The following is a 288358-nucleotide window of genomic DNA, read 5'->3' as shown; positions in this document are numbered from 1 at the left end:
TGGCGACGAAGTAGGGATGCACTACAGTATGAATGCTGGTGAAGATGATGACGACCTACTGCGATGGTGGAAGGAACACGAAACCAGTCTGCCTACTCTGTCAATAATTGCCAGACGTACGTTGTTCATCCCAGCAACCAGTGCGAAAGAAACATTAGTAACGCTGGAATGCTTTTAACGAATCCTAGTAGACAACTAGAACCAGACCAAGTCAATGACTTGTTATTAATTCATTACAATCAGAAGAATAACTAATTAGTTTGTAACTAATTCCCAGTTCGGAGCTAGAGTTTGTGCACTAGCCATAGAAAACCTTGAACAAAGAGACATTTTTTAATTACTTCTAAGGTTTATATTTAACCTTATGTGTTATAATGACTTACCTTGAACAGTTGATATAAAATGTCTTTGGTATAGTTAGTAGTGAAATAAATAGCTTATGCATTAATAATGTGTATTTAGTTTCCGGATAAAAGCAGTAAAGTATGTTAGCCAAGAGGAATACACGTGGCAGCACGTGAAATTCATTAACCATTTCCCCGACAGGAGCGATATTTACTGCATTATTTTCCAGTATTGCTTACCTAGATATACGAGGCCGCCCGAGTTCAGTATATTGTAGAATCACAGTCTAAAAATACGAGCTTAACTATTAACAGTACATGCCCAGTCATAAGTCCACAATTGAGGCAAAAGTGAACGTTTCGATAGATAAAGGTGCGCGAGACAAACAGCAGAGTACGGCTAAACAAGAACGAGGGGAAGCGAGCACTTCTACCTGTGCCTGTGACAGCGCGTGAAGGAGCGAGTATGAAGGGGCAAGTTCGAACGAACATAGCTCGCCTCGTCTGTGAGAAGCGAATCTGAACCAAATATGAACCGAGCATAGAGCGTATTTTGCACGACACTATTTCCAATGGCTAGACTTTGATGGTGGTGGTGGTGGTGGTGTGGTGTTGGTGATCATTTTAAGGGGAAGGAGAACTAGATAGTCCACACACACACACACACATACTTATTTCTCTGATCCACTTCCGATTATTCCTTATATATATATATATGAATACAATGATATCGGTCTACCTACTACACCAATAAAGTCACAGTAATGTAACAGCCGGGCTGATTGGCTCAGACGGTTGGGGTTCTGGCCTTCTGACCCCAACATGGCAGGGTTTTTTCTTTATTTATTATGACCTTCGTCCATATGACAACATGGCAGGTTCGATCCTAGCTCAGTCCGGTGGTATTTGATGCTGCTCAAATACGTCAGCCTCGTGTCGGTAGATTTACTGGCACGTAAAAGAACTTCTGCGGGACTAAATTTCAGCACCTCGGCGTCTCCTAAAACCTTAAAAGTAGTTAGTGGGACGTAAAGCAAATAACATTAGTAGTAGTAGTAGTAGTAGTAGTAGTATAACAGACTTGTTAATCATTAGCAGGAAATTAAAACAAGTGCTGTCACTTATGAGCATCGTGCCGTTATCAAGCAGAGATAGAAAGAGGCATGGTAGCAGAGTGACATTGTCACTGGCTTCTCACAAGAAGGTGGCTGCGAATTTAATCCGGGAGAATAGAAGTGGGAATTTTGAAATGGAAGTTAGTTGTCCATGGTTTAGACTCCACGTAAAACTGAAGGCCCTCTGCTTACGATCGCGATAGAGAAAGTCATATAAAATCTACAAACTTGTAGATACTTTATTTATTACAATTAAGGACATTATACAGTAACTTTCTGGCCATTCTGAGGCAAGTTAATCCGTATTTGTCTAAGTACACACATAATGTGTAAAATGCGGAGGGGTAGATGATGCGATATGTTCACACCAATTAGAACAGAATAGGGGCTCGAATTGTACACGGGCAGTTGGCAGCCTACGGAAACTTGTGCCGGGCTAGCCGCACCGTGCTAGCAAGTTACTGGCATTGTAATTAGCAAAGCCTCTGTGAGAAATATAGAGTGCATTTACCTTACTTGCTGGCTTCGTATGGAATGGGGAGGTGACTCTATTATAGCAGTGCCCTTATCCTTCACGCTACTATTATATGTGATAGCGAGATTTTTCATTCATCCTTTTGACATTATAAATAATACAATAAGACAGAGATATTCGGCTAAATAAAAAACATTCAGTTGCTTGAGGTACAGTATTCTTCAGCTTCCATAAAATAAAGATGAAGCTCGGTGAGTCCATCTGAGAAGGGTCTGATAGGACACTCAAGTGCATCCTAAGTAGTCTTTCGTGTATGTATGTAAATATGTATTTTCAATGATTTATTAACAGAATGCTACATTACAGAAAGTAGCACTACATGCTTATATATACATAATGACAGTACTAATGAATACCCACCGGGCAAGTTGGCCGTGCGGTTAGAGGCGCGCGGCTGTGAGCTTGCATTCGGGAGATAGTGGGTTCGAATCCCACTGTCGGCAGCCCTGAAAGTGGTTTTTCGTTGTTTCCCATTTTTACACCAGGCAAGTGCTGGGGCTGTGCCTTAATTAAGGTCACGGCCGCTTCCTTCCAACTCCCAGGCCTTCCCTATCCTATCGTCGCCATAAGACCTATCTGTGTCGGTGCGACGTAAAGCCACTAGCAAAAAAAGAATGAATACCCTATATACAATTAATCACATATATATGTATGTATGCCCCGCTTCTCTACATGTTCGGGTTGAAATGATATGAGTCTTCGTAGCGAGTTTTGAAGACCGAATGCCTTTCTTGACGTCAGCCTCATCAGAGGAGTTAATGAAATTAAATTAATGACGTTATATATGATATTGTAGTAGGCAGGGAGAGGGCACATAGTCTACACCTGTCGAATAGCACCAAGGGTCTACTATCAATCGGAGTAATCAACATCAACAACCTTATGTGCCCTTACTCCGTATGAACACTGTGGAGAGGTTCATACTCGAATCCAGGCTTTTAGCACGCAATCTAGTGATTAGAAATTGAATACCACTAACTCCCCTACCCTACCTGCCAACATTCTGACAGTGTTCTGTTTCTTCGACAAACGGGACTCGAACCGGCTAATCACAGTGTCATACGATACAGACTTGACGCCTTAACGATCATGGCCACCAGGTAGGTTCTCTAAGTTGTTTGCTGTGTTGTTCCATAACCGCATGGTGGTAAATTTGCCAATCTCTCTTTATACATTAAGTATAAGTTGACCTTAGACGATTCAGAAGTGTACATTCATGGTGTCTTAAATTGTATCCAAGTGGTTGGGCAATTGGATTTTGGATAAGATGGCCATTTGCGGGTAGTGAAACATTCCACATTTCCTCCGATTAAATTCGAAAAGACATACCAGACATAGTACGATATGTTAACCATGGTGGTCTCTTTGAATGTAGTCTAGGGGAAGCAATATCATGTAATTCTTCAAATAATAATGAATGTCTTTGTTTATATTTGGGTGCAGCAGCAGACACACGCCTTAGACTAGGTGGACCACTGTGTGCAAGCACCGGTAGCCATGATAGTTGGATTGCATTCACTGACCCTGAAATCAAGCGCATTTATGATATGAGTACAACATCCACTTTGCGAACATGCGCACTGTTGAGGCACTGCTGACCCCACACGGGTACACAAAGAAATTGTCTATATCGGACATGACAGATTTCACTGAACCTTGGGTGAATGATTGACTAACATAATAATAAATGAAATGGTAATAATCATTTTGGCGTAAAAATCAACGGTAGTGCCATGATTAATTGCAGAACTACTGTATAACTGAGTGGTCTGAAGCAGCTGACCAATGAAGTCATAGACTGACCTTGAATATGCTCTGTAGAAATATAATAATAATAATAATAATAATAATAATAATAATAATAATAATAATAATAATAATAATAATAATAATAATAATAATAATAATAATTTTTCTACTTGTTTAACGTCGCATCAACACATCGAAGGTTTTCAACAAGGAAAGTATGGGAAAGGTATAGGATTTGGAATGTAGCGGCCGTTGCCGTAATTAAGGTACAGTCCCAGCTTTTGCCTGGTGTGAAAACGGGAAACCACGGAAAACCATCTTCAGGGCTGCCGACGGTGAGATTCGAAGCCACTATTTCCCCAATGCAAGCTCACGGCTTCGCGACGCTAACCGCACGGCCAACTCAACCGGGTTAAAAATTAATAATAATAATAATAATAATAATAATAATTTTTCTACTTGTTTAACATCGCATCAACACATCGAAGGTTTTCAACGAGGAAAGTATGGGAAATGTATAGGATTTAGAATGTAGCGGCCGTTTCCGTAATTAAGGTACAGCCCCAACTTTTGCCTGGTGTGAAAACGGGAAACAACGGAAAACCATCTTCAGGGCTGTCGACGGTGAGATTCGAAGCCACTATTTCCCCAATGCAAGCTCACGGCTTCGCGACGCTAACCGCACGGCCAACCCAACCGGTTAATAATAATAATAATAATAATAATAATAATAATAATAATAATAATAATAATAATAATACCGATTTTACGTTCCACTAACTACTTGCAGTTTTTGGAGATGCTGAGGAGCCGGAAGTGTGTTCCGTGGGAGTTCTTTTACATGCCTATAAACGTACTGACACGAGGATGGCAAATTTGAGCACCTTCAAATACAACCGGACTGAGCCAGGATCGAACCTGACAACCTGGAGTCAGAAGAACCGCGCTCTACCGTCTGAGCTACTCCGCCCGGATGTATAAATATAGGTACTAAGAGTTATATTTTAAATTTAAATAAAACATTTTTGTTGTTGTTTCAGTCAACAGTCCATAGACTGGTTTGATGCAGCTCTTCATGTCACCCTACCCTGTGTTAACCTATTCATTTCCGCGTAACTGCTGCATCCTACATCTGCTATAATCTGCTTGTCATATTCATACCTTATTCTACTCCTAACATTGTTACCGCCTTGCCGCAAACATAAAATTTTGACGACACGAACTCAGCTGCACTCTCTACTCACTTATTTTACTAACATGTACAGTATATGAATACATCAAAGTATTAGTACATTAATACTTTGAAATCGTTTAAATTTAAAATATTATGGGATCTGAAACGTTCGTCGTATATAATTTATAAATATCCATCTCGCTTTCCGTCCAGCTGTGGGTCTGTCCCAGGATTTTTATCAACTTCCCAGCGATTCGTGAAGTTCAAACTTTGCACTCGTATTCCCTCTACATTGTAGCTTTACTTAAAAATGTTATAAATTCCTAAAATCAGACAGAAATTCCTTCAGTAGTAAAGAAATCGTCCGCTCCTTCAATATCACAGAAATCGTCCGCTTATATCAATATAATATCTCTTTCGTCTCTTGCACGCAATCACATTGTCCAATGGCTTTAATACCACCGAAGCACTGCCGCGTCATTTTGCATCTTCCATGACTCTGCCGATGTCAGCGCTCTTCACTATTAGGCAGTCATACATTTGGCTGAAGCGAACAGTTTGGGGTCATGCATTGTTCAATCTCCTTGCTTTATTGGGGTTCTTTGACTTAATTACTTTAATATTTCTTCAGTTCTGATTACAAACGCAATACGTAAAGAATTGAAGGTTGATACTGTGTGGTTTTCATATTCTAAGCTACATTCTCTTGAAGAGGATATTGCCACTTAAATCGAATTCCCAGCTGTAATTCTTACCTTGTAGTGTTCTAATTCCACCTACTTGGTTACTGAATAATACCAGTCGCAATCTCGGAGTTTACCGTATTGTCCACTAACCATTTGCCTATTGAAATCGATGGTATATAGCATTTTACGTATACTAATGAGGGTGGATTACTTATGCAGTGATAGCATTAACAAATTGAATGGAATATTAGTTATGTATACAGACTTCAGGCTACAAAATGTATTTATAATTAATGCTTTGGAATGTTTACACCGTTTAGTGTATTTTACATTAAATACTCACAGAGAATACAATTCAAGTAGATAACGAAGTATATTATATACATTATATTTCGATGGTTATATTTTTCACGTTTACGACAGCTTAAGTCTGAGAAAGGTTTCACTAGAAAAGCGCATAAGGCAGGTACAGCTGACAGTTCAATTTTATTTCCTATTGTTTATGTAGAAGTCCAGAAACAGTTCAATTTAATTGATTGCAGAGCTTTCGCAGTTGCTTCTGCGATATAAATAGCACACAGTAGAAATATGAATTTTGAGAATTATAACTCTTCTGAAATAAGGAGGTCTCTAAAAGAACCGTATTGTTTTCCAAAACACCACAACAATTTCCCGCAACATGTATATCTACAAACAGTGAGAAAACCATGACAAAATAGAGAAAAAACGAGCAAGATCAAAAGCTATGATATCTTGCAGAAGAGAACTTATATTGATAGATCGTTTTAGGAATCCAAAACACGTTTGTCGGAAACTAATCCAGAGAATCATATCCGTTTAACTCAATATCAGGTCCGAAAACGTGTAAAAAGGTGATTGGTATCTATAAAAGGAAGAAAGCTTCGTTTGACTAGAAAATAGTAAGAAACACGAGTTTTCTGGAATCCGCAGCCAAAGTGAAGTCAAAGTTAAAATCTTTAAATCAAGGTGTTTTGCCTAATAAGGTGAAAAACTATTCACTAAGAACATAATGCACGAAGACGTGACACAGTATTTTTTTTTACAGTTTGCTTTACGTCGCACCGACACAGATAGGTCTTATGATGACGATGGGATAGAAAAGGGGTGGGAAGGAAGCGACCTTGGCCTTAATTATGGTATGGTCTCAGGATTTGCCTGGTGTGAAAATGGGAAACCACTAAAAAACATCTTCAGGGCCGCCGACAGTGGAGTTCTGAACCCATTATCTCCCGAATGTAAGCGGATAGCTACGTGACCCAAACCACGCAGCCACGAGCTCGGTGATACAGCAAAACATTGATTCACCACGATTAATAAATGCTCCAAGTTGCTTACACAACTTAAATTATAGACCCTACTTCAGACTACCGTATTCTAGACAGTTTTTTTTTTTTGCTAGGGGCTTTACGTCGCGCCGACACAGATAGGTCTTATGGCGACGATGGGATAGGAAAGGCCTGGGAGTTGGAAGGAAGCGGCCGTGGCCTTAATTAAGGTACAGCCCCAGCATTTGCCTGGTGTGAAAATGGGAAACCACGGAAAACCATCTTCAGGGCTACCGACAGTGGAGTTCGAACCCACTATCTCCTAGGTGAGAGCTCACAGCTGCGCGCCAATAACCGCACGGCCAACTTGTTCGGTAGTATAGAGCCTTTGACTAAGGTCATCACCAAGGTCATAATAATAGCGATAACACTAATAATATGAGTGCATTTATGATTTTATTGGTGTGATGCTCATATGTGTTTGGGTACGTGATTATGTGCTCATATTGTTCAGCATCACGTTTAATAAAATATTATGCTCTAGATAAATACAGTTAGGTCGTCGAACCTATGATATTATTGAGTCATATACTGTAGAATGGTTCTAAATATTTTAAAAATATATCAGTGTAAGCACCTATATGAGCGCAATTTTAGCTCTAAGCAAAGAATCAAAATAATCGGTTCAAGTCCTTGTTGCATGCCTTGGGAAGAGATGGCAGCATAATGGATAAGTAATGAAATGACCTCTTCTCTCTTTAAGATAAGATAAGATAAGATAACTCTTTATTGCCACCCTAGTTTGCACCATCGGTTACAGGACTGCCGATAGTGGGATTCGAACCTACTATCTCCCGGATGCAAGCTCACAGCCGCGCGCCTCTACGCGCACGGCCACCTCGCCCGGTATTCTAGACAGTAACTCACTAACGTGTTAATGTTGTTACTATACATGCATCTCTTCACATAACCCTTACGTGAATATGAAGGTGACTTATGAATACATTTTGCACTGAGAACACGTCTTGGCTGCCCTGGACAAGCACACAGCTAGTATAATCCGAGAGCCATCCAGAAATTGAATTTCCCTGTCTTTCTTTTTTTAAAGGCATAGTTACATGCAAAGCGTTATTATCAACCAATACAGAAATGTTTGAGATATTTTTCTACTCAATCGCCTCCAGAATTCGGACACTTGTCATATCTTAGGATCAAATTTTGTATGCCGGTGTCGTAGAAGTCTGGCGCCTGGGAATGGAACCAGCGTGTGGCATTCTTTTTTTTTTTTTTTTGCTTTACGTCGCACCGACACAGATATGTCTTATGGCGACGATGGGGTAGGGAAGGCCTAGGAATTGGAAGGAAGCGGCCGTGGCCTTAATTAAGGTACAGCCCCGGCATTTGCCTGGTGTGAAAATGGGAAACCACGGAGAACCATCTTCAGGGCTGCCGACAGTGGGGCTCGAACCCACTATCTCCCGATTACTGGATACTGGCCGCACTTAAGCGACTGCAGGTATCGAGCTCGGTACACATTCGTCTTCAGCTCTTCGTCCATGTGAAAATGGTTATAGGAGGACAGGAATTTCCTGAGGTGCAAGAAAAGAGGAAGATCACTGCGAGCAAGAACAGGATGATCAAATACCTCCCTTCCAAACTCCTGCAGAACAGTTGCTTTGCACCGAGCGAGCTTTGCCATGGATCAGCATAACACCTGCACGGAGCATTCCACGCCTCTTGGTTTCAATGGCCCGTCGCAATTTCCGTAGAAACTTTATTACAGACCGAACCTCGCTGGCAGTGGGAAAAAGAATACGAGCCGCCATTTCGATGATTGCTACGTCATAGATCTGTCGCGGATACTCATACGGGCTAAATGAGTTTACCTCACAAGAAAAATGAAATGACGTATGGCTTTTAGTGCCGGGAGTGTCCGAGGACAAGTTCGGCTCGCCAGATGCAGGTCTTTTGATTTTACTCCATAGGCGACCTGCGTGTCGTGATGAGGATGAAATGATGATGAAGACGACACATACACCCAACCCCCGTGTCGGCAAAATTAACCAATTTTGGTTAAAATTCCCGGCCCCGACGGGAATCGAACCCGGGACTCCTGTGGCCAAAGGCCAGCATGCTAACCATTTATCCATGGAGCCGGACTCAAGAAAAGAAATAGGGAAACTTAATTTCTGGAAGGCCTAAGTATGAATGCGGTTGTTGATATAATATTATATTAGAATAAACTAGCAATGTCAGATTCGTGTTCAGAATCACTCATTTGATTATGGTGTGGATTGCCTATTTAACAACAATCAATCAATCAATAAATAAATAAATAAATAAATAAATAAATAAATAAATAAATAAATAAATAAATCAACATTGATCTACACTTAGAGCAGTCGCCTTTAGTTAAATGATTGCAAAGAATTTGGAAATTTATTGAACATCTCCCTCTGTAAATTATTTCAATCCCTAACTCCCCTACCTATAAACGAATATTTGCCCCAATTTGTCCTCTTGAATTCCAACTTTATCTTCATACTGCCATCTTTCCCACTTTTAAAAACACCACTCAAACGTATTCGTCTATTAGTGTCATTCCACGCCATCTCTCCACTGACAGCTCGGAATATGCCACTTAGTTGAGTAGTTCGTTTCCTTTCTCCGAGGTCTTCCCAACCTAAACTTTGCAACATTTTCGTAATGCTACTCTTTTGTCGGAAATCGCCCAGAACAAATCGAGCTGCTTTTCATTGTATTATTTCCAAGTAATCCTGGTGAGGGTCCCATACACTGGAACCATACTCTAGTTGGGGGTCTCACCGGGCGAGCTGGCCGTGCGGTTAGGGACGCGCAGCTGTGAGCTTGCATCTGGGAGATAGTGGGTTCAAACCCCACTTCCTGTGCCATCGTCGCCATAAGACATATCTGTGTCGGTGTGACGTAAAACAAGTTTTAAAAACGGATTGGGGTCTTACCAGAGACTTGTATGCCCTCTTCTTTACATCCTTACTATAACACCTAAATACCCTCATATTTGCGCGGAGAGATCTGTACCCTGCACCCTAATATGTACAACGGAAAGCATACAGCGATGTTCTGATGTCTTAATTGATCATCGTGCGAAGTTCCATTGCAGTCGAGGTCTTCGATACACCACATTCCACTTAAAACTGCAGCATTAAATTACCATTTTTTTAAGTACGTAAGTCTTACACTACGGCACCATGAAGTTTATGATGCCTTCATTCATCATCCTCTCAAATCTCATTGCAGTTGGTCTAGTCCCAGTTCCCTTCTAAGTAGTCTTTACTATCGCTAGTGTCACAGTGTGCCTTATTGTTTATTTAACGTATGCCATAAAAATGTACGTACAATTACTATAATGCAATAACAAGAAAACATACTTTCAAATACTTCCCATTCCTTTTCATATCTTCCCCACTTTTACCCATAACTAAGGTACAGATGTTTATGACTTAAAGAATATTAAAAATGCACTTAAAATTCTAAAAATTGCTTAAATGATCTAAAAGTTAAGAAAATGCACTAAAATTTTTAAATGATACATAATTATTTTTAATTTAATAAAATAATAGCTTAGAGGTCAACTTACAAAGCATATAATACAGGCCTTTAATACTATAATAATGCAGTTTTTTTATTCACCATTGTCTGAGTTGCGCTGGACTACAAACGTCATTCCCAGATTATGGAAATTTTTCATGCCTCAAAAAGCTGCTACATTGGCTGTTATTGGAGTATATCGTAATTAGGGATGACCATTAGCTCTTAAATCTTCTTCAATCCAATCCATAGGATTGTTTTTGCCAGAGAGTTTCAGATTTGACAGTTTTATACTGGATATTTTTGTCCAGCCCTTTAAGTTCAGTACCTTTAGCAATTTTACCACGAGCATTGTTACTGTATCAGACTCCAGCTATTTCATTATAAAAATGGAATCCACCATACCTCACCGTTTCTGTCCTCAGTGATGTGATTGTCAACATTGCCAAGTTCAACTTAACAAAAGCCAAACTGCACTCCTTGTTTGGTCCAGAAACGTACCTTGAGCAATCTGTATTGAAGCAGAAGCAGCTTCTTCAGTCAAACCTCTGTCCTTCCATCCACTCTAACACTGCCTCTGATGAAATCAAGAGATCAGCTCAGCTACCCGAGTAGGCACCTAGCTTGCAGCTGCCGACGATGTGGGTGATGGTTTGCCGTGGGGCATCACAATCGCACTCCGGTGACGTTAAGAGTGAGTCCCTGCATCTTCCATGGCCCGTCCGAACTCTGTTAAGAGAGATCCACTGCCTGCGCGGTAGATGAAATCCACTAGCAATTTGCGCACCAAAAAACATGTTGCGAAGGGACAAGTCTGTTGAAGATTTCCAGCGGTCTTTCCAAACGTTCACAGCGTTAAAGTTGTTGCGAGCCATGTCAGCAAGACGCAAAGGTGGATAGCATGACTTCAGTCTTTGAAAATTGAGTTCATGGAAGTCATCTTGTACCGGTAGTTGAGGGTTTTTGCAGATTTTATGGTACTCTCCTAAGAGGGCGTTCGGTCACCAGCTGTGTATCAACATACCGGGTATATGCGCTATTAAGACACACAGGAGAATAATACTCTGCACAGAGTTTGCACAACACCTTCCCATATAGTAACTGCCAACTTCTGAATAATGTTCAGTCTGGCACTGATCTTATGAGGAATTCTATTATAAAAATCAGAGCAAAGGTTATCTGAGTTGAATCGTTCACACAGAAAAACCACAGTCCTTCAAAACTTAAACTACAGTATAATTTCCAATTACTGTGTCCTGCTTGTCAAGTCTAGTTTTCTCATTTAGTAGATCGCTGGACGTGAAGATACAGTTTTGTATTCCCTGTAACTTCGATGTGATATGGCGTTGTATAATGTTAATGGTTTTACGTTCCACTTCCTAATATTACGGTTTTCGAAGACACCGAGGTGCCTGAATATTTTCCCATAGGATTTATTTTACGTGGCAGTATAACTACCGCACGAAGCTGGCGTATTTGAGCACCATCGAATACCACTGGACGGAGCCGGGCTTCAACCTGAGAACTTGAGATGAGAAGGCCAGCGCTCTACCGTCTGAGCAACTCAGCCTGGCGATATGGTATTGTATACGATGGCTCAGTTCCCGTATAGCACATCTGAACGCCATCATTCTTGTGCCAACATTTAATGTTGTTGTTGCTGCTGCTGCTGTTGTTGTGGTTTGATGCACCCCACCATATCCTGTGGTAATCTTCCCCTACCGCTCTTCACTCAAAAACCAACTGAACAAGTCCTGGGTGTCAAATATGTGTCCTATCATTCTATCTCTTCTTTGCATCAAATCTAGCCAAATTGATCTCCTCTTACAAATTCGATTCAGTATATCTCCATTCGTGATTCGATTTACCCATCTCACCTTCAGCAACCTTCTCTAACACCACATTCCAAAGCGCCTAACATCCTTGTTTTGAGCTAATTATCCATGTTTCACTTCCTTAGAATGCCTCGCTCCATGCGAAAGTCTTCAAAAACATCTTTCTAATTCCCAAATCAATGTTCAAAGTGAGCAAATTTCTTTTCTTAAGAAAGGCCTTCCTTGCTTGTCCTGCTCTTCATTTTGTGTACTCCTTACTTCTGCCATCGTTATTTTTCTACCAAAGTAACAATGTTAATCTACAGGTACTTCCTTTAAGAGTTCACTTCCTAATCTTATATTTCCTCCATCTACCTTTCCTAGGACCATACAAACTCCAGCATCCATGCATTTATCCTTCCTTAGCTGCCCTGCATTTTCTATTGACTTCATTCTTTAATCGCCTGTATCTTTTTCTAGCCTCCTCATGTTTTGCATTCTTGTACTTTCGCCATTCATCAATCAGGTCTAGTACCTCCTCAGTTATCCATTTATCCTTACCAGATCTGTCCTTTCTTCCAAACCTTTCTTCTCCTTCCTTGTTTTTGTTGTTGTTCTTGGTGTTGTTGTTGTTTTAACCATCAGTCAATAGACTGGTTTGATGCAGCTCACCATGCCTACTTCAGCAGCCCTACGGACCGCATTCTTCACGACTCCTTCCTCTACTGTGTTTCCTTCAGCCTTTTCACTTAGTTTTTATGCAACATGTTTTTTGAAACAATCCCTCGCACTCTTTTCTTTCAATCTGTCTGGATCCCATCTCCTTGCATTCCTTCCTTTCTTCAATGCCTTCAAATTCAGGTGGCATTTCATGACCAACAAGTTGTGGTCAGAGTCCACATCTGCTCCTGGGAAAGCTTTACAATCCAACACCTGGCTTCTGAAGCTCTGCCTAATCATACTGAAGTCGTTTTGATACCTTCCAGTGTCTCCAGGTCTCGTCCACGTATACAGCCGTCGTTTGTGGTGTTTGAACCAAGTATTGGCAAGGACTAAATTATGATCAGTGCAGAATTCAACCAGCCGACTTCCTCTTTCGTTCCTTCGTCCCATTCCAAATTCTCCTACTGTACTACCTTCTCTTCCTTGACCTACCACTGCATTCCGGTCTCCCATCACAATTAGATTCTCGTCACCTTTTACATATTGTATTAAATATTCTATCTCCTCATATATTCTTTCGATTTCTTCATCATCCGCTGAACTAGTAGGCGTATAGACCTGCACTATTATGATGGGCGTTGGCTTGGTGCCTATCTTGACAACAATAATCCTTTCACTATGCTGGTCATAGTAGCTTACCCGCTGCCCTATTTTCTTATGTATTATAAACCAACACCTGCGTCTCCTCTGTTTGATTGTGTTGATAATTCTGTAGACGCCTAACCAAAAATACTACTCTTCCTGCCAACGTACTTCACTTATACCAACTACATTTAACTTTAGTCTATCCATCTCCCTTTTCAGATTCTCTAATCTACCACAACAATTCAAACTTCTAACATTCCACGCTCCAACTGGAAGAATGTCTTCCTTATGATTGCTCCCTCCCGTGTAGTCCTCACCCGGAGATCCGAATGGGGGACTAGTTTACCTCCGGAATATTTTACCCGGGAGGAAGCCATCATCAGTACATCATTCATACAGGGGCAGCTGCATTTCCTCGGGAGTTAGTTACGGCTGTAGTTTCCCGTTGGTTTCAGCCGTGTAGCAGAATTAACACAGTTAAGCCATGCTAAGTATCATTACAAGACCATATCAGTCAATCATCTAGACTGCCGCCCTTGCAACTTCCGAAAGGCTGCTACCCCCTTTCGATGAACCATTCCTTAGTCTGGTCTCCCATCAGATACCCATCCGATATGGTTGCACCTGCGGCTCGGCTACCTGCTTCATTAGGACACGCAAGTCTCCCCACCACGGCAATGTCACATGGTTCACAGGGGATGCTACTACTACTACTACTACTACTACTACTGCCATTACTGCTACTACTACTACTACTACTACTAATAATAATAATAATAATAATAATAATAATAATAATAAGTAATGGCGTTTGGGCCCCCGGAGAGGCCTGTTGCAGGTCTTTGGAGTTAGACGCCGTATAGGCGACCTGCGCGTCTGTGAGGATAGAGTCCTACCTGAAATGAATTATAATTCTGAAGACGGCACAAACACCCACCCCCGAGCCAGAGGAATTAACTAATTAAAGTTATAATGCCTGACACGGCCGGGAATCGAACCCAGGACCCATTGTATCAAAATCCAGAATGCTAACCATTTAGGCATGGAACTGGACATAAAATACGGTAATAATTAGGTTTCGGATGTTTAGGAGCTACTAATCGCCCAAATATGCAGGCAAGTATGCTCTTAAAACTAGCTAAATATGACCTAAAAGTGGAACATATGACCAAACATTTGTACTTCGAACGACTGATTTTTGCCACTAGTTCTTTTATATTAAAGATACAATTCATTATACAATCTCTTCAATTAATTTCCTAAATACCTCTTTTAACTTGATTCCCAATAGTCTCTATCATAAATTCATTATACGTAATTAAACTGTGGTCAGTACCGAAGATATTTGTAACTAATATTGCAGTCTTACGCAATTTTAACAGAGAATATATCGCGGCTCCTGCAAACCAATAAAAATCCTATTAGTTATTTGAATTTAAAATGCGCCGATAGTCCCCATGAGCACAAAATATTTAATTGAAGTAAAATACAGGAATAAAAATACATACTTAGTATTCGCTATTCATCTCAGCGTTTTTTATCTGGCAGTGTCGCTATGCTTCTAGACATTAAAGCGCTTTCTAGCACTACTTCAACTTCACACACTTCCCACAAGAGGATATATCCTTCGTTGGGAATCATTCCTTGAAAATTGTCTCTCTCGAAATGTTTAAGAAAAATGAGGGGAGAAAGGTAATTTAGGCGACACCTGAAGTGGTCAGGAGCCACGAAACAGATAAGAAGCTAAGCCCTTGTTGTATTTCCTAGTCTCCAAACAAGGGTGATATTCCAGGGGACGTAAACACCCGTACTGCGAATCTTACTCTAAAAAAAGTTATTCTTAAACTAGTGATTTAAACTCAGGCGAGATACAATCAGTGTCAACTATTCACCTTTGAAGCCCGAGCTTCAAATTTTGTCACAATGTCACAAACACATTTACACAAGCAACATCGACCTTACATTCAAAGTACAGTAAAAATTTTCCGTGCTAAATATAACCAAAATATGACCGTAAACACCTAAAATGACCGTAATATGGCCACACAAATTAAAAAAGATAAAATATGCATTTGAATCTGTGAGACCAGGAAGGAAAAATTCAACTTTTTTGATAAAATGAGCTGAAATAGCCGTGTTGTTCTTCGTTTTAAAACGGAGGATCAGTTGAGCTGAAAAAGGAAAACATTGCACCAAACATCATGCGCCACCAACCCGGTAAATATCTCAGGACCATTTCCCATCACTACCCTATCGAAAGAATTGGAGAAAACTCAGGCATTTTAGATTACACGCTCCACTCATGCGTAATGGTGGTTACATATGCATCAAGGCGCATCTTGCCCCGTCTCGAGTTCGAATAATGCACGCCTCCAGTATCCAGGTTGTTGTACCTTCAGTAGCCGTCAGTTTCTGTACTTAGCCTACTCATACGTGTACTTACCGCTGCATACAATGCCAGAATGCGTATCCATTATCATTATGTTATACTGCGTCAAACTAGACCCCGATAGAAATGAAAGAAATGAATGCCCTAGTCACTTGTTGACACGTAATCGCTTACAAACAACATTCAGGTCCGACCACCTGTAGACCTATGACACGCTGCTCGCCACACGATGCGGAGACAACGCTCTCCGAGATCTCTCAAAATTTTTCGCTATAAACAGTGCCTACGCTAGCCTCGAGAAATCTTGAGACCCCGTCTCAGATTACCCATCACTAACTACCACTAATCAGACTGAAGATGATGACAGTAAGGACTAAGAAACTCTGCAAAGACTAAAAGGTGAGGAATTGATGTCTTTTTTGACATTTAAGTATGCCTCTGTAACATACAATCCATACTTTTGTGTTTTATGCCAATGAAGTCTTGTGAAATATCGTTTAAAGTCAGTGAAAATATCGTTTGTGTAATATCCTTACCGTTTTACTCAGTTGAGACCAAGAAGGGAAAGATTCCACCAACTATGAAAAAAATAATAGAGTTGAAATAAAGATTGGGAAAACAAACCACTAGTAGAATATTTCTATTGTTGTTATAAGGAATAAGCTTTTAATTGTAAGTTTCTTCATCCAACTTTTAGTTTGATTGCTATGACTTTTTTTTTTTTTTTCAAAGTTGGGTCAAGTGGATCTTTCCCTTTTGGTGTCAACGGTTTATTTATATGTCCTATAAAATAAGGCTAAATATTCTCAGTAACATCCAATTCGTGCTTAATTCCGACAAACAGCCAAAAGGAAAGACAGAAAATATTACATTTCGTGAACATCCGAATTCAAATAAACAATGATACACTGATCAAATAATTTATCAACCTTGCTCTCTCAATGAAAGTCAAGAACATTTATTTCCTAATGGAAATTGAAGGATAACTCCATGAAATCGACATCACAGGCGAAATTGTGAACAAAATTTGACAATCAAGACACACGAAATAGTAAAAGAGCACAGAAAAGTGGAAACTATTCGAAACTCAGATCGGAATCACTGGTCTACATTCACCAATTTGCAAATAAACTCTAAATTAGAACCAATAACTTCTGAACAGAAGAATGCAAGAAATATTTCACAGAGAAGCTGAAAAGATTTTGGTAAAAGATGAAATTCTAATAATAATAATAATAATAATAATAATAATAATAATAATAATAATAATAATAATAATAATAATGTAGCGTATTCATCCCGAAGGCTCACTAGATCCTCAACAGCGCCCACATCAGCTTCCATCGATGGCCTAGACGTTACGGAAGAGGTGTACTAGGGAAATAAGATATGAGACAGTTCCCCGTTACTTTCCTCCCCGAGCAAGAATTAGCTATTAGATATGAGTCTGCCAGTTCCAGTGATATGTACACACTAACCGACGCTATGAGAGGCACACCGTTCAAAACAGGGACTGGCTGCATACGAAATAGTGTTACTAACTATGAATGAGCTTGGTATTCATTACGATGATTGTTTTAAAAGAAAACGCAAAGACTAAAAGAAAAAGTGCCGGACTGAATGGCATAGATGGTTGAGGCGCTGGCCTTCTGATCCCAACTAGGCAGGTTCGATCTTGGCTCAGTCCGGCGGTATTTGAAGGTGCTCAAATACGGTAAATTTATTGGCACGTAAAAGAACTCCTGTGGGACTAAATTCCGATACCTCGGCGTCTCGGAAAACCGTAAAGTAGTTAGTGGGAAGTAAAGCAAATATTATTATTATTATTATTATTATTATTATTATTATTATTATTATTATTATTATTATTATTATTAAAAGGAAAGGTTCCAATATCTCGAAGGTTCTATAAAAAGTGGACTTAGTGAAACTTCCGCTCAAGTGTAATGTTGTGAATATTCCGGTCAAATAGAATGCTGCCTGTGGGCTTTTCCATATTCTGGTCCTGCAGCGCACCTGCGTATGATTTACCGTTCTGGGAGCCTTCGCGTCCATGAGATCTCAGTTAAATGATTAAAAAAGAAAAACTACATACCAAAGGTTGGATGAAGGAATCGAGAACACAGAAAAGAGGTACGAAGATAGAGGCAACGCTAGAGCGTGTCTCAGAGCGAACTCATTCTTCTTAAACACACCTAAATATTTCAAACATATTTCAATTATTTACGTAGCCCAAAGCCTAATAGAAGTATGATGGGAATCAGAATAAATAATTGAAAATCCACAGCCCATTTTCCAGTCAATCGACCGGGTGAGAACCCCTTAACTTCATAAGGAGTAGTCAAAGACAGCTAAACGACGGGAGTGTATGCGGGACAACGTGTGAGCGAATATTTCACTGAGCTGAACTATCACGATACCGCTTTGGAGAATGACGGTATCAACTAAAGGAAAGGGATATGATAGGCGGTAAACCACCTAGGATTGGTAAGGACAAGGAGAGCTCTGATAGCACGAGTAAGTGGAGGAATAGTCAGAGGCAGTTTGAGCCTATGGTCCCCAAAGAGATCCATCAAACTGTGGAATCTTGACGGCGAGTGGATGCGATGGCAGTGTTGATACTCGTGAATAACGATTCTAGCATAACTTCCGCATTCAAAAATGGCATTATTAAGAGCGCGGCTTTAATAACAAACAACCATCACAGTTTCGAAAATCATATTACATTCAAACAACATATTAATTGCATTTAAATGTACTTCATGCATATTAACAGTTTATTAAAATAGTTACAAACGGTAATAGAGACGTCAATTCCCTCAATTATTGGAGCTTCGAGCCGTAAATTTTGATGACCATGACTGCATGGAGGAATGTCAATTCAATATCGGTATTTGTCTAACAATAAAGTGCGCATCGACCAGCTCGAATTGAAATTCGGACTAAATTGCGGGCAAACATATCAGCAAGAACAATAACAATGTATATTTCTAGTCTAACATGCCAGTTTATAGTATACAGTTAGATAGCAGCATTCGGAAATCCGATGTTCGATTCGCGGCATTTACAGTTGTAATGAAGAGAATGGTGGTCACTGTAATTACCTCTTCCAAGTGTAAAAACAACAAGATAAACACACTCTCTTACAAAAATCTACCCGTCACGGTTTTACACACTCGATCTAGGCAAAGAATCGCATAGTGCTTAATGTCCCGGATGTCGTATTCCAAAATAATAGGGCTGATGGCCTAGCTGTTAGGACGTTTTGAACATACATCGAATACCATACAAGGGGCTGGAATTTTCTCTGTTAATGTTTGTATTTCTTTTGAATAAATGGAAAGAAATCGCGTTTCAAGTTTAAAATACCCTCATCATTTCTTGAAACATTCATGAGCTTACTTCTTTGACATGTAGTGTAACGTAATACGCAACGTAAATACCAACAAACGTATGAGAGGTATTGTATTTGTAAGATTTAAGACAAAAAAGAGTTGTTCAAAATTTAACCATGCGTGAACTAACATTGTGTTTTACTTAGTCTAGTTTTACAAAACGAACAGCTTCGTCTGTATTTTTACTTATCAAACATTAGGATATGGTATGTGACAGCCTTTTTTACCGTACTATTTCTCATATTTGACGGTCCATTCAACTACATGTTCTAGAAAATATTCCAAAAGTTCAATAGAACACACCGTAATTTATTTTTAATATTCAAGAATTTTATTCATTGTACCTACTACTAAATGCACGTACCCTGGCATCCTGCTAAATAAAATCAGACCAATACCAAGTTTTACTGGATTTTATATGTGATGGAGATGTGCTGTTTCTGAAACTGTAATTTAAAAATAGAAAATCAATTTTAATAACCTTAAATTAATATCCTAATATTTGTTATAGCTAGCTTTTTACAAAATACAGGGTATAATAATAAAATTACTTATTAATCATAACTTTTGTATAGAACATGTTACTTGGAAACAAATAAACTGAAATTATACGAATTTTCCGTTACATCATCAGGTTTCAAAAATATCCGAAATTCATTAAAAGAGCATACAGACATATACATCTTCATTATAGATTTACGCCTTTTACCCTTCAGTCTGAAAGCCTCAGTAAATTTACTAAACGCCTTTAAAATTCTCTATTGGTAACTACCTCTGTGACCCCTTCCATTTCTATACCTCTTATCATTAAAAAATTGAGACTAACCATCGTCGTTCTGGCCTCTCCCTACTTCTCTTGCTCTCCGTGGAGTCCATTATCCTCCAAGATAACCTATCCTCCTCCATTCACCTCACATGACCCCACCACCAGAGACGGTTTATGCGTGCCGCTTCATCCGTCGAGTTCATTTCTAACGTAACTTTTATCGCCTAATTCCGACTACCCTCCAGCCATTGTTCCCACATATTTGTAACAGCGATCGTTCTCGGTTCTAAACTATTAAATGCGATATTTTGAGTCCACCCACTATTCACTCCAGTTGAGCAAGTTAGTCTGAAGAAAAGACCGGTGTAAAGAGAGCTGACTTTCTTTCTTACAGAATACTGTTGATCGCAACTGCGAGCTCACAGTATTTGCTTTTCCGCACCTTGTACGAGTCTAACTTACTATACTACTATTATGGAAGAAAACACATCCTAAATACTTGAAATGATTTACCTATTCCAATCTTGTAATCCAAACTGACATTCATTTATCTTAGGTTTCTTCCCTTCTTAAATCACTTTAGTCTTGGAAATGCTAAATTTCATATCATACTCACTGACCTATTTTCAAGTTCCAAGATGCGAGTGTTAAATTTTAGGCTTTCAGCACAGTCCGCCATAAGACTAAGTCGTCGCTATGGGCTGAACTGCTTATTAGATTTCCAGCTAACTGAATCCTCCCTGCCATGTTATATCTTTCAGTACATGATCCATGTAAACTTTGAACAACAAAGGTGAAGGATTACAGCCTTGTCTTAAACCAGTATCTCATCTATCATCAGTACTCACTGTAACCCAGTTGTCAACATAAATACCTTTGCTTGTAATAATACACTGAGTGGCCAAAAGTCACGGGAAGGGGTGTCCCATTAGAAAGTGTGCCATGTATGACCTCTGAGCATTGCGGCGTAGCTGAGCAGTCTATCACAGACATCAGTGTCGTGAAGATGGCAACACGTCGCGAGTTAACCGACTTTGAACGTAGGATGATTATCGGCGCACGGCACACGGGTCAAGGCATTGCGGAGATTACACGCGAATTCGGATTCCCAAGGTCAACAGTGTCGAGGGTGGATCTCCAATATCGCAGAGAGAATGTTACCACCCGCGTAAACCGCCGCACGAGAAGACCACAGGTTGACGAACGGATATCATGTCAACTCCGCAGAACCATAGTGGGCGCTCGACGGGCTACTATGAGTCATATCACCGCCCAGTCGAATGCTGGGAGTCAGAAACCCATTTCTACCGGGACTGTTAGTAGGCAACTGCACCGCATAGGCTTCACTAGCCGACGACCAACTCGTGTCCCTTTGCTGACACCTCGACGTAGAGCTCAACGACTTGGATGGACCCGTGAACATCGGCAATAGACCATGGAGCAGTGGCGGCGTGTGGTATGGTGCGATGATTCGATGTTCCAGTTGTATCGAGCTGATAGGCGCGTAAGAGTGTGGCGTATGCCCCATGAAGCTATGGTTTCTGCGTGTCAACAAGGTTGTGTCCAGGCAGGAGGTGGCTCAGTTCTGGTCTGGGAGACGTTCTTATGGTCGCAATTAGGCCGCATTGTGCGGCTGAAGGGAGCGCTGACATATGCACGTTATGTGGACATTCTTTCAGACCATCTGCATCCCTTCCTGTCCCTAAATGCCCCATGTCACCGCTCTGTGGTGTCATGCAGGTGGTTGGAGGAGCACTCCTGTGAAGTTACGACCATGGATTGGCCTTTGAGATCCCCCGATCTTAATCCAGTCGAACATTTATGGAATGCTGTCGATGCTGGTGTATACAAGACCAATTGTGGGTAGCAGTGCAAGATACGTGGGTCCAGATCCCTCCAGAACGATTCCAACACCCTGTAGAGTCGATTCCTCGCCGTATTACTGACGTTTTTAGGGATCGCGGAGGAACAACTCGTTATTAAGGGGATACGGTGCCGTTTATCTTACCCATGTTAAATGTGTTTAATTCATGTTCCTTTTCCTCAGGATCTAATTAAGTTATGAAAATTAAATTTATGTCACATTTTGTTCAAACTTTACTTGACCTATTGACGGAGCGTTATTTAATTGGACTTAAGGGGACTCAGATACATATATTTTTAAATCAGTCAAGAAATTGATTGATTTTTACCTAAAAAGAAATCAGCCAGATCCCAAACAGTTGTACTTAAATCAGGACATCCCTCCGTGAAAATATTAACCAATATGAGAAAAATTCATGATGAAAATTTCACAGCTCTGTGATACATAGGCCTACTCTCCTAGAAAAAGTAACATATATTTGAAAAAAATGGAAACTGAGTTAACTGCAGTTAAACTTTCCATACACGTGTTCATATTTCAGTGCATCTCTGCCCCATATGAAGGGAATCTGGATTTCCTGTGATTCATACAGGTCTTCTTGCTTCCATTTAGCCTTGTCCCCGGATTGCCTAGCTTTTTTCTGCACGTCCTGAGTCATTATTTCTGCTTTCCGTATTATTTCTCGGTAACAACTCCTTCATGGTATTCACACAATTCCTTACTACTTTCAGTCCTAACTCCTGTAATACCAGACATTTAGCAGCGTTTCCTCCTTTTCCTAAAAACAAAATTAGTTCTTGGCATTTTTAACTTGAGTTACTGAATATTCACAGCTAATTAACTCGAATCACATCAATAATAAACAACTCTAAGTAGTAACCATTGAAATGCATGTCACGTAATACACAAGGAATAAACAAAAGACAGTCAAAAGTAGTGCAGTCTCGCCACTATACAATTAAAAGGTAAAGAAAGTGCTCTTGATTGCACCAAGTCCCTACATTATTTCCTTCATAATTGTGGAGTTATGGCAATTTAATTCAACTCGGTTTCGCAGCCATTACTGACGATTTTCTCATTGTCAGCGAAAGTATAAATTAAAATTGTGGCAACCTTTAATGCTTAAACTATAATGTATAATACATCATTTTAAAGAGCAGACTTCAGAGATTCATAAAATAAAAATGATTTTTGACAATTTTAACCGTTCCGTATCCACTCAACATCACATCAGGTGTCATCCCATAACTTTTGGCCACTCAGTGTTATATATCCCATCCCATAATCCCTGGGTACAACGAGCATCATTTCCCTCGGTACTCTGACATATGCCTTCTCTAGATCTACGAAACATAAATTTCTAATCCTCTCGTAGCATTTTCTAATCACCTGGCGCATACTGAAAATCTGATCCTGACAGCTCCTCTGTGGCCTGAAACTACACTGCTTTCCATTCCACTTACTTTCAACCACTGATCGGGACTGATCAATGAAATACTTCGATAATCTTTCCTGTTCTCTTGCTTATGGACAGGTGCAATTACGACTTTTGCCAATCAGAAGCTACCTGACTAATATTTCGTGCATATCATATTACTCTGTGAAGTCATATCATCCCTGCCTTCCCACTATCCCCATTTTAGTTCATGCATTCCTGCTGATTTATCACAATGGAGTTTATATACCATCGTTTCCACTTCTTCAAGTATAATTTTACTAACATAATTGTCCTCCTCTCCATGTGCTCGGTTTTCAACCGTAAGATTCCCTCCTATGTTGAGAAGCTTTCCAAAATAATCCTTTCACCTCTCCAGTTGTACCCTGGGATCTATTATGAGTTCATCAAATTTATCCAAAACACTACTCATTTCCTTTTTCCCCTCCCATTCTAGGACGTTTTATTACTGCCGCTTGTCTAAGCCTTTGCAGATTATTGCCGAAATCTTCCCACAGTTCTTCTTAGACTCTACAATGATCTGCTTCTTTCTGTTCCTTCCATCTGCATACAATTCTCTATCTTTATCAGTTCTTCTTTGGAGCCATTTTTGATACGCCTTACTTTATTACTCCACCAAGATGTTCTCCTCTCCCTATCTTTTCACACAGTAGTTCTTAGACCGTTTACGCTAGTGCACCCATCCCTTTCCATGCTCTGAATCTGCTAACTTTCTATTTTCTTTAAATTTACATTAATAGTATCCATACATTTCTAACTCCCTCGTCGTGGAGATTTTTTACCGCTATCCGTCGTGGAAAAAGATCAGCCAGTGGTCTGCATCACCGAAAAATACTCGGAAATCCGCTACTCTCCCAATTAGACTCCTGTAAACGAACTCAGTTGTGATAGCAGTTTTTTCTTTTTCTTTGCAGTTTGCTTTACATCGCACCGACACAGGTTTTATGGTGACAATGGGATGAGAAAGGCAAGGAGTGGGAAGGCAGCGACAGGTATAAGGTTGTCCATAAGTCCGTAGCGTTTTTGTTTTCCGAGTTGGTACTATGGATTTATTTATCGATCGCCATTTTTTATTTGTAGTTCAATGTTTGTATTTGAGGTTACATATTGAAGTTTTGTCATTTGCAGATAGTGAGTGTAGCTGCGGACGTTAGAAAATGGAGTGCCAAATGGAGAAATTGGAACATTTGCGACATATTCTTCTCTTTGAGTTCAATAGAAGGGCGAAAATAGTGGAGACGGCCGTGTATGGATAATACCATTGGAGACAGCACGGCAAGAAAATGGTTTTCTCGTTTTAAGGAAAATCTTTTTGACACTAGTGATCCTCCACGTAGAGGAAGACCTTCCAGGTTTGATGAAGATAGTTTAGACGCATTAATCCAAAATGATCCATGTCAGTGTACTCGAGAACTGGCAAAAGTGATGAACTTTGACCATTCCATCATCGTACGATATTTGCATTCAATGGGCAAGGTTCAAATATCGAGTGTATAGATGCCTCATGCTCTAAGGCAAAATCACAAAAATCAGCGGGTGGCCATATGTGCATCTCTGCTTGCTCGTCATCGATTGGCGCGTGAACAACACCAACCATTCCTATCCCGTGTCACTCCTGGTTACGAGAAATGGTGTCCTTATGCTAACATACGGAAAAGAAAGAAATTGTTGAACCCAAACCAAATACAACTCCCCATACAAAGAGCTGCACGCATCCACAAAAGATAGTGTAATGCATCTGGTGGAACAGCGACGGTGTGCTGTACTGCGAATTGCGTCCCCGAGGTATAACCATCACTGCTGACATTTATTGCCAACAACTGAGATGTCTTGCAGACGCAATCCAAGAAAAACGACCAGCAAGACTCTGCTAACCTGACAAAAATAAACACTATACTGAACCCATAATTCTACGATGAGAAAATTATTTTTTTATTTTTCTCAATATTTATTTCAAATAACAAGCTACTTTTATTTGTTTGAGGGCGGCCATTTCGTGAGTCTGGCTGTCTCGTGGGAGCGAGGGCCCCGTGTCAGGCCGAGCCACAATCTCGTGAAATACCGTGACACTTCGGTGGACTGCGAATATTCAACAATATTTTATATTCATGGAATTCTTCGTAACGAGAGATTTTGGCAACACAGTAAATACAGAAATAAATAATCTAAATTATTCTTAAACCCTACGTGAAGACAAAGCCCCCAGGTTAAATATAAATGCAGTTAAGCCTAAGAACAAATCAGCGTCAGATCAGTGGACTAGCTCCACGTGCCAAAGTCAATGGATGAAGAAAACCCGCGAAACGCCCGGGCAGAAATAATTTATTTCACCCGTTGCAAGTGTGGTAAAATTATGAGAGTAACATCTAAATAAATCGCAAGTCTGTCCGGAATTCTGGAACAAGTTTCATGAAAATCGGTCTATTGGACGCGAAATTAGCAGATTGCATAATAAAGCTTAGTGGTGTGAGTAGCGTCACCTCATAAGGCTATAAAAGAAACCCCCCTCTGCATATTTCTCAGTGTCGGTCTGGTTTCTGAAGCAGCGGAAGCTTACGCCCGTCGTCAGCAGAAAAGTGTATAAGATTGATCTACAAATAACTTAGTACATGTCCATGGCTGCGGTTCGCATCTACTGTTAGAAAGGGAAGGTGATATAAATTTTTCTGAACTTTCGCCGACAAACTGTGAAAGCATAGGCGTATGTTTAAATACATAGCTGATTTTATTGTATCACCTCGTGTGTGCTGGAAATTGTTAAGGGAGTTGGGAAGCTAGTCCGAGTAGTTCTAATTTCGTTATCTGTGGAACACCTGTTGTATTAGGGTGAATGAAAGCTGAGTCTGGGGAGAAGGGAGACAGTTGCAGTCGACTGCAGAACGAAGGAGGTTTGCTGTACAAAATCATTGCGTGATTTGTGTTGTCATTTAATAACGTGTGAAAAGGCAGTATTTGTAAGATAGATATGTTTAAGAAGATGATGTTCCTTGTATCCATGTGCGGCTAAGCACGAGGGCAGCTGGCTAAATGTAGCTAGAATATTGTAGATGACATCAATGCAGGTCTGTCTATATTTTGTATTATGTTGTAGTTAGACTTTTGTTTGTCCCAACCAATTTTTCAAGGCGAGTGTCGGGTTGATATTTGTAATTATCAGGCGAAAATTGTTATAACTTTTGGTCAGCGTGTGAAAATTTTAGTTTGTAAAATTCACGTCAAGAAACTGTAAAATGCGACGTTTAAATCTGGTGTTAATGTTCTATGTGATATTGTCCAAAGTGAGGAAATTTGGAAAGTGATAATGGTAAAGTAGTCGTGGCGAATGTCTTAATTTCAAATATCGTTTGAATTCAGAAACTTTTTGTCGAAATTAATAATATTAATAATAATAATAATAATAATAATAATAATAATAATAATAATAATAATAATAATAATAATGATGTCTACCGCGGGATAAAATTTTCTTAGGTTAAAAGTGCATTTAACAAATATGTTTTACAAGGATCGCGGGAATGTAGGAAAAATTCCAGTGAAATTCGATAGAGTTATGTTTTATTCATGGGAAGTAAAAATTTGTGACATCGTGTATGTCGATGATACGGAAAATCGCGGTGTGTTTCTTGTATTCTCGAGGGCCGAAAGTTGTAGTAACAGTAAAAATAAAGAGGTGTATTTTATAATGGTTATTGTTTTCCACAAGAGGATTGAAATTTGAAAAGAATCTTGAAATATAATAAAACGGATTGAGAGCGAAGAATTTATATATGTGGAGATGAAAGTGGTAGGAATATTGAAGGTAAAAGGGAGCCTGGATTTTAAGTAATACCGCCGGGATAAGGCGAGGAGAATGAGTTTTGAGACAGGCTATATTTGCCGAGGAAGGATTTGTGAGACAGGCTGTATTGTGACAGGCTGTAGTGTATTCCGCTAACAATCCGAAAATTGCGACGACTACTGTGTGGTGCACGGTAGTTTTCTAGTAAGATCCCAAGTGAAAAACGATTCTAGTAAAGATTAAAAATCGTGGTTGTAAAAGTCAAGCGACTAGTTACGTGAAGTCAGTATGAATATTAGGATAATGTGACCACAAGGATAAAAGAGCATTTAGAATACACGGTTGGTGTGTGACCGTGTAAATTTATTGAATTTCGTTTCACTGGATAGTCATGGATATGAATATTTGGGAATGACGGTAGGCTATTTGAGGATTTCCAATGCGGTGGTGATGATTATTATTTTGGACAACATCCACTAAATGGTAGACGTGTGTTGGGAACTATTATTTCTTCCCTAAAACTTCATTGTGCATGCTGAGATCGTGTTTGAGTTGGGGGATTGTTCGTCACGTAATATTTATTTTTCGAGTTCACGTTTTGCAACGAGGTAGAGATTTACTGCATTTTCCGACTTGCGTTCGTTTAATAGTAAGAGACGTTGTTCCGTTGTGTGTTATTAGTCTGACGAGGTTTACAACTGAAATGTCAGGGTTTGTGTGAAATTGCTGGATCGCCTGATATGCTAGGGGAAACATCATACGACACAATTTCCGCCCAACAATAGATTTAGGACGTCACATGTTACCCTAGGAGTATACTGATGATGAGATGTCTTAGTTCACGCTCGACGATAGAATTAGGAAGGTATTGTGTACATAGAGATTAGTATTAGGGTGTACAGATTTTGAATAAGCCCGACGATAGGTCTGGGATGTCAGCTGTACATACTCAATTCTCAGATTAGATGGGTTTTTTTGAAGTGACCTGGGTGATGGTAGCATCTACAGTAAAATACGAAATATGAAGAGGGTTAGATCGGTAATAATGAGGCCAACTTGTGCGCAGCTCCCAACAGCTGGAAGGTGCTTCCTAAGATATGGGACCGTTATCGGCAAATGAGAGTTGCCCAACATTGGATATCGACCTAAAGGTGATTGAATATTTTACTGTAATTCTCCATGCGTGTTAAGTTCAAATAACTTCGATATTTTATTTTATTTTACTGACTTAATTGTTTTGTCGTTCTGACGTCCGTTTCGCTTTGATAGTGTGCATATTGACACTCAATGTATTAGTGTCAGACTTGAGTTGCGAACGTGGTTTCGATTCGTCAGCCAGTGATATTATTTTTATTTTCAATTTTGTCGTTCTTCCATTTTTATACGTTGTAGAATTCGATTAAGCGATAACTTTGTAGGTAGTGTGTTGGGACAAACAATAAGTAGATGGATCTGTAATGGTAGTCATTGTTAAAGAAGGAAAGAATTCGTAAGTTTGTAGTATTTTTCAATGTGGACTGGTAATTTTATTAAGCGTAACATAACCTTTTCTAACCTGAAAAGCGGTTTGATAATAATACTTTCCAAGTGATTTACCACTTTTTAATTAACTTCAGTGTTTGGCATTTCTTCTAAATGCGTGATGAATAAGTGTTTCCAGCATTTCGCAGTTTTGTTCCTTCAGAACGACGTAACGTAAGATCCTCGCGGATCGTGGTGCTGTTGGTTCCTTCTGAACAGCTGTTTGGGTGATGCACGTTTAGCATCGGGATTATTTTATCACTTAAGGGTGTCATGAAATGACAAATACATGGTGGAATTCCTTTTCAATTGAAAATGATTATGTTAACTCGTAATGAACACCATGCTTTCCTATAATATTTCGCTGCCTATCCAAAGCAACTGATAGTCAGTTTGGTTCGATTAAGGCTCCAATCGCCGGGTGTTCCGTATCCGCAAGGGTATTCGACTGGTGGATAACCTTAATTGAGAGAAAATCAGGCGTTTTACTTGTTGAAAGTCAGATTTTCCACGGATCGTGTGGATTAATTCTCAGTTCTCGTTTGGAATAATAGGTGCCCGGTTTTCAGGTTTTTCGTTTTCAGTTTTTCAGTTTCGCTGTCCACTAATTTATTACTTTCCCCGAAGCAACTCTTCGATATTGTGAGAAATAAATCAACGCTATGCAATGTGACTGCGTTTGAAACATTCAATAATAAATGATTTATAATACTTGTTTTTATTTCAATGATTTATATAAAATAATAATGTTGTCGTGCCATTTCGAATTTAATAAAAGTTAGTAAGCACATATTTGCTCCTCATTTCAAGTAGTTAGGCTCTCTTCTGAACCCATCGTTTGGTTAAGATCGTGACCGAATTTCTTCCCGCAACGACCCAAAATTTAAGAGTTCAATATTGCTCTGCTGTAGCAGCAGTGGTCGACCAACGATGGAATGGTAAGTTCAAGGGTTCAATACATGGGTTGTGTTAGGAAGTCATTTCACACCCACCTTATTCACCTGATCTTGCGCCCTCAGATTTTCACCTTTTCCGCTCTGTATTGAACAACCTCCAAGGAACTTCCTTTCCGAATGAAAAATGCGCTCCGATCATGGCTTGGTGAGTTCTTCGACTCAAAACCACGTAATTTCTACAAGCGCGGAATCGAAAAGTTACCCCATCATTGGCAGAATGTTGTAAATAGTGAAGGAGAATATAGGCTATTGATGATTATCAATTTTCCTCTTATGTGAACTTGATATGTTTAATGAACTTGTGGAAAAACCCTACGAACTTATGCACCAACCAGCATTTGCCTGGTGTGAAAATAGAAACTGCGTACAACCATCCTTAGGGCTGCCGACAGTGGGGTCCGAATCCACTATCTCCGGTATGCAAGTTGACAGCTACATAACCCAAACCACGCAGTCACTCACTCGGTAGTTGTGATATCCATTATCATCTTCCCAAATGTAGCGGTGAATAGCCTTCAGACTGAATTCTCAATTTTTAATGCTGTGCTAACACAGAAGTCCAGTAATACTGATAGTGCCCCATTGACTTCCATGTCATTCGCAAAGTGGCTTCCAAGGAGTCCTTGGCCTGTCGAATGGAAGTAGAACTCCCTCACTTCCGTATGTCTGAGGCTTGCTTAAAACATTCTTAGCCCGGTAGGATGCTACCCAAGTTACACATTGTCCAAATGATAGCACCCATTGTAACGGTTTGGAAACAATCGGTGGATTGTATATTACTAGCCACCTAAGCGTATGGAGGGCCGCAGCTCAGAATATATGCGAGATTCGCATTCGTATTCCATAACAATCATTTCAACTTTCAGGACTACTTACTCGGCCACTCAGTCGTTGTCCTTGGTTCACGAACTAAATAAACACGCCATGACCCATTACATGAACCATTTACGTAACTGATACTAAAATCAGTGACTACAGTTCCTAGGAATTAAGAAATGTGTTCTTGTAATATTTTACTACGTCAAAAGTAAACGTACTTGCCAAGCGAAGGAAAATTTACCGTCTTTATCTTGAGGAAGATTAAAGGCTTTCAATTAAATCTCGTACGTCAGTCCATAGCTAATGGGTACCTTTCCCAGCCGAGTATCAATAAAGCAAAGGTACACAAGCTACAAATCACCTAAAGTTTGCGGAAAGGCATCCAGTCATAAAACTGGGCTTAATCTACCTTGGTCGGCCTCTGTGGTGTAGTGGTTAGTGTAATTAGCTGCCACAAAATTTTAAAAGTGGTACGACGACTGGGACGGGGTCCACTCAGCCTCGGGAGGTCAACTAAGTAGAGAGGGTTCTATTCCCACCTCAGCCATTTTCGAAGTAATTTTCCGTGATTTCCCACTTCTCCAGCAAATGCCGGGATGGTACCTAAACTTAAGGCCACGGTCCCTTCCTTCCATCTTCCTTGTCTACCACATCAATCTTCCCATCTCCTCACAAGAACCCTGTTCAACATAAAAGGTGAGGTCGCCTGGCGAGAATTACAATTTAGACCTATTCAAAATTATAGCACCACAATTCACTAATCTCAAATTTTAACCCTAAAGATAGCCGTTTCTTATGAAATGCTTTTTCCTCTTCACTTCTATTAAATTAAACATTCATTTTATTCCAAATTAGCAGCGAAGAGGGGGTTTCTCCTCTGGCTTGGAGTAAAAATTTCCCGCATGTGTAGTGAATTGAGATTTTCCGATTCATCGGGTACACCTATTCAACAGATTAGTAAAAGGGCATAGTTTTTGTCCTGGAACTCTCCACTATTCGATCCCCCTCCCACCCCCACCTCCCGCCGAAAAAATACGAACAGTGTTCACGGATCACGGCTGTCTGCGGCTTGGTCATTCCAGCTCTGGAACTTTGGACTGTTAGACCAGCAGCGTAGTACTGTTCGTTAAAAGCGAGAAAATGTGTGCTTTTTCACTGATCGAGTATTTCATATGAAAACATTGCTTTTAATCGCGCAATTCCCACTGACGTCATTGTAATGACCTATGTTCATTTCAGTTGGCAAACACCACTAAGACAGTCTTTCTGATGATGTAAAAAGGCAGGTGGAGAGTGAGTATCTGCCATTGTAATGAAAACGCCCCAACTTGATTGTGACTGATGGTAGACAAGTGGGCCTACCATTACAATGAAAATTCCCTAACCCAGTGTTCATATGAGAAAAGACGTTTGGTGACTTCCCCGTCACGTTTCTAGGGTGACGTTAAGAGCTATGCAATTTAATATGATCTTTCCCACAACGTGTACACTACCTAACCTAGAATTCTGTATACAATGTAAAACTCCGTAGCGAAGCACGGGTACATCAGCTAGTTAAATAAATAATGATAATTGAAGTGAATAAAGTAAACCTAATAGACATTTATTACCTATTCAGAGAACAAAGCTTTCATCATGAAAATGATAAAACGAATAGTACTGAAATTCGAGTATGAGCCCCTAGTAATAGAACTAAAAGTGATCAGAGATTTTCGGTTTGTGAGTTACTTGAGGTGAACTTATTAGCTGACTTACCTTGGAGGTGGATCTCTCTGTTAGTAGGAGCTCCCGGTGTTTCCACTACCGATGTCACAAGCACGGAAACGAAGAATGCGAACCACCTTTCAATAAAAGAATAAGACAAATCAGTATGTAAATTCGAATTAGTATATCACAATTACTGTACACAGCTCCCGATTTCATTATTAACAGAAGAATGCAAAATCAGAAAGGAATGGTTTGGGGGAGAAGGACCGTAGGCCTTAACTACTAGTATTTATTTCAGGCAGTACCCGGCCGGGGAGGAGTATATAATTCCTCTGTAAGTAAATTACCCCCTCCCCCAGAAAATGTAATTTTTAAGTATTTTGTTTGATTTATGTTGTTATAATCATCATCATCATCATCATCATCTGTTTACCCTCCAGGTTCGGTTTTTCCCTCGGACTTAGCGAGGGATCCCACCTCTACCGCCTCAAGGGCAGTGTCCTGGAGCTTCAGACTCTTGGTCGGGGGATACAACTGGGGAGTATGACCAGTACCTCGCCCAGGCGGCCTCACCTGCTATGCTGAACAGGGGCCTTGTGGAGGGATGTGAAGATTGGAAGGGATAGGCAAGGAAGAGGGAAGGAAGCGGCCGTGGCCTTAAGTTAGGTACCATCCCGGCATTCGCCTGGAGGAGAAGTGGGAAACCACGGAAAACCACTTCCAGGATCGCTGAGGTGGGAATCGAACCCACCGCTACTCAGTTGACCTCCCGAGGCTGAGTGGGCCCCGTTCCAGCCCTCGTACCACTTTTCAAATGTGTGGCAGAGCCGGGAATCGAACCCGGACCTCCGGGGGTGGCAGCTAATCACGCTAACCACTACACCACAGAGGCGGACTATGTTGTTATAAAAAAATGATAAACATTAGAAAGTTTAGGTAATTCTACTTTTTTCCGTTAGTCTTTACACAGTTCAATAAAAATATTAGTAACCTGTACCTAGTACACACTTCGAACAAAGCGCAATTTCACTGAATCCCTAGGCGTATTCGATGGAAAAGTCAATGCAAATCTCAGAGTCCAGGCATTCATATATATCTCTCTCTCAAGTAAATTATATTTTTAACCTAGTTTCAGGGGGACTTGCTAGAGTGAAAGTGAACAATAGGATTCAGGAGCGGAGTTGCCACCGCTACGCTGCTTTATTGCTCAAGATCTGTCAGTGAGTTCGAACCCCACTGTCGGCAGCCCTGAAGATGGTTTTCCGTGGTTTCCCATTTTCACACTAGGCAAATGTTGGGGCTGTACCTTAATTAAGGCCACGGACGCTTCCTTCCCAGTCCTAGCACTTTCCTGTCCCATCATCGCCATAAGACCTATGTGTGTCGATGCGACGTAAAGCCAATAGCAAAAAAATTTGTTTTCTTAATCCATTTAACCTCCAGGGTTAGTTTCTCCCTCGGACTCAGCTAGGGATCCCACCTCTACCGCATCAAGGGAAGTGTCCTGGAGCGTGATACTTTTGGGTTGAGGAATACAACTGGGGAGAAGGACCAGTACCTCACCTAGGTGGCCTCACCTGCTATGCTGAACAGAGGTATTGTAGGGGTATCTGAAGATCGCCAAGGGATAGACAAGGATGAGAGAAGGAAGCGGCCGTGGCCGTAAATTAAGCACCATCCCAGCATTTGCCTGGAGGAGAAGGGGAGTTAGGGATTGGAATAACTTACCAAGGGAAATGTTCAATAATTTTTCAATTTCTTTGCGATCATTTAAGAAAAGGCTAGGAAAACAACACGTAGGGAATGTGCCACCTGGGTGACTGCCCTAAATGCAGATCAGGATTGATTGATTGATTGATTGATTGATTGATTGATTGATTGATTGATTGATTGATTGATTGATTGATTGATTGATTGATTGATTGATTGATTGATTGATTGATTGATTGATTGATTGATTGATTGATTGATTGATTGATTGATTGATTGATTGATTGATTGATTGATTGATTGATTGAGAAACCACACAAAACCACTTCGTGGATGGCTGAGGTGGGAATCGAAACCCCCTCTGCAGAGTTGAACTCCCGAGGCTGAGTGGACCCCGCTCCAGCTCTCGGACCACTTTTCAAATTTCGTGGCAAAGCCAGGAATCGAACGCGGGCCTCCGAGGGTGGCAGCTAATCACACTAACCACTACACCACGGATGCGGGTTTATTTCCATATTAAGTGTATTATTGCTGACGTTATTTTACGGAAATATGCACAGTAAAAGAAATCCCCAGTTCTAGTCCTCCAGGCAAGCAACTCAATGCTGAAAACATTCTAGGGATATGAATTACAAATTTTAGGTAAATATAATAAAGTAGGAGGATATATTCTTTATTTATTCCTAAAGATTGCGATGATTTTCTTTTAATCATCGTTGTACGGTCGATTAAATCAGCATTTTACCTTTTACTGCCACTACGAGCGCTAATGTGAATCAATGCAGAGTTTCACTTAAGCCCTTATAACTAAATGCGGTGTGAACGTTTTTCAAAAATTAAAAAAGCCTGAGGGTATTGAACCAAGGAACAAATCTCAAAAATAATTATGTAAATAAGTTACTTTGGGTAGGATTTGAATAAAAAATAAAATGAGTAAAGAAACAAGAGAGTTTAGGCTGTTTTTCCGGAACTGCATTTAGGCTCGAAGTTATTTTTCGATTTTTTTTTTTTTAGTTTGATATAATATCCAACACTCACAATTTAAAACTTTCCGGACCCTTTAGCCCTTCAACTTTCGGCGCAATTGAGAAAACTGCTTAATTTTACGTTTTATATAGTATGGGACCCCTACTATGTCTGCTAAGAAATGTTTTCAATATTAATTAATTAATTAAGATACAGTCCCATCATTTGCTTCGTATTGAAATAGGAAACCACGGAATACAATATTCAAGGCTACCGAACACACAATCTCAAGCTCACAGCTACATGACTTGAACCGCGTAGCCAACTCGTTCGGTATATCAAATAGGGTGTATAAGTCGGGAAGAGAGGCTAACTGATATTGGAAATATTTATATTTTCACCCATAAAATATTAAAAAAGGCCTCGAGAAAGCCTGTAGTTGTGCTTGACTGTTGATCATAGCCATCACCAGTTTTACGGGTATACGAGTGACAGGAACGTGCCTACATTTCAAAAATCCTACATATATTGACCGGGATTCGAACCATGAATCTCTTACCATGAATCTAGACACAAAACCACTCTGCTACCTCAACCTCTCATGCGAAATGTCAATCTGTTATTTTTGGTACCGAAACTGACAAGTAACGCAGCTTGATCTGTAGGCTTACGGCCGATGTCATGATAATAATAATAATAATAATAATAATAATAATAATAATAATAATAATAATAATAATAATAATAATAATGTTATTTGCTTTGCGTCCCACTAACTACTTTTTAAGGTCTTCGGAGACGTCGAGGTGCCGGAATTTAGTCCCGCAGGAGTTCTTTTACGTGCCAGTAAATCTACCGACACGGGGCTGTCGTATTTGAGCACCTTCAAATACCACCGGACTGAGCCAGGATCGAATCTGCCAAGTTGGGGTTAGAAGGCCAGCGCCTTAACCGTCTAAGCCACTCAGCCCGGCATGATAATTATAGACCTTGTGTTTACAGTGACAGGCGTTTAACCTATGCTATCATGTAAGGTTCTCTCTTTGTTCACTGTGACTGTCACATCATAGTGATTAGGTCACTCTTATCAATACTAAAGCGGGTCAATATAGTCCACTCTACAGAAGAAATTAATATGTGCTGTTGTACTATACATCGAGTGAACATAAAAATAAACCGTGACTCTTACACCTAATTCTCGGCCTTGGCTTGCCAAGATGACTGCTGCCCAGTCAGACGGCCTACGGATACTGGAGTACCAGGTGATCAGCGTGGAGGTATTCTCAAACATATTGCTTGACTTCCGAGACCGGTTCCACTGCATTTCACATCAGACAACTCCTTGATTTGTCCCACGAGACTGAAAAATTCCTCATTCCAGATTTAAAATCCTTAGACTGGCCAGGAATCAAACCTGCGGTCTCCGCGTAAGAAGCAGGTACGCTAATCTTAAACCATTGGACTGACGGAACATAAGACCCTTTTACTGAAAGAGCAGTCCGGCTTCTCGGCTATATGGTCAGCGTAGTGAGTTCGATTCAGTTCGAATCCCAGGCGGGTAGAGGATTTTATTAAATGGTTAATTCCTTTGGCTCGGACAGTGGCTATTTGTACTGTCCCCAACATCCCTGCAACTCATACACCACAATAAAACTCAGTTTCACAACACACGGCGGATGCGGCCCACCCTCATCGGAGGGTCCTACTTACAAGGCTCCAGGATAGCACCAGCCACATTAAAAGAAAAACTGAAAAGGCAAGTGCTATGGAGCAGAGCGTTTTCTTCTATTACACTGTTAGTTGCCATGACTCGAATACAGTTAATGACCGTGTGATTGGTTAGGCGCTGGTCTACTATGCTCAAGGTTGTCATATATCCCGAAGTCACATAAAGTTTAGGAGCTTAAATGCAGTGCTGTAGTTGGGCCAGTACGGACGGTAGGGCGTACCCCCTAAAATACAAAAACATTATAAGCGTACCGGTTAAACTTCCTTTTTAAATCTGTAAAACCGAGCTCGATAGCTGCAGTCGCTTAAGTGAGGCCAGCATCCAGTATTCGGGAGATAGTGGGTTCGAACCCCACTGTCGGCAGCCCTGGTTTTCCGTGGTTTCCCATTTTCACACCAGGCAAATGCTGTGGCTGTACCTTAATTAAGGCCACGGCCGTTTCTTTTCCATTCCTTGTCCTTTCCTGTCCCATCGTCTCCATAAGACCTATCTGTGTTGAACAACTTGTAAATCTGTAAAAATATAGCCCAACTGTAACTTGTCAAATGGATTTCAGAAAGAAAAATCGGAAATGATTATTTACTTATTCAGAGTTATCTCGTGGCACAACTCGGAACTAACATAGAAGCAAATATTATTCTCTTTGACTAACGCTTCTTCAACCGCGGCCGGATGTATAATACATGTTGAGCTGTTGGCAACATTGTCAGCTTTGTTTCTTTTGGCGGTAAACGCTTGGTTGTGTGTTTTCAGTGCCACGCTGTGCCGTTGTTTGAAATGAGCCTGTTTCGTTAGGTACCTACTGTTTATGTGAAGTGTATGTGTGCGTCGCATGTACAAGTAGGCTTCATACATCATAATTTCAAAGTTAATAATGAGCTTGCCTAACTGGTTAAATGATGGCAAGCGAAAACCTCCACATGATAACAGGGAAGTTGAAGAAAACAGTGCTACCTGTGACCAACCAGGCCCTTTTAAAAGAACGATCATCTCAAAGGACAAATATTTTGAAGAGGAACTTGAGAATGAAGGAGATAACTCAATTATTCTTTCTGGTCAAGTAAATTCAGTGATTCTAGATTATCCAGAATGCTGGTCGGGGTCTCAGTACAATTACTTTAAAACTGAGAACAGCTGGCTAGTAACAAAAAACAAAAACCTTGGTTGTTCTTATTTTGCTGAAGCTAGCAGGCATGGTTTGGGACCACAGCAAGGTTCAAGATTAAAACCAGCTAAAGTATGGGTTGGTGGGGAAGTTACGTATTTTGAAAATACTAAAGAAATGCAGCAAACTAGTTTAAGAAAGAAAATGCATGAACATAAAAATCTATGAGTCATAAAAGCACAGGTTAGTGCTGAGAGCAACCCTTTAGAAATAGGAGTAGGTAAAATGTTAGTTAATCAGTGTGAGACTACAAGTAGACTGTTATGACAGCATATAAAGAGGCAAAGCTAGGAATACCATTCACTGATTTTCCAATAGACATTCAAGTCCAGGAACTAAATAGCTAATAGAAAATAGCTAATCACCTTATAAAAAATAATATTAAAATAAATGTTATGGTAGGCGAGTGCACTACTTACAGTAATTTACCAGTACTTGTGTTTGAGATGTGCAATGTCAGAAAACACTGTAGTTCATTCATTTTTTGGGGATCTCATTGAACTTAAAGACACAATATCCAGTTAAATCAAGGATACCGTTTTGCATAATCTGAGCTCTTATGGTTTTTCTCCTTCTTACCTCAAAGATAACTTTGTTGGATTTGCAAGTGACAAACCCTCAGTAATGTTAGGAAAGAGAAATGGAGTTGCTCTGGCGTTACAGAACATGTTTCTTCTCTTGATTGTTTGGCACTGTGCTAACCACAGACTCGAACTAGCAGTACATAACACGAGAGATGAGGTTCATGGTCTTACTTATTTCCATTTTTTCTTCGATAAACTGTATTCTGCCTACAACATGTCGCCTAAAAATGAAGCTCATCTCAGAGAATGTGCAGCAGATCTAGGTGAAAAACTAAATAAAGTTGGGAAAATATTTACAATCAGATGGGTTTCCTCAAGTGTTAAAACTGTAAAATCTGTTGGAATAACTATATATCTCTTGTCAAACATTTCACAGAAGCTGCCGCTGATAAATACAGAGAAAAATCTGAATATGCAGACCTTTGAAAAACTTTGATTTCTTCTGAATTTGTTATAAATTTAGCAGTTGTATACGATACTCCAATTGAGCTCTCAGATGTATCTTTGCTTCTTCAAAGAAGAGACATGACTATTACCTAATCTGACGAGATATAAAACGTAGTATCCGGGTACTGGAGTCCATGGCATCTTATCCAGGTTCTCATGCTGAGGACGCAACTAGAGCAGCTAGAAACAGTCATTAAAGACATTGAGTTACAAAATACCATAAAGTTGTTCAAATAAACAGCGGTCAGTTTTACTGAAGTCTTTCTGAAAATCTCAAACATAGACTTTTTTCCAATCCTAGCCATGCATCGCATATAGGTTCTCAGACCAAACAAAGCAGCACAGAAAACGAAAAGACGCAGAGGACTGAAGTATTGTTCAAAGATCTTGCTCTTGTTGCCACAAAGTATTGGCCACAAGATACTGACACATCTTGTGAAGATAGGAGCATCTCTAACATATATGAGGTTTCCCGACTTAAAGACAAGAGAAAATTTAGGCATTCGGGGAATATGTAGACACGAGCATGAAACCTCAAGATTATGAACAATTACTACAAACAATTGATTCAATTCCAATTTCCACAACAGAATGCGAAAGAGAATTTACTGCTATGAATGACATTCACACTAAAAAAAGGAACAGTTTGTTGGTAGAACTAACCGGAAGATTAATTTTCCTAAGAAGTGTTGGAACACCATTGGAAAAATTTAATCCAGAAATGTATGTGCAGTCTTGGCTCGTATCAGAAAGAAGATCAGCTGAAGAAACCGCGTGCCGAAAATGTGACCCACTCAACGAGGTCCACTACGAGTCCATCCGGAACCTCCTTAAGTGGTTTGGTGAGCACCGCCTATTTTTTTTTCAACTACAGCACTGCTTAAATGTGAGAGACTCATATCACTGTACTTCCTGGCACGTAAAGGAACCCTTCTCTAGGGCAAAATTCCAGCACTCCAAGGTCTCTTAAGACAATTATGATTGTTCTAACTCCACTGTCGGCAGCTCTGAAGGTGATTTCCGTGGTTTTCATATTTTTTTACAAGTTGCTTTACGGCGCACCGACACAGATAGGTCTTATGACAACAATGGGACAGGAAAGTGGTAGGAGTGGGAAGGAAACGTCCGTGGCCTTAATTAAGGTACAGACCCAGCATTTTCCTCGTGTGAAAATGAGAAACCACGGAAAACCATCTTCAGGATTGCCGACAGTGGGGTTCGAACCCACTATCTCCCGAATACTGGATACTGGCCGCACTTAAGCGACTGCAGCTATCGAGCTTGGTGTTTTCAATTTTTTACACCGTGCAAATCTAATTCCACCGTCGCTTGCCTCCCACATCTATCCCTTCCCTAACTCACCGTCACCATAATACCTATCTGTGTCGGAGCGACGTATAGCAAATTGTAAAACAATTATGATTACCGTAATTGTACAATGCACACTTTTAAATGGATTATTTAAACAATCTAATACTGTAACCCCTGTCTTCTTCCTGGCTTCTCCCTATTTATTTGGGTAAGCACTTCATGTGGATTTGGCCCAGTATTACGGCTGGATGCCCTTCCTGACGCCAGCCCTATATGGAAGGATGTATTCACTATTGCAAGTTTTTGTGGTGGTGGGTAGTGTGGTGTGTTGTGTTGTTTGTATATGGAGAGAAGTGCATTAAGAGGAACAAAAACACCCAGTCCCAGATCCATATACAGTTATGATCCCCGGGCCGGCAGGTAATAGAACTCGGGACGCTCTGAACTGAAGGCCAACACGCTGACTATTCAGTCAAGAAACCTGACTTCACCCATAACCTTTCATGTTTACTTCAAAATTTTGAGATTTCATTCTAATAAATATTTAAAACAGAGCTGAAGAAGTAAAGTGTCATTAGAAATGTGGCCTCTGCCAACAATTATAAAATTACATCCCATTAACCACTTTTGCTATTTTTCGGAGACGCCGCGGAGCCGGAATTTTGTCCCGCAGGAATTCTGTCGTTCGTCTGTGTGCTGTAGTGGTTAGTGGGATTAGCTGTTATCCCCGGAGTCCAAGGTTCGATTCCCGGCTCTGACACGAAATTTTCAAAGTGGGGAAGATCGATTCCCACCTCAGCCATCCTCGAATTGGTTTTCCGTAGTTTTCACCTTCTACTACAGGCAAATGCCGGGATGGTACCTAACATAAGGCCACGGCCGCTTCCTACGCTTTTCCTTGTCTATCCCTTCCAATCTTTCCATTCCCCCACAAGGCCGCTGTTCAGCATAGCAGGACGAGGTGCTGGTCCTCCTCCGCAGTTGTATCCCCGACCCATTATCTCACGCTCCAGGAAACTGTCCTTGACGCGGTAGAGTTGGGGTCCCTCGCTGAGTCCGAGGGGAAAACCAATCCTGGAGGGAAAACGGATTGAGAAAAACGAGGAGTTCTGTCGACACGAGGCTGATGTATTTGAGCATCTCTAAATAACACCTAATTGAACTGCGAATTAACTTCGTCTCAGATGGCCAGCGCTAAGTCAGCCGCCCCGGCGCTTTTAGTCATCTCCTCAGCACGACAGGAGAACACACTACCTTTTTCTGTCAGGGGGGACTCACCTGCTAGTTTTAGGCAACGTTGTCAGCAGAATCTAGTATGTAATAGTTGAAGTTCTGGTTTGTTAATTGTACGTCTTCAAGCTATGTGCCGTATATCGACGTTGCACCTAGAAAAAACACTATGCCATTTCAGCTTAGAAATCTGACTTGATTTCAGCTTAGAACTCTGACCAGGAAAGTTCTGTCATGTAAGGTTAGGTAGCCTATTGCATAAACCACAGTATATCAACCGATTTTCGCTCTACCTGATACTTGTGCTGCGGGTCAGCATTTTTTCCCTCAACATAATCACACAGCTGTATTTCGAGGCGCAACGAAGATGTGGTAAAGGTTGGTAGTCCCATTTTACGAGTAATATCGTGACAGTTCGTTTGAGAGTGTATCACGATATTAATGAACAAGAGAAGAGCCGATTTTGTGCAATAATGTTGAAGAAGAACTAGCTCTGCACTGAATACGTTGGTGCTTACTGCCAATAATAATAGTGATGTCCTGTCTTCAAAGAAAATTTTAACTACGGAAAAATAAGATGTACGTGTGTGGTCTCAGGTGTTATATGAAGCTTGTTTAAAATACTATGCACGATATAAAAGGTGTTTTTTTAATGACATAGTCCATGTTTCGGAGATTTCTTTTTCACATGTTAAACAAGTGAGAGCCTCCGTGACTCAGGCAGCAGCGCGCCAGCCTCTTACCGCTCAGTTCCGTGGTTCAAATCCTGGTCACTCCATGTGAAATTTGTGCTGGACAAAGAAGAGAAGGTTTTTCTCCAGGCACTCCGGTTTTCCCTATAATCTTTCATTCCAGCAACATTCTCCCGTACAATTTCATTTAATCTTTTAGTAATTAATCATTTCCCCCGAGGGGTGCGACAGGCTTGGGCAGCCGGCACAATTTCTATCCTCTCCGCTAGATGGGGGCTTCATTCATTCCACTCCTGACCTGGTCGAATGACTGGAAACAGATTGTGGACTTTCATTTTCATGTTGAACAAGTGGCTTCAATATGAAAATGTTGTTGATTCTTACATTGAGGGACGGTGAAGTTTGGTTCAAAGTCAAAAGTAAGATGAAGCGCCGAGGGTACGAACATTTTTATCTCGTGAATGCTGTAGAAGTCCACCTCTGTGATGTAGTAGTGGTTAGTGTGATTATCTGCCCTGCCGCCCCGCCCCCCGCTGAGACCCAGGTTCGATTCCCGGTTCTGGCACGAAATTTGAAAAGTGGTACGAGAACTGGAACGGGGTCCACTCAGCCTCGGAAGGTCAACTGAGTAGAGGGAGTTCGATTCCCACCTCAGCCATCCTCGAAGTCGTTTTACATGGTTTTTCACTTCTCTCCAGGCAAATGCCAGGATGGCAGCTAACTTAATGCCACGGCCGCTTCCTTCCCTCTTCCTTACCTATCCCTCCCAATCTTCCCATCTCCCACCAGGTCCCTGTTCAACATAGCAGGTGAAGCCGCTTGGGCGGGGTACTGGTCCTTTTCTCCAGTTGTACCTCCGACCAAATATCTCACGCTCCAGACCTTGAGGTGATAGAGGTATGATCCTTCGTTGAGTCCGAGGAAAAACCAACCCTGCACGGTAAACTAATTAAATAATAATAATAATAATAATAATAATAATAATAATAATAATAATAATAATAATAATAATAATCACAATAATAATATTATTAATAATAAAAATATGTTGTAGACAAAGTCCTAGACTGGAGATTGTGCAAAGCAGATAATATGTTTGTGTGGATCATAGTGTATGCAACTGGCCATATTTCAAATGACGCACGAACAGAAATGATTGTTCCTTAAAGTAGGACACTGAAGGAAACTGTTACCGATGCTATCGGGACAAATTTGTAAAAGATGTGTTCTGTTGTTCATCAAAGTGCGATTCTAAGTATACTTTCTTTCTTAATCGTTTTCCATCCAGGGTTAGTTTTCCCTTGGACTCAGCGAGCGATCCCACCTCTACCACCTCAAGGGCAGTGTCCTGGCGCGTGAGACTTTGGGTCGGGGGGATACGACACGGGAAAATGACCAGTACCTCGCCCAGGCGGCCTCATCTGCTATGCTGAACAGGCCCCTCGTGGGGGAATGGGAAGATTGGAAGGGAAATATACAGAAGAGGGAAGGAAGTGGCCTTGGCCTTATGTTAGGTACTACCCCGGCATTTACCTGGAGGAGAAGTGGGAAACCCCGAAAACCATTTCGAGGATGGCTGAGGTGGGAATCGAACCCCCTCTACTCAGTTGAACTTCCGAAGCTGATTGGACCCCGTTCCAGCCCTCGTACTATTTTCAGAGCTGCTGACGGTGGGATTCGAAACCACCATCTTCCGAATGCAAACTCATAGCTGTCTCCGCACGGCCGCGTCGCTCGGTACACACGTTAGGAAGCAAGATTATGAAATCATCAGGGTTCCTAAATAGGTAAGAATAGCAGAAGATGACGAGTAACTAGAATATCACAGGCAAGGATTCACTAGGAATAATGACGCAGATGACGGGATAGAAGAAACAGAACTGACCCTTCCCCACTACACTTGTCTTTCAAAAGTACCTTGCAACAGCTATTCTGTAATTTTGACATGAATTTGATTATTATTTAAAATCTAGGCAAAAAGCTTTCCGATATTAATTCTGAATCAAATTATATCGCCATATTAAAACATTCTTCTGCCAGTTTATTTTATTCTATAATTTATTCTAGAACCTATCAAAGAATTTCAGTTAGAAATGAAAAGTGAAGTAAGAAAACTTACAATCTTAACGTGACCGTTAATATAGTGGCCATGGAACATTCGGTTTTACGTCAAATAGGAATCACAAAGACCTAGCTTTTAATTTCCAAATTTACACATGTATTGGGTGGGATTCGAACCGCGACCGCCTTGGTGAGAAGCCAGTGACAATATCACGCAGCTGTCCTCCCATTCATTAGACATTTCATCGTGAGGAGCACTTTCTTTATTAATCGCCATTGTAAACATTCAATTGGCAGTAACTTTGGGATTATTAATGTAGTCAAAATCTGGGGGGCGGGGTCTAGCGTAATCAAGGACATGGCCGCTTCCTTCTCATTCTTAGCTCTTTCCTATCTCGTCCTCACCAAAAACTTTTCTGAGTGAATGTGACGTTAAACCCACTATGAAGAAATATTAATAATGTGTTTTTGGTTTTTCTGCACTATAATCATAAAAGTGCAAAAATATCACCGGCAACTATCCACAACCGTAGCTTGTATTCTAGCACATCGGACGAGTGGCTACCATCTTATTTGGCTTACTAAACTACAATGAATTGAAAGCTAAAGGAGGAAGGAGGGAACGTTTGTAACAGATATTAAAGCTGACAGTTCCATTATATAGTGTAAAGGCATATGACAACCGAAGAGATCCGGTCCATGAGAGATCTGCGCGTCCGTGGCACTACAGCCCTTGAATGGCTTTGGCCTACCAAGCGACCGCTGCAGAGTATGAGGTGTCATGTGGTCAGCACGACGAATCCTCTCGGCCGCTATCTCACCGTCAGAAAGCTCCAACAATTCTAATCACGTAGGCTGAGTGGACCTCGAACCAGCCCTCAGGTACAGGTAAAAAATCCCTGACCTGGCCGGGAATCGAACCCGGGGCCTCGGGATAAGAGGCAGGCACGCTACTCCTACACCACGGGGCCGGCGGATGGAGCTTTACCTTGGACGAAATATGCTGAAAACAGCACAAACACCCACTCCCCGAGCCAGAGGAATTAGCTATACGTTTTCATTCAATAAGTATACAAGAAAGACAATCACATAGAATATGCACTTCAGAGAAGTCAAGCCCGGCTCGATGGCTAAATGGTTAGCGTGCTGGCGTTTGGTCACAGGGGTCCCGGGTTCGATTCCCGGCAGGGTCGGGAATTTTAACCATCATCGGTTAATTTCCCTGGCATGGGGGCTGGGTGCATACAGGCGTCACATCAAAAGACCTGCACCTGGCGAACCGAACCCGTCCTGCGATCTCCCGGCACTAAAAGCCATACGCCAATCATTTCATTTCATTTCATTTCATTTCATTTCATTTCATTTCATTTCAGAGAAGTCAAGAAGAAAATAGTATCAATTTCAAATTTTGTTATGGTCTACATATTGTTATGTTGGGGAACGAATATGTAAAAATGAACGCAAATCACTTACCAGGATAGGCCAGAGTGTTAAAGCAATGATAATTACAAAGTCAACCCATGGACTGGAAACACAGGTGGGATCTATCTTTTTCTTTATTTTTTTACAAGTTGCTTTACGTCGCACTGACAAGGATAGGTCTTATGGCGTCGATGGGGAGGAAGCGGCCGTGGCTTTAATTAAGGTACACCCCAGCATTTGCCTGGTGTGAAAATAGAAAACCATGGAAAAACACCTTCAAGGCTGCCGACAGTGGAGTTCAAACCCACTATTTCCGGAATGCAAGCTCACAGCTGCACGCCCCTAACCGCACGGCTATCTCGCTCAATAGGTGGGATCTAGAGATGACGTTATTGGTTTTACATCCCATTGAAACTGATGTGCCAGAATGTTGTCCCAAGGAGTACTTTTATGTGCCTTTAAATCTACTAACACAAGGCTGGCACTTTCAGATAGGCCCTACTATCCGACTGAGCTGGGATCGAACCACCCAACTTGGTCTCAGAAGACCAACACTCTACCAGCTGAGCCACTCAGCTCGGCACAGTTATAATCTATTCCCACCGTTACCATACTTAGAAAAAAAAGGCTTTGCCATGCTATCCTCTTTCAGGTACAGCAAAATGCTGGAATCATCCCTTCCTAAGGTCACGACCTTAAACTTCGTCCAAAATATAAAACACGCCTGAGTTTGAGTTATATGAATGGCCACTGACCTGAATGGCGCAGTTGGTTACTCGTTATCCTTCTGTTCCCAGGGTAGTGACTTCGACCTCGGCTGAGATCGGTATTAAACGATCTTTAAGTGCAATAACCCAATGCCACTGGCTTCGTTTAAGATCCCTCTGGAACAACATTCCAATACACTTGACATCTGTTAGGATCGTTAGCATTTAAAACGGCTCCAAAATTATTACTATTACTCTTATTATTATTATTATTATTATTATTATTATTATTATTATTATTATTATTATTATTATTATTATTATTATTATTATTACAAGTTGCATATTCATTAAAATCTGGCCTTTCAGCCATATGCCTCACATGACCCAACAACCGAAGCCGGTTTATGTGTACCGCTTCATCAATCGACATCATTCCTAACTTGTCCTTTTTATCTCCTCATTCCGAGTATCCTCCTGCCATTGTACCCACCTGTTTGTACCAACGATCATTCCGACTATTTTCATGTCCGTTACTTCTAACTTATGATAACAAATTCTGAGTCCACCCAGTTGTCACTCTCGTACAGCAATGCTAGTCCGAAAACATGCCGGTGTAAAGATCGATTCCTCCGGCAGCTGACTTCCTTCTTACAGAATCTGCAAATGCGAGTTCACTGCATTATCTTTGGTGCACCTTGATTCAATCTCACCTACTATACCACCACCCTAAATTCTTGAAATGATCTACTATTATTATTATTATTATTATTATTATTATTATTATTATTATTATTATTATTATTATTATTATTATTATTATTATTATTATTGCCGGCCCCACGGTCTAAGGGTACCGTGCCTGCCTATTACCATGAGGCCCCGGGTTCGATTCCCCACCAGGACAGGAATTTTTACCCGGACCTGAGAGCTGGTTCGAGGTTCACTCAACCTGTATGATTACAATTAAGGAGCCATCTGATGGTGCGATAGCCAAGAATAATGACCGAGAAGATTCGTTGCACTGACCATGCGACACCTCGTAACCTGCAGGCCTTCGGAATGAGCAGTGATCACTTGGTAGGCCAAGGCCCATCGAGGCTGTAGCGCCATGGGGTTTTGCTTATTATTATTATTATTATTATTATTATTATTATTATTATTATTATTATTATTATTATTATTATTATTATTATTATTATTATTCAGACTCATAGCATGCTCTTAGTAAATAGGGAAGTTCGTTGACCACGGTTCTCAAACTTTAAGAATGAATCAAGGGCAGTGATGGCCGGTCCAAAGGGAGCTGAGAGGGCTGCAGGCGTATGTTCACAATGCTACGCAACTGAGAGTATACATAGACCTTTTCTTACCAATACGTAGTTGTATTTCCTCTTAAAAAATAATAATCATCACCCCCACCACATTTTACCAATATACGCTCTTAAGAAAACCCAGCCGATGTATTTAGTTCCACCATTATTCTCCGTTGCGCCGGCCCCGTGGTGTAGGGGTAGCGTGCTTGCCTCTTACCCGGAGGCCCCGGGTTCGATTCCCGGCCAGGTCAGGGATTTTTACCTGGACCTGAGGGCTGGTTCGAGGTCCACTCAGCCTACGTGATTAGAATTGAGGAGCTATCTGACGGTGAGATAGCGGCCCCGGCCTAGAAAGCCAAAAATAACGGCCGAGAGGATCCGTCGTGCTGACCACACGACACCTCGTAATCTGCAGGCCTTCGGGATGAGCAGCGGTCGCTTGGTAGGCCAAGGCCCTTCAAGGGCTCTAGTGCCATGGGGTTTGGTTTGGTTTTATTATTCTCTGTTACAACCGGCCCCACGGTCTAGGGGTAGCGTGCCTGCTTCTTACCCGGAGGTCGCGGATTCAAATCCCGGCCAGGTCGTGAATTTTCAGCTGTGTCGAGGGCTGGTTCGAGGTCCACTCAGTCTACGTGATCACAATTGAGGAGCTATCTGACAGTGAGATAGCGGCCCCGGTCTAGAAAGGAGAGGATTCGTCGTGCCGACCACATAACACTTCGCAATCAGCAATCTTCGCGCTGAGCAGCGGTCGCTTGGTAGGCCATGGCCCTTAGCGGCTGTTACGCCATTGAATTTGTTTTTTTATTATTTTTATTATTCTCTATTAGCCAAATGTACAGCCCTCCCTGTCTGAAGGCCAACATTCGCCCCTGATCTACAATAACTCTTTATCTATTTTTGCCTCTTTAACGTCACACGAACACACTGAAGGCTTTCGGCGACGGAAGGATGGGAAAGAGCTACGATTGAGAAGGTACGGGCCGTGTGAAAATGGGAGACCACGAAAAACCATCTTCAGGGCTGCCGACGGTGGGATTCGAACCCATCACCTCCAGAATACAAGCTCAAAGCTACGCGACCCTCACCGCACAGCCAACTCGCTCGGTCTAATCAAGTAAGTGGACAATAGTAGAGAGGAAGGTGGTATGCTAATGGGGCTTATCTATGATGTATCACCGAACAAATCACTCATAATCGTTCGTTCGTAATCTGTTTACCCTCCAGGGTCGGTTTTTCCCTCGGACTCAGCGAGGGATCCCACCTCTACCGCCTCAAGGGCAGTGTCCTGGAGATTCAGACTTTGGGTCGGGGATACAACTGGGGAAAATGACCAGTGACTCGCCCAGGCGGCCTCACCTGCTATGCTGAACAGGGGCCTAGTGGAGGGATGGGAAGATTGGATGGGACAGGCAAGGAAGAGGGAAGGAAGCGGCCGTGGCCTTCAGTTAGGTACCATCCTGGCATTTGCCTGGAGGAGAAGTGGGAAACCACGGAAAACCACTTCCAGGATAGCTGAGGTGGGAATCGAACCCACCTCTACTCAACTGACCTCCCGAGGCTGAGTGGACCCCGTTCCAGCCCTCGTACCACTTTTCAAATTTCGTCGCAGAGCCGGGAATTGAACCCGGACCTCTGGGGGTGGCAGCTAATCACGCTAACCACTACACCACAGAGGCGGACATCACTCATAATACTGAACAAAATGTATAAACTATGTATGTATGTTCAGTCCTCAGCCCGAAGGCTGGTTGGATCCTCAACAAATCCACCATTAGCTGTCATAGATGGCCTAGGCATCACTGAAGAAGCGTACTAGGGAAATGAGGAGTGAGGTAAATTCCGATTGCTTTCCTCACTGAGCCAGAAGTTGTTATTACATATCAGTCTGCTAAGCCCACTGAAATGTACGCACCAACCGACCCTATGAGCGATATATTCACAACACTCATAGTAGGGACTGACAACATTATGAACATAAATATGAAAGTGTCTTGAATGCTTAGAATGATTTGGCAATAACGACAGTAACCACTAGAGTGCACTCCTATAGATAACTGATTTCGAAATCTATATTATGTATTGGATCTGGATCCATCTACCGGAGTCCGAGGTTTGAATCACAGTCAACTAAGAGACCAACCTGAGGATGTTGTTCTACTTCCCGCTATCCCATTATTACTCCATTCAAGTGCTGAATTGATATATTATGCGTGCCATTTACCTCCGCAGAAATATACTCTCAAACAAGTACCTTCGATGTTGTGTGTGACAGACTGGAAAAAATGCACCGTTCAGACATCCAAGACATTGGTAATAGTGTGTTCTCCCTGTTTTTACAATACGTATTTCTACTCAATAACAGGATTGTAAATTCTGGCAAGACCATATGCACTTCTTCTAGACCTCCCTCCTAGAAATTGACACTCCAATACAAGAACAAAAGCTTGTAGCTTCTTTTTTATATATATATACAATTTGTTTTAGGTCGCACCGACACAGATAGGTATTATGGTGACGATGGGTTAGGAGTGGGAAGGAAGCGGCCGTGGCCTTAATTGAGGTACAGTCCCACCACTTGCCTGGTGTGAAAATGGGAAACCACGGAAAAACATCTTCAGGGCTACCGACAGTGGGGTTCGAACCCACTATCTCCCGGATGCAAGCACATAGCTGCGTGCCCCAAACCGCACGGCCAACTCGCCCGGTGCTTACAGCTTTACGAGACTATTTTTAATTGTGATCATGCCCACAGGACCTCAAGTTTTACGTGGAATAGAAACCACAAGGATGTGAATTTTCATTTCATTGACCTGTATTCGAACTGCAGTCATCCTGGAGAGAAGCCAGTGACTCGGTTATTACGCCGCTCTACGACAATATGGACAGCACAACAATAGAGATAGCAAGGCAAAAGCAAAGTCATCTCTATACAGGCCATGAAGACCCTTGGAGGGGTGGAAGGTGAAGGTTTCCACCATCCGTAACCTCAGCACTTAGTGGGGTAGAGTGCTTAGCTCTACGCGTTTGCCTCCAGGAATTAACCTGATACGCATTTTTGGTATAGGCTGAGTGTACCTCAGGGCCACATGGAACTCCGGGAGTGGAAATCTTTCTTAAATTTTTCGAGTTCCTGACGGGGAATCGAACCCACGTCCTTCCGGATGAACAGTGAATGGCTACAATGTCCCTAATTCCTAGATTAAAAACGACTTAATTCAAGCTCCAGCTCTGATTAATACTCGAGGTATCCATTAATACAGATAATATAATAGGACAACATACCGAAACTTTCATGGAGTAATTCACTGAATTGAGAATCAGGACTAAAATTTCCTCCTCTTAGTCCCGTTTCCTGATACGAGATCGGGGGTGATGGATGATGAGTTTTACGGCTGGATGCCCTTGCTGACACCAACCTCAGTTGATGAGAGCTATTGAAGAATGGAATGGAAATTGGGTACGGAGGTGGAAGGAATCAGCTGTGGCCTATGAATAGGAGCTGTCCCGGCATTTACCTGGAAGTGAAAATGGGAAACCACAGAAAACCATTCCCAACACTGCTGACGGTGGGGTTCGAACCCACACGTCTCCCGAGTGCAGACCTTTGGCTCGATAGCCTTAGCACGTTAATACGCGCGACTACTCCGTTCGATAATGATGACGAAAATATTTTTCCATAATTCATCATATTTTCCGGTTTAATTCAATAGTTCTATGTGAAATTGCATTGCAAACTGATTTTGATGAACTTCTCATATGGTGCAAGGGGTGTAAAATTAAATTATTTCCTTTTCTGGAACAATTATTTTAACTAAAATATGGGTCGAATTTGAAACAATTAGAAAGTTAATTTCATAAAATTGAATGGTTTCAACCCATACCTACAGTAATGGCATAGGTCAAAATATTCGTACAAAATTTAGCATGAATACGGTTTTTCCCTTAAGGCGAAGAAAAGGTTGTGTTTACCCTTGAAGGCGCAGATGATGGTTGTGGTGATTATTGTTTCAAGACGAAGTACAACTGGAAGTATACTAATCAGAGGGAATATATGAAAGGGTCCGACACTTCGGCCAAAGAAAAACAAGGGCGACGTAGGGCGGAAAATGAAAGACTCTCCAGGTCTCGATATCTAATACCGTCGGGGTCGAAAAAGAACAAGAGTTAAGCACGGGAGGTCGGATTGAATAGATGAGAGTCAGAATCCTGGTACAAGTAAGTGGAAGCAACGCCAGGACTCAACTAAGGGCCCCGTAGTTGCCAACCCACGCTCCCAAGATAAGAGCCCCTGGTGTAACCTTGGCAAGGAAAATATTAATTAAAAAGAAATTGTACATACGTGACTGTTTATATCGCGATCATGCCAGGAGATCTCCAGTTTTGCACAAGGACATGACTCTCCATTTTTAGAAATATTACCTACATTGACCGGGATTCGAACCGCAGCCACTTTATTGAGAAGGCAGGAACTATGCCACTCGGCATCACGTCCCGAAAGCGAAATATAAACTTAATGTCGGCCTTCCCTAAAAAAATAATTTTAAACTTGGTGAATTTAAAAAAATGTGTTTTAAACATTCGTAGGTTCACTGCGGTAAATTCAACAGGGAATTTTAAAATATGCTTTTCATAATTCATCAAATTAATGTTCTCGTGTTCATTTCATTCAAGAGTTTCGATCTGAAATTGAATAATCCGGCACTACTTTGGGTTGACTCTGTTCCTAAAATTGTTTTTCTGCAAAAAAGAATACACTTGTCTTTCAAAATATCAAGAATGCAGATAAAAAATAAACTGCATCTCAGACTATTTCCTAGTAGGGACATGGTGCTGGTGACCAGGATATTCCTGGATCGCCATAAATGATTAGGAATAATGCAAATAATGGGATATGGGTAAAGAGTATATACTAATATACTAAATTACACTTTTGGAGAAATATGAAAATATGATCTCCTTAGAGAGTTTAAAAAGCCATCAAACAGACATCCACTGAATATTAAGTGAACACATTTGAGGAATGGTAGAATATACACTTAGAAATCACTCGTCGTACCGTAAATAATATCCCATCGGCACGTGTCATTAGAGATGGTGACAAACGGAGCTAAAACGAACTACTGAACTAGCCCGAGTTCGTAGCGCAACTGGGGTGGAAAGCGCTGGACTGTGGGAGCCCGTGTGCTTGGCAGGGCATGCGCCTTTCGAAACTCCCCGCCCCACCTAAGTGCAAGAACTCTCCCAGCCCAGCTGGCTAAATTATACGCGTATCCAGTGTCAAGGTTACCGACACCCTCTTTGTGTGTATCACTGAAAGGGAGACTGATATTTAGGGGTCCCGAGTTCTAGTCCCGTGCACAGTCTCAATGTTATGAACGTCCCCTCGGTACATGAGTAATAGGCAGGAGAGCCACAAGTTCAGAAGTCTCGAGTTCTATCCCGTGTTCCGTGTCAAGACTATCAACATTTCTTTGGTGTGTCGGAGGCCTGCACTATCAGAAATCTCGAGATTTTCCCCCGTCTAGTAACAAGGCTAACAACATATCCTCGGTAGGAAGGAGACCTGCGGTCTTGAGTTCTTATCCCGTGTCTAGTGACAGGCGAACGGGAAAGAGAATCACGTGATTGCCTAATTATTGGTAGGTTCGAATCATCTTGATCCTAAGGCCAGACTTTTAGGAAAATTGGAATCTATCTCCATAAGCACATTTTTACTTATGTAGCTTTCAATCGGGTGAAAGTAGGTCACTAACAAAACCAGTGAGCAAGCCCAAAGTGGTGATACGCCAGGTATTGGGATATTTTTTCCAATCCTATTTCCCCAATAACAATTTCTTCCAATACCACATTTCCCAATAGTTCTGAGGTCCCAAAAGCAGTCTTTCCTCCAAGAATATATTTTCCCACTTTAATTGTAAGTTTACAGATTATGGACAATTTGTTAGCGAAAATCTTAAATTAACATTGATTTACAGTTTTCATAAGAATATATTTTATTTAACTGTAATTTTATAGGTTATGGTCAAGTGTTCGCAAATAACATAAAATGTCATTTTTATTATAGTAAACTTTATCGCCTAGATTTCCCCTACAGTACTCTGAGATGGATGGGGGCCTATTTACACAAATGTCAACAACGCGTCGTCAATCAAGGTACCTTTTCTTCGTGGCAATATGTGAAAAAAGGTTTCCCGCAAGGGTCAAGTCAACCCTAGCTCCTTTGCTATTTTATGTCTATATCAACGATCTAGCTAGACAGCTGACACATTGTAAAAGTCACATTTATCCTGACGTGTACAATTGTACATCCAAGCTAAACCAACAGACATTTCGACAGCAATCGAGCAAATTAACATGGATCTAGAGGCCGTAAGCAAATGGTTTTCCCAGGCATGGACTTATTTTAAACCCGAAAATATCCCAAACCATAGCAATTGCCCATCGAAGACTTTTTTCCAGTAATTACCGCATGTCTATCCCTGACTTACGACTTCAAAACCAAGCTTTGCCCTTTGGCAAGAGCGTAAAAAATCTGGGAGTAATCGTTGACCAGCACCTGTCGTGGACGGATCAGACAATATCTGTGAGTAGACGAGTTTTTGCCATGTTGCACACTTTAAACAATTTCAAATTTACTTTCCCGTTCAGTTTGAAGAAGAAACTAGTCGAAACCCTCGTTCTTCCAATATTCGATTATTGTGACGCGAAAACCGAGCTTCGAGATAAACTACAACGTACACAGAATGCCTGTGTAAGATTTATATGTAATTTGAAATGTTCAGATCATGTTACCCAGTCTTACGTCGACCTCGGATGGCTACGCCTTGAAGACAGACGCAAGCTGCATACTCTGACTTCATTGCACCGAATCCTTATCTTACAATCCCCAACTTACCTGTATGAACGATTTCATAGCATTTCTGAACACCATGATAAAAACACCAGAGCGCTGAAGTCGACATTGCTCGCTTTTCCTACACATAAATCCTCAACCTACAATAATTCCTTCACTGTCGTGGCCAGCCGTGAATGGAACTTCCTTCCTCAAAAGGTCAGAGTGATATCAAGCCATGGAAGATTTAAAAGTAGGTGCTCAAAATATCTCCATGGGACGAGCTCGTAGTGCGACAGTTTTCTTCTTCTTCTCCCCCTGGTCTTTATTATTACTATTACTATTATTATTATTATTATTATTATTGTAATTCATTGGATTTTAATCTCGCCGTAGATATTATAGACTATTACTGTACGTAGGAATCAAAGTGTTCATTTATATTGTGTACTAATTTATATTGTGTACTAGCAAATGTACCCGTGCTTCGCTCCGGTATTCTATAGTGTATACGGATTTCTCCTCGAATTATTTTAAAGGCAAGTGGGTAAAGGTAAGATTATACTCAATTGCATTCTCTTAGCGCTCTCCGAGAAACAAAACAGGGAGGACGCCATACGTTGTTTCCGATGCAAGGTAGGCATTGGGGAAGTTTTGATGATAAGGGCAGGCCTCAATTCCTACTGCCAATTACAATCGAGTTCGGGAGTTCCTACTATAACGGCAGGCTCACTTGGCAACTGCCATTCACAATACAGATGGAGAGTTTTCATTACAAAGACAGGTCCCTTTTCCTAATGCCAATCACAATCCAGTTGGAGGGATTACATTATAATCGAGAAACGCAGTGCTATCTAACGTATCAACAATTGAGACACGACAATAAGTCATAGGACCAAAATTGTACATCTCTCCAAATTGAACGGCGATTGTCCTATATGTTTTGAGATACGACTTACCCTATAGCCACCAATTATCTCGAAACGAAGATCTGCACCGTCATTAAAATTGCATCAATATTTTGTTATTTTCCGACGCCAAAGTTATACATTTAAACAGCATGGAATTTTTCCTCAAAGAAAAGTGTGTCCAGGTTTCGGGATTAGCACTCGCATACATACGGAGTAATTCAGGAAGAAATTTTAAATTAATAGAAAATAGGAAAATAATTGAGAACATCCGGAGAGGACAAATGTGTAAAAACCAAGTGGATGTATTGGAAAATAAAATGTCCCTCAATAAACTGTGATGGTATGAGTTACGGATATAATAGAGGAGAAATTTAGGCGCAGGAATTCTTAGGTGAACAGATAAGAAAATGGCTTATCGTGTTAATACTTAAGCCTAAAGAGGCAAGGCAGAGACAAGAAATTTAATCGGAAAACAGAAGTAGAATGGAAATACAGTAAAAATTATAGCAAATGCCAGAAAACACCTTGCGGTGTGAAATAATGGACTGCAATTCACGGTACTGTTCAAATATTAACAGCGTCAAGTGCTATTCGAGGACGATTGTAAGCACCAACGTCTCTCTTGCTTTCTACCCAAGGAACAACCACGAGTTTACAGCAAAGATGAAGATAATGGCAATAGGTTACTTCTCTGCTGGCAAGCAAAGACGTTGTCATGGTAACCTGTAGGTTCATTGTCCGTCTGTCGGTCCCTCAATGCAGAGCCTGAGACCTGCAGAAAATTATGAACATAACAAAAGTTGTTTTAATGAAGGGTCGTTTCACATACAGTCCACGAAGTTTACAGAAAATCAATAGTATGAAAGAAAACGGAAGAAAACTGTTCTAGTTTTACTATAAATCACTCGTCTATTCAGAGATTTTTTAATCATACGTATATTTTTTTTTTTTTTTTGCTAATTGCTTTACGTCGCACCGACACAGATAGGTCTTATGGCGACGATGGGACAGGAAATGGCTAGGAGTGGGAAGGAAGCGGCCGTGGCCTTAATTAAGGTACAGCCCCAGCATTTGCCTGGTGTGAAAATGGGAAACCACGGAAAACCATTTTCAGGGCTGCCGATAGTGGGGTTCGAACCTACTATCTCCCGAATACTGGATACTGGCCGCAATTAAGCGACTGCAGCTATCGAGCTCGGTCATACGTATATCAAAACCTTCCCCGGGATAACCATACTCTAAATATGAAGTTTGGTAGAGATGTATCCAGCCGTTTCATCGTGATGGTGAAACAAACAGGCACGAAAAATAAAAACCACTGATACGGTCTTGACTTGATCTAAAACGGACAAATATCTGAAAAATTGGCAATACAAACGATTTTACTACTTTATTTATAGAGAGATAAGCGTGAACACGTCTATAAGTGCAGATCTTTATTTTGAGAGTCACTGCTTTGAAAATGTACGACATATCGACAAACGGATTTCACCATCAGACTTCCCTTTTAATGTTTTGCATGGTTGGTCCTATGACATTTCCTCGTATCTCTTATATTTATGGGTTAGAATGATTTAGAATCATTGAATAGGGTGAAATTTGGTACAGTTTTCACATCTTACTTTACTTATCTGACAGCTGGAACCATAAAAATTGGCTAACATATATGGTAATTGGTCGTGTCAATGTGCGTGCCGAATGTGATGATTCTATCTTTCTTATAAGTGTGTCAAACTATAATATATACGTGTAAAAAGTACAAAATAAACTTTAAATCGAGAAATACAGCTCTATTTAAAGTATAAGGGATAGGGATACGACAAAATGTCATAGGACCAAAGTTGTAGATCTCTCCAAATTGAATCGCAATTGCGCAATCTGTTTTGTGATACGACTTACCATTTAGCCACCCATTATCACGAAACGAAAGTCTGCACAGTCATTAAAATTGCATCCATATTTCGATATTTTCTGGGGCCAGACGTTATATATTGGAATTTTTCCTCAAAGAAAAGGGTGTCTAAGTTTCGGGATTAGCACTCGCATACATACGGAGTAATTTAAGAAGAAAGGAATGTAATCCCTCGATAAATTGTGATAGTATGAGTTACGCCTATAAAAAGGCGGTAACATAGGAGAAATTTAGGCGCAGGGATTCTTAAGTAAACAGATAAGATGATGACTTATCGTGTTATTTCTTAAGCCTAAAGAGGCAAGGCAGAGGCAAGAAATTAAAGCGGAAAATGGAAGTAAAACAGGAAGAGTAAACATTATAGCAAATGCCAGAAAACACCTTACGGTGTGAAATAATGGGCTGCAATCCGCTGTACTGTTCAAATATTAACAGGTAAACAGCGTGTATTCTGCCCGAAGGCAGGTCCGAACCTCCGCAGAGGTGTGCCTGAGCCGAAGTTTACGAACGGTAGGGTGGCCAATTCCTTACCGCTCCACCATTCCCATTCACCAACAGCTCGAGGCAACCCATCCAAATCTTGACCGCACCCAATGTTGCTTAACTTCGGAGATATCACGGGATCCGGTGTTTCAACACGGCTACGGCCGTTGGCAAATATTAACAGCGTCAAGTGTTATTCGAGGACGATTGTAACCTCCATCGGTATTCCGTCAATATCCTGCAGAGTGGCCGATTGATGTCTCTCTTGCTTTCTACCCAAGGAACAACCACAAGTTTACAGGAATGGTAACGAAAATGGCAATAGGTTACTTCTCTGCTGGCAAGCAGTCAGAGACGTTGCCTGGTAACCTGTAGGTTCGTTGTCGGTCTGTCGGTCACTCACTGCAGAACATGACACCTGCAGAAAGTGGTAATAATTTTCTCTGTCATTTGAAGAGGAGGAGAAATTATGAACATAACAAAAGTTGTTTATAATGAAGGGACGTTTCACATACAGTCCACTATAAACTAAACGTCTGTTCAGAGATTTTTGAATCATATGCATATCAAAACCTTCCGCGGAATGAGTATACTCTAAATATGAAGTTTGGTCGAGATCTATGCAGCCGCTTCACAGTGATGGTGGAACAGACAGACACAAAAAATAAAAACCACTGATACGGCCTTGAGTTGACCTAAAACGGATAAATATCTGAAAAATTGGCAATACAGACGAAATTACAGACAGAGGACCCCTACAACTTTATCTATATAGATTATAACAGATATTTTATGTATAGTAGGCGAGCATAGTAGCATAGTAATTTATTTCATTCTCTTTTTCTTTCAATAATTCAATATTTTAATGTTTTTATTTTATTTTATTTATGTATTTCACTGGTTAAGTGTAAGACAGGGACACGTGTCCCTAACTTTGTCAGTTAAAATAAACCATATCTATCTATCTATCCTTTTCCAGAAGATTGTTTTGATGATGTCGGAATTATATTTTCTGGCTGAGTTCAAGTTGATTGACCATGGTCACGGTATCAGCTTCTTTCCTTTGTAATTCACAAATAAATTTGTATAAACCTGGATTATGTCAGCCAACTTCAACTTGAAAGCGATAATTCCACCCCTCAGATAATTATATTGTTCGTTCTTGAGATGTCCCTTAGAACACTGCCATAATGGTTCCAAATTTGTGGATGATAGACTTTATCCACGAGCAGATACACCTCGCATATAGTCTATTTTATCTCAAAGAATTCGGTAATCGCCGCTAAGTCATGCAGGATTGCATCACAAAATGTGTCAAAATACCTTAATACAGCTTCAGGAGGTAAATTCACACATCATATGGTCAAATATTTTTATATTTTGATCTTCAGGATTATTGTATTTCTCCTGAATGCCTTCACTTCGAACTTTTCGATAGACATATTGATTAATATGAAATAAGCAAACTTTTATATCAATGCTGACGGCATTTCTAGCAGCATTTATGATTCCAAGCTCGAAATCACTCATAACTCTGACTGGTAGCGTTAAAACATACTCAAATCTTCTTGCAGCTTCAAGGATTACAAGAAACTTCTTCCTTTGAATGCAGAAGAGACTTCACAATGGAAGAACCACAATTGACTGTCCTCCACGATTTCTGATTGGCTGAGTAGCTGATACCATAACAGCGGAAAGCTGGAAAAATATTCGGACTGCGTCATTAACATATCACACGTGCCTTCTGAACAAAAGTCGTATGTTTTCTCGAGTTGGAAATATGATGATTCTTCCGCGAGTAAGATCGCAATTTTCACCTTCATAGGAATAATAAACTAAGAATTTGTCGCCTAGCATTTCCTTATACCTATCTGGCAGGACATGCGATTGATCTATTGCTGTTAGATTTCCTAGTACATCTCGTTACAATCACGAGTTACTATTTGCCATAAATTCTGTCTTTCGGAAGAATAGCCAGTACTCATTGAGTTCGTTTGGTAGTACCTCTGCAGGAGGTATTTCAGGAAGTTCCCCTACAGTCCTCTTCAGAGTAACTACGAATAACTAATAATAATAATAATAATAATAATAATAATAATAATAATAATAATAATAATAATAATAATAATAATAATAATAATGATAATAAAAATAATAGTATCGGAAGGTACACCTCAACGCCTAGCATTCAAAATCAGCGCCTTATGAACTCCCCTATCGATCAAAAAGTGAAACTAATAACACAACAAGTTGGAACTTTAATCAGAAGATCTCACCACTGAAATATTAAGTAATTGTTTTGTTGTGAAGTTTCCTAAACTGAATGCATTTCTCCTGGTTTTGTTTGCTATACATCAAGAAGCTTGGACATTTTTCCACAGATGTCACTACCAAAAGGAAACTCTGATCATGCACTCTGGTGCAAGGTGAAAGAACTCATAAATTATAGAAGTTTTGTATTTCTAGGTTGTCCATAACTGAATCTCTGTTCGTTTATTTTTGAGTTGGCAATACTTCCTTTTACTTTCCGCCAGTTTTGAATCTGGCCAATGAAAAATTTCTGTAATTCATTTTCAACCTATCACAGGCTTCTTGTTCGTTTTTGAGTGCAGCTTTTGAACTTAACCAATAAAATTAAGAGGGTGTGTCCTAATTAGTCTTGAATGATCTCGAACCTTCCCTGAGGGTATATAAACTGCGGCTTTTCATGTTCCCTGGCCAATTGATCGTCATCTTTCTGAGTGTGTGTGTTTAAGCAGGAGGCGAGCGGCCTCTTTCATAGGCAGATAGAACATCTACATGGTAATGGCTACATAATTCCATCTTTCTTGCTGTATCCGCAAATTATTCCGAGGGGAAGGTCCGAATCGTTTACTATGTAACAGTACTGTTCTAAAACGTAACTTTTCTTTTGGCTAATGTAAAAACTTCATAAAATACTTAATTGTAAATTGGGGATAGAGAGTGAGTTACCCTCTCGAGCTCCCCTTCATCTTGGTTTGAGGTGTCTGTGATTTTGCAACCTTTTTGTAATGAATTACAGTAAATTCTATGTGAGCCACCTCAGTAGTTTGGGAATAGCCCCTGTTTCATCGGCCTAGAGTTCTGTAGGTTTTTAAGTTTTCATTATGTTGGAGCGCAGTGTACGCCTCCATTCATTTTGTGTTTGGGCCAGTAATCTAACCCGTCCTTTTTCCCATGAAGGCCCAGTAGGTTGGGTATTAAATACCCCTGTAAAAGTAAGGTCAATTTGTAAATGGTGGCTTGAGAGGCCAGAGATTGTAAATTTTGATGTAATGTTGCCTTGAGTGGGCAGTAAGAAAATGAGAGCCTGTTCGCTCTTTTTCAAAGTTTTTGTAAAAATAACGAGTGCCTCTGGAAGGCTAGATATTGTATTTTGGGAGCTAGTGCTCTTGAATGAGGGGATTTCTTGATTTAACTAAATAATTCCTTTTTTTATTAAAGTTTTGTAAACTGGATCCGGTATCTCGGGAATTGTAAAACTAGGGTCTTTAAGCACACAACCCGTAAAATTCACTATCTTGGATCTTCCTTGTCTTGTTTCAAGGTTGCTTTGTACCTGACATGTTGTTATGCGAAAATTTGTTGAGTTGTTGTTTTTGAAGAAAATAACCTTCAGTTCAAGTTTTAAATTAATTTTGATATTGTAGATAGACCCATTCACCCCGGCACATTCTTTAACCTCTTTCTGGTCCACGTTAACCCCGTAACAAGTGGTAGCAGAGCGTGGTTGAATGGGTCTAAAGTAAGCCCCTTTGTCGGCTAGAATCGCAACCTATCAGAACTCTAAGAATTGTCTCGGTCGCTGGGAAGTTTTCTAAATTTGTAAATATTCTATCATCATGTCTGGCCCTCGCGCAGTCCTCCATCCAGGGTACTTGCGCAGGGAGGTATTAAATTATGAATTACTCATTAGAAACGTTCAATCTGGAGGCACGGTTTCGGCAGATACTGCCAAACTTAAAGAATCCTTAGAATTGCCCATTTGTTTCCCAATTTTGGGAGAAAAGGAAATTGATGAGGATCTCTCCACTATCACTGACAACACCACCGAGCTAGCATCTGTAGTAAGTTTTTTGAAGTGAGTGATCCTTCTACTAACCAACTTAAAAGTGTGCAGGCTAGACTGTTTCATTTTTATCACAGGGTTAGGGACCTATTGTCTCTCAATTGAAAAGAAGATCATGCTAAGGAGGCGACTAATTTAGTTGACAATCTATCAGAAATGTCAAATAGAGTCAATCAATTGTTGTCTGGGGCAGCTGCCCCCAAAATTGACGAAGCCCCGGTGATAAACACTGCGAGTGAGGAAGATTCTTCCAAGATGGTAGAAAGTAGAAAATCTGTGGCAACGCAACAAACATCCGCCCCATTAGAAAATGAGCCTGATCATCGTACACAAATTCCACCTTTTCTTAAATAATGCTGTGGTAGAAACTTCTCAACATTCTACGCCGTTACCTATTATGTCACCTGGGTTTAGTAGTTTGCCTCATCCATTTGCTATGTTGCTTAGGGGAATATCTAAGGTTTCTTTAAATTCTACTAACCAGGTCATTTCATTTCTAAGGTTTTTAATTGAATTTCAATATCACGCTCTAGTGTTTTCTCTCTCTCATTCCCGAATTCTTCAAATTATTTACCCTTAGTCCATAGGAGTCCGCTCGGACAAAATAGTTAAAACAATAGCTGAGGGATCGTCCATAGAAGACTTCCACGCCCATTTGCTGGCTAGCTTCATTCCGCCTCGAGCCATGTCATCATTAATCCAAAGGTACTATTTCAGAGTATACCGACTGGATGAAAATCTTGCAGACTTCATTCAAGATATTAAGTTTTACACAAGGGTATTATTCGCTCTTCATTTCCCTGAACATCAAATTGTGCAGACGATTGTTGAAGGCATTTCCCCGCCCTATATGTCGTATCTGTAATTCGTGTCGCGTCCCCAAAACTTTCCAGAATTGGAGGCTATGGCGGTCCCAGACGAAGGAGTTAGGTATGCAGACCCCTTACGAATCGCTAAGGAGCCCACTCCATCTTCCAGTAGTCTTTTACCACAACTTTTACCACCCGCAAATGCTATGCTTGTGGGTCTACGGAACATCTCCGTAACAAGTGCCCATTGATCAAATCCAGTGGGACAAAGAATGGGACAGGGTCATCTCAAGGATGTTTCAAATGTGGTTCGTTTACCCACCTCTCCAAAAATTTCCCTAATGCCAATAGCACCCCCTCCTGCTCAACTTCTGATGCAACTTCCCAGAATTCCAATAATACAAAGTGACTAGTGTCATCGGCTGAGTAGGCATGTTCATCTTCCCAAGCCTCAGCCCCTGTTAAACCCAACGAAAGCTTGGGTAAATGTAAAAGCTCTTCTAATCTATCATTTGAAGGTCCTAAAGAATGCGACGGATTGCGGCGGAGAACCCCGCACTTGTACCATTTCTTAAAATTGAATTGAATAGTGAAACAGTCACTGCTCTATTAGACTCCGGGAGTGTTTGTTCCATTATTTCGGCTGAATGGTATTCCAAATTAAAGACTGTTTGTAAGTTTCCTGAATATGGTTCATCTTCGGTACAATGCGTTTCGGCTAAGTCCTCTCCATTAGAAATTTCAGGTTTCATCCTTGCCAAAATTCGTATTTCTAAATTTACCTGGAAAATAAAATTGTTTGTGGCTAAGTACTTGTCTTGCCCCGTAATACTGGAAGCGGATATCATGTCTTCCACGGGTCTGGTGCTCGACATCCAAAGCAAGTCGTACACCTTCAAATATGCTAATGATTGTAAAATTCCTTTGCTAAAATGTAATTCTGTGTCATGTTCATCTGTTTCGCCTACCCATAATGAGATGTTGTTAGATCTTAGACATCTACCTGAGGAGCAGGCTGAAAGTATTCGTAAATTGTGTCATTCCCGATGTATTTTCCGATACCCTTGGTGTTATTGACCTTATTGAATACAAGATTGAGGTTACGGATTCGATCCCAGTTAGGTTTCCACCTTATAGGCTGTCTCCGCCTAAAATGAAGGCTCTTAAGGAAATCATCGATCAAATGCTAAAAGATGGTATTATTCGACCCTCCAAGTCGACGTATTCTTCGCCCATTTTCCTGGTGCCGAAACCCCAAGGCGACTTCATGCCTGTGATTGACTATAGGACTTTAAATCGGAAGGTGGTGTTACAAGCTGTGCTCCTTCCCGACCTTCACTCTTGTTTTTCATGGTTTCGGAAAGTTCTTTACCATCCTAGATCTTAATGAGGCGTACAACCAGATCACTCTAGCTGAAGAATCGAAACATCTAACAGCTTTTGCCACGGATTCGAACTTGTATGAGTACAACCGCGTGCCTTTCGTGCTCCCCACGGGGGCAGCTGTGCTCACTAGACTGCTAGATAGGGTCTTCTCCGACATCAAATTTGAATACTTGTATCACTATGTTGATGATGTCGTCGTATTTTCTGAGACCTTTGAAGAACACCTAGATCATCTAAAGGAGGTACTCAATCGCCTTCGTAAGGCCGGGTTGACTGTCAAATAATCGAAGGTAGCGTTTGCTAAACTTTCTATGTCATTCCTAGGGCATATTGTGTCGCCCGATGGTGTTTCTATCGATCATTCCACAACACAGGCTATCCGTGATTTCAAATATCTTAAGGACATCAAAGGAATTGCCAGGTTCATAGGTATGGTGAATTTCTTCAGGAAATGTATTCCTAACTTCGCTAACAGAGGGCGCCCTTGAACTTACTCCATAGGAAAGGCGTCAAATTTGAGTGGGGGCCGTCTCAACAAGCCGCTTTTCAAAATCTTAAATTAGCTCTCTGCAACGCCCCTGTCCTTGATATGCCTGATTTTTCGAAGAAATTCATTGTTCAAACCGATGTCTCGTCATCGGCGATGGCTGCTGTCCTTCTTCAGGAAACAGAACTCGGAAGGCGACCCATCGCCTATGCGTCTAGGACATTATCGGCTCAAGAGACCAAATAAACTTGAGAGTTTGACAGTTTTATTTGCATTAGAGAAGTTCCGAACTTATCTGGAACACGTCAAGTTCTACCTAGAAACTTATAACCAAGCCTTAAGTTGGATACTAGCTAGGCCTCGTCGGACTGGTCGTATAGCCCGCTGGGCCATCAGAATTTTGGCATTCCAGTTTGATGTTAGGCATATCAGAGGATCTGAAAATGTTGCGGATGGTCTAAGCCGCATGTTTTCTCAGGATGTGGAGACCACTGAACAGGAAGATAATTCTTATCTTACCACGTGCATACCTTCGAGCGTTAATGCCATTCTAACTAATGCCCCCATGTTGTTTAGGGATATTGAAAAATATCAACGTGAAGATCCTGCGCTGGCTCCTATTATGGGGAACCCTTTCTTCGGGGGAGCATGTCGTCCCTTATGTATTGAGAAACGGGGTTTTGTGTTGCCCGTCGAGGCATGATCAAAAGATGAAAGTAGTGGTTCCAGCTGTTCTTGTGTCTATGATCTTCAAGTACTATCATGAGACCCCATTAGAGGGGCATTTAGGGATCTTCAAAACTCGGGAAAAGATCCGAAAGATGTTCATTTGGAAAGGTATGGACGGTGAAATTCGTGAATTGGTAAAAGCTTGTAAATCTTGTTTGCTTAGTAAACCCACCTTGTCCACTAAGCTAGGCTTATTATCATCTCACCAAGCGTCGCGCACCATGGAACGCCTCTATATAGACTACGTCGGACCCTTCCCCCAATCAAAGGAGAACGCCAACAAATTCATTCTCGTGTGTGTAGATGGTTTCACGAGATTTTCCTGGTTATTTCCGATTAAGCTGGCAACCGCTCAGTCCACCATTTCCTGTTTAAACACCATATTACCGAGCTCGATAGCTGCAGTCGTTTAAGTACGGCAGGTATCCAGTATTCAGGAGATAGTAGGTTCGAACCCCACTGTCGGCAGCCCTGAAAATGGTTTTCCGTGGTTTCCCATTTTCACACCAGGCAAATGCTGGGGCTGTACCTTAATTAAGGCCACGGCCGCTTCCTTCCCACTCCTAGCCCTTTCCTGTCCCATCGTCGCCGTAAGACCTATCTGTGTCGGAGCGACGTAAAACAACTAGCAAAAAAAACCCATATTTGCTTCTTTTGGTCCCTGTCAATATGTAGTTTCTGATAATGCTAAAGCCTTTACATCCAACCTCTTCCGTAAATTCTCTTTCGATCTGTCTATATCACATGTAATTACTTCGACGTATTATCCTCAACCATCTCTGAATGAATAATAATAATAATAATAATAATAATAATAATAATAATAATAATAATAATCACGGCGTGTGACCTTCTGAGAAATCCGGTGCAGGTCTCTCGAGTTGACACCCTACAGGCGACCTGCGCGTCTTTGAGGATGGTAACCTACCTAAGATGAATTCTAATGCTGAACCTGACCTTGAACAGAAGGCTAGCATCTTAACATTTTATCCATGGAGTCGGCATTTGCAGAGGCTGGTTTCTGGTTATCGCCCTTCCCGAACATTTAATTTTCTTTCGACAGTTCCAATAAATCTCTCCAGTTTTTTTTGAACATTTCTAGAAAAGGTAACCTTCCATGTGCAAAATATTCCCTCTACCCTTGTTACTTACAATGTCGTATTCAGTACTTCAGATAAACAAAATATTTGATAAACTGCAGCATTAATTTAATCTGAGCTAATCAAATGAACTAATTTCTTTCTGTTTATATGGAAATACAATACCGGTACACAGACTGGGAAACGATAGGCTACGAAATTCTTGGATGAAAGGGACTACGTGGATTGCGAAAAATGAATTGCAAGTTCCATAACTTTGGGAAATATAGAATGGGAAATATGGATTAGGAAAAACGGGCTGAAAATTCAATAACGATGGGAAACAAACTTTTTTAGAAAAATCGTATTGGGAGATCAAACAAAACTAACAATCCCTACGTCGCTACAATCCTGATTGGCGATCGCTTCGCCTCTGTGGTGTAGTAGTTAGTGTGATTATCTGCAACCCCCGGAGGCCCGGGTTCGATTCCCGGCCCTGCCACAAAATTTGAAACGTGGCGCTAGAACTGAAACGAGATCCACTCCCATCTCAGCCACCCTCGAAGTGATTTTCCGTGGTTTCCCACTTCTTCTCCAGGCAAATGCCGGGATGGTACCTAACTTAAGACCACTGCCGCTTCCTTCCCTCTTCCTTGACTATCCGTTCCGATTCCCCCCTCCCCCAACAAGGCCTCTGTTCAGCACAGCACGTGAGGCCGTCTGGACGATGTACTAGTCTGCCTCCCCAGTTGCATCCCCGACCAAATGTCTCACGCTCCAAGGCACTGCCCTTCTGGCGGTAGAGGTGGGATCCCTCGCTAAGTCCGAAGGATAACCAACCCTGGAGGGTAAACGAAATAAAGAAATAAATAAATTAAATTAATAAATAAATAAATAAATAGCCCGCCTCTGTGGTGTAGTGGTTAGTGTGATTACTGCCACTCCCGGAGGCGATTCCCGGCTCTGCCACGAAATTTGAATAGTGGTACGACGGCTGGAACGGGGTCCACTCAGCCTCGGGAGGTCAACTGAGTAGAGGTGGGTTCGATTCCCACCTCAGCCATCCTGGAAGTGGTTTTCCGTGGTTTCCCACTTTTCCTCCAGGCAAATGCCGGGATGGTACCTAACTTAAGGCCACAGCCGCCTCCTTCCCTCTTTCTTGTATATCCCTTCCAATCTTCTCATCCCCCAGCAAGGCCCCTGTTCAGCATAGCAGGTGAGGCCACCTGGGTGAGGTACTGTTCATCCTCCCCAGTTGTATCCCCGACCCAGAGTCTGAAGCTCCAGGACCCTGCCCTTGAGGCGGTAGAGGTGGGATCCCTCGCTGAGTCCGAGAGAAAAACCAACCCTGGAGGGTAAGCAGATTAAGAAATAATTAAATCTATATAAATAAAGTTGTAGGGGTTCGCTGTCTGTAATTTCTTTTGTTTTGTCAATTTTTCGGATATTTATCCGTTTTTGGTCAACTCAAGACCGAATCGGTGGTTTTTACTTTTCGTGTCTGTCTGTCTGTCTGTCTGTCTGTCTGTCTGTCTGTCTGTCTGTCTGTCTGTCTGTCTGTCTGTCTGTCTGTCTGTCTGTCTGTCTGTCTGTCTGTCTGTCTGTCTGTCTGTCTGTCTGTCTGTCTGTCTGTCTGTCTGTCTGTCTGTCTGTCTGTCTGTCTGTCTGTCTGTCTGTCTGTCTGTCTGTTCCACCACCACGTCGAAACGGCTGGTTAGATCTCAACCCGGAGAAGGTTTCGATATGCTTATCATTTTAAAATCTTTCCCTCCATTTTCTCTTATACTATTGATTTTCTGTAAACTCCGTGGACCGTATGTGAAACGTCTCTTCATTATAAACAACTTTCGTTATGTTCACGATTTACCTTACTCTTCACATGACGGAGAAATTTACTATTTTCTGCGGGTATCATGCTCTGCATTGAGTGACAGACAGACCGACAACGAACCTACAGGTTACCATGGCAACGTCTCTGACTGCTTGCCAGCAGGGAAGCAAGGTATTGCCATTTTCCTCATCATGCTTTTAAATTCGTGGTTGTTCCTTGGGTAGAAGGCAAGAGAGGCGTCAATCAGCCTATCTGTGGGATATTAGCGGAATAAATTAAGTAATAACACTATTAGTCATCTTCTTATCTGTTTACCTAAGAATCACTGCGCCTAAATTTCTCCTCTGTTACCGCTTTATTATATCCATAACTCACACCAGCATAATTTATTGAGGGGCATTTGATTTTCCAATACATTCACTTGGCATTTACATATTTGTCGTTATCCGGCTGTCCTCACTTATAATAAGACCTGGGATTTTAAGGCAAATGCCTATTTCGTTCCTTACGAAATAACTCGATTTTTAAAAATATGTTGACGTTTCCTGATAAATCCCATACATTAATAGAGTTTTATAGTGCCCTAAAATGCCTACTTGGACCTTTAGAGCCTATTTTACTATTTTACTGCCTAAAATAGCCTATTTTCTACATTTAAAAGAAAATTAAACTTCTGTAATTTTTACAATCACCCAATGGACATCCCTGGAACGAACAGAACAGCAGAGGGTTGGTTTTTCACAGAAATGTGCTCTTCCCAGACAACTGTCACCAAAGGAATGCTGAGTGAAGGGTGGAGGTGGAGGATTAGCTCAGAAGAACAACGAGCAAGTAGTAAAGGACGTACTGTGTCGAGTGACGGGGTGAGGGGGAGGATTATCTAGAAAGAACAAGGAGCATGAAGTAAGAAGGGGCATACTGTGTCAAGTCGCCAGTGAAAGAACATCTGTTTAAGTGAATATAGTTCATCATGCCTAAAACGAAATCATCTAAGGGTGCGCTTATACAACAATGGCTTGTACAATTTCCAGGGATGACTTTTGATGGCAAGATTATTTTCTGCCAGTACTGCAATAAACAGGTATGTGCATATATCGTAAATTTCATATTAATCTAAAGCTAAGGTTTGATATTGGCTCCTCTAATTAATTGTAGAGACCTAGTCCAGGGGATCTGAGTTCGATTTCCAGTACCGGCACTAATTTAGAAATCTATGAGGTCTGGAACGGTGTTGACCCAGCATCGTGAGGACAATTGAGAAATTACAGTGGGCAGGGGTCAAGGATGCAAGGCAACACGGCTGAGGGATGTATCGTGCTGACCACACGCCACCCAATATTTGCAGGTTATGAGCTGGGCAGCAACCGTTATTGAAAACCAAGGCCCTTCGGGGACTGTAGTGTTCTTGTTCTTAATTAACTTTAGAGTAATAATGGTTTAATTTATATAGTTCAAAATTACAAATTTTATTCAATAGCTCACCTTTTCTATTCCTCATCTTAGTCTGTAATTGACATCACTTTATTGTGTTTTAGATTTCACATGAGAAAAAATGCCACCTTCAGCAGCATGCAGATACTGCCAGTCACAAAGCAAAAGCACCCATGAAAAGTAACATTAGACAGACTCTGCTCACATAACTATATCTCCTACAACCCATAATGGTTTCTATGCTGATATGTGAAGAGCCCTAGTTGCAGCAAATATCCCCTGTAATGCTGTATATAATCCGGTTTTCAGAGATTTTTTTACAGAAACACACCAAGCAGCACATCCCATCAACATCTACGTTAAAGAAAAACTACTTTGATATTTGTTACAATGAGGTCATTTTGTCAGTCAGGGAGGATATTGGGGAGTCTTGCATATGGTTGTGTGTGGACGAAACCACCGACTCTGTGGGCAGGAACATTGCTAACCTTATAGTAGGAAAACTGGAACCCAATCAGGCATCTACCGCTTACCTTCTTTGCTCTAAACATCTTGAGAAAGTCAATAGTCAAAGCACTGCATACTTCATCAACAAGGGGTTGCAGTTGTTGTATCCTGGGAGTGTTGATGATTCTAAAGTCCTTCTCCTTGTCTCCGATGCTGCTTCCTACATGATTGCCACTGCACCTCTCCTCAAAACTTGCTATCCTTCTTTAATTCATGTTACTTGCATGGCCCATGCCTTGCAAAGACTCGCAGATCCAGTTAGGACCGAGTTTTCCGCAATAAATACCCTCATTTCAACAATGAAGAAAGTTTTCTGTAAGGCTCCATCAAGAATACCCATCTTTCGAGAGAAACACACCTCTATTCCCCTTCCACCACAGCCAATCGTCACCCGTTGGGGTTCCTGGATGGAAGCTGCCCTGTATTATGCAGAACATCTTGAGGAAATCATGACTGTGATAGACAATTTGCCTTTAACGGACAACTCTGCTGTGTGACGTCTGTCAAAGAGCTGTTAAATGATTGTTCCAGTGTTCAGAGAGACATTGCATATATTCAGGCAAATTTTTCATTTCTTCCAGTCACCATTAAAAAAATGGAGGAAAAAGGAAACAGTCTCAAACGCAATTTTCTGTAATTGAGGAAGCTGAGAATAACATACAAAGTGCTAGGGCAAGGTAGGGGATAAAATAACAGACAAGTGGTCTAGTGTACTGCAAAAGAACCCAGGTTTTTCATTGCTGAAAAGGGTACATCAGGTAATGGATGGGGAAAAGGTAGACTTACCAAGTGAAATTGAATTGAAAAATGTAGGTAAATTTTCCTATGCCCCTCTAACATCTGTGAGTGTGGAGCGCTCTTTTTCTACTTTCAAAATGATTATAACAGACAAAAGACACAGCCTGACTGTGGAAAATATGGAGAAGATTTTTGTTAAGTACTGTAAAGCAAACTACGATTGAAAGTACTGTAGGAATGTTCCTCACAAATAATAAACACATACTCCATTCCCGTTTACACCGTTATTGGATGCCTACAGTGCTGTAATTGTGTACAGTGATTTTAGTATTAAGGTTTTAGATCAGTACTGATAAAGATATATCATCATATATTCCAAAACTTTTTTGACACATAACTTTTTATATTGTTTTTGATAAATGTCCTTTTTATTCTGTCTTAACTTTGCAGTTATTTCGGGTAAAAATAGGATACCACGTTTGTTAAAGTAAAAAAGTATTACGTTACAGTTAAAGTGTATATTGTTATTGTAATATTTTAGTCTTTTTCCTGCCTATCCACACATTTTTAAAACATATTTTAAGTGCCTATTTTCTCTTTTAAAAGTCTATTTACTTTTTTTAAAAGCCTATTTTAGGCGCCTAAAACTTTTTAGAGCCTAAAATCCCAGGTCTACTTGTAATCTATTTTCGATTAATTGAAACTTTCTTATCTGTATTATTTTCTTCCTTAATTACTCCGTATGTACGTGTGTGCTAGAATCTACTGGATATATTTCCACCAAACTTCATATTAAGAATCCACCTGTCCTTGGGTAGGTTTTAGGGCAAATATTGTTTCTAAATCCCTGAACTGACTGGGGGTTTATACGAAACCGAAAACGTGATTTTACACTCCCACAAAATATACACAACCAAACTTAATGGAAATCTACCTGCCTTAATGGAAATTAATTCCTAAACCTTTTTCTCACGTGCATCATTTCGATACGAGAATTAATAAGGGATATATCATTAACGGACCGGTTTTTTTTTTTTTTTTTTTTTTTTTTTTACTAGTCCTATCGGACTTAACTCAAGAGCGGGTGCGTGTAAAGCCGATTGCTTACAACTTGAAAACTACTCAAGATATTCGAACCAAACTTTATATTTAGCATCCACCTGTCCAAAGGTAGGTTTTAAAGGTCAATAATATTTCATGTTCCCGGAATTGGCTGGTGGTTTATAGGAAACCGAAATGGTGACTTTACTCTTCCACACTATATACAGTACAAGACCAACCTGACTGGAAATCGACCAAACGTGATGGAATTCCATCTCTAAAACTTTTTTTCATGTGCATTTTTTCGTCAGGAGGATTAATAAGGGAGATATCATGAATGGTCAGTTTTGCAGGTTAAGTCCAGCGGACATAGCCCAAAAGGTGTTGTACGTGGAGCAGATTCCTTATCTATCTATATTAAATAAAATCGTAACGACTGTGTGCCTCTACATTGACTACTTTGGCGAAATTTTCGCACAGCTACCCATTGAAGGGGTAATAATGACCATCTGCATATTTTTTGGTTTAGTTTCCTGAAAGTCCTAATTTTTACCTCTTCGCCCGAAATCCAGATTGCGGCATAATCTTCCAGACAAAAAAGAAAATTGAAATTTGACAAAATTATACGTTTTAGCCTGTAACGGACGGAAAATTTCCAAGATCTTTAAATTTTTCAGTTTTTATCCTCAAAGAATATCGAAATATGGATGCAGTTTTAATGATGGTGCAGACCTTCGGGAAGTCCTATCATATAACAGATTGCACAATCTCCGTTCAATTTGGAATAATCAACAACCTTGGTCTTATGACTTTTTGTCGTATCTGTATCTCTTTTACGTTTGATTTTTCTCTATTAATTGATGTTAAGTAAATTTGGACTTTTCACATGCATAATTCATACTTTCAGTCACTTATAGAAAATATAGAATCATCAAACTCTTAACGAAAATTGGCCGACCAAGTAGCCATATGTAAGCCAAATGCTATGTATGTAGGTGTCATATTATTATCCGAAAAGTAATGCAATGTGAGATAATCTTACAAAAACTTTACCCTGTTCAACGTTTCTAACTCAATCTGGCCCAAGAATAGATGAGATATCATAGGACCAGCCATTTAGGCCAATAAATCCGGCGTCTTATGGTACAATACTTTGTCGATATGACGTACGTTTAGCAGCAGTTAATCTGTAAATGAAGGTCTGCAATATTGTAAACACGCATATACTTCCGTATGTCGATATATATATATATATATTCAATGATGTCGTTTTGTAGCGATCGAGAAAGGGTGTGTCTGCTATTGTAATCAGTACTCCCCACACCGAATTTGACTGGCAGTAGGAATGGGGTCCTTCTCCAACTCCTGTGTAACTGGCATTAGTAAGAAAGGCCTACCATTTTAATGAATAGTTCACTTTCTCGATTTGACTTGCAGAAGGCAAGGGAGCATGCAGTTTTGTTTAAAAGTCCCGTACCCGATTGTGTTTGGCAGTAGGCAAGGGTGCCCGCAATTATAAACAAATGTCATCATCTAAAATGTGACTGGCATTAGGTATAGTGGCCTGCTATTTTGATGAAAACTCACCAACTTGGTGTGACTGGCAGTAAGCTGGCTGGCAGTAGGAAAAGGGGCCTGACATTATAATGATAACTGCACAACTCAATTTCTACTGATAGTAGGATAGTTGCCTGTCATTATAATAGAAATTCCTCAACTGTTATCTGTCTGGAAGTAGGAAAGGGGGGATGCCATTGTAACGAAAACTCCCCAAATCGATTGTGACCGCGCAGTAGACAATGGGGCCTGCAATTATAATGTAAACCTCCCAACTCGATTGTGAATGGCAGTAGGCAAGTGAGCATGCCGTTATGTCACAAATCCGTAACAAACACTTTACATTGGAAAGAGCGTATGGGGACCTCCCCATGCTGTTTCTCGGATAACGCTAAGAGAGACATGCAATTTTAAACAATCTTATTTACTGCATGTACAGTATTTACTTCGATATTCGAATAGAATGTAGAATACCGTAGCGAAGCACGGGTACATTTGCTAGTAAATAAATAATAAAAGATATTTAAGCATTCTAGATAATGTGAGGTTATTGCTCGAACAAGCCTTTATTATTATTATTATTATTATTATTATTATTATTATTATTATTATTATTATTATTATTATTATTATTATTATTATTATTATTATTATTATTATTATTATTATTATTGAAAATGAAAACCTACAACCTGTTTTCCAGTCTTTGACCGGGTCAGGGATGTAATGAATGAATCATATATAGGCTGTTATTACGATGGGGTCGCCACTCCCAAAGTGATTTATATTAATGAGTGATAGATGCTATGAAATGAGAATGGAGAGTGTTGCTGGAATGAAAGATGACAGGGAAAACCGGAGTACCCGGAGAAAAACCTGTCCCGCCCCCGCTTTGTCCAGCACAAATCTCACATGGAGTGACCGGGATTTGAACCACGGTATCCAGCGGTGAGAGGCCGACGCGCTGCCGTCTGAGCCACAGAGGCTCCTATTATTATTATTATTATTAAAATTATTATTATTATTATTATTATTATTATTATTATTATTATATTACCGGGCGAGTTGGCCGTGCGCGTAGAGGCGCGCGGCTGTGAGCTTGCATTTGGCAGATAGTAGGTTCGAATCCCACTATCGGCAGCCCTGAAAATGGTTTTCCGTGGTTTCCCATTTTCACACCAGGCAAATGCTGGGGCTGTACCTTAATTAAGGCCACGGCCGCTTCCTTCCAACTCCTAGACCTTTCCTATCCCATCGTCGCCACAAGACCTATCTGTGTCGGCGCGACGTAAAGCCCCTAGCAAAAAAGTATTATTATTATTATTATTATTATTATTATTATTATTATTATTATTATTATTATTATTATTATTATTATTATTATTTCAATAATAAAATAGTTCAGAGGATTCTGATATTGACTCCCAGTCGCAACAGGAATTTTAATCATATGTGGTTAATTCCTCTAGCTTCGTCTCAATATACATCTGCATTTATATGTAAGTTGTACTGCATGAAAATTACGTATGTTGTTTACAAAATCCTTAGACTTTTGCTTGTACCCCTCATGTGAGTTCCAGCACCTCTTCTTCCAGAAAAAAGTCAATGAGTGTGCGTAAAGTTCTTGAAACAACAACAAAAGGCACAAATGTTGTTCTGCGGGACTATGGAGAGCAGCATTCATCAGAATTCGACTGTTATTCTTCTACAGAGCGATTATTCTGTTCAAATGGCCTCCCGTAATACTTCAACACGCCAGCCTAGCTCTTTGTCTAACGGCCAATATCCGAGCAACGGCCCCTTCATAACAGCTTTTATCGCGCGCTTGCCAGCATGTATGCCATTTTCAAGAAATGTATATTGTGTGTTTTATTTCTCGTATTCGCCATTATCGGCGTACAAATACCACTATATGGAGAATTATATGTTTAAAGGTTTTTCCATGCGTGACGTGGAAGTGTGGTCATATTCTTACTATCGACAGTGAATTTAATACTGTAAGAGATAGTTTGGTCCGTCTCTATGGTGTAGTGGTTAGTGTGATTAGCTGCCACCCCCCGGAGGCCCGGGTTCGATTCCCGGCTCTGCCACGAAATTTGAAAAGTGGTATGAGAGCTGGAACGGGGTCCACTCAGCCTCGGAAGGTCAACTGAGTAGAGGGGGTTCGATTCCCTCCTCAGCCATCCTCGAAGTGGTTTTCTGTGGTTTCCCACTTCTCCTCCAGGCAAATGCCGGCCGGGGTGGTACCTAACTTAAGGCCACGGCCGCTTCCTTCCCTCTTCCTTGTCTATCCCTTCCAATCTTCCCATCCCCCGACAAGGCCCCTGTTCAGCATAGCAGGTGAGGCCGCCTGGGCGAGGTACTGGTCATTCTCCCCAGTTGTATCCCCCAACCCAAAGTCTCACGCTCCAGGACACTGCCCTTGAGGCGGTAGAGGTGGGATCCCTCACTGAGTCCGAGGGAAAAGCTAACCCTGGAGGGTAAATAGATGAAGAAGAAAAAGAGATGGTTTGGACCAGGTGGCCCTCTAGCCCCGTACTTTCTGCTTATACGTGTCCCGAATGCACTAATGATGAATGGAATACCTAATCGCTGGTTTACGAAGGAGCGCTGTAAAACGATGTAAAACAAATATTAAAACAAACTACACACAGTCTATAACAGGGCACTTTTGTAAACGCGCCAATGATGCAGAAAATAAAGTTTAATAATGTTTGATAAAGTTGACACGTATTCTAACAAAAAGTTGCTTGTATTGTATATGCGTTGAACGAACCTTTAGCTCTTAATTCCGATTCTGTTCGGAGAAATTCATGTATAGAAGGTAGGCGGCTATTTGGAAACTCCTACGCAAATCGTTTGCGAGCTTGCGAGCTTGTGCTGCATTCCGACCAGATTCTCCATAGATTAAAATTATGTCTGCGTATTTGTCATTGCTGAACACGCCAGATATTGTCGATATATTGACAGCAACTTTAATGCTACTGTACCAAATTCCAGCCCACTACCGAGCTTACGGAAGCGAGGCTTATAAACGGAAGAGGGCGCATTTGACGGCTAGCGCTTACAGTGGCTCTTAAGGGTACGTCCAAGATGCACGCTGGTTTTCTGAGTCAGACAGTCGGCGCTGAATGTCTGACTCCGAGTGGCAGGTGGGATGTGGCCATTATGAAAGCTGGTTGTCAGCGCAGACAGAGTTGTCACAAAAGGAAAGATATGAAATACAACTGATCAGTGTAGCATGGAACTAACAAGAGAACAGGCTGCAGCTCTATTGCTGCTAAGTGACAATGTTACAAAACGAATGAGAAGTGATATACATCCAATTAATGAATTAAGATCTATTTGCGGGGAGTACAAACACCTTTTTCCACAGTTACTTGTCGACGAAAACAGATTTTTGAATATTTCAGAATGAGTTCGGATACGTTTTGTTTTATTTTGTTAAAATTTGAACACAGGCTTACGAAGAACTGGGCGAATTACCACACTCAACACGAAAATCAACAGCCTGCGCGGCAGGTTGTCTGAAACCAGAATGAACGAATCATTCCGGTAAAGATCTGAGTCAGACTACCAGTGCGCAGGCTTCCTGCGCGCAGGTGCATTATGGCCAGTCCCGCTTAAAAACACAGGACATACTTATGTCGACTCGGCGCCGACTGCCTGACTCAGAAAACCAGCGTGCATCTTGGACGTACCCTAAGAGTCACTGTAGTGGCACTGATGAACATGCAGCAAGCAGCCGTCCGGTTGTTTTCTCTTCATAATTCTGGCGTAATTAACCTACAAAGTACAATCCTTGTTTTTATACCCCTGTGAAAATGAGTGATTAGATATCCCATTCATCATTAGTGCATGCGAGACAGTTATACTGTAAGTAGAAGGTACGGTGGTGACGGGTTACCTGGTATAAATGAAACTTTCGTCCATTTGTTATCAAAATACTCGTTTTCCTTAATTAAAGCCTTCTTATGCTAGTTAACATAAGTAATAAAATTAAAAAATATTGTAATTTTACGTGACTGTTGTTATCGTGATAATAGCAACGGGATCTCTAATTGTATGTGGAATACGTAGACGGGATTTCCATTCCAAAAATCTCGCAAGCATTGACAAGAATTCGAATTGCAGCCACGTAGGTGAGCAGGCAGTGACTGCGCCATTCAGCTAATAGACTCCCTTCCTTCTATGTAAAGACCATACTTCGGTTCTCATCTATGTATGTATGTATGTATGTATGTATGTATGTATGTATGTATGTATGTATGTATGTATGTACAATGCATAACAGTCTTGTTTGTACACCAACTTATTGCAACAAAATAACGGTTAAACGTTTGTATACAATTATTGTGTTGTATTTTATTTCCCATATCGTAATATAGACCGGTACACTAATAAACAATGTAAATAACAAAAAAAAACCACATCTGTGATCTTACAATTTAACACAAATACAACCAATGTACCAAAACTGGGCGTTTCATCGTGCAACAATCTTGTTTGCACACTTACAGAAGAAAAAGGAAAGTTCACTCAAAAACACTCATTACCTTGGATTTAATACCCCGATGAGTATTCTCTGGCCTTGAGAACTGCCTTGCACCTTCGATGCATGGAATGAACCAGTTTCTCACATCGTTTAGGGTCGGTTTTATCCCATTCTTCGTTTAGTATACTTTTTAACTACTCAAGTGATAGAGATTTCCTTGCATGAACACTTATTTTTAGATCGACCCACAAATGTTCTATGTGGTTTAAATCAGGGGATTGGGCAGGAATTCGCAGTTGCGTCGGTGTGTTCCATATCAGCCATTGCTTGCAAATATCAGCTGTGTGCTTGAGGTTACTGTCTTGCTTAAAGATGTAGTGAGACCCCAACCCCATTTTACTGCACTCTGTTTGACAGTGTTCTTTAAAATCTTTAAATAACCCCATCTTTCCACGATGCCATTGATGATTTCGATATTTCCCACTCCACAAGAAGATATTCACCCGCAAATCATACAACCTGTGACAATAAAGGTCGGTGGATAGTCCTGTACTATAAAAATAGATGAACAATGCACGACAGCGACCTTACTGTCCTTCGAAATAGTCCCCTCCCATAACTATGCACTCTTGAGATCAGCGATACATGTCCTGGAAACTTTGCAAGAAGGCTTCCTTTGGAATGGTGTTCAAAAGCCTCGTCACGTTTCGCTGGATGTCAGGAATATCGTCAAATCTCTTTCCTTTCAAAGCGAGTTTGTTTCGTTGGAATAGGAAGAAGTCTGGAGGATTGAGATCTGGCGAGTGTGGGGGATGTTCAAGTTGCACCACCCCCTTTTTTTCCATGAACTGTTTGACGATATTGGCTGTGTGTGGGCGAGCGTTCTGGGTAACAATTTATCGCACGGATTCACGGTTAATCTGCAGTTCATCCGCTATCATGCGCACAGTTAATCGCCGATCGTTCGTGATTAATGTCCTCACATTCTCAATGTTTTCGTCACTGACGGCGGTCGCCGGTCTTCCGCTACGGGGGTTGTCAGAAACACTTTCCCGGCCTCCTCGAAAACGGGCGAACCACTCGTACACACACTTCAAGGACACAAGTATCAGCATCGCATGCGTTTCTTTCGGTGTCTTGCCAAGCTTAAAACAAAACTGTATATTGATCTTTTGGTCGTTGATGTTCCAGTTTGCAGTTCAGAACCAACGCACTAAACACGCACTGTGTCAAACAGGTCTTACACGGCTCGCACACGGTGCTCAACTGAACAACGTTGGAAGCAGGTGGTCAAAACCTGCTGCTATGCATGTGCAGCGTTGTGTGTCGCCAGTGTTGTCGGATCGACCGTTCTGACTTCATTCACCGAAATTTATTATCACAGGTTGTATTTGATCCACCTCGATGTTTTAGGCTGGGTAGCGTATGTGCAGGTTCATTAGCTGTATTAACTTACCTTCATACATATCTGTTTCCATTCGACCAGTACAGAGATACTTTGGTCTCATCTGACCGAATAACTTTGTTCCAGAACGTACAATCCTTATTTCTATACTCTCTGAAAAATTTCATTCTAGCTCGTCGTTTTTCTTAGTAACAAACGGCCTTTTCCATGGACGTCTATCGTTATAATCATATTTCCACAATACCCTACGAATTGCCTGACTTGACATTTTCTTCTCCGTACTTCCTTCCAGCATTACGCGGATCTTAGGCGCACTTAACTGTGGATTCGTTTTACTTGGTCCACAATATAACATTCGTTTCGCCTATTCAGTATCCTTTCTATTGCTTTTCTTGGCAAATTCTTTGTGGCTGCTCTGTATCTGAATTTGTTCAACACATAGTGTATTGTGGAATGCGGTTTATTTACTTTGCGTCCAATTTCACGTAGAGAATACCCTTGCAATCCGAGAGACAATTATATTCTTTAGTTCGTCACTTAACTCTGTTCTTTTATCCATTATGTAACACACGGCCTGGTGCACTAACTGCGAAACTATACACACTTGCACAGCACAGATACACACCAGCTAACTAGGAGTGTTCCCGAGCGAATACAAACAAGACTGTTGCAAGAAAATAGGCCACTCCACAACAAATTTCACTTTTATTCTTTTAAAATGACATACCGAAACTTTTGATCGCTAACATTAAGTTCTCAACACCTTGTGCAATAGCTTACCCAAGTCGCGTGCTTTGGTTATGTACTATTTAGAAATTATAAAAAGACATTATATCTGCTAAGTGGGGTGTACAAACAAGACTGTTATGAGCTGTATGTATGGTGACCTGTCGTATAGAGTTGGGATGAGTGGGAGTCGTGTTACAGAGAAAAGACGGGTTGTGGAGCAAGGAGTTGAATGTGGTAATCATACTCCCTGACTCACATTATTAGCAACGATCTGGTCAAATATGAGTCGAATTAAATGGAAGCCTATGATGAAACGTATGGTAGAAAGGATGAAAAATTAGGAAGATTATATGTGTAATTACAGAAGAATGTTGAAGGTGTGTGTGCGAGGATCTACAAAAGGCAGAAGTATTCAGTCAGCAGTGTGTAAAAGATTGTTGGTTACAAGGATAATGTCCAGATAGAGGAGGAGGGTATTAAAATTCACCTATGATAACAATGACATTTACAGTAAGATAACTAATTGCAAAATATGGATTGTAACTGGATGATAATAATAATAATAATAATAATAATACAGTAAGATAACAAATTTCAAAACTAGAAAATCAGCTGGAATTGATAAGGTTTCGGGGGATATACTAAAGACAATGGGTTGGGATATAGTATAATATCTGAAGTACTTATTTGATTATTATCATATGCATGAAGGAGCTATACCAAATGAATGGAGAGTTGCTATAGTATCCCCCGTGTTTAAAGGAGAGAGTGATAAACATAAAGCTGAAAATTACAGGCCTGTTAGTTTGACATGCACTGCATGTAAGCTTTGGGAAGGTATTCTTTCTGTTTATATTAGACATGTTTGCGAAATTAATAACTGGTTTGATAGAAAGCAGTTTGGGTTTAGGAAAGTTTATTCCACCGAAGCTCAACTTGTAGGATTCCAGCAAGATATAGCAGATATCCTGGATTCAGGAGATCAAATGAACTGTATCGTGACTGACCTATCTAACGCATTAGATAGGGTAGATCGTGAGAGACTACTGGCAAAAATGAGTGCAATTGGACTAAAAAAGAGTGACTGAATGGGTGGCTATATTTCTATTAAACAGAAATCAGAGAATTAGAGTAGGCGAGGCTTAATCTGTCCCTGTAATAACTAAGAGGGGAATTCCTCAAGGCAGTATTATTGGACCTTTATGTTTCCTTATATATATATAAATGATATGTGTAAAGAAATGAAATCAGAGATAAGGCTTTTTGCAGATGATGTTATTCTGAATAGAGTAATAAATAAGTTACAAAATTGTGAGAAACTGCAAAATGACCTCGATAATGTAGTGAGATGGACAGCAGGTAATGGAGCTCTATGATGATAAACGGGGTTAAAAGTCAGGTTGTGAGTTTCACAAACAGGAAAAGTCCTCTCAGTCTTAATTACTGCGTTGATGGGGTGAAAGTTCCTTTTGGAGATCATGGTAAGTACTTAGGTGTTAATATAAGGAAAGATCTTCATTCGGATAATCACACAAACGTGATTGTAAATAAAGGGTACATATCTCTGCACATTGTTAAGAAGGTATTTAGGGGTGTAGTAAGGATGAAAAGGAGAGGATATATACAGTACGTTCTGGTAAGCCCCAACTAGAGTATGGCTCCAGTGTATGGGACTCTCACCAGGATCGCTTGATTCAGGAACTTGAAAAAATCCAAAGAAAAGCAGCTCGATTTGTTCTGGGTGATTTCGGACAAAAGAGTAGCGTTACAAATATGTTGCAAAGTTTGGGCTGAGAAGACTTGGGAAAAAGGAGATTAGCTGCCCGCCTAAGGGGTATGTTCCGACCTGTCGGTGGAGAGTTGACGTAGAATGACATCAGTAGACGAATAACTTTGAGTGGTGTCTTTAAAAGTAGGAAAGATCACATTATGAAGATAAAGTTGAAATTCAAGAGGACAAATCGGGGCAAATATTCGTTTATAGGAAGGGGGGTTAGGGATTGGAATAACTTACCAAGGGAGATGTTCAATAAATTTCCAATTTCTTTGCAATCATTTAGGACAAGCCTAGGAAAACAAAAGATAGGGAATCTACCACCTGGACGACTGCCCTAAATGCAGATCACTAGTATTGATTGATTGATTGATTGATTGATTGATTGATTGATTGATTGATTGATTGATTGATTGATTGATTGATTGATTGATTGATTGATTGATTGATTGATTGATTGATTGATTGATTGATTGATTGATTGATTGATTGATTGATTGATTGATTGATTGATTGATTGATTGATTGATTGATTGATTGATTGATTGATTGATTGATTGATTGATTGATTGATTGATTGATTGATTGATTGATTGATTGATTGATTGAATCACGAATGAAGAGATACTGAAGAGATTTGCTGAGAGGAGATAAATTTGGTTAAATTTGACGAGAAGAAAAGATAGAATGATCTGACACATCTTAGGGAAGGCAATAAAGGTGGTAAGAACGGTAGGGGTAGACCAAGATATGAATACAACAAACAGATTAGATCAGATGTAGGATGCATTTGTTACGTAGAAATGGAAATATTAGCACAGAATAGGTCGGCATGAACAGCTCCATCAAACCAGTCTATGGACTGATGATTCAAACAACAACAGCAACAATTAAAGGTATGAATGCACATGCGTGATAAAGGTATTTTACTATAGGAGATATAATGGACACAGTATTTTGAGGAAGTGAACTATTTGTGTAGTAAATAGTGCATAACGGGAAGTCAGCTGACGCAATCGTACGGGCAATGTGTAAAACAAGACTGATTTTGGTTATAATTAGTTTCTTTAAGAAGTTATGTTATATAAACCAAACCAAAACCAAACCCCACGGCACTACAGCCCTTGAAGGGCCTGGCCCTACCAAGCGACCGCTGCTCAGCCCGAAGGCCTGCAGATTACGAGGTGTCGTGTGGTCAGCACGACGAATCCTCTCGGCCGTTATTCTTCGCTTTCTAGACCGGGGGCCGCTATCTCACCGTCAGATAGCTCCTCAATTCTAATCACGCAGGCTGAGTGGACCTCGAACCAGCCCTCAGGTCCAGGTAAAAATCCCTGACCTGGGTGGGAATCGAACCCGGGGCCTCCGGGTAAGAGGCAGGCACGCTACCCCTTCACCACGGGGCCGGCAAGTTATGTTATATAGCGTCTTAAATTCAATTAGAACACCGATAGGAAATCATATTATGTGGTGAATCTGGAGGATAGAATGTGTTTAATGAAAATTCAATTGTGAAGTAATGAAATGGACACTTATACTTGATATTGGTTGCAAGAGCGGAAGTACTCATCCCAATTTCTCTACAGTCTTTAGTTCCATCTTACCGAGTGCTGTCTTTATCTACTGCGGCTCAATCTTGGACGAGACAGTGTTTATTGAAGTGACTTATTAACTATGAGTGATAAATATTGTCTAGAATATTATGAAATATTGCTTTAAAGAAGTTGAATTTCTGCCATATTAGTAGAGTGTTATATGTTGAATTATTGCAGATGGTTATTAACAATAACATCGTTACATAATATAACTAAGGCGAGTGTAGCAATTCAACCAAAATATGCAATAACAAACTTGCGAACGACGTCCCACAAATAACATTTTTCAAGTTTCACATGTTCTGCAACATGATAGAATAGGATGCTGTGAAACCTGGTAATATTATGTTCAGTGCGAAGGGATAAATCATAGCAGTGAAATTAGACGCAGAAATGATTAATCGCTGAAGTATAACGTCGATCCCGCGGGCATGGATGAAGACATCGATAAGCTAAGTGCTTACTGTTTGTTTTCTTGACATAAATATATCAGAGCTAGGGGTCATCCGAAAACTAATGTGACGAAACAGTGTGACGCGATGTTACGTAGCAACAGTACGTTGTGCACAGACCATGGATCTGCACAAAGAGAGCTGCACGGGCCGTGAATCTGTATGGTATGCCCACACATCAGTACTGCACATCACAGCCCGCACGGTTGCTAGGTAACATCGCATCACACATTTTACTGGAAGACACATTTATCATTTGATTTTCCGAAAGAAAACTTTAAGAACATTTCATCTTCTTGTTGTTGTTTGAGTCATCAGTCCATAGACTGGTTTGATGCAGCTCTCCATGCCACCCTATCCTGTGCTAACCTTTTCATATCTACGTAACTATTGCATCCTACATCTGCTCTAATCTGCTTGTCATATTCATACCTTGGTCTACCCCTACCGTTCTTACCACCTACACTTCCTTCAAAAACCAACTGAACAAGTCCTGGGTGTCTTAAGATGTGTCCTATCATTCTATCTCATCTTCTCGTCAAATTTAGCCAAATCGATCTCCTCTCACCAATTCGATTCAGTATCTCTTCATTCGTGATCCGATCTATCCATCTCACCTTCAGCATTCTTCTGTAACACCACATTTCAAAAGCTTCTATTCTCTTTCTTTCTGAGCTAGTTACCGTCCATGTTTCACTTCCATACAATGCCACGCTCCACACGAAAGCCTTCCTAAAAACATCTTTCTAATTCCTATATCAATGTTTGAAGTGAGCAAATTCTTTTCTTAAGAAAGCTCTTCTTTGCTTGTGCTAGTCTGCATTTTATGTCCTCCTTACTTCTGCCATCGTTAGTTATTTTACTACCCAAGTAACAATATTCATCTACTTCCTTTAAGACTTCATTTCCTAATCTAATATTTCCTGCATCAGCTGCCTTGGTTCGACTGCACTCCATTACTTTGTTTTGGACGTATTTATTTTCATCTTGTAATCCTTACCCAAGACTTCATCCATACCATTCAGCAACTTCTCGAGATCTTCTGCAGTCTCAGATAAAACAACAATATCATCGGCAAATCTCAAGGTTTTGATTTCCTCTCCTTGGACTGTGATTCCCTTTCCAAAATTCTCTTTGATTTCCTTTACTGCCAGTTCTATGTAAACATTGAAAAGGAGAGGAGACAAACTGCAGCCTTGCCTCACTCCTTTCTGGATTGCTGCTTCTTTTTGAAAGCCCTCGATTCTTATCACTGCAGACTGATTTTTATACAGATTGTAGATAATTCTTCGTTCTCGGTATCTGATCCCTATCATCTTCAGAATCATAAATAGCTTGGTCCAATCAACATTATCGAATGGCTTTTCTAGATCTACGAATGCCATGTACGTGGGCTTGTCCTTCTTGATTCGATCCTCTAAGATCAGACGTAAAGTCGGGATTGCTTCACGTGTTCCTACATTTCTTCTGAAACCAAATTGATCTTCTCCCAACTCAGCTTCAACTAGTTTTTCCATTCTTCTGTAAATAATACGTGTTAAAATTTTGCAGGCATGAGATACTAAACTAATGGTGCGGTAGTTTTCACACCTGTCAGCACCGGCTTTCTTGGGAATAGGTATAACAACATTCTGCCGAAAATCGAATGGGACTTCTCCTGTCTCATATATCTTGCACACTAAATGAAATAACCTTGCCATGCTGGTTTCTCCTAAGGCAGTCAGTAATTCACAGGGAATGTCATCAATTCCAGGTGCCTTGTTCTTATTGAGGTCACTCACAGCTCTGTCAAACTCTGACCTCAAAATTGGGTCTCCCATTTCATCAGCATCAACAGCCTCTTCATGTTCCAGAACCAAATTATCTACATCTTTACCTTCATACAACTGTTGGATATGCTCCTGCCATCTTTCTGCTTTGTCTTCTTTCCCTAGAAGTAGCTTTCCATCTGAGCTCTTAATATTCATACACCTAGATTTCCTTTCTCCAAAGGTTTCCTTGATTTTCCTGTATGCAGCATCTACCTTTCCCAGGACCATACAGACTTCGACATCCTTGCACTTCTCCTTCAGCCATTCTTCCTTAGCTACCTTGCACTTTCTATCCACTTGATTCTTTAATCGCCTGTATTCTTTTCTTCCCTCTTCATTTCTAGCATTCTTGTATTTTCGCAGTTCATCAATCAGGTCTAGTATCTCCTGAGTTATCCACTGATTCTTAGTTGATCTTTTCTTCCTTCCTAACATTTCTTCAGCTGCCCTACTGATTTCATTTTTCATGACTCTCCACTCTTCCTCTATAGTGTTTCCTTCAGCCTTTTCATTTAGTCCTTGTGCAACATGTTCCTTGAAACAATCCCTCACACTCTTTTCTTTCAACTTGTCTAGATCCCATCTTTTTGCATTCCTTCCTTTCTTCAATTTCTTCAACTTCAGATGGCATTTCATGACCAACAAGTTGTGGTCAGAGTCCACGTCTGCTCCTGGGAAAGTTTTGCAATCCAACACCTGGTTTCTGAATCTCTGCCTAATAATTATGAAGTCTATTTGATACCTTCCAGTGTCTCCAGGACTCGTCCACGTATACAGCCGCCGTTTGTGGTGTTTGAACCAAGTATTGGCAAGGACTAAATTATGATCAGTGCAGAATTCAACCAGCCGACTTCCTCTTTCATTCCTTTGTCCCAATCCAAATTCTCCCACTGTACTACCTTCTCTTCCTTGGCCTACCACTGCATTCCAGTCTCCCATCACAATTAGATTCTCGTCACCTTTTACAAATTGTATTAAATCTTCTATCTCCTCATATATTCTTTCGATTTCTTCATCATCCGCTGAACTAGTAGGCATATAGACCTGCACTATTGTGGTGGGCATTGGTTTGGTGTCTATCTTGACGACAATAATTCTTTCACTATGCTGGTCGTAGTAGCCTACCCGCTGCCCTATTTTCTTATTCATTATTAAACCAACTCCTGCATTTCCCCTGTTTGATTTTGTGTTGATAACTCGGTAGTCGCCTGACCAAAAATCTTGTTCTTCCTGCCAACGTACTTCACTTATACCAACTACATCTAACTTTAGCCTATCCATCTCCCTTTTCAGATTCTCTAACCTACCACAACGATTCAAACTTCTAACATTCCACGCTCCGACTCGCAGAATGTCAATATCCATCTTCCTGATGATCGCCCCCTCTCGTGTAGTCCCTACCCGGAGATCCGAATGGGGGACTAGTTTACCTCCGGAATATTTTACCCGGGAGAAAGCCATCATCAGTACATCATTCATACAGAGAGAGCTGCATATCCTCGGGAGTTAGTTACGACTGTAGTTTCCCGTTGCTTTCAGCCGTGTAGCAGTATCAACACAGCTAAGCCATGTTGAGTATTATTACAAGCCCGTATCAGTCAATCATCTAGACTGCCGCTCTTGCAACTACCCCCTTTCGATGAACCATTCGTTAGTCTGGTCTCTCAACAGATACCCATCCGATATGGTTGCACCTGCGGCTCGGCTATCTGCATCATTGGGATACGCAAGCCTCCCCACCGCGGCAAGGTCACATGGTTCGCAGAGGAGGTTTCATTTTCTATAATCTCGTATTATCGATTCCTCTTTTCAGAGTTACCATATTATTGTTGGTGTGTCAATATTAAGTCAGTGCAGTTAGTTTGAAGGAGACAATAGGATCATCGCAATACATACGGGATAACTTGGATTCTTTTTGGTAACTGATTTATATGATGGTTACGGTATAATTTACCAGATTGCTTGTGAATTGTGATAATGTTAAATCTTTAAAAGATGATCGGAAGGCCAGATTCATGTTAAACTAGGAATTATTTCGGATATCTCGACCACATGTTGTGTTCTGAAGCGACCCAAATCTCATCCTTACTTTCATATTTTCAAACTTACATCAGCATAGTGTACCAGGAAGGCATAGGCCCTGGCACATACGTGTAGTAAAATCTTTATTCATGAGAGAACGACTAAGTTATGATGTACGAACAGGTGAACGAGAGAACGTTCTCGTATATACTGCTCTGCGTGAGGAAGACAGCATGAGTGGGGCAAGGTCGAGTGACGTCAGCACGGCATGCATCTCACCTCCGCGCAGAAACGTCTCGACATAATTTTTATACTTCTCAACGACTTGACCAATAAATATGAGACTAACACCAAATTGTAGCTTAAATTTTAAAAGTACAACGTTGCAAATTTGAGATTAATCCGCCTAGTGGTTTCAAGGATATAACGAGTTGAAGTTTGGGAAGTATAGCCACCCCCTCTGACGCCCGACTCAGACAGCTGCTTCCAGCCAGATATAAATAGGCCGACGACGCGAGGGGTAGAGGGAGTGACTCGACTCTAAGACTCGATCATGACTAGACGTCGCTATGCTCCGTCGCGCTTCGCGAGAGATATGAAAGTTACACTCTAGAACTTTGAATTTGTGTGAGGTCGTCGCAAGTGAAGTTTCAACTGCGTCTGACGTGTGAAATATTGTAAAATTTTCCCAGACTGAATCTTCATTGTATAAGATTTACGAGTGTCTTAACCAAGTTAATTTACGATAGAGACTGTGCATTGAAGTATAATTGAGAATTCAAGTGCTTAATTTACCAATTGACGGTATTGTGGACTTTGTCAATCTCTCACAATTTTGAACTTTTTCATTGACAGTGACAGCATACTAGGACATTGTGCGTGATAAACTGAACTTTCAATTTATGACAATTTAATTAATTCTGAGACGCATTTCCGTATACTATCACGATTGTGAACTGTTTGAAATACCATTCCACTAGAATATTCAGTAATTGACAGGACTAAATGTGACTATTTTTCACGTATTTTCTCCAATTTTCGATTATTACCATGAGAAACGAACTGATGTTAAGGACATTTTATGGCAATATTAGGTAATACGAACTCGTGCCATGCAAATTCAGTCAGAAAAACCTCTTAATCTATGAACATTAGTATTTAAGAGACGGTTCTAAGAGCGATATTAATTGCATTTTCTCGAGTGTTTCATTGACTGTGATGGTTACTCTACGAGTGAATTTAAGACATAATCAGTGACTGTTATGAACTGTGACAGTGTTCTATTCAGATTTTTTAAACTGTGAGTGAAAGACTGTACTTTCCATTCTGAAAACGACTGCAGGTCATTATTGCATTGACTTGACTTATGGATCACACTGTAGCATAGACTGTGATATTCTAAGTCACGTATTTAACATCGTAAAACAAAAGTGAGAATACAAACTGTGCATTAAGACTTATGTCAGTGTATAATACAACGCTTTAACGATAATTTAAGAGTTCTACAGACCATTATATTGTGCCAATTGAACTTTTCGTGTTTCAACATTTCTCTTTAAAAGAACATCGGAAATCTTGGCGAAGTGTCGTGATATTACGCTACGTAGAACGTCATCTCCAGCGTGGGATTAATCGTGGTTTCATCGAGCGTGGTTTCGACGAGAGATTGATCGTAGTTTCGACGAGGGATGATAATGTGGTGTCTTCATTGGATGGAACTTGTCACGCTGCTGGTGTCGAGTTCGAGTCTTGGCTACATGCTGCAGAAAGTTCCAGTCACCAAGCCGCAGGACAGTACTTCATCAATCCGTATAAGCAGATTACAGGTGATATAAGTGTTTTTCATATATTTTTGAGTGAGTAATTCCACTTAGACACTAACTGACAAAGCACTCGATCATTCATAGTGCTACATTCGTCAAGAGAAAAGTGCTTCGTGTGGATTCTAATCCTACTGTTCCTAATAACTGTAGGAGGTTATTCAAGAAGACTTCAGGTCTTATTTTGAACTATAGATTTTTCTTTAAATTTTGTGTAAATTGAAGTAATTTCACTTAGATGAACTACAGGGTTTGCCATAAAACAAGTGCACTATTTTAATTTCTTATAAAATTGGATGAACTGTAGGAGTTTACAGCAAGTGATTGAAAACATTTATTTGAACTACCAAATTATTAATGGAAGTCTGTGTTAATATTATGTTTTAAAATCTTAGGAAAACTGTAGGTTTGCATTACAAGTGATGGACTTAATTTCTACGCAATCTAGAAATTTGGTTAAATGAAGTTCTATGTACAAAATGTTATTTTGGAATATAAATCTATATAAGAGATCCTAGATGAACTGTAGGGTGTTTAAGATTTCGGAAAATTGGTATTAATTTTGGTATACATTTTTACATCAAGTGGATGTCTTAGAATATAACAGCGCCTATATTTCATTTTTGTATTCTTGAGAGATTGATTGAAAATTTAATCTTGATCAATCAACCGCAGGGTGATTTACGTGAAAGTATCAATAAATATTGTCAACAAAACTTTAGTTACCATCCATTATTCACCCTTCGAAACTATCTCTCTCTGTACCTGCTCCAATAAGTAACCGCACACTACCTGAGATCCTTCCCATGCTCTGACCCCATAATCTTTTCCTAGTACAATAGGAATGTTGCTTAGTTCAAGTAGACAATATTGCGAGTGATCTTCTGAGAATATATATATAAAAGGGCAAATGATCTCGGTAAAATGTTCTTAATGACATGCATAACTTAGAGTATTTTGAAGCCATAGTATCCTAGATTTAAGAGGGTTATGAATTTCACAGGATTTGGGATACATTTTCCTCAGAATTAAATATGGTAATGAGTCGACGAAAATGAGATAAGATAAATGCATGCGTAATTTCGTACGAAGGTAATCCCAAAAATAAGGTCTCTTATATTTTTATAAATTAGCTATTTTTCTACATATTCACCATTTCGGCCGATGCACTTTTGTAGACGCTGTGACAGTTTTTGTATGCCCATGTCATACCAGCTCGCCGCCATGCTGTTCAGGAAGTGTGTTCTTCAGTCTGCATGCCTCGCACCCATCTTGCGCACACCTTCCGGTATTTCAACTTTTTCGTTAAAATTCTGTAAGTGGCGCTTCGGGAAACCTGAGGAATCAAAGTGTAGAGATCATCCAGGTTGATCCACCGATCTTCACGCATGATTTGCTCAACCTTCACGATTGTCTCGACGGAAATTGACGGTCTCCTGCTCCTTTGTTCGTCAATTGGCGATGAATTTCAATCAGTTCAGTACCTTTTGCATTCAAAAACCGAATAATTGCGCGCACTTCGCACTTGGCGGTGATATCCAATGGGGGCTCCATTCTCAACGGCTGCCAAGCCAAGACTGAGTGCCTCAGTTAGGCGTGCGCATGTTTATATGCGAGCGCGGGAAGCACTCTTCACAATATTGTGACCAACAGCCACACAAACAGAGTTCTGTATTTATAAAAAATATAGGAGACCTTATTTTTGAGATTACTCTCGTATATTAGGATACCTTCGACGAGATAAATATGTTCATGAATGGATGTTGGAGTAATATCTTCGAGTTATATAAATGGTTATATTAGCAAAGTCTTCCAGTAATATTAATGATGGTTAAGCTTCGATTATGGAATAAGAATGTTGAAATAAGCCCTCGAGAATATGATCACAGGGGAATGTTAATTATAGGATTCCGCACAGATAATTTCAAGCTGAGAATTATTGTTTTTGTATCTGTTGTGTTTATGTGTGGGTGAGATAATTTTGTTGTGTACACCCAGTTTATTTTCAGTCGGCTCTAGTTTAAATACAGATGTGTATTTGGATTGATAGTAATTTCTTCGTTTAAGATAGATAACCACTTAACATATTGCGTTTATAGTGCATTCATAATTATAATGTCCCTTAAGTTATATGCGTAAAGTGAGATTCAGGAACCATCCTATATGAATTATCTAGTCGAGTGATACTAATTTATTAGAGGCAGGATCATCAAGTAGTTTCGTGAATTTATCAGATCAGACTTAAACCACTAGGATAGAAGAGGGGTGTTATTCTTCCCGGTACACAATGAAGAGACGACGTATGAAGCGATTGCATATGAAAGTTGCCTTTTGTATTTGTTTTTCCAGTTGCCTGATTCTGCAGATATCTCTTGTTTTCTTCATCAGTTTCTTGCTTACAGACATTATTTGTCTTCTTCTGTGTAACTAGGTTTTTCTTATATATCGTTGTGATACTCTTAGCCGGTGAAAACAACAGTGAACATATTTGTTTGTCTGCCAATGTTTTGTTGTTGATCATCATACAGAATTGATTGTGCTGTATCTTTTACATTCTGGAATTGTAATCTCCGTTCAAATTAAAGTAGCTTATTTTTAATGATTTCAGTGTATTGTTATTTATTTATTTATTTATTTATTTATTTATTTATTTATTTATTTATTTATTTATTTATTTATTTATTTATTTATTTATTTATTTATTTATTTATTTATTTATTTATTTATTTATGTATGTATTTATTTATTTATTTATTTATTTATTTATTTATTTATTTATTTATTTATTTATTTATTTATTTATTTATTTATTTATTTATTTATTTATTTATTTATTTATTTGCGAAGAGAAATCTTTTCCCGAAAGAAAAGTAAGGGATACTCTTGAGCATGAGGCGAGAAGAAAATGTGAGAATGCAATATGTGAAGAATGAATTCATGATTATGTTAATTTTATTCATATAAAACTGCTGTGTATTTTTTCTCATATGATGGAATTAATAAGTGTAATTGACTTACAAGTTGGATATTTTAATGGCAAGACCGGTTTATGGAATTCTTGTATGTGCTATTGTTGTCCAAGTCGAGATGATATTGTTATCATAGGAAGAATCTGCTCATTGTTGATAAGATTATGTAATCAACCTCAGGATGGAAATTACGTAATCCTTTTGTTGTTGCTGTTGTTGTTAATTATAATCATTCTCTACCCACACTTCTTTATTTTTCGTTAAGTTCCTTATAATTTCCTGAATAAATATTGAGTAAAGCTTTCCAAACAAATATCCACACCTGTCATCATTCGAATGAATAGATGTTTCTCCCTACCTCACGCTATATTAGTTACATAGTTTATTCAAAGCCTATACAACGAAGAAAATAGTCACCAAAGTTGTTATAACCGCTAACCAATTCGATGACCTGCACGACCATCAGATGAGTATCACTGTCTATTATCGTCAACAGCCACAGTCGAGGCATACGGAGAAAAAGGTTTAGTACATTAGCCTGCCTACAAGTCAATTACAAGCTGAAACTGAAATGGAAGATCACTTTGACTTCAGAAGAAACGTAGGAACACATGAAGCAATCCTGACTTTACATCTGATCTTTGAGGATCGAATTAAAAAGGACAAGTCCATGCACATGGCATTCGTAGATCTAGAAAAGGCACTCGATAAGGTTGACTGAATCGAGCTATTTCAAATTCGGAAGGTGATCGAGATCAGATACCGAGAAAGAAGGCTTATGTACAATTTAAACAAAATTCAGTCTAAAGTGATATGAATCTGGGTCTAGGAAAAACGCAGCAATACACAAAGGAGTGAGGCAAGGCTGCAGTTTGTCTATCTTTTCTCTCTTTCTCTCTCTCTCTCTCTCCCTCTCTCTCTCTCTCTCTCTCTCTCTCTCTCTCTCTCTCCTTTTAAATGTGTGTATAAAATCCGCGGTAAAGGAAATCAAAGAGGAATGTGGAAAGGGAATCAGAATCCAAGGAGGGGAAATACAAAATGGGAGATTTGCTGATGATACTGTTATTTTATCTGAGTATGGAAAAGATCTGAAGAAATTGCTGAATGGTATGGACACAGTCCTGGAGAAGATGAAAGATGAAAGTACAAGATGAAAATATATGGATCAAAAACAAAAGTAATGGAATGTAGTCGAACGAAGTCAGGTGAAGCAGGAAATATTAGATTATGAAATATAGATGAATATTGTTAATTGGTTAGTGGAATAAGTAATGGTGGCAGAAGTAAGGAGGACATAAAATGCATACTAAAACAAGCAAGGAAGGACTTTCGTAAGAAAAGAAAATTGCTCACTTCGAACAGTGATATAGAGATCAGAAAGACGTGTTTGAAGACTTTAGTCTGGAGCGTGACACTGTACGTACGGAAGTGAAATATGGACAATAACTAGCTCAAAAAGGAAAAGAATAGAAGCTTTTGAAATGTGGTGTTACAGAAGAATGCTGAAGTGAGATGGATAGATCGAATTACGAATTAAGAGATACTGAATCGAATCGGGGAGGGGAGAACGATTTGGCCAGATCTGATCACAAGAAGAGGTAGAATGATAGGACAAATCTTAAAACATTCGGGACTTTTTCAGTTAGTTTTTGAGAGACGTGCAGGCGGCAGGAATGGTAGGGATAGACCAAGGCATGAATAGATGTAGGATGTAGTATTTACGCATAAATGAAAAGGCTCTCTCAGGATAGGGTGGCATGGACAGCTGCATCGAGCCAGTCTATAGATTAAAGAGCCAAAAAGTAGCAACATGACAATTTCGACATTGTGGTTTATTCTACCAGATCGCAGAGGAATAGCATCTGTTGGCGCTCTATATCTGAGTTTTTAATGAATTTGGTCGGGTTAACACCAGAGTTCACATACCATTGACACCGTACAACATGAACTACCGGATCGATTCTCTTCTGCTCTTCAAAAATCTGGCTTCCTCTGCCCGATTTGAGCCCGCATTCTTGGCATTCAGATGCTGACACTCTACCACTGATCGGCGGGGGGAGCTATTTGATCAGGTAATGCACAAGATCGCACTAGAACATTTGTATCTGAATAAATTTATTTTTGCATGTTCTAGTTTTTGTTTTCTTTTTCTTTTTCTTTTTGCAATTTCTGGGGATAGAAATGGTGTTCATAAAAGATATATTTTACTTAATATTACGCACCAAATTGTATGTTAATAGATAAGTATGCATTTAATACTAGGTACTGCCGTATGTTACACATTTGTTCGTCGAACCAATGTCGATATAATACCCTACACGGTAAATGAACATTGTTTGTGTTGTTGGGTTACAGTATCGCCAGCTATTATTTAGCTCTGTACAGGACGTAAACATTTCAGCTTTGTCCAGTTAAGCGTGCACATTAGCTGTAATAATAGAATTGAACAAATATTCTGCCCTGATTAACACACTATGCATTTGCTTTCATATGGCGCTATTCGCCTGCTCATGAGCCTTTCATATCCAGATAGACAGTGCCCAGTATCAATTTCGCACAGTCGCTAAAATAAGATGTGTGTGTTTGCTTTTTTTCTTGTCATTCTTGTTCAATTCATGCGTCATCCGCGCCACTAACAGTATCCCAGTGGAATTAGTAAGAATAATAGCAATAATTAATAATTGTATAGCCCCAGCTACCATCTTGCAGGCTTTTGAATTGACGTAATTTAGCCTGCTTACATGTCAATTTCGACGTTCCATTTTACTCAATACTATGGCACAGAAACTGGAATTATATTGGGCGATCCCTGGCAGAGATTTAATTACCTTTTTTGGGCAGTCACAAAGTATGTCACCAGAGGTCTGTTAAATGACGACATCACACGACATGGAGTGGCGAATGAACTTGTATTTAAACCTTTAAAAAATCCAACAGCTCTACCAAGTTTGAACCCGTGATCTGGAGGTCGACACTCTACTACTGATCCTCAAAAGGAGCTGCGAAATAAATCTCATAATAAAAAAATATTTTGACGATATTTTTAATGTATTAAGACTTTCCCATGACGTCTACAGTTCCATTTACTTTTGTAAGTTATAGTATATGGACATTATAAAGAAAATATGTATGTATGTTTAGTCATCAGCCCGAAGGCTGGTTGGATCCTCAACAGTTCCGCCATGAGCTGTCATAGATGGCCTAGGCATCACTGAAGAGGCGTACTAGGGAAATGAGGAGTGAGGTAGTTTCCCGTTGCTTTCCTCACTGAGCCAGAAGTTGCTATTACATATCATCTGCCAAGCCCACTGAAATGCATGCACCAACTGACCCTATGAGCAATATTTTCACACCATTCATAGCAGGGACTGGCTGCATAAGGAATGGCATTACTAGCATTGCTCATACCTCAGTCACTTTCATTTTGTCAAAGCCAAGGATAAGACAGAGACAGATCAATGAAAGTAACAAATTGCTCTAGCCCATACCAGAAGACTTAGTGCACTGTAAACACTAGGTCCCGCCAGCAAAGGCATATAAAGAAAATAGCATGTAAGAAGTCATACCGCGATCAGGCAAATCACTTAATGAATGAAGTGTAATTATTGGCACTGTGTCCGACTCCATGGCTAAATGGTTAGTGTGCTGGCCTTTGGTCACAGGGGTCCCGGGTTTGATTCACGGCATGGTCGGGAATTTTGACCATAATTGGTTAATTTCGCCGGCATGGGGACTGGGTGTATGTGTCGTCTCCATCATTTCATCCTCATCATGAGGCGCAGGCCGCCTCCGGAAGTCAAATCAAAAGACTTGCATCTGGCGAGCCGAACTTGTCCTCGAACACTCCCGGCACTAAAAGCCATACGCCATTTCATTTCATTGACACTGTGAGGAGTTCGTTGTTCACCACGTACTGTCCACATGTTGGGATCTAACACTAATTTCACGTTTCGTATTTTTTTCTGGAAGAATGTTTCTATTTTATCGAAAATTGCATATCCAAAGTGGTAAAACCTTGGAATAAATTGAGTTCGATTCCCCATCTAGAAGTCGGAAAAATGAGAAAAACGACTACTCTTCCCAATGTCAATAAAGAGCTGAACTCGGAAAGCAGTACCAAGACAAGAAGTTTGGAGATGTATTAGAGAGGAGGGAGTCCCAGAGAAGTATGCGAGGCTGGTTAAGAACATGTATCAGGGAACTGCGATATAGTGAGCCCATAATTCTACATTGCAGGGCTAACTGCGAGAGGAAAAGGATCGCGCATCCATCTTTGTAATGCAGCTAGCCTCACGTCCGTCGCTTGTCACTTCACGCAGCAGATGATAAAACATCGAGCGAAATCGGGACATTTCGGAAGACCTCGGAAAATTAATAATAAATTCTGGCTAATAACCCCTATTTTGAGATAATTCGATACTGTCGTTAGCGAGGAAGTAATTATTTAAGAATTTTGAAATAATCTGATGAAGCTCACTTCACAGGGGGAAATATATTTAATTATGCCCAGAAAAAAGTTAGCCTATATCGGAAGAGTGAAGTTACACGTGTCAAGGACATACAGTCAAAATACGCGGGAATATCTTCCACGGAACTAATTAATTACTCCCGTGAAAGAAGCAGGAGAAACTAAACGAACAACACCATTGTGATCAGAAAAATAGGCGGAATCTCTGCTGTGAGTCTCAAAGAAATCGTCTCAGTGGTTATCAGATGGAACGATTGCACAATAATATATAACGCGTGGTACCGCGTCCCTTGTTTGCGTATAAACACCCATTTTCAAAACAAGAGTGAACAGTGAGCGATCATTAGTCCGAGGCGACGAACCTGTGATTGTCGACATTAAGAAGAGGAACTTCAGAAATTAAAGTGTTGGGAACTAGACTTGGAAATCTCACAAGCCAGTTGGCTTGAGATATAAGAAATTCGTAAAGTATCAATAAGGAATAGAAACAACTTTGATATTAAAACATTTTTTATTTACAATTCATCCTGGTAGGAGAGAAGATCGCAGTGGCTATTAATAGGATGTATGAACTTCTGCAAGGAAGACAGCAAAATCCCCGATATCTCTCTGAAATTATTATTAATACGGTTATTTTGAAAATCCGTAAGGGAAAACGATTGGTTTATTGTGAGATACAGCATCATTGTCCCAAGGTCATTCGCGTTTGACGAGCACCTGGCAGAGATGGGTAGGAGCTTTCCACGGTTACATTAGTTTCCTGGTCGAGACGGAACGGTGTGGTCCATTTTGTGTTATGTGTATAGTAAAATATGTCATTATGCTAGTTCCGGTTCAATAAAATGGATTTATATTACATCAAGACGAATGCAGAGTCAGTGTAATTGATAAGGTAGTTTTTAAGTGAAGAATGTCACCTATCATGATGAGGGGCTAAGTCGGAGATTGCTGGCTTGCTAAATTCAGCCAAAATGTTGCCACATCATTCAGCACAATTACAGGTCTGTCTAAATTAAATATTATATCTTTGTAGTTAGAAATGTGAATGCTTTTCCCTTTAAATTAGTTAGTAAATCATGTCATCGGGTTGTATATGTGGCCTGTGTAGAATTAAGTGTGTTGCAATGACGGTAATGTGTCACGTCAGTGTTCCAGGAAACACTGTAGGTACGATTGTATGGTATTTATGCCACGAGGCGTTAAAATGTATTAAATTTCTTAAAATGTGAAGTTAAATATTACAATGAAAATCAGTAAAATCCGTTTGCGCCGGTAAAATTTATAATCATAACAATACTTATAAAGTAAAGAAAACAATTATCAGTGTGATAAAGTCAAATAATAACAATGATAATATTCGCGTTAGGAGTAAATTGAAATAATAATAATAATAATAATAATAATAATAATAATAATAATAATAATAATAATAAAAATAAAATGGCTAGAAGAAACTAAGGCGGACCTCCAAGAAATAAATATCATAGACAATATCATGGAAAATCGTGGAGCTTTTAGAACAAAAGTAGCCAATCATAAATTTAAGGAGAAACCCAAAAAGACAACTGGTAGGAAGTGGTCGACAGAACGCAAGATACAACACAGTGCATTCATGAAGAGATTTTGGGAGGATAAGAAAGCACAAACCATCAAACCAACTAACAAGTTCAAACGCTCTCTATGAATGGGCATAACGAAGGAAGAAAGAAGAAGAAGAATAGAGCCTCCGTGGCTCAGACGGCAGCGCGTCGGCCTCTCACCGCTGTATACCATGGTTCAAATCCCGGTCACTCCATGTGAGATTTGTGCTGGACAAAGCGGTGGCGGGACAGGTTTTTCTCCGGGTACTCCGGTTTTCCCTGTCATCTTTCATTCCAGCAACACTCTCCATTCTCATTTCATAGCATCTATCACTCATTAATAAATCACTTTGGGAGTGGCGACCCCATCGTACTAATAGCCTATATCTACTTCATTCATTACATCCCTGACCCGATCATTGACTGGAAAACAGGTTGTAGGTTTTCATTCATTTTCAATAATAATAATAATAATAATAATAATAATAATAATACATCAGCAGTTACATAAGCGAAATCCAGTGAAGCAAAATCACTTAGGTATTTGGAAATTTAATTTTGTCACACCGTGTATTTGTGATATAGAATCGCGGCATGCTATTGTGTTCCTGAGGTCTGGAAAAAATGAGAAAAACTACTTTGAGATCCCTTATGAAGTTGCATGGTTATGGGATAGTTTGTACTTAAAATTTGTTCAAGCAAGAAGAAATGGATCGTAATGAGAAAGGATATATTATGAGAATAATTAGGGAGAAAATTTGAGGCAGAGTAAGCCCTGTATTTTATGAGTGGAAAGTTTTAAGCAGGACGCCGAAGAGAAAAAGCCCTACGGTTTGACAGAGAGCAATTGTTGTTACAGGGTGTATATTTCCGAGACAGGCTGTATAAAAGAAGACATCCTGTAGCGATCCAGAGCGTTGAAAAATGTAGGGGTTGTCAAATCCAAACGAGTGCATTGTAACGCATATTTTAAGTACAAGTAATGTTCTCCTATGATTATTATTTTGCGTGAGACTGTAGAAAACGTCAGTTAAGTCAAGTTGACGATTCTATTTGATATAAACGAAATGGATTTTGGTATAAGCCTACCTCACGAACAAAATACATTCTCACACACGGTGCACATAATATTTGCTTATTGGAAAGTGAATTTTATTCTGTATCTTCACGAAGCGAAAAACATCGCGAACTCGAAATATTGCGGGTGAGAGAATGAATTGATTAGATTGAGAGTTTAACCTGCGTATGTTGATGAAAGTTTACTTCACTGGATAGTTTACAATGATACATGTTTGGAGTGTTGACATTGCAGATTATTTGGAGTCTCACACTCAAAGCTACGCCGCGAATACCGTGGTGCTTGTGATTATTGTTTTCAGTAATCCCACGTACAAGGTTTGAGTTTACTTTTATTTAGCGACCTTCACCGGATGTGTTTAAATTTTATTGAGAGATAGATTGAAATATTCAAAGCCGTTATTTAATTGCGATTTCACACTTTATCGTAGGAAATGGACATAGTTAATATTTCCATATTCGAGTTCGTTTCTGTAGCGGATTTTACTTCATGTGTTTGAATTTCAATGAGAATTAGATTTAAATATCCGGTCATTGTTTTAAATTTTCGATTCCGCCAGACAGTATCAGTGATGCGTAGATACCATAGCGTTGGTTTAACGATAGGTTCGGGATGCCGCATGTACATGTTTTCCTTTGCAAGTTGCTTTACGTCACACCGACACATATAGGTCTTATGGCGACGATTGGACAGGAAAGGGCTAGGAGTGGGAAGGAAGCGGCCATGGCCTTAATTATAGTACAGTCCCAGCATTTGCCTGGTGTGAAAATTGGAAACCACGGTAAACCATCTTCAGGGCTGCCAACAGTGGGGATCGAACCCACTATATCCCGAATACTAGATACTGGCCGCACTTAAGCGACTGCAGCTATCGAGCTCGGTGCATGTACATGATGGCTGTTCGAGGCATGCGGATACTATAGTATTGGCTCAACATTAGGTTCGAGATGCCGCATGTACATAGCCAACTCATAGGTTAGGCATTTTTTAATGAATCAATTTGAACGGTGGTAGTGACTGCAGTAATGGATGCATGTACGGAAGATATTAGCAGGTACTATTTAGGCCATGTTTCGGCATAACCTTTACTAGCTGGAAGGTGTTCCCATAATAGCGTTGCATCAGTAGCGGCTTAAATGTAAGGGTTGTCCCACGATGAAACCTGGTTAATAGAGACTGGTCCCTTCTACTTAGCCGCGTGCGTTGAATTTCAATTAACTTTCGTTTTCCATTTGATATTGTTTCTTTTTCTTTAAATCGATATTTATTGTTCGGGTGTACAGTATATTACGATAGTGCAGTGTGTTGACATTTAGTTTTTAAAAAATTGGGGTGGGGGGAGTACTTACACTAAGAATGCGGTTTCGATTCGTTAGCTGTTATAATATTTTAGTTTTATTTCACGTTATTCACATTATGTAGGTGAGACTTTGATCTACCGATCACTTGTAGTTTAGTTTAAGGGGACAAATGTAGGTAGACATATTTGTAATATTGTAGTTGTAGTTATATAGAATTGGAAAGATTTCATGTTGTTTGTTTTGTATTGTGGACTTGTGCTTTAACGAATTTAGCGACGTAACTGTTTCATAACCTGAAAGTTGGTTTAGTAATAAAACTTTTCGAGTGATTTATCACTTATATTTAACTTCAGTGTTTATTTCTTCTAAACGCATAGTGAATCAATGTTTCAATACATTTCGCAGTTTTGTTCCCACAGAACGATGTGACGTAAGATCCCCTCGGATCAAGTGTTGTTGGTTCATTCTGAACATTGCTTGGGGTTATGCATGTTTCAGCATCGGGACTCATCTATAACTTAACGGTGTCATGAGATGACAACACATGTTGGAATTTTACTTCAGATTGTGATAATAATTCCTGTTAACTTGTAATAAATACCATACTTTCAAATAACATTTCGCAACCTATCCGAAGCAACTAAGTTAATTTGGTTCGATTAAGGATCCGTTCGGGGGATGTTCCAGTATCCAAGAGGATAGTCGACTGGTGGATCTAAAATTCTACTTGTTGAAGGTCAGACTTTCCACGGGTTAACTCTCTGTTATCGTTTGGGTCAATGTTGCCCGATTTTCAGGTTTTCTATTCTTTTTCTTGTTCTGCTGTCCAAAAAATCTTACATTGCATTTTCACACTTTGAAGGACACTAATGTAAATAATTTCAAGATCCTTTCATCATTCACGTTATGCACTGTGACGGCGTCATAACGTTTTGTGAGAAATTTAATTGATTTTTTGGATTCAGTACAACATCGTGATTTCGTTGAATAAATTTTTAGTAAGTACATTTTTGCTCATTTGAAGTAGTTATGCTCTCCTCTGAACCCTGTCGATCGGTCAACGAAATGGCGGAAAAATTCCTACACGACCCTAGATTTAAGAATCAATATTTTTCTACCGAAGTAGCCGAGACAGACGACCGAAGAAGGAACGTTAAGTTCAAGGATTCAACAGGTTAGAAGTAGTGTCGGTATAACAGAAGGATTCTCTATCCAAGTTGGTTTGGACCAAGGATCAGCACTCAGTCCATATTGGTATATATTTGTTTAGTTTGGGTATGGATGTATTATTGAACGACATCCAGTTCGAAGTACCATGGAATACTATTTCTGTGGACGGTATTGCCTTGTGTGATACCAACAAATCGTATAGGCAAAGGTTGGAAAGATGGCAGAAAACACTGAAAGAGAACAGACTGAAAATCAGTAGAACATACACATAGAACCCAAGGACCTGGAGGAAGACATCTGTGTAAGACTTCAAGGGGTAATTAAAAAAAAAAGCAAGGAGGCTTAAATAGGATTAACTCTGGAGAAAGATGGAGGCTAGGATTTAAGGTTTCCCATAGAATCCAGTATGGATGGAGGACTGGAGGAAATGAGTGGAGAGTTGTGCAACAATAGCAGATTGAAAGGAAAGTTGTACAAGACAGTGTTAAGTCCAGCGATAATGTACAGTGATGAGACTTAAGCAATTACCAAGACTAAAGAAAGGAAACTAGAGTGAAATGCGAATGTTAAGGTGGATGATTGGTATTTCAAGGGTTGACAAAATAAAACATGGACGTATCAGAGGAACCGTAATGGTAGGGCCGTTGCCTACGAAAATTCAAGAACGCAGACTGAGTTGGTTTGACCATGTGGAACGAATACCTGATAATTATGTGGAAAAGAGAGAGTGCGGGGGATGGAGGTAGCAGGAAGAAGGATTGGCATACCTAATATAAACTGGGCAGATTAAAAATTTAAAGGGGCTAGACGAAAGAGGAACCCTGAAAAGAGAAGAGTGGAGGAAAAGAATAAAGGGTGGAAATGCTGACCTCACATAGAAGCGGGGAGAAGGCTTAGTAAAAGAAGAAGAGGAAGAAGACTCTTTGGCGTAACAAGAACATCTCAAGAGGAAAAAAAACTTAGACTGTTCAATACCAAGTTGAAGGCAGCTGTTGTATGGCTGTGAAACTTGGAAGGCCACAAAGCAGATACAAAACTGACTACAGGTCTTTAGCAACAGATTCCTATATCAAATTATAAACACGAGATGGCTGTATGTGATATCAAATGTGGACCTGTAGAAGGCAACAAACCAACAATCAATAAATGTTCGATTAAGGCGAGAAAGTGGCCAAGCACTGAGGAAGCCACAGGGAGCTATTGAAAGGTCTACACTGTACTGGAATCCACAAGGTGCACGGAGGCGTGATCTGCCGAGAAAGACTTGCGGGTGAAGAAACCATGGGAACTGGGGAATCTGTAGTGAAGTAAAGTGGCTGGTGGCCAAGAAGACCAGATTGAGATCCTTTGTTGCTTCCCACTGAACCACCAGGTGCAACAAGGAATGAGTCAAGTAAGTATGACATCCAGGTAGGTGCATGGCAGTGGGATCAACTTAGCCTCGGCCAAAAATAAGTAACAGATCAAATTCTGAGGACGAAGACATCCAGCCAAAGTGTTACCTTATATCACTTACTACACCTTCAACTATTCCACGAACCTTCATGGCCTGTACATAGTTGACTTGGCTTTGCTTTGCTTTGCTTTGCTTTGCTTTGCTTTGCTTTGCTTTGCTTTGCTTTGCTTACTCGTTTATTATCATAGCGACATCTGCAAACCTAGTTTAAGACGAAGAACATGGATTAAAGGTTCGCCGAGCATGGGTATGTTAGCCGAGTAACATTGACATTGTCTTCTCACCAGCCAACGAGTATTGGATTTTCGAAACGAAGAATAATTTCGCTGTAGTTCATAATTCATGCAAAACTGGAGGCCCCGATATTATGATCACGAGATCAACAGTCACGTTGAACTTCAAGTTTAATAGTTTAATTCATAGGACCATATCACCAATCAGCGGCTATATACAAAGTTCAGCTGGCTCCATGATACAAGATTTTGTAAAATAGCTAACATGCTTTATCAACTGATTTGAAAGACATTTTCAAAAAGACGATAGCCAAGTTCAAATGGATTCAGAACTTACTAGCCGAGCTGAGTGGCTCAGGCCGTTGAGGCGCTGGCCTTCTGACCCCAACCTAGCAGGTTCGATCCTGACTCAGTCCGGTGCTATTTGAAGCTGTTCAAATATGTCAGCCTCGTGTCGGTAGATTTACTGGCACGTGAAAGAACTCCTGAGGGACTAAATTCCGGCACCTCGGCGTCTCCGAAAACCGTAAAAGTAGTTGGTGGGACGTAAAGCCAATATTATTATTATTATTATTATTATTATTATTATTATTATTATTATTATTATTATTATTATTATTATTATTAAAACTTACTAAGGGTTAAAGCTCCTTTTAGATTTACTTTGAAGACACAAAACGAGTGGCTGTGCGATTAGGGCTGCACAGCTGTGAGCTTGCATCATTCGGGAGATAGTGGGTTCGAACCACACTGTCGGCAGTCCTGAAGATGATTTTCCATGGTTTCCCATCTTCACACCAGGCAAATGCTGGGCCTGTACCTTAATTAAGACCACGGGCGCTTCCTTCCCACTCCTAGCCCTTTCTTATCCTATCGCCGGTATAAGAGCTATCTGTGTCTGTGTGACGTAAATCAAATTGAAAAAAATAATTAAAAATGGTAAACAACAGAAAACCAAAAAGCCGACGGTGAGGGGTTGAACTCACGTACCTTCCAAATGCATAGCTTGGCTAAATAGCCGCAGCGCGTTTACACGCACGGCCACTCCGCTTGGTTTCTTGAAGATACAGCATATGTGCCAGGTGCTCTCTATCAACAGTCATTAATTTGGTCTTGTTCATCCTAATCTGCATTCCCATTTGAGCACTGACAATATGGACATTAACGTAGGGGATATGAAGCACACCAATGCTGTAACAACTGTAAAGTTTACAGTTCAGTTTTCCATCGAAATGTGCATTATTCCAGAGCTCGCAAACCATTTTCAAAAGCATCGTCATCCGTTATGATATTGCTTGACAGCTCGCACAGCCAATACCTGCAGTATACGAAGCCATTAAGGAGTTCACAACCAATTTCCAATTAAAGGAAGCATTATTGCTTAAAGTCCAGTCTGTATTTTAATTTACTATCTTTCCCTTGCCAGTTGTTTAACATAGCGCTACCACACAGATATTTTTGTCTAGGATTGAAACAGTAGTCCGCCTCTGTGATGAGATTAGCTGCCACCCCTGGAGGCCCGGGTTCGATTCACGACTCTGTCACGAAATTAGAAAAGTGGTACGAGGACTGGAACGGGGTCCACTTTGCCTCGGAAGGTCAACTGAATAGAGGGGTTCGATTCCCACCTCAGCCATCCTCAAAGTGGTTTTCCATGGTTTCCCACTTCTTCTCTAGACAAATGCCGGGATGGCACCTACCACGACCGCTTCCTTCCCTCTTCCTTGCCTATCCGTTCCAATCTTCACATCCCCGGCAAGGCCCCTGTTCAGACTAGCAGGTACTGGTCCTCTTATATGGTTGTATCCCCGACCAAATGTCTCACGCTCCACGACACTGCCGTTGAGGCGGTAGAGGTGGTATCCCTCGCTGAGGCCAGGGGAAAGAACAACCCTAAAGTGTAAATGGACTAAGAAAGAAAGAAAGAAAGAAAGAAATAATAATAATTGAAACGTCCGCCTCTGTGGTGTAGTGGTTAGCGTGATTGGCTGCCACCCCCAGAGGCCCGAATTCGATTCCCCGCTCTGGCACGAAATTTGATAAATGGCACGAGGCTGGAACGGGGTCCACTCATCCTCGGGAGGTCAACTGAGTATAAGTGGGTTCGATTCCCACCTCAGCCATCCTCGAAGTGGTTTTCCGTAGTTTTCCCACTTCTCCTCCAGACAAATGCCGGGATGGTACTGAGCCGTATCCTGCCGGCTCATAAGAAATATTCAGAGTATTATTTGACAAAATAAATAAATTTTATTCATATAAATTACAGTTAGAAATGTTAAAGTATTGAATCCCAAGATAGTTGAGACAGGAAGTCGATGGAGACATCAAGTCGCTGTATATTGCCTAAGACTTCCTTGTGACCGTGAGAATAGCTTAGCGTAACCAAGCGTTGGGAAGGATCGGCATGTGTACAAGGTGATGACCAAGCAATATTTCGGCCAATGAGAACGTGAGGATTTGGCAAGTATGGAGTCTACATCGCGCCAAGTCTTAATTCCCAGGTTGACCAACGTGTATAGTTGCTTGAGTTAATTTCTGTCATTCATCCGTTTTCCATAGGTCTAGAAGCAAAATATAATCAGAAATGCGATATAATAATTAGAGGAAGAGATTTGCTATTGTTTGAACTGTGTTTCATAAATGTATTATAATTAATATTGTGTCATCATACATAGCAAGCTTTCTGATTGGTGGTTTGTTTAGACAACCGGGAACCCTACGGTTGAAAGGGCGTTACCAAGGTTTCCTCAGTACCCAAGCTCTGGAGAGCGTCATTCTGATCGAATAGCTTGGATAGTGCAGAAGTGTATTCTGATCGGGCTGCTTGGACAGTGTAGAAGTGTTATCGTGATCGCGGATTTTGAAGTGTTATACCAATAACAGTATATGATTTCAAACAAGTGTTTCAGTTGTCCAGCTGGAAGATATAACTGTTCCAGAGTAAATTGCAAATTACATTATTTTATAATATAAAGTCAACATAGACGGTGATAATTAGCCGCAGTGTAGTAAGTGCAGGAGAGACGTGCCATTGTCTCACAATTTCGTAGCGGTCGCGTTTCTCGAGGAACTATCGTAGCGTACCGCGTGCCGCTCTCAAAACTGTGTATATACCCCTTTAAGTTGAAGTTTGCATTATTAATGTGTCAGTGTGCTTGACTGAAGCCCGCCTGGTGGCCATGATCGTTAAGGCGCTGAAGTCTAAAAACGGTCTAACACCGAGGTTAGCCGGTTCGAGTCCCGTTGGTCGAAAAAATTTCACCATCAGAATGTTGGCCGGCAGGGTAGGGGAGGTGGTGGTATACAATTTCTAATCACTAGATTGCGTGCCAAAAGCCTGGATTAAATTCCAAACCTCTCCGCAGTGCTCATATGGAGTGAGGGCATATGACGCTGTTGATGGTGATTCGTCCGTCGGATGGGGACGTTAAGCCTTGAGCAGACCCCTTGGTGCTATTCGACAGGAGTAGGCTATGTGCCGGCACCGGGTTTCACCCTCTCCCTACTATCATATATCACGGCATTCATTCCATCTCTCATTAACTCCTCTAATGAGGTTGACGTCAGGAAGGGCATCCGGTCATAAAAAACCGCCACGACAAATTCATCTCACCTCATACCCGACCCCGTAGGGAAACGGGACAAGGGTTGGACAAACAGTGTGCTTGACTGAATTTATAACAAAGGGTCGTTCGGCACTTATAGAAGTGAGCGGTGAAGAGATATTCCTCCCAAGCTTTCTGTGTTCCAGTGTAAATAACTTTTCAGCAAGAAGATGGCTTCGCCTATGAAAGAAGGAAGTGCATTTCCACGTGTTGAAGCTGTGATCGACATGGAGTAGATCCCTATATATAGCAGGGATGTGAGCTGCACCCATGTATCCCGGGAGTCGCTACAAATTTAAGACGCATGTGTTAATTATGGAATGTTATATGAATTATGCTAAAATACTAGGGCAGTTTAGATAGGGTTTTTATTTCATGTAAAGTAAGCCTGACGGCATGTGTTTGTTTCATTTTGATATTGTTGTACAATATATACGGATAAGAGAATAATGCATGTACTTTTCATTTTCATTCTGATTTATGACTAGATAGTTGGGATAATGAGGGATTTGTTAGGATTAGTTTGTTGTTCAGTTATGCATGTTTACTTAGTGTAGAATATTCCGAGTTTTCCTTATTTATAAATGCTAGGAGGATTAAATTGACAAATTCATCCAAGATTAAAGTTATATACTTACTACGTCATTTTAGTTTGGTTATTCAGGGAGACAGGTATAGCTAATTGCATGACGCATGGTATTTCAGAAGCTGTCCGAAGGAGCTGCATAACAACGTTGAAAGAATAGGATCTTCGAATTTAGGTTGAAATCTGTTTTGCCCAATGATTTGCACAGGAAACGAACCGGGTCTCATAATGAAGAAAGCCAATGTGATTCATAAGAGATGTGAGAAATAAGATTGCATGCGGAATGATAAAGTGTTTATGCAGGCCGATTGCATGCCTGATATGTGAGAGAATAATGTGCAGTGGATACGTGCCTGCCAATTGTCTTCTGAGAGTATATTGTTATCAGAATTGACGGAATTAATTCCAGACTAATGAGTCTGAGGTGTGTTAAATGGCAAAAGCATGCTAGGAAGGAATGATTATACGTGACTTTCCGTATAGGCGACGAAAGACGTTATCTCATTGCAAGCTGATACATTGGCCGTGTTTGTATTTGACGGCGCGAATGAGATGGTATTTCCTTGTGACAATCTTGGGAGACAGAATCCATACTTTAGTACAGAGTTGAGTTCAACATTTTCTTTCAGCTCGCAGCCTACCCGGAAATACATGACGGATGATCGCGCTGTTGAGCGCTCAAATGCAGCAGAAGGAGGCAATGTTGCCCATTGCTTTCTACATGATATTGGTGGCTATTTATATGTTTTCCCCTTTCAGGATGATGTTGTATATTGTTTCTCGTTGTTTGAATAGCTTGTCTCGTTGTATTGATGGGAAACAGCCCGAGTGCTGAATTTTATTGATGGTCAATCTAGTTCTGACTAGATCATTTGTGGTGAACCGCGATTCACGTAGAATCTGTGTAGCACGTAAGACCTTTTCTCTTTATCCGATGTAAATAGATGTGTTTAGTGTCGCTTATTTGATGTGTTGTAAATATAGCGTAGGAAATGCCACTAGTATTTTATATAGTTCATATCACGTCCCATAGCGTCTTAGCTTTTCTTTTTCATCGTAACTTTCCTTTTGATTGTAATCTTCTTTAACGTTAGAATTTTTGGCGACTCTCGATTTAAATTAAATTCATAACCGTATCGTTGTGATGAGTTAGAGTGTGACTCCATGCGAAATAACTACATAGCAGTGTGTGTGTACACGTATCATATATCCCATGAACTATGAACAAATAAGAAGAAGATCAGTTTGAAAGTATACAAGTATATGTTGTACTTGATACTTTATTTCAAATTTTTTTATCATTAACGTTGTAAATGTTCAGATATTTCTATTATTTTGAAATTTTATAATGCTATTTTATTATTTGCTTTTATTAATTTTCAAGCAGAATGAGTTGGGGATATTTATAAATAAATTCATCTTACCCCATATGATTGTTTCTCATTCGTGTTACACCTCCATTTTCCTGTCATTTACTTATATTCAGAGTAGAACTTCGACTTTTATCCTGACCCAACCGACAACCAACCCACTTTCTGCCCAACCCTGAGTTAGTCGGATGTTCATACAGAAATAGAGGCATCGTCCTAGAGGGTATTTACCCTTGGGTACGGTACAGTACCTAACTTAAAGCCACGGCTGCTTCGTACTCTCTTCCTTGTCCATCCCTTCCAATTTTCCCTAACCACCCCCCACCAACAAGGGCCCTGTTCAGCATAGCAGGTGAGGCCGCCTGGACGAGGTACTGGTCCTCCTCCCCCGTTGTATCCCCGACCCAAAGTCTTACGCTCCAGGACACTGCCCTTGAGGCGGTAGAGGTGGGGTCCCTCGCTGAGTCCGAGGGAAAAATCAACCCTGGAGTGTAAACAAATTTAGAAAGAAAGAAAAGAAAGAAAAAAAGAAAGAATAATTGAAACAGTAACAGCTGTGGCTTTAATTAATGTTCAGGTTAGATATTTGTCTGAATTCCGAAACCACAGAAAATCATCTTCAGTGCTGTAGACGGTAGAGTTCGAACCCACCATCTTTCAAATGCAAACGTACAGCTACTTTAAAACAGATTTCAGAAACCAAAACAAAGATTGAAGGTGTCGGGAGAAGGAGAAGTATGACTAAATGACATCAGAAACTACCGTGCAGTCAACTCGTTCGTATTTCGCTACGTCCCAAAATAAAGAAAATGGTACTACTATATAACGACTTAGAAAATGGTGCAAAAGATGGTAAGAGAACATGGGTTTGGTGACGTTATTTTTTTAACTTTGCTCAACATGCTTCACTAGAACGTTTGGATGATCATGAGATTTCAAATCGAAGAATGCTGAAGATTTTATGGGTTTCTCATATCAAGTACAGTGCTTAGAAGAGCAACTGTCCATCGGGAACTTATCCGATACATGAAATGTAGCCAAATCTCTTGCCTTGGCCACATCATGAGGAATAGCCGTTACCAAACATTCAAACAGATTTTAGAAAGCAAAACGAAGGTCGAAGAGGTGTCGGGAAAAGGAGAACGTATGTCTAAATAACATCAGAAATTCCCAAAACTGAGTGCCTTTCTCATGTAGTGAGAAATTGTTCAACGTTCGCCGTGGTAATCACTACATCAGGAGAGCTGACTTCAAATGAGAATTATGTGACTGGCAATTATTCCTCCTGGACGACCTTAAATGTACTGCTGTTGTTCACACTACAGGGCTTGGAGAGAGCCATCACATGCTGGAGAAATGCGGTTTAACAAGATGTGTTTTCGCCACTTGCACACCCAAACAGCTAACTCGATTAGTTTCAAATAACAAGGCGTGCACGCTATAAGAACAGTATGTTATATCCCACCTCTACTCGTGCAGGGATTAGTGAGAACTCGTAAATGCAAACGTTACCTTGGTTGAAGTCGTGTAATCAGCTCACGCTCTACAGCGAGCTTCCCTTTCGGTTTTCACCAAGAGACTCGTAACAACACAGCCGACGTGCAAGAGAGAGAGAGAAGAAAATACGCTTACATTTAGATGCTAAACGCCTGCCCTTAATGTGCGCTTTCATTCTTTAGAATACCTGCGTCTGTAGCTGATATAATTCCCAAAGTACAATATGATTCAAACATTCGGGAAATCAGAATATTCTTGCCTGGCTCCATGGCTAAATAAGAGTATTCTTTCTTTTTTTCTTTTTCTTAATCCGTTTCCGTCCAGGGCTGGCTTTTCCCTCGGACTCAGCGAGGTAATCCCACCTCTACTGCCTAAAGGGCAGTGTCCTGGAGCTTCAGACTCTGGGTCGGGGGATAGAACTGGGGAGGACGACCAGTACCTCGCCCAGGTGGCCTCACCTGCTATACTGAACAAGGGCCTTATGGGGGGATGGGAAGATTGGAAGGGATAGACAGGGAAGAGGGAAAAAGCGGCCATGGCCTTAAGTTAGGTACCATCCCGGCATTTGCCTGGAGGAGAAGTGGGAAACCACTTCGAGGATGGCTGAGGTGGGAATCGAACCCACCTCTACTCAGTTGACCTCCCGAGGCTGAGTGGACCCCGTTCCAGCCCTCGTACCACTTTTCAAATTTCGTGGCAGAGCCAGGAATCGAACCCGGGCCTGTGGCGGTGGCAGCTAATCATACTTACCACTACACCGCAGAGGTGGGCTGAAAATATTCTTCCAGTTAGAATTTCCTTCCCCCCCCCCCCTCCCCCATCGTTAATAATTGGGTGTAAGTTTTTATATTTAAAGTAGAAGTTACTGTGACCGATTTATTTCTCAACTTTCACTAATATTGAGATCACCAGGTATTTTGGTGTAGCCCACTTATTTGCCCATACTACTTCTCTGTTTAGCCCGGCACAAAAGAAGTTGACATTAAAAATAATCGTACAACTTCCCCTACCGTATGCAAGCATTTTAATTTGACGCCATTTAGGCTACTTGCGCATCAATTTCAATTTCCGTTTACCTCTACCAGTCGACAAAGAAAACCAGATCTCTATCGGGCGATCTATGGCTGAGTTTTAATTCATTTGGGTTCGAACCCCAGTGTCGGCGGCCCTGACGGTGATTTTCCGTCGTTTCCCATTTTCACACCAGACTAATGCCGGGGCTGTAGTTTAATTAAGGCCGCAGTTTCTACCTTCCCACTCCTAGCTCTTTACTGTTCCATCGTCGCCTTAAAACATATCTCTATCAGTGCGACGTAATGCAGATTGTAAACAAACAAAACATTAATTCATTTATCGGATAAACACCATATGTGTCATTAAAGATCTTTCAAATGCCGACATCGTACGATATGGAGTGTCGAATGGACTTTTTCCCGCCCTTCAAAACTCCAACATGGCCTACCTCTGTTGAACCCGAGATCTTGGGAACCGAAGGTCGGAACTGTAACACTGGCCCACAGCGGTTTAGGTATATTTACAAAGCAAAGCCATCTCCGTACAGGCCAAAGGGGCCCTTAAAGAGTGGGAGATAAAAGTGTTATTACTTGTAATCTCGACACTAAATGGGGGGGAGAGCGGTCAGCCCTATACCTAACCACCTTTGTTACCAGAAATGTATGTTTTAGGCAGAGAGCGAACTCCAGGGCCATATCACTCTTCAAGAATTTAAGTCCCATTTCTAGGGGGGATTTGAACCGACAGTTTCGTAAGAACGGTACACATCTTTACCGTCTCGGCTCGGCAGCCCCCACAACTACTCGAATCTAAGAAACAATATGCAGTATAAACTCTAACTTCCAGAAGTTCTAACTATAGGCCTATATTCTGCTGTACGCGAAATGCAACAAAATGTATTAATAGGAAAGAATCTCTAAGAATCGATTAACCTAATAAATAATATATACTGTACGCATAAAACTTCCAAAGGTTATATAAAACGTATAGATAGTTAAGAAAGAAACGATAAGTATCTGGTTTTTAAAACGAATGGTCAAAACATTGGTTTTTTTTAACACTGGCAAGAGTTATGCAGCTACCCCGCTCTCAACCGGTGGTCATTCATACCTGCCAGGAGCAGTCAAGTTGTAATCAATTATTATTTAATGACCAAAAAGAGACAATCTAGGCTTAGAATGACTAATGTTCCGCACCTTGTTTGATCACTCGAGTGTCCTGATCTTCTAACAACATAAATCATGATTTGCAACGTTTCTTTACCCGATCTCCGCCCACGGTTTACGTGATTAATACATCCTTCTTACCAGTTGTAGAACTCGAGCGGAAAAAGTTTACTACTAAGTCTACGGTCAACATGAAACAGGAATAGCAAAATACGTTCCGAAAGTTCTGACCAACGAGAGGAGTAAAACTAGGTTCCTATTATTACATACCGTACATTGTATGTAAAAATGTATTAATACATTTTCTTTTGAACGTGGACCTCATAATTGAGGTATAATTATTGTTCAGTCAATCACCGCTGATCCAATGGCGGTTCGTGCATGAAGGGCTTTTGGGTGCCGCCTCACTGCCATTTCAAAAACATTTAACGTTACTTCACTCTGTAATTGATTACATAAAGAGACAGACAAATGTAGCGAAGTCGAACTTATGTAGTATGATATTCAGTTATACAATGTTATCTGTATTATTTCGGCTGTAAACACTTCGCTTTTCTATTTCCAAGAAAATGGCAAGGGCTTTCAGACCGTGGCTGCTGTCCAGCAAGCACTTTGTTTTCTCTTTAGTCGTGAGGCGCTCGGACTGTTGCAGCAGATCCCTGAGTAGGTCCCTAGACTTAGCAAGTATGTGGGGTGCGGGAGGAGCCTGGAAGGATGATACGGGTTTGTCAGGGGAAGGAAGAGTGCAGGCGGGTGGATGGTCTGTTCGGAGGAGCCCTCAGTAGGTCCCAACAGTTAGCAAGTTTGCGGGGCACGGGAGGAGCCTGGAAGGACGGTATGGGCTTGTCAGGGGTAAGAAGAGTGCAGGCAGGTGTAAGCGCGAACGGCACGGCGTAGCCGTCAGCAACATCGCCAACCACTTCACAATGTACCTGTGCTCCCCCCCACCCCCCCCCCACCCCCACCCCCCAACGTCTACTAATTGTTGGTAGAGATTAATTCCAAATCATTTTACAAAACAATGAATTCCATTATGCTGACTACCGGTACATATTTAAACAATTCAGTTCTATAAAGAAGCTAAAATAAAGATTAAAAATGTAACCATAACGTGATGGCATTATTTGTAGGGTAGTCAAATTGTTGGTTGTCATGCTTTGAAATTTGAGCAAGGAGAGAGAATTTCGGGAGTGCATATTTGTTTTCATGAATGTCGTTGTTATCACTTGTGATTGTGATCTGTGAAACAATGCAGTGCCATAGTAGTCGGGATTGCATTAGCTGTTAGCCTGTTAATATGTGTACACAAACGTCATTGTAGTGTAGTTAATTCATTATTTAATTTTGTAGTGTAAGCAGATTTCTATTCAGCCTGTGTCATCGGATTATTATTATTATTATTATTATTATTATTATTATTATTATTATTATTATTATTATTATTATTATTATTATTACGGAGATATCCGTGGTAGTTAGAGGTGAAAGAAGGTGCGGGCTGGAATAGGTCTCAACTACAGAATTAAAGTTAATTTAAAACTTTAACAAAGGTTATATTTTCTTATCAACAAATTAACAAATTATAGTTCATTACAAGATTGGGCTTCGAGCCCCAAGTTTAATTTCTGAGCTCTCAGCTCACAACCACAATTGCTAAAGGGCAGAAAACCCCTAAGTACCAGGAGCACTTGCTCCTAATTACAATGTTAAGGAAAAGAGCAGACCCGCTCTCAATTTTACAGGCCTATCAAAGGCTACAACAAACTTCACTTCTATCTGCCCTCAAGGCACACAAGGAAACAGGGGTAATTAATAACCCAACCTACGGGGCCTTCGCATGAAGAAAACAAAACATCAGGTTAAGTTACTGGCCCAAGGTACAGAAGGGATTGGAGGCGTGACTTGCACTCCTAAAAAAATACAATATTAAAACCTAAGTGGCTCGAGGCCGATATACAGGGGCTAGTCCCAAGCTAAGGAGGTGACTCGTCTGAAAGATTTAAACACTTTAAGGAAGAGTAGAAACGGTTAGAAAAGCGTAGTCACCTCAATTTCAAAATGAAGGGGAGTTGGAGAGGGTGAAGCACTCTCTATCCCCGAATTACAGTTCAAGAAATAGTAGTTTTTACATAGACAGAAAAGGGGATTTACATTTTAAAAGATGGGTTACATATTAAAGGGTTCGAACCTTCTCCGAGAGTTAAACTGCTGAGCTAGCACGAAATAAAGATGTTAACAGGCCATTACCTTGTAGGAGATCTGTTGCCCGAAGAAAGAGGCGCGTCCCGCCCCCTGCTACATATCCACACACTAAGAAAGATGTTACTGAAGTGGCCCCGAGACCCGAAAATCAGCAGTTTTTATACCCTCGTGGAAAATTCGAGACCTTTCATGAATGATAACAACCCGCCCACAAACTTTTATTGGATAACAGCAAAAAGAATTATACAAGACGAGGAAGAAACACCTTATTGGTGGAAAATTAATTACAGAAATTCATGATTGGCTACATTCAAAACAGGCGGAAAGAAAGGATTTATATTGCCAACCCTCAAACCACAGAACAAAATTTAGTAAAGACAAAACTTAAGCATACAAAATTTCTTCAGGAGAGTACATTCCTTTACACCAGAGTGCGTTTTCATAGTTTTGGTAGAGACATCTGTTAGAGAATGTCCAAACACAAATCGAAATAGACACAGTTCAGAATACTTCAAAATTACCAAATTTACAGTAGAGACATCTTTCGAGAAACCGTTGAGTTAATACAGTTGTTAAAGTTCAGGCTTTCTCCTGTAGAGGAGTTTCAACTGGCGCAATATTTGAATTAGCGGCGTGGAGGTGTACCACCCGGTACAACTATTATTATTACTATTATTATTATTATTATTATTATTATTATTATTATTATTATTATTATTATTATTATTATTATTATTATTAATCTAGAAGTATCGTCGTGCTGGTCAGTGAAAATTAGATCGACTGGAGGGAGGGGGAAGGGGGAGAGATGGTGGCACAGCCCTGCCAGAGCAAAATGTCACGAAGCGCCACTGCACTGATCTGCATTTAGGGCAGCCGCCCAGATGGCTGATTCCCCATCAGTTGTTTACCTACTCCCTGTGGGTGGAGGACACAGACGAAAAATACACCCATGGTACCCCAGCCTGCCGTAAGAGGCAACTAAAAGGAGCGACCAAGAGATGATGGACTTAGAACTATGAGACTACTTGTGATTAGTACTATTACATGAGGAACACCAGGGGTCGCGATTAGTACCATCATGTGAGGAACACCATGGGTCTACGTTACCTAGGAGCAGTACCATTATGTGAGGAACACCACTGAGTTGGGCGTTGCCTGTGATTAGTGCCATCACCGAGGCAGGGGAGCGGACGCTAGCGCGAGAAGGTGCCGAGCGCTGCGCTCGAATGTGTTGGATCCACGTGTTCAGAATGAGTCTGCGTTACCTTTTTTCTTCTTTTTTTTCTAGTTGCTTTACGTCGCACCGACACAGATTGGTTTTATGGCGACGATGGGATAGGAAAGGGCTAGGAGTGGGAAGGAAGCGGCCGTGGCCTTAAACAAGGCACAGCCCCAGCATTCGCCTGGTGTGAAAATGGGAAACCACGGAAAACCTTCTTCAGGGCTGCCGACAGTGGGGTTCGAACCCACTATCTCCCGGATGCAAACTCAGAGTTGCGCACCCCTAACCACACGGCCAACTCGCCCGGTTCTGCGTTACCTATGAGCAGTACCGTTATATGAGGAACACTATGGGTCTACGTTGCCTGTGATTAGTAACACTATGCGAGGAACACCACGGGTTTGAACGTTGCCCGTAATTACACTAGTACCACTATGTCCGGCTCCATGGCTAAATGGTTAGCGTGCTGGCCTTTGGTCACAGGAGTCGGGAATTTTAACCTTCATTTGTTAATGGTGTACCTGTACAGGTCGCCCACGGGCATCAAATCAAAAGATCTCTACCTGGCGAGCCGAACATGTCCTCGGATACTCCCGGCACTAAAAGCCATACGCCGTTTCAATAGTACCACTATGTGAGGAACACCATGGGAATGCGTTGCCAGGGAGTAGTACCATTATGTGCGCAACACTATTGGTCTGTGTTGTCTTTGAGTGGTTCCATAATATGTGATACACCGTGGGTCTACACTGCCTATGATTAGTACAAATATGTGAGCAACACCATGGGTCTGCGTTGCTTATGAGTAGTACCCTTATGTGAGGAACACCATGGGCCTGTGTTACCTGTGAGTGGTGCCATTGTGTAACATACCATGGGTCTAGATTACCTGTGGTTAGTACCACTATAGGAGGAACACCATGGTTCTGCTTTACCAGTGATTCGTACCATTATGAGGGACCGACCGGTGGTCTGGATTTTAGACCCCTTTGGACAACAAGCTCTGGTCCCGTGGTGTAGGGGTAGCATTTCTGCCTCTTACCCGGAGGCCTTCGGGTTTGATTCCCTGCCAGATCAGGGATTTTTACCTGGATATGAGTGCTGATTCGAGGTCCACTCAGCCTACGTGATTACAACTGAGGAGTTATCTGACAGTGAGATGGCGGCCCCAGTCAAGAAAGCGAAGAATAACGGCCGAGAGGATTCGTAGTGCTGACCACATGACACCTCGTAATCTGCAGGCCTTCGGGCTGAGCAGCGGTCGCTTGGTAGGCCATGGCCTTTCAGGGCTGTTTAAAAACACCACTCAAACTTACTTATCCACTAATGTAATTATTTGATGTTGGTTGTTGTTGTTTGGGGTCATCGGTCATTAGAGTGGTTTGATGCAGCGTCACATGCCACTCTACCTTGTGCTAGTCTCTTCATTTTCCTTGTAAATACTACAGTGAATTACACAGCTACTCTAATCTATTTGTCATATACATGCCTTAAGTCTACCGTTATTGTTCTTACCTGCCGGACCGCGCAAGTTGGCCGTGCGGTTAGAGGCGCGCGGCTGTGAGCTTGCATCTAGTCGGTTCGAATCCCACTGTCGGCAGCCCTGAAGATGGTTTTCCGTGGTTTCCCATTTTCACACCAGGAAAATGCTGGGGCTGTACCTTAATTAAAGCCACGGCCGCTTCCTTCCAATTCCTAGGCCTTTCCTATCCCATTGTCTCCAGAAGACCTGTCTGTGTCGGAGCCACTCAGCCCGGCAGGTTCGATCCTGGCTCAGTCCGGTGGTAGTTTAAGGTGTTCAAATACGTACGCCTCGTGTCAGCAGATTTAGTGGCACGTAAAAGATCTCTTGCGGGACTAAATTCCGGCACCACGGCGTCTCCGAAAACCGTAAGAGTAGTTAGTGGGACGTAAGGCCAATAACATTAACAGAAAGAGGTGAAAGAAGGTGCGTGTGTTGAATGGGTCTAACTACAATATCAAGAATTCTTTAGAATTTCAAAAATTAACAATTAACAACATAACAGGTACAATTAGCAATCTTGAAACAAGGCTAGGAAAATCCAAGATTAGTGAGTTTTACAGATTCTGGGCTTCAAGCCCCTAGTTTACAATTTTAAAGATACCGGATCCAGTTTACAACTTTAATTCAAAACAAGGAATAATTTAGTCAAGGGCAGAAATCCCCTGATTCAAGAACACTTGCTCCCAAAGTACAATATCTAGCCTCCCAGAGGCACTCGTTACTCTTACAGAACTTTGAAAAAGAGCTAACAGGCTCTCAGTTTCTTACGGCCCACTTAAGGCAACATTACATCAAAATTTACAATCTCTGGCCTCTTAAGCCACAATTTACAAAATGAACTGGTTTTTACACAGGGGTATCTAGTACCCAACCTACAGGGTCTTTGCGAAAAAGAACAAGTTAAATAAACGGCCCGAACACAAACTGAATGGAGTCGTACACAGCACTCCATGAAAAATTTAAAAACTTACAGGGCCCTTGGCCGATGAAACAGGGGCTAGACCCAAACTACTGATGTGGCGCGCATGGAAATAACTGTAATACATTACAGAAAAAGAAAGGTTGCTAAAACGCAGACACCTCAAACCAAGATAAGGGGGAGCTCGAGAGGGTAACTCACTCTCTATCCCCGATTTACAGTTAAAGATTTTATGAAGTTTTTACATTAGCCGAAAGATGATTTACATTTTATAAAAGTATAGTTAAATAGTTAAGAATTCGGACCTTCCCCTCGTATAAAGCTGCGGAGGTAGCTACAGAAAAGAGAATTTATGTGGCCATTACCTTATAGATGTTCTGCTGATCGAAGAAAGAGGCGATCCGCCTCCTGCCTTAACACACACACTTATAAAGACGGTGATCAATTGACAAGGAAACATGAAAAGCCGCCGCTTAGATACCCTCAGGGAAGGTTCGAGAGAATTCAAGACTAAACCCGCCAAACCCTCTCAAAATTTATTGGCAGATTCAAAGTGAACAAGAAATGCGGAATTGGTTGAAAATTAATTACAAAAATTCCTGATTGGCTAGATTCAAAACTGGCGGAAAGAAAAATAAGTGTTGCCAACCCAAAAATAAATGAACATAGATTCAGTTATGGAAAACCTAGGAATACGAAACTTCTTTAAGTTATCAGTCCTTCCACCTTGCACCACAGTTCACGATCAGAGTTTTTTGGTAGTGACATCTGTGGAAAAATGTTCAAACTTCTTGATGTATAGCAAACAAAACAAGTAGAAATTCAGTCAGTTTAGGAAACTTCACAATAACAAAATTACTTAATATTTCAGTAGTGACATCTTCTGATTAAAATTCCAACTTCACATAGTATCAGTTTCCACTTTTGGTCGATAGGGGGTGCTATTGGCATTACGACAATTTTTGGTGAGGTGACTAAACGAGCCACATTTGAAACATCCTTGAGACGACCCTGCTCCATTCTTTGTCCCATTCGATTTGATCAATGGGCACTTGTTGCGCAGATGATCCGTAGACCCACAAGCATAGCACTTACGGGTGGCGAAAGTTCGGCGAGATGAAGGCCGAAAATTACTAGAGGACAGAGGGGGTTCCTTCGCAACTCCCAAGGTGTCGGCATACCGCACTCCTTCGACTGAGACAGCCATAGCCTCTAATTCTGCCAGGGTTTGGGGACGAGACTCAAAACATAAATAAGATCTATAAGGTGCAGAGATACCTTCAACAATCGTTTGCACAATTTGGTCTTCCGAAAAATGAAGGGCGAACACTCAGGTATAAAATTTGATATCTTGGATGTAATCCGCAAGATTTTCGTCCAGACGTTGTACCCTAAAGTATAACTCCTGTACTAAAGATGACATTGCCCTAGCCGGAATGAAATTTGCCAAAAGGTGAGCATGGAAATCTTCTATGGATGAGGGATCAGCAATGGCCTTAACTATTTTGTCCGAGAGGACACCTACAGAATACGGGTATATAATTTGGAGAATTTGAGAGTGAGAGAGGGAAAATACTAGAGCGTGATCTTGGAATTCCACAAGGAACCTGAGAAATGAAATAACATCATTAGTGAAATTTACGGAAATTTTGAAATTCCCCTAAGTAACATAGCCAGTGGATGGCGCAAACTGCTAAAACAGGGTGACATAATTGGTGACGGCCTAGGGGGTTGAGAAGCTTCCGATACCGCATTATTCAAAAAGAAAGGTGGAATTTGTTTTGGATGACCAGACTCTGTTTCCAATGAGGCTGATGTTTGTTGCGTTAACACGGATTTTCCACTTTCTACCATCTTGGAGGAATCTTCCTCACTCGCAGTGTTTATCACAGGGGCTTGGTCGGTTTTGGGAGCAGCTGCCCCAGACAACAATTGATTGACTCTATTTGACATTTTTGATAGACGGTCAACTAAATTACTAGCCTCCTTAGCATGACCTCCTTTTAGTTTGGGAGACAATAGGTCCCTAACCCATTGATGTAAATGGAAGAGTCTAGCCTGCACTCTTTTAAGTTGATTAGGAGATGGATCACTTACTTTAAAAAAAACTAACTACAGACGCTAGCTCGGTGGTGGTATTCGTGATAGTGGAGAGAGCCTCATCAATTTCCTTTTCTCCCAAGATTGGGATACTAATTGGCAATTCCAGGGATTCTTTAAGTTTGGCCGTATCAGCCACAACCGTGCCTCCAGATTGAACGTTTCTAATGAATAATTCATAAATTAATTCCTCCTTGCGCAAGTATCCGGAATGGAGGACTTCACGAGGGCCAGACATGATGATAGAAAATTTACAAATTTAGAAAATTTCCAGCGACCGAGAAAATTATTAGAGTTCGGTGCGGATTCTATGTTTAACCGTCAAAAGGGCTTAATTGAGACCCATTCAACCACGCTCTGCTACCAGTTGTTACGGGGCTACCCGTGGAGCAGAAAGAGGTTAAAGAAGATGCTGGGGTGAATGGGTCTATCTACAATACCAAAATTAATTTAAAACTTGAACTGAAGATTATTTCTTTTCTGAAAACAACAACTTAACCATTTTCACTTAGTGAACATAACAACATATCAGGTACAAAAGCAAATTAGAAACAAGACTAGGAAAGTGCAAGATTAGTGATTTTTACAGATCCTGGGCTTCAAGCCCCTAGTTTTACAATTTTACGAATGGAAGTGGTATAGTTTAGTTAGGGGCAAAAATCCCCTAATTCAAGAGGACTTGCTCCCTAAATCACAATAGCTAGCCTCCCAGAGGCACACTTTACAGTTAAAAAACGTTGAAAAAGAGCTAACAGGCTCTCAGTTTTCCAAACCTACTCAAGGCAACATCAACACAACTTACAAATTGAAAATAATTTTATACAGGGGTATTTAATACCCAACCTACGGGGCCTTCATGGAAAAAGAACAGGTTAAATAACTGGCCCTAACACAAAAGGAATGGAGGCGTACACTGCACTGCGCTCCAAGATAATGAAAACTTAAAAACCTACAGGGCTCTAGGCCGATGAAACAGGGGCTATTCCCAAACTACTGAGGTGACTCGCATAGAAATCCATAACAAAGGTTGCAAAATCGCAGACACCTCAAACCAAGATGAAGGGGAACTCGGCAGGGTAACTCACTCTCTATCCCCAATTTACAATTAAAGATTTTATGAAGTTTTTATATTAGGCAAAAGAAAAGTTACATTTTAGAAAAGGTAGGTTACATAGTAAGGATTCGGACCTTCCCCTCGGGATAATTTGTGGAGGTAGCAAGAAAGAATTAAATTATGTGGCCATTACCTTATAGATGTTCTGCTGACCGAAGAAAGAGGACGCCCTCCTTTTGCTTAAACACACACACTCAGTAAGACGCCGATCAATCGGTAAGAAAACATGAAAAGCCGCAGTTTATATACCCTCAGGGAAGGTTCGAGTTCATTCAAGATTAATCCGGGCCCGCCCCCTAAAATTTTGTTGGTGAATACAAAGTGAACAAGAAAAGCGGGATTGGTTGAAAATTAATTATCAAAATTTATGATTGGTTAGATTCAAAACTGGCGGAAAGAAAAGGAAGTATTGTCAACCCAAAAATAAATGAATAATTAATTAATGTTATTTGTTTTAGGTCCCACTAACAACTTTTACGGTTTTTGGAGACGCCGAGGTGCCGGAATTTTGTCCCGCAGGAAATCTTTTACGTGCCAGTAAATCTACCGACACGAGGCTGACGTATTTGAGCACCTTCAAATACCACCGGACTGGGCAAAAATAAATCAACATAGATCAGTTATGGAAAACCTAGAAATACAAAACCTTTAAATTATAACTTCTTTCACATTGCACCAGAGTGCATGATCGGAGGTTTTTTTGGTAGTATCATCTGTAGCAAAATGTCCGAACTTCTTGATGTATAGCAAACAAAACAAGGAGAAATTCAATCAGTTTAGGAAACTTTACAATGACACAATTCCTCAATATTTAAGTAGTGACATCTTCTGATTAAAGTTCAAACTCCTTGTGTTATCAGTTTCACTGTTTGACCAATAGAGGAGTTCATTTAGGCGCTAATCTTGAATGCGCGGCGTTGAGGTGTACCTCCCGGTACAGTTATTATTATTATTATTATTATTATTATTATTATTATTATTATTATTATTATTATTATTATTATTATTATTATTATTATTATTATTATTATTATTATTATTATTATTATTATTATTACCTACTACACTTCGTCAAAACCTAACTAAAGAAATCCTGGTTGTCTCAAGATGTGTAATCTCTCTTCGTCTGTAATCCAATCTAGTCCAGGTGGTGGTTCTAGGACAATGTTTTGTGTGGGCACAAACCTAAAGTTACATTCATGCTCATTTTCGTTAAATACAAAAACAGCATAGTAATATTTCAAATGTCATTAATACATTCACGTTATCACTATATTTAAAGGAATGATTCAAAATATTTCTGTACAACGCATTGTCTATATTTTTGGAAAATATAATACGACTTAATTATAAACACGAAACAATAAAGCTTTTCAGTCTGTCGAACACCAATTATAAAAACCTGTAACACAATAACATGCCTGTAACAAAAACAAATATTAAACAAAGATTGGCATACTTCGTTCTTGAAAGAACATCATCAGATTCTATCAAAACTCTTTTTTTTAACTGGCTAAAATTATTTAGAATTGTTCATAGAAACATTTCCTTCTTCATCAATCAATACTGATCTGCATTTAGGGCAGTCGCCCAGGTGGCAGATTCCCTATCTGTTGCTTTCCTAGCCTTTTCTTAAATGATCACAAAGAAATTAGACAATTAATGAATATTTCCCTTGGTGAGTTATTCCAATCTCTAACTCCCCTTCCTATAAACGAATATTTGCCCCAATTTTTCCTCTTGAATTCAAACTTTACCTTCATATTGTGATATTTCCCACTTTTAAAGACACCACTCAAACTTATTCGTCTACTAATGTCCTCCCACGCCATCTCTCCAATGACAGCTCGCAACATACCACTTAATCGAGCAGCTCGTCTCCTTTCTCCCAAGTCTTCCCAGCCCAAACTTTGCAACACTTTTGTAACGCTACTTTTTGGTCGGAAATCACCCAGAACAAATCGAGCTGCTTTTCTTTGGATTTTACCCAGTTCTTGAATCAAGTAATCTTGGTGATGGTCCCATAAAATGGAACCATACTCTAGTTGGGGTCTTACCAGAGACTTATATGCCGTCTCCTTTATATCCTTACTAAAACCCCTAAATACCCTCATAACCATGTGCAGAGATCTGTACCCTTTAGGAACAATCATATTTATGTGATTACCCCAATGAAGGTATTTTCTTATATTAACACCGAGGTACTTACAATGATCCCCAAAAGGAACTTTCACCCCATCAACGCAGTCATTAAAACTGAGAGGACTTTTCCTATTTGTCAAACTCACAACCTGACTTTTAATCCCGTTTATCATCATACCATTGCCCACCGCCCATCTCACAACACTATCGAGGTCACCCTGCAGCCGCTCACAATCTTGTAACTTATTTATTACTCTGTACAGAATAACATCATCTGCAAACAGCCTTATCTCCGATTCCACTTCTTTACATATATCATTGATATATATATATATATATATATAAACATAAAGGTCCAATAATACTGCCTTGAGGAATTCCCCTCTTAATTATTACAGGGTCAGATAAAGCTCCACCTACTGTAATTCTCTGAGTTCTATTTTCTATAAATATAGCCACCCATTCAGTCACTATTTTTTCAAGTCCAATAGCACTCAGTTTTGCCAGTAGTCTTCCATGATCTACCCTATCAAATGCCTTAGATAGGTCAATCGCAATACAGTCCATTTGGCCTCCTGAATCCAGCATATCTGCTATATCTTGCTGAAATCCTACAAGTTGAGCTTCAGTGCAATAACCTTTCCTAAACCCAAACTGCCTTCTGTCAAACCAGGTATTAATTTCGCAAACATGTCTAATATAATCAGAAAGAATGCTTTCCCAAAGCTTACATGCAATGCATGTCAAACTGGCTGGCCTGTAATTTTCAGCTTTATGTCTATCACCCTTTCCTTTATACACATGGGCTACTATAGCAACTCTCCATTCATTTAGTATAGCTCCTTCAACCAAACAATAATCAAATAAGTATTTCAGATATGGTACTATATCCCAACCCATTGCCTTTAGTATATCCCCAGAAATCTTATCAATTCCAGCTGCTTTTCTAGTTTTCAACTTTTATATCTTACTGTAAATGTCATTGTTATCATACGTACATTTTAATACTTCTTTAGCATTACTCACCTCCCCTATCTGGACATTATCCTTGTAACCAAAAATCTTTACATACTGCTGACTGAATACTTCTGCCTTTTGAAGATCCTTAACAAATGATTCTGCCATTCAAGCAAATTATGAAGCCAAAACACTCAAATCACTAAAAATCAAAATCATGAACATTGGCAACTCAACTGCATTTAATTACAATGTCTATAATTGAAGCCGATTCCCAAATACATACCCACAAAAACTAAACTAACATCAACAATGACTAAAATATCAACACTCCACTCACACCTGTTAGGACAAGAAACGAAATTAAATTCATATAAATAAACAAGTATAGTGGGAAGGCAGGGAGGAAATGGCTTCATAGAATAATAAGATTAGCATGGAATGTTGGTAAGGTACCTTTAGATTGGACAAAAGCAGTAATTGCACCTATCTATATGCAAGGGAACAGGAAGGATTGCAACAACTATCGAGGTATCTCATTGATTAGCGTACCTGGCAAAGTATTCACTGGCATCTTGGAAAGGAGGGTGCGCTCAGTGGTTGAGAGGAAGTTGGATGAAAACCAGTGTGGTTTGAGACCACAGAGAGGCTGTCAGGATCAGATTTTTAGTATGCGCCAGGTAATTGAAAAATGTTACGAGAGGAATAGACAGTTGTGTTTATGTTTCGTAGATCTAGAGAAAGCATATGACAGGGTACCCAGGGAAAAGATGTTCGGCATACTGAGGGACTATGGAATTAAAGGCAGATTATTAAAATCAATCAAAGGCATTTATGTTGACAATTGGGCTTCAGTGAGAATTGACGATAGATTGAGTTCATGGTTCAGGGTACTTACAGGGGTTCACCTTTGCTGTTCGTAGTTTACATGGATCATCTGCTGAAAGGTATAAAATGGCAGGGAGGGATTCAGTTAGGTGGAAATGTAGTAAGCAGTCTGGCCTATGCTGACGACTTGGTCTTAATGGCAGACTGTGCTGAAAGCCTGCAGTCTAATATCTTGCAACTTGAAAATAGGTGCAATGAGTATGGTATGAAAACTAGCCTTTCGAGAAGACTAAATTGATGTCAGTAGGTAAGAAATTCAACAGAAGTGAATGTCAGATTGGTGATACAAAGCTAGAACAGGTCAATAATTTCAAGTATTTAGGTTGGGTGTTCTCGCAGGATGGTAATATAGTAAGTGAGATTGAATCAAGGTGTAGTAAAGCTAATGCAGTGAGCTCACAGTTGCGATCAACAGTATTCTGTAAGAAGGAAGTCAGCTCCCAGAAGAAACCATCTTTACATCGGTCTGTTTTCAGACCAAATTTGCTTTACGGGAGCGAAAGCTGGGTGGACTCAGGATATCTTATTCATAAGTTAGAAGTAACAGATATGAAAGTAGCGAGAATTATTGCTGGTACAAACAGGTGGGAACAATGGCAGGAGGGTACTCGGAATGAGGAGAGAAAGGCTAATTTAGGATTGAACTCGGTGGATGAAGCTGTACGCATAAACCGGCTTCAGTGGTGGGGTCATATGAGGCGAATGGAGGAGAATAGGTTACCTAGGAGAATAATGGACTCTGTTATGGAGGGTAAGAGAAGTAGAGGGAGACCAAGACGACGATGGTTAGACTCGGTTTCTAATGATTTAAAGATAAGAGGTACAGAACTAAATGAGGCCACAGCACTAGTTGCAAATAGAGGATTTTGGCGATGTTTAGTAAATGCACAGAGACTTGCAGACTGAACGCTGAAAGGCATAACAGTCTATAATGATAATGTATGTATGTAAACTAATATAAAAACAAATATTACGCAATCAGTTACCACTAATCCGCGTTCAGCGTTGTCGCTCAGGTGGCAGATTTCATATCAATTGTTTATGCATTTTTTTTCTTAATCGATTACAAAGAAGTTGGAAATTTGTAGAATGTCTCTCTTGGTAAATTATTCCAATCCTTATTTCTTCTGTCTATAAAGGAATAGTTGGCCCAATGTGTCCTCTTGAATTCCAGAGGATGAAGTCAGCGTGCTGTATGTGAGGAGGACTCGTTAATGATGGCATTTGGTTCACACATTAGCGTAAGTGGTAGCGTTCTTCTTTCTGAATTGATATCGCAAGGTTACAAAGGCGATCCGGGACCATAGTCGTTCTCAGGTATGTTTTGGTAAGTTTCATTGTTGAGAATCCCGTGGCAGCAGTCGCAAGAGGAACTAACACAACTGTTAATTCTTTCATATCCTTGAAACACGTTCCATATTGTTAATTTTCGAAAAGATTCGAAGTGTACTTTCATAATCCATATGCATAATTTTGACAAAAGAGCACGTACTATTTACAGGGTCTCTCATACTGCGACCGTCCAAGCTGCATTATTGGAGGCGCGCGTCTAGTTCTTGACCTTGCACGCAGCGTGCACATGTTCGACCTCGCTAGCATTAGTCGCCAGTCTGAATCTCGGCTGATATCATTGATATAATTGCAACACCGTATTTTCGTCTGTGAAAGTTGTTTTAAGCACGAGTCGGCTCGACGGGTACGCGATGCATTTGTTAAACAATTTCCTCGTGAAGTGCCACCTTCACGAGCACAGATTCGTGTGACTTAATTGTAAATAAATTTGAAACTACTGGCTCAGTGCTCAATAAAAAAACATGCGCGCACACGAACAGTTTTAACAAAGGGAAAGCTAAATGACATTGGTGCGAATCTTGAATAGTCACCGAACAAATCACTCACAAAATGAGCACAAGTAGGGGGTTCTACTACACGGCCCGTTCTTTTCCGCAGCATTCGTTTTAAATAAGTCAAATAACGTGTCTTGATACGAAATTGCTCCATTGCTGGTACTTTTTTGAAAATTTTATTTTAGGATTTATATTACCGGTACCTGTTATTGTGTCAAGTGAATTGTTATTGTGACATTAACATTTTGCGAACTTTTTGTACTTTTGGAATCATTTTTATGCGTTTAATTTTAAGTTTTATTTATATTTTTCGTTCTTAAAGTTTTAGATTGTTTCGGGTGGAAATTTGTCCTTGTTGCAGTCCATATCGTCCACGAATTAGATTATCCTTTCAGACAAATAATAAAAATAACTAAAGTCATGGCTGTATCTGTTTATGCGTCGCGCAATAGATATGATGTACACGATTCCAGTTGTCACCAATTAGCCTAGCGAACCCGAGAACAAATCCTCGCACATTGGAGGAACTGAAAGAAAGCATTACGAATGAAATCAGAAACGTTACAGTGACAGAATTCACTCGCGTTAGCCAGTATGTGGTTACCAGATACAATGCCTCTATAACCCAGGAAGGGTGGCACTTACGGCAGATTTTATAAGGTAAGATTTCATACAAGATTGTATACACAGAGCGGGCAGCCGCGTGCGACGTAAGTTCGGCTGAGGCAAGTGCCTTAGCGCAGTGTGCAAACACCGTGCGTTCGGTCTTAGTTTATATGAGAGACCCTATATATGAGTATTAGGCTACACTAGTTTCCTCGTCTCTATTACGTAATTTAGGAAAATTGGAGAGGATTTTTGAATTCATGAATAAATCTAGGAAGGATCAACAGTAGAAACGGCGTAACGTATAGACCTATCTGTGTTCTGGGAAAAGCTCTTAGCCGCCTCCGCAGAACACTGTTTATCTCAAAAAAAAATATGTGAAATTACATTGTCATCGTGCTCATGTCTTTTCAGCTTGGTTTCTATCATAGTTCACTTTTCCTAAAGTTACAATCTTTTCAGAAATTCGAAAATATCAACCCACCCGCTGAAACTGCCTCTGCGATCACCTACATCAGTCACCAGTGATCTACATTTAGAGCCACCACCCAGATGGCAGATACCTTATGAACTGTTTGCCTAGTCTTTTCTTAACTATTTCAAGGAAGTCGGAAAAGTATGGAACCTTTCCCTCACTAAATTATGACAATTTTAAGAAGTATATTTTAGGATTTATTTATCTGTTATTGTGTCAAGTGAATTTTGGTGGATTTTTTATTGTGACATTGATATTTTGCGAACTTTTTATACTTTCAGAATCACTGTTGTGAGAATTCTGGTGAGGGTCCCATACGCTGGAACCATACTCTAATTGGAGTCTTGCCAGTGAATTACACGCCCTCCCCTTCACATCCTTACTACGACCCCTGAATAACTTCATAACCATATGAAGAGATCTGTATCCTTTATTTGCAGTCCTGTTAAAGAGGTTATTCCAGTGAAGATCTCTCCTTATATTTACACCTAGGCATTCTTCTTTAACACCACATTTATAACATTCTGTTCTCTTTCTTTCTTTCTTAGTTACTGTCCATGTTTCATGCTCCACACAAAAATCTTCATAAACATCTCCCTAATAGTTAAATACTGTATTAATACATTTCATTTAAGCCATTAAACAAAGAATTGAAGAAATCAGGGAGAAAAGCAAAACTACGTAATATTTTCAGAGTAATGTAGGAAAATAAATCTGAAGAAGATAACTGTAGATAGTAGAAAGGATGTGCGCGACGAGGCATTCTAAACTCTGTGGTTTAGTTTAAGTCTGCGAAATACCTCAAAAAGCTGTTTGTCTAACCATTAAAGATAGGTCCAAGAAGTACAATATTTATGGGATATATTAGTAGCCTAAATTATAATTATGTTTGTATCACCGCGTTAATTGAAATATCCTTAGTATTTTCTATTAGGAGAAAAATAAATACATTTATTAGTTATGATTAGAGCCTCCGTGGCTGCAGAGCGCTGGCCTCTCACCGCTGAGTTCCGCGGTTCAAATGCCGGTCACTCCATGTGAGATTTGTGCTGGACAAAGCGGAGACTGGACAGGTTTTCCTCCGGGTACTCCGGTTTTCCCTGTCATCTTTCATTCCAGCAACACTCTCCAATAGCATTGCATCTATCAATCATTAATCATTGCCCCAGAGGAGTGCGACAGGCTTCGGCAGCCGGCACGATTCCTATCCTCGCCGCTAGATGGGAGCTTCATTTATTCCATTCCTGGCCCGGTAGAATGACTGGAAACAGGCTGTGGATTTTCATTTTTTCATTAGTTATGATTACAATAAATTAATATAGTCTCCCCCGTCTGTGGTCATCTGTAGTTGAGAGAGAAGTGTGTTCTGAGGGCTGGAATAGGCTTCACTCAGCCTTGTGAGACCAAATGAGGAGCTGGTGATACGAGAGGAAGTGAATCTGGTTGCAGAAGTCAAGTAATATAGCGGAGGGCATGGTTACGCTGACCACGTGACACTTCAATATCTACCAGCTATCTGGTTGGGCAGCAGCTGTCTTGGCGCGCCAAGAACCTCAATAGTCCATATGCACATAAAAGAAACGCATGTATGTATGTATGTATGTATGTATGTATGTATGTATGTATGTATGTATGTATGTATGTATGTATGTATGTATTTATTTATTTATTTATTTATTTATTTATTTATTTATTTATTTATTTATTTATTTATTTATTTATTTATTTATTTATTTATTTATTTATTTATTTATTTATTTATTTATTGTGACCGTGTGCTTCTGTCCAAGTGACTGAATACCGGGTTGTATGACGACTCTCGGTCTCTCTTTGTCGGCACGACACGTGTCATAGTTCCGTAGCGAGGCGGCAAAATGTTTACAACCGAGAAGGGGACGAACTAGTTGAATCAGAAAAAAAGGAAGAGTAGAGAAAAAATTAATGGAGTATACACCCTCGCAGCTGGTAATGTTGACGGCACAATCCTTTGTACTTACATATATGTGTAAATTTGAAACTAGGCCGTACAGTGGTAATGATATCATATTTCAATCAAAATATTAAGAACTTAATTTATATCTGATCCTTAACTGTGTACGTGTGGCTTTAATATTAATTAATTGAAAGAGCTGACAGGAATTCAGAATCTGAACTGACCTGTACTTCCGACTCTACTTAAAGGAGAAATATACGCATGCTCATGCTCATTTGGATGGAATTCTATTCTCGTTCTGATCTCATTCCACTTGTCAACGAGAACGTCGCTTCACATTGTGTGGGAACGTCATTCAGCACTCGGCAGTCACTTGGGACAGTGAAGACGCCTATCCAAGTGCCTATCAAGCACTTGGGAAATTGTGCCAGCATCAATAACTTTGATTAAATGTACTCGACCAACAGGCGTCGAATGTGTGCGAATTACTAGCAGTAAGTACGTAATTTTCAATTTCAATTCAAAGGACTGTGCCTTGAATTATTGCTAATTGTTCTGTGCAAGTTTTAGTGAACTCATCTGTTCTATCCATATTTCGCCATGAGTTGCTAAACCCGCAGACCATCGCCAACGGAGGAGAAATGCTGGAATTTCTACCCTAGACAGATCAATTAAGGACGTCCCAAGCTCAACATGAAGGCTGCAGTTTAAGTCGCCTACGCCTTTACTGAATATCTGTTCTATGTAGTAATTTATTTATTTCTTTATTCCTTTAGTGTGGTTTCGTAGTCTATTAGTTGGTCTATTTCGTTTATTTCTCCATTTAATTGTTCCTAAATGTCCGAGTTAAGATGTGGATCTTTGTTCGAGTATCTGAGTCATTCCTAACCACGTGTTACAGGTTTTTGATGATGGATCATTGAAAGATTATCTGTGTGTTATCATAACCATCCTTCCTTATTTAATGAATTTTATGATATTAGTGAGTTAATATATGTCGTAGGAATTTATTATGATATTTTCCATATTTTTCTATATTTCGGTGATATTTGGACTTACACTTGTACCTGGTGGCAATTGCATAGTGTCGTCAGGATGTTAATTCTGGAATAAGATCATGGTTTAATTAGGAGTACGTGAGTAGAAATATATGACTTTGAATGGTATATTTAATCATCGAGCGGAATTTAATGAAAGTAAGCCTTGTTTATTTTTATGCTGGCGTATGTTATTATGCGAATTTTTCTGACTACATGTTCTGTGGTATACAGTTACTGATAAGATTCGTCGTTGTAAGGTTGTAAATGGTACTAGGGAGTCATATGGTGAATTAATAAATGCGATGCTTCGTCAGATAGTGAATTACGACATGTTTTGTGTAACGATAGTTTATTATGTTATTTTTGAAGGTTCGTGGAGATAAATGATAGTTCTTCGAGAATACAAAATTGTAGTCGCTGTAATAAAGTCTTCGAATAATAATAATAATAATAATAATAATAATAAGTTAGTTGGCATACTCCAGAATTCAGACGTCATTTCTATGAATAGATTTATCCTGTTGCAAGTTGAGGAAACCATTGATTTGAAGTTACGAGTGTTTTGTGTGAATAGTTACTGAAGAATAATTGAATTAGGACATAGATTCTAGAATGCATATTCGTATCAGGCCGTAGTTCGATACTGGGCGAACTCACTTTTAATCGCACGAATTCTTAACCACATGGAGACTTCACATTTTAAATTATATCCCAGGAGTGACTTCATTGGAGAGTGGGAGCATTAATTCATTCGTAGATATGGTGTAAATAATGTAGATAATTTTTCCATTGAATATTACCCTAGTTATTTGGTAGAGTTAGTCATATTTTGTAATTATTAGACATGTTTTGTGAATTTCAGATATGTGTTTTACTGACAGATTGACTGACCAATGGTTTTTTGTTACACATAACACACGTTGCTGTCTGCATTTCAGCGCTGATAAAAATTACTTTGATTGTTTTTTGAGAAGTGTTATCAATTTTAGTTCAGTACTCGTAGAAATGACCACTTAACGCGCACGTTAAATATTAATTCTCATAAGGAGATAAATTGAGGGTAATTGAGAGCAGATATATCCGACGTCTCGATTTAATTTTTATCTTTTCTAAGGCATACTCAAATGAAATTAAAATTAAAATTAATGTTTTCAAGAATGTTACTTCACTTAAGTGTTATCACGAGGAAATGTAATTTTGTGAATTCTAAATATTTTCTATTTCAACTTTCCATTAAAACTTATATTTTTTTCAGATTGTCCGAGAATTTGTACCTCGACTGCCTCGTTCCTCAAGATTCAAATTATTAACTTGTAAAAATATAGAAATTGTCAGCATTAAACAATACCGTTGGAAAATTAGGGCGAATAAATTATTTGTACCACCCAATTTGTTTGAAATATTTTTGTTACGTTAAGAGACTTCATTGATTTATTTTAACGTAGCGATCATTTCTCACAATCAGTGTTAGTAAGAATGGAAATACATTTTTATTTTCATAAATAAATTATATAATCATTTCACCTGTCATCGATATTTATTATTTTCGAACCTACTGTTTTACCATGCCATTTATGTTTACTCAGCCATTAATGTCAAGTCCTTACTGAGCACCCCTGAGGTGTCTCTTGCTTTCCGAATTCTCTAAAGGGCACAGTATGTATGTATGATATGTTGGGTAGTCAGCCCGAAGGCTGGTTGCATCTTCAACAGCTCCGCCATCAGCGCTCATAGATGGGCTTCGCGTCACTAAAGAAGTGTACAAGAGAAATGAGGAGTGGGGTGGTTTCCCTTTGCTTTCCTCGCCAAGCCAGACGATGCTGTGAAGTATGTCTGCCAAGCCCACTGAAATGCATGCACAAATTGACCCAATGAACGACATTTTCACACCGTCCATAACAGGGACTGGCTGAATAAAGAATGGCATTAGGCCCTACTAGCGTCCCTCATACATCAGTTGTTACAGCCAAGGACGAGCCCAGTAGCGGCGCGAAGAAGTGCCCCCCAATCAATCAATCAATCAATCAAGCAAGCAATCAATACTGATCTGCATTTAGAGCAGTCGCCCAGGTGGCAGATTCCCTATCTGTTGTTTTCCTAGCCTTTTTTAAATGTTTTCAAAGAAATTGGAAATTTATTGAACATCTCCCTTGGTAAGTTATTCCAATCCCGAACTCCCCTTCCTATAAATGAATATTTCCCTCAATTTGTCCTCTTGAATTCCAACTTTATCATCATATTGTGATCTTTCCTACTTTTAAAGACGCCACTCAAACTTATTTGTCTACTAATGTCATTCCACGCCATCTCTCCGCTGACAGCTCGGAACATACCACTTAGTCGAGCAGCTCGTCTTCTTTCTCCCAATTCTTCCCAGCCCAAAATTTGTGAATAACTGTAGTTAGGATGTACACCTACTTGGATATTAGAGGCGTGCATTATTCGAACCTGAGACGGGGAAGATGTACTTTGCTACATATGCAACCCCCATTACACATGAGTGGAACGTGTAACCTAAAACGCCCGACTTTGCTCCAATTCTTTCAGCAGGGGTGGTGGGCAACGCTCTCGAGACCGATTCTCGTGTGTTGCGAGCTGTGCGACGTCCCAGTAACTACGAGTGTAAGCTTCATAGTTATCATCAGCAGTTCTCATATGGAAATGTCTTTGACGATAAATTTTGTCAAACGTCTACACTGCATGTTGAATTATGAGCTTCCTAATACCATTAACGAAAGTGAAGACAGAATGTCAGTATCTTAAACTGTTCACGAATTACGTCAGGTGGACTTCTTAGTTGAATAACCCGTATAATTTGTTAATAACTGTTATTAGAATGTAAACCTGCCTGGGCGCCTCACAATCGTTGTCGGAAGGGTAGCTTCTTGTGATTCAGACCGGGCCGGAAGTGTTCTGTGACTATTCCTCTTCATTTATATTATGTGTTTTTAAGTGTCGGATCATCCCAGAAGTATCTCTGTCGACGTATTTAACTTCTTTTGAATAAGCAACACAGCGGGCTGTGCTATGTGACATCTCTTCAATATAACCGACATCCACGACTTACGTTGCGTTTCGGACATCGTCTTCAAGTTGTCGCGTACAACTAGACACAATTTCACATTGCACCGTCATATATCGAAGTACCTAATTATGACGCGAATACTCCATAACATTGTAAGGAATTATTTCCTTCGTCACCAAAATCGGTAAACACAAGCAGTGGTCACATGTTATTGAATGTGGGGTCTGATATCGATGTACACCTACCTTTCGAAAGAATTGGAGCAAACTGAAGCATTTTAGATTACACATTCCACTCGTGCGTAATGGTGGTTGCGTATTCAGCAAGGCGCATTTTGCATCGTCTCGAGTTCGAATAATGCACGCTTCTAGTATCCAGGTACGTGTACCTACAGTAGCCGTTAGGTTCTGTACTTAAACCACTCATTCGTGTACCTACCAGTGCATACAATGCCAGAATGCTGTTATACTGCGTCAAAATAGACCTCGGTCGAAATGAACGCCCTAGTCGCTTGTTGACATGCATTGACGAAATTGAATAGGCGCGTGGTTGGCTATTCGCATACTCGGCACAAACAACATTCACCTCCGACTACCTGTAGGCCTACGACACGCTGCTTGCCGCACAATGCAGGGACAACGCCCTCGAGATTTCTCGCGAGAAATAGTACCTGCGCTCGAGAAATCCCGAGAAATCTCGAGACCTCGTCTCAGACTGCCCATCACTAGTGATTACCCCAATGAAGATCTTTCCTTATATTAACACCTAGATACTTACAATGATCCCCAAAAGGAACTTTCACCCCATCAACGCAGTAATTAAAATTCAGAGGACTTTTCCTATTTGTGAAACTCATAACCTGACTTTTAACCCCGTTTATCAACATACCGTTGCCTGCTGTCCATCTCACAACATTATCGAGGTCACGTTGCAGTTACTCACAATCTTGTAACTTATTTATTACCTGCAAAAAGCCTTACCTCTGATTCCACTTCTTTACTCATATCATTTATATATATACATAAGAAAACATAAAGGTCCAATAATACTGCCCTGAGAAATTCCCCTCTAAATTATTACAGGGTCAGATAAAGCTTTGCCTACTCTAATACTCTGAGACCTATTCTCTAGAAATATAGCATATATAGCAATATAGAAATATAGTCACTCTTTTGTCTAGTCCAATTGCACTCATTTTTGCCAGTAGTCTCCCATGATCCACCCTATCAAATGCTTTAGACAGGTCAATCGCAATACTTGAAAATGAGCCCCTCGTGTCCTGATTAGGAAAGTTACAAGTTCATTTCGTAGTACAAGGTTGTATGTTGTTACAATGAACAGCAACGATGACGATGATAATAATAATAATAATAATAATAATAATACCCATGTGGGGATTTACCGGTTACCTACATCGGGCGCGTCCCATTGGAATTGGGGAAGCTCACTGGCTCTGCCGCCAGCAGAGTCAGAGGGTAGTAGGGAAATAAAATACCACCGTGAAAAAAAACTGGTCCCTTGCCAGGGTTATGGCGAAGACTGGTAAATGACCAGAAGCCAGAAAATATCTTGAGGCAACCTCTAGGGCTAACAACACTAGTTGTAAAAGGATGGGCACCCGTCCAAAGCAAAGTCAAGTCAAAAAGCATGATGGCACAACATTTCAAGAAACATACCCCAGGGGGTAAATCTTCGGATAAATCCCACGTCGTGAACGCCACGGCGCACGAGTCTCGTTCGGATTCTGCGGGAGACACGACATCATGCAAAAGACGAGTCGGAGCGTCTCGGTATACCCCGAAGAGTCAAAAACTCAGGCCAAAATCTAAAACCTTTCTAGCAACTTTCAACATAAATTCACTTACACAAACTGGCAAGCTGAAAACCCTCACCAAAGCTCTTCACGAAAATCAGATATCCATAATGGCCCTATAGGAAACAAGGTACCCAGATGAAGAGATTTTTGAATCCGAAGGCTACCGATTTTTCAAGAGCAAAGCGCAAAGAGGAATCCTCAATGGAGCTGTGATGCTTGGAACCGCGTTTGCTGTTAGAACCAAGACCCTTAAATCGGTTGCAAATTTCGAACCTGTGAATGACAGATTGTCTATACTCACAATTAAATGCGCGAACAAAACTTACGCTCTAGTTAACGCACATGCTCCTACAAACGATAAGAACAAGTCTGATCCAGACGAAGTTGATAATTTCTGGGACCTACTGGATGAAAAATTAAACAAAATCCCCAAACACCATGTCAAGCTTCTTTTGGGCGACTTCAATGCCCAACTAGGTCGTGAACAGAAGTACAAAAAAGTTATAGGAAAGTACCCTGCTCACAAAAGAACCAATTCCAACGGCAAAAGAATGGTGTCCATTTGCGAAAATCACAACCTGCAGGTAATGTCGACCCACTTTCGCCATCTACCCAGAAAGCAAATGACTTGGCGTTCTCCCATCCAAGCTCTCGGAGAGTTCCAAATTGATCATGTTGCAATCTCCAGGAGAAACAGCCCTGAGATTATGAATGTCAAGGTAAAGAAAGGCATCAATGTGGCCTCAGATCATTATATGTCTCTTATCAAATTCAAACCAATTCCCGCAAACACAAGGAAGACAACCAAACAGATCACACGCTTCGACAATGATAAACTTCGGCAAAGGGTCGAGGAGTTCCAAGAGAAGGCTAGACCAAATGGCTGTGACTTTAACAACGCCAAAAGTCTCCTTGTAGAGGCCGCCAAAGACGTTGCAGAAATCAAGGGAAGCAAAAAGCATGCCTGGTGGAATAGTACCTGCGAATCAGTCCTCCAAGAAAGACTCACTGCGTGGAAACAGGACTACTCTACGAAATCAGAAAATGATTGGGAAACCTACAAAACCCAACGTGCCCAAGCAGCTAGGGTGTTCAGAACTGAAGAAACGTAAATACGAAAAATCTCTCATTGAAAAGATAGAACAAAACTTTAGGAAGAATGAAAGCAGAGAGTACTACAGAGCCTTCAAACGCAAACTCGCTGGCTATAAACCACCATCTCTATGCTTTGAGCGAAAGGACGGCACACTGGCGACGTCAAATGAAGAAAATTGCAGCTTTCTGGCAGATTACTTCAAGAATTTACTTAATTGCTCTAAACCGCAAAGCGCCATTGAGACCAAGGAACCCTTACTCAGGTACCCAGATTCCAGACCACCCGACAGAGATGAAATCAAGCGCCACATTGCCCATCTCAAAAATAACAAAGCGCCGGGGGAAGACTCAGTAGAAGCAGAACTATGGAAATATGCCCCAGAGGAATCACTTGATATCTTGCAAAAGCAAATAGAAGAAATTTGGAACAAGGAGACCCCACCCGAAGATTGGAAAATAGCTTTGATCCATCCATTACACAAAAAACGGCAGCATGAAGAACATCAACAACTACAGAGGAATATCTTTGCTACCCGTGACTTACAAAATTCTATCACTTGCCATCCTGGAGCGTTTGGAAGCATAAGTCGAACATCAAATAGGTGAATACCAAGGAGGGTTCAGAAAAGGTCGCTCAACAACTGAACAGATCCAAAATCTCAAAACGATCATCAGATATTGTGCACTAAGGTCCAAGCAGTATGTGTCTGTCTTTGTGGACTTTAAGAAAGCGTACGACTCCATTGACCGGGATGTCCTGCTAAACATCTTAAATGAATTTGGAGTTGATTTGAAACTGCTGGCATTAATTAGAGCAACCCTGACCGATACAAAATCTAAGGTGAAGTTCCACGGATGTCTCTCGCATTCCTTTGACATCAAAACAGGAGTCCGACAAGGTGATGGGCTATCCCCGATACTCTTCAACTGTGTTCTTGAAAAGATCATCAGAACCTGGCGGGTGAGATTACAGGAAACCAACTACAGTCCACTGAGAATAGGAACCAAATCCAAGGGGATCGCAACAGACTGCTTAGCATTTGCCGATGATATTGCTGTTCTCTCAAACGACATAGAAACCGCTAGAGCTCAAGTTGAAATTTTAAAGGAAATTGCCGAACAAACTGGTTTGCAGATATCGTTTGAGAAAACAGAAGTAATGACTAACATCAAAGAGGCTCCACCAAAACTCCATACAAAATACGGGGGCATCACCCGAGTAGACAAATTCAAATACCTGGGTGAGATCATCATGAAAAATGGACTGGACAAAGAAGCACTTCAGGAGCGAGTACTCAAACTGGAAATAGCCTACCAAACATCCCGCACAATCTACAACAAAAAATGCCTTTCCCAAAACACCAAGATACGTCACTATGAAACAGTTCTGAAGCCAGTAGTTCTATATGCAGCCGAAACCCTGTCTCTAAATGCCAACAAAGGACTCCTGAAGAACTGGAGAAAAGAGAACGCAAAATTGTGAGAGGAATCTTGGGATCAAAGTACAGAAATGGAATCCATCAAAAGAGATCCAACAAGGAAGTCTACAGCAAAATAGAGAAAATTACCGACACAATCAGAAAAAGACGGGCACGATTTTACGGTCATCTGAAAAGAATGGACGGAAGAAAGTTAACTAAAGAAATATTTCACTTTTTTGATTCAAACCCCAAAACCACAATTCCCTGGTTTAGAAATACCAAAGAAGACCTGCAAATGCTACATATCTCAGCTGAAGACGCCCTTAACAGAAATCTCTTCCGCAAGAAAATATTGACGAACGGGCTAAACCGAGACGAGCAACCGAAGAGAAGACACGGTGCCCCTTGGACAGAGGAGCGTAAGCAGGCCACTCACAAAGAATGAGGGAAATTTGGGCTCTAAAGAAGGCCAAGTTTAGTGTTAAAAGCAACAAGACTTAACGTGGTCCTTTGATGGCCCCAGCGAATTACATATATAAAATAGTAATAATTAGTAGTAGTAGTTATATCATTTAGTTTTCAAATCCGAAGGAATTAAAATAATACGTTTATATGGTACGAACACAAACAAACACACAATGCATATTCCAATTACAGTAACCAAAACACGCTGACCGTCACAATATTAAGAAATAATCTCGTCCCTAGGACCAAATAATTTACAGCTCAAGCGTCCGTCGTAGGCCTACTTATAAGCCCATTCCACGTTAAGAAACCAGTATTGCTCTTATGGGCCTACAAGGAGTGAACACACTCCCTCTGAGACAACAATAATTCCTTTAAGGGATATTATACTGTACTTTGTAATGTATTACGAAAGATAGATAAAAAGGACGAGGTATGTTTGCCCGTGAGTTATTTTTTAACTACATAACATTTTATTTTTCATAAATACATTTGTAGGGAGGAAGCACAATGGCGGGAACAGCCATCGCCTCGTTGCCTTCCTTCATTTTCCTTCTTTTGTGTTGCTCTGGTACAAGCCTCGTGTAGTCCCTCACTCTGTGAACCGCGTCGGCAGCTCACTTCTGTAGTGGTCATCTACAGTTTATTTGTTGTGTGTGTGTTTTAGGCTTTAAATCGGTGTGTAATTGTGTTGAGTGAGAGTTACGCGATAGGTCTACTTGTGTGATTTCCTTCTTTAACATTAATACTGTGATCTTTTGTAGAGTCATCTACAGTATTTATTTTCTGAGTATTTTCTAGCCTTTATTGTGTGGAGTAATTAAATGCAATTACATGCAGCCCTCACCCCTCGAGCCCATAAACTATTTGTCTATTTTCTCCCCCAATTTGCTTTACACTTCAATGCTGAGGTTTTTTGTGTGGCATAGTTTACCTCTGATTCTATCCAAACAAAAGTAGCCCCTGTAAACCACCCTACCCTCCAGTCCATAAACATAATTTGTAGCTTAGTTTCTTCCACTTTTTGTCTTGAACTTAAATACTGAATTTCAGAAATTTATGTGCCGCCATTTTCCCACGATGGTGTTGAGCAGAGCCGTTAGATATGGCAACCCGGTTGTCATAAGAGCAATGCTGTTTTCTTAACATGGAATGAACATTACTGCTGTCTTTGTTATCGCATCTTCGCTGACTACTGGGTTATCAGAACTGGCTAATTACTTCAAAAGCCTTGTTGATTGTTGCGAGTGGCAGCAAGGGATGGCTATTATTGTAACAGGTCGGGAAACCCGCATTCTTTTAGAAATAACTACCGTACTCCTATTGACGAAAGAAGCTCTGCACTACGACGGCCTAAGTTTGGAATAACCCCTGTAATACAAATAATACTGTGTTGTGTGCTGTAGCTTTATCAATATGTAAAATCACTCTCCAGCTATTGAAGTAAGAAACAGTCATGGCCCCCCACCCCCACCCCGCGGAGTCCTTATTGCCGCCACTGGATAAGCTTGAAACAGATCAATGAAAGTAATACATTTGTTCTAGCCCACACCAGAAGACATACAGTACTGTAAATAGTAGATATCACCAGCAAAGGTATTTATTTATTTTGCATCTCAGTGAAGTCCGTGGCGTGCCTTGACCACCTCCTCGATCTCTTTGTACGCGGTGCCCGGCCGGACGCTGTGTAGTACACTCATGTTCATATAATCTGGAAAAACTAGAAAGAACAGAGACAGGACGTTTATATCCACAGGATATATGCATTAGTATGTTCTGAAGAAATGATTAGCATTTGAACCATGCCACCTCTCAGGTTCAAGGTCTGCATCGATATCTCGGCGCACCACCACCGACTGGCAAAATGTGCCTGCGGCTCTCGTTGTCGCTATAAACTGAAGGTAATGGATAAGTGTGACTTGAGCAGAAGTTAGGATGCCTCGCAAACGTATGAGAGTTCCGTACCGTGAAATGAGTGAGTTTGAAAGAGGGCGCATTATTGGCATGAGAGAACGTGATGCACCCATCCGGGAAATTGCTGCTCGTGCAGGACAAAGTTTATCCGCAGTGCAATGGGTGTGTGCAGAATGGTTCAAAGAAGGCCGTAGAACACAACGAGATGAGTCTGGTAGCACTTCCCCCCCCCCCCCCACAGAAAATCGCCACACCTCATCCGAATGGCATTGTAGGACGAGATCTGTCCTCCTCGGCTCTGGAGCAACAGTGTAACACATATCACACTATCATGAGTGACAGTCCGTCGCCATTTATTACGGTCTGGGTTACCGCCACGTACCAAGAATTTTCGGAAATTTTGAGGTTAGTTACCGCCACGTCGTCCACTTCTCTGCCTACCTTTGACTAATGTGCATGAACATGGTAGACTGCAATGGTGTATGGAACGACGTCACTGGGGACAGGAATGGTAGCAGATAGTGTTTTCGGGCGAATCCAGGTTCTGTTTGTTTGAAAATGATAGCCGCATTTTGGTTCGCCGCAGACATGGGAAGAGGCATCACACTGAGTGCATTCGCACAAGACATACAGCGCCAAACTCAAGGCCTTTTGGTGTGGGGTGCTATTGGGTAGAACCACAAATCACAGTTGATGCGTGTCCAGGGCACTGTGACCAGTTTGACCTATGTGAATGACATCCTACGACACAGTCTAGCTTGAGCAACCAGAGTGAGGACGTGCTGTGTGGTGCGTGCCATGAAATATGGTGGGAGTAGAACAGTGTTCGGCCGCAACTGGGAGGTGGCAACGGAGGTTAGGGAAGAATTCAATGAGAAGTTTGGAGAGGAAGGAAGATCTGGGAAAGATGGGAAAGGTGGTGTTGGTGGCAGCGGTGATAGCAGCGCTTCTGGTTATTGGGGGTGGGGGTGGAATTAAACCCCGGCCCGAATACCAGTGGCAGATTCAGCTGGGAAGAAATAGAGTTGCTAAGAGAGAAAGTACAAAACCCACAGTAGAAGAGGCAGTGCTGAAACTGAAGAAAGAAGCTAAGGTCAGCAACCAGGAAAGGATGAAGAAATGCATATTTATATATGGTATTCGCGAAGAAGCAAAAGAAGGCAAGTGGACATAATTTACAAAGTGGTCGAGGTCATCCACAACAAGATGAAAATAAATTTCAGTGGAGTGGACACAGAGTATGCCGGAAGGGTGGGTAGAACGAAAGAACGTAAACCAATCAGAGTGAAGTTACTATAGTCCTTAACGGCCATATAGTGATAAAGAATGCGAGCAATTTACAAGGACAAAAGATTGGGTAAAGAGAGATATGGACAGAGAAGAGAGTGAGAATGTGAAAACTTTGAAACTTTGAAGAAGCTTCTAGAGAGGGCCAGACACCAAGAGTTGAAAGCCGACATAAGGGGGCAAGAGCTAGTGGTGTCAAATGGAAGATGGGTTTGAGTGTGGCCAGTGTCAAAACTGAAAGCAATGGAAGAGAATTACAAGAGGGAGGAGGACTTGGCGACAAGGCAAGATGAAGGATACAGAGCGAGTGGTGGAACCAGCTGAGGCAAGAGAGCTCAACCCAGGGGAAGGTGGGCAGCGCAGTGCGGGAATGGAAACGAGGAGTCCGAAGCTGATGGTGGAGGGAGAGTCTCAAGAAACTGCAAGTGAAGAGTGCAGTGGACAAGTGAATAACAAAGGTGGAGGTGTGAGAGGTGAGGCGAAAGGAAGAGAAATCATTTTTTTGCTTGTGGTTTTACATCGCACCGACACAGACATGTCTTACGGCGACGATGGGAGAGGGAAGGCCTAGGAGTTGGAAGAAAGCGGCCGTGGCCTTAATTAAGGTACAGCCCCAGCATTTGCCTGGTGTGAAAATGGGAAACCACGGAAAACCATCTTCAGGGCTGCCGACAGTGGGATTCGAACCCATTATCTCCCGGATGCAAGCTCACAGCCGCGCGCCTCTAACCGCACGGCCAACTCGCCCGGTAGAGAAATCGTTACAAAGGGGAAAGTATGAGTCTAAAAGACTTGTGGGGTAAAAGGAATAAAGGTACGGAGGAAAAAGAGGGAAGAGACAAAATACGTCAAAAAAGGAAGGAATGGAGTTAGAGGGCGAGAGGGCTAGGGTAACGAGAAGAAAAAATAAGGGAGGAAATGAGGAAGGGGGATGGAAAGTTATAGCAATATTGGTAAACAGGGTTTGTCAATATTGAGGGACTGTTAGGCAAATTAGGTATTAAAAAGTTTAAAGTAATGGAAAGCTTTGATATTGTGGCACTCTTAGAGACGTGGCTTGAACTAGGGAAGGAGATTATATGAGGGGAGGGTTAAGCATAAATCCAAAAGAAAGGAACGGAATAAGGAGAGATCGCCAGGAGGGATATTGGTGCTAATAAGAGAAGAGATTAGTGATCTAAAAGAGGATACTGAAAGTGAATTGGAAGAAGTAATCTGGATTAGATTTAAGAAGGGGAGGGGGGAAGAGAGAGTAAATAATGTAAGTTTAGCTTTTGTATATTGCCACCCCAAGAGCTCATTATAAGCAAATGATAAATTTTTCGAGGAACTATTGTTGAAAACTAGTAGGCCTATTATAAGGGGGAAGCTAGACGGTATGATGCTATTTGGGGATTGGAATGCGAGGAGAGGGGTCCAGAGTCCAATGCACAGTAAAAAAGATGGGAGGGAAATGAGGAAAAGTAGAAGTGAAGATAAAGTCAGTAATAGTTATGGCTACAAACTTTTAGATGTGTGCAGCGGGAAACATATTCTGAATGGTTGGAACGAGGGCGACAGGCAGGGGGAAATGATGTATGTTACATGGCAGGGAGGAAGTGTAATATAGTAATGTGGTCAGAATATATGTTAGAGTAAATCAAAAGGATGGAGGTAGGAGACTGGGTTAAATCACATCACTTTCTGGTCTGGGTGTTGGTAGAAAGAAGGGTGGGATGGATTAGAGGAAAGAGTTGAAAGGAAGTAAAGAGTTGGGGAGAAGATATGTTAAATATAAATGGTCAGAGAAAGCAAGTAGGGAATTAGAAGCCATAATAAAAGACGAGTTACAGTTAGTAAGGTGTGGTTGGGAGGTAACATTGACGGAAAACATTGATAGAGCAATGGACTTAATTATATACCCAATTAAAAGGATAGCTCAGATAGATTAGAGGCAAGAGAAACAGAAAGAGAGAACAGGAAGGGTGGTACAGTCAGGATTGTGAAGAATTGCAAAAAAGGGTTATAAGGGCCCTAAAAGAGTACAGGAAAAGTGGTGGGAGTGCAGAAAGAGTAGTTTTCTGTAATTTAAGTAAAGTATACAAAAAGGAAATTATGGAGAGGAAGAAATCATGGATGAAAGAACAAACAGAAGCTATACATAAGGAGTGCAGGATGAACCAAATTCAGGAAGTATGGGAGATAATAAACAAAATTAACAAGGGTGGGAGGAAATTTGAGAAATTGTATCGAGTACGATCAGTGGGTGAACTATTTTCGCAAATTACTTGGGGGGGGGGAGGAGAAATGGTATAGGGGAGAAGGAAAAAGTTGTTTGGAGATAGAGAGGTATCGATATTTGAAGTGGACAAAAGAATTTTAAGGAAGTACTGATAGTGATAGGGAAAATTATGAGCAGGTCAGCAGGGGGATGTAACGGTATTAACAATAGGTTTTGGAAATAAATATGTAAATATGGACAGATGACAGATAGCACAGTTAAGCTATTTAATAGGATCTTTGGTGGTGCTAAATACCCAAAGGAATGGAAGATGGGGATAATATGCCCAATCTACAAGAAAAAAGGGAATAAAAACATTCCGAATAATTACAGAGGGATAACCTCATTAGACTCACTAAGTAAGATTTACACATGAGTTTTAGCAAACAGATAAAGGGACTGGGCAGAAGAAAACTTGGTATTGTCAGTTTTCCAAGGTTTTAGGAAGAGAAAAAAGACATCAGACAATATCATGATAGTTGAAAAATACAAGAGTATGGAAAGAGGTAAAGTATATGTGGTAGCAATAGATTTTGAAAAAGCGTTAGACACAGTAAGCAGAACAGCGTTAGGAGAAAAACTGGGTAGGTTGGGGGTCTCTGGGAAGATGATTAGTGCAGTGGAGGCAATATATAAGGTTAGGTGCTGTGTTAAATTGGAGGCAAATACATTAAGATAGAATGTAAGATAGGTTTTTTTTTTTTTTGCTAGTTGCTTTACGTCACAACTGACAGTGGGGTTTGAACCTACTATCTCCCGAATACTGGATACTGGCCACACTTAAGATAGGTTTAAAACAGGGTTCCAAATTAACCCCAATACTGTTTATTTTATTCATTAACGATATTTTGGATGGACATGGGGGAAATAACTGCGGGGTGCCGGTTCTAAATGAGATAGATATTCCAGGACTGATCTTTGCGGACGTGATTCTGTTGACTTTAACTGAAGGTGGGATGCAGCAAAGTCCACATGCGGTGTCGGATTATGCAAAGAAATGGGCCTTGAAAATTAACGGGAATAAATCTAAGATGATTGTAATGCAGAAATAGAATAAGTAAATAAGTTAGAATACCTAGGAGTGCTTTTAAACAGAAGAGGGACTTGGGATGACCAAATAGAGAAATGTGGAAGGGGATGGCAATCCTAGCAATAGTAAAAAAATTAGTGGCAAAATTTCTGGGAATAAGTTACAAAACTTTTAGGTTAGTTAGGTCAGTAGTATTAAGTAGAGCAATGTATGGAGCTGAAGTATGGGGTCTGGAGGAGAAGAGGGTTATACCAGAACAAATCATGAGGAAATTTGGTAAGGCGGTGATGAGTCTCCCTCAATGCACTCCGAATGCTGGGGTGGTATTAATGTGCGGGGGATACTGAGGTAGTGTGTATAAAAAGAGTAATCAAATATTGGATGGGTTTGAAAAGAGGGGATGGACGGGGGCTTCAGGCGGCGTACGAACAACAAAGGAAAAGCATGTATGAGGGGTGCTGGCTAGCGAAAATTAAACTATACCTTGAGAGGATGGGGATGGGGGTACGTGTGGGAAGAGGTATGGAGCAAGAATGATACTAGAGGTCAGAGAGTGCTTACAAGGAGGATTAGAGATATTAAAAAACAGAGAATGTTGCAGGAATGCAACGTTAGAGGATTTCTTAGTGTTTTTAATAAGGAAAAGGAAGTGACAGTTTTAAATATTCGGAATGTAGATAGACTGAAGAAAGGAGGTTTACTGTGGTGGCTTATGGGGTTGTATAAGAATAAGGGGTGGATAAAGGGTAAGGATAAGTCACTATGCATATTATGTGGGATAAAGTGTAATGATCTACGCTTAACAAGTAATTGTAAAGACACGGGACAGGTAAGAAATAAACTTTTGAGTGCCAACAAGCGGGAGTTATTAGAACAAGGGGGTGAATAAATATCTTAGGGTGGGTGGCCAAAGAACAGGAAAAAGGAGGGGAATTAAACAGGTATTTATATGTGGTAAGGAGAATATGTGAATTAAAGTTCTTGGCTGACGTAGGAGAATAGATCAGGTAGGAAGTGTTTATAGTATGTTAACAGTGTGCCAGCTGACTAAGTCAAGCTGAAGATAATAGTGACGGTGGCCTTATTAGGAGTCGTGTATAATCAATCGATTAGTGAAGATACGCACAGCCCTAGGAGCTAACTCAAGATGGAAAGAGAGGGATGGAAGGCTAGACTTCTTTTAGTAACATGAGCTGATAGTGAGTGTGGTTGTTAATTAGTAATTAAGTAGGGTTAGAGGGCAGGGGAGGCAGTACACAACCGAGGGAGGGCGGGCCTATCCCAAATGTTTGGGGTAGTGTCAGCAAATGCAGCAGGGAAAATGTTGAGATAGAAGAGAGGGATGGGGGCACATGGGGAGCAGGATTTCCGCTAACACGTGTCCTGCTGAAATATGGAATGGTGAGACATTAGCGACTGACAGCTGTAAGGGTATGTGGGGGGTCTTTCTTTTGGGCCTCATGAGAAAGGGCCAAGCTGGGAGGGAGGCTTATTTTCTCACCAGGGGGGAAAACACGACCGGGCAGTAGTTGTAGGGGTGGCCCTTGCATGTGGACTGGTTTTCTGCCCGTGTGAGGAGTCACAAGTTACAGTATGGAGTTAAGTTAGATTTAGGGGTGGGCTTACATGTGGTCTGGCTTTCTGTCCATGTAAGAAGCCACACAGTAGTGTTAGTTTGTTAAGGTGGGTGACGTCTCGCATGTGGTCTGGTTTTCCACTCATGTGAGGAGTCACATACTAGGTATATAGGGATTGTGTCTCGCATGCGAGATTGGTTATCCGCTTATGTCAGAGAGGCCACACATCAGTGTTTGTGTTTGTATTCTGGTTAAAATTGTTTAGTTTATTGATTTTGGGAACATGTAATTTGGGTGAAAAGCCTGTAATGTTTGATGTTTAAATAAATAAATGACAACCTACGACCCGTAGCAATACCCTTCCTGCACAACCCAGACGCCAAATTTCAGCAGGACAATGCGCAACCACATGTTGCTACACATGCCTTATTGCTGTCACAGGATGTCAAGACTGTTGCCCTGGTCAGCCCAATCACCGGACTGGTCGCCAATCAAAAATGTGTCGGATATGGTGAAACGACGGGTGCAGCACTGTGACCCAGTGCCAACCTCCAAAGATGAACTGTGGAACTAGGTGAATGCAACATGGATGGCTATACCCTTAGACGCCATTCACGCCTTGATACGCGTCGATGCCATCACGCATGGAACAAGTTATCAGTACCCATGGAGGGCCCAGTGCCTACTAGGCAACAGGACACATGCTGAACCTAGGTGACTGAAATGCTACTTGTTTCTGCAGAACATACTAATGAACATATCCTGTAAATATTAACTTCCTATCTCTGGTCTTTCACGGTGTTCTGTTTTTATGAACATGAGTGTACCTTCGCCACTTTTCCATGCTACTCGGTGATAAGTTTCACGGCCCTTTCCTCCGGGATGCACCCGTTATGGTTAGCTACGGTCTTGAACTAGATTTGGAACGTCACCCATGTGGTGCTTCCGTGGAAGCGCGGTTCTTTCACTTTTGCTAGGATGGTACTGCTATCGCAGCTAGTAGGCCTCGTTCTGATTTCTACAGCAGTTATCCTTCTCTATAGTTCACTTATCTCTTGCCTCAAGTCTTGAACACCAGACTCAATATGAGGTATTGCCTGGAAATTACACCTCAACGTTCGAACACTTCGCTCACGTCCTACATAATGTCACTTTTTAATTCTACATCAAGAACGTGCATCTCCTCCTCCAAATGTATCGTCCACCTATAAGTTTGTTTAACTTTGCTTTAATCTCGTCCTTGGCCTGAACTTAAGTTCATCGTGGTTAGCTTTAAGCTTTACTCTAATTCATACACAATAGCTTTACACTCCGTTTTAAGTTCATCCTGAATAAGTTCATACAGCTTATCTCGAAGGGCCAGGAAGCTAGACTCCATCTCGTCAATTATTCTAGAAACGTCCTCATAATAAACAGGCTTACCTAATTAATCCCATTTCTGACACCGAATGTGGGGAGTTATCAGGGTCCTTAAAATACAAATCACTACTCAGAGAGGTAGCATGTTTTACTATCCATTAAATTTATTAAACTACTGTTTACAGTTATTTACAAGTTCACTCGCGTTTAATATTTCCACTCGACACTGTTATTAATAGCACACACTCAAATTCACCACTCTTGTTCTACAACATGGCCTCCGCAGTGAAGTGTCCTTCCAGATCAGTTTATATCACAATTAACAAGCCTCGTTGAACTCCGCATAGCCGTCCGACGGACTCGCTCCCGATGAGACTCCCGACCGTCTGCTGAAGTTCACCCGCGACTGACGCACTTACTGGCTTCCACCAGCTGCTCACTTTATATACGTCCGCAGAAGATTTTAATAGTTTCTACTTTCAGATCATTCTGGGTGCCTGCTTCCAGCTTCTTCTAGGAGCTTCCATATCGTAAACCTCAATAATTCGCCGGAGCTATTGCTCTGTTCACTGCTGGCCCCATCCGCATTTTCGCCTCTCGCCGACATCGCCTTCTGCAGGCTCGCCCTTCACCACTACAGTATTTCTCCGAGAGGCAGGAGGGGATCGGCTCACAGGGCCTGCATCTTTCCTGGTGGGCCTATTGTAGCTTATGATCATGGTTATCATTCCGTAGTGTCAATGCGAATGCAGACTAATTATGGTCCAAACGAAATGCCTACATAACAATACTGTTACATGACCCAGCGACAGATCAACCGTGTATCTTCTAATTAAGACTACATTGCTTTATCCAGAGGACACCGGTAGTGGTATTTCTTCTTTCGCAAGGCACTGCTCCCAGGGTTCCCAAGATATGCCCAGAGACTTCATATTCAATATGACAATACCCACAATAGGTTCAGACTTGGAACCACTCGAGTTTGAATTCAGAAAAACATTTCCACAACCAAAGCTGTACAGACTATCAGGACTTCTCGCCCATTTGTTTCCAATAATTATTTGTTTGAAAAATATAACTTTAGAGTTATGAAGTCAGCCAACCAACTCTACAAACTATACGGCTACAAAAAATGGGCGCATTCCTCTTTGTTCATATACCTATCACAAAGTAAAACACATGTATCAAAGTTACCTCATAGCTTTTGAATATGATGATCAAAAAAGAATTCACAGACAAAATATCACTCTTTGATCATTAGATGCAAGCTTCTACATACTATTATGACAATAAGATATGAAATCGAATGGGTGTGATGTTCGAATTCACTGTGATAATTGATCACTATCTGCATTGCTTATTGTGTACAGTGAATATCAGAGATGGGGAGTTGTTTTGTGTTCAAAATACTATTCTCATTCTAAATATTGTTTTTGTAAAGAATTGATATTTAAACATTAGTTTCATATGTTAAGTTAAATCTTGCATTTTATCACAATATGACTAAATTGTAACAGACAGTTCATAATACTAAACTTGGGTAGATATAACAAATAGAACCTTTTTAGACTACTGATTAAAATCAATCTACCCCAAACGACATCCATCCGTCCATCCATCCAATCTGCAAAATAAAATCTTTCACCGGACTCAATTGGTGGCATTAATGAGCGCTCTTACCTCCTCACAAGTTCTTCATCACTTGCAGATATGACTACAGGAACAGCTCAGATTCTAATTTGTTATGAAATTAAAGACTGGTAAAAGGGTAGGATGTCATTTATTGAAATAAAAATCAATCAAATAAAATTTAAATTGGATTGATGAACGCATTGACTTTTTAAAAATTATTATTTATGGCCATGTCTTCTTACAATGGTACCTGAGGGGCAAAGAACAAGGAAAGCCATCGTGACTGAAACTCACTTTCTCAAAACAAGCAGGATAATTATCTGAAAGCCTATATGTCAACTTCCACTGTCAACCGTGGGCTGTTTCATGTGATTCTGGAAAGTATAGCTCCCAAGACTCGAGCTCCAGACGTTCTCTTAATTGTTAAGGCAGCTCACTAACTTCAACGTCGTACAGGACCATGGGGAGCCACCTGAGTCCTTAATCGAATCAGACTGATCTCCAATGTCATATGGATTGACTGTCATAAATACTAAATAAAAGTTACCAGGGCTAATGCCCAAAGGATAAGTTGTATAGATTAACTATTGGATTTAAGATCCCAAATAAAAGTTAACTGTATTATCATGCAAAATAAACAAGTTAAACAATGAATCATTAATTATCTAACAAATGCTCAGTACACCTGTCAACAAGAAAACTCCAATAAAACAATTAAAAGTTAATTATTTGGAAGTGTGGCTTCCACAACAAATGTAAAAATGAAATTACTTTCAGGTTTAACACCCACTCGACACTTGGGTGAAAGTTTACAACTTTCACCATTACGTTTAACAAATTTAATAATTAACAGTAAGTTTAAGATATGAAATCGAATGGGTGTGATGTTTGAATTCAGTGTGATAATTGATCACTATCTACATTGCTTATTGTATACAGTGAATATCACTCTTCATTTTTAAATTGCTTCATTCCTTGGTGAATTGTCCACAACTCCTTGCAAAAATTAACGTGCATGTACCAGACAGACGCACAAGGTTCAAGAATGCATTGTCTACAAATTGGCGTAGAACTAACTACGCATTCAATGGGCCAATTGAACGAATGTCAAGATCTCTAAACAAAGTGGATATTGATGTATTTAACTGCTCATTGTCAAAATTGAGAAATCACTTACATGATCTCCAGAATTGACTATTACTTTCCTGTGATTACTTGTAATATAACCTGTGTATATATCTGTACATATTTTTCTACTTATACTCCATTGAACTTTCTTTTTAGTGTGTTTTGTTTTATTTAGGGCCTGTACTACGACAGCCAGATAAAAGTGCGGTATAAATTTATTTGGCAGTTTGGACATTTATCTGGAAGTTCGCTTGTAACCGCGTACTACGACTTTCGTTTATGTGCAATCTGGGAAAATATTCTCGAGTATAGCTATGCCGAAGTTGGAGAGGCTGTTAGCGCTCTTATCTGGGACTTAGCTCTTATCGGGGACGCAACTGTAAAGAATCAAGATGGCTACTCATGAAGATGAATCTACATCTGCATGATGCTGTGCGAAATTAAGTTGTCACAATGTAATTTATGTATATATTTATAAAGTATGTCATGCTTCCTGTCCAGCTATCACAAAATTCTTAAAAATTTTCCAAGCTAGTAAGTTGTTGCTACTGAGTATATCAGTAGTAGACAAGCAGTCAACCGCAAGCTTCATGGGTAGCCGTGGTCGTTAGGGCATCAAAGTTTGCTGTTGAGCAGTTTTTCGTGCATTCGAGTCCCAATAGTCTAACATACTTTTACCTTGTAAATGGTAGTCAGTAGGGTACTAGAGGTGATAGTACACATTTCCTAATCATTAAAATGCGTGTCAAGAGCGTGGGTTCTATTCCAGATCTATCCGTGACGCACATATGGAGTAAAGGTATACGACGTTGTTCATGGTGATTCGTCCGTCGAATGAGGATGTTAAGGAGGCTATATTTCTTTTACTTCATAACAACTTGTTACAAAAGTATTTACGCTAAAGTGAAATAAATGCTTGCCAGTTACTATTCTCACATTGTATTGAAAAGAAAGAAACTAACTACTTATTCAATGAGCAAACAATAAATTGAATTAATAATAAAATTAATGATCCCACGCTGCATCAGTGGCATTAATTACGAGTATAAACTTTACTTTCATCGTAACGCACAACCTCGTAAATAGTACTAGACAAAAAAATGTTACATAACCGGAATCTTAACTTTCGTGTCCAGGTTACATTTTCAGTCTTTTTATTTTCTATAACAGTTTCAGTTTCGTTATACAGTTAATTTATTTTAACATTTCTTTGTATGTGTATATTTCAGTCCTAGTTCTGTTTTTGACCTGAACTTCCACATTATAGCTTAATAAGAGTCTGATATTGGATTCTAGTAATACAATTTCAAAAGGAATAGGGCTGAACAAACACGTATACCACCGCGCTAAATTTCGCTATATTTTCAGTAACCTTATTACCAACTCAATAAAAATGTTACTACATCTTCCGCATTACAATCCCACCGTTAAAATCCATTGGTAGTACACAAGAAAATATTTAACTTCCGAGTTTGCAAAACTGCAGCCTACGTATCTGGTTGTTTATCTGACAGTTGTAGTACAGGCCCTTATTCTTCTCTACTGTTATGTAAAATGGTATTACCGTTAATAAAGTATTATTATTATTATTATTATGAATGTCCTCAATAAGCACAACATATAAAAAAGAAAATGATGGTTTCCTGAGAGTTTAATTAGAACAAAGAAGCTTCGTTTGGTTTATTACTTTCAATGATAGGTTAAATCACATGACTATCACTTGTCTGCAGCAACCTGAAAGAGAAACATGTGCTTATACAAATATTTTACTATCTTAGTTGTTCTTAAGTTACTATATAAACTAAAAATTCTTATGCCTTTCGTATTTACACATGTGGACAACGTTGAACAAACACCTCAAACGTCAACAAACTCTTAAATAAAATAAATAGGACACGCAATGATGCTCGCACGTCATCGAACCACGGTTACAATGCACCAATCACCCACTTTATATGACGGCGCATGATGACAAATCAGCTAAACTGTAGCAGTTCCCAATTCTCATGAGGAAAGCGCCCAGTCGCCCCATTTTGGATATCAACCAACAACCTACAGTATCGCAGCAGAAGCCTACTCCCATGACATGATAATAGTGCCTGCCTGACCACAAAAGCTCCCATCAATTCATTGATAACTGCAGAATCGCTGCATCGCTACCTGCGAAAGCATCAACAACAATAAAATCAAACTAACTCATCCTATAAAACACAAATTATCTACACCTTTACTGTCACTGATCCTAATTACAAAAGAGGTTCGAATAAGGAATAACAAACTTTTCAATTTCTATGTAATCATTTGTTTCTAGCATTGAGAAAATGAAATCTCTACCCAGTACAGAATACACAATCAGCCCTCTCTAAGTCTGAACATAATGGCCTGTGCCGGCTGGCTATCTTTCACTCAACCCTTTCCTTATACCTGCTAATCGACCCACTCCAAATACAAGCCAAAAGAACCATGTTACTGGACACTCAAAGGAAACAACGTCCAACACATTCCAATGGCTGGAAGAAGCAATATTTGCATTATATATGGATGTAATAATTAGACAGCAAAGTAGATCAAAGTCTTTGTACAGATTTCGAAAAAATAAAGAAATGTACGTATGAATTTAAAAGTAAGGTTAGATTTCCATACCTTCACACAATTTCAGTTTTTATAGAAACTTACAACAGTGGAAAATTATGAGCTTGGTAGTAGTAGTAACAGCAGCAGCAGCAGCAGCAGTAGTAGTAGTAGCAGTAGTAGTAGCTGCATGGATGTATATAAAATACTCATGCATTTTTTCTGTTACATAAAACAGCATAGAATTATGGATATGTTTTTGGGCTTACAAGACAAGAGAGCGTGCTATAACATGTTATAACATGTAACAACATGTAACAAAGAGCAACATATAAATGCCACTACTGACCTAGTATACACAGATGATGAAGAATGGTTGCAACGATTACAATGGTATTGGGAAATTCATGACTTATTCTAGAGACCCCTAACCCAAAAACATATCCATGTTAATATGGTATTTGCATAATGCATATGTACAGTGCACTACCGATAATTTGCTTTGTGGTTAATTCGCGGCTCTCGGAGAGTTATTTTTTAAAGTATTAATTCTTACACCCACTAATTATCACGCTGAGTAAAATTATCTCTGCCTAGTTTAAAAGAATTTTAATGCGATGCATGGAGACAAAATCATTGATATTTGAGGAGACTGGGCTTTGTTTCTCTATGATGTAGCAGTAGGCCTATATACACACTGCTGCCAGAATGCTGCCAACTTGGAAACATTCGAGCATGTTCCTGCGCATGGCACAGCACAGATTTCCATAATCTTGGAAGCAGAGACAATGAAAGAGGAATGCACTCAAAATTTACCTTCCCTTTCCCCACAGCCCAAGGTCGCTGAACTGTAAGCCAAGTGAAGGGTAGGTGTGCCGGCAGCGAGTGAAGAGTGAACGCAGTGTGGAAGTCTTTTCGAAGTTTCGAGTAAGTCAGTAGTAAGAGTTTGCAATATGAGTGGTCGAAAAATGAAATATAAAAGGTTAATTGTCAGTGAAAAACTTAAAGACTGGAGAAAGGCGAGGCGTCATCAAAGTTAGCCTGTGAGTTTGGTGTGGGTGAAACAACAGTGAGAGACATGAAGAAGCAAAATGAAATCCTCATCAAATTTTCTGCTAATTGTAATCGTTCATTGTCCCGGAAATCAATGAGAACATCGGACTAAGCAAATCTAGACTAAGCCATGATACAGTGGTTTAATCAAAAACAAGTGGAAGGTATTCCTGTGTCCAGCCCAATGTGTGCTATGGAAGCAAAACATTTTCACGATGCTCTTGGCTTAGAAGGTGATTTTAAAGCATCTTCTGTGTGGCTTATGCGGTTTAAAATACACTACGGAATACGAGAAATTGCTATTCACGGTGAGCGTCTCAGCGCAGACGCGGGTGCTGCTGAAACGTTCGTACAGGAATTTCAATCGTTCATTGAAAAAGAACAGTTTGACCTTAGACAACTTTACAATGCAGATGAAACAAAGTTGTATTGGAAATGTTTACCGTCCTAAACATTAGTGATGCAACAAGAACAGCAAGCCCCAGGCCGCAAAACATCCAAGGAAAGAATAACCATTATGGCGTGTGCAAGTGGTGATCATAAATTAAAATTATTAGCGATAGGGAAATCCAGAAAACCACGTTGTTTTAAACGAAAGAATTTACCTTTGCAGTACTACCATCAAAAGGCAGCGTAGATGGACACACAGATATTTAAGGACTGGTTTCATAATCATTTTGTGAAACAAGTGACGGCCCACCTAATTAAGCAGTCACTGCCAATCAAAGCAGTGGTCTTGATTGACAATGCACCTCCTCATCCACACAAAAGTGAACTTAAAGAAGGTGATATTTACGTGAAATACCTTCCCCCTAATGCAACTTCTATTCTCCAACCTATGGACTAAGGTGTTATTGCTGCTTTAAAGAAGAACTCCATGTCATCTCTGTTACAGCAATTGGTTGAGGAAGGCATCAATATTCCAACATTTTGAAAGGACTTCAGTTTGTCGGATGCTCTTCATGCAGTCAATAAGTCATGGGAAAAAATTACCGCTACTATGCTCGCACAATCATGGAAATCTGTTCTAGGTGAAGAGCAAGCATTTGCTGGCTTCAGTGACGATGATATTTCGAATGGCAACATAGTCTTGCTATGATGATATCATTACTGAAAAACCTGGATGAATGCCAAGATGCAGAAGAAAGTGACATTATTGAGTGCTTAGACATCGATAAGGACGATTATGGTTTCAGACATGAAAGTGAGGAGGATATTGTATGGAATTTGACAGTTGGTGAGGAAGACGAAGGTTCAGATGATATCGAGTGCGGGAGTGATGCAACGGAAACTCTGAACGTTTCCCACAGCCAAGCTAGTGTCTCTATAGACACACTTAACTCTTACATAGAAAATACAGATGAATTTTTACTTTCAGATAAGGTTTTCTTGAGAAATGCATGATCCAAAATAAGAAAAAATGAACAACCATCTAAGAAACAAAAAGTGACGACTGATTTTTTTCATTAGATACGAATGTTGGCATAATCCACATGGCATTTTGCAATTTTTCTCTAGTGTGTCTTACAATACAATGTGAAGAGTTATAATTATTTTCTGCTTGTTCATAAAATACACTGACTGACAGAGCAAATGCAACACCAAGAAGGAGTGGTTCGAAAGGGATGAAAGTTGGGGAAAAAACAGAGACGGCACGGACGAATAACTGATGTTTATTTCAAACCGATATGCAGGTTACACAATGCGCACGGCATCGACTCAGTAGGATGTAGGACCACCGCGAGCGGCGATGCACGCAGAAACACGTCGAGGTACAGAGTCAATAAGAGTGCGGATGGTGTCCTGAGGGATGGTTCTCCATTCTCTGTCAACCATTTGCCACAGTTGGTCGTCCGTACGAGGCTGGGGCAGAGTTTGCAAACGGCGTCCAATGAGATCCCACACGTGTTCGATTGGTGAGAGATCCGGAGAGTACGCTGGCCACGGAAGCATCTGTACACCTCGTAGAGCCTGTTGGGAGATGCGAGCAGTGTGTGGGCGGGCATTATCCTGCTGAAACAGAGCATTGGGCAGTCCCTGAAGGTACGGGAGTGCCACCGGCCGCAGCACATGCTGCACGTAGCGGTGGGCATTTAACGTGCCTTGAATACGCATTAGAGGTGACGTGGAATCATACGCAATGGCGCCCCAAACCATGATGCCGCGTTGTCTAGCGGTAGGGCACTCCACAGTTACTGCCGGATTTGACCTTTCTCCACGCCGACGCCACACTCGTCTGCGGTGACTATCACTGACAGAACAGAAGCGTGACTCATCGGAGAACACGACGTTCCGCCATTCCCTCATCCAAGTCGCTCTAGCCCGGCACCCGGCACCATGCCAGGCGTGCACGTCTATGCTGTGGAGTCAATGGTAGTCTTCTGAGCGGACGCCGGGAGTGCAGGCCTCCTTCAACCAATCGACGGGAAATTGTTGTGGTCGATATTGGAACAGCCAGGGTGTCTTGCACATGCTGAAGAATGGCGGTTGACGTGGCGTGCGGGGCGGCCACCGCTTGGCGGCGGATGCGCCGATCCTCGCGTGGTGACGTCACTCGGGCTGCACCTGGACCCCTTGCACGTGCTACATGTCCCTGCGCCAACCATCTTCGCCACAGGCGCTGCACCGTGGACACATCCCTATGGGTATCGGCTGCGATTTGACGAAGCGACCAACCTGCCCTTCTCAGCCCGATCACCATACCCCTCGTAAAGTCGTCTGTCTGCTGGAAATGCCTCTGTTGACGGCGGCCTGGCATTCTTAGCTATACACGTGTCCTGTGGCACACGACAACACGTTCTACAATGACTGTCGGCTGAGAAATCACGGTACGAAGTGGGCCATTCGCCAACGCCGTGTCCCATTTATCGTTCGCTACGTGCGCAGCACAGCGGCGCATTTCACATCATGAGCATACCTCAGTGACGTCAGTCTACCCTGCAACTGGCATAAAGTTCTGACCACTCCTTCTTGGTGTTGCATTTGCTCTGTCAGTCAGTGTACATTTCATTATTTTAACCTATGGTTTTGTTTTTACCAGGCTTAAAAATGACTGCGGGAATTCGCAGTTTTCGATAATTTGCGGAAGTGCGTGCATTAATTACCGCAAATTATCAGGAGTGCACTGTAATACGCATAATTGTCACTGACTGTTATTTATACAAAGAAAAGTGTATGCAGGCCTAAATTAATTAAATGTAACTGTGGTTGGATGGCATATAGGTGTATGTAGCCTATAATTATTCTTTTAATGTTTAATTTGCAGAAAAAATATACGCGAGTTATTTTTAAATGTAGGCTTATATAGTTGTCACTTTTCACGTCTGATCCTAAAACTGCACATGGTAACACATACAGTGCATAAGTCTTGTTTGTATACCCCACTTAGCAGATATAATGTTCTCATAATTTCTAAATAGTACATAACCAATGCACGAGACTTGGATAAGTGATTGCACAAGGTGTTGAGAACTTGATGTTAGTGATCAAAAGTCTCGGTACATCATTTTAAAAGAATAGGAGTGAAATATGTTGTGTAGTGGCCTATTTGCTTGCAACAGTCTTGTCTGTACACGTTCACTACCTAGTATTTGCTCGCGGACACTCCTAGCTAGCTGGTGTTTATTTGTGCTGTGCTGGTGTGTTTAGTTTCACAGTTAGTGCACCAGGCCAAGTGTTACATAATGGATAAAAGAACAGAGTTAAGTGACTAATTAAAAAAATATAATTGTACCTCTCGGATTGCAAGGGTATTCTCTGCGTGAAATTGGGCGCAAAGTAAATAAACTGCATTCCACAATACACTATGTATTGAAAAAATTCAGATATAGAGCAGCCACAAAAAATTTGCCAAGAAAAGCAAAAGAAAAGATATTGAATAGGCAAGACAAATGTTACACTTTGAAACAAGTAAAACGAATCCACAGTTAAGTGAGCCTAAGATCCGCATAATGGTGGAAGTACGAAGTCAGACAATTCGCAGGGTATTGTGGAAATATGATTATCACGGTAGATAACCACGGAAAAGGCCGTTTGTCACTAAGCCAGAATTAAATTTTGCAGAGAGTATGAAAACAAGGATTGTACATTCTGGAACAAAGTTATTTGGTCAAATGAGACCAAAATATCTCTATATGGCTCAGATGGAAACAGTTATGTATGGAGAAAAGTAAATACAGCCAATAAACCTGCAAATACGCTACCCACCATAAAACATAGAGGTGGATCAATTATGATTAGGGGGTACATGTCACCTTGTGGAGTGGGGAAGTCGAAATCATCAATGGCATCATAGACAGATGGGGTTATTTAAACATTTTAAAGAACAATGTCAAAGAGAGTGCAGTAAAAATGCAGTTGGGGTTTTGCTTAATCTTTCAACAAGACAATGACCCCAAGCACACAGCTGATATTTGCAAGCAGTGGCAGATATGGAATGTACTTGAACCCCACAGAACATTTGTGGGTCGATCTAAAAAGACGGGTTTATGCAAGGAAACCTCAATCACTACAGCAGTTAAGAAGTATAGTCAACGAAGAATGGGGTAAAACTGACCCAAAAAGATGTGAGAAAATGGTTCATTCCATGCAGCGAAGGTGCAAGGCACTTTTCAAGGCCAGAGGATACTCACCGGGGTATAAAATTCAAAGTAACAAGTGTTTATGAAAGAACTTTTCATTTTCTTCTGTTAGTGCACGATGAAACAACCGGTTTTGGTGCATTGCTTGTATTTGTGTTGAATTTTATGATCACAGATCTGTTTTTTTATTATTTACATTGTTTATTAGTGTATCTATTACGACATGGGCAATAAAATACCCTACAATACAATAATTGTATACAAAAGTTTAACTGTTACTTTGTTGCAATAAGTTGTTGTACAAACAAGACTGCTATGCACTGTATATGTGGAAGTGGTTTTGGTCTGGCTGTAGGCCTAAAATGAATGTCACTTTACATGCCTAATCCCATAACTAATAAAATGATAGAACCCGAGATAACATAAAAGTATATTTTTTGTATTGCTAAAAAATCTTATTTTAATGATGGTAGAAATACAAAGGAAAATGTAATTAACCTCTGTCATAATAACAATACCAAGAGAACGTCAAGATATAACTTTTTTAAAAATTAAGTATGAGTTTATTGTGAACTTCCTTTGTCCACTGTCTGGAAAATATAATGTTTTGATACAATTCATATACAGTGTATACAAAAGAAAATAACTTTTTACCATTTGCTGATAACTAATAGCACTGTCTATAATGTCCAGTAACACTAAGAAACATGTATTTTCTTAATCAATCATTACGGTAAAAACAGATTTTCATCTTTCATAAATACCTAATATTTCCAGGAGCTCAATGGAGTAACGGTCTATCCCATACTTTGGCCAAAAGTGATTTATATGCAGAAATTAATCCATTTCTGCTAGTATTTGAAAGTTTATAGTTATTTTTCTTCACAAGGTACAAATCTATCCCAAATTTGCAAAGCACAGAATTATATACTCGCTGCTCTAGCACTCAATAGCTTGTGTTTCACACAGTAGGAATAGCACAGCAGATGTGTGTACAGTAGAACCTCGATAATTCGAAATCGGTTAATTCAAAATCCCGCCTAATTCGAAGAAGCTCTCGTTCCCGGAAACATGAGATACAGTTTTGCATGTTATTTCAATTGTTTAATTCGAAATACGGATAATTCGTAATTCGAAGTACAAGGTCGGCCCCATTACCGAAATTCAGACTTTTAATTCGAAACTGCTTTTACATTTTAAAACAATAGTATGTTACAGAGTAATTTCAACTCAAAATTTATCCGCTCCGCGTCATGGTAGAACGCGCGTTCCGGAACGTGGAGGGGTAGCTTTCCGCACTTACACTCACTTCGGTGGGTCTACAGTGCGCTTCATGATTGCTAACTAGAATGAAATCAGAATTCTTTTGTGTTCAACCTTTTAAGGAACGCCATAATATCACGCAACATACAGTGTGCAGGAAAACAGAATCTGCGAACACTGGCAATGCCGACAGTTGACGAAAAAACGTGGCAAATATAATAAATTTGTAGGCACCGAAAAATATTGACATTGCCGGTGAAACTGCATTGCTTTATTTTAATGCGAGCCCAAACGGTCTTATGGTTTTAAAGGAGAAATTGCCAGCCGGGAAATCGTACAGTGTGAGGGATGGGGGTCATAGTAGTGCGTTGCAATGCACATGGAAGCGAGATACTTTATCTCCTCGTCATAGGAAACTTCGATAAGCCACAATGTTTTAAGAGCGTCGGGCACTTTCCATGCCAGTACAAAGCATCTATAATAAAAATGCAAACAGTAAAGAAATCCAAAAAATAATGCATTTGCAGAGGGGAACCGGCATAATTTACCCTCGTCTTTGAATTGTGCGATTTTTTTTTTCTTTCGTTGCGTGAGATTATGTTTGTCAGTGATTTATCCAAGTGAATTATTTGAACATTGTAAATGCACCTTGTTGGGTACATTTCGGAGATAGTTTTTTCCATGGCATTTGAAAGGTTTAAACTGTGAATCGAGGCGATTGCATGTATTAATGGGTCTTAGAATACTTCGTGACGCGGCAAGTGTTTACATTTCTGAAGTACGAGAGAAGTGCCATGGCGGGAAATCGTACAATGATAGGGCCATAGGAAAGTTCGATTTTAAGGGCATCAGGTACTTTCTGTGTAAATACAAGGCATCTAAAATGCATACAGTATAGTAATCCAATTAATAAAACACTTGCACATGGGAGCGAGCATAGACTTCTCCTCGTCTTTGATCATGCTTTTTTCTTTCTTTCGTTGGGTGAGGTTATGTTTACCAGTGAGATATCCGAGTGCATTATTTGAATACTGTAAATGCACCTTCTTGGATACATTTTGGAAATAGTTCTTTTTTCATGGCATTTGAAAGGTATAAACTGTGAATCAAGGTTAAATGCATGCAGTAACGGGCCTTACGCCCCATTCACAATGCAAACGTAACCGTTAACTTAACAACGTAAAGTAACCGTAAAATTTGTGGTATTAATGGAGGAAGGTAACATTAACGTAAAGAGTACACAGCAGCCAATCAAAACACTGCCATGTTATTTAGCACGGAAGTCGGGTTTTGGGCTATCTCGCAGTTTTATATTTCAGTAGCTCGATGGAATCAAACAAAGTGGTAGCGGAATACATATTACTTCAAACATCTATTGCTTTGCTCCTGGGAGCTGTGTAGGCCTACGGTACCTAAAAAGGCGATCTAAACAACGGTGCAGAAAATGGGTTCATCCCTTGAATCAAAGAAGGTTATCTCAGAACGATTTCGGTAATCTACTGTAAGAAATGACCCTCATCAGTTCGTTTTGGACATGTGGATGAAACATGAACTGTTTGCCTTTCTTACAATTTGCTTCCCCTTTTCTAATAAAAAGAAATGTAAGGTCTCCTTTACCGACATCTACGAGTATGACCCTATCTATCACACCCCGATGAGATGTTTGGATCTATTTGTTTGGATGATATCGTTTTCGTAAACTAGTAGTCCGTCATAATGTTAAGAAATATACAGGGACACTGTTTTATTTATGACAGGGATTGTCTCTCGTCCGTTCGCCAGCGCTGCAAGCTTGTCTCCCGCCATTTACCGTCAGATTTCATTGCTACAGGATATTTATTTCCACCTATTATTTTTCGGTACAGCGTATTTGTAATTCTTTTTCCTTTTATCATACATAGCTTATACACAAAGATTATTTTGAAAGAGAATTACAAGTGTTTCGTCGAAAGAAGTCATTATATCGTGCACAACACACAATGTTTACCTCTGCTCTGATTGGCTGGTTCTTGAAGTTAACGTAAAATTAACCGCAAGAGCTTGGAGTTTGCAATCCCTTAATTTTACGGACTCGCAGTTGAGTTTACGTCGGCGCATTGTGAATGGTTCCATTAGATAAGATGGCCGCTAACTTCTAAGTTAACGTTAATTTTAAGTTAACGTTAATTTTAAGTTAACGTTAATTTTAAGTTTACGTTACGTTTGCATTGTGAATGGGGCTTTAGAATATTTTGTAACGCGGCAAGGGTTGGTACTTCTGAATTGCAAATTGGCGGTTAATTTGAAATCACGTAATTCGAAGTCCGATTTTTTAGTTCCAACGACTTCGAATTAATGAGGTTTTACTGTATTTAGTTAATGGAAGAAGTGAAAGAGGAAGGACAAATTCAAAGGTGGGGTGGGGGGAGAAGAATCTGTACTTAGGAATAAATATCCATATAGAAATGCAAACTTGAGGTTTTACATTATTATTAGTTGTAACCCACAAAACAACTATTTTATTTTGGATGTGAACCATTGGGATGCGATTTTGTTTTCTGAAAATTTCACTTGCATTGCCTTGGTTTCAAACCATGGTCACATTGACAAGAAGCTAGAGACGGAAGTCACTCAGCTATTATACCTACAAAAGGTACATACTAACTTACTAGCTTAAGCAACATTGGAAGAAAATTTACAGAGCAATTGAACAGAAATTATCTCGACATCCAGAAGCAATTCCAAGGCAAACCTTTTGCTAAATAAAGCAAACACTGCATAGATACAAGTAAAACAAATGGGAAGCAAAGTCTTACTAGATAAGGAAAAAATAGAATAACTTGGTTGACTGAAATAACAAAGCACTTACATGTGGGAGAATCAACACTGTTGATCAAGTTGTGACATGGTAAGGGGCTACTTAAGATCTCTTCCTGAAATATAGCTTTCCAACCACAGAAATTGAACCGCATGCTATAAGAAATATATTACTGCCAAAAGAAACAACGTGAACTCTGTGATTCTCATAACTAAAGTGCATGCTGTAAGAACTGTGCATCGCCAAAGAACCGAAGTGAACTTTGTGACTGTCATAACTAACAACTTAACTTACCAAGCTTTTAGCAAGCCAAAGTTGTAAAAAGAAGAACAAGAAAGGTAGAATACATTATCATTTTTCAAAACTACTAAACATGGGGTGGGCCTATAATCCACTGAGCCACAACAGTCTACATTCACACCTAAAAACTGGTGGGGACAACAGGTGTTTTACGACGAGGCTGTGATTTGGAGTTGTCTGTCAAATTTAATTTTCGTAGACTCTGATCCTTCGGTTTTTTTGTAAGTTTATTATTTTGATTTGGAGACATAAACAGCATCTTTGTTGAGTCATTGGTACTGTGACTGCTTGCACCTGAACCTGATTGTCCAATATCAGTCATGTTTGATGCTGGTCGGTACAAATTAGATATTGAAGATAACTTCATTCGGTCAAGGAGGTTTACTTCGTTCTTCACGTCCCGTATCACCACTCGTGGTTGCTTCAAACCTATAGTAATGTCATTTGGGGATTGTTTCCGTTTCAGAGCTGGAAAAAAAAAAAAAAGGCAGATAATATAACACAATAGAGCATGTTTCACACGCATCAGAGAAGTTAATACCAAAACAAAATAGTTCAAACATGATTAACACTCAAATATAATTCAAAAGTTCTCATTTTACCTAGGATTCAATGAGAGATTATTCCAAATACTTCTTCACTGAAAAACTAACCCAAAAGGTTCTGAAGAAATAAAACCATCCGATCATCGATTCTCTCTACCTTGAAAAGCAATTTGCAGACCTATTGTGTTATATGAACAATTACGACAAATTTCTGTGGGCTGTAATCTTTGTGCAGAGACCAACATACAAATTAAATACAAGGAACTTGCAATATGATAGGCAATTGTTTTCATCGAATAGACTGTTGAGCTGAAATCAAAGCAGGAAAAACAAGTTCACATTACAGATTTCTTTAAGTTGATTTTACAATGTAAGGAAGGCATACAGAGCATGGGAATAGATTCTGCAAACTGTCTAAAGAAATATAATTATGTTATGAGAAGGAACAGATTTCCTTTTGCTATTTGTATTGCACTGCACTGACACAGATAACAAGCGACCATGGCCTTAATTAAGGTACAGCCCCAGCATTTTCGGGGCTGCCGACAATGCGGTTCAAACCCACCATCTCCAGAATGCAAGGTCACTGTGTAACCAACTCATTCAGTAGAAGGAAAGGAACCAGCCATGCTGTGTCAATGATGATATCCAGAGAAGGTGGCATAATTAGTGATAATCGAATAATGCTTTATATGTCAATGTACTTAACGAGCAGGACAACTTGGCAACAGACATTAACAGTAATACTGATTGTTCTCTCTTCCAAATAAGCCATACAGATAGATATTCACGAAAGAATTAAGAAGTTAAAGAAAAATAACACAAAAGGCCCTGAGAATATTACTGGGGAGGTTCTTAAACTACAAGGCAGATCTATCATATGCTACTTGGAAATACTGTTTAATGCATCAATTCAGTTCAAAGACTGAAAGTGCTCAAAAAGCAAAACAAATGACCAGAGGGCGTTGTGGCTATTCAGAAACAGCCACGCCATGCCTATGATGAAAAATTCCATTATGCAAATTTTGTGCCATGGTTGGTAAAGAAAGTGATACAACATGTTCCAATTTGTTAGAATAACATAATGCATCATGGACATTTTCTTTTACTGTCATGATACAATATGAGACACATCTGAACTTACTGAATGGTTCATTACTGTACCTCTCATCAGCAAGTGATTGGAGTCGTGTGTCTCAAGAATTTGAAGATTTTTAATGGGAAGGTGAATGAGATGAACAATGTAAGGAGCTTGTTTCTTGATAATGAGCATTATAACCAGATTTTACAGGAAGTTAAGGAAGCTCAGACAATGAGGAGTAATAACCATCCATTGCCTTCTATGAAGATTGACAATACACAGAAACTTGTTGTAGCAGGTTCAGGCAAAACTGATGGTTTGAGTATGATATTAATTATTATTGCAAGATGGAAGAAGGAGCTGCTTGATGTTCTGGAGACAGCACATGTTAACATATGGCACAAAAGGACACAAGGCAATACTACTGTATTTTCTTTGTGATGAGCAAGAATGCTCAGAAATCTAATTGTTAAAATGGTAAAAAATAAACATTTTCAGTGATGAGATACATAACTTTTCATAAGAGATCAATGAACAACAACAACAACAACACACCTAAACATTAACCTTTGCAGTACCAAGTTTTATTCACCCTTATGAATGTTCAACCTGAGATTTTCTGGATATTTTGACAATGGTTGAAATAGGCTATGTCAGTATTGATCTTCCTGACAACTGCCCTCTCATTTGTAGTCCCCAAACGGAGATCTGAAAGGAGAATATTTTACCCGGGAAGAAGCCACCATCAGTACATCATTCATACAGAGAGAGCTGCATGTCCTCGGGAGTGACACGGTCTTTCCATTTGATGTTCACTTTGGATCTAAATTTTTGCAGATGGAAGTGTTCTAGCTTTTTGATACCTTGATGGTAAAGGGGCCAAGTTTCACAACCGTAAATCAGTGTCGATATGAGAATAGCATGGTAAACCGTGATCTTGTTCTGCACTGTAAGGTCCTCAGTCATGAAGACACGGCAGGATAAAGATCCAAATGCTGAGTGGGCAACACCAATTCTCCTACCCACATCTTGTGAGCAGTAAGCGTTTATTGAGAAGACACTTTCTAGATATAAAAAGTAGTCAACCTGCTAGAGTGGAGTATCCACAATGGAGACATTGAAGCTGGGAGGTTCGACTGACTGTTGCAGTGACTCAGATGTGAAAGCAGGTGCTGCAGTGTCATCTGCTTATTGCAATTCTGTAATGGAGATAATTCTAGTGAGCCAGATTGAACAATCCGCCACTGAAGTAATATCTGACTGTTACCCCTTGGTTATCTGTAGATGTTCCATATAGTATGGCAGCCAGATGAATAGCAAAGAGTGTTGGAGCAAGCACACATCCTTGTTTCAATCCACGGGTAATAGGAAATGGATTAGAGATAATACCGTGATGAATTATTTTCCCAGATGTATTATCATGAAGGGCCTTGATCAGATCTACAAAATGCTGAGGACAGCCGAAGTGTTTCAGCACTGTCCGCATAGCTGGTTTCGAGACAGAGTCAAAAGCCTTTTCCAGATATAAAGGTGTCTGTTACTTTCTGAATTTGCCTTGCACAAATCATGTCTGTCGTGCTGCACTGTAACTCTGGTAGGATACTCTTGGAAATAATCTGCAGGCAACTGAGCAAAATTCTAGCAAGAATTTTACCTGCTATAGATAGCAGTGATATGCCATAATAATTCCCAAAAATACTACGATCACCTTTCTTGAATATTGCAACGATAGTAGCATTTTTAAGGTCACCAGATACTTTGCAGGTTTCCCATATTAAGAGGATAAGAGTAAGAAGTCTGGTCTTTAGAGGTAGGCCTCCACTTTGAATCAATTCCAAAGGAATGTTGTCTGGGCCAAAAGCCCTTGCCAGGTTTCATACGGCTGAGAGCGGAAATTAATTCTTGAATGTTGGCAGGAGAGCCATCCGTGGTTGTTGGGGATGTTCAGGCACATCAATGAGAAAGTCTTCAGCAACATTTGAACTCTGACTGAGAAGAGAGGAGAAATGTTATTTCTAACGCTCTAGGATTTCTCGACTATCAGGAATAGTGGTAGCATTATCAGCAGATTTTCAGTGTTCCGAAAGAGGAGTGAACTGGGCCACACAATTCTTTTATTCCCGCACAGAAGTTTTGCAGGTCTCAGGCATCAGACATACTTTGCAGTTCCTGAGCTTTCTGCTGCTGCCAGTTGCTTTTTATCTCCCTTATTTGACTCTGATATTTCTGCTTGAGCTCACGAAAACATACTTTCTCAACGTCTGAAGATGGATCTTGAAGAAGGGACAGATGGGCTTCGCATTTAGCACTGATGACACGAAATGTCTTTGATGTCATCATACCAGTCAAAAGTACTGAGCCGTATCCTGCCGGCCCATAATAATAATTAGAGTATTATTTGACCCAATATGTAAAATTTATTCATAAAAATTACAGTCTAACATGTTAAAGCATCGTATCACAAGATAGTTGATACCGGATGTTGAGCAAGACAGTGAGTCGCTGGACATTGCTTCATATTTCCGTATGACCGTGAGAAAGGGTGGCGTAACCAAGCGCTGGCAAGGATCGACACGTGTAGTAGATGCTGACCAAGCAATATATTTCAGCCAATGGAAATTAAGGACTTGGGAAACATGGAGGCTACACCGCGCCAAATCTTAATTCCAGAATGACCAACGTGCTCAGTTGCTAAAGTCAGTTTCTGTCAGTAATCGGTTTTCTACAGTTTCAGAAGTCAGATATATTTGGAAAAGTAATATAAAAATTGGAGGAAGAGATTTGCTAGTGTTTGAGCTGTGTTTTGTAAATATATCACAAATAATATTGTGTCATCATATACGACGAATTTTCTGATTGGTGGTTGGTTCAGACACCCGGGAACCCCATTATTGATATGGCGTCACCGAAGCCTCCTCAGTAACCCTAGCTCTGGAGAGCGTCACTCTGTGTTAAATGCTTGGATAGTGCGGAAGCACAAACTCTGAATTGGTGATCGTGATTCCAGTAACAGTATCTGGTTCTCAATGATATTTTAAATTGTGCAGTTGGAAGATTTTACTGTTCTTGAGTAAACGGAATAGTATATTTTAGCAGAGTTTACTTTCAATATATAAAGATGGTGCTTAGTGACCGATGTGTAGCAAGTGTAGTGGAAATGTGCTATTGTTTCACTACTTCGCGACGGGCGCGTTTCACGAGGAACTTCCGTAACGAACCGTGTGCTGCTTTTCAAACTGTATTCTCACCCTTTAAGTGAAGTGTATTATAATTATATCAGTGTGTTTAGCTGATCTTGTAAAGAAAAAGCGTATTTCGGCTCGTAGCACTAAGCAGCGAAGATATTGTCAACCATAGTCTTCTATGTTCCAGTGGAGTATTTGGAGTATTTTCCAGCAAGATGATGGCGATGCATGCAGAAGAAAGAAGTGCATTCTCACATGTTAATGCTGTGATTAACATGGAGTAAATCCCTCAATCAACGGGGATGTAAGCTGCTATCCTGGTATCTCGAGAGTCGTCGGATGGAATTCAGTTAAGACGCATGTGTTATTTATGGCATGATATGTAAATTATGTTAAAAAGGTACTAGGGCAGTGTAGATACAATTTTTAATTTTCATGTAAAGTAAGCCTGAAGGCATGTGTTTGTTTGATTTTGTTAATATGATAGATTCAGATACGAGAATAATGCATGTTTATTTTATTTTCATTTTGCTTTATGATTAGATGATTGGGAAAATGACGGATTGATAGGATTAGTTGTTGTTTATTTACGTATGTTACTTAGTATAGGATATTCCGAGTTTTCCTTATATTTATATGCTAGAAGGGCTAGATTGACAGGTTCATCTTTATACAACGTTCCATATGTATTATTTCATTTCATTTCGGTTATTCAGAGAGACAGGTATAGATACTCTGCATGACGCATGATTTTACGGAAGCTGACTGAGGGAGCTGCAGAACGTCGTCGTTAAAATAAGATCTTTGAGTTAAGTTGGATTCTGTTTTACCTGATGGTCTGTAAAGGACACGAACTGAGTCTCATAATGTGGAAGGCCAATGGGATTTATGAGAAATAATGAGATAAAGATTGCATGCCGAATTATAGTGTATTGATGCAGGCTGATTGTATGCCTGCTAAGTGTCTTCTGAGTGTATATTGTGATCAGAATGGACAGTATAAATTCCAGACTATTGAGTCTGATGATACTCAATGGTAAAAGCATGCTAAGAAGGTATGAATATACGTGAGTTTCCGTGTAGCCGGCGAAAGGCGTTATCTCATGGCAAGCTGATTCCTGGCCTGTGTTTATCTGTAGGTGTGAAGGAGACGAAACTTCCTAGTGACAGCCTCGGGAGACAGAATCTAAACTTTAGCATAGTGTTGAGTTCAACATTTCTTTTCAGCTCGTAATCTACCCGGAAGTACATGATGGATGACCGCGCTGTTGAGCGCTCAAATGCAGCAGAAGGAGGCAATGTTGCCCATTGCTTTCTTCATGATATCAAGGGTTATTTATATGTCTTTCCCTTACAGGTTGATGTTTTACATTGTTATTTGTGGTTGTATACTTGTCTCGTTGTTTTAAAGGGAACAGGCCGAGTGCTGAAGTATTGATGGTTTATCTAGTTCTGTCTAGATCTTTTGCAGTGAACCGGGTTTCACATTAGAATCTGTGTAGCATTTAAGACTTTACTCGATATCCGATGTATATAGATGTGTTTGTTTGATTATTTGAATTGTTGTAAATATAGTGTAGGATAGGCCCCTAGTATTTTCCATAACTTACATAGCGTCCATTGCATCTTAATTATTTTCCTTTTCATCGTAACTTTTCTTTATAATGTAACTTTCATTTAACGGTAGTATTTCGACGACTCTCGGATTTAACTTAAATTTGGAAACCGTATTGTTGTGATGCGATAGTGTGTAACTCCATACGGAAATACCACATGTTCAGTGTTTGCGTACACTTGTTGCCAGACAATATAAACAATGGACTCTAAGAAGAAGCTCAGTTTTGATGTATATAATGTTCTTTGTTGAACTTGATTTTCTTGATTTCAAATTTTGTCTTATCACTCAAGTAACGTTTTGATTTCCATTTATTTTCTACATTTTTGAGTTCATTTTGACATATTATTTTTTTCTTGATTTAATTGTTTTCTCGTAATATGATCGAGGATATTTATCAATAAATCCATCTTACCCCTATGATTGTTTCTCATTCGTGTTATACCTCCATTTCCTGTCATTGATTGATATTTTAGAGTAGAACTTCGACTTTTTATCCTGACCCAACCGACAACCTACCCACACTCTGCCCAACCCTGAGTTAGTCGGATGTTCATACAGGAATGGAGGCATCGTCCTAGAGGGTATTTACCCCTGGGTACGGTACAGTACAACACATGCAAACAAATATACTTTTAACCTAAATAAATAAATAAATAAATAAATAAATAAATAAATCAAACACTGCATAGAAAGTGTAGGATCTACAAATCAGCAATTAACAAGGCTTTATAAATGGAAGATCAACACTAGATCCTATCTTCAGTATGAGACAGATAATGGAAAAACAATAAAAATGTAGAAGAGAAATGGTGATGTCATTGCACTCAAGTGTTACAAGATGCAAATCTAACCTGCTGAAGTAAGGTTTTCACATAGACTCACCATTATGTGATTGTAGTTCTCCACAGACATGCCTCATCTTCTCCCATGCAAACTGTGTCTAACTCCATGTACTATGGAAGACCTCATGCAAGCAACACCTGAGTCCCTGAATGTGACTAACTATTGGTCAGCAACCATATAAGTTTGTTCTTCTGACATGTTCTGTGGTCTTCTTAGACTCTTCCATTGTGGTTCGTCATCTTTTTCCGAGCACTGTGCTCGATAGGAAGTCACCTATATAGTCCAGATGTATCACATTGTGACTCTTTTTTCTTTTATGTTATGATTGTTGTTATATATTTGTCTCTTGGTTGTACAGTTTCTATTTATATGTATATATTAGGATTTCTGATATGATAAACAAATTCCTTAATTTGGTAAAGAGATATGATAGTGCCCCAGATCAAAGGTACGGGAAGTCATGAAACAGAAAGGATTTGGATATAACAAATGATCAAATACATACAAACCAATTTACAACTATTAATATAGCAGTGTCCAGACTCCTATGGATAGGAAATATAACTGGACAGGGAAGGTGCTCTCACCACTGCTGTTTATAACAATAATAGATGAAATTGTGAAAAAACAAAGGAAAAATATGGAGATAAGGAGCTGAAGGTCATGCAGTTTGCAGATGACGTTGTGGTATGGGGAGCAAATGGAGAGAAAGTACGAGGTCAACTAAACTTGAGTGAGTATACTGGTAATTATGGAATAAAAATAAGTGCAGAGAAAAGCAAAACCGGTGCTGACTACAGGAGAAAGAGAAGGGAAATTAGGATGATGATGATGATGTTCGTTGTTTAAAGGGGCCTAACAGCTAGGTCACTGGCCCCTAATGGTACAAGATGCAACGAAAAGACATGATAATTAAAATTTTAAAATATATCCACTGACTAGAATTTAAAACAAATTGTGTTAAAAATTTATTATGAAATTAAAATAATCGATAGATCTAATTTACAATGCCGAGAAGGGAAAGGTTCCATTAAAAATTGGGAGACAAGACCATGAAATTGTGGAAAGCTTCAAGTAATTGGGAAGTGAACTGATGCAGGATTGGACATGGATATCAATAAAAGCATACAATGGGGAAATTCATTTTACCAGAGTGTGAGGAACTTGATCTGAAGAACGAAGTACCAAGGAAGTGCAAACAGGTGATGCATAAGAGGTACCTACATTATTGCACCATAGTGACATATGCAGCAGATAATCCGAGATGCTTGGGGCATGTTATGAGGATGGAAGATGGAAGGATACCTAGGCAAATAATGGACCCAAATATTGAACCAGAGGTAGATCAAGACTAATGTGATTGGACTCAATCAAGAACAGTATAATCAGAAGGAACCTGGATAGGACCGAGAGGATTTGTCGTGCTGACCACATGACACCTCGTAATCTGCAGGCCTTCGGGCTGAGCAGCGGTCGCTTGGTAGGCCAAGGCCCTTCAAGGGCTGTAGTGCCATGGAGTTTGGTTTGGAACCTGGATAGGAACACAGTTGAGGAGCAGCAATAGTGCTTGGACAGAGCTAGATGGGTGACATTAACATCCCGATCCAGCTGGAGTTGGCAAAGGGAAACTAAAGACGACGACCTGCAACGGAAAATAGAGCAAGCTAAAACTTTCCTCACAACCAGTTAATGTTACAGAAACTGCTCTATCAACATATCACCACTTAAATAATATATTGCTCATTGTCACTGAAAGTACTTTTCCCATCATCACAAGCAAGTTTTCTTCTGTGCCAAGAGTCCTGATTTCTACAATTCTGTGGAATTGTCCTCCAGTCAGATGACCATGAGCATAAAAATAAAACTCAATCATGAAGTCTGGTTTTAAGACAAGCAATATAAAGAATAATTTATATTCTTAACAACAAAAACCAGTTTTCTCTATTTTCATTCCAATAACTGAAAATTACTAGACTCCAACATTTCTTGATTTTCTTCATCTAATTTGATTTTTTCCTCATTATCAAGGAGCTGTGATCCCATCATTTACAGTAACTGTCAAGTGAACAATGATTTTCCATTTGAGCTGGTGTACTACTAGTCTGAGTGAGGATGGAAAAGATTTTCCAGTGAAGTACTTAATTTGGTCTAACCATCTCAATAGTACTCTACCTCTGCACCACTGTCCATTAACGTTTCCCTGGACTACCAGGTTTTCAAGGCTAGTACAGTGCGATCCTCAAGCATGTTACCAGCTATTCCCTGTGCTGTGTGTGGGTGAGTGTATGATGCAATAGCCGCCTGACCTGGGTCATGGTCTCAGGTAGTCCGTGATAATAAGCTTCCGTACAGCCTAACGGCTTCTTATACGTAGAATTATTTTGTTTATTTTCCGGGTTGAACCGTGTTGTCTCCCAGGCTGGGAGACTGATTACCTCAGATCGAGTAGGAGTAATTCAGTCGCTTTGATAAAGAATACTGCAATGTATTTGAAACGTCGGCCAACTGTACGTAATATACAGGAACAACACGGTTCAACCCGGAAAATAAACTAAATAGTAATTGGTTGGTTTAGGGTGTTTAATGGCTTCTGAATTAAGTGTTGAAGAGCATATTTTTGTGTGCTGTAGATTTTTAAATGCAATCCACAACAAAATTTGGAAGATTCATGCAGCTAAATTGCCGAGACTGAATCAGAATATCATCACACACTACAACACTTGTCTACAGGCTGAGGGAAAGCATTTTCAACACTTACTGTAATGGGATAACTTTTACTGTTTCTCTACCTGGTATTCAATCTGATTATCTATTCATCAAAGTTGAAGAGTTTCCTACGGCATACAGAGATGGTCTGACAGTGACCGTTATCTCATTTACTAACACACAACCTGCAAGAAGGATGGCAACCCTTGCGGGATTTGTCTGTACCATCATTAGGGGTAGGACTTTTAAGAAATTTCACCTTTACTGGACACACATAAATATAGCTGCTTTAGTAATTACATGTTTTATGATAAATGGAGTAGTTTTAAGACATATTTGTTAGGGCACTTCTTTGCATTTTTCTCCCTTAAGACCATTTTTGTTCATATTATTCACACCAGGCAAGTTAGCCGTGTGGTTAGGGGCGCGCAGCTGTGAGCTCGCATCCAGGAGATAGTGGGTTCGAATCCCACTGTCAGCAGCCCTGAAGATGGTTTTCCGTGGTTTCTCATTTTCACACCAGGCAAATGCTGGGGCTGTTCCTTAATTAAGGCTACGGCCGCTTCCTTCCCTTTCCTAGGCCTTTCCTGCCCCATCGTCGCCATAAGACCTATCTGTGTAGGTGCAACGTTAAGCAAATAGCAAAAAAAAAAAAAAAAAAAAAAAAAAAAAAAAAAAAAAAAAAAAAAAAAAAAAAAGCATATTATTCATTTTAGTTCAACTGACCAGATATTCCCATTATTTACATCATTTTGTTCTTCTTTTTAATTTCTACTGATATTTCATATTTGCTCTACACATTCTTGCCATTACAGTAAAACCCTACTTAACCAAACTAAAGAGGGCACAACCATTTCTGATCAGATTTTTTTTTTTTTTAATAAACCATGGGAACTATCGTTAGAGCAAAAGGGACAAATCTTATACTCCTATGTACATGCAATTTGGTTTAATTTCAAAATATGCTTTATTTAACTATAAAGTACACTATTAAGGCACACTATTTCACAAAACTCATAAAATCATAAACATTTTATTTTCAACTTTCTTCTCTCAATGCTTGCGAGCAGCTACTGTATATCATGCCACCGCCTCATGAGCGTTGAATCAGCTGGTGTGGATTTGATATTTGGTTCAACAAACCATAAGTATAGGTCTGGATAATGGGATTCTTTTAGCATATTGCTGGGTAAACCACAGAAACAGAGCATAATTTAATTTCTCATATTCGGCTTTTTCTCATAGTTCTGAATTTTGAAATTTTCGACAAGTGTTCCCGTAATTTTTGCTTTGCTTTTACCCAGTCAGATACTGTCGAGAGACTGAGCCCATTCTGGCATACTCATGGACATTAAACTACATTAAATTAATAATAATAATAATAATACCCGTGTGGGGATTTACCGGTTACCTCCATCGGGTGCGTCCCATTGGAATTGGGGAAGCTCGCTGGCTCTGCCGCCAGCAGAGTCAGAGGGTAGTAGGGAAATAAAATACCACCGTGAAAAAAAAACTGGTCCCTTGCCAGGGTTACGGCGAAGACTGGTAAATCACCAGAAGCCAGAAAACATCTTGAGGCAACCTCTAGGGCTAACAACCCTAGTTGTAAAAGGATGGGTACCCGTCCAAAGCAAAGTCAAGTCAAAAAGCATGATGGCACAACATTTCAAGAAACATACCCCGGGGGTAAATCTTCGGATAAATCCCTCGTCGTGAACACCACGGCACTCGAGTCTCGTTCGGATTCTGGGGGAGACTCGACATCATGCAAGAGACGAGTCGGAGCGTCTCGGTGTATCCCAAAGAGTCAAAAACTCAGGCCAAAATCTAAAACCTTTCTAGCAACTTTCAACATAAATTCACTTAAACAAACTGGCAAGCTGAAAACCCTTACCAACGCTCTTCACGAAAATCAGATATCCATAATGGCCCTACAGGAAACAAGGTACCCAGATGAAGAGATTTTTGAATCCGAAGGCTACCGATTTTTCAAGAGCAAAGCACAAAGAGGAATCCTCAATGGAGCTGTGATGCTTGGAACCGCGTTTGCTGTTAGAACCAAGATCCTTAAATCGGTTGCAAATTTCGAACCTGTGAATGACAGATTGTCTATACTCACAATTAAATGCGCAAACAAAACCTACGCCCTAGTTAACCACATGCTCCTACAAACGATAAGAACAAGTCTGATCCAGACGAAGTTGATAATTTCTGGGACCTACTGGATGAAAAATTAAACAAAATCCCCAAACACCATGTCAAGCTTCTTTTGGGTGACTTCAATGCCCAACTAGGTCGTGAACAGAAGTACAAGAAAGTTATAGGAAATTACCCTGTCACAAAAGAACCAATCCCAACGGCAAAAGACTGGTGTCCATTTGCGAAAATCACAACCTGCAGGTCATGTCGACCCACTTTCGCCATCTACCCAGAAAGCAAATGACTTGGCGTTCTCCCGTCCAAGCTCTCGGAGAGTTCCAAATTGATCATGTTGCAATCTCCAGGAGAAACAGCCCTGAGATTATGAATGTCAAGGTAAAGAAAGGCATCAATGTGGTCTCAGATCATTATACGTCTCTTATCAAATTCAAACCAATTCCCGCAAACACAAGGAAGACAACCAAACAGATCACACGCTTCGACAATGATAAACTTCAGCAAAGGGTCGAGGAGTTCCAGGAGAAGGCTAGACCAAATGACTGTGACTTTAACAACGCCAAACGTCTCCTTGGTGAGGCCGCCAAAGACGTTGCAGAAATCAAGAGAAGCAAAAAGCATGCCTGGTGGAATAGTACCTGTGAATCAGTCCTCCAAGAAAGACTCAATGCGTGGAAACAGTACTACTCTACAAAATCAGAAAATGATTGGGAAACCTACAAAACCCAACGTGCCCAAGCAGCTAGGGTGTTCAGAACTGAGAAACGTAAATACGAAAAATCTCTCATTGAAATGATAGGACAAAACTTTAGGAAGAATGAAAGCAGAGAGTACTACAGAGCCTTCAAACGCAAACTCACTGGCTATAAACCACCATCTCTATGCTTTGAGCAAACGGACGGCACACTGGCGACGTCAAATGAAGAAAATTGCAGCATTCTGGCAGATTACTTCAAGAATTTACTTAATTGCTCTAAACCGCAAAGTGCCATTGAGACCAAGGAACCCTTACTCAGGTACCCAGATTCCAGACCACCCGACAGAGATGAGATCAAGCGCCATATTGCCCGTCTCAAAAATAACAAAGCGCCGGGGGAAGACTCAGTAGTAGCAGAACTATGGAAATATGCCCCTGAGGAATCACTTGATATCTTGCAAAAGCAAATAGAAGAAATTTGGAACAAGGAGATCCTACCCGAAGATTGGAAAATAGCTTTGATCCATCCATTACACAAAAAAGGCAGCATGAAGAACATCAACAACAACAGAGGAATATCTTTGCTACCCGTGACTTACAAAATTCTATCACTTGCCATCCTGGAGCGTTTGGAAGCACAAGTCGAACATCAAATAGGTGAATACCAAGGAGGGTTCAGAAAAGGTCGCTCAACAGCTGAACAGATCCAAAATCTCAAAACGATCATCAGATATTGTACACTAAGATCCAAGCAGTATGTGTCTGTCTTTGTGGACTTTAAGAAAGCGTACGACTCCTTTGACGGGGAAGTCCTGCTAAACATCTTAAATGAATTTGGAGTTGATTTGAAACTGCTGGCATTAATTAGAGCCACCCTGACCGATACAAAATCCAAGGTGAAGTTCCACGGATGTCTCTCGCATTCCTTTGACATCAAAACAGGAGTCCGACAAGGTGATGGGCTATCCCCGATACTCTTCAACTGTGTTCTTGAAAAGATCATCAGAACCTGGCGGGTGAGATTACAGGAAACCAACTACAGTCCATTGAGAATAGGAACCAAATCCAAGGGGATCGCAACAGACTGCTTAGCATTTGCCGATGATATTGCTGTTCTATCAAACGACATAGAAACCGCTAGAGCTCAAGTTGAAATTTTAAAGGAAATTGCCGAACAAACTGGTTTGCAGATATCGTTTGAGAAAACAGAAGTAATGACTAACATCAAAGAGGCTCCACCAAAACTCCATACAAAATACGGGGACATCACCCGAGTAGACAAATTCAAATACCTGGGTGAGATCATCATGAAAAATGGACTGGACAAAAAAGCACTTCAGGAGCGAGTACGCAAACTGGAAATAGCCTACCAAACATCCCGCACAATCTACAACAAAAAATGCCTTTCCCAAAACACCAAGATACGTCACTATGAAACAGTTCTGAAGCCAGTAGTTCTATATGCAGCCGAAACCCTGTCTCTAAATGCCAACAAAGGACTCCTTGAAGAACTGGAGAAAAGATAACGCAAAATTGTGAGAGGAATCTTGGGATCAAAGTACAGAAATGGAATCCATCAAAAGAGATCCAACAAGGAAGTCTACAGCAAAATAGAGAAAATTACCGACACAATCAGAAAAAGACGGCCACGATTTTACGGTCATCTGAAAAGAATGGATGGAAGAAAGTTAACTAAAGAAATCTTTCACTTTTTTGATTCAAACCCCAAAACTACAATTTCCTGGTTTAGAAATACCAAAGAAGACCTGCAAATGCTACATATCTCAGCTGAAGACGCCCTTAACAGAAATCTCTTCCGCAAGAAAATATTGACGAACGGGCTAAACCGAGACGAGCAACCGAAGAGAAGACACGGTGCCCCTTGGACAGAGGAGCGTAAGCAGGCCCACTCACAAAGAATGAGGGAAATTTGGGCTCTAAAGAAGGCCAAGTTCAGTGTCAAATGCAACAAGACTTAACGTGGTCCTTGATGGCCCCAGCGAATTATATATATATAATAATAATAATTGTATGGCCTCAGATACCGTGTGCAAGCATTTTAATTTGACACTATCTGGCCGCTTGCTCGTCAATTTCGACATTCCATTTTACTCTAGGTCTACTAGATGGCAGAGTAAAACGAATCTCTCCTTGGCATCTAAAGCTGGGTTTTAATTAATTTTGTCATGTGAACACCAAAAGGGTTACCAAATCTTTTACATGCCAACAATGTACGACATGGAGAGCTGAATGGACTTTTTCTCCACCCTTCAAAAATCCAACTACCTCTACTGGATTTGAACCCGTTATCTTGGGATCTGGAGGCTGATAGTCAACCAATGATCCACAGTGGGTGCTATTAAATTAATGATGTCAGCCCCTGTACTATATTATAATTAATTAATTGTATGGCAAGATATTGTAAGTTAACAATTAGAGCTGACACCAGTCAGTCAACAAAAAGGATTAGTGGAGGCCAAGAAATTATATTTCTATAACAAGGAAAGACTGTTACAGTGCCTTGTTCCAAGAAAGGTAGCTTTGTGGAGCTATTTCAGAAGTGAATGGAAGTCAAAGCGTGACCAGATACTAAGAAATCCAAGTCACTTGACAACGTTATGGATACTTAGCCACCCTGTGTGAGGCTAAAGTAGCATTGCGAATATTACTGGTGGAGAAATAAGAAAGTATCTTTCTATTAAGGACATGAAGACGTGCAATGTTTTGATCCAATGTTATGACAGAGTCATAGTAAATTGTGAATGTTATTGGTGAAGGAGCTAAATCAGGACACCAAGTGAGCATATTGCTGAAGAAATTATGAAGTGACATTACGTTTCTAACACAAGAGAAAGTGGGTCTTTTTCTTACGTCTTCAATCATGTTATGTCTTTGGTCTCAGGGCTTTGATCGTTCATGATTGTATGGCTTGCTTATGTGACTTTGGCGATCGTGGTCTTTTGTGATTTTATTCTTGTGTTATGGAGGACTTGAACTTTGATAAATTTGCAAGTTACTGTGACACTCATATTTAGAACTTCACGATGTGGCATAAACTTGTATATTTCAGAGTGCAGTTGCTCAGACTTATTATTGAGATTATGAGCGAGACTTTAAAAATGGTTCTGAAAATTTAAGAAATGAAGTAAAGACACGACTCATTTACGAGTGAGATAAGACATGTAGTAACCAGTAAGACTTGTAGACTAGAGGAGTAATAATTCTTGTAACATGTCAAACTATGACAAGCTGGGAGAACTGTGGGAGAACTACAATGAATTCAGGTTACTGTATGTTAAAGCAACAGGCAAGTCAGTGGAACTTAAAACCAAACGCCTAGAAATCGCCAATTATCGTCTGCAAATTGAAGGAGTGTGCGAGTGAAATATATTTTATCCTTAAATAAATTTTGTTTTGGTGAGTAAGTGAAGCTGACTAAGAGGACAAGGCATCTTATAATGTATGAGTGTTGCTGTATTGGTGGAGCAGAAATGGTATTGCAGACGAATCCAGGACCTGTGAATGCTGATTCTACAACTGCTGTGATGACAAGCGACTAGACCTCTAGCCTGAGGTGAATGCAGTGGCGGAATGAGTAGTTTTTCCGTACTTAATATCATGTATGCATGCCTAATTATTATCAAAGGGGAAATTTTAATAATAATAATCATCATGTAAAGTCAGGACTGTGTACATACTATAATGTAGTTACAGCCTGTGTGTGAGGCTGATTTCTTTTTTTTTTTGTTTTTTTGTTTTTTTGTTACACCAAGCGAGTCATTTTCATTCATGATTTTTGTTGTGTTGTTATTACCTTTTTTTGGTTGAAAGGTTACTTTCATTTCATATAATTGTAACATATCAGGGAGATCATTTGAGTAACTTAAATAATGATATTTCATTATGCAACTTTGCAGAAGTAAAGGGAAGAAATATGTGGTCGAATTTCACCATGCATGTTAATGTTTGTGATTTTGTTAGTTTTTTATTTTGTTTTTTAACAATTCGCTTTACGTCGCACCAACACAGGAAGGTCTTACGACGACGATATTTTAAAAAATGTTTAATACAAGATGTCTGGGTTAAAGGTGTAATAATATAAAATTTAATAACTGGAGAAGTAGTGAGGATATTTACTTGCGGTTTGTTTCTACAAGCAGAGTAACTCAAAAGGTTTACTTACATACCTAATAAACCTTGATATGCGCACCATTAGTGGCGCGACAGACATCTAATCGGTATTCCACATCTCTCCAAGTGTTCTGCAGCACTGTAGGTGTAACATTAGCGATAGCTGCACGAAAGCGATGATGCAGATTTTGTAGATCACGAACTGGTGTCTGGTACACTTGATTCTTGATAAACCCTCACAGGAAAAAAAAATCAAGTGACCTAAAGTTGGGGCCAAGCAATGGACGGACTACCTCTCCGAATCCAGCGATCTGGGAACTCACGATTCAAGAAATCCCTCACAACTTCCGCATAATGGCATGGGAGCGCAACGCGGCAGCTCTTATCAGCCAAGTATCAAGGTCAAGCGGGATGCTCCGCTAACGCAAGGCAAGGAGAAGGTGTGTGTACAGGCAAATACATAAGAAAGAAAGAAAGTGCTTCAGTAGCTTTTAAGATATAGTGGCCCTGAAAAGGGCCTTTGTCATTCTTGTTGTTGTTGTTGCCAACTATACTTTAAAGTATAGCATTGCATTACCGAACATGTTTAATTTTAATGAACTCTCTTCAGATTTAATATTTATAACAACATCGAGTACGTGTCCCCTCCATAATTTAGCTTTCCTTTTAGAACACCAACTTAGTTTGTTAGCGGCAGTCATTGAGTCCTGAGAGGCATAAGCAGTAAGCAAGTTAGTACCAATAATTTGATCATCAATATCAGACAAATTGTCAATTTTAAGAATTTCATCCCGAAACACACACATACAAATATTCAAACATGCTTCGCCTTTGTCACATAAGTTGTAAACACACATGTTCAGCCTCCAACCTAGTAATACACCAGATTCTTCTGGCTTATACAATTCAAATGCATGATAGCCATCGCCATTAGCATAACTATCAATGTGAATTACACTTTTCTTCACTATAGGTCGAGGAGACATATACATAGGGAAACATGCACGCCTGTACCGTGGCAAAAGCTCTCACCGTAGTAACCAAGTCACAACTTGTCAGCTCTTATATACTGCAGCCGCCGCGCATGCGCAGTAGCACTGATAAGGACTTGCTGAAAGGTCACGTCACGAGGAAGTTGTGGCACAACATACTGCTCCAACATGTCTAGGTAACGTGTTCCATTAACTGTAAGCTCCGCGAAGAAGAATGGGCCAATAACCCTGTCCTTCAACAATCCACACCACACATTCACTTTCGGAGAGTCCTGTTCCAACTCTATCACTATGTGGGGGGTTTAGATCCCCATATGCAGCAATTATGCTTGTTTACCGTGCCGGAAATATGGAATGTAGCCTCGTCTGAAAAACAGACTGAATTGAGGAATGCCCTGTTTCCATCAATTTTTGCCAGAATTGTCTCCGCGAATGCCTTCCGTAGCGGCCTGTCCTGAGGTTTGATTTTCTGACAAAGCTGCAATTTGTACACCCGTAGGCGCAACCTTTTGTGGTTTTGTGGACCCATCGTGTACTGTTGAACGAGGTAACTGTAACTACCTACTTGGTTGTCGAATTGACTTACGAGGGCTCCGCTTTAAGGACTCACGGATGAAATCAACAGTAACCTCTGAAACTGCGTGCTTGGCATGGCGGCCCGACATCGACAGCAAGGTCCCAGATTCTCGAAGGCGCCTGTCCCATTTCATAATTGTGGGAACATCATCAGTTGGTAACAGTCCATTTTCACGCCAAAATCTACGGTGTACTAGTGTAACTGATTTCATCTCCGTGAGCAAAAGCACACAGAACACCTTCTGCTGTGGAGTCCACATGATTACTGGCCCGCTTCTCATGAACAATGCAGTTACGCGCATGCGCATGTGGTACTACCGCCGCCACAAGCAAACACAGAAAACATTTTGAGTTACCCTAGTTGTAGAAAGAAACCGCCGATAATATCTCCATTATTTCTCAAGTTATTAAATTTTATATTATTATACCTTTAAACCGGACACCTTGTATTAGATCCTGTGTGACTGTTGAGTTTGATGGCAGTATATGGTTATCTTGAATGTTTGTAAGTAAGTATCTTGTATGTTTTGCATGTTTCTGTAGTGACAAGTGAGGATCAACGTTGCCCAGGCAGATAGACGACAGAGTCCTTGTCTGATAGGCAGATTTGTACACCTCCTTCTTCTTCTTGAGGGTTGTGGGCTCTGTTAATGTCATCCAGTCACAATACTAAATTAAAGAAGTATCCACTCAGTGAAGGTTAATTAATATATGACACGCAATACGAACTTCTGCACTGATGCCTGCTATGAATAATCTTGTTATACACTCTCGGTATTGACTGTATATTCATAGATCATGTACTAAATGGGATTGCACACAGCACAAATGGAAGCAGGAGCGTATGGTGTGTTGCTAAACAAATTAATTACTAAGGTTTACAAAATTAATTTAGCGTCATTAAGGAACCGATTTATAACATTTATTTTAGTGGGGGTGAGCTCGAATAACAAACCTGGTTGGGAAGGGGATTTTCGAACGCGTTAGATGAGTTAAAAAATATGCGTCTTGGAAGAGAATATGCAGGACATTTGAAAAATAAATGATTAATATCACCATCTGGATCACCACATATGCAGTAATGTAGATGAGCAATTCGGATAAAATATTTATATTGAGGTGTAAGGGCATGAGTGAATCTTAATCGTATGATGTTAGTGATATGTCGTCGCGAATATGAACCCTTCAGATACCATGGTTTAAGTGGGATATTTGGTTGTAGTTGATAATAGAAGTTTCCTTTAATACGTACAGATTGATACCACTCTTCTTGCCAAGTACAGTATGCTTGTCTCTTTGATAAGAGGATAGAAATCGAGGGGCAGTATAGCTACTGTGAGAGGGGTGACCTGTAGACGGCTTGCTTCTTTGGCAGCAAAATCTGCTTGTTTGTTTCCTGTTATGTCTGAGTGTCCGGGAATCCCTACCAACATTAGATATACTCCGGCTTGTTCGAGTTGATACAGAAGACATTTGACATTGTATAAGTACCAGTTCGAGGAGGGTGCGCATGAAGATAAGGATTGCAAAATGCTTTGAGCATCGGTGTAAATGGTTACTTTTTTAAAAGAGTGTTGTTTAGTATAAATTAAGTCTTGAAGGATTGCGAACAATTCAGCAGAATATACTGAAAAATTAGTCAGTAGATGATAGCGTTCAATTCCAAGGGTGTTTGAAACGAAGAAAGCGGCTCCAACACCCTGGGAAGTTTTCGAGCCGTCAGTATAGATAACTACACCACGGGCAGAAAGGGGTATTCGCAATTTTTTTGACATGGATGTGGGAAGAACTGAACTAGATGTGGGTGCTGAAAATGGGATTTTGAGGATATAATATGAGGAATAAAATGTAAACTTGCAAAGGAAAAAGAAAAATACATGGGAAGTGTAGGGGTCTTCAATAACGAAGCTCGGTACCTATTCAGGGTTATATAAGCATAGTATATTGCAGGGACTCGTCCGTAGCAAGGGGCGTGAACATTATAATATTCCTGTAGAAGTTCTAACTTCTTGGCGAGCATTTGTCGTTGAATCAAAAGTGGATATTCACCTGATTCTACCAGAAGGGCGTTGTTGGGGGTAGTCTTAAGGGCTCCGATACAAATGCGTAAAGCTTGATACTGTAATGTATTAAGATACATGAGAGGTGTTAAATGTGCAGTATGTATAATATAAGCACAACAGTACATATAGGAACGTATAGTTGCACGATATAAAGATAGTGCTGTTGTAGGATCCGCTCCCCATTGGCGCCTTGTGACGGCTTTAAGGATTTTGATATATCCATCGGCTTTATGGCATAAAGCAGTGATACGTCGCATCCAAGTGAGCTTTTGATCGAAGAGTATCCCAAGATATTTATGATGAGAAATATTGAAACCATTAAAAGTAACAGGAAAGTGGTCGTAGATGCGTTTAAGAGTAAATATCATTGCAGCACATTTAGTAATAGAAAGCTGTAAGCCATGCAAATGAAACCATGTTAGTACTTGACTCATTACATCTGCCAGAAGTGTTCTGTTCTCATCTATACAATCATGAGGGGCGTATATGACAAGGTCATCTGCATAAGCTAAAACTTTGACTGATGCGTGATAAGTTGTTCTGAATTACTAATATAAAGTGCAAAAAGTATGCCGCTTGATATATCGCCCTGAGGTAAACCGCCCGATGTTTGACGCCTAAGAAGTTGGTGATGGGCAGATTTAACTGTTAACGAACAATAGGTAAATAATTGTTGTAAGATAGACAAGAACTTAGGAGGGAAGCCTCTTGCAGCAAGCTTTTCCCACAGGAGATGTAGAGGTACAGAGCCATACGTGCTCTTTATATCTAGGAATATGGCAATAGTGCTGTGTTTACGATATCTTGATAGGAGTATATCTATGGTCAGAATATTTATTGGATCGTGTGTACTTCGTCCTTTGAGAAACGCGTATTGATATTTAGGTAGAGGTACTCTAGTGTCCAAAGGAGACGTTGCATTAGGATTCTTTTTTTTAAGTTTTGCATATACATGAACCTAGGACTATTCTACGACAATTCTCAGGTTCAGTTGGTATTTTTTGTGGTTTTAGGATGGGTATTAAGAAAAAGTCGTTCCACTGAACTGGTATGTGAGTAGTAAGTAAAATACTGTAGAAATGAAGAAGGAATGCTCAAGAAGGAAGTAATCGTAGCATGTTATATGTTATATAATCCAGGATGGGAGAAGAACTGGATGCTGATTGTAATTCACGTAACTGAATGGGTTGCATCAAAGTGGAATATTACAAGTGGGATGAGTAGGCAGAGAAATCAGAAAACGGCACAGTATAATCCGGGGTAATGAAATTGAGAAATGAAGTGGTATAGCCTGCTTCGTTATATGTTGTGATGCACGTGTCAGCATTCGTATTGCATTCCATAACTGAATGGTGGGGATATGAGTAGTGAGGGAAGATATAAACAATCTCCAGGCAACTCATTGTTTATTATTGGAAAATTTTTTGGTATGAGCAATGTGGTGTTTTAACCGTAAATAATTTGTTCGAGTTAAGGATTTACAGTACGTCTGGAATAATATTTTGCGCATCTGTATAAGTTGGTGGCACTTGCTGTCCCACCAGTGTATATACTGAAAGGGACGGGGGAAGAGACAAATGGTTTGCATGGATTGAAAACATCAATATAATTATTCAAAAGTGTTAAAAGTGAATGATACGTTAAAATGGACCTGGTAAGCGTCGTAGATGATGGTGAAGGTATGAGCTATAAGTCTGATTATCAAAATTTCGAAGAAAAGATCGAACGTTACTCAATTGTACAGGAGTACAGGGGGAGTGCAGTGGCTTTCCAACACCGTATATAATCATGATAGGGAAGTGGTCACTAGCGTATGAGTCCGATAAAGTATGCCACGTGATAATAGGAGCCATGGTGTAACAGCATAAAGTTAGGTCAAGAGCACTGGGAGGGGATCTGGGCAAGGATATTCCCTTAGAGGAGCCGTCGTTAAGAATAATTAAATCATGATGTTGAGAAGCTAATAGAAGGTGCGAACCTCTAGAGGTATCATTAATGCTTCCCCATGCCATGTGATGACAATTAAAATATCCAAAGAAGATGATATTCGACGAGGGATCAAACTGATGGTAAAAATGGAACCATTGTGTTTCCAAAATAAAAATATCAGGGGGCAATAAATATCAATCAGATGTAAATTGTTATGAGTAATTCCTGACGATAAAGGTCTCCGGGATGTGAAAGGGAATGGATAAGATTTGATAAGGTAAGGTATGGTGTATTAATATTGTGGCCCTGCCATAGCCTGGGCAATCATGGCGTTCAATATTATAACCTGGGAGAGAAAAATTAGTTTGGGCTGTAAACCATGTTTCCTGTATTGCAAAAATATGTGCAAAAGTTTCGTTAATAATTAATTGAAGTTCATATTTTTTATTAATTACGCTCCTAGCATTCCATTGTACGATATTTATCATAATAGTTAAAGAAATCAAATATACGGTTGCGTAATTGGTATACAACGTGGGAGATTTGTGTGTTCTCATAAGGTTTGTAACAGAAGAAAAATAATTTGCTGTATTTTCTTTTGAAGGTGATCCTTCTGATGGTGTACTGGGTGGTCATTTTGCAATATCGAAGCGTTTTGCTGGTGGCAAATGTAGAGGGTTGTGGCTGTGAGGGTGGTGGGGCGGTAGGGGGTAGAAGCACAGGTTGCGCAGGAGGAATATTCTGATCTTGAATAAGGGCTATATAGCCTGCCCTATCAAATCCTGGAGAGGGAGGGGGGGGGGGCCTAGGGGTGTGGAGTCTGGGCAATTGCATGAGGATCTGGGTGAACTTGCGTTTTCAGGGATTTTCGATAGGAGGGGAATGAGATTCTCAGGAGAGAGGGGGGAAATGTTGTGGATGTTGATCAGGGAAATAAATAGGAAGTTTAGCTTCTGGAAAGGAAATGTGTTCAGTACTCATAATTTTTTACACTAGTTGCTGATGTTTATGTTCCGGACACACGAAGTGTCCGGTCGAATGTTCCCCTTTGCAATGTACACATTTCCGGATCTGTTCCATACACTGGTTCGTAGCATGTTGCATTGAACAATGACCACATCTACAGACTTGAGCTTTGCAATGTCATTTTGTGTGTCCATATCTCTGACATTTCTTACAGATGATTGGGGAAAAGATAAATGGTTCAACTTCTAAATAAACGCTATATAAGGAGACCTGCCGAGGTAGGGTTTGTGAGTGAAAAACCACCTTGACTGATCCTGTCGGTATGTACTCAATATTCTCATTTTGAACAACCTTGCGATGTAGCCTTTGAACGGATTTAACTTTTTCAGTCGGTTTAAGGTGTTTGAGTATGTTTGAATCTGTAAAACTTTTGTACACGCCACGTATGGAACTGACACGGAAAATATTGGAGCTTGGACAAATATTTCAGATTCCCTATGGGAATCAACATCTATATCATCTGATAGCCAAGCAGGCATCAATTTTTGGTAATGATACAAAGTCTCTCATAGTGCAATGGCACTGCCGGTGGCTCCATGTAGCCTACACAGTGGCCTCCACGGCGTGCACTAGCCATGCGTCTTGGTAGGTGTGCTAGGTACCAACTGATGAGCCCAACCTAGCATACGGGGGCGAAACACTGGCAACCAGGAATGAGTTAGCTGGAAAATTTATAATGTCCAATAACGGACCATTTATATTGGTATTATAAATTTACTCATTCGGGACAAATATTTCAGATTCCCTATGAGAATCAACAACTATATCACCTCATGAAGTGCTCGAAAACAATACTGGGATAGTTAGATATTTGTGAGGTTCATCACTGATTGATTACCATTTTAAATAAGATTTAGGATGTGTGGATTATTTGTTTATGTGAGATAGAGGACGATTATTCTTCAATTAGAGGCCACTGTATGAGACATGTTTTCCAGTTAAAAAAGCTATGGGTAGTTATTACTATATTGCAGCATCATCCATTTGAACCTGGATCAGTGTAGGCCAGTGTCAGTTTGAGAGGGAGATGGTATCCTTAATTAATTAGCCATGTGTGCTAGGAGCTGGAAGACTCCATTGATTTTGTGTAATTACCGTCAAGGGAAAATTCTGATGAGGATATTTTGCTAACAGAGATTGTCATGTGTATTAGTGTGGCCCATATATTTTAGAGACAATGTTGTAACATTATTAGCATTTTCTGTATTATTTACGGATATGCCTTCTTCTTCTTCTTTATTTTGCGCCAGAAGAAGAAGACCGGGCGAGTTGGCCGTGCGCGTAGAGGCGCGCGGCTGTGAGCTTGCATCCGGGAGATAGTAGGTTCGAATCCCACTATCTTCACTGAAATTTCATAGTATTGTATTCTGAATAGAATTACCTGTAAATCGTAGTTTAAATTGCCTGATATTTATCCATATCAAACATCTAAGGTTTGTTTTATATTTAAAGACACACATACTAGTGGCTTGTCGTAGCAATAGTTGCGAACAAAGACTAAAAAGCCTTTTATTTTTAAATCGTTAAACAGTTAAACTACTGTTGCCTTGGTTTCTCTCTGCTTCTCTTTCCCTCCAGAGTGAGTCTATTAATCTCCTATTGTAACACATCCTTCACCATTTGCCTCACATGGCCCCATCACTAATGCCAGGATCATACACACAGTTTCATCCATTGACCTCATTCCTAACTTAAGCCTGTTGTACATGATCAAATTTTTGCCAAATTCAAGACTTCACAAGAATTTTCAATACTTCACAAGTTTACTTGTCAAAACCACTTGCAATACTTGACAAGTCTTGAGAAGTCTTCAAAAGTCTCGAAAGTGAATTAGAACATGTTCTAATCAATCAAAGAATTGTAAAGTCTTTGACAGAATTAACCAATGGAATTAAGTGTATTAATGCAGCGTGTTATGCTGCTATGTATGCTGGAATTGCCAGGACGGAAATCAAAACAAAAATGACTTTGTCCTCACGACCGAGGGATGCTGTGTGTGTGTTAATTGCTAAGTACGAGGCACATCCCCTAACTATAATCAGAGGACTCAGTACAGTATCACAATAAAATGAATAAAACGGCATTGTATGACGAGATTGCATGAGAAATATCTCAAGGAAGTGGACGGCTTTTATATTTATTACAACTGGTAACCTGTAAGTAAACACTATCAGCAATGATCAATTTATGATGATCTTCGCATATTGTTATTATTATTATAATTATTATGGAATACCTAATATGTTTTCGTTTAAAGAGATATGAATGTTCATTGCATTGCTATCATTTTTATTCAAATAATGTGAGTAAATGCAATATTAACACAACCTCTGCAAATGATGTTACAGCAGCAAATATACTGCAAAAATTTTGTTGAAGATAACCACATTAATATTTTTTGCCATGTAAATTCAGGTTAACTCCGCCACTGGGAGATACCACGGAAATCCCAGCACCAGTCCCAAGCCTGGATAAAAGAGGAGGGTCAATGGCTGGTAGATGAGTCTCAGTGCGGGCACACATGCCGAGTGGGTGCCCATGGGAAATACTGAGAAACGCTCAAGTTGGTGGTTTTGTTGCCTACGGTACCAGCAAATCCTACTCCTTCAGGAGATGGATGAGGGCGGGTATCCGGCACCTTAGAACGGGACGCCCACGGCTATAGTATGGTAACCCAGACAGAAGGGTCCCTGGTCCTCCAGGTTGGGGGTTAAGCATGGGGCTAACAACTCCATCTCGTGAAAACTTTACTTGTTTCGGAACTCAAAAGGAATAGCCGGACTGATCAACGACTACATAAAATCAGCTTCATGGTCCGTATCGCACTTCAATAGATTCACAATTAAGTATTTATTTATTTTCTGATCAACGACGACGAAATAGGCATGGAAAAGGTACTCGCAAACGGAAACATGACATTTCAATTGCAACCTGGAATGTAAGGACATTAACCCTGGAACCGGCAGTCGTCGCGATCGCGACTCATTTACCTGTTACTCAACCGGCAGAGTCGCTATCAAGATGCATTACGCCAGCGCTGACTAATTTCGAGATAGCGCCTTGACATTCAACATCCTTATGACATATCTTGCATCATGTTGAAGAGAAAATTCTACTCTATAATACAGCACAATTCTGAAGTAGTTCAGGGTGACAAAGTGTGCGGTATACACGTGGAAAAACGAGAACGCTTTGCAGACGGTCATTCTGTTGCGCTTGTTGTGGTTGTCCAATGTGCATTAGCTTTCGTGGTGCAAAATGAGTGAATTGTCAGGAAGTAGTGAAATTCGTAATTGATTGTTTGATCTGGACGGTGAAGGTGATAGGGACATATTTTCAGAAGGAATTGACAATGATTTTGACAATAATTCGTCAGGTAGTGGCGAGTTATATGAGCCTAGGCTAAGTGATTTCGACACCGATATTGTCGATGATGTGGAACACAATGAACCAGCCACTGATGATAATAATGATAATGACGGTAATGCAGTTGACCAAACAGAACCGAAGTGGACAAGAGTTTATCCTCCAAAGCCAGAAATAAAAGTGGAAGAGAAGTTCAAGGTTTGAAATGCAGGTGTACGAAAATGCCCTCCGAGAAACACTCCTCCTCTAACATTTCTATTTGCTTTCCTCCAATGCTATCTGGAATCTTTTAGTGACTGAAACTAATAAATACGCACAGGAAATTATCTGAAATAAAACGAATTCCAGAAATATGGGTCCGTATTCTCGTCTGAAAAGATGGGTTGACGTTACAGTATCAAAAATGAAAGATTCTCTAGTTATAAATATGGGTCTGAATCCTAATAACAACATTGGAAAATAGTGGTGCACTTCAAAGTCGCAAGTATTTCCATATTTTTCTATAGCCATATCACTAAAACATTTCGACTGGAAAGAAATATTCTATAATAACCTGTTGGTAATGGTAAACTTTTATGCCCACATACTCTATAGTTTGAACACCGACAAACCCCTTTAACATGAGGAATTTATGGTTAGTATTGTCGAAGGTCTTGTAGATGAATAAACTCTTCAAAATATTCCACCTGGACCTTCAGGAGGAATGGGACATAAGCTGGTATGCCTCCCAGGGAAGAAAATGTGGTTGTGCCCTGTCTGTTCGACTGCAGAAAAGAAAAAAGCACGCATCCACTTCTGGTGTCCAGGATGTAATTTGTGGTGTCCATAAACAGTACTACCATAAATTAGAACATTCTGGAGGCCTATGAAAGCAGGATGAAAGAGGAGCCACCCCGAAGGTAGCGAGGATGAATCTGACTAAGTAGACTCGTGTTGGTGCGGTGTGCTTGTGTTATTTCAGTTCTATTTTACTTTACAATACTTCAATGTAGTGAAAACTTTCTACATATGTTTAATCAGCATAAAATTGTGCAAATTTTGTATATAGTAAAATTGTCTTATAATATTATTTTTCACGTACATGTTGCCCAGAACTTTCGGATTATTTTGGAATACTTAGCGTGTATTGGATACTTCGCCTTACTGCTTCAGGATACTAAAGTGGTAAGTTTAATTTCCTACTATAATATTCTTCGTCCTTTTCTGAATGAAATGACATGTTATACATAAAAATAAATTGAAAAACAACATTTTTATGAATTTTTAAAAAGTTGCTTGCAAAACTCGCCTAAATGCTTGCCGCTTGAGGGTAAACCGCTTGCCGGTTCCAGGGTTAAAGAAATCAGGTGCCTTACAATCCCTGAAGGAAGAAATGGATAGGTACAAAATAAACATTGCAGCCATACAAGAAGTGAGATGGAAAGGGAGTGGTACCTTTCAGATTGGAAAATACACACTGATGTATAGTGGAAGTAATATTGGTACGGGTGGGGGCACAGGCTTTTTGATTGATAACAGATTTAGACCTATGGTGATGGATTTTAAACCAATAAATGAGAGAATGAGCAGCTTGAGGATGAAAGGCAGGTTCTGCAATACAACACATGTATGTGTATATGCTCCGACTGAGGAAGCGGACGAAGAAAATAAGGAGGAATTCTATAGCCAACTGGAGCAGGTAATAGATGGTATACCAAAACATGACATTAAGATTGTTTTAGGAGATCTTAATGCTAAAGTAGGACGTGAAGAAGCCTTTAGAGGGACAATTGAGAAAGAGAACCTTCATGAGCATTCCAATGATAATGGATTGAGGTTGATAGATTTTGCCATAAGTAATGAAATGGTGGTTAGGAGTACCTGGCTACAAAGGAAAGATGTGAGGAAGGCTACTTGGCGTTCACCAGATGGTATTACACAGAATCAGATAGATCATGTGCTGATTGACAGAAGACATGCTTCAGATATAATGCAGGTGGAAAACTGCCGAGGAGCAGAATGTGAATCAGACCATTATATGGTACGGAAAAAAGTGTAGGCAGAGAATAGCTTATTATAGAAGAACACAAGTAGACAAAATGCAGAAGAGGTATGACAGTAGAAAACTTACAACGGATGAAATAGTGAAAGAGAGATATAAGTCAAAGATAACTGAACAATTTCAAGGTAAGGAAACAGAGTGGCAAAAAGAAAATATTGAAGAGAAATAGAAGATTATAAAAGAGGTATTGCATAATACAGCAGAACAAATACTAGGTGAAGAGAAGACATGGAGACCAGGTTGGTATGCCGAAGAGTGTAGAAATAAAGTAATGGAGTTTGGTCACATAAAGCGAATGAGCGACGATAGAATGCCAAAAAAGGTGATGGAAATGCAAATCCAAGGAAGGAGAGGCCGTGGACGACCACGATTGAGATGGAAGGATACCATCCAACGCAGCATTATAGAAAGAAACCTGGACTGGGACACAGTGTTGGAGGAGGAGTGGTGGAACGACCGAAGAAAGTGGAGAGGAACCATATTTGCCCCTACCCGGCTACAGCTGGATAAAGGGAAATGATGATGATGATGATGATGATGGAGAGAAACGAAGCACGAAAGAGAATGCTCAACAGGAACACTACAGCTAATACAGAGGAATACAGACAGAAGAGAGTAGAAGCAAGTAAGACATGTAGACAAAAGAAGAGAGAACATGAAAGAAGATGGGTAATGGAACTTGAGGAGCAAGAGAAAAACAGGAATATAAGGAATTCCTATGCACAAGTGAAGGCGGAACAGAAAGGCGTTCAGCCCAGGGCAGTGTTCTGTAAGGATAAACAAGGAAATCTGATTGGAGGAACAAAAGAAATATTGGATAGATGGGCTGAATACTTTATGGAATTACTTAATCCCAATGAAGAACATGAAAAGCAAGACTGGTGGTGGTGAGAAGATGAAAGGTAGGAACCTTCAGAGTCGAGGAAAGAACAACCGTAGCATCACCAACTAGGGAGGAAGTGTATAAAGCCACAAAAGCCTTAAAGAACAAGAAAGCCCCCGGGATTGATAATATTACTGCCAAAATGCTTAAGAATGGAGGAGACCAAGTCACAAATCACTTACATCAGCTAATCTGTGAGATTTGGGAACAAGAGGAGATGCCTAAACAGTGGAATCTTGCAATAATCTGCCCTATACACAAAAAGAATGACAAAACATGCTGTAACAACTATAGAGCGATAGCACTATTGAGTATGGTCTATAAAGTGTTCACCAAGGTACTGGCTGAGAGAGTAGCAACACTTACAGAAGAAATAATAGGGGATTATCAATGCGGTTTTTGACCAAATAGATCCACTATGGACCAAATATTTGTGGTACGTCAGTTAATGGAGAAATGTTATGAATACAACGTAGGTATCCACCAATTATTTGTGGATTTTAAACAGGCATATGATTGTATAATAAGGGGAAAGCTATATGAAGTGATGAAAGACTTTGGAATACCAGTGAAGATTATCAGACTTATCAAAATGACTTTGAAGGATACAAGAGGTGTGGTTAAAGTTGGAGGAAATATAACTAAAGAGTTTGCAGTAGTACAAGGTCTAAGGCAAGGGGATGTAATGTCAACACTATTGTTCAACATAGCCCTGGAAAATGTCATGAGGAAAGCAGTAATTAGTAACCCAGGAGGAACTCTGCTCAACCATTTGAGCCAGAATCTAGCCTATGCAGATGACATAAATCTGATGGCACGAAGATTTCAAGAATTAGAGGAAGGCCTGGGGAGGTTGGATTGAGCAGCTATAGAAATAGGTCTTCAGGTGAATCAGGAGAAGACAAAGTATATGTTCGTATCTCGGTCTACGGAAATGACAGGAGAACCCACAATACAACTGGATGGGAAAAACTATGAAAAATTTAGGAGTTTCAGGTATCTTGGATCACTAGTTACTTCAGAAAATTATATAAGAGAGGAGATAAAAGCAAGAATAGCAGCAGACAACCGAAGCTATTTTTCATTAGTCAAGGTTTTTAGAACAAGAACACTTAGTAGGAATTTGAAGATTAAAGTGTATAGAACCATAGTTAAACCAGTGGTGACTTATGGATCAGTGACATGGACTCTTACTGGTACAGATGAAGAACTCCTCCGGAGATGGGAACGAAAGATATTAAGGAAAATATATGGACCCGCATATGATAATGGGGTATGGAGGATAAGGAGGAATGAGGAAATAAAGATATTATATGGGGAACCAGATATTGTGACGGATATCAAGGGTAGTAGACTGAGATGGCTAGGACATGTGGAACGGATGCCTGAAGAGAGAGCAGTTAAGAAAGTATATCAGGGTAAACCAGGTGGGAGACGACTGAAAGGAAGACCAAGAAAGAGATGACTGGATGATGTGGAGGAAGATGGGTGTAAGAAGATGGAGAAGCAAGGCAACCGACCGAGAGGAGTGGGCTACGATAGTTTGAGAGACCAAGGCCCTCCACGGGCTGTAGAGTCCAGGAATAAGTAAGTAAATTAAGGTTTATTACATGTTTCTCTACTTTTTAAGAATATCCCAGTGCTAGTTCAAGAACCACAACTGATGCTTGCCTCTCCTCTATGTTAAAACAAAATGCTATCAAACCTTTTCAAAAATAGCTTTCACGGCCGCAGATTTTGGAGGGGCCTGCCAATCCAACTGATGAGCCCAAATGGCACGTCTGGGCGAAACTCTGCAAATGCACACGGCCTAACCACCCAAAAGCTGGTTCTATTCCCGAGATTTTACTAGCAAACCTTGCCAAATCTTTTCAAATCTTGTCAAACCTGCAATGTTGAACAATCTTTGACAAGATTTGACAACTTTTCTTGTGAAGTACTGAACCGAAAGAAAATTTGATGGTGTACAACAGGCATTAGACTTTATCTCCCATTGTGAGTAACCCCGTCTAGTTCCATGGCTAAATGGTTAGTGTCCTGGTCTTTGGCCCAAGGGGTCCAGAGTTCAATTCCCGGCCGGGTCAGGCATTTTAACCTTCATTGGTTAATTCTCATGGTTTGGGGCTGGGTGTGTGTGCCGTCTTCAACATTCAAATTCATTATAGGTAGGGCTCCATCCTTGCAGACGTGCAGTTCGCCTATCAGGTGTCAACTCAAAAGACCTGCACCCGGCCTTTCTGGAGGCCACACGCCATTATTATAGTACCTTCCTCCTTCCTGCAAATCGACCCCACTTGTTTGTGCCAGTAATCACTCTCACATCTGATAAATACTCTTGAAGCAACATGGAATCTTGTATTTCCCACTCCCTAATTGACAGAACTGGCCAATTTCAGTATAATTTATACACAGCAAGTTTGTAATACCTGTAATATTTTTGGATTCCTTAAATGAAAGTTGATTAGTTTGAGACAACAAAATGCATTTGTTGAACTGATCCCACGTATATACAGACTGCATTCAATAACCTCAGAGCATAGGCGGATAAGAACTCGCTAACCATCAACAGTGCTAAGACAAAAGTTATGAAATTTAGAAGGGGAGGAAAACTGGCAAAATACGACGTTTTCCGTAACGGAAATGAACAACTCGAGATCGTGTCATCATTTAAATATCTGGGTATCACACTGCAGACCACAGGCTCAACCTTCACACTGCACGTAAAGGAAAAAGCAGCGGCAGCAACCAAAGCAATGTACGAGATCCTCAAGCCGCAGAACCTCTCAGTGAACACTGCAATGGCACTATTCAAGCTCAAAGTGACCCCGATAGTTACGTATGGGATACAATTGATATGGCACAAATTAACTGTTTCAAAAATGAAAAGAATTGAGAATATAAAGGCCAGGTACTTGAAACGGATCCTACAGATCTCAAAATTTACAGAGAATCGAATGGCATACATAATGGCAGACGAAACATTCTTTCTTTTTGCTAGTTGCTTTACGTCGCGCCGACACAGGTAGGTCTTATGGCGACGATGGGACAGGGAAGGGCTGGGAGTGGGAAGGAAGCGGCCGTGGCCTTAATTAAGGTACAGCCCCAGCATTTGCCTGGTGTGAAAATGGGAAACCACGGAAAACCATTTTCAGGGCTGCCGACAGTGGGGTTTGAACCTACTATCTCCCGAATACTGGATACTGGCCGCACTTAAGCGACTGCAGCTATCGAGCTCGGTAACATTCTTTCTGGAAGACATCAAACAAACATTCGGGCTACCAGACACCGCCGCATCGACTGCCGTCCTTGAAGAAAGACAGAAAGCCCAGCAGATACCTGAAGGTTTCTACGAAACAGAAGTAATGAAGAACAGTGAATGGAAGGGCCCAAACTACAAATTACGCCATGTATATACATGCTTCGGTGTCCACGGATTCCACGGGAAAATATGCCTAACCAACAGATTTCACGACCCAAACGAGGAATGTATCTGCCGTCTCTGCGGAATGACCTGTCCTAGGTACCACCTGATGAACTGTACTGAACAAACACAACGCATCGGCACACTTGCCAAGGACTGGTAAAAAAAAAAAAAAAAACAACAACAACAACGAAGTGATGTACCAAAAGAAAATAATGACAAATTGTAACCTTTAACACATATGTACACATTGTGTTTAATTTCAATAAATAAAATTTAATTGCATTGGCATTAGTTATAATAACATTCACAACATGACTATGACTTGCCTTAAGCAGTGATGATGATATCACTGTTAGAATAAAGAAGTGTGATTAATAGTACTTACATGGCGTCTTAGCACTGCGGTCTGGATTTGAGGCAACAGAACCTTTGTTTTCCATTTTATCAACAGACTTTGGTTCCACAGAATGATTCAGAAAAGATGAAGACACTGATGATGATGATGATGATGCTGCTGCTGCTGTTGTTGGTGTTGTTGTTAGTGGTGATTGTAATTCTTGAGATCCCTGCAGTTCTAAAATACAAAGATAAGAAAATTATCAAAATTTACTATTCAGTAGCCACATAAGAAAGGTTGTTTTTCAGTCAGAAATTGTGCATTAAAAAGCAGAAGAATTAGGTGTGATCACACTTTTGGTGAAAGAATTCAATATTTTTTCAATCTCTTAAAGCTTTCATAAGTTTGTATTTCTTTACTTTAACAGTTCAAATATATCAAAGTACAGGTTGTACGCAAAATAATATTGGTATTAAAGGTGTATAATTTCTCTCGCCTATGGTACACAATAATAAAGCATGCATAGGCTGAGAAAGTAACAGTGCAAGTTTTCAACCTTTAGTCACGTGACACACTTCCAACCGATAGTCAAGCTCCTCTCACACTCTGGTCAGTATATCTGGCATAATGGACTCGACAGCAGCAGGGAATCAAGATCTCAATTCTGGTACACTGACAGGTAATGGTGCCATCAAAAGAAAGTCTTATCATCCGGTCCACGACAACCAATCCAACAATCAGGAACAACTTAATTCAAACATTCTCCTGCATATGGTAAGAAAAAAGAGGGGGTGCAGAGTCCTGTTGTCAAATGAAGGCAACTCATACTGTATCCAGGTATAAAGTTCCTGAACTGGTGGTGGCGGTGGTGGCAGCGGCAGTGGCAGTGATGGTAAAGAGCCCATTACATCCTTCTTCAATAATATACAATCAACACTATGCACGAAATGTATTAGTTAAGTGTTATTTATGTAGCAAGCATATGCAACTGTCATTGTTAGCATTCTAGCGCTTGCGCTGTTTGAACACACGTCATCAGGCAGCAATTTTACCGCCCATTGTTACTCGTATATTTTCTAGCTTTAAATAATTTTTTCTCAATGAATCATGGACAATGTAATTAAGCATTGAGGCTACCATCATTGGCCACCGTCTCAGATGGATAGGGCATGTCCATCACATGAGTGAAACCAGGCATCCTCGTCAACTTCTTTATAGTGAACTCTGTTCCGGCACAAGACCTCATGGAGCCCCTTTGATGAGTTTCAAGGATCAGCTAAAACATACTATGAAAAAAGCCGGAATTAACACTCAATCCTGGAATACGCTTGCTGAGAATCGTATACTTTGGCGCCACACTGTTTCTACATCAGTTTCGGTGTTTGAAGAGGAACGATGACGATGTGAAGAGGATAAACGACAAGCACGGAAGCTCCGTCAAGCTCAGTTCCGCCCTCCCCCAACCATTTCATGTGATCTGTGTGGACGTATGTTTCATGGCGAGATTGGGCTACTAAGTCATATGAAACATATTCACAAAGCTTTGCGAGTGTGAAAATATAAACTGCTGAAGAATATGTTTACTAGGATAAGAGTTGCAGCCGACGACGACTAGCTGAAGATGACCCGTGAAGTGTTGGAACATGTCCTAGTCTTACTAGTTTTTATGAGTGTAAATTCCATTTTTTGATCCACTCAACTAATCTGACGTGACAGTCACACGAGCATTGGCCAAGCCTTAAACTCAAATGACGAGACATTCACGTGCCACACCGAGTTGTATGTACTAGCTTATATTTTGATCACCCCTGCCAATAGAACAGGAATGTGGCTTGTTTACAGCTCTCCTTCTAAGAACGTGCATTATTATTTATTGCCTAATTGTAGCCTCTGACAGCACAAACATTTCATCAGGTGTCAGTCATTCTCCTAGCCATAGTTCCAAGCATAGTATAGACAAGTGACAGAAATGCTATTGCTGAGTCAATTGAAAGCGAATTGGATTCAGAGGACAGCAATAACAATTATGATGACATTGAAGAAGAGATTTTAAGTGAAAGTGGCAGTTCATCTAATATGAGTGACCATGAAATCGTACCTAAAGCCCCGTGTGCGAAACCAAAACATAGTGACTGGGTGTAGTTTAGTAATAGTGATAACCAATCAATTACTCATCACTTTACAGGCTCTCCAGGGGTATCAGGAGAACTGAGAGACAAACATTTAGGTAATTCTGAATCGGACTTGTCTGTATTCTTGGAGTTTATGGACCCATCGTTTCCCACGTTGCGCAAGAAACAAATATTTACGCTATGGAACAATATTATCGGACCCATATGGAAAAAGACTGTGACAGTGGTCCGACACTAATGAGGGTGAAATTAATGCCTGCTTTGCCTTCTGCGGTCTAAGGGATCACAGGTTCAATTCCTGGCTGGATTAGGGATTTTAACTTTTATAGCTTACTTCTTTTGGCTTAGGAGCTGTTTATTTGCGTTGTTTTCATCAACAGAATTAGTCTTTCGTAGGGTTCTATCCTCACAGATGCACAAGTTGCCTATTGGGCATCAACATGAAAGACCTGCACTGGGCCTCTCTGGAGAACACTAAACACACTAAATGGTTAGCCTGCTGGCCTTTGGTCACAGGGGTCCCGGGTTCGATTCCTGGCGGGGTCAGGAATTTGAACCATCATTGGTTAATTTTTCCGGCACGGGGGCTGAGTGTATGTGTAATTCATCATCATTTCATCCTCATCACGACGTGCAGGTCGCCTATGGGTGTCAAATCAAAAGACCTGCACCTGGTGAGCCGTACATGTCCTCGGACACCCCCGGCACTAAAAGCCATACGCCATTTCATTTTCATTATTTTGTACCAGGGCTTGACAAAAATAGATTTAAAAGAACAAAGATTGATAAGGAGAGAGTCAACTTAAACTATGTGATGCAAGGACAGCATTATATGAAGTTCTGGAGTTTGTTGTTAATTTGTGTTTCCAAGTTTGTCCTTGTCTCTCCTTTCTGTCGTTCCTTCTTCTTACACTGCCCTTTAACTATGGTCATACCTTGGTTGTATTCCTGTCCTTATATCTAGATTTCTTTTATTTACACAATTCCAATTCAGTTTTTGTTATGTGTTCCTGGCATGTTCGGCTAAGTAGATAGCTTGTTCCTTACAATATGACCGTCAGTCTGCAGGGGTCTTCCATGTATACAAGCAACAGGGATGTAGTTCGAAGAATGTATTGGTGACACTTGTTTTTCTGAACAAAACTGTACCAGATGATCTCCTCTGGTATTTCTCTCACCAAGACTACATTGTCTAACAATGTAATCTGTCACACCAAGACATATCTTTGTGCTGAAGTCACCGAGGACCACTGTTATCTACCCTTTCTTTGTACGGGCCATTGCCATTTCCAGAGTTGAATAAATGAGCTAAATTCAATGGTATCTTACTTTGAAGCAATCTGTGATAATGAGGGATTTGAGTATTCCAAGAGTGTCAATATCTCATTAAGATTTAAGCTCAGTATAATTGGTAGTACCAGATGACTGGAGTAAAGGAGTCATAACAACATGTGATAATTATCGAGGAATCACGCTTACATCTCAGGTAGCAAAAATATTTGAAAAGGTACTAGAAAAGAGAATGAAAAGAAAGGCGGAACGACAATTACAAGAAGAGCAATATGTCTTTCGAAATGAAAGATCAACACATGATCCCATCTTCAGTATGAGGCAGTTAATGGAAAAACATTTGGAATATAGAAAAGATATGGTGATGATATTCCTTGATTTAGAGAAGGCTTACAACAGTGTACCCAGATCAAAGATATGGAAAGTAATGCAATGGAAAGGATTTGGAAAACAAGTTATAGACTATGTGCAAGCAATGCATAAAAATTGTTGCAGCAATGTCCTGATGATACATGTGGGAAGGAGTAAACAGAGAGGAAGTACAAGGGCTATTCGACATACCTTGTAAGATTATAAAAAATTTGTTGTTTTTTTTTTTTCATTCTGCAATCAGTTTAAGGTAATGAATGTTTTTTTTTGTTTTTTGTTTTGTTTGTTTGTTTGTTTTTTTTGTTTTTTTTTTCAATCACAGAGACAGCCATAAATACACATGGGAGGCAAGAGGCATGAAATCAATACTAGATTATGCTATTTGCAATAACAAACTAGCAGGGATGATTTTACATAAGAGAGTTTTTCGAGACCCAGAATTAGAAATAGATCACTACGTATTAATTTGTCCCATTAGAATAAAACTTTGATGGCACAGCAAGATGAAGAAACCAACAAAATCAAATACAACCTCTCTCTACAAAGTACAACTTCATGATCCTAGTATTAGATGGCTCTACCAACAATGACTAGCTGAATTAATGCAATCAACTCCAACAGTAGAAAAATGTTGAAGAGGAATGGAAATACCTAACAACCATCTTAAAACAAGCAGCCAAAGAAAGCCTTGGCACCAAAACGAAATGGCAGAGGAACAGGGGACTCAGAATATGGGGTGAAAACATCAAAGAAATTATCAAAGACAAACAGAAGGCCTTCAGTAAGTACTTATGTACCAAGAAAGATCAGGATAAAACAGAATACCACAGAAAGCAAGCAACTGCAAAGAGAGAAGAGTGCAAATACCATAGGAGGAACTGGGAAGAATTTGTATCCCATTTAGAAAATGACATAACCAGACCTCAATCACAGATTTAAAAATTTTGAAAAATTTAAGTAGGGAAACTAAAGACACACTCAGAATCAACACAATCTCCTGCAACACTTGGTCAAATCACTTTCAAAATTTATGGTCAAGAATGTCTCATCTATCTATTCAGACACTTCACTCAGACAATCCACACATCGAACGCATCACAATGGCAGAACTAATTGCAGTCCTAAAAACACTAAAGTGCAGTAAAACGCCTGGGGAAGATGGTTTAAATATAGAGTTATTCAAATTCATCCAGTTCCTAAATAGAATTTGGAAAGGAAAAAAACCCACCTGAAAACCGGAATAAATCAATAGTTATACCCATTTTCAAGAAAGGTGAAAAAAATTATTGTGAAAACTACAGCAGCATATGCTTATTAAATTCTGGTTATAAAATATATGCCAACATCATTAAAAATAAACTGTACAAACACTATGAGAGCGTTCTGGGAGAGGAACAATTCGGCTTCAGAAAGGGGAGATCTTGCTGCGATGGCTATTTCACAATGAAAATCCTTCTAGAAAAATACACTGAATTTAATGTAGAAACACATATTGCCTTTGTGGACTTCAAAAAAGCTTTTGACAATGTAAACCGCAATACTTTACTTAATATTTTAATATCTGACCACACCCGACAATAGATGGCACAGAACATGAGTAACCTTTATAAACATAACCTGATTTCTGTAAAAGTCAATAATAAACATGGGAGTAAGACAGGGCTGTGGTCTTTCCCCTATCCTGTTCATAATCTATATGAATGTTCTCATACGAGAATTTAGAGAAACAAGACATGGTTCCATCCGCATTAACAGAACCTACAGCTGGACACAATATTATTTGCAGATGACTTAGTACAGGTCGCCACCTCAGATGATGATTTACAGAGTTCAATGTATAACCTAAACCTAGTCTCAGAAAAGTACTCAATGGAAATATCCCCTGAGAAAACTAAGATAATGGCTTCCTGTGGCAAGGAACCAGTAAGAAGCAAGATCTGCTTAAATAACAACATTTTGGAAAGAGTAAATGATTTTAAATACCTCGGCTACAAAATGTCTTTATTTGAAGAACTGGATATACCCGAGAAAATCTCCAAATTCAACAGATGTTTGGGAATCATCAATCATTAGTTCAAAAACACACCCGTACAAGAATCTACAAAACCTTGGCTATGGAAGTGAAGCGTGGACCCTGAGGAAATGCAATGAGAGAAGAATAACTACAGCTGAAATTAAATACGTGCAGCGAACAGCAGGACTCACTAAGTGGGAACACAAAAGAAATACAGAAGTGCTGAATGACCTTAAAACCAGACCTATATTGGAATACATCTATGAATACCAGAGAAACTGGCTAAAACACCTAAACAGGATGGACAGAAGCAGGATCCCCAAAGCAGTCAAACTACTGCCCCGGTAGGAAGAGATCTCGGAGACTCCCAAGGAAGAGATGGCGTGAAAATGCAAATCTTTTGTATAGACCGTAACAGTTCTTCTGTAGGACTAATACATGAAAGGATGATGATGATGATGATGATGATGATGATGATGATGATGATGATGATCAAAAATTTGGAAATAAAAATCTGTGTGGAAAAGAGTAAAACAATGGTGTCCACTGGAAGGGAAATGAATGATAAAAATAAAGGGACAAAACCTTGAAATTGTGGAGAACTTGAAGTACTTGGGAAGCAAACTGATGCAGGATGCAGGGCTGCACATGGAGATCAGTAAAAGGATTCAACAGGGAAATGCATTCTACCAGAGTGTGAGAAACCTGGTGTGGAGGATAGAAATACCGATGAATTGTAAAGAGGTGATGTATAAAATGCTGCGGTATAAAATTCTTAAAATTCCGGCAATTCTGTTGTAAAGTCCAGCCTGTGTACATCCGGGTTAAGTGAAATCTATGCTATTTTTATGCTGTCTATATGAGTTGACGCTTATTCACTTGAATTAGTGGTTCCAAGGAAGTTTATCTGCTTCCTAGTGTACAATGGAACATATTCCAAAACCAAACTGACAACAAACATTTTGACATTCTTTCCCGCCATAGTTCCATTCCCCAGCAAGTGCCCCGCCTCCTTCCTTCCCCCTGCTTCTCTACCTCTTCTCACTCTCCACCTTAACTACTACACACATTTGTCCGGCTCTATCGGTGTAACACATACGTTCAACATGCTGCTCAAGATGAGTCAATTGTCAACATTTAATGGTTCTAGTCATTTACATACACTGCTTCCACCGTCTAATTTGGCTTCTTAATTTCTTCTTCAGGTTTCAAATTGAAATGGAAATTTCAATCTCAAGTCATACTACGATCTTCATATGACTAATTAAACTTCCTTGGAACCACCTAATTCAAGTAAATAAGCGTCAACTCATAAGGACAGCATAAAAATAGCATAGATTTCACTTAATCCAGACGTACACAGCCTAGACTATACAACACCACATGAAACTTTACAACGGAATTGCCGGAATTTTAAGAATTTTATACCGCAGCATTTCAACTGTACCGTAATTTTAACTCATCTCATGTATCATTATAGATGCTAGTAACGTGTTTTATAATGTGTTAAAATGTGTTTTAGGTTGTTTTAGGTATGTGTATGTAATTGTTCAATTTGCATCTAGGGCTCATGATGGCATATTACAGATGCCGAAACTAGTACCTTTATGACACGTGATTGTATCACAATAAAATGTTATTGTATTGAATAGGTGGACCTTTGAAAACCTTAATTTACTGTAATCCCATTTCAATATGGAACACAATGAAATTTATAACTATAAATGGAGAGGGATGAACTTACATGGTTTGGGGATGAACTTACATGGTTTGGATATGTAAAGGGGATCAGCGAGGGAAGGATGCTGAAGCAAGAAATATTTTTGTTGGAAATGTAGAGTCTAAAAATGATCATGTATAATTTCCAGAAAAGGCTGAATTTTAAAAAAGCTTTTAAAGCACTGTGTATGTAACCCATGCAGAATTGTCAACAAAATGTAAATACCGCAAGTTGAGTTCAAACCTTGGTTTCAAGGGTGCGCCAAGCATATGATGGAAACCCAGATAGAAGACTAAGGTGGAGGAAGACAATCAAAAATATATTTAGAAGAACTTGGATTGGAACACACTTAAGAACGAACAATGGTGGTCTGTTAGAAGAAGATGGAAATATGCCATAAACACCCCAACCTGGCAGAAACTGGATGAAGGAAATGGGTGGTGATGTTGTTGATAACTGGTGGAACTGAACTGTGAAAAATTGAAACTTCTCCTAAAGCCATATTATTTTCTCAAGTATACATTCTGCCGCTTACTTATTTGTCTCTCGAACAATCACTCTGTTGCCAAAAAAACAGCAGGAAAGCATCTAAAACAGACTCAAAATGCTTTTTGGTACCCGGCACACCCGTGAGGGTGATCTTTTGTGTGCTCATGACGTCAGCTGAAGCTGTTTTTCTGCTCTGTCTGCCACTTCTGCACTAACCTCTTGCTTTGCATAGTCAGTGTTGTATCACTACTGAAAATATTGCTTCCTGACACAGTCATTTCTATAATCTATCAAAGGAATAATCTCTGTGCCCATAAGAGAATGAGACAGCCCGGCCATTCTCCTGCGACTGAGTGGCCTCTAGCATGCGAATTTCCACTTTCAAAAAAAGGCAATTTTATGTCCACAATTCCCAGAAATTATTGTAATAACCTCAGAAGTCATCCTCTATCCATCATACTTTGTTGGATGAGGTGTTATGAAGCTGTGTACTTTACTGCAATCTCTCTTTCATAATTAGAATACGAAATTGAATGATATACTGTATGCTGATTTTGACTCATATCAATAAGGGATAGAACATGAAATGCACTCTGTTGAGTTTCAAGGAAGTTGCTTTAGAAGGTATTATTATTATTATTATTATTATTATTATTATTATTATTATTATGTAATTTTGCCTTATGTCCCACTAACTACATTTTACAGTTTTCGGATACGCCAAGGTGCCAGAATTTAGTCCCACAGGAGTTCTAATAATAATGTTATTGGCTTTACGTCCCACTAACTACTTTTTCGGTTTTCGGAGACGCCGGGGTGCCGGAATGTTGTCCCGCAGGAGTTCTTTTACGTGCCAGTAAATCCACCGACACGAGGCTGACGTATTTGAGCACCTTCAAATACCACCGCACTGAGCCAGGATCGAACCTGCCAAGTTGGGGTCAGAAGGCCAGCGCCTTAACTGTCTGAGCCAGAACAGGAGTTCTTTTATGTAGCTGTAAATCTACCGACATCAGGCTGACATATGTAAGCACCTTCAAATACCACCGGAATATTGGCAAAACCAAGTTGAATGCATTTTCAAAAACATCTCAACAGGTGTCCCTGCACATCAACAACACAATTGTTAAGCTAGTGTCATCCTTCAACTATCTTAGGACTGTAGTATTTGAGCACTGCAATCTCAAGAATGAAATCTTATCCACAATTGGGCAAACCAAACATTTGTTCAATAGTATGAGGGCCCTATTCACCACAAGAGGTCTCAACCTTCAGCTCCGAGTTCGAATGTTACAATGCTATATTTTGCCTGCCCTTCTGAATGGTTTTGAATGCTGGATGCTCAGTCTTTTGCTGGAGAGGCAAATGTACAGAAGAATGCTTTGAATATCCTGGGTACAAAGGAAGACCATTGAGGAAATCCTCAACTTGTTAAATAAGAGAAAAGAGCTTCTAACAACCATCCAAGAAAGAAAGCTCAGGTACATCGGGCACACCACGAGAGGTGAACAATACGAACTTCTACAACTCATCATCGAGGGGAAAATTGAAGGAAAATGATCTGTGGGAAGATGGAAAAATTCCTAGCTTAAATAACTGCACCGCTAGTATGGACGAACTTCCATTGAAATCTTTCGAGCCGCTGTTTCACGAGTTATCATAATAATTTAAAGATAAAAATTTCATTGTTCCGTATTGAAAAGTATCACAGTTAAATTGAAATAATAAATATGGTAGTTCAACCTATTCAATACAAGTAAATAAGAGATGTAGAGATTACATTCTTATTTAATTAAAAGTGGAAATGGTACCAGTTTCGACCCCAGTCTGGGTCATCATGAGCCGATTATAACTCGAAAAACAATGCATAAGTAAGAAAGAAGTTAACGGTCAAGTCCACACAATATCAGTTGAAGAGGTGATATAAAAATTACGGGGGTAGGCACTGTAAAATTCAGGCGCAGTGGAATGTAAGTCACTTAAAAGAAGTAATGCTCGGAAGATTACGCAAATGCTCGGAAGATTACGCATTACTTCTTTTAAGTGACTTACATTCCACCGCGCCTGAATTTTACAGTGCCTACCCCCGTAATTTTTATATCGCCTCTTCAACTGATATTGTGTGGACTTGACCGTTAACTTCTTTCTTACTTATGCATTGTTTTTCGAGTTATAATCGGCTCATGATGACCCAGACTGGGGTTGAAACTGGTACCATTTCCACTTTTAATTAAATAAGAATGTAATCTCTACATCTCTTATTTACTTGTATTGAATAGGTTGAACTACCATATTTATTATTTCAATTTAACTGTTATCATAATCAATCGGATCACCAACCTGCGTAGCGAGACGATGCCCTAAGAAGAATTTAGCTTAACACTCCTTTGAAAATTATATTATACAGAGCATGGCTACAATTAATAATCTTAACTCTTAGCACTCAAATTTGTTTAGCTGGTCACATACTTCTCTTTTTTCTGGAAATGCATGGCTATAATGCTATCTGTTTTTAAGGCTAAGGCAATTTATTTTTGCAAAACTCAACCTAGAGTAAATGAGTTTACTTGCTTCCACAAACAGTGAATATGCAGAATTTACAAATGTTCCTGTGTGTATTTTGTCAAACTATGCAGGAACTTCATAAAATCAGCATTGGTAGGCATCTAGGTTACTCAGTCAGAGTAATCATCTTCTTCTAATGAACTGGAGCCTTCTTTAACTTCAGATTCACTGAATAGTTCTTAAGCACCCTAATACTCACTACCAGAATCAAGTTAGAGACAATCGTCTTCACTCAAGTTCTGCAGATTGCCTGCCCAATTCAGGCTAATAATTAGGCCTATATATAGACCATGGACTCTCTAAAGTCAGAGGTTTTACGATCATGTGTCAACAATGGGCAATGTAAATTCAGGGTACAGGAAAACAAAACCTATTTTAAATTTTAGATTTTGCAAAGGCTTATGTTAGAACAGATTAAAACAATAACTCAAGAAGGATAATTAGTTATTATTCCCTACACCTATTATTAGTTGGATAATCAACAGCTCAACCATCAGCTGTAATTGATCATAAGAGATACTCCCCCCCCACCTTCAGATTACATTGATATCTTCTTTAGTCAATACTACTGTGCCAAAAAGCAGATGAGACTCCAACATATAGCAAAGGTCTCACTGAAGAGGTGTACTAGGGACTTGAGGAGTGAAGTGGTTTCCTGTTGCTCTGCTCACTGTCAGGCGGTAATAATACATATCAATCTACCAAACCCACTGAAATGCATGCACTAACCGATCCTATAAGCGTCATTGCAACATATACAAGCGAATACTGAGTGTATATTTTTTTGGAATTCAGTGAAGATAAACTGTGGTGAGTGCATTATTTGAAATAAGGTTGATACTGTTTAACCTCAAAATATAACCCCTTCGTACTAGGGTAGGCAACTCTTCTGATCAGAACTGTCATGTGATTTTCTTACCTTCCCCTGATGTTTGTAATCAGCTAGTTCCGTCTATGTGTTGTAATGAATATATTGTGCCATGGGACACACAGACTGAGGCTGGACAACACTATTCACTTAACGTTAAATTGATAAAGCATTGCAATATTGTACATCCCTTTTTTTCTACTGTAGTTAGAGCATGTGCAGGGTATGTGGATGATTATTTGATGGCAAACAGTATTGTACATCCCTTTTTTTTTCTATTGCAGGCAGAGCACGTGCAGGGTGTGTGGATGATTATTTGATGGCAAACAGTATTGTACATCCCTTTTTTTTTTTCTGTTCTAGGCAGAGCATGTGCAGGGTGTGTGGATGATTATTTGATGGCATGCAGTATTGTACATCCCTTTTTTCTATTGTAGATAAAGCATGTGCATATTTCTTAAAACAAATGTATATTTTATTCAGTTTTGGAGGAAATAATTATGTAGAATTGATTTCTTGTAAATACACAAATAAAAACCAATTATAATCATTATAAAATATCAAAGCCATCTTATTAACAGTGCTGATGGTGGTACTTATTTTTATAATTAGTCATATACGGTCGTATCAGCACACTAAATTTTATTTCACAACCAGTTTTCAGACTCGAAGGCCCACCATCAGTGTTGAAATTATTTTTAAAACATTTGATTTTACATGAGTGTGTTGTCACATTGAGTTTTAAAACAGTTAAAATGGAGCCCTGTAGAGATCAGCTGTAAAATAAGAAAAAAGTAAAAGTGTAAACACACCGACACTCACCATGCTGCAAATAATGTGATAGTCGTGAACGCAACACACTAAGAGATCCAGATGTATCCAAGTCAAACTGTTGCAATTGTTCAATAAGATCCTCCTTTTTTAAATTATACAGCCACCCTATAGGATCATCATCTTGATCTTCAGTTGATTTCGGTTTTCGGGCTTCTGAATCCGTAGCTGCAGGCACAGGGTACGCAGCTGCAGCTGGAGTAACACTAACTGAAAAATAATAATAATCTGATATCAAATATAACATATTTTTGATACTACAGGGATATTTCATCAACAACTACACACTTCCTTTATGAAAGTGACTGAAATTTCTTACTTGCCCATAAAGTTTATGTTTGTACTTCAGCAACACTTCTATACAACTAAGTCCAAATTATTAGAAGCTATATGAATTAACTAAAGGAACTAGGCGACTCCATACAAAATCGTAGGTCAAAGATTGATAATCGAATATTTGGACGAAAGAGTGGAAATTTAGGTCAGCCTAAGATATTGTTCAGGCAGCTAGGACAACCCAGTCAACTGCAGCCCCTACACCATCAGATGAGAAACTCTCACAGTGACTATGTGTAAGTACACCAGAAATTTACTGACCACCTCAGAATGTTTTAAGCAAGTCTAGGAGTTTTAGGAGTGACAGTCCCACTTCCATTTCACAGGCCAGGGATTCATTGCAAACAACTTGGGAAATGAAATGTAATTTGATGGGGTGCTATCAATATTAATGGGGCTTAAGGAAGGAAGGAAGGAAGGAAGGAAGGAAGGAAGGAAGGAAGGAAGGAAGGAAGGAAGGAAGGAAGGAAGACAGTAGAACTGATTCAAGGAGGATGCATCTGGAAGTGTTAGGAGTAATCATATAATCCTGAATACCACCCGCCACAGAATAAGACCCACACACTGATTTTCAAATGACAAAAATTTGGAAAAAAAAATAAATCACATGTTTACTTTTCTGCAAATGTGTCACAAAATGGCTAATTTAAAACACTTTACAAGGGTGAAACTCTCTAGAGAACTAAGCTCAGCATCTTCAGAAGAAAATCTCTACTCAATCCTCAATTTCAAAACAGGCGGCTAAATATCTGACTCAGGGGGAAACAGTGCCATCTAGATTATATGGAGTTCCTAAAATCCAGAAAGACGGTTCCCCTCAGACTAATTGTTATTGTGATGGGTTCTCCTACATATGCTTTGGTTAAATACCTAAGCAAGTTGTTTCAGCCACATACAGGACATACTGAATCATACGTTAGGGACACAATATATTTCGATAATAAGTTGTCAACCATAACCCTTCAATCCAATCCACTTTTGGTGAGTTTCAATATGGAGTCCTTGTTCACTAAAGTACCAACTGACTTGGTCATATCTCTCATTGAGCATCTGTTCCCTGAGGACATTACTAAGCTATTTCACCACTGCAAGACTTCGAGCTATTTCTTGTGGGGTGGACAATTTTATGAATTTTTTTTATGAGGCATTTTGAGAAGGAGGCTAATGCTTCTGCACCCGTCAAACCTATGATCTGGTGGAGGCATGTTGATGACACATTTGTGGTATGGACAGAAGGTCCTGAGAAACTTAATCTATTTTTAAACCATTTAAATCAGCAACATCCTTCAATTAAAGTCACTGTGGAGATGGAGTCGGACGGATGCCTTCCTTTCTTGGATGCTCTAGTAAGAAAGAAATCGGACAGCTGCTTAGGACATATTGTCTATCGTAAACTTACTCACACAAATCGCTACCTCCATGCAGATTCTCACCACCATTCAGCACAAAAACAGGACATTCTCACGACACTCACCACGAGAGCGACAGAAATTTGTGAGCCATCAAATATCTAGGAGGAGATGGACACGCTCAAAGACACATTCAAGGGTAATGGTTATAATGATGTACAGACTCACAGACCCCTGCATCTCAGAGGGATAACTAAGCAAAGCTCACAGAAAGAAGTGAAGGGAACTGCCTACCTGCCTTACATCCCCCATACCACAGACTGAATTGTCAAGGTCCTCTGCAAGCACGACATAAAAACCCTGTTTGCCACTATCACTAAAATTGCTCACAGTTTAGGTAAAACCAAGGACAAATTTTCCCCACTATTACACCCTGGGGTGTAGAAAATTCCCTGTATTTGCGGTAAGGTATACATTATTCAAGGTTATGAATTTTATTATTGGTTCCGTATTGAATTAAGATTACATATGATTTTACAAGGTTTATTCCACCTACTCAATACTGTACAATAATTGCAATGTCTATAAATACATTACAATATGTTAACAAGCCAGTCCAATGGGACTCGTATCAAGGAACACCGAAGAAATATCTGCCTCAACCAGCCAGACAAGTCAGCAATAGCTAAGCATGCCCTATCGTCGGATCACAACGTCATGTTCCAAGATATTCCGAGCTCTTACCCACCCCAAATAGTACAAGGTCTAGGATTATATGAGAAGCTATGGAAATACATAAAAGTCCTAACAATTTCAACAGGGGCACTGATTATCAATTAAGTAATACGTGGTTGCCAGCTGTTAAGGATTTACGTAGGTAGTTCTCTTCCCTGTCCTTTCTACATTGTTATTTTGTTTCGGTGTTTGCCAAATTCGTACATTCATCATCACCAGATGGTTCATTCCAAGCTATGTTTATGTATTAAGTGTCACACTTGCACAACGTGTGTACACCGGTTATTGCCCTCCCCCCTCCATCTTCCCACATCGTCTCACATCATTATCATCCTCTGGTTTTCTCCACATACTTTCTTTCCATTCTTCAGCTCTGTTCTATTGTATCCTGGTGTCTTTCGTTGCATTTTATTTTATTCCGTTTCTATACTGGCACCATATTGCATGAACCTGTGTGTTACTGGAATGGCAGAAGTGTGGAATGTTCTCTGTGAGGAAAGGAACATTAAGGATGACACAAACACACAGTCCCCAGGCCAGGGATATTTAATCGTTACAATTAAAAAAACCCTGATCTGGCTGGGAATCGAACCCGGGACCGCCGGGTGAGAGGCGGACGCGTTGCCCCCTACACCGCAGGGCTGGACTGTCCTCTCCATTACTTCTCACGCACACACGGTGTGATATTGGAGCTTAATATTGTCGTCAGCTCCCACCTGGAGCGCTCATACAGCGAGCCACCTGGTGACGAACAAGCGTACCACTACAGCTCCAATGGTAGTAACGCATTCTTAAATTCAAACCTTCATTATTGTAGAAGTCTTCCTTGTGAACAGTCGACATTTCCTTCTGAAGACGCGGAGCAAAGTTCTCTGCGAAACGTAAAGAGTTTCACCTTGTTTTCTGACACGACATAAGCCCAAAAGCCCATATGATATCTACAAGTACGGACCGTGAAAGCATCAATATAAAAAGAGAATTATTAATTTACGGTCTTCGTCCGGACTGGACCGTGCCAATGCAGGTTGCTGAGTTTTGAATATATTACATACTGTCTAATCTGGGTGTACTGTAGAAGGACGTACATACAATCGATCACCACTGATCTGCATTTAGGGCTGTGACCCTGATGGCAGATTTATCATCTGTTGTTTAGCCAGTCTTTTCTTCAGTTATTTCAAAGAAGTTAGACATTTATCGAACATCTCCCTTGGTAAATTATTATCTCTAATTCCTCTTCCTGAAAATGAATATTTCTTGGATTCCAACTTTATCTTCCATTCAAGCGTATTCATATACCGTCATTCGACGCCCTCTTCACTGACAATTCGGAACATACTGCTTAGTAATGTATTTACTATTATGGGTGAGGTCAGAGATATTTACTTGGAACTGAGGGCTGGTTCGAGGGCCACTCAACCTACGTGGAAACAACTGAGCAGCTATCTGACAGTGAGATAGCATCCCTCATGCAGAGATCCAAGAATAACAGCCCATAGTATTCGTAGTGCTGACCACGCGTCACCCCGTAATCTGCAGACCTTCGGGCTGAGCAGTGATCACTTGGTAGGCCAATGGTAATCAGGACCCTAGCGCTATGGGTTTGTTTGGTTTTTGAAGTATCGTATGTTACTGTTTATACATTCTGTACTTCAATGTAATGTAGGACAATAAATACACAAAAGTATTTCAAATGGTTCGTCAATATATTTATGATCGCTACCATAAATACACACACATCTCCCCACTGAGCGATCGGGCTTTGCGGCTTATCGTTAAGCTGAGAGCTGACATTCGAGGAATGATTTACTTTGACATTATTATTTCGGTGTTTTCCAAATTTGTACATTCACCATCACCAGTTGGTTTATTCCAGGCTAAGAGTTATGTGTTAATGTCATACTTTTATAACGTTTGGTGTACACCGGTTATGCCCCCCCCCCCCATCCCACACACAGAGACCCATCTTACATCATTATCAACCTCTAGTTTTCCACACATACTTTCCTTCCATTCTTCAGCTTTGTTCTATTCTATTATGGTGTCTTTTGTTGTATTTTATTTTATTAAGTTTTATTTATTTCTACCATATTCGTCCCTGATTCGTCTGATGTCCTCTCTGAACTTCTCATGCACATACAGTATGACAGAACATCTTAATTGGAGCTTAATGATGTCATCAGCTTCCGCTTGGAGCGCTGTGCCAACATACTGCGAGCCACCTGGTGATGAACGAGTGTGCCACTACAGGACCAACGGTAAAGCATTCTTAAATTCAAACCCTCATTATTGTAGAAGACTTCTTCGTGAAGAGATAAGATTTTCTTCTGAAGACACAGAGCAAAGTTCTCTGCGAAACGTAAAGAGTTTCACCTTATTTTCTTGACACGGCATAAGCCCAGAAGCCCATACATATCATGTCTACAAGTACAGACCGTAAAAACATCAATGTTAACAAAAAAATATTTCCCTGACACACTAAAAAATAAAATTAGAAATGAAGTTTCCAGTTATGATGGTAACTTTGAAATACATTTTGAAAACTTAATATCCAAAAAATAAATGAGCAATTTATGTGCATATTAAATTACAAAACTTGAAGTTGAATTTAGTCTGATTAAATGTATTTTAAGATAAAAAAACTGAATACCATTAAGTCTTCAATGAGAAAATTTTTTCATCTATAGCCACCAAAGACTGTCGAGCTTTTGCCAAAACCCTCCTCCTTTTCTTTCTTTGTTTTTCAGCAACAAAGCAGCCTTCCTTTTTTTTTTTTTCTTTTTTTTTTGCATCTTCAATTTCCGATACTTCACGTTTCTCCTTTAGATTTTGAATATACAGTGCATGAGCATTCCTTGCAGTATGGAGCATGTTCTTATTAATGAAAACCTTTTCAACTCCACTGAGGTTTCAAATAGCATCATTATATTCTTCTTTGTGGTACAAGAGATTCTTTTAGCATGTTCTTCTTCACCACTTTTCCCACATATTTGGGGGTCATAGGTGTGAACTGTGTCACATGTGCACTTGGGCCTGTTTTATAGCCGTATGCCCTTCCTGACGCCAACCCTATGTGGCCGGATGTAATGACTACTGTGTGTTTCTGTGGTGGTTGGTAGTATGGTGTGTTGAAGAGGAGAATGTTGGGACAAACACAAACATACAGTCCCCAAGCCAGAAGTATTAATCAGTCGCCATTAAAATACCCGATGTGGCCGGGAATCAAACCTTCTGAACAGAAAACCTCAACGTTGACCATTCAGCCAATTCTTGTAGCATGTTCTCTACTATAATTTCTTTATTTACAGAAAAAGCACATTTAAGTGAAGCACTTCCATGAAACAACATTATAATCATTTTCAGAAATGAAGCCAACTTTTCTGTTTTCAATATTACTGTTGGTAAAATAGTGCAGAGCCAAAAGTGATCTAACCTCTCATCTTTTGAAGACAAAGAATTCACTACTTCTGTGAAGGTATCATTCTCACATACAGAATATGATTGGCTTCATTACCTGAGATCCATTTGTTTTCAACAAAGGCATTTAAAGCTAGGGTTAGCCATTTGCTGCTTGGAGGTTGTGGTTACGTGGCTACACTTGGATCAAAACAAGAAATTCCTTTAGTCAGTTTATATGCCAGAGGTGACCATTCCAATAACTTCTTGCACAAAGCTATCATTCCTCTTAGACAATTGGTGCGAAGCAGCAGTGGAGTTGTATGTGTTAGTGTTTTTTGTGGTAGCTGTGGCAGGCAGAACACAATTTCTGTTTGTGGCTGGGGTACTGAATTTAAGTGTTGTAACTTCACTCTTAGAATGTTTGTCGTGACACAGGTTTTGCCACGATGAGTAGTGATGAATAATCAGATTGTTTTCCCGAGCGGTAAGGATGTTTACTTCAATGGGCCTGGGTGATTTGCTACGTGTAAAAGAGACAAAGTCCTCTGCTTCGCAAAACCTTTTTTAATTATAAACTGTTTAATACATATATATATATATATGTATAATTATATACAGTATTTACAACATCTCCTCAATTTCGAATATTAGAATATAGAAGACTTGGCGTGGTCGAAGTACTGAAGTGAATACTACAAGTCCAAACTCGGACATTATTATTATTATTATTATTATTATTATTATTATTATTATTATTATTATTATTATTATTATTATTATTATTATTATTATCGGAGACCTGACTGACAAAGCTTCTGCCAGCACTCCTAGTAGCATTGTTCCAAAAACCCTCGACTAGGGTGTGTATCTCTGTTTTATACCCTCTCTACGTTACGCCCTTCTTCTAGAAAGCAATAGAAGTTCTCTTCCTATGGTAACTGTCCACAGACACACCAAAACAGAATTGCTTCTTTCCGTTCACTTACTACTCACCTTGTCTAAAGATATACTACACACTTTTAGCAGGGTGCAGCTTCCTGCTTCATGACTCACCTTACCTCAACCAAGCCTTTCTTCTAATTTCACAATGTTGCTTTCAACCTGTGTGTGCCTTCAAACTCTTAAGACCTATGTGGTTCTTAATTTTACTTATATTCTTCTCCTATTATGTAGTATGATTATTTTTATATATTTCTACTTATATACTAAATAAATAATGAATTATCTTCCTCATCAATAAATAGAAATATATAAAAATAATCATACTACATCAACAAAGTGTCAGTATCATGCAGCGGCTGCATAAAAATATTAACTGCATAAAAATAATATTTTATATGCAGGCGGCTAACGAATGAAGGGACCGATTATCTCCCGGTATAAGGAGATCCCCTATACCAAGTGCCAACAGTCTCTTTGAGAGTGGATGAGCGGGTATGGGTAAGGGCACTCTATTGTCCTTGGGACAAGAAATTGTTCCCAAAGGCGGAGGAACCAGTTTGGTCAACGGCATTAGGATGCAGAAGGCAACGGGAAACCACTGCATTAAAGATCCTGAGAGATATTCCAATAAATCCGCATGGCATGGCTACAACGTCAAGATCGGAGCTGGCCGTGCGGATCGTCTACCTCCGTTTGGAGACAACGGCTTAAAAAGAAGTCAAACCAAAATACAATAGTTTAGATAAGGATTAAGATAACGAATTAAAACAAAATATGAAGTGTACCTTCAAATTTTGTGAATATGCTGTGCTAAAAAATGTATGAATCACAAACGACACATATCATTAATTCCCGTTAGCACTTGGTACAATAAATGTTTCTAAAGTCATAAATGTAAGGAACATTATCATGCTCATAGTTCACACATAATAACAAGACTTAATAAGCACCAGTATTTGTAAATCAAAATGTATTTCACTTAACCTCAGAGACGTTACTCAAGCTCTTGGATTTGGACTTTCTCTGGGCATCTTGTTCAGAAAACATATCCAGAGTTTTGATCTCCTGGATCTTCGTCTCCTTCCTGAATGTAGGACAGTCCTTGGATATTGGAGCATTCATACCTGGGCAGTTGATGCACAAGAGCAGTGGTGTGCACTTAACACCTGCATGCTCGCATTTTCCACACATCTTGAAGATCATCAAACCTTGGCAAAACAATGAGGGGTGGCCAATTTCCAGCAGTTATAACACTTTGTTAGAGCCAGTATACATGGGCAAACAGTCAAATAGTGCATTGCAATTTTGAGCCTTTATATTGGTATTATAAGTGACTGAGTGTCGAAGGCCAAGATGAAAGCCCCCACAACGAGCACCTTATCGCCCACATGCCCTTTTAACCACCTCACGTCGGTAACATCCCGATGTGCAAGGTGTCTGATCATGTTATCACCACAAGTCTTAACCAAATCCCTCTGAAAGATTACTCCTTTGGTGCAGTTTAGGAATTTGTGCTTCTCAATCTTTAGGCACATTCCCGAACATTGTAGCAGCCAGTAGCTGTTTACTCTGTTCAGTCACTGTTGTCTTAATGAGGAAGGATTGATCACCAAGTTTCCTCATTTTGTCAACTTTGCCACCTGAACAGACTGCTGATTAGGAAAGGACTTTCAGGGAAAAATCTCTGTCAACCCTGGAGGTGACCAGAAATTGAGGTACCTGTTCACTACTTTCAGTGCTCGATGAAAGTGGTGTAAACCTTTTTATTTTTTTGGCATTTAAAAGACACCATTTGAAGAGCAGCACCCTTAGGTGAACTGAAAAGCAGGTTCCGTTTTTGGTCCCACGAGTAGCTAGGAAAATAAAAGTTTAACCCTCAGCAGAGCCCTGTAAGCCGAGGTAAGGCTTAAAAATTCCAGAAGGCACCTGGTATCTGGAGGTGGGCTGCTAGTGACTATTCACCCAGTAGCCACCCATCCCCTCGCCACAAACCAAAACTTGAGATTGGGGGAGGATGACACCCTCCCTGATCAAACACACACACACACACACATGTGCGCATTCGCACATGAAACAAACCTACTACCCGAGGCAGAGAGGCTGCCTAGACAGAACAAGAAATGAAAATGAACAAGGCTATGACAGCAAAGGAAAAAATAGAAATGAAGGAGAAGGGCAAAACTTATCAGACAACATGGTGACACGCTGTTAGTCTGGTTCTACCCCGAGGCCTATCCAACATGTGAAGGTGACAAAGTCAGTCTTCTCCTCCTTTCGAATTTTAAGTGTGGTGGTGGGTTTATATTTTACCTTATAAAGAATTCAGTCAACGAAATTGCTATTAAACCCATTAAGGCATGCTACAGCAGGGATAGTATTAATTTCTCCTTTATAAGCTTTCTTGGACATGGGGATGCTCAAAGCTCTAACTATAAAAAAGGGCCTCTTTTTGTGAGAGCTGGGGTGCAGCGAATTACTGTCTAACAGATGGTAGTGAAAGTATCGTCTAAGTATCTTGACCCATATACCTTGCGAATTGTTGAATATTGGTTTTTTCCAGATTGTCTATATAGATTTCTGTCAAAATTCCATAAATACGGAATCCCATGTGGAGTTCTTTCTGTAGATAAATTGTGTTATTAAATGTGAAATTATTATTATTGAGGACAAACTCTAGAATATGTATGAATTATTCTATTTCTAGTTTACTCAAAAGTTTGTGTTTGTTAAAGTTATCTTTAGCTAGATTAATGGTTTCAACTGTGGAAATGTTAGTGTACATATTCGTGATATTGAAAGAGAGCATAGTGTAATTTGGATTTAATTTAAGTTTCTTTGTGATGTTACTGAATTCTACGGAATTTTTGACAGAAGTTCTGCTGGAAATTGTATAATATTTAACTAAGAATTTTTGTATAAAACAAGAAACAATGTAAGTAGAGCTACTTTTAAAATTAATGATCGGCGACGACCGTTGTCTCCATATCTTTATTAACGAATAGTAGGCCTATGATTTGTGGGCACGCCATGATTGGACTGCTTTTATCATGATTTAAATCTACTTCTCCAAAAATTACCTGGCCTGACTTAAGAGATAACGTCGCACTAACACATCAAAGGTTTTCGGTGATAGAAGGTTGGCAAAGGGCTAGGATTAGGAAAGTAGCAGCCACAGCCTCAATTAAGGTACAATTGCCTGGTTTGAAAATGGGAAAACATGGAAAACCATCTTCAGGGCTGCCAATGGTAGGATTCGGACCTACTGTCCCCAAATGCAAGCTCACAGCCGCGCAACCCTAACCGCAAGGCCAACTTGCTACTTACGAGAGATTAAACAAGCTAATGATCTTGACCGGTATACAGTGAAACCTCAATTCTCCGTTTTTCGAGGGACCATGAAAATAAAACGTACAATACGGGAAAACGGAAAACCTGGGAATGAATGAAAACCATCAACAATTTGGCTAAACATCACAAAAATGAAATACGGTAGGCCTATGTATAATTATAATCTTACAAAACTCCTAAACCAAATCAAACTACAGCCCCAGTGGGACTTTGCCTGCCAAGCGACCGCTGCTCAGCCCGAAGGACTCCAGATTACGAGGTGCGCATGGTCAGTGCGACGAATCCTCTCGGCCGATATTCCTGGCTCTGTAGATCGGGGTCGCCATCTCACCATTAGATAGCTCCACAATTAAAGGTAATCACGTAGGCTGAGTGGACCTGGAACCAGACTTATATCCAGGTAAGAATGTCTGACCTGGTCGCAATTGAACCCGGGCCTCTGGATGAGAGGCGGGCATGTTAGACCACGAAACCGCATTAATTACCGGTACGCGAGTTCAAAATCTTGATACTTTATATTCAGTTTTACAGGGGAATCTTCGTCAGTTTCCCGTGAAAACTTCTTTCAGTTCAGCGACTTTGATTAGGCTAGCCAAACTCTTCGAAAAATCTAATAACGCCAAGCCAAACGACAATCGACCACAAGTAGTTTTTAATTCTCTCATCTAATAAAATAAAGCACATTAGATACGAAAGCACTCAAAATGAATGCGAAATCCGTTCATTTCTTAATCTTTCATTGTAATTTGGTCTACGGTATACTGTTCGTAGTCAGTTTCTGTAAAGGCTTGGTTTCTCAGAACTGACGCATGTGAGGTGCGAGGTGCGAGGTGCGAGGCCGACGTTGCGTACTTTCATCCCAATGACTCTGCGAGGCTCGTGGTTTCCCAGGCTGCGATGCGGATCAGTTGCCGAGCACATGTCTCGCAGCCTGTGCGCTACTGTTGGAAGAGGAAGCGGATTATGTGTCAGTACTGGAGGGTTTTCTTCACCCCTATGGCAGTATCAATGGAAACTGTTGATGATCTTGTGATGTCAGCCTGTATCGTCCACAACCTTCTCCGGAATGAGCAAATTCCTTGCCCAAATTAACACTTTATTAGCCATTTGGAATTAACAGAAAACAAGATTCCTCTGGCAGCTGACAACGGAGGTAATTCTATACATGATGCTTTTATGATAAGATACAGCTTCAAGAAATATTTTTGTAGCAGGGAGAGAGAATCGGTATGACAAAGAGAATATGCTAACAGGGTAGAGTGAAAGTTTTTTTTTCTAACGGACAAACATGTATTTGTTTACCTATAGTTTACTTTTTCTGTGACCCAATTAGCATAATAATGGAATGAACATCGTTATTAAAATAAAACACATGGTTTTATTAAATGAACAATACTGAACTCAAATTTTGTAAAATTATATATATTGGCATATTTGATATTAAAGTAATGGATTTATTGGTTGATATATCATTTCTAAATCTGTTAATTATTTAATACTTTGAAACTGAACTCATTATATTTGTTATAAGTAGCATCAATAATAATAATAATAATAATAATAATAATAATAGAATAATAGACACCCTACCACCGATCCACAGAGGCAGCTACCACATCAATGAAAAAAACAAAGAATCCCAAAAACGGAGGTTCCAAATGACAGTAAATTAACATTAATCGTCTGGTACCTCCGTTTTTGGAGTTTCTATTTTTACGAACTCAAGACCATCGTATAATACATAAAACTAGCAACATTTATTAGCTGTTCTATCCAACTTCAGTGATATCATTTTCCATAAGTTGTCTTTCACAACGTCGTTTTTGTAGCTCTTGTGTTGTAAGTTATACAACACTGGGTGTATTCGAACTTCTTTAATCAGTTCCTCGTCCACTTCGTCCGTAAAGCTCATCGTGTTGCTTAAAAAAGTAAAAACAAGAACAGAAACAATGTCGCCTCGCACTGCTGTCGCCTCGCACAAATCTGGCCGGACGAATCAGTGCGAGGTCTCACAGCGAGGTTGCGCACACTGCGCACCGCGCAGCTTGAGAAACCACTTGCATAAGCTCGTGTAGTCTGGATTTGTGCGAGGCGGGCCTCGCACCTCGCATGCGTCGGTTCTGAGAAACCAAGCCTTAAATCTCGTACCGCGCAAATTAGGCCTACGTCGACTTTTAAAGGTTATGTTGAACTCGAAAACATGGTTTCGAATGTAAGTATCGATTCTTAAAAGTTCTCGAATGCATTATGTTCAATTCTGCGCGTCACAAATCCAATCAAATTGGAAAGATAAAAGAAATATCAAAACTTCAGAAATTACGGTTATTCGTGACCTTGAGGTCATCTGGAAAACGTAAAATTCCCAGTCTTACATTAGGAACTAAACAGTAATAGTCAATTCCAAGACCTCCCATGCCTTTCTTTTTTTTTAAATTACATTTAGGTTCAACATGTGTTTTGGTCTCGCTAACATAATCATGTACGATAATATCAAAAATACTGAATTTGTGTTAAGAAGCAGTTTCGATTCCTGCCTGAAAACCCAGTTACTCTGCAGTGCCCTGAGCAAAGTGCCAAAAACCTCTTCGGCAGTACGATCAAAAAAAGTAAAAATATAAACATCTAACCCTGGACATAATATGGACGTTTTATAAGTGCGAACATTTGACGAAACTCGTTCCGTCTTCAAGCAGAGCTGTCGAAATGCGCCGTGTCTCCTTGCAATTGTTGTCGCCACTCTCTGCTTTATGATTTTCCGAGATTCTCTAAACAATACCACCCGAATGCGATGCTAAGATGGTCCCTTATGCAAGTTCACCGCCGATCGCTTTTCCAGTACCGGTACAGTACTTGCTTTAATTATCGCAGTGACGGGGCGTTAACGCCAAGATCCATAAATATGCCATAGCCGTCCTTTTGTGAGATACAGTTTATTAAAAAACGATTGATCGAGGATTTAGCGTTGATGGGACTGGAATTTCTGGACGGTTGATCCGGGAAATCGTTTCTTCGAGGAACGGATAATGCGGGACTTTTACAACGTGATGTAATTACGATGCTCGCGGGACCGCGTAATTTGAACGCATATTCCGGGAAAACGTATTTTCCGGGAACGGATAATCGAGGTTCCACTGTATTAACGTCCATGAATATTTAACTAAAGTCAACTTGTGTCCTCATTCCGAGGTGGTACAGCTCTTTTCAGGCATACTCCCAATGGAGGTGAGCTGCAAGCACCATTTTATCTAGGATAAAATTCTTAAAAGAATTTATATGAATGAAGTCCACCTATTCAATACAAATTATTGCCATTTAATAAAATGATCTGTCTAAAATGCTACATAACAGGACATGTATCGACCTCACCTAGAGGTCATCTTCAGTTTAAAATATACAGGGTTGAAAAATAACAATACTTCCACGTTTTTATAATACAAACACTTTCAATAAATCCAATAAACATTTGCAATCAGGGGTCTACAACTTGAAGTGTAACAAGTGCGACACTAGTTACATCAGACAGACTGGGAGGAATTCTCTTATCCACAACAAAGAACATTTTAATGCTGTTAAATACAGGATATTTTCCACTACAAGTGAATACATGAAAGATTGTAATCACTCATTGAATTTTAGATATCCTACATATAACTAAAAATAGAACTTTATTATACATACTAGAAAATATTTACATAAACCTTGATCAAAAATCCAATCCCAACTATAATCTTAATGAAATTCAAGAAAAAGCAAACATCCTGGTTGACATAATAATCGAAAAAGATCGGAGGCAATCTAAATTAAGTCTGCCACAACACGCAATGCAGGTCTGTCCTCTCATTCTTCTGCTCACTCTCCCTCCCCTAACCTGCTGTTTCCCCTAGCCAACACAACCTCAGAACAGCCCCCAATCAGTGTGAAGGTCAACACAGACCCAACTTGAACTACACAAGCACAGGGCTGGAGGAAATAAGAACTGAGTAATGTTTTCGACTCTTCTTATTAACTTTTATTTCAACCTCATCATTTTATCATTCTCCCAATTGGCTTTTTGGTTTCATTTTTATTTTCTGTGAAGAAATTTACGGAGCTCAAAACTTCAATCTGTTCCAGAAGTGTGACAAACAGATAGCATTTGACAGTCCTCATAATTTTAAAGTATTCCTGCAGCCAATCAATCAACAGTTGTGGCAAACACGGTTGGACCCACAACTGCTCCAACTAGATTCATCTTGCAACAAGACTGAAGCAATGAACATTTCTAAACATGGATTTATACTACAACTGCTGATTTTATTTTATCTCATTTAACTTTTTTATGTATCATTGCTTTTATACATGTTTTTAATCCCTGAAAGTGACCTCTAGGCAAGGTCGAAATATGTCCTACTATGTAGCATTTTAGACAGACTATTTATTAAATGGCAATAATTTGTATTGAATAGGTGGACTTATATGTAAATTCTTTTTAAGAATTTTATCCTAGATATTTAAAGTCAATACGGAACCGAAATGAAGTTCATTACTTGCAATGCAACATTTTACCGTACACCAACCTTCCTGCTTAAATTTTTGGCAGTACAGCGAATCAAACTCAGGCCCCCAAGAACGGCAGATAATTGCACTATTATGATGTGGAGGCAGACATTTCTTAACTACTAAGCAGACATATTGAATGACTAGTGTAAGCTTGCAATGCGCAGGTTGGATACACAAAACTGGTCACCTAATTGTGCAATGTCATCAAAGTTGCAGTACACTACAGAGGCAGACATTTCTTATCTATGAAACACAGACGTACCACATGACTCTGATGTGAACTTGCGCTTCTTTGTCTCAAAAAGTCAGGGGAGTCTAATTATCTTATCACTTCCTCCACTTTCGTGTACAGTATTACCCCTCTTTTACATTTTTCATGGGACCAAGGAATACTGGTGTAAAAGGGGGGGAAAGTATAAATCATGGGAAACAACTATATATAAAAATGGTCTGGAAAAAGAAGTAAATGTTACACAAATGCATATTATTAATTTATTGTCCAGCTCCATGGCTAAATGGTTAGCGTGCTGGCCTTTGGTCACAGGCTGGGTGTATGTGTTGTCTTCATCATAAATTTCATCATCACAACGCGCAGGTCGCCTACGGGCATCTCAAAAGACCTGCACCTGGCGAGCCAAACCCGTCCTGGGATCTCCCAGCACTAAAAGCCATACGCCATTTCATTAAGTTATAGAGTGTTTCAATCTCAATCGATTTACTGTACTTAACTAAAATAAAGGTCCATATAAGTTAATTACTGTACTGTATTAACTGTTGACTACACCGCCTTTGAAATTCTGCTCATCCTTTGCCCAGAAGAAGGTTACCGGTAGGTAGTTAAAAATTTGTGTAATACATTCTTTTAATATACAGTAGTTACTTTCTTAGAATGACTATAGAATTATCTAAGATGCAATTGCTACGATTGTACCTGTATTTACAACATTAACACAAATTTATTCCAGTTGGAAAACTACACAATCACTGCTTCCTACCAAAATAGTCCAGAATCGATCTCTGTTTACATTTCTTATTTCTTATGAACTCCATTTGTTTTTCAAGCTCATAAGGGTTATGAAAATTATTTTCACCCCCCTCTACAGATGATAGATACCTGCATAAAACATCCACTGCTGCACGTGCATCAGCACTGGTAGGTATCACTTCACTATCTTCCTCTGCTTCATCAATGTCACTGGTGGGAGACTCGACTGCTGTTTGCTCAGCAACCAACTCCTCCACAATTCTTTCCCCTGCAGTAATCACAGAATCATCTACCCGAAGAAAATCAGTAGTACAGTCTGACTGCAACATTCTCCATACATCAGGTAGCAGGCCTTCATCATCTTCTTCTTCTTACGCTTCTTAGTCTTCTTCTTCTTCTGGCAGCTGAGATTTGGAATGATTCTTGAAGAATCGTGCTTTCAAGAAACAATTTGAGATGGTAGTCTGCTTCATGGCTTTCCAAGACTTTGCAATGATGTGAAGGGCATCCAGGATTGAAACTTTAAATGATGATGGATCCTTTCCAGCATCCATAAGGAATAAAATTCGCTGCACTAGCTTCTTCCTATAAAGTGATTTAAAGGAGTGAATAACCCCTAAATCCATAGGTTGTAGCTTGCTTGTGCAGTTAGCAGGCAGAAATTATAACTGCACATTCCTCAAATTAACATCCACAGGATGTGCAGGACAACGGTCGATGAAAAGAAGGATCTTCCTATTTTGCGCACCCATTTTTAAATCCAGAGCAATTAACTGCTGTCGGAAAAGATCTGAGGTCATCCAAGCTTTATGGCTGGCATCTTAGGCAGTAGGTAATGATCGCACATTCTTGAAGCAACGAGGCTTTTTAGATTTCCCAATCACATAGGGGTGGAGCTTCTCAGAGCCATCAGCATTGGATCCCAACATCACTGTGAGCCTCATCTTGCTGTGTTTCCCACCATGGCATTTAACTTCTTTGAATGCCAAAGCTTTGTTGGGCAACACATTGAAAAAAGTCCAGTTTCATCTAGGTAAAAAATGTTCCTGGGTTCGTAATTCTTGGTCAGCTCCTGCAATCTTCAATCGATCCATTCTTCCACAGTTTCATCACAAACTGCGTTACATTCCCCACAAACAGTTTTATAGGTTAGGTTATACCTTTACCTAAATCGGTCGATCCAGCCATTTGACGCGCTGAAATTTTCAATGCCAAGAATATTTGCCACTTTAAGTGCCTTTTCCCAAAGAGCACACCATCAATTGGAATGCCTGCGGCTCTTAAGTTTCAAACCAACTTTTTACCATTTTCTTGTATTTGCAGTATGACGCATTCGTTCTTTTCTTGGAGTTTGGTCTGCATTCTGAAGCACTTGATGTAATGCTTCCTCTGTTTTTCACAATTGTATTCAGCATGGATACAGGAAGCTGCAATTCGCGTGCCAATGAAACACGCGTTCCGCGGTACGAATAAACCTTTTCTAATATTCGAACTTTCTCATCCATAGTGAAAGCTTTTCTTTCCTTCTTTTTTTCCCCCACTATTAGCAGGAAAACAATAAAGCAATAACAAAGAAGGATTAACAAATACACACGACGGGAAAGGAAGATCACGGCAATTCACTTGTGTTTGTTTACTTGCATTCAAAAGTCATAGGATTATGGTGGAAAGTTTGTGTGTATGCGAGATTTAGAGAGTTAATTCAACTCGTTATCAGATTTGAAAATAAGGTTTAGGACGTTGTGGAAAACACCTGATATCAAAGAATGTGCTGCGTTGGTTAAGCGGAAGTTCAATACTGAGAGTTCTAAGAGTTATTATAGACCTGGTTGTTTGATTTGGTTGTCATGCCATGGTTACTCAAAGCGTTTTAGGTTAGTTGCAACGCCATATTACCTCGACTTTTTTCCTCTCAAACGGCCTGTCATGGCGTAAATGGCAGGAAGCATAAAATGTCGCAAACATAAATTTGAGGATTTTAATAGGAAATCTCAGGGGACCAACAAAAAATGTTGTAAAAGACGGGAAAACGTAAAAGCCAGGAACGTAAATGCGGGGTAATACTGTATTAAGCTACCTGTATACTTGAAGCTAGTGGTGAACAATTTACGTTATTACAAGTTACACCAGGAATATCAAACAGTAGCAGCTATGACTTCATGTGGAATAGACATACAGTATTGTTTTCAGTTCTTTGAAATGAAGTGCGCGTTTAGATATTTGTTGATCAGGAATAACGAGAAGACTTTGACTGTGGTCAAGGAGATGTGTCAGACAACAAAAGGTAGGAAAAGCCGGGGAGGGAGGCAGCCATAATCTGTTATACAGAGCAGACTTATTCATGTTCTGAGCAAAGAGGCAGTTCTTAGTGCATGTTAAAATTAAAATGTGTTTGAATTCAAATAATGTGACTTTATTGGGAACAAAATGTGCTACTGTATTATTAACTTACCTATTTATGTTTTAATATAAAATAAATGTATAATTATTAGAGCTGTGAAGTTTCAATATTTTAAATGTTGCTGAATCATTTTTGGTGGGGTATCCTAAGGTTGGCCTATTTACCATGACTATGGGAACTTTAGGTTAATTTCATTATCATCATCACCTTGATACTGTACAGCTTTCAGCCACCGGCCGAGGTCATTTAGAACATAAGCCCCTCCATCATCTTCCGTCTTCCGACCATCTGTCGTCACTGTGGTCAGATCTTCCTCCATTTTCTTCACCTCCTACTCCTTCATTCGTTTCAGTTATCTGTTCCTTGGTTTTCCTTTCAGTCTCCCACCTTCCACTCCCGCCTCCTGCATCTTCCTGGGATCCTCTTCTCAAGTCATACCATTTAAGTATAGATTGAGATTCAAGAGTTAATAGTATTATTTGCAATATTTCATTGCAAGATAGGGAATTATAGGACACTGTAATGTCGATCCAGATGGTCGAAACTTCAATTCCTGACCAGGTCAATGAACATGATATTCCTGGTAATTATGATTGATGGTTGATTTTATTAGTGGCATATGTGACTTGTATTTACTGTGTATTTGATAATGCAAATTTTGATTTATGGTGTTGGATTTTTGTGAATTCATTTCAAGTGGTGGTTGTGTTTGAGGCGAAAAGGTTCTGCCCTATTGTCACAGAGTCAGTGTAGATTAAGATTTTCTGGTGGGAATTTAAGATAGTGTAGGTCCCTTTGCAACAAGCTCATCTTTATTTTATGTATTAGGGAAACAGCTGATTATGCGTACGTGAAATAATCCTTTATTGGTAAATCAGAATGGTAACTTAATTTTTATTTGCATTAGGAGTAGTTATCGATCCGGGTGCGTTCCATGTTAGGTGTATATAGATAAGAGGAGGAAGCCGATATAAAAGAATGATTTTAGATTTAATAAATTTTAACATTGTAATGATTAAATAATTTTCAACAATGTACTGATGCAATGATGGAACATCTTGTAATAATAATAATAATAATAATAATAATAATAATAATAATAATAATAATCATAATAATAATAATAATAATAATAATAATAATAATAATAATAATATTAATAATAATAATAATAATAATAATAATAATAATAATAATAATAATAATAATAATCACCAAGTATCCCTGCAGGAGAAAGAAAGGACATGGTGAGAGAAGACCCTCCACGGAAAATACTACAGCAATCTAAACCAACAGAGCATAGACAAGAATGCGTCGTGTATGTGGTTACAAATCGGGCGCTTATTTGGGGAGACAGGGATTTGCAGTTGCTATACAAGACCAAATAATAGCTACAAACAATTACAAAAAGTACATCACCAAAGACACCAGCGTACTCTCCGATAAATACAGACGATGCTCCGTTCATCTCGAGACCATCGACCATATCACTGCAAGCTGCCCAGTACTTGCCCCCGTAGAATACACGAGACGACACAATCATGTCTTGGGAATCATACACCAGGCACTTGCTCAGGAAAACCAATTAATTCAGGAGCGTATCCCTTATTACAAGTACCATCCAACACCATTCCTGGAGAACGGGTCGATTAAGCTTTATTGGGACACTGCTGTAGTGGCAGACAAAACAGTCAACCATAACAGGCCAGACATCATACTGGTAAACAAGAAAACTGGGACGACTTTCATTTTTGACATCGCTATCCCCAATGACACCAACATTGACAGGAAGTACAGTAAAAAAATCTCCAAGTACAAAGAACTTGCAGAAGAGATAAAGAGGATCTGGAAGATGAAACTGGTACAAATAGTTCCTGTGATTCTGTCAGTCAACGGCCTCATTCCACACACCCTTCACAAGAGTCTGCGAGAACTGGGTCTTCCACCGAACATCTACAAAATTATGCAACATTCTGTCCTCCTGTCAACATGCAACATTGTGCGATCGTTCCTCTCGCAAGAATGAAGATCCCGTGATCTACAGTTTTGTATATACATGTACATCAACGTTTGTATTATAATGTGTAAATACTTTAATTATGTAAGGCACTTGGTGCATCCTGTGCCCCATTACTACCCATATTTCCTGTGGAGAAGTGTATGAATAATAATAATAATAATAATAATAATAATAATAATAATAATAATAATAATAATAATAATAATAATTTTTAACATTTTAATGATTTCATAATTTTGTTTGCGCGGGAATTTTTTTTGCTTTGCCAAAGTTTATCTTTTTATTTTAACAAATTTGTGTTTTACCAAAGGTTCTCATTCAGATCTTTATATTTAGAGCCTGTATTACGACTGCCAGGTAAACAGCCAGATACATAGGATGCAGTTTTGCAAACTAGAAGTTAAATATTTTCTTGCGTACTACCAACGGATTTTAACGACGGTATTGTAATGCGGAAGATGTAGTAACATTTTTATTGGGTTGGTAATAAGGTTACTGAAAATATAGTGAAATTTAGCACGGTGGTATACGTGTTCCCTGGTGTTTTCGTTTGTTTAGCTCTATTCCTTTTGAAATTGTATTACTAGAATCCAATATCAGACTCTTATTAAGCTATAACGTGGAAGTTCAGGTCAAAAATAGAATTAAGACTGAAATACACACATACGAAGAAATGTTAAAATTAATTAACTGTATAACGAAATTGAAACTGTTATAGAAAATAGAAACACTGAAAATGTAACCTGGACGCGAAAGTTAAGATTCAGATTATGTATCTTTTTTGTCTAGGGCAAAGTCCAGGGAACCAGACGAGGATGAATACCAACGCGATGGATTGACATGGTGAACGGCCCCCTACAGTGTTCTCTCAGAGTAACACATTGAAAGCTTTAAATAGGGAAGAATGGCGAAGTATGGTTCATCGGCTAGAGGGCTGAATATTATGATAGTCACGACTCCTCAGTCATGAGGCAAAACGAAGAAGAAGAAGAAGAGACTATTTACGAGGATGCGCGTTACGGCGAAAGTAAAGTTTATATTCGTGATTAATGCCACTGATCCAGCATAGGATCATTAATTTTATATTCAATTTATTGCTTGCTCATTGAATAAGTAGTTATTTTCTTTCTTTTCAATACAATGTGAGAATAGTAACTGGCAAGCATTTATCTCACTTTAGCGTAAATACTTTTGTAGCAAGTTGTTATGAAATAAAAGAAATATAACCTCCTTAACCTCCTCATTCGACGGACGAATCGCCATGAACAACGTCGTATACTTTTACTACACATGTGCGTCGCGGATAGATTTGGAAAAGAACCCACGCTTTTGACACGCATTTTAATGATTAGGAAATGTGTGTTATCACCTCTAGTACCCTACCAACTATCATTTAGAAGGTAAAAAAATGTTAGACTATTGGGACTCGAACCCACGAAAAACTGCACAGCAGCAATCGATGTTGCCCTAACGACCGCGGCTACCCATTAAACTTCCTGTTGACTGCTTGTGTGCTACTTATATAGCATGAGCCTGCAAAATAAAACTTTTTTTTGTGCGGTAAAAACGAAACTAGGTGGGTTTTATGAATTTCTTAACACAGAATTAGAGAAAAAAGTTAGTTGTGGCAAATCACGTCTGGTTTGGTGGCAATTTTACAAAATATTATTTTGTTCTTACGTAAAATTGTTGATACTTAGTATTGATTACATTTGATGTCATCATCATCATCATCATTTCCCTTTATCCAGCTGTAGCCGGGTAGGGGCAAATATGGTTCCTCTCCACTTTCTTCGGTCTTTCCACCACTCCTCTTCCAACACTGTGTCCCAGTCCAGATTTCTTTCTATAATGCTGCGTTGGATGGTATCCTTCCATCTCAATCGTGGTCGTCCAAGGCCTCTCCTTCCTTGAATTTGCATTTCCATCACTTTTTTTGGCATTCTTTCGTCGCTCATTCGCTTTATGTGCCCAAACCATCTTAGTCGGCTCTTCTCTATTCTATCATTAATTTTTTTCCACTCCAATTTCTTCCCGGATTTTCTCATTCCTTATTTTGTCTCTTCTACTCTTCTGTATCATACTCCTCAAGAATTTCATTTCGGCTGCCTGTATTCGACTCTCATCCTTCTTTGTCATTGTCCAAGTTTCTGCTCCGTAAGTTGTTATGGGTACGTAATACATCTTGTACATAGTATCCTTTGTTTCCATTGGCACATCTTTGTCCCATAACATATTTCTTACACTATGATAGAAACAACTTCCAGCTTGAATCCTTTTACTAATCTCAGCATCCAGTCGAGCATTCTCCATTAATTCACTCCCCAGGTATTTAAAGTTTTCCACTACTTCCAGGGACTTGTCTGCAAGTCTAATCTGACCTTTCCCTTCTTTCTCCCCTCTAGTCATAACAAGAGTTTTACTCTTTTCTACACTTATTTTCAATCCACATTCTTCAATCTTCCCATTCACCACATTCAACTGTTCTTGAACCTTCCTGTCGTCTTCTCCCCAAATCACAATATCATCTGCAAATAACATCATGTTCATTTCTCTTCCTCCATATGCTGCTTTTGCTATTCTCATGATGTCATCCATTACTATTGTAAACAGGATTGGTGATAGAACACTTCCCTGTCTCAGCCCACTAGTTATTTTGAACCAACTTGTCCTGCCAATTTGTGTTTGCACGCAACTACAACACTCCTTATACAATGCCATGATCATTTTTATTAATCCCTGTCCAATTCCTTTTTGCACCAGACTGTCCCAAACTTTCGTCCTAGGGACACTGTCATATGCCTTTTCAATATCAATGAATGTCATCACCATATCATTCCCGTACTCCCAATGCTTTTCCATTAGTTGTCCCATAATGAAAATGGGCTCTATTGTTGACCTTCCACTTCTGAAACCAAACTGATTTTCCTGTATCTGCTTCTCAACCCTCAACCTTATTCTACTTTCCAGTATCCTTTCCGTTATCTTAGCAACATGGGATATTAGAGTAATTCCCCTGTAGTTCTTCAAAACTTTCTTATCACCTTTCTTGAAAATTGGGATGATTATTCCTTTTTGCCAATCCTCAGGGACCTCCTTATTCTCCCAGACATTCCTGAGAATCCGATATGTCCACTGCAGGCCTACAGCTCCAGCTGCCTTTATCATCTCCACTGAAATTTCATCTATTCCAGCAGTTTTTCCATTTTTCATCTTTCTTACTGCCATTTCAATTTCATTCATTGTAATTTCTTTATCCATTTCTTCGTCAACTAATTGCCTTTCCTGGTCGTCCATTGAATGACTGTCATCCGTTCTTATGTTCAGCAGCTTCTGAAAATACTCTCTCCATCTATTTCTTATTTCTTCTGGCTTTGTTAAAATTATGCCACCTTCATCCTTCACAAATCTGGTGTTTTACTTGATCTCTCTTTTTGTTTCTTAAGATACCATACAGTAATTTCTTGCTGCCCTGCGTATCATCTCTCAATGTCTGTGTGAATAAGGCCCAGCTTTTCCTCTTTTCTTCCTCCACTACTTTCTTGGCCAAATTCTTTGCCTCCACATATTTTCTTCTACTTTCTTCAGTCTTAGATGTTTTCCATGCTTTCCATGCCATTTTCTTTTCCTTCACTTTAATCTTTACCCTATCATTCCACCAGTGTGTTTCTTTATCTTTCACATTTCCTGATGTTCTACCACACACCTTTTCTGCACATCCAACCAGTGCTTCCTTAAATCTTTTCCATTCCTCTTCAACATTCCCCACCTCTGTCCTGGGTACCAAGGGCATTATTTCCCTTTGAAATTCTTCTTGTATGCTTTTCTCCTTCAACTTCCATACTTTAATTCTTTTCTCTCTTCTTAATTGGGGTTTTTCAATCTTTCTAACTTTCAATTTTCCTATCACAACTCTATGATCTCCACCAAAGGCTTCTTCAGGCATGGCTGTTACATCTACAAGGTTCTTCCGGTGTTCTTTCTCTATGATTATATAATCAATCACGGTCTTTGTCCGTCTGTCTCCCCAGCCATACCTTGTATCTTCTGACTGTTCTTCTTCCTAAACCAGGTGTTTCCAACAATCATTTGATTCCTCATGCAAAAATCCACCAACAACTCACCTTCTGGATTTACATTTCCATATCCAAAGGGCCCTACAACATCTTCCTTTCCTTGTCTTTCCATTCCAACTTGTGCATTTAGATCTCCCATCAATAGCACTTCCTTATCTTCTATCTGTCTCTCCACTTCCTCTAAGAAGTCCTCTAGATGTTCATCTATGCAACCAGTTTGTGGGGCATACAACTGAAATAGATCTTTCACGCCATTTTCAAACTGGAGTCTCATCATCATCATCCTATCGCTGACGTACTTTGTATATTCCAGATATTCTTGGATTTCTCTTCTAAGTATGATGGCCACTCCATTTTTTGCTTCAGGTCCTCCGCTGTAATACAGCCTGTATCCTTCTCTCAGAGGGATCTCCCCTGTACCCCTCTTCTTGGTCTCGCACAGTCCAAGTATGGCTATATCTTTTTCTATCATGAAGTCAACCAGTTCTTCTGTCTTTCCCGTCAGTGTCAGTACATTAACTGTTGCAATTTTGATGTAGTTTGGTGCTGGTTGCCCATTTTTCACAGTTCCCCCAGCACCTGAAGAGCTGTGCGTCGCTTTTAGCAGGGGACGCCCTAACCTTTTCCGAGGCACCATATTTGCTTTGTCCATATAGGCTATTGTTATGATGCCACACCCAAAAGGCATTTTATACCTACTGCCAGGTTCAAAATTAGGCCGCCCCTAACATGGAGACACGCCTTTCGTAGCCGCTCCTCTGGAGTACAGACGCTACAGGTATGCCCCTTCCGCCATCCCCGCCGTACCGAAGTCCACCTTCTCCGCCGTAGATGCCGTTGAGGTCTTCACTCGTAACCCTGAGCTGGGACCCATACCAGATGTTACAAACCGGGTCAGTGTGCTCTGGGACTCACATAGGCAGGGGCGCCACTCCCTGGGTAGGGCTGCCTCCGAAGAGGGTCCCTACCTGCTATCTGCTGTACCTGATGTATTAATGTAAATTTCAGCTTGAAAAACGTAATCATATTTTGCATGCATTGAATACACATAAATGCTGCTTTGTAAGCAAGTAGACAGTATGTATTATATTTTTAATGTATACTGAAATTCGTGAAACTGAAGCATAAAGCGCCTATTTAGTTTCAACTGTACAGTTGCTTTTAAATTAATATAACCATGCCTTGAATAAAAATGACATGGTTAAACATACATAGTTTTGTTACTTACATTATGTGCAGGTTAGATTCACACCTCCGTCTTTTCCCGTTTTCCGTGGAATTTCCGGGTTTTTGAAGTTCTTGAATGATCTCTAGAAGGGTCGTCTCGTGCAATCGACCAACAGTAATCGGCCATCATAATCACATCCCAACGTCCCTGATAGCGTCGTTCTGCATCTTTGAGATCCTGGTGAAACCTTTCACCTTGTTCTTCACTGACAGCTCCTAAATTTAGAGGGAAATAATCCAGATGCGAAGGTAAGAAATGAAGCGTAAGGCTCATATTAAAACCGAGTTCCTTAAACTTTACCAACATTTTCCTTACAATTTCTTTGTATTGAGGGTCCTTAATGTTGCCAAGGAATTTAATCACTACATCTTTGAATATGTTCCATGCCTCTTTCTCAATTTTGGTCATCGTGTCTGTGAAAATGTTATCCTTCATCTGTTTACGAATCTGTGGTCCATCAAATACGCCTTCTTTGATTTTTGCACCTAATAATGAGGGAAATTTAGTGGATAAATATTGGAAGCATACGCTACTTTTATCTAATGCCTCGACATACAGTTTCATCAATCTAAATTTGATGTGCAAGGGTGGAAGTAGAATTTTTTCACGGTCAATAAGACTTACATTCAAGACATTTTTGGATTCTGGTTGTAGTTGTTTCCTTTCTGTCCAATTCACTGTATCCCAATGTTTATCCCGTGCCCTGCTATCCCATTCGCATAGGAAACAGGGAAATTTTGTATAGCCTCTTTGTTGTCCCAGCAACAATCCAATGATCTTCAAATCACCGCAAATTTGCCACCCATGCTCATGATATTTAATTTTTTCAAGCATCAACTTTAAGGTCTCGTATGTTTCAGACATTTTTGTGGAGTGTGCAAGTGGACGGATGCCAGAACATTTGTATTATGAAGCAAAACAGCCTTTAAACTTATTTTGGAAGAGTCAATAAAAACACGCCAGTTACTAGGATCATACTCTTTCTCTCCCAATCGACGTAGGATTTGAAACATCCGTACAAAATACAAGTTCATCTTCTTGAGTATAATACTTTCGGACTGTTATCTTTGAAAGGAAACTGCTTTATCAGTCCATCATAAACATTGCATAAGGGCTGGGGCTTTTAATACGTCTGTTTATTCAAGTGGTCTAAGATAAAAGACAAACTCTCAACTGTCTTATCTTCAATCCTACATACCTTGCGGTCTATTGCATATCTGGGGGAGTTTGTTATGAATTTACCAGGAAATCCCCCATTACAAAATGAAAATTTAGACAGCAATAAACCTATAATAAAATGCAAACAATAACAAATCAAATCACATAATTGTATTCTAAAAAAAGTTGCGCGAGAACATCTCTCAACATTACATCTTATGAATTCATGCAGATACTAAAACACCAAATTGCGTCACAACTAGACGTGACAGGAAAAAAAAATAGCATCATTTTCGGAATCAGGGCAGCGATTTCCATAAGAATTACATATTTTCTATGTTACCGCAAAATCATGTTGGCTAGTGTAGTCAGTAGCAACAACTTGCTAACTTGGGAAATCTTTAAGAATTCTCTGATAGCTGGATAGGAAGCATGACATACTTTATAAATATAGATATAGATTACATTGTAACAACTTAATTTCGCACAGCATCATGCAGATGCACATTCATCTTGATGTGTAGCCATCTTGATTCTTTACAGTAGCATCCCTGATAAGAGCGAAGTCCAAGATAAGAGCGTTAACAGCCTCTCCAACTTCGGCATAGCTATACTTGAGAATATTTTCCCAGATTGCACATAAACGAAAGTAGTAGTACGCGTTTTCAGTCGAACTTCCAGATAAATGTCCAAACTGCCAAATAAATTTATACCGAACTTTTATCCGGCTGTCATAGTACAGGCCCTTAATTTATCTTCTCTCTTATCCTTCCTGCTTAATAATTTAAGGTTAGTTATATAATTCAAAGATATCTCTGCGGGTATTACCCGTTTAGTGACCCTGGGATTCTTTTTTGCCGGTGCCACATTTCAAAGGCCAGAAGGGTAGAGGGTTGAGTATGAACTTTTTAAAAAATGTTACAAGTGAACACAGCTAAATCATATCTCCAAGTTGTTGAGGACAAAGGTGCCTTCTTACTAGGAGACTGCATATGCCATGTCTATACAGTATAATACATCAACAGCCAAAAGTAAGTACCAGAATGCAATGCAATATAAATATCTGAACAGAGGAAACATTTTCAACTTACCTGGTAATTTATCACCATGTTGTGCTTTGGTAGAATGGCTTGTGCTCCTACTTCTACTGTGTTTTGCTGTATCTGGAGTGTTCTTAATTTTTGGATGTGTCGCATTTTGTTGGCTTTTGGCCTTTTGATTTGGTATATCAGGTTTGGGTATGGTTTTTTTCTTTGCAGGTGGTTTATCAGGGTCAGGTAGAGTCTTTTTCTTCTTATCACTTTTTGGATTATTTGAAGGAGTCTTGCTTTTCTTCTTGGACAATTTCTGCTGTACTGTAGGCGTGTGAATGTTAGGAGCACTATTTTCTTTAACCACATTACTCTCCTTGGAACTGTGTGGACCAGCTGCTGGTGGTGCAGGAGTGACTTCTACAACAACAAAAAAGTGCAACAAATGATATACTGCATGATAATTAATAAGAACTCCATTAGTAATTCTGTTAGCACCAAAATGTAGCTCCCTCAAAAAAAAAAAAAAAATATATATATATATATCAGAACCTAATTTCAAGTGCACACTGCAACCCAGGTTAACTGAACTAAAAGGGCAGGAAGCATTTTCAGAAAATTCTTTTGGTTGAGTCATAAACAACTATTACTATTTTTGATCTAATTACAGTATGTAATTATGAAATGTTCTGAAAGCCAAACAATTCCTAACTCTCTATGTAGGATAATTATGTTCTTTATTAAAGTCAAAATGATGTTTTTAGGATTACAGTACATCAATATATACAGTAAGTATGAATTACTCATTCAAAACACTCAGTATGTTTTCTTCCTGCATCCCTCCTCCCAATGTTTTTGAGCAGCAATGTCATCCCGTCTACTCATTAGAAGGACGACAGGTAGCATTATCTCACTAAATTGTTCAAGAATTCTTAGGGCAACCTAAAATAACAACACATATATGTACTATAATTCCTATGTTGCTTTAAAAGAAAAAGTATCAATGTACAGTATACAATAGACTACAGCTGGTACAATGGTACTTTTAATACTTACATTCTATAAAGCAAGACATGTACATTGTACATTGATTCGTGATTTTGGATAATCTGTGTTTTGGTTAACCCGAGTTTTACTGTACTATGGGTGAAGATGTCATGTCAGAGTAATGCATAGTCTATTCCAATTAAAAGACACTCAAGAAACTACTACTACTACTACTACTACTTTAGCAGTGCTTGAAATTAAACCCAGCCTTAGAAGTTTCCACAACACGTATCAGTAGGTCTTATGACAATGATGGGATAGGAAAGAGCTAGGAGTGGGAAGGAAGCGACTGTGACCTTAATTAAGGTACAGCCCCAGCATTTGCCTGGTGTGAAAATGGGAAACCACACAAAACCATCTTCAGGGCTGCCAACAATGGGGTTCGAACCCACTATCTCCCGAATGCAAGCTGATAACTACGTGACCCAAATCAGAAATTTTATTTTCTACAACTTATGAAGCATTTATCAATAGGTCCAGTATTAACGGAGATATTCGAGACGTTTAGATGTTTCCCTGAACTACTATTTCACCCAGCGTGAATAAAATTATAGCCAAACGAAGTAGGCTCAAACTCAGATCCTTTGAAGGGCCATTTGTAGATTTATCTTGGGAGACTGCATGAATAATTTACTGAAGGCTTAAGGAACAGTCACAATTTTCCAGGAGGTATGAACTTTTACTCAGCTGTTTATCAGGCTAAGTACTTACTATAGGTATGTAATCTGTAGGTAAGAAAACTAAGAAAACAATCAAGTCATCATTAAACTGCATTTCGCGCTGTCACACAGTTGGCAGATTCCCTATCAAGTGTTTATCTACACTTTTCTAATGATTTCAAAAAACTCGGAAATTTATTAATTTATTAATTATTGCAATCCCTAATTCCTCTTCCTATAAATGAATATTTACCCCAATTTGTCCCTTTGAATTTCAACTTTATCTTCATATTTTAAACAAAGCTCCACTCAAGCTTATTCGTCTACTAATGTCATTCCATGCCATCTCTCCACCGATTGCTCAGAACATACCACTTAGGGCCGGTTCAAACGTCTGCTGGTAAACTGGCTGGCAGCTGCGCGGGAGGTTAACTACCTGGGAGTGTAACTAAACTGGTACTTTGGCTTGAGTGCAACCACCTCCGTGCAAGCGCTAGGTAGCTACCCGGAGCTAGACACCGATATACGAGGTTGGTTAGACTGATGAGGTGCTATCTATCGTTAGATGTATGAAGCTCATTTCGATTGTCTAATTTTCCTGTGCTTGTATCTGCTGATTATCACCAGAAAGCCTAATAATGGGAGTCTTAAGAGTTATAGACAACAATTTATGTCAAGCTTTCATGATTTTAATCTATGAGCTTCATAATCAATACCTAATTAGGATTAAAATCTCAAGATTACATTTTCTTATGTCAGTCATGTAAGGCAGCGTTTTGGAAAGTATTCTCGTAGTAGATTGGTCAAGTTGCTCGGTCCGTAATAGAAGGTACGCAGGTCTCTTTGTCTCTCTAATTTACATTTTAAAATTTATTTTCATTCCCTGCCGTTGTTCTTAACTCTCTTTTACGCGCTTCCATATACGTTTATACATACACATCTTCCTTATGGACTTATTGCCTGCAGGCTTCTGTAAATTGATTAAGTATCTCCACATTCCTCTATTTGCAACTAGCTGTGTGACCTCGTTTAGTTCCACATGATTCCATTTATTGATAATGCATTTTATTCTAATGTTTACCTTTATGAAGTAAAGTTGGAAGATACTGTTGTGCCATTGCATTTTCTGCCGCGTTATAAAATGGCGTCAAAATTGATGTATGGACCATGCGAGACGGAATTTTTGCAAAGCGAACTGTGATTCAGAAGTTCACAGGGGGCCGAACTTGAAAAAATAGAGTATGATCACGAAAGCTGTGGAACAAAAGAACATTGAAATGCTAGGTAGATTGTTTAAAAAACAAGATAAATGATATATATGATTATCATACAACTATCTGCTGAAAGATTAAATGGAGGACGAAGACATCGTTTGCATATAATTGCAAGGAAACTAACAAAATATATATAAAATATTCTGCAAGGAACTGAAGAAAAAAGAAAATATAGTAGAACAACACATATTTAACATAACGGAAATTCATAACCCTTGATAAAGGAACAGTGTTCCAGTTTAAAATAAGAGAAAAACTTAGCAGGCAAGGCAAGTGGTCAGACAAGGACCAGAATATTGATTACTGACGGAGTAAAAGATTGCCAAGTAAATACAAGATGAGAATTTCAAGAAGGAAGAAAATTAAGGGAAATAGAATGTCAGAAAAAACAAAATCTTATCTGAATTCACTTTCAATTTAAAACAGAATTGATACTGGAGCATTAGTGAACCCAATACAACATATTTGAAAGCAGTCATATTTATTATCAAATATATAAGAACACGTATAGACTGTCGAACTACTGAAGACTTTGATATGAACTCATACATATCATATTTATATTCTGTTACACTTAGCACAAGAAAGAAGACCATCAATATGAGCAACTAGATCCGCAGTATCCCATGTTGATACTGCGCAAGGTAATATGTGGTGTATAATGCTGTAGTGATCAATTTTAACATCTTATATATATATAAGGGAGGAGTGTGCAACGGACCATCCAACCAACCTGATGTAGAACGGGAGACCAGCTGATCTATGGATTCCGGCCAGCCGAGCGCAACAGCCATAGCTTAGATGGCTACAGATCCGTCATAAACCGGAGAATGACAAGCTAAGTTCTCTAAATTATAGTTCTTAATTAAGTTAATGTAGGATAATAACATTATCAGAATATTACCTAAATTGTGTATCTATGATATTAATGGGATCAGTGAAGTGTAATGTCAAAATCTAGCTCTCATGGTTAAGATATGTTAGGGTCGATATACCTCGATTGGGAGAAGTGACAGTCTGTACTGAATGTAATGTATTAGCTATGGAGAATTTATTATTGATAGCAGGAGTGAGTAGAGTTTACTACAGCATAATGACAGCATATGTGAGAAATTGATATCGTAAATGAGTGAAGTAACCTAACGTGTTGTTGGTCATCATGAAGATATGGTAGAGAAGAGATATGCAGCCAATATGAGTTATTCTTTGTCAATGAAGAAACAGAAAGGAGTATTATAATGTACTAGGAGGTTAGATGTCAGTGTGCGAAATGAGATGAGATCCAGTGAAGTGATGATGTTTTCAATGGAATAGAATACCGAGCAAAGGTTATGAGATTTAAGAGGAATGGCTACGTTATGAAGGTGTTATGAATGAATTAAATGATACGCAGGTTATAATGAAAGAGATAAGAAATCGTCGAGAAGAATTTATATGAAAAAGGCACAGAAGTGATAGAATGAATATGAAGGATATGTATATATAAAAGTCTGGATCATATACAAGAAGCATTGGCATGAAAAGACATCTCATCGTGGAAGTAGAAAAATATAATGAAGACATAGCTGAGACAGGTAAATGTTAAGTCAAATAAGTCTCACTATATCCATATGTTGAAAATAAAGATATGTTAGGAAATACCCTTAATAATTATCCCATGTTGATACTGCGCAAGGTAATATGTGGTGTATAATGCTGTAGTGATCAATTTTAACATCTATAGTCATAATTGAGCAATCCAATCGATTCATTTAGAACTTCGTTTACCCATCCTTTATGTTTTCTTATAAATATAAATGATATGAGTAAAGGAGTGGAATCAGAGATAAGGCTTTTTGCAGATGATGTTATTCTCTATAGAGTAATAAATAAGTTACAAGATTGTGAGCAACTGCAACGTGACCTCGAAAATGTTGTGAGATGGACAGCAGGCAATGGTATGTTGATAAACGGGGTTAAAAGTCAGGCTGTGAGTTTCACAAATAGGAAAAGTCCTCTCAGTTATAATTACTGCGTTGATGGGGTGAAAGTTCCTTTTGGGGATCATTGTAAGTATCTAGGTGTTAATATAAGGAAAGATCTTCATTGGGGTAATCACATAAATGGGATTGTAAATAAAGGGTTCAGATCTCTGCACATGGTTACGAGGGTGCTTAAGGGTTGTAGTAAGGATGTAAAGGAGAGGGCATATAAGTCTCTGGTAAGACCCCAACTAGAGTATGGTTCTAGTGTATGGGACCCTCACCAGGATTACCTGATTCAAGAACTGGAAAAAACACAAAGAAAAGCAGCTCGATTTGTTCTGGGTGATTTCCGACAAAAGAGTAGCGTTACAAGAATGTTGCAAAGTTTGGGCTGGGTAGAACTGAGAGAAAGGAGGGGGGCCGCTCGACTAAGTGGTATGTATACAATAATAAAGTTTTATTATGAATCCACCTGTTCAATACATTATAATGTTGTTACATTAAAATAACTTCATTAGTTAAAAAGTTATATATGGGACATGTTTCGCTCCCTTATAGAGCATCATCAGCCAAATCCGAATCTCAAACAATTGTTATTTACGTAACAAAGACTTAAGAACCATTAGAACACTTTTGACAAACTTAAAACTTATTCTATTCAAAAATCATAAAATATAAAATCCTTGTATACATGGCTCAATTACATGTGCTTAATAGGAACATACACTAAAATTATGGAAGAGAGAGTACTAAAATATAAAATAAATAATATATATATCATGTCCAAAATCCTAGAAAGATGTGAAGATCAATCTTAGGAGCCAATTTGTGGATCTTCTTAGTAATGAGATCTGGTAAAAAAGTTATTTATCCCTTGTGGATAAGAGTCTATAAAGATTCAAAATTTATCGTCAAATTTGATGATTGAACTTATAACAGGATAAATGTTGGTCTTCAAGAAATTTAAATGCTTGTCATGTGACCTCGGCGAATGCTGTTGGAAGGATATGTTCTTATAGTTGTCAATGACCGTTCGTTGAACTAATGGATTTTATAAAGATGATTGAAAGGGACGTAAATCAACGTTTGTATTGAAAGCTGCTGCTTGGTTTATCTTGTTGAATGTCTGTAACAAGAAAAGGAATCTTGTAAGTAATCGGAATTTGTGTTGCTAGTTAAGAGTGTGTTTCTAGAAACTTCACTTACCCCTCCAATTGCTGTTTGTCGGTTTGGTGTTGTCTGAGGTTATGTGGTGACTGTCTGTTCTGTGTCTACTCCTTGTGTTGTAAGAGTGAGGTGGTGGGGGTTGAGGGGAGGGAGTAGGGGTAGGAGGAGAAATGTTTGTGGGTGTGGTTTTGGAAGGGGAATGTCTAGTAGGAGCGCAGGGAGGGGTTGAGTTTTTTAATGTTGGATTTTTATTAGTTATTTTGGGAATGAAAACTTTGGCAAAATTACTTTTTTCTAGATTAAGCGTCTTTAAGAGTTTCGGTAATTGTTCGTGCAACGGATTTCTTATTTCAATTTCGTCATTTAAATTTTTTTCCTTATTGAAATACTGGTCTAAGTGGATATAAATATTTTCTAATTCTGTCATTAGTTTACCTTTTTCTATCTTCTTTATAATTTTTAGGTCTTTCTCTATGGTTGTAAATTGGTGGCCTGACTCTCTCATGTGAGCACTCATCGCAGAATGTTTGTTGTGCTTTGTAGCATTAACGTGTTCTAAGTATCTTGTGAGAAAGTTACGGCCAGTTTGGCCAACATATGAACATTTACATTCTACACATGTTAATCTATAGATGCCAGAGCTTAGATAAGGGTTCTTGTTGGAATTTATACTATTGTGGTTGAAAAAAATGTTTCTGTTTGTATTTTGTGTTTTGAATGCTACATTTACATCTCGTTTTTTGATAGGATTAGTTATTTGAAAAATGGCTGGATTGGTGAATGTAAATGTTGCGAATTTGGACTGCTTAGTTTTTTCGGGAGTAAGATTAGTTACTAACTTTTGTTTTACTTTATTGATGATCCGATTGACTGTATTTATTTTATATCCATTAATTGAGGCCAGATCTTTTATAAAATTGAGTTCCTTTTTTAAGTTACTCTCTAAAAGATCTGGCCTCAATTAATGGATATAAAATAAATACAGTCAATCGGATCATCAATAAAGTAAAACAAAAGTTAGTAACTAATCTTACTCCCGAAAAAACTAAGCAGTCCAAATTCGCAACATTTACATTCACCAATCCAGCCATTTTTCAAATAACTAATCCTATCAAAAAACGAGATGTAAATGTAGCATTCAAAACACAAAATACAAACAGAAACATTTTTTTCAACCACAATAGTATAAATTCCAACAAGAACCCTTATCTAAGCTCTGGCATCTATAGATTAACATGTGTAGAATGTAAATGTTCATATGTTGGCCAAACTGGCCGTAACTTTCTCACAAGATACTTAGAACACGTTAATGCTACAAAGCACAACAAACATTCTGCGATGAGTGCTCACATGAGAGAGTCAGGCCACCAATTTACAACCATAGAGAAAGACCTAAAAATTATAAAGAAGATAGAAAAAGGTAAACTAATGACAGAATTAGAAAATATTTATATCCACTTAGACCAGTATTTCAATAAGGAAAAAAATTTAAATGACGAAATTGAAATAAGAAATCCGTTGCACGAACAATTACCGAAACTCTTAAAGACGCTTAATCTAGAAAAAAGTAATTTTGCCAAAGTTTTCATTCCCAAAATAACTAATAAAAATCCAACATTAAAAAACTCAACCCCTCCCTGCGCTCCTACTAGACATTCCCCTTCCAAAACCACACCCACAAACATTTCTCCTCCTACCCCTACTCCCTCCCCTCAACCCCCACCACCTCACTCTTACAACACAAGGAGTAGACACAGAACAGACAGTCACCACATAACCTCAGACAACACCAAATCGACAAACAGCAATTGGAGGGGTAAGTGAAGTTTCTAGAAACACACTCTTAACTAGCAACACAAATTCCGATTACTTACAAGATTCCTTTTCTTGTTACAGACATTCAACAAGATAAACCAAGCAGCAGCTTTCAATACAAACGTTGATTTACGTCCCTTTCAATCATCTTTATAAAATCCATTAGTTCAACGAACGGTCATTGACAACTATAAGAACATATCTTTCCAACAGCATTCGCCGAGGTCACATGACAAGCATTTAAATTTCTTGAAGACCAACATTTATCCTGTTATAAGTTCAATCATCAAATTTGACGATAAATTTTGAATCTTTATAGACTCTTATCCACAAGGGATAAATAACTTTTTTACCAGATCTCATTACTAAGAAGATCCACAAATTGGCTCCTAAGATTGATCTTCACATCTTTCTAGGATTTTGGACATGATATATATATTATTTATTTTATATTTTAGTACTCTCTCTTCCATAATTTTAGTGTATGTTCCTATTAAGCACATGTAATTGAGCCATGTATACAAGGATTTTATATTTTATGATTTTTGAATAGAATAAGTTTTAAGTTTGTCAAAAGTGTTCTAATGGTTCTTAAGTCTTTGTTACGTAAATAACAATTGTTTGAGATTCGGATTTGGCTGATGATGCTCTATAAGGGAGCGAAACATGTCCCATATATAACTTTTTAACTAATGAAGTTATTTTAATGTAACAACATTATAATGTATTGAACAGGTGGATTCATAATAAAACTTTATTATTGTATACTAACAGATTTCAATACGGATTAAAACATGAGATTAGTCACTTGCAACAATAAGTGGTATGTTCCGAGCTGTCAGCGGAGAGACGGCGTGGAATGACATTAGTAGACGAATAAGTTTGAGTGGTGTTTATAAAAGTAGGAAAGATCACAATATGAAGATAAAGTTGGAATTCAAGAAGACAAATTGGGGCAAATATTTGTTTATAGGAAGGGGAGTTAGGGATTGGAATAACTTACCAAGGGAGATGTTCAATAAATTTCAAATTTCTTTGAAATCATTTAGGAAAAGGCTAGGAAAACAACAGATAGGAAATCTGCCACCTGGGCGACTGCCCTAAATGCAGATCAGTATTGACTGATTGATTGACAGACTGTATCGAAAGCCTGCAGTCTAATATCTTGGAACTTGAAAATAGGTGCAATGAGTATGGTATGAAAAAAAAAAACAAAAAAAAAAAACTACTCAGAAAATTCATCAGATCCGATAGAGATTTCATTGCGTTCAGGCCTTGGCGCAACCATAACCACAACATAAACAAACCACACATATACCTGAAAAGATATCCACCAAAGATAAAATATTTACATGAAATAACACCGGCCTGCAAAAAAAAATTCTCTCCGGCAAAATGTTGAAGACGTGATTTCCCCAATTTAGGTGAGCTAATTTCAAATATGTAAACCGTTTTTGCGTATCACGTACAGGTTTTTTTTTTTTTTTTTTTTTTTTGGCTATTTAAAATCCAAATCTGACATACTGTTGTAATTTCAATAGAAAACACCATAATAGAGAATATACGTAATTTTAATGCAACTTGCAACAAATATACAAAAAAAGTTCTTGCTAGAATTTATGAATCTCACTACAAGAACACTATTGTTTGCTGCACTTTGATGTGAATGAACGCTGTGTTGATTTGCATTTGTGTTCCTCAGCAGTGTTATCTCGCACTACACACCAGCAGTAATCCGACATCATGGAGATGTCCCATCGCCCCTGATACCTTCGTTCCATTTCTTTTAGATCCTGATGGAACCACTCACCATGTTCCTCGCTGAATGTTCCTAAATTTGAAAATTTGAAATCCAAACCCCATGGCACAACAGCCCCGAAGGGCCATGGCCTACCAAGCAACCGCTGATCAGTCCGAAGGCCTGCAGATTACGACGTGTTGTGTGGTCAACACGACGGATCCTCTCGGCAGTTATTCTTGGCTTTCTAGACCGGGGCCGCCATCTCACTGTCGGATAACTCCTCAATTGTAATCACGTAGGCTGAGTGGACCTTGAACCAGTCCTTAGATACAGGTAAAAATCCCTAACTTGGGGCCTCCGCATAAGAGGCAGGCACGCTACCCCTACATCGCGGGGCCGGCACTCCTAAAATTGCAGGAAAATAATCCAGATGACTGTGCAGGAAATGTAATTTTAAGCTCATGCGGCAACCCAATTTCTGGAAGTTGTACAGCATGGTTTCCACAATCTGTTGGTAGTTGACATCTTTAACATTATCTAGGAATTTGCTACAAACATCCGTGAATGATTGCCACGCCTGAAGCTGTGTTTCGTTCATCGTCGTACGGAATGTCGGATCCTTCATAAGCTTCCAAATTTGGGGGCCATCAAAAACACCTTTCTTAACTCTTTGCCATTCTTACCGCTCCAGAGTGCTCAAATATTATCACCCGCCTGCCATGCTAAACGCTCCAAAGTAATTGTCCTACTCACGTTCATTAGAAGTGTGCTGACAGAAATATTGAAGCGTCTTGTGAAACCATACTGTATTCCCTTGACTCAGTAAGCTGTCAACACCTTGTTGACAGCACTTCCTGTGTATATTTCCCACGTAGACCTACTTTATAAACATCGTCTTTAGTTAGAGATTATTCTCGTTCAAGTTCACACAATGTCGTCTAATCGCGGAATTGTATCGAAAGGTTCTTATGCTGTCAACAAATTCAGATTCTGCGAATGATGGTACAGTGAAACGAAAAACCGCTAAAGGCAATGAAGGAATAGAAATTGCGTGTCCTCGTGCTATCATAAATTACATAAAACATATGGGTGGCATGGACATCACGTGATTAGAAAAGAGAATACAAGGGAGTAAGGCGAACGTCTAAAAAATGGTGAAAATTTATATTTTATTTTGTGATGAATGTGTGCGTTGTGAACAGTATCATTCTTTGATATGAGTAACCGACCAGCTCTCACAGCTCATGGAAACAGACAGCTGAACTTCCGGCACAACTTGGTGCAACTGCTGATCGGGGACTTTACGTCTCACAAACGTATAGGAAAGAAAAGTTTATCCATCGGCTGTCCATCCCCTAAATTATTTCATTCTCTTGCGAAGATAGCTGGTCATGCCGGAGTGTGTGCTTTGTGGTTACAAATTAAAAATAGTGCAGCTTCTGGGAGAGGCAAACAAACAACATTCAAAGGTAAGCAGTGCAATATACCATTGTGCAGGACGGGGCGCTTTTTGGAATACCCTCAGGAGTGAAATATGGATATTCAGAATTAGGGTGGGTACACGTTTATATGCACTATTCATTTAGGAATGAAATTTTTTTTTAATTACATTTATATCTTTATTCGCATGACTTCTATTTATTTTCTTTTGAAGAGTGGTATTGATTTTGCTGTGCCTATTGGGATTTAAAGGACTCTGTCAGAAAATACGGTAATTGCGGCTGGGCATCTGCCTTTAAATAAGGAACGGCAAAGGGTTAATTTTGCCATCCGACAATCCTGGAAATTTCTGACAGAGGTACCGAAAGCAGGGACTGCCTTTACCAAAACTCTTCATGTACTGCTTCATAATTCCCAATTTAATACATAAAGGGGGCAATAACACATTTCGAGGATCAATTAATGGACGATTTACCATGTTCTTTTTTCTCCAGACACAAACTGTTTCCTCTTGGGCCACTCAGACACTAACCAGTAACGATCCCTCTCCCGAGAGTCCCAGTCACACAGAAAACATGGGAACTTAGTATATTCTCCTTGCTGCCCTAATATAATACCGCACACTTTTAAATCACAGCACAGTAACCATCTGTGTTCATTGTAGTTCAGTTTCTCCAACACCATAGATAAATTGTGATAGTTTTCATGAAGAGATGTTGAATGGGCGACTGGCACTGAAACAAGTTTATTTCCATTGTGTAGAAGAATGCCTTTGAGACTTCTTTTACTGGTATCAATAAAAAGATACCAGTCCTTTGCTTGGTAAATAGTTCCAAGACGACTAATCAAGCCAGAGAGATAACAGCAAAACACAAGTTCGTCTTCGTGAACAAAAAACTGCCAGAATTCTTCCTCCCGACTTCTGTAACAATATGAATTTGTCCCAGGAAGTAAAAAATTTCTCTCTTTTAATCTTGATCCCAAAAGTTCACTCTTTTCTTTAGTGAGGCCTAGGTCACACACACAAGACGTGGAGTTTTATCCTCAACATCTGGTACAAAGGTATCATCACCACCATCCTCCGCACTTGATGATGACGAAGACACACTCTCTGGTAACTGTATTGGTGGTTTTGGGACAGGAATATCGGGTCCATGTGGTACGGGGGTTATGGCAGATGGAAGGTAGGGATACACAATGTGCTTTTTGTTTTTCGTATTGAACCCGGAGACTTTACATACACAAAAATAACATTCGTAATCCCACCAAGCCATTGGGATTTCGAATGGCATTGACGGCAACAACCCACTGTACCATTACCGCAGGTTTTCTACACATGTTTTACCCACAATATGGGGTGCGAAATTCTTGTCCTGATCAACTAACTTTATGTTAAAATATGCCAAGTACAGGCTTTTTTATAAATGGCATAATATTTCGCTTCTGGCCTTTAATTGTACACTGGCCACTATATAACATAAAGAGTTGGGATTGTTCACATATTTTCACCTCCGAACATCACTGCCACTTGCCATTTTAACACAAACTAACTCACTTATTCATTCAATCGACTTCAAGCGCATGTTGTAACTTGCAGACAAAGGCGTGACACACGTCCTCATATTTTTCTCTCAGACTACGGAAAAACGTGTCTTGGCATTTTGACCTTGTCTGACAATGCGCATGCACGAACTACAACTGTTCTAATTGTTCTTCCAGTGTTCCTGTACAATTACCTACTCCCCTCCAAAACAGAGCACATACAATATTTTCTCTCAGACATGTCCATACCTGCATTCCATACAACCAATCCAAACCTCATCTACAACAACGAAGCTCCATCGGCATAAACATGAGACAGACTTGTGACAAATCTGTACGTGATACGAAACAACTGGTATTATTTTTTACATAATGACACTAAATGTAACGTATATCACATACAATTACTTTTGCCAAAAAATCTTTGCAGGCCGGTGTAATCAATACTTGTCAAAGAATTTCCAAACACTTCAATACACAATACAGATACCAATACTTGGCACTATCTATATTTATGAATAAGAAATATGAGATTTAAATGGTGGACGGGCAGTGCCCCTCTTTCATCATTACGGCCATTAGGAGCCGAGGAAGGGCAGTGCCCGTCTCTATTCTCCAATTACCTAACACTAGGGAGACCAAAACTAAACCGATCTTGTAACAAAGATCTTACCTTTTCCTGCAATATTTATACACTGTTCAAAATTTCTTCTTTCTGATTCCTTTCCATTTTTGAGAGAAACATAACTTCTGTCAGTGTTTCTTATGCGCTTTAAAATATTTTTTCCCATGAATCAGGATCTTTCTTCCTTCACCCCCCCACCCCCATACTTGGGCTTAAAACTGTCATCTAAACAGGCAGTACCATACCATCAAATACTTCTGAATCACTTCATACTGACGTATCAGAAGTGACATCAATAGAAATATTGGCACCGGCAACAAATTCTTCCCTTCCACTTGCTGACATAGTGTCCAACCAAAGAACTGGTAGTAACTGAACTTGCTGCTCATGAAGCATGCCTGACCTCTAATAACACACTAGTAAACTAAGACGTGGACTGGACAGTAGTAAATGGACCGGGAAATTCGAAAACAATATTCAAGCAATAACATCGTAAGTAGACTTATGCTATAATTGCATCTAACTCCTCAATTATAGTCCAATTCATAGACTTTCTACTTCTATTTTCTCTGGCTTTGCCTCAGCTTAATTTTCCCCAATCTGTTAATTATACTGTGCCAAAGTAGCCCACATATTTACAGATACAAAAGAAAGTGCAGACTACATATATGCATAACATTACCTAAGAGTGTTCATAAAACATAACAAAGTTTTCACATAAAATGTGAAGTCTAATCTAATTTCAAACTGAAGTCTCAATATGAACAGGGAACATATCAAGAGGATGGTATAGGAAAACTGAAGGCAGAAAATTCAGAAAGTACTGTATCTCACCATTAGTAGACTTCTTCTGCTGCTCAACAGGTGCTGATTGTGGGACATAATAATAGTCAGGTACATTCAATGGATCGTTTTCAGGATCAACTGAACTAACTTTGCTGGAAACACCAGGCTCAACATCAACATTCATGTCTATGATTGGTTCCCCTTCTTCTTCAGCATTCACGGTATTGGAAACATACATAGATGAAAGACTGACTGACTCTACTATCTTAGAACACCGAGTTTTCTTCAAGTCTCTTTTATGTCTTTTATCCAGAATCAATAACTTTGGTGGGGGGACTAATGGATTTGCTGATGTCAATGATATTACTACATCATCCTTTTTAATTTTTAAGAGAGCAAGAGCATTTCTGAACTCTGTGATTTCATCCGACTCCAAACTTATATAGCCTACATAAATTAAATCAAGGACAAGTTTCATTGTTCTACGGCTTATATCGGGTAATGAGATGTAAATGTCACTTTGAGAACCTTCCCAGTTTTCAAATATTTCCTTAAGAAAAGGGCTTACTGATGCAAGCACAAGTTTATGAGATTTGATGGTCTGGCTATAGGTACAGATAAATGTCACATCCAGATAACTCTCGGATCCTAGGTAGCTAGCAAATGTAGATATGAGCTCACTACTGTGTGATGGATAAGTCACACTGGAAGTAGTCAAATCCTCTTCAACTTCAAGATATGCCTCCCTGAAACAATGGAGAACTATGTTAGTATTGACAGATGTGGTGGTGGTGGTGGTGGTAATGGCACCTTTAGGAGGAAGTACAACCTGGCCACTACCCTCTCTAACAAACAAAACATAAACAAAAACAAAAATAAATATAAATTACAGTATATAGCATATTCGCAGGGAAAAAAATTGCAAATGAAGGAAAAAATAATCACAAAAGGATAAAATCAATGATAACATCAAAAAAGAATGCAAGTTCCCTGAACAACAGAACATTTCAAATTTGTATGTACCTGCTTAGTCCATTGCAACAAATAAAGCAAACGACATGATCAGCAGTATTCTCATCATCAGCTAATACAGGGTCTACCGAGTTCCGTTTTCAAAATTTGAGTATATTTCTAGTATATTCAGAACAACTATCAGCAACATTCCAGGACCTAATTTCTATAGGAAGAATTACACCCTTGATAATTCTAGGTTTGTAATTTTTTTCCAGTGAATGCATATTTTGTTTTTAATAAATTCAGTCAGCCTTGATTTTTTTAAATACAAACAATTTTTAACATTTTTTACAGGGCCTCCCAACTCCCCTCACAGCCCTCCACTCCACCCACTGCTTTTAACTCTCTTCAATTAGAAAATATATATAATTCTTGCTTTGGAAAAAAATTACAATCCCAATGAATACCACATTGTTTGTATGACTATTAAAACAATTACAAGACAAAAAGTTGACAAATTGCCAGTTTTATGTAAATGAAAAAAAAGTATTATAGCTTCATACTATATAACTGTTCATTTTCAATTTACAATGCTATATTACACATACACAAAATGTACTTGAAAAGTCTTATCTAACATCACTGCTTCTAAGTGACAATGCACTTCCGGCTATTTGGTTCAATTCATTAACACTTACATCCAATCAACACAGCCAAAGAATATCACATAACACACACTGTGGATGTAAACCGTTCTTGAACAGATTCAGTACCAGGTTTATTCCAAGTAAAAACTTGCTCTAGATAAGTCGCAAGAAAGACATATATATAAAATCAATCACTTTTATATACATCACAGAAAAAAACATAAAATATGTTACTCTAAACACAGCAGTTTTTATGCTTAATATATGTAATGCACAAAAAGTTGTGTGCTATACTATATAGTTTATACATTTTATAACAAATTTGTGAATTATTATTATATATATTTAATTATCATTTCACAACGACTATAGCACTCTCTCTCTCTCACTCACTCTTACGACAGTATTTTCTTCAGTCATTTCACCTCTTTCTACAGTTCTGTCTCTTTCTTAGCACACTGTATAATACATCGTTTCTTCAATTCTGTATGTTTTATTTCTTCTGCTGCTAACTTTCTTTTGGTTGCGATGTTATCTGTACTCTTTTTATACTTTTCTTAAGCTTCATTTCACAATGTTGATGCATTTTTGGCTGCATGGATCATCTTTTATGGAACAGTAACAGCTAATACTCCCAACAGCTGCAGATACTGCATCATACACCAGACGATGTGCAATCAAGCTATTTTCATGAAGATACTTGATACTTGCAGCAACTTTTTCGCATCCAAACCAGTGTCATACCTGCCAACTTGTGAAAAGTGCTATCAGTAAAACTCACGTGCGACAAAAAAATCGAATGATTCTCAACATACCCCGGCTTGACGAAAATAATAATACTTCTGGGCTACAAAATATAATAAGTCATCCTTTAAACAGGATACTTCAACGAAATCATATTTACTTATATCATAGGCCAATGATTTGTAGATGAACACAACAATCAAGAAGAAATCCATGTTAAACATCAGCAGGCATGGTAAATATTAGTTTGGAGCATACATAACAGGACTTACTTGATAAATTACGCAGATGTGCAAGCTTTACACAATAAAACTTGTGTAACGTAACACAGGCAAGAAATAATATAATACACATTGCAAATCACATGCTAGTTTGACTTTAAAGTCATAGCTGTAGCCTTTTTAGCTTCCTGCAAAAAAGTCTTGAGAAAAGGTTTTGTCATAACAGGGACCAGAACTGCTGGTCTTCAAAATACAAATAGACTCCAGAGATTCATTGGACATGGATGATCTGAACTCTGTTCTATTTTTCTTCACAAGGCTGAAAACACATTCACATTCTGCATTGCTGTGGGGTATGGTGAGAATAGAGAGCATTACTCTAGAAAATCAGTTATACTTCACATGTTCGCTGCTATTGTTACACTGTTGACATTGAACATGAGTGCGTCACGAGTCACCGATGTCTTGTACCGTACTTCGCTGGTGTGTATCACTAGGCACGTGTGACTCGCCCTAAGGAAGTAGTTCTGCGGGCTGCTGAATGGATGGCGAAAGTATATTACTTCGAAATAATTAGATTGACAGCTGCAAGTCATTTCAAGTTCTCACATTCTTCAGCAGGAAGATCCACCAGTCTCGGTTTAGCGGCAATGATTATTAAAGTCCACGAGTCACTCGTGCCTCGCGTAGCACAGAACAGAGCGTTTACATCCCTTTCTGCATGCTGGTAAAGGTTGATTTACATGAGCATAAATGCACTTTTACACAAACAATAAATGAACATATTTATTTGCTTTGTAATAAAGGCACTGCATATAAAATTTAATTTTTTTTTAAATAACACTGTTCTCTATTTGAACTCAATTGTCTATTTCTTTTCAATGATCTCGAAATTCCCTAAACTATTTACACTCAAGATCTCACTTATTTTGTTATTATACAATGGCAGTTTTGACTTTGAACACAGTAAGTTCAATTTCAACATTTATGAACCTTATTAAAACATTCAATGCACATGAATGGTTTGTCTGGGCATTCCTCACAGTACGTTGTCACCTGCTTTGTTTTCTTGTGAGCGTCTTTCGACGTGCCACATTCTCGCTGTATAGCAAACCACGCATCGTCTTCAAACTTTTCTGGCTGGTCCTTCCATCTTTGAAAGAATGTGCGCACGTCTCCTCCCAGGACTGATGACAGCTTCTGTCTGTGGTCCAACCAGACTTCTTGCGACCTTCTCTTGAAATTGCAGTAGTAACATTTTTTTGCAGATGTCATGATGTGAAGTATCCAGGCATTAACCAAGGCCGTTCCAATGATAAGTTCTAGGGCCACTTTCCTGTACCATTTTAAACCTTTCCGTAGACCTGAATAATAGGAAGACATCTGATCGCTGAAATCGACCCTCTTTTTAGCTCCATTGTAATCAAGAACAGAGAGAGGCGTCCTGACAGGTTCACTGTCTGTTTTCCTTTCCAGAGTCTACCACACAGTCACTATGGCTCGGCAGTGTTGAAAGCATTAGAATAGATTGCTTGTCAACCCACCTGATAACTCAAGTACCGTGCTGACACATCTTAACCACCACCTCTCCCTTCTTCATTTTCTGTTTCACTATCATCGGTAGTCCCCGTCTATTCCTACGAAGGGTCCCACACACAAATGTTTTGTTCCTCAGAAGTTCTTCTGCAAGAGGCACACTGGTGTAGAAATTATCGGCATAGAGGATACGTCCCTCATTTAAGAATCCACGTAGAAGCTACATTACAACAGAATGAGCATGACCTACTTCGCTTTCACTCTCACTGGATTTTCCTGCATAGATCTTTGTTCTAACAGTGTAGCCTTCTTTCGTACAGAGTTTATACACCTTAACTCCATATTTGTGAGCTTTGTTAGGAATATACATTCTGAAAACTAAACAGCCTCTCCAAGGAACCATAGTTTCTTCTATAACCATTTCCTTCCCCATTGTCAAGACATTCTCAAAATTTTGTTTTAATTTATCAAGGAGGGGATGGATTCGATAAAGACCTGGTTGTTGATTAGCTTCGTTGTCTGTGAAGTGCCAGAATCTCAAGAGAAGAAGGAAATGATCCTGTGGCATTGCCCGTCTAATAAGTCGCACATCATACAAGTCATTCTTAGACCAGTATGGGTGAGGAACAAGACCCATACATGATCATTCCTAGAAATTGTTTCATTTCCTGAACATTAGTTTCCTTCCATTTCAAACTTCTGGACTTACTTTTCTCATTATGACTTTGTTTAAAGTGACTGGCATACCTGTTGGTTCCTGAACCATCATTTCTAATAGGCTGTCATACACGAAGTTAGAGTATATATATCAATGGGCTGTCTTTCTTCTAACTGTAACTAAACCTTTGCTTCCCCAGGAAAAACAGTGAAGCCTAAATCATTCCTGGTTATATCACACCAACTGCAGTCTGATTTAACTGACTGTGTTTTAACATGTTCACTGTGGCTATCATGTACATCTGTGTCGGTTCCAGAGGACACCGGTGAAGATGATGAAATTGACAATGAAAATTTGGGATCCTCAATAACACTACATTGGATATCTTCGTCTCCTAAAAGATCCCCAATATCTGACTCCTCTAATGATTTCTCTAATTGAGATCTCTTGGCTCGCTGTGAAGAGTCTGAAATGGAACACTCTTTGGGTAGCTGAAAGTCTGCTAATCTACGTTTCATCTGAAACAATTCACAAACATTCCTTAGCTTTCTATCCTTATAGTTGAGAATAAGATGATGAAATCTGTATATAAGTAACGTTCTTACCGTGATGCTGCACAGAAAAGATGCCCAATTGTATATCCTGTAGTTGCCTCACACGGTGACAAGGGTATTCACCCGCTGTCACAACAACAACATCATTTGATGGCCAGGCAGGCATCTATTTTTGGAAATGAGACATAGCTCTCATAGTGCATTGGCACTGCTGGTGGCTTCAAACTGCCTATGCAGTGGCCTCCACGGTATGCACTAGCCTTGCGTCTTGGGTGGTGTGCTAAGTCCCAACTGATGAGCCTAACTTAGCACACGAGGGCGAAACGCAGGCAACCAAGAATGAGTTAGCTGGAAAATTTATAATGTCCAATAACGGACCATTATATTGGTGTCATAACAGATTTCTGCCAGCCTACAACGACGGCTACAGCACGATAATACTTGATCAACAATGTACAGCCCCTATTGTCTATCGCAGTTGAGCGGGACATCTAGTAAAAATGCAAGGCACTGGTGACTCGTATAGCAAATAGTAAAAGCTGCATTACATCCATGTGTCACGAGTCACCCGTGCCTCGTGGTGTAAAGTAGTTGTTAAACGTACACCTATGCCATAGAACATCATAGGTACCACCTGTGACTCGCTGTCGTACTGTTACACAAAGTTATCACCATAGCAGCATAGGAATAAAATGTGAATTTTTGTCCAGCACTACATTTTTGTGCTGTACGATTCACATGTGACTCGCAAAGCAGGGAACGTATTAAGAAGTCCATCGGCTCCATGAATTCTTGATATTTGTGCCCAACTGGAATCACTTGCAGCATCTTGATTTGCAGCCAAAGTGTCATCTACCTGAAGAGCTGTGAACTGCCTCTGAAGCTCATTCATAACTTCATCTGTAGTTTCATTCTCTTCCTTGCATAACATGACAGGAAAATTTTCCAAGAAAATATCTAATGGAATAAAACTGTGCATCTTCAATTTTGTCTAACCTAGCAACTTGAGCATGCTTTAACACATCATCCTTGAACTTGTTGATGATGTAGTCACAGGCAGTACAAAAGTAGTTTCTCACTGATGAAAAGAAAAGGGATTTATCTGTATCCTGGAGATCATTCACTATGTTCGAAGTCTGAATGCCAATAACTAACTTATCATCACTTCTTTGATTTTGAATCAAGTACTGAACTGTTTCTTGTTGGACTTATTCATGATAATCTACAATAGGAATATAGCATATGAAAATGTCTAAGAACAAATGTCTTGATATCTACTGAAACATCAGAAGGAACCTGGATCACTGAACATCACATAAAATTATAACAAACACACACAAGGCAGTCAAACACTTCATTAAAACATGTCAAAGCACACAACGTCCTAAACCATTAAATGAACACGATGCTAACCTCGTGAACAAAGAATATGCACATGGTAAAAAACATACAAACACGTGGAACGAATGTAATTCTTCTTTATAGTTGAATGGGCTCACTAATAGCAGTATTCCCAGTCACTGGAACGAATGTAATTAGTCCAACGAATACAGGAAACTGCGAAGCACAAAGTTATAACTAAAAAACTTGAACACTTCACTAAAATATGTCATAACCTTAAAAGGGCCAAAACATTCAAGGAACGCCAACTTCGTGAACAAAGAACAACACTCAAGTAGTCAAACAATATAGGTTAAATCACAACAAGCGAACGGAGCAGAACAAAGAATTTGCGGAGCAGAGCCTGTCGATAACCAAGATTCACACGGAAGAACTGTTATCCCGGCTTTAAATTCAATTCCAATAATGACACAAACATTGCACGATTCAAAATACCAATCCTATCAAAATATAAGTTATTTAACATGTTGAGTGCCAGACCGAAATTTCTTGGGATTGTCGTCTGGTGCTGTGAGCTAATAACACTGAGTTACTCCCTGGTGCCAAAACGTTCACAGGCTTAACCAAGCAAGTGATCGCTGAAATGAGGATATATTTATGATGTATTAGGTTAACTTATTATGTAGATTAGGTAAAATATTGCGACCCCATATGGGGTCGTATTGGTCATTACGAATTGTAAATGTACACGCGCCCCCATATGGGGTCGCACTTAAACAGTTGCTTATGTCCCGACGCTCAGCCATACTTGCCTTTTCCTTTGCAGGGACGCGACGCTTTATATGTCGTTGATTATGAGAGACGTGTTAGCTTGTTCATACTATGAGCTTGCTATTGCTGCAGGGTTTTTCAGACTTGTAGGATGACCGAGAAAGCAAATTTCAACTAAATGACAAACATGATATCAAATTTTATTCACGAACACAAGATTTTATATAAATGGAAATTAAATAATACATTATACATAAAATTTGAAATATATATACATAACTTAACACAATAGCAGAGAAAGTGAATTGTTTAGTATTTGGTGCAATAACTGGAGATAATTGCGCTACTTCTTCGCCATCCGCATCATCCACAGCAGAAGTGATCTAAGGAAAAAGAGAAGCAGTCAAAAATTGTCCGGAAACATTATAACTTATGTGAATGTAGTTACTGCTTCATTACGGACAAGGAACATCACGATCATCAGACCCTTGTACTTATGTGTGAACCTGTGTAATTGTGTTGTATGTAGTATCATGAATGTAAACATGTGCCGAAAGTACTTACCAGTTCTTCTTGTGGTACAGTTCAAAGCAGTTGACTCACAAGTAGGGCTTGTCAGGGCAAGATTTGCAGATGGTGGACACTTTTGTTGCTTTCTTGCATGCTTCTGTGCTGCTCATAGTCCGCCTGCATTCCTCGTAGCATCGCTTGCAGCGTCCGCGAACTCTTCTGTAAGGGAATTTCAGGACATATAAAAGTATTTTGTTATGGTAAAATATTGATTATGTTCAGTGTTACTTGTGCGAAATATAACTTACCTGCGACATTTTAGGTCTGTGAGTTGATCTCGCTGTTCGAGGTAATGATTGTCCCTCTTTGGTGTCCTATTGACTGGGTCTTCTGGGAGAGAGAGCATCATCACCACCACTTGCTGGCGAAAGTCACAAAGCTGGATCTTCTTTGTGTGCGTCTGGTTATATGTGAGAAAAGCATTGACAATACACGTACCGTACACCAGATCATCTGCGACTTTGTGGTACCACCGTATTGTCTTGCGTAGAGCAGAGTGATAAGACGACAAGGTGTCAGACAAATCTATGCCACCTTTCATACGATTATAATCTATGGTCATAGTAGGCTTCATTATAAATTCACCATTTCTACTTGTTCTTCCGGTAGCTTCGATGGTATTGCTGTGTTTAGCTGAGATCATCAACACATCTCTTTTGTCCATCCACTTCATTACTGTGACACCTTTATCATTTTCCATGGCCTTAGACTCGTTTTTATTCAGTTTTGCCGCAGACACTTCTTTCGGGAAGCCCTTCCTATTAATTCGCAATGTCCCGACAAGATGTGTCTTGCGTTCAAGAAGTTCATTCGCTAGCTATAGCGAAGTATAGTAATTATCGGTGCATAAAAATCGCCCCTGGTCTAAGTACGGCTCCATCAGGTGGAGTACAACTTCTGATGCCATAGAAAGATTTTTATCAGCACGGACTGTTCCTTTTCCGGCATAAATAATAATTCTATACGTGCAACCAGAATCATCACATAACTTGAACATCTTAATACCATATTTGTGGGCCTTTCCTGGGAGATACTGCTTGAACGATAATCATCCTCACCAGGGAACCATAGATTCATCTATGACCATATTGCTTCCAGGGGTCTTCACTTCCTGAAATCGGTTAACTAATAAATTTGCTAGTGGCTGTATTTTGTGCAGCTTGCCTACCTGTTGCTCATTGTTGGCAAAGTGCCAGAATCTCAAAAGTAACTGGAACCTGTTTCTGCTCATAACACTACGAGCAACTTTCGTGTAGAACATTGTCTTATCGCTCCAATAACAGGCAAAGGATGGCAGTTGCACAAGACCCATCCACAAGCGCAAACCGAGGAATTTCCTCATTTCGTCAGGTGTTGTATCGACCCATTCATTAAGGCGGCATGATCTGCTAAATGCTTAGACATCAAAACTTGCTGAGCATTTCGGTTGGTTTCTTGTACCATTAAATTGATTACATCATCTGTTATGAATAAACAATACATATCATAAGGTGAGGCTTCAGAATTATTCGCCAACCCGGTGTGAAATGCCTTCGCCCCTTGAAAAAGAAAGGCATGGTGAGCGCCAATGCAAGGCCCCCAGTTGCTGCTGTTATTATCATTATTCCCAGCTGTTCCCTGCACTGGAAGCCCATCCTCGTTTTCACTTCGATAATCACTTTCAGCACTGCCACTATTTTCAGCAATGTCATCGTCTGTACTGAGATCAAAGTCACTGTAACTATATTCCTCGTCTATATCGTCACTGTCTGAATTATTCAACAAATAGTTCAGGCTATCTTCATTAAGTCTCTTACTGCTCAATTTACTCATAGTGGTAATGAATAAAAGTAGCAAATTAACTCACACAACATTAAACTCACAGCACTGCACACCAACATAAACAATCCGTGCACGAGATAGACAATGACTCTGTCACTCTACAATGCATGCCTGACGTACCCATATGGGATCACGCCAAAACAGAAATTGAAGAATGAAAGGTGGACTATGCACATACTTAAATAGATGGCAGGAAGAGGCTTTATACAGCTATGAAACACAGATATACTGCGCACCCAAATGGGTACGCACAGTTCTTTATTTCGAACGAACGTACGACCACATATGGGGACGTGTAGCTCAACAATTTTGCTACTCTCACGTACCCAAATGGGGTCGCATGGCACTCAACATGTTAATTTAATTTTGCACAATGTGCTTAAGTCGAGGACATACTATTAAGCACTTTCACAGAATTTTGTCCGAGATATTTCTCTGTGCTTAAATGTCATTTCTACTCATTGCTGCCACTCGTCTGACGAAAATTTCTGGGGAGAACATTGCTATCTGTGTTGGTGCTACGTAAAGCAAATAGCAAAATATATATATATATATAAAATCTAATTCCCGTGTGGGGATTTACCGGTTACATCCATCGGGCGCGTCCCATTGGAATTGGGGAAGCTCGCTGGCTCTGCCGCCAGCAGAGTCAGAGGGTAGTAGGTAAATAAAATACCACCATGAAAAAATACCTGGTCCCTTGCCAGGGTTACGGCGAAGACTGGTAAATGACCAGAAGCCAGAAAACATCTTGAGGCAACCTCTAGGGCTAACAACCCTAGTTGTAAAAGGATGGGTACCCGTCCAAAGCAAAGTCAAGTCAAAAAGTATGATGGCACAACATTTCAAGAAACATACCCCAGGGGGTAAATCTTCGGATAAATCCCTCGTCGTGAACGCCACGGCGCACGAGTCTCATTCGGATTCTGGGGGAGACTCGGCATCATGCAAGAGACGAGTCGGAGCATCTCGGTGTACCCCGAAGAGTCAAAACCTCAGGCCAAACTCTAAAACCTTTCTAGCAACTTTCAACATAAATTCACTTACACAAACTGGCAAGCTGAAAACCCTCACCAAAGCTCTTCACGAAAATCAGATATCCATAATGGCCCTACAGGAAACAAGGTACCCAGATGAAGAGATTTTTTAATCCGAAGGCTACCGATTTTTCAAGAGCAAAGCGCAAAGAGGAATCCTCAATGGAGCTGCGATGCTTGGAACCACGTTTGCTGTTAGAACCAAGATCCTTAAATCGGTTGCAAATTTCGAACCTGTGAATGACAGATTGTCTATACTCACAATTAAATGCGCAAACAAAACCTACGCCCTAGTTAACTCACATGCTCCTACAAACGATAAGAACAAGTCTGATCCAGACGAAGTTGATAATTTCTGGGACCTACTGGATGAAAAATTAAACAAAATCCCCAAACACCATGTCAGGCTTCTTTTGGGTGACTTCAATGCCCAACTAGGTCGTGAACAGAAGTACAAGAAAGTTATAGGAAATTACCCTGCTCACAAAAGAACCAATCCCAACGGCAAAAGACTGGTGTCCATTTGCGAAAATCACAACCTGCAGGTCATGTCGACCCACTTTCGCCATCTACCCAGAAAGCAAATGACTTGGCGTTCTCCCGTCCAAGCTCTCGGAGAGTTCCAAATTGATCATGTTGCAATCTCCAGGAGAAACAGCCCTGAGATTATGAATGTCAAGGTAAAGAAAGGCATCAATGTGGCCTCAGATCATTATATGTCTCTTATCAAATTCAAACCAATTCCCGCAAACACAAGGAAGACAACCAAACAGATCACACGCTTCAACAATGATAAACTTCGGCAAAGGGTCGAGGAATTCCAGGAGAAGGCTAGACCAAATGACTGTGACATTAACAACGCCAAAAGTCTCCTTGTTGAGGCCGCCAAAGACATTGCAGAAATCAAGAGAAGCAAAAAGCATGCCTGGTGGAATAGTACCTGCGAATCAGTCCTCAAAGAAAGACTCAATGCGTGGAAACAGTACTACTCTACGAAATCAGAAAATGATTGGGAAACCTACAAAACCCAATGTGCCCAAGCAGCTAGGGTGTTCAGAACTGAGAAACGTAAATACGAAAAATCTCTCGTTTGTGGATTACTGTAGTCACGTCCTAGTTCGTGAAACATGGGCAACGGCTGAGTGGCCTAGTAAGTGGTCCTGAGAGTCGGGATACCAGTTGCTATGGAATGGGAGTGGGCATCTCGGACATATTCTGAGTCATGGCCCTCCTTGTGCTCAGGCGGCTAGGACTATACAATCCACCGGTGGTCCATAACCCGTTAAGAGGAGAGATCCTCACTTGGACTATGTGCAAGTAGGGTAGCATCCTGCTTCATGAATCGACCGAGCTTAGAACATTTTAAGCAAGCCTCGGACCTATGGGAGTAACGGAGTCCCACTCCCATTTGACAGGCGAGGGACTCCTTGGAAACAACTTGGCGAACGAAATGGAATTCGATGGGGAGCTATCAATATTAATGGGGCTTATGGAAGAAAGAAAGTAGAACTGGCTGAGTCAGCAAAGAGGATGCATCTGGATGTGCTAGGAGTAAGTGATATTCGGATAAGAGGAGATAACGAGGAAGAGATAGGAGATTATAAAGTGTACTTGACGGGTGTTAGAAAGGGAAGGGCAGAGTCTGGGGTAGGGCTCTTTATCAGGAATACCATTGCACGGAACATAGTTTCTGTTAGGCACGTAAATGAGCGAATGATGTGGGTAGATTTGTCAGTTGGAGGAATTAGGACTAGAATTGTGTCCGTGTATTCACCATGTGAGGGTGCAGATGAGGATGAAGCTGACAAGTTTTATGAAGCATTGAGTGACATCGTGGTCAGGGTCAACAGCAAGGATAGAATAGTGCTAATGGGCGATTTCAATGCGAGAGTTGGGAGTAGAACTGAAGGATACGAAAGGGTGATTGGGAAATGTGAGGAAGATATGGAAGCTAATGGGAATGGGAAGCGTTTGCTGGACTTCTGTGCTAGTATGAGTTTAGCTGTTATGAATACATTCTTCAAGCATAAGGCTATTCACCGCTACACATGGGAGGCTAGGGGTACCAGATCCATAATAGACTATATCTTAACAGACTTCGAATTCAGGAAATCTATTAGGAATGTATGAGTTTTCCGGGGATTTTTCGATGATACAGACCACTATCTGATCTGTAGTGAACTAAGTATCTCTAGGCCTAAGGTAGAGAAAGTGAAATCTGTCTGCAAACGAATAAGGGTAGAAAATCTCCAGGACGAGGAAATTAGACAGAAGTACATGGATATGATTAGTGAGAAGTTTCGAACAGTAGACAGTAAGCAGGTTCAGGATATAGAAAGTGAATGGGTGACATACAGGGATGCTGTAGTAGAAACAGCAAGGGAATGCCTACGAACAACTGTGTGTAAAGATGGGAAAAGGCGAACATCTTGGTGGAATGATGAAGTGAGAGCAGCTTGTAAACGTAAAAAGAAGGCTTATCAGAAATGGCTCCAAACAAGGGCCGAGGCAGACAGGGAGTTGTATGTAGATGAAAGAAACAGAGCGAAACAAATAGTTGTTGAATCCAAAAAGAAGTCATGGGAAGATTTTGGTAACAACCTGGAAAGACTAGGTCAAGCAGCAGGGAAACCTTTCTGGAAAGTAATAAAGAATCTTAGGAAGGGAGGGAAAAAGGAAATGAACAGTGTTTTGAGTAATTCAGGTGAACTCATAATAGATCCCAGGGAATCACTGGAGAGGTGGAGGGAATATTTTGAACATCTTCTCAATGTAAAAGGAAATCATCCTGGTGGTGTTGCAAGCAGCCAAACTCATGGGGAGGAGGAAAATGATGTTGGTGAAATAATCCTTGAGGAAGTGGAAAGGATGGTAAATAAACTCCATTGTCATAAGGCAGCAGGAATAGATGAAATTAGACCTGAAATGGTGAAGTATAGTGGGAAGGCAGGGATGAAATGGCTTAATAGAGTAGCAAAATTAGCATGGAGTGTTGGTAAGGTACCTTCAGATTGGGCAAAAGCAGTAATCGCACCTATCTATAAGCAAGGGAACAGGAAGGATTGCAATAACTATCGGGGTATCTCACTGATTAGTATACCAGGCAAAGTATTCACTGGCATCCTGGAAGGGAGGGTGCGATCAGTCGTTGAGAGTAAGCTGGATGAAAACCAGTGTGGTTTCAGACCACAGAGAGGCTGTCAGGATCAGATTTTTAGTATGCGCCAGGTAATTGAAAAATGCTACGAGAGGAATAGGCAGTTGTGTTTATGTTTCGTAGATCTAGAGAAAGCATATGACAGGGTACCGAGGGAAAAGATGTTCGCCATACTGGGGGACTATGGAATTAAAGGCAGATTATTAAAAGCAATCAAAGGCATTTATGTTGACAATTGGGCTTCGGTGAGAATTGATGGTAGAATGAGGTCTTGGTTCAGGGTACTTACAGGGGTTAGACAAGGCTGTAATCTTTCACCTTTGCTGTTTGTAGTTTACATGGATCATCTGCTGAAAGGTATAAAATGGGAGGGAGAGATTCAGTTAGGTGGAAATGTAGTAAGCAGTCTGGCCTATGCTGACGACTTGATCTTAATAGCAGATTGTGCCGAAAGTCTACAGTCTAATATCGTGGAACTTGAAAATAGGTGCAATGAGTATGGTATGAAAATTAGCCTCTCGAAGACTAAATTGATGTCAGTAGGTAAGAAATTCAACAGAATTGAATGTCAGATTGGTGATACAAAGCTAGAACAGGTCGATAATTTCAAGTATTTAGGTTGTGTATTCTCCCAGGATGGTAATATAGTAAGTGAGATTGAATCAAGATGTCGTAAAGCTAATGCAGTGAACTCGCAGCTGCGATCAACAGTATTCTGTAAGAAGGAAGTCAGCTCCCAGACAAAACTATCTTTACATCGGTCTGTTTTCATACCAACTTTGCTTTACAGGAGAGAAAGCTGGGTGGACTCAGGATATCTTATTCATAAGTTAGAAGTAACAGACATGAAAGTAGCAAGAATGATTGCTGGTACAAACAGGTGGGAACAATGGCAGGAGGGTACTTGGAATGAGGAGATAAAGGCTAATTTAGGAATGAACTCGATGGATGGAGCTGTACGCATAAACCGGCTTCGGTGGTGGGGTCATGTGAGGCGAATGAAGGAGGATAGGTTACCTAGGAGAATAAGGCTCTCTGCTATGGAGGGTAAGAGAAGTAGAGGGAGACCAAGATGATGATGGCTAGACTCGGTTTCTAACGATTTAAAGATATGAGGTATAGAACTAAATGAGGCCACAACACTAGTTGCAAATCGAGGATTGTGGCGACGTTTAGTAAATTCACAGAGGCTTGCAGACTGAACGCTGAAAGGCATAACAGTCTATAATGATAATGTATGTATGTATGTATGAAAAGATACAAAAAAACTTTCGGAAGAATGAAAGCAGAGAGTACTACAAAGCCTTCAAACGCAAACTCATTGGCTATAAACCACCATCTCTATGCTTTGAGCGAAAGGACGGCACACTGGTGACATCAAATGAAGAAAATTGCAGCATTCTGGAAGATAACTTCAAGAATTTACTTAATTGCTCTAAACCGCAAAGCGCCATTGAGACCAAGGAACCCTTACTCAGGTACCCAGATTCCAGACCACCCGACAGAGATGAAATCAAGCGCCACATAGCCCGTCTCAAAAATAAAAAAGCGCTGGGGGAAGACTTAGTAGTAGCAGAACTATGGAAATATGCCCCTGAGGAATCACTTGATATCTTGCAAAAGCAAATAGAAGAAATTTGGAACAAGAAGACCCTACCCGAAGATTGGAAAATAGCTTTGATCCATCCATTACACAAAAAAGGCAGCATGAAGAACATCAACAACTACAGAGGAATATCTTTGCTACCCGTGACTTACAAAATTCTATCACTTGCCATCCTGGAGCATTTGGAAGCACAAGTCGAACATCAAATAGGTGAATACCAAGGAGGGTTCAGAAAAGGTCGCTTAACAGCTGAACAGATCCAAAATCTCAAAACGATCATCAGATATTGTACACTAAGGTCCAAGCAGTATGTGTCTGTCTTTGTGGACTTTAAGAAAGCGTACGACTCCATTGACCGGGAAGTCCTGCTAAACATCTTAAATGAATTTGGAGTTGATTTGAAACTGCTGGCATTATTAGAGCCACCCTGACTGATACAAAATCCAAGGTGAAGTTCCACGGATGTCTCTCGCATTCCTTTGACATCAAAACAGGAGTCCGACAAGGTGATGGGCTATCCCCGATACTCTTCAACTGTGTTCTTGAAAAGATCATCAGAACCTGGCGGGTGAGATTACAGGAAACCAACTACAGTCCATTGAGAATAGGAACCAAATCCAAGGGGATCGCAACAGACTGCTTAGCATTTGCCGATGATATTGCTGTTCTCTCAAACGACATAGAAACCACTAGAGCTCAAGTTGAAATTTTAAAGGAAATTGCCGAACAAACTGGTTTGCAGATATCGTTTGAGAAAACAGAAGTAATGACTAACATCAAAGAGGCTCCACCAAAACTCCATACAAAATACGGGGACATCACCCGAGTAGACAAATTCAAATACCTGGGTGAGATCATCATGAAAAATGGACTGGACAAAGAAGCACTTCAGGAGCGAGTACCCAAACTGGAAATAGCCTACCAAACATCCCGCACAATCTACAACAAAAAATGCCTTTCCCAAAACACCAAGATACGTCACTATGAAACAGTTCTGAAGCCAGTTGTTCTATATGAAGCCGAAACCCTGTCTCTAAATGCCAACAAAGGACTCCTTGAACAACTGGAGAAAAGAGAACGCAAAATTGTGAGAGGAATCTTGGGATCAAAGTACAGAAATGGAATCCATCAAAAGAGATCCAACAAGGAAGTCTACAGCAAAATAGAGAAAATTACTGACACCATCAGAAAAAGATGGGCACGATTTTATGGTCATCTGAAAAGAATGGACGGAAGAAAGTTAACTAAAGAAATCTTTCACTTTTTTGATTCAAACCCCAAAACCACAATTCCCTGGTTTAGAAATACCAAAGAAGACCTGCAAATGCTACATATCTCAGCTGAAGACGCCCTTAACAGAGATCTCTTCCGCAGAAAATATTGACACATGGGCTAAACCGAGACGAGCAACCGAAGAGAAGACACGGTGCCCCTTGGACAGAGGAGCGTAAGCAGGCCCACTCACAAAAAATGAGGGAAATTTGGGCGCTAAAGAAGGCCAAGTTCAGTGTCAAATGCAACAAGACTTAACGTGGTCCTTGATGGCCCCAGCGAATTATATATATATATATATATATATATATATAAAATCTAATTTAAACTGGTACCTAACGTTTGATTTTCTAGTACCGGTATTTATGAACTGTCCCTTATTATTTTGTAAAATCCCACATTTTTAGCTAAATGTCCCTTATTTCTTATATCAAAAAGTGGCAACCCTACCCCTAGCTAAAACTTAGAATCTTCATATCTCGCAAACTAATGGAGATTTTTAAGTTCCGATTTTGGCATTCTACTGTTCTACATGGAAGCTAACTCAATTAATTAAAAACAAAACATTGATTTTCATGAGTTTACTGGGCCTTTAATGAAGGTACAGTCCAGCATTTACCTGGTGTGAAAATGGGAAACCACAGAAAACCATCTTCCGGTCTGCAGTGGGGTTCAAATCCGCTATCTCCCAAATGCAAGCTGACGGCTGTGAGACCCAAACCGTGCGGCCACTTTCTCAGTAGTTGCAATAGACTTGCAGCAAGTGTTGTTTGTATATACTCTTATCCATACAGATATGTTTTATTTAACTTACATCAAATGCCATGCTATTACTTTTGTGTACTTATCATTGACAATAGTGAGTCAGTCAGGTTTATGACATGAAGGTAACTTAAAGCAGGCCGACAGACAAAGCAAATCACATAGCTTCATGCCTGTTTCATGTATTAAATTACACATCAAATATTACTGGAGATAAAAAGAATCTAACAATGTGGAGTGACAACTGCTGTGCCCAAAATAAGAACCGTGTATTGCTCTTTACATATCTGTTCTCAGTGGCACACATCTGTTTTGAATGCACTGAACATAAATATCTATCAGGTCATAGTTTTCTGACCTGTGATCGCCATTTCACTTCAACTGACAAGCACAAGAGAACACTGAAACCATATGAACCTGATGATCTACATGAAGTGATTACATCATCCCAGCCTTCTCATCCATTTAAAATATAGGCCTAGAAGATGATATCAGGTGACATTAATAACTTCTTTTTTTTTTAACGTAGCACCGACACACATAGGTCTTACAGCGACGATGGGACAGGAAAGGCCTAGGAATGGGAAGGAAGCAGTTGTGGCCTTTTATTAAGGTACAGCCCCGGCATTTGCCTGGTGTGAAATTGGAAAACCACAGAAAACCATCTTCAGGGCTGCCAACAGTGGGATTCGAACCCACTATCTCCCGGATGCGACCCCACAGCTGTGTGCCCCTAACCGCACAGCCAACTCACCCGGTATTAAAAACTTCTCGTCGCCATAAGACCTATGTGTGTCGGTGCGACGTAAAGCCACTAGCAAAAAAAAAAAAAAAAGTTAATAACTTCAAACCTGCACCTGATGTTGTGTTACGAAGTTAAACACACGTAGTGCATCATGTATTCGGATTACATGTCCTGATACTGTGAATGTTAACAGATTGCAAATACAGACACTGAAGATCAGAAAAAAAGTAAATATCTTTTACAGAGGCAACACCATTAGTGGTATCATGAGCATACATTTAACAGCCTATGATGATGATTACACTACAAGACATCCTCTGGAAAAATAAAGCATCCAAAAGTAATGATTAAATATCTCCCACAAAAACATCACTAATTTTATGTTTAATTTGTACATTAGTGAAAAAAATAAAGATGTGTTCCTATTGAAAATTAAGATACTGGACTGAAGGTATTATTTTTTATTTTAAAAATATTATCTAGGGCCTACATTTAACTTTGGTGGATGCTCAAGCTGTATATGTATATGTTGTTGTTCTTTTTTATCATCTGCTTTACGTTCCACCAACAAAGATAGGTCTTATGGCGACGATGGGATAGGAAAGGGCTAGGAGTGTGAAGGAAGCGACCATGGCCTTAATTAAGGTACAGCACCAGCATTTACCTAGTGTGAAAATGGGAAACCACAGAAAACCATCTTCAGGGCTGCAGCAGAGTTTGAACCCACTATCTCCTGAATGCAAGCTGATAACGCGAACCAAACCGCACATCCACTTGCTTGGTAGCTGTATATGTATAGAGGATGGAGCCCATACAGAAAGAATAATGTATTAGTCATACCCCCTTCTGCAATTTTCAGTTTTAGTTGTAGGCTAGGCTATTTTCTAAGAGATGTCACAAATAGAGACCTTGGGCCTATATGAAATGGTTGTAGACGTGATTTAATCAGGATCAGCTCAGGTAATTACGACCATGAGCAATCTCCATCCATCTATCTTTTCGGTAATTCTTCCGCAAGCGGGCCGGGTATAGCACAGCTCGCACGATGTCACAGACATTAAACAAACAATATGGCGCTCCTCAGACGATGTAACAGACGTTACACGAGCGACATGGCGCGGGTCGGTGATGTATGAATCAGCTATACACAGCTGCCAACCTAAAAATATCTAGTAACAAGATAGGATAGTTTAGGTCTACGTTACAAGACCATTGGGCTGGATTGGTTAGGTCCGGCTAATGACAAGACCATTGGGCTGAACATAATTAGGTTTTTTTTTTTTTTGCTAGGGGCTTTACGTCGCACCGACACAGACAGGTCTTATGGCGACGATGGGATGGGAAAGGCCTAGGAGTTGGAAGGAAGCGGCCGTGGCCTTAATTAAGGTACAGCCCCAGCATTTACCTGGTGTGAAAATGGGAAACCACGGAAAACCATCTTCAGGGCTGCCGATAGTGGGATTCGAACCTACTATCTCCCGGATGCAAGCTCACAGCCGCACGCCTCTACGCGCACGGCCAACTCGCCCGGTATAATTAGGTTTGGCTAGTAACAATACCACAGGGCTCGGTGCAAGCAATGGGGGTCTGAGGGCGTAAGCCCCCAGATTAGAGCCACAAAGCGACCCTACGCATCTAGTATCCCGCGTGACACCACCATTGGTCTAGATTGGTTAGGTCCGGCTAGTGTCAAAACCATTGGGCTTGACAGGTTAGGTCCAGCTAGTGACAAGACCACTGGTCTAAATTATAGGAAAGTCCCTCAAATTTTGATCATCTACACACTTTTGTGACAGAGATTGAATAATCCAAAACGTGCCTTAATTATGGCAGGGTAATGTGGTAACTCCGTGGCCACTGACCATACGACCTCTAGCGGTAAAAGAAATTACACAGACTTCTTCACAGCCGATCACAGCTGATCGGAGCTGGCCAATGGGAACAAAGATAATGGTGGCAATTCGTTCTTTCGTGCTGTTTCGCTTTCAATTCTCCTACATAAGTAAGAATACTTTTTGGTGTGGAACGGTGGGTTTATAGCAAGCGTAGAGGAATGATCTCTCCTCTCTGCTACTTCAGGTATTGTAAAACAATGTTTGGAATTACACCAACTAATCTTACGGATTTGGCACACAAAATTATTTGACTGAAACATTTGGATGTAGTTTTCGGCGCTAGCCCCTTCAGAATGTTAGGTTACTCGTTTTCGTACAAAGAATCAGAGATGTAACGCTTCCTTAGAATATACTAGTAGCCCTCTTAAAGAGCGATATACTTCACGTCGTTTTTTGAAAGAAGGCTCCTAAATAGCCATTAAAAAAGCAAATATACCTGTTAGGAAGCAGCTGTGAATCCTCTGGGAAAACCATTGTCTTCTTATATTCGCTGAAATTGATATTCGCAGAACTTTCACTATTATAATATAGAAGTCATTACTTCAAAATCTACAACTCTGGAGCGATTAAGCCTTACATCAGTAATAACAATTATTTTCTTTCTTTCTTGAGGAGGTTGGTTGGGATTGAATGTCAGTAATAACAATCTGCAAACACAACATAAACATCACACCATGCAAACCGCGTCAGCCAATGGGAATAACCAATAAACTTATAGAACCAGAATTGCCAACCCAATTTATCAATCAATCAATCACTACTGATCTGCATTTAGGGAAGTCGCCCGGGTGGCTCATTCCCTATCCGTTGTTTTCCTAGCCTTTTCTTAAATGATTGCAAAGAAATTGGAAATTTATTGAACATCTCCCTTGGTAAGTTATTCCAATTCCTAACTCCCCTTCCTATAAACAAATAGTTGCCCCCATTTGTACTCTTGAATTCCAAATTTACTTCATATTGTGATCTTTCCTACTTTTATAAACGCCACCCAAACGTATTCGTCTACCGATGTCCTCCTACGCCATCTCTCCACTGACAGCTCGGAACATACCACTTAGTCGAGTAGCTCGTCTCCTTTCACCCAAGTCTTCCCAGCCCGTCTACTGATGTCCTCCCACGCCACTCTCCACTGACAGCTCGGAACATACCACTTAGTCGAGCAGCTCGTCTCCTTTCACCCAAGTCTTCCCAGCCCAAACTTTGCAACAATTTTGTTACGCTACTCTTTTGTCGGATACCGCCCAGAACAAATCGACCTGCTTTTCTTTGGATTTCTTCCAATTCCTGAATCAAGTAATCCTGGTGAGGGTCCCATACACTGGAACCATACTCTAATTGGATCTCATCAGAGACAAATATGCTCCCTCCTTTACATCCTTACTACAACCCCTAAATGCCCTCATAACCATGTGCAGAGATCTGTACCCTTTATTTACAATCCCATGTATGTGATTACCCCAATGAAAATCCTTCCTTATATTAACACCTAGGTACCGGTACTTACAATGATCCCCAAACGTAACTTTCATCCCATCAACGCAGTATTTAAAACTGAGAGGACTTTTCCTATTTGTGAAACTCATAACCTGACGTTTATCCCCATTTATCATCATACCATTTCCTACTGTTCATCTCACAATATTATCGAGGTTATTTTGCAGTTGCTCACAATCTTGTAACTTATTTATTACCTGTACAGAATAACAATATCTGCGAAAAGCCTTATCTCTGGTTCAACTTCAGGGTGCGAAATCGGAAAAAGAATGGTGGGGGGGGAGAAGGATCGTAGGGCTTAATTACTAGTCTTTATTTCAAACAGTATATGGGGGTATATAAATTATCCCCTCCCCCTTAAAATGTAAATTTAAAACAATTTTGTTTGATTTGTGTTGTTATAACAAAAATGGTGTTCAATGGAAAATTATTCCCGGGTTTCAGATGGACTTGCCAGAATAAAACATGAAAAATAGGCTGCATGAAAGGAGCTGCCACCGCTGCAATGTTTTATTGCTCCAGGTCTGGCAGTCATCCTATTATTTCTATCTTATGGGTATTATTGTTGATGTTTTCATTAAAATATGCACAGTAATATAATTTCAGTAATATATGTTTTGGTCAATTTTAGTGGGGGAGAACCACTGAGATAAAATCATCGGTGGGTGGAAAACCCTCCCTTCCCAGCCCCCCCCCCCCTCCCGCGCGATTTCGCACACTGTTCCACTTCTTTACAAATATCACTGATATACCGTATATATAAGAAAACAAAAAGGTCCAATAATACTGCCTTGAGGAATTCCCCACTTAATTATTACAGGGACAGATAAAGCTTCACTCAAATTCTCTGAGTTCTATTTTCTAGAAACAGAGCCACCCATTCAGTCACTCTTTTGTCAAGTCCAATTGCACTCATTTTGCCAGTAGTTTCCCATGACCTACCCTATAAAATGCCTTAGATAGGTCAATCGAGACACAGTCCAATTGACCTCCTGAATCCAGATTATCTGCTATATCTTGCTGGAATTCTGCAAGTTGGGGTTCAGTGGAATAACCTTTCCTAAACCCAAACTGCCTTCTATAAAACCAGTTATTAATTTCGCAAATATGTATTGTATAATCAGAAAGAATGCCTTCCCAAAGCTTACATACAATGCATGTCAAACTGACTGGCCTGTAATTGTCAGAGTTATAACTATCACCATTTCCTTTATATACAGGGGCTACTATAGCAACTCTCCATTCATTTGGTAAAGTTCCTTATTGCAAACAATAATCAAGCAAGTACTTCAGATATGGTACTATATCCCAACCCATAGTTTTCAGTATATCCCCCGAAACCTTATCAATTCCAGCTGCTTTTCTAGTTTTCAAATTTTGTATCTTACTGTAAATGTCATTGTTGTCATAGGTTAATTTTAATACTTCTTTAGTATTAGTCACCTCCCCTATCTGGACATTATCCTTGCAACCAACAATCTTTACATACTGCTGGCTGAATACTTCTGCCTTTTGAGGATCCTCGCATACACACTCCACTTTTTCGTTAATGATTCCTGGAATGTCCTTCTTGGAACCTGTTTCTGCCTTAAAGTACCTATACATACTCTTCCAATTTTCACTAAAATTTTTATGGCCACCAATTATGCTTGCATTAATGTTATCCTTAGCTGACTTCTTTGCTAGATTTAACTTCCTAGTAAATTCCTTCAAATTCTCCTTACTTCCACAGCCATTTCTAACTCTATTTCTTTCCAACCTGCACCTCCTTCTTAGTCTCTTTACTTCCCTGTTGTAATATAGTACATCTTTACCATTTCTTACCACCTTTAAAGGTACAAAACTATTTTCACATTCCTCAACAATTGCTTTAAACCATCCCAGAGTCTGTTTACACCTTTATTTGCCGTTTTCCATCGATTATAGTTACTTATTAAAAACTCCCTCATGCCTGTTTTATCAGCCATATGGTACTGCATAACAGTCCTAATTTTAATCTCCTCCTTTCTTTCACATTTATTTTTAATTACCACAAAAACAGCTTCGTGATCACTAATACAATGTGTTAGTTCGGTTTCTCTATAGAGATCATCTGGTATTACCAGCACCACATCCAGAATATTCTTCCCTCTAGTTGGTTCCATCACTTTCTGAATCAGGTGCCCTTCCCATACTAATTTATTTGCCATTTGTTGGTCATGCTTCGTGTCGTTCGCATTACCTTCCCAATTGACATTTGGTAAATTGAGATCACCCACTACGATCACGTTCCTTTCCTTATCGTTTCCCACCCATAGCTGATTATTTTATCAAATAATTCTTAATCAGCATCTGCGCTACCCTTACCTGGACTGTACACTCCAAAGATATCAAGTTGCCTATTATCTTTAAAGATGAGCCTTAGCCCTAGAATGTCGTGTTTGTGATCTTTAACATTTTCGTAGCTTACAAATTCTTCTTTCACCAGAATGAATACTCCCCTTCCTACCTTTCCTATCCTATCTCTACGATACACCCTCCAGTTACGCGAGAAAATTTCTGCATCCATTATATCACCTCTCAGCAATGATTCAACTCCTATTACAATATATGCTAAGTATATATCTATTAAATTAATTCTATTCCTTTCTTTACAATACCGGTACTTATACAGTTAAACACTAACATTTTTATGTCATCCCTACTTGATTTCCAGTTCCTTTTTCCCTTAACACCGCTCCCTAGGCCACCCTGTTTCCCTGAATGTACCTCCCTATAACTTTTCTAAACAAATTTCCTAACTTATATGTACCACTGCGGTTTAAGTGAAAGCCATCGGAGCGCAAATCCCTATCTCCTACCCACCCATTAGGATCGAGAAATCTCACTCCCAGTTTCCCACATACCCACTCCATAGTCCCATTTAAATCTCCAATCACCTTTCAGTCAGTATCCCTTCTACACAGTATTCCACTGATAACAATCTCCGCTTCCTTAAACTTCACCCGTACAACATTTACCAGATCCCACACATCCCCAACTATGTCAGTACATATACCTGCTTACCATCCATTACAAAACAGAAAAGGCCAAATGAGGACTAGAAAAGTTTAAAAATTAATTCACATATCTATAGCACTGCTCACCGGGTGAGGAATAAAATTACGCTATGTTGTGCTAAATTAGTAAACTCGTCATAGGCTGTGATTCGATCCGAGTATATATAACTTCTTCCTGCATACATTGACCAGTTCAACTCGGTTAATGGATGTGTTTACGATGGATAAACAGACCAATCCTGGCATAAAACATACGCCCACACAAATCACACTGAATGGATGGAGGAGGGCGTGGTTGAAATTGACGGAGTTTTCTTGCTTGTCAGCTGGCCTCTTGATGTCTGCGGCGTTCTCTTTCAAACAAGTTGACAGAGGTGAATGTAGTTTTCTGCCACAGTGAGCGGTCCACAGCACATTCTTCCTATGTCTGTGTATCTATACAGACTACTTTTAATAACGTTACGAAATGGGCAGAAGAGAACCAGCTGAGGTTAAATGTAAATAAGACTGTCTCTATGACCATCAGAAAAGGAGGAAAACGGGGAATCTTCTTTGTGAACTAAGCTTTCCGACATCTTGTATTTTTTATAATGTACCTATTTTCTACAGCTGCCAACCTACTAGACAAAGTCTACTATAGGGATTAAATTTACTTAACATACCGCCCCAACCAAAAGGCAATGGCCTTTTGCAGAAAAATAATAAAATGAAACAGATGCACACAAAAATGCACTAATCAAAAACAGGGTAAACACGATTTTTATAACAATTTGATAATATTCAAGCAAATTGTAATTTGATGATCGATCCCAGTTCGTTTCTGTTGAGCTGCTGATTTTCCCAGTCTGAAGCTTGTGTAGCACGAATGAATGCAGTTCTTAACTATTTGGTGAATCCTCGGTATCCAATATCTCTGTCGCAGCGATGAAATGCGTAATTGAGGTCCTGCGTGTAGTAATCTTACATGTTCACTCAGACAGACAAGTTTGGTCAGGTGATGTTCAGAAGGAAATATAAGTTGATGCTTGGCTTCGTATGGAATTGGTGCGTGTTGTAGTCTTCCTCCGAAGCGAAGAAAATCATTTTAGTCCAAAATTGGGCTCAGACTCTTCAGTGTACTATTTTCATCAACAGCTTTACCTTGTTTGAGGAAGAGTATTTCCCTTTGGTAAAAGACCGATTGTACGATTTTGATACAGACCCTGAAGGCATTATTTACCTCGTATGGTTTCAGTGATGATGTATCGCGCTCACTGAGAGATTTCTTGCAATTAGAAGAGAATCTGAGACACTGGCCAAATGTTCTGAGTAATCTGTTTAAGTATGAGACTCTATTCAGGAATGTATCATCGTGTTTTATGACAATAAGTGATGATATAATTCTTTGGTCAGGGATCTTCGAGGTGTCGCATCCTGATTGTGCTGGGCATGATGCAGGGTCTAAACGGAGCCATCTGGGGCCTTCCCACCATAGTGCACTGTCTTAAAGAAGCCGTGGCTGTACTCCTCGTGATGCTAGATCTTCAGGATTGTCCACTGATCCAACATGACGCCAATGGGAGGCTGGTACAGTGTCTTGAATTTCTGCCACCCAGTTTGCCACGAATGTTTTCCATTTTGTAGGATATGCGCGTAACCAAGCTAATACGATAGCTGAATCAGTCCAAAGTAGTATACCATAGGGGGTAGTGCGTAGAGTTTCAAGCGTTTTCTTGATGAGGCGAGCCAAAATTAAGGCACCACATAATTCGAGACGGGGAATTGAAATCAGTTTTTGAGGTGCAACCCTTGATTTTGCACAAAGAATTCTCGTGAAAACCTCGGCTTTGTGGTTGACTGATCTAATGTACACGGCAGCCCCGTAAGCAGTCTGTGAAGCATCGCAGAAGCCATGTATCTCGATATTCATCACTATCCCTTCAGTGAGGACAAATCTTGGAATTTTGAAATTATTAAGCAGTGATATTTGTTTATATAGGTCAATCCAGGTATCGAGAAAATTTCCGAGTAGTTGATCATCCCATCCTGAACCTTATTGCTACAGGCTTTGCATGAAGACTTTGAAGAGAACAACTACGAAAGTTATCATCCCTAGTGGGTCGAATATTGGTGATATTATGGACAGTACCATACGTTTTGAGAACTTGGAGTCCCTTGAGCTCGAGTGATGCGGCTTCAGGCTACAGTTTATTTGAAATTGGTCTGTTGAAGGGTGCCAAGTTAAACCCAACGTTTTACTACGCTGCTCTCATTGTCAGTCAATGAATATTTATATTCTCGTAAGTTCTCTGGGATTGATTGAAGGAGTTCTGGGCTATTTGTGCAACACTTTCTCAACGGAAACCCTCCAAGCTGAAGATGGTCTTCAAGTTCGATTCGCAGCCTTAGAGCTTCATCCAAAGTCTCTGCTCCTGAGATGCAATCATCCGCATAAAAATCATGGCGAAGGATTGAAGTCGCTCGAAGCCATTGTCGGTTCTTTAGAGGCATCGAAAACCAACCTTGTCTTGGTAGTACTTCTTGAATGCTTGTGAACCGCGTGATGAGGAAGACAATATTCTGTTTGTCTTAGTGTGGAATTTAGTTGAAGTTCGACCATGTGTCCAAGTGCTTCATGTTCCCTCATAAACTCGACATAATGTTGACGAAGGATGCTCTGCACTTGCAATTTCCTCTCCAGGAAAAGAAAACGTTGTCTTGCAATCTCCTTTGAGCTTCCTAGGTTTATTTCCTTTCTCATGGGTAATTCTACTACATATCTTCCCCTCTCATCACTTAAGGTGGTATCGATGAAATTTTTCTCACATTCCGCATGTTCTGGTGAACGAATTTCATGACTTATTTCCTCTATGGACCAGAATCGTTGTATTTGATCCTCAAGACTGAGTTCAGAATGCAGAATGAATTTGATCTTTGCCCATTGTCTTCTACTTCATTCATTTGCTGTGGATACTCCCCGCTTAGAATCCATCCTAACTGAGTGTTCTGCAGTGTGGGATATCGCGAAATTTCCTCCCCTCCTGCATGAGATGCAAAAAGAACTGAGCTCCGATTAGTGAGTACTCTGAGGAAGGTGGAAATCTGAATCAGCGAGGATGACATCCGTCGGGATATTCCATTCCTTGAGGTCGATGTTTAATGCAGGGATATTGCCAGTTATCCTAGATAGTACTATACATTCCATATTGAAATGTAAGTCACTGATTGTCGAGTGCACTTCTACGTTTACCGATGAATCAGCTTCGGATGTCAGTTCACCGAATGCTTTGAGGGATATAACGATCGTTCTTTTCTTCTTAAGTTTAAGTTGTACCGCCGGCTCGGATATGAAGTTGCTTTTGGAACCGCTATCTAATACGCCTCGCATGCGATGATATCTTCCGTTTTAGTCCTTGATTTTAACCGTGACTGTGCTTAGAACAACCTGAGTGTTTGGAGTACTTCTGAGAGAGTGATTCGACGATTGGAGTGTGTCGTTACACTGTGGGTGCCATAGTTTTGTTTTGTGTATGTTAGTTTTCCCTCGTTCTGATCGTTTTGGTGTATCAACGTGTGGTGGTATTTGCATACCTTACACGTAGTACTGGATCTACAAGCCTTCCAAGTGTGTGATGGACTAAGGCAGTTACTGCAGTGCTTGCTATCTTCGATCAATTTGAACTCTTCACCGGAATCAACTTGAGGAAATCGGCATATTTATACAGCCTGTGCTCTTCTGAGCAGATGTAAAATCTCTCTGCTGTCGAAATGTATGGTTGTTGTTGTGTTATCAAGCGTGGCGCTGACTTGGGGTAATTGTTAAGACTGACTGCAGGTGGTTAGGTAGAAGAACAGAGTTGTAGTGTCTGACAGCGTCTCTCCAAGAAGCTAATGAGCTCCTCGAATTTAACTGCATCGGAATGAGAATGCTCCTTTTCAAATCGAACCTTAGTTTTTGTCTAGTCGAGAGAGTAGGAGTTCATTAAGAAGTAAATCTACGATGGTTGGGCGTTTAGGACATTAAGAGCATCTATACTGCCCTTGAATATATTGATCAGTTTGCGTTTTTCACTCTCCGTTGAATCTATTTTATGTGAAGTTTCCGTAATTTGCCTAATGTGTTCAGCTGCAATTAATTTGGGTGAATGATAACGATTGACCAGAATGTTGTAGGCTCCTTGAATTTGGCGTCAGAAAGGCTGATATTTCTTATGCTGTCCTTGGCTTCACCTTTCAGAGAGGAGAGCAAATAGTGGAATTTCTTTATGCGTAATAGGTCATTATAGTTGACCACCAGGCCTTCGAACGTGTCTTTGAAATGCAGCCAGGTAATTAGAGTCCCACTAAAAGTAGGGACATTTATTTTCGGTAATTTGATATTTCTAGGCATGTCAAGTGATGACTGAGTGAGCACTTCAACATTATCTGACACGTTTTGTAGATTGGAAGCCATCCTTAATTTAGTCTCCAGCAAGTCGATTGTGTCTTCGAATTCTTCTCGGTAGATAGTGTTAGATTCTCATTTTCTTTATCACACAACTCCAGTTGGCTTTGAATTTGTTTGAATTCTTCGTTGGTGGAAAGCAATCTGTTTAATTAAACCTGAATGAGGTTGATATAGGTTGAATTTATTTCCGACTCGACGAATGCTGAATGCGAGTTACACAAGCCTTCAAGGTTGCTCTCCTTTTGTAAATGTTCGTTTGTTGGGGACTTCCATATTTATAGAATATCGTGGTGCTATAAAATGAGTAAGATTTCGGTAAGTCATTACAGTGTAGTGGATAAAAAAATTTCCGAGGTTACACGTAACTTTATGGATGAACGGAAGAGTAAGTGGGAACTAATTACAAGATTTTTATAAAAGTTCGTGAATTTGTTAATAGATGGTACTAGCCAGGGTAGTTGGGTAGTTGTAGCAGTGGACGGTTGTGGACCTTGTAAGAAGTTATGACTTTGGGCGAAAGGTAGCGCTAGTTGTACTATAACCTAGCTGCAAGTTCCTTGATAAGTTGTGACTTTGGGCGAAGGCTGTGCTAGGTTAACTTGGTAAAGCATCTAATATTCGTTTGAATTCGATCAGAAACATGAAATTTTATACTTAAGTGACTGCAATCTAATGGTAGCGTTAATTACCTTACATAGGACGGTGGATTGTAGGAGTTTGAGGCAAGTTCATCCGGGCTGCGAGGACTATAAAATAAATGTGAACTAAGATTTCCGACATCTTGTATTTTATACAGCTGCCAACCTACAAGACAAAATCTACTATAGGGATTAAATTTACCTAACATTCTTAATCAATGACCAGCAACCGAAGTCAGTCACAATTTTTAAGTACCTGTACCTAGGAGTCACTTTTCAAACACCGGGGATCGTGTTATCTTTACATGTAAAAGGCCGACCAAATGCTGCCATAAAATCCATTAACGACATCAGATCTTTGAGCCATCTCTCACTTTCATGTGCCATCGAATTATTTCATCTTAAGGTTAGTCCTGTAGCCACCTATGGATTGGAAAATATATGGATATATCTTGGAAAGAGGCAATTACGTAGTATAGGGAAGGTGAAAGCATTCTATTTAAAGAAAGTGCTTTACTTATCAAAATACACTCCATCACGCCTCGTATACTAACTGTCGAGGGAATTATTCTTTGTCGAAGAGTTGCGTTTGAAACTAATGCTCCCGGCCACCCCAGCGTATGACGAACTCCTACAAGAGCTTCAAAACAAGGGACAGCATAAGGTGGGACTTTTACCAATGTGATGCGATAATCAACCGTAACTTGACTCAGGGAGGCTATGAGTTGAGACACGTTGTGACCAGATTCTCAGTCCATGGGTTTCACCAACGTCTGTGTATTAAAGTGAGTTTCCATGAGCCAAGTAGGGAATGCAGGTGCAAAATATGCGGCGAACTTTGTGAACGCTATCACGTACTTAAGTGTAAACTGAGAATAGAATCTTTAACAAAATTCTGTACAGACGACTGTTCGTAAGAATTTTGTTCATGCATACTTGTGCGCAATAAAACATTTATTATTTATATCTATTGCAGTTGTCTTCGTGATGTGTTTCAGTTGGTCATTAAAACGCTTAACGATTTCGCACTCAGCGAGGTTATGGCGAAAACACTCACGGCGCCGATATATCGGCTCTGTCCTATTTAGGCATTTTCGTCATTTCCGTGGCTGTTAAATCGTAACAGTTGATCGTGACGGTACCTTAAAACGTTGAATTTGCGTTTTACTCTACAGATATATCCACCTGCACTACAAAATATTTTTATTTTCGACAAATGAAATCTGTTGACCATGAATGTTTATGTTGTGGTTATTTGAAGTTGTTAATTGCGTGGATCTGTTTTGGTTGGCTTATGAATACAACAATTTGATCTTGATATGAGTTTAGTTAAGAGTATATTTCGTTTCTTTGGTATATCGTGTGATCGCTGTACATCGCAAACTATAATTTTACTCTATTTCATAACTCCGTTGTTGCACGTGCTTGTCTCATCTTTTTATCGTAATGTCTAGGCCATATTCAAGGCCGAATGAGGCCGATATCCTTGAATTTTCAGATGATTTAGATAGTAATAATGACCTTCTTTTGCCGAAAGTGATTCGCATTATGTGGGAAATGACACAGTCACAGCTGCTCACCGTGCATCGGACCGCGAGGACCTGACATCTATGACCGTTACATGTAGGCCTACAGTGAAAAACTATGTGCCATGCTTCATGACTGAATTGCAGCACACACATCGTATTGATATCAAATTAATCAGAAATAAATGTTCTTTCTTTCACGTCTAAGAATAAAGTAGGAATACGCAATAATGTCTGATTTTTCAGCCATTGAAAATCAAAAATTATTTTTTTAAATTTATTTTCAAAATTTAATATTTTTTTCTGGCTTTACCAATAACAATACGTTTTAGGTACGTTCATTTCTGAAATTCTCATAGTTTCCTGTATTAGTATGATTTATTTTACTTTAATGTGTGTTAAACTCTGTACGTGTTGATTTTTTGTAAGTCGGTTTGGAAAATTACAGAAATTAGTCTGAGTGTCTTCGAGCAAACTCCTGTATATAGGCTGAGTGCCAAAGGGTTAAGGGGGGCTCTAAGAGGTCTATTGCCGGAGCGAAGTTCACCATAAAGAATTTGGCGGGGAATTTTGGTATCACCCATGTGGTGAACATGGCCTAAACATCTCAGTTGATGAGGGATGATTTTTGCCTCAGTGCTATTTAGCTGCGTTTTATCGATAATTGCCGTGTTGATCACATAGTCCTCCCTCTTAATATTCAAGATGAATAACATTTTCTCTTGGTGGAAGCGCTCAAGTTTTTTGATGTCACGGCGATAGATTGTCCAAGTTTCACAGTCACACAGCAGCGTGGAAATGTCAACAGCATTGTACACTATGAGTATGGTATGCAGTTTTAGGTCGTTATTCATGAAGACTTGGCGTATTAACCGTTCGAATGCATTCAGCATTCAGTAAAATACTATAACCACAAACCATGGACATTTAATTTTGTACACTGAGGTAGTCTTCACACGCGGAGGTCGTGGAGATTACCGGTATTGTTTTAAAAGGATGTAAAACTGGGCAACCATTCTCTGTTAACACTAATCAGAGGGAAAGATGGAAGGTATCGCCAAAGAAAAACAAGGGCCACGTAGGGCGCGAAAGTGAAAGACTCCCTAGGCCCCATGACCTAATACCGGTGGGTCGGAAAAGAACAAGAGTTGACGAAGGAAGGTAGAATATGACAGCTGGCACAAACAAGGCAGTTTTGTGAAATCATCGGACAATGATAAAACTTAAGGATGAGAAGGAATGTCATAATTTTATATAATAAAGGCACATTCCATGCTACCGCTGGACCAGTGGTTGATCATTACTAGTTTTGCTATTACTATATCATACAAGAAGGGAACATAAGGAGAGAGTAAGCCTTCGTTCATACTGGGGAACCACAACGCCATATCACATGAGGAACGTTCTATGGAATAAGGTAGATTTAGCAGGGAAAAAGGTATAGCGAGAATATTGTTCTTTTGCCGCTAAACGCTGGATTAAATAAGCTAGAATTATTTGGTAACACTGTATATAACATATAACCAAGACCGACTCCAAACCTCAGACCTTAATGCTACTCTCGATCGTTCAAGGATTGTGAATCATGTAGCCGGAAATCCTGGAAATGTGGGTTTATATTGATTTGTTGTTATCGTACGTAGTCGGTGTAATTTCATGAAAGTTGATGATAAATAATGTTAGTTTCTCTGTAGAATATACAGTAAGTATGCAAGCATATTTGTACTAGTCAGTGGACACTTAAGATCAGTAATCATACACACTAATGTGTGAGTGTGCTTGTTTTGATCGTGTTGTGGACCAGGTTTTGGTTTAACTATGACAATGTCTCATATTCAACTAATCTTAAGTTTCCTATGGAATAAAACATCAAGGGAGAAATGGATTAGAAATGTACATTCAAACCGGCACTATCCACAGGGCAACCCCAAACAACCCTTTGGACGATGGGTAATTAACCCTACACACCAAAACGTGAGAATGCTGATAGTGTATTCGCCCCCAGGAGGGAATTAAAGCGAACACCAAACAGTGACAAAGGACACAAGGGAAAAAACACTAGCAACATAACACGATAAACAGCAAAATGAGAAGAAACACACACTTACCTTTTAAGAAATGGAAGGAATAGTTTAAGACCGTGGAGAAAAATTTACGATAAAGATTGACAGTGTTCTATCGATACAACGAAATATAAATCAACACCATTCTTTAAAAACAAGGTAACCTTAATTAATAAGGATAAATCGCTTGCAACATCCCAAAGGGAGGAAATAAAAGAATTCTAACTTTTTAAGTTAATTAAGGAAGCTCAAAAGCACATAATAAACAAATGTTCAATTAAGTAGGTTAATTAAGAAGAAAACAAATAAATTAATAATTGACTAATTCAATTACTTAGGTTAACCAGAAGGAGAAGCAATACATTAATAAATTAATAATTCAATTAATTAGGTTAACCCAAAGGAGAACATAATAAATGATTAATTCAATTAATTAGGTTAACCAAAAGGGAAACAAATAAATTTTGAAGTGAGTTATCTTCCAAGAAATTACTTAACCTAGATTCAACCTACGTTACACTCAACCACTTGACCAGTCACCTATGATAAAATATTAAATATGAACGAAACTTACTACTAATTAGCACTAGTTACAATTTATCAGTTTCGGGAAAGTACTTTCCTTTCGCATACTATGAGTCACTACGTGGCTTGACTCTTAATTCGACAAAGCTGGTTATCGCAAGGATGTAAAATAATTTTCCAGATGAGAACGCGAACGCCCCAAAACACACACAAAATCAATAGGATGGGCCAAAAGGAAATAAATAGAGCGAGGTAAAACCGAAAAAACAAAATTCCATTGAAAATTCACAGGCAAGAAGAAAAAATCACAACACCCTGACTCTAGTGATTACAAGCTGTTTTCAACAATCCCATCAACAACCCTCACTATGGCAACAGCACCGAACAACATGTCCGCCCAAGGCGTAATGAAATCAATCCGGCCAAAAAATATAAAAATAAATGTCAAAGGAAATAAGCTGACAAGATCAGGATAAAAATAAATCATACGGTCAAATCAAAAGTAGATTTAATCGAATCCTTGCGTAAACAATGTTCGTTTCACAACACAATGTTTATCAGTTACTTTTACCAAGATAATAATTACATGGTTTAAAAAGAAGTTAAAATTTTGAAAAACCGTCAATAAAGCGCTTTTTCCAGAAGCCTAGATGAAGTTTTGGTCATACAGTTTGAAGTTATTAGCCGAACAAACAATCATTTCAACACCAAAGTTATTATTATTATTATTATTATTATTATTATTATTATTATTATTATTATTATTATTATTATTATTATTATTATTATTAATTTGAGACGCGATGTATCGAAGGTTCAATTTAGAGTTCCGCTGAACCACGAATCCTATATTTCTTCTTCAATAACACTGTCTTCATGGTTTTTAAAGTAAAGAACAGATAACTTATAGTTTTGCAGGATACCAGGTGTGCCTTACGCGAGGTCAAAGGACGCTACATTCCCATCGTCAAAACTACAGAGATTTGAAGAAAATTGCAGGTCAACCAGCTTTGATCTAAAACTATAAATGAAGAACAACTACACAAAACTGAATGGGCTACAATGCCCGTAGTAAATTGGTCTTATTCGGTATCGATTCTCCACAACCACGCCATTGCGCTGAACAGACACAAACACCTCCTCATGATGGCTGCCAGTCTCCAAGTAAGAGCGCCAACTCGCTAGGCAGAGTAGTTTCGCCAGGCAGCTCGCAACGCGTTCGCAGATTGCCTGAAGCAGTATCGGGATTTCAAAAGGGTAGAGAAAAGAGCGCAGCACTGCACGGATCAAGTTGAAGGAACTAGTCAAATATCATACGAAAAAGGCAACATATTCCACTCTAAATGAGATACGGCAATGTCCATTGTCAAAATTCGTTGATAACAACATCTAGTAGTGAAGATACCAGTCCAAGAGGTTTTCTGGGGCTGTTCGGTACACTAAATACTGTCACAGGTCTCCCTCCCCGAAGCACAACATATCCTAATGCTTACTTCAATAATGTTGCGGCGGTCCGTAAGTAAACTAGATTTAGTTCAAGTAGTCCAATGAAGGATGACCACCGAGATAAAATGCATTCATATTAAAGGTCCGCATGACCAAATTTGTAATACTAGTCACTGTTCCATATAATGTTGTTTTTCAATATAGTACACGGGGTGCGATCAAAATTAGTAAGCAGCCACATAATTACCACTCAGGAAATTGCAGTAGTAAATTTTCACAATAAGTCAAGAGAATTTTCACCAGAGTTTACTGAATTACCGATTGCAAACAGTATACTTTCAAGTAATGTGTCACGCCGTAATATAGTTTTCAAACATAACGCCAAGTTCGCTTTTGAGGTTTTAAAAATCTTACATCACTTTCAAAAATTCCAACGGAGAACCAAAACGAAGTCTTTTTCTTTACTGGTACATGCATCCAGATTATTTACTAAAAGCACGGTGGTGACATAATTCTAACGCTATAATATTTTACAAATCTCTTTGGGTTTTAAGAATGTGCATCAAACTTTCAATCCTGCCCAGAGGGTGGCAAAATCGCAAGGAGGGCAGGTTTACAAGGAACAGGAAAAAATATAGCTGGCGGGTATATGGTTACAAGGATCAATGGATCCACAAATTAACTTTACATTACATTAGCTAACAATAAACTAACCAAATCCAAGAGCGCCCCTCCTACACGGTTAGGCACAGAAGGAAACAGGAGAGACAATATAACAGCAATCAAGAAGCAAGAAATGTAACCGCAACTAATACACTAGATTATTCTACAACAATACGTACCAACTAAAAGGGTGAAGAGAAACTAGTAAACAAGAACATGCTAG

General features: G+C 39.8%; 1 protein-coding gene across 1 annotated transcript; it reads right to left on the bottom strand.

The window, feature by feature from the left end:
* Positions 1-163687: 163687 nt before the first annotated feature.
* On the bottom strand, positions 163688-272979 carry LOC136874077 (transcriptional regulator ATRX homolog). Its single transcript, XM_067147602.2, has 6 exons — positions 272753-272979; positions 252074-252771; positions 238026-238385; positions 210410-210628; positions 198189-198377; positions 163688-165008 (listed from the first exon to the last, which is right to left on the bottom strand). The coding sequence occupies exons 1-6, from the start codon at positions 272788-272790 to the stop codon at positions 164662-164664; spliced, it is 1851 nt and encodes a 616-aa protein (XP_067003703.2). The 5' UTR covers positions 272791-272979; the 3' UTR covers positions 163688-164661.
* Between the last annotated feature and the right edge of the window lie 15379 nt (positions 272980-288358).

This window comes from Anabrus simplex, chromosome 5 (genome assembly GCF_040414725.1).
Source record: "Anabrus simplex isolate iqAnaSimp1 chromosome 5, ASM4041472v1, whole genome shotgun sequence".
NCBI classification, from domain to species: Eukaryota; Metazoa; Arthropoda; class Insecta; order Orthoptera; family Tettigoniidae; genus Anabrus; species Anabrus simplex.
Note: the sequence above shows the minus strand (reverse complement) of the source record. Positions and strands in the feature narration are given on the sequence as shown.

What these genes read in the sequence shown, in the direction of transcription:
- LOC136874077 (XM_067147602.2), bottom strand. Translation starts at nt 272,790, where the DNA reads ATGGTTTTCCCAGAGGATTCACAGCTGCTTCCTAACAG. An exon ending in ATCACATTATTTGCAGCATG is followed by an intron (nt 198,378 to 210,409) that starts GTGAGTGTCGGT and finishes TTTGTATTTTAG; the next exon opens with AACTGCAGGGATCTCAAGAA. An exon ending in CCGCAGTGCTAAGACGCCAT is followed by an intron (nt 165,009 to 198,188) that starts GTAAGTACTATT and finishes TTTTTTTTCCAG; the next exon opens with CTCTGAAACGGAAACAATCC.